We start from the raw sequence: 288,358 nt of genomic DNA, 5'->3' as shown, positions 1-288,358 counted from the left end.
CCGTGCAATGCTCAGAGAAATTGCAAAAAATCCAAGAGTTACATCCCAGACTCTACAGGCCTCAGTTAGCATGTTAAATGTTCAAGTTCATGACAGTACAATTAGACAAAGACTGAGTAAGTGTGGTTTTTTTTGGAAGGGTTGCCAGGAGAAAGGCTCTTCTCTCTAAAAAGAACATGGCGGCACGGCTTCAGTTTGCAAAGTTGCACCTGAACAAATCACAAGACTTCTGGAACACCATCCTTTGGACAGACAAGACCAAAGTGGAGATGTTTGGCCATAATGGACAGCACCACATTTGGTGGAAACCAAGCACAGCATATCAGCACAAACATCTCATACCAACCATCAAGCACAGGGGTGGAGGGGTGATGATTTGGGCTTGTTTGCAGCCACAGGACCTGGGCACCTTGCAGTCATTGAACAAACCATGAACTCCTCTGTATACCAAAGGATTCTAGGCCATCTGATTCTAGGCCAATGTGAGGCCATCTGTTTGACAGCTAAAGCTTGGCTGACATTGGGTCATGCAACAGGACAATGATCCCAAGCACACCAGCAAATCTACAACAGAATGGCTGAAAAAGAAAAGAATCAAGATGTTGCAATGGCCCAGTCAAAGTCCAAACCTCAACCCGATTGAAATGCTGTGGCAGGACCCCAAGAGACCTGTGCATAAACAAATGCCCACAAACCTCCATGAACTGAAGCAACGCTGTAAAGAAGAGTGGGCCAAAATTCCTCCACAACGATGTGAGAGACTGATAAAGTCATACAGAAAATGATTACTTCAAGTTATTGCTGCTAAAGGTGGTTCTACAAGCTATTGAATCATAAGGTGTACTTAGTTTTTCACACACGGCTTCTCCATTTTGGCTTTCTTTTTGTAAAATAAAGGATGACATGGTGTAATATGTCATGTGTTGTTGTTGATCTGGGGTTGTATTTAGCTACTTTTGAGAACTGCTAAGGACCAGACAATTTTTATTATGTCCTGATACGTAAAACCATAGACCTCAAAGAGGCTGGGCTTTCTTTTTCGCATGGCTGTATTTGTAGCAATGTCAATCCAAGCTATAGCAGGTTTTGTTATAAAAACTGGAAGTTAGGGTTAGGACAGGAATAAAATGATGTAAGGTCTTTTTGAGACAAATGCCAACAGTGAGAGGCAAGAATAAAATACATTATCAGCTCCCATGAACAAAAAATGTTCGTTCAGTAGGTTTTCTGTATGTTATCTTCCAAAATACATTCTGTTTTTCCTTCCACTCTAACAGAACAGCAGGAAGACCCTTTGTTTCAGATTCCCAACAAGTTTTCCTATTTGGAAGTCAGCACACAAGACGAATCCTACTTTGTGTTCCAAAATTCAAGAGCCATTGAAAAGTTAACTTCTCACATGTCAAAGTTGTCAAATATATCTATGGTTCCAATCAGAGAGAGAGAGAGAGATTCATTGACACAGATTAACATATAACATGTGTGCAAACACATAGAGCTGAAGAAATGTTGACATCACTATTTATGTAATTAAAGTTTCTTAATTCACTGTTTACTGTAGATAAACATGATCATAGAACCCCTGAATATTCCACCAGAAGATGATTAGAAGAATTATCAAGACCATTATTTGGAATTTATTTAGAGTAACGCTACTTCTTTATAGTAGCATAATACTGTTTCTATGTTAAGGGAAAACAAGATGTTGTGAACCAGCATCAATGGAAAAAAAGGGGGGGGGCTCTGAAGCCATTGTAAATAAAGTGGTGACATAACTGGAATTATTTAATCAAAGGAACTATAAAGTACTTTACACTTTGGCATACAACTATTCAATAAACAAGATAAAAATTGGATTTAAAACAGGGTAGAGTGACACATGGAAAAGCTAATGAGAGGGTAGAGCAGTAAGTTCAAGTGGAGGTCAACAATGAGTTCAAAAAAGAATTGGATAATTTTCCAGCAAGACAAGCACAGAGAAGTTATAAAAACATATGCTAATTATAAATTTAGAATCATTAACAACAAAAAAGAACACACAAGTCTTGTCTGAGTCACTTGCTCTCTCTGGAATATATTTTTGGCCCTTCGCTTCAGTGCTGCAGCTTTTAAAGTAGATATGTTGATTCTGGCTGAATTCAAAGCCTGTTGTTTTCATCCTTTAAAGAGAATTCATAGCTATGACTCAAATATCTCATCATACTCTTCACAGTGGTTGGGGAAATACTCAGAAAGAAACCATTGTCAAGAATCTAGCATATAGATTTTGAAAGACGCTGAAATCAAAGCATAAAACTGGGAAGGTTATTTTGAATTATCCCTATAATTAAACTTATTGCTGGAAGATATCATGACCTTTGGGGAAAAACTTTTGAAACCACAAGTTATCACAATCAAGAACTAATTAATAGTCTAATACTCAGATTAATTCAGTGAAACAATAAACAACACATTTCACATAACCTACTCCTTGGGAAGCTCCTGGATTCTTCTTATTTTTGAGATGCTACCCGTGGCATCAACACGTTCACTCCCACCTATTGTTGGCTGATTAATGACGATCATCCTCTTGGAAATTTTCACTGGAACTAACAAGCCAGATTCATAAGTAGAATGGCGCTGACCTAAGTTATCCCTATAGAATATTCTTAAAAAACCTCTGGTTTCTCTCCTAAACAACAATCCCTACCAAGGTAATGTAATTATCTTCCTTCCTTCCTTCATTCCATGGGAAGGGAATCTTCCTCCCACCATACTCTCTTCTTCCTTTCATACAATCTTCCCATACAATGAACTCAACACAAAGATTAAAATGCAGCGGGAAGTGTCAGTCTGCAGGAAGCGCCAGCCTTTTCAGGCGTATATTCCTTTCAGGCTGACCTTTTACCAGAGACCTCCAAGCAGACTGCTCTTTCAGTCAGCAATGCTGAACCAGTGGAAGCTACAGCTGAACAGGGTGCCCGACTGTAGAGCGCTCCCTCTTGGAACGCTGGCTAAGTGCATTTTCTCAGAATTCCTAAAGGGTGCACTTTTGCACGCTTTTGAGGAACAATACCAAGGTTTCTCCATATAAAGGGCTTAAAAGGGCCACCTCCAACAGCTGACTCTGTATGTTGTGCTCTCAGAAATAAACTTTATCTCTGTTTCAAGCAATTGCTTGAGTATTTTATTCCTGGCTCAGAAACAAACTTCGTAAGATTTCTTTCCAACCCTCCCTTCCTCCCTTCCTCCCTTCCTATCAGGATAATGATAACGCTTCTGACTTGTTTCCTTGCTTCATGATGTTACTTATTCATACAGGAAAACAGAATATGCATGAGAGCATAGCATCTACCTGTAGGCGTAATCTCACATTTGAAAAATGCAACACAAAATCAGAAATCCAGTTGTTAAATCCTCTGCAGGGAGCACTAGTACATATCAGTAAGCATTTTACTTTTTCTATAGTCAGTTTGTATCAGATATTCTGTACTTAGTTTGCTGATCTGGTCATTTCTGACACCTGGTTTCATTGGGCGAAAGTCAGCTATAGTGCTTCTGGCTTAAACAGAAATGACCCACTGTGATACTCTTTAATGCAGTGGCCTCTTCAGTGTGCTAGGCAGGAAAGTAGATTAAATACTCTGCTACTGTTTATCTTGGTGGGTTATTCACACACTCATAGGTCCTGTATCACTGTCCTATTTACAGGTTGCACATGGTATTTGGCCAGAAGCAATGAGATAGGTCCATTAAAAACAGCAGTAATAGTAATAATTCCAAGACGTTTTAGAAGGTGGCAGCATCGATCAGAGCTTGGCCTCAGAAGCTAAGCAGGGCTCACCTTGCTTAATACTTCAGTGGAGGACCACTAGGAAATCCTTAGGCTGTAGGCTAGAATGAAAAAAGAAAATCTTGGAAGAAAGCTACGGTAAGCCGCTGTCCTGTGACTGACCTGCATTTTTCAGTTAACACCTAGAAGAGAGTCTACTTAGACAAGCTAGTGCTTCCTTTTTACTCTTGCAAGCTGTGAGATAACAAACTTCCACCTCTAACTCCAATCAGATAATTATTTCCCAGTGCCTGCTAGACACTTAGTCCTCATTAATATCTAACCTTCCTTTGCTGATGGCTAAATGGAACAAGTCTGGAGGTGGAGAGAAAAGAGAGGTGGCAGAGCTATAAAACTTGCCCAAGGAAAGCAACCCTTTTGTGAGTTAAATTCCAGAGACTGTCTTTGCCACTTGGGCTCACCGTGGCAGATGGAGGAGTGGCCCCTGATGCTGTAGGTAATTAATGGGGATAATTTAAATAATCATGATGCTGTTTGTTTTGGTGCTGACATCTCCTTTAATGTCCTCCTCCTTTGCTTCCTGCAATTTCTAAATTGGCTGGCAATATAAGAATTTCAGAAAACAACTACTTCCAATCATGCAAAGAAAACTTCAGTCAGTAGGAACCAAGCTCAACTTCTTTACTTTTTAATCCTAGCATGAATCAAATTTCAGATCGTAGAGCTGTGCAGTTTATGTGACATGAGTAATACGATCATGCTTCCCTTCCCAGACGCCTCTCCAATGTATTCTAATGCCTTCTTTTTTCACTTGACTGCAACCCTGGAACTTTATCAAACACTTTAAAATTTACAAGTAACAAGCTTTATTAAAATCATTGAAAGTTGAATAGGGTTTTTGTGAGAAAATATAAAAAAGCTAAGTTACAAGTTTACCTACATTATTAATCATGTAACCTGGCACAGATTTAAAGTTGCCCATGATTTAGTGTGGGGCAAAAAGGCATCCTGTCTCAATAAAATATGTATTTGCTTATTAAATGTGTACACCACCTCAATCTAATCAGAGTCTAGGAAGTTTACAATGTGTAAGATAGATAGATAGATAGATAGATAGATAGATAGATAGATAGATAGATAGATAGATAGATAGATAGATAATCCTAAGTAAATAACTAATTTGTACCCAGTAATTTCCAGTAGTTCTTTAGGATATCTGACTTATCTTAGTCACCTACCTAAGTCTGATGAAATCATGTACTAATGAAATGCTTCAAACAGATCTCTTAGCATCCTACCAAACCCAATTATATCATGCTTTCTTAATTTACAGAACCCAGGTTATATGTAACAGAAATGAGAACAGAAGATATGTAACAATCCAACATTATACTGAAGAATCATTCTGAAATGCCTTCTTAAGTCTTTCATTTTTTCTTCAGTAAGAGAGAGAGAAGGAGACAGAGAAAAAGAGAGAATGTAATTCAGTTTTTTCTCTCATGTATACCAACCATCAATAATCCTCCACCGTTCAAATAGTACTTCCTGAATTTCCTCACTTTTGGTTATTGCTGTTTAATTCAGGTTCAGAATGGAAGTAACAGATTTATCAGCATTTTAGGCATCCTGCCCATTCCTTCCGTTTAATAAAACAAAACAACAATTTTATAAGACAAAAAGTAGGATTAGAGTGATGGAAAAGGTCTCTGGAATAAATCATGATAACCACTTTTCCATGTGCTTCTTTGTGATTCTGAGCCCAAATTGCACTTTATCGTAATAGGTTAAAAGGCTAGTTTTCTGGAAATTCAATGGTTTCAGGAACAATGTTCCTGAACTTGTTTTGTGACTGGTGAATATCTGTTTAGAAAGAGATTTGTCCTAAGATTTATAAATAATATTATAGCGGAGATTTTGGCATTAAGCTCAACAATTTTAAATATATATATATATATATATATATATATATATATATATGTATATGTATATGTATATGTATATGTATATGTATGTATGTATGTATGTTTCATATCATGAAAACAACTCAATGTACTCTACTTGGTATCTTTTACTAACATTATACTGAGCATTAATTGTATGGACTTTTCTGTCCATTCATAGATACTGCAATAACTTTTTTTGAAAATACACCTTTCTTTTAAATAAAAATAAAAGTATATTTAAAAAAGAAAGATTTGTCTTTTGTTTTCAAGTATATGATTTAAGCACATGGCAATGGAATGAATATAAGTCTAAAAGCATGACTGAACTAATTTATTATGAAAGTTTGAGCAAATCCATGAAGAACTGTGGAATTTGGGAAAAATGCCCAGATTAAAGGCACCATGAAAGAGGCAAGCGTGAAAGTAGAATGACTACAGGAAGCAAAATATAAGCTGTTTAAGAAAAAAAAAAAAGTAGAAGATCCTTTAATCTCTCAGCAGAATGAGTGGAAAGTGAACATAAGGAAAAGATGTGGAAGTTGCTTGGAACCAAATGGAAAGAATGACGTCACAAATATGAAAAAAAAAAAGGATGTTTGATGGGATGATGAAGTGAAAGAGATTGTAGATGAAAGAAAAGGAAAAAAGAGGATGCTACAAAACTGAACGAAAGAGTATTGTGTCTTGCAGGTGTACTAGTTTGCACCCCCCATGTAGACACAATACTCTTTCGTTCAGTTTTGTAACATCCTCTTTGAACAGCATAACAAAGAAACATTTCTGTTTATTTGCCATAGATAGGATGAATAGCCCAAACATACAACAGACCCCTTATGCAAAAAGAAATTACTCTTGAGTGGATGTCTTGGTGAAAACTGGATTTCTTATTACAAGTCTGTATATTGAACAAAGTAGTTGTTGATAGTAGTAATTAGAGGAAGGGGGTTCTAGAACTTAATATTTGGAGAAATCATCAAAAAAATACTGTGACTTCTCATTGACTGTGGGTCTCATGCTGGGTCTTCATGATGATGAAAAGGGCTAAATCGTCTTCTTCATATTTGAAGAGGGCTGTCCAAAATACCAGTTTGAAGGTCACCTCTGGAGACCTTGAAAATTATTCAGAAGTGTTTTAATTTTCACACAAGCACAGAACCTCTCTCAGTCCATCTGCAGGTTATGGTCAAAAAAGCCACAATGGTGTGATTAAAGCTCCACCTGGTTTTTATGTGTGTTGCATGTACAGGACTTTGATCACACGGTTGTGGCTACCATCTTGACTTTTTTGACTATACCCTGAGGATACCCTTGACCTCTTTTTTGATTGATTGAATGATTGATTATGTGCCATCAAGTCTATGTCAACTCTTAGCAACCACATAGATAGATTTTCTGAATGACAATCTGTCCCTAACCTGGTCCTTCAGGTCTTCCAATGATGACTTCTTTGGTACTCATTAAAGCAGACCAGCTTTGGAAAAAGAAAATGTACAGTAGTTGTCAGGTAAAGATGGGACTTTGGTTTCTCAAACCTTAAATTATATCACTATGGATTCCTTTTGAGTACTACCAAATTTTGGATATCTTCACTTAGAATAAATTATCTTTCCTGCACACTTTTGCAATATTCATATATAGAACCTTTAATTAATTGGACTGTTTTAGGTTCATTGTATTAGATTAGACACATCTCAGATCACTATCACATTAATTTGAAACCTGCATTATACTATTTCTGGAAAATTGCACTTTGATCATTTTTCTCATACCAAATTGATACATGGAACCTAATTTACCTTAAAATTGATTTAAAAGAAAAACAAAAGCAAAGCATCAAACCCTGTTCTATCAAAGTTTTGAAAGAATACTGGGATTTCTCTCTTAGGTCAATTATTGGGTGATAATTATGAACTTTTATCATATTCTGTGATGGATGAACACCATACCTCTGCTGCCGTTCACTGGCACTATTTACAGCTGTAACATTTATTGACATCTTGATTTGGACTAGCTGTATTTTGAGCTTCAGAGAGATCTGTTTTATTAGAAATGATCATTAAATACTATGAGACAAAAGGCCTAAATTAGTCTTTATAAGTACCTGTTCTCAATAAATCAATTTAATATATACTGTAGCTTTTAAAGTCTGAATGGAATAAGAAATTAAAGGTCCCCATTGTGTCAGAATAATGGGAAACCATCTTAATGTTAATATTTCAGCACAATTCAATAGATCTTAGATTATGGCTTATTCAACCAAAAAAAAAAAAGTTATTTCAGACTTATTGCACCCCATTGCATTGGTATAGAAAAGCAATGAGCAAAACGTTGTGTTGCTAGAGATATAATGAGAATAATGCTTCATTCATACATGTTTGTATGATGCCCTGAAATGATTACATTCAGGAAAGGTGTAATTGCATATCTTAATCTGACTTTGAGGCAGGTTTTAATATTTTTAGAGTCCCTATTATTTTACTCCATGGAAATTGATGGCTGGACAACAGAAATGGACTCTTTGTGCTTGTCTCTATTGTTAACAGACTAGTCCTTCAACAGTGGAAAGATAAATTTATAGCCGCAGTTACTCAGTGAATCGAAGACATCATGTTCTTTGCAATTTATGAATGAACTGCTTTGCAGAGATAGATTTTCTATGGATAAAAACAAAAATATGAACATCCTTTATGGAAACCGTTGTATATATGTACATAGATAAAGGTACAAGAATATATATGCATAATTTCTGTTCTTGGCGTATTACTTCTTTCATTTTCTTTCTCTTCTTTTTCTTCTGTTCTTTAGTTGAATTTTCCTTTGTTCTGTTTTATTAAATAAAGGTGAAACAAAAACAAAAGAAGCCAAACTTTCTGCACAAGCCTGAAACGAAGGCACTGCTGCTTTAATAGTCACATTAATTTTAATGATTCCTTAAAGTTGCAATTTTTTTCTTCAGGCTTGTGTGAACATCTGGCAAAAGTCAGTCTTCTTTCATGAAGAGCAGGGAAATGCAGTATTTCTTGAGATCTGAAACACACTTCAAAATCAGTTTCAAAGCCTATTCAGTGCCTATCAGTAGTTGGGTAACTAAGAAAGATTTATTTTGGGGAACATGTTTGATGAATATTATTCTAAGTCCTGGATTATATGTTTATTGGTTAATTGAGGTATTCTTTCACGTTCCCCCCCCCCCCCACATTTATGACTTTTGGTACTGTGTTTGATATTAACATATTTATTTTTTTGTGCTGTTATTTGCCACTCAAGTATTCATTCTGAGGAGAACAGACAGCTTCCAAACAAATTACAATGATAAAATGCAGCTATGCAAACTTGCTCATAAGTAGTCCTGTGAGATCTACTATATCTGGGGTAAAACAGCATGTCTTGAGTAATTTGCACATTTCCAAATGCATATCCCTATAATCTGGAATACACAATTTATAGCTGGAAAATAAATATTTTAAATCTAGTTGGCTCTAAGGTTCTGTGATAAAACACTGAGTTTCAAGGTAAAAGTTTGTAACTAAAATTTACTGTTAGCAGAATTGAAGAGACAGGATCTCTGCTTCTATCTACTATGAAGAGACAGGATCTGCTAATCGAGTATACGAGAACAATAATGTACCGATGCAAACACGTAGCTCCTTGAATAATCTTCACAGAAGGAAACTTCCATCAGTGTTTGCATATAACTGTACATCTTTCAGTCTAACTGAGCTAAACCAACTGAAATATTCATACAAATGTTCATACAGCTGAATTCATTTTCAGCTGAATTGTTTACCACCATTTACCCAAACTGTGTCTCTGGGAGGAAATCTGCCAATTTCCATGGACTTAATTTTAATCTATTAATTAACACTATGTACATAGGCTCTCATTACATACAAATGATCTTTTATTATTTCTATGAAAACATACTTCTGCGGTAGATCAAGAAATTCCATTCTGATTCATGTTTCTCTCATTTTGGCCTCCTTCACTTTGGTTATTATATAAGTTAGTTTATTAGTTTGACTGTGCAGTAAATCTGTGAGCTTCTAATATGCGTCCAGAAAAGGGCATGAGAAAATATTCAGGTTGAAGTCCACAAAATCTCTGTGGAGATCTGCTGAGGTTCATGCATCACCAGTGGCTTCTGAGACCTCATAGTAGATAGAAGCAGAGTGAGTAGAGTCACCCCATCCCTTTCTCCATCTACTTCTCACACATATAGACATTATTCAAAGATATAGGTATGTTCGAACACAGAAGATATACCCATTAGTCATGCCTTCCTTGCTCAATGGAGGCTTAGGTGTGGCCTTGAGGAGTAGATGGGGACATTAAAATTAAACATTAAAATTCTATTATACAATGGATCACTTGTGAATAGTCAGTTCCAAATTATGCTCCTTACCCCAAGCTTCTAAGACCATTTCAAAGAACAATAGCATTTAACACACTCAAGATCATAGACAGAAGTTCTGATCTGCATCTTAGCATTTTCAAAGCCCAGTTGTGAACCCAAGTTGTCTTAAAGATCAGAAAATGATGAACTATTTTTGAGAAGCCAGCTCTCAAAGTTCTATTTAAGATACATACCTTAGATATACAACCACTGGAAAAGACGCTAAATAAATGAAGGCACTATTGTGTCATTAGTAAATGGTAGGCTTTTCAATTATTTTTAGTTACATACATTTATTTGCAACCTTATGTTTTAGCAAAATTTCAATTATTTCAAAATTAAATTCTGACCTTTTAGGAAGAAATCCATTGAACAAGTAGAAAAATCTGATTTTCATTTAGCAATTCCTGTGAATTGCCTGTTGCCTTATTGTCCATGAGTTAATCTTTTTTTTTTTTTTTTGGTCTTTGTTCTTACAGCAGGAAGGCCATTCTGGTGAAAATAAGATCTTGTGAAATAATTTCTGTCTCAATATAAAAACTACTGATGGTTTCTTGTATGTAATGGAGTTTTTATCCATTAGTGACATTAAGCAATGAAAACTTTTTCCTACCAGTGTCAATAAAAGTCTTGTGTCAATAAATGTTTTTGGATACTTCCACAGGACCAGTGGCCTCATCCCCCTTATCTTCTGCTGCATTTCTGTAGACCTGTGTTGATGTCTTCAAGGTTATTTCCTTAGGCTTCAGTGGATGAGAATGGTGTGGGAGGAAGAGGGGAGGGAACTAAATAAATAAATACATTTCAGGCAGGATGGAGGAAATCCCAGGAACCAAGAGTAGAACTGCCCACCAACAGGAAATTAAATGTAGCAAACTCCCCTCACTCTGCTTCCTCTGGAGAAGAGGTGAGATGAAGGCTAATCAACTTAGTTACCAAAGCCACATGGATCATCCACATCTTTCCATTGTGATTGTGAAATCTGGAGGGTTGGAGATGAAGGTGTTTTATGATTAATTTGTGTTTTATCTCTTGTAAACTGCCACGAGTTGCTTTGATTGGGTAGTATATTGATATATGTAGCAAATAAAAGAATAATATTAGGTCCATGTTATGCATTAATATGAAAGTGAGCTGAACTTTTGGGGGAACCTCTGAGGTGGGTGAGCTCTGAGGAGCAGTTTGGAAGAATTGGTTGAAGAGATTCAGAGAGAGGAAGTTGAAAACCGAAGAGAAGAAAGGCCAACGTGATGAGGAAACCTGATAAAAAGAGCCATCCAAAAAACAGCACCCCTTCCTTAGAGATTACCCTCTCCTTTGCCAGAGAATATCAGTGACTGAGCCATGGCACCATTCCCACCTAGGAGAAGTTGCAGCCAAGAATAAGTCTTGCAAATGTTCAGCTGTGGATGACTAAATGATTGGATTATATCCCCTCCCTTTTTATCGCGGTCCAGAGACTCCTTTAGTTGGCATATTTATAAATCATTCTTCCACTCAAAATGTGCTTGAAATGATGTATGATAAAAGTAAAATCAGTAAAAACTCCAATGCAGCCATAATGACAAAAAGAATAAAAGATAAAAAAAAATGCACTGCAATAAAATGGGATGGCAGGATTAAAATCTGACAGTCAGCACTATTCATTAAAAGCTCCACAGAAAAATATTGTTCTGGCCTACCACCTGAAGGGCACTAGAGAAGGCAATTATTGTCTTAGAGTTCTTTACTTATCTGAATAATATTTCTTGCTTTTATCATACATGCACAATTCACTTTTAAAATTATTTAAAAGGGACTTTCATTCACTTTTATATAAATGTTATTGAACTCAGCTTTGTTTTGCTTTGCTCCGTATGTCCTCTCAGGGTATCTGGTTGTTTGGGGACTGTGGAGAAAAATAGGTTTTCATTTGAGAACTATAATCTATTCGTACTTCTTAAAGCACAAAGTGAATCGAACAATTTTGCAAAATAGCTAAAACATAGTTCTGCTGATACAGACTAAAATACTAATGACCTTGTTTGCGCTCAGAAATTCATTCAGTGGGAGTTTTATCTCACTGAATGAAATGCAGTGAATTTATCTGGCTGGGTCATTTTGTGAAGACGCTGCACTGTAGTCCTACTGCATGAACGCTTGGCTTCTGCCCAGAGTCAGATCCCCACTGAACCATGAAGTCTATGAGATGTTCTTGAGCCCATTACTATCATTCCCCTTGACCTTGAAGGTCTATATGGAGTGTACTTATTTTATCTCCAGATGTGACATCCTTAGTTCTCTAGAGCTTAACCATATTAATCCCTTCCCATCTGACTTTGGACGCTAGCACAGCAGGCCCCCCAGTTTGATTCTATAATCCTAACAGGAAAGAAATAAGCAAAGAAAGACATTCTTCTGGACAAAGAATTAAACTAACACCCACTGAAGCTATCATAACATTATTGTGTGTAGTTCTTCCCAACTTTGGTACCTGGCTGAGAATCCTGGGCTGTGGTTCACACATCTGGAAATTGCCAAGACTGGAAAACACTGGCTTTTCTTCTATGGCTTTTTCTTTATAGCAGGTAGCCAACATTAGTCCTCTTTTGTGGCCCTCCTATTGACCACAGTTATCAGGCTTCTGTAGTCTGATAGGAGAACTGTAAGTCACGCAGGCAGTGACTGTCTGAGAATAAAGTTTGTTGCTAGAATTAAAATAGCAGTAAGGAAAACATTGTAATAACTGTCAAGTGTAAAGTTCAACTATTCACTTATAATCAAACCAAGTTTCAATTGTTATGCCTCTTTCTCATGCTCCTCTAGGGGAATCGGCTGGAGAACTCATGCTTTAAGGTAGAAGGAGTGGTTGACATTGATCCCTTGTTATTGTAATGGACTAGTCTGGTCTCAGGTAGTCTGCCTGTAACCTTGCCAGAACACGCTCTCACACTATTTGCAGAATATAAGACCACAGTTCATTGACAGCTTGAGTGGGAAAAAAAGAGAAAAAAAACTATGGAGAAAGCTCTAAAATAAGTACATCACAGTAGAAAATGAAAGAAAATCCCTTAGACTCCACCCCCAAACTTTCTCCACCCACATGTGTGATGTGACAACATCCAATTTGTGTCTTTCCGCCATTCTTCCAACGTGTGGACCTTGGAATTTAAACAGATGAAAAGTATCTAAATAATTAAAATTTCCCACATGAAATTCTTTTAATTTACCTCTTATTAAATCATTCAAATGCATTCTTAAAAAAACAACCCAGTTATTTGCCTTTCCCCGCCCCCCTACTGTGTTTTCTGTAATATTGACACTTAAGTGAAATCATATCCTGACAGTTATAGGCTCAGTAAGAACTTCCTCAAGAAAAATTAATTCCACGCTATTACTTTTCATTTAAAACCAAAATCTTCTCCATCACACACTCCAACAGTATGGCATTTTTTCCTTAACTTGTCAAGAGATATACTACATTAAGGAGGGAGCATATATTAATGGAAATTTTGCTAAAATATTCATGCCTAAAGAGATGGTCTGTATATTTGTGAGCAAATGATGACTTTAAGCACTAAATGTCAGTGGTGCACATATATGTTGAAGACAAGTTAACAGCATTCTATGCAGAACATATTTGACATATATCATGTGAGCCTTGGTCCCAAGCATGGGGTTAATGTGTTTGGGGTTGGGGGGCTGTCACACTAAGTTTTATTGGCTGTTTTTAGTCCAGGCTGCTTTTATTTATTTCATGTTTTTAAATAAATACCCTTGATCCATATTTTGTGCCTTTTTAGTTGTACTGGTCTATGACTGTAATAAAATTGATTGAAGTCTTGATTGTGTTTTTGGCCACTGTGTGGGGGAGGCAGGGGTGGGAATTGATGGTGTGTTTTTTGTATTGGGGATTTTACTTTGTAAGCCACCTGTGTGTGAGTTGGGCGGCCATATAAATTTGTTAAATAAAACAAATAAACATTTTAGCTTGTATTGGATTGTGTAAGCCAGCCAAAGTGAGTGGCTATACTAAATTCAATGAAATAAATATAAAGGTAGTTCTAAACAGCTTAGCTTTCCCACAGGAAAATCTTCACTTTTGCCAGACAAAGTGTAAGAATAAGAGGACTATAGAAATGCCTTGAGAAGATAGAGAGGGAAAAAAAGACTGCTTGCTTTTTCAAATATTTGGCTGGAAAAAAAAAAATCCTACATGACTGAAGAAATGCCACCAAGGGCAAGATTCTGCTAACTAATCTAGATTTCAAACATTACACTTAAGGTGTAACAGCGGTTACAACAATATATGACCGGGTCTGAGCCCAGAAGCTAAACAGGGTAAAGTAGTTAATTGGGAGATCATCAAAAGGTCTCAGGCTAGGCTGAGAAGTCCAAAACATGTCCCAGAAGAAGACAATGATGCTAGAACCACTTCTGTATCAGTACCAAAAAAATACACACTCTCATCTCTGAAGTCACAAGAAGTCAGGTTTGACTCAAAGAGGACTTTACTTACATTTTAGTATCTAATAGGTATTGTGCACTTAATCTCCATCTATCTATATCTATCTTTTAGCCAATGTAGTTGATAATTGTCTGGGCTGCATCCTTTCTTTACTGTTGACATCTTCAGCATTTCAATATTTAATTACCTGCCATCTGAGACACAGTGTCAGTTCATATATTATGGCTAAGAGATATGCACAGTCCAAAAGGTCACCCGGGACCAATTCAGTGAAGGAAAACAACTCTATTTCTGAGTTTTAAGCCTTAAAACTTAAAATCTGTTTTGCTTGTCTTAGCCGATTAAGGTCTTATTCTAACTCACCCAGCATGTTCCTTTGCATCCATTTATATCAGCTGTAGGAATTCTGCTCCGGATTCCCTCCCTGCTTGGTTTGGGGGCCTGGGACTCTCCCTTGGCTTCCTCAATTTTTGCTCCCTTGCCTCTTGGTGGCTTGATCTGTTTCTCTATTTTTTTGGATCCATTGTTCCTTTCTCTAAGGTGTTGTCCAGCTTGAATTTTCTTTAGAGATCTGTAGGAGATGGGATATTTAAACAAACAGGTTGCATGATGGATTAGATCCTGCCTTGGAGTATCACTCCTTTCCAGCCTACGCTTACACCAAAGATGTCCTCTGGGGCAAAGTGCATTACTTCAATGAATTGCGATGGCTGTGTGCACATAGCATGCAGAACTAGGTCAGTTACAAACATAGTGAAGGAGCTCTCATAACATGCCAGACTTTGTTATATTATTGTGGTGATGATTTCATGCATTGTTTGAACCCAAGCTATGATTATGCTTCGATATATGGTCCAAACCAAGAAAATGCAGTTAATTCAGCAAAACAGCTTTAGGTCTTGTGTGACTGCAGGCACATTCTCTCATCTGAGCATGTCCCTAACTCCCCATGGGACCCCATCTTTCTCAGGTGCAAGTAATGGCAGCAGCCATCATGAAGAGCTTTGAGAGGAATCTGGAGAGACTTCTTCAATTGCTTCTTCTCTGTGCCACAGGCCATAATGGATTGCTCACACAATGTTACATTTTTAATGAAATTGGAAGCTATCTTACGATTAAATGAAATCATGGATGTCTGTAGGGAGGGGTCAAACTCTTAAGATAGCAGAAGCATTGTTGTGACTGAAGCCCAGCCCTTCTGTGCATGCATATGACCTCAAAGGGGTGATTGAGACACTATTTTAGACTTCTACAACTCCTTTAGGTGGAAATGTCACAGAATAAACATGAAATCTTATGCACAGGCAAGGAGGTCCCCTGAACCTTTTTTTTTTTTTTGAACCATCACTTCTGAGTTAAAAAATTCAATTAATATTTTACAGAATAATTACTTTAACACCTACTTTAACTGCACATGTAAAAGATGTTCCTAAACTTGATTATATTCCTGGAAGTTCACACACATTTACATTTTGAAACCATTTAGTGTTTTTCTTTTAACAATTATGAAAAGATATTTTTTAGAATTAGAAACAAAATTGAGTTAATTGAGAAATTATGAGCCATGCTGATTTCTTTCTCACTATTCAAAGGATTGTTGGGGCTCCAAAGCCTTCTGATCTAATGTTAATAAGCATCATTTTTGCAATTAAAATATAAACATCAATCATTCACAAACATACAGCTGTGGCATTCTAATCAAAGCCTGTTTTGTTTTGATGGCAGTATTGATTCCTTTTTAGTAATGTTACACAGGAATAGCCCAAGGAAAATGCCAACATTTACACCATTGATCACTGATATAGAGAATGAATAATCTTTTTAGGGAAAACAAAGTCCCTAAAGATGGGTGTAAGATATTTTGAACCCAAAATGCAGCAGAATATTTGCCTTATTGGTAAAGGTAGTGATTTCCAGCTCAACTGGAGGCTCAAAAAACGAATTGTGATCCAGCTGGAAGTTAATTTTGAAGACAAATTTGCTTTTAGCATCAGTACAAAAACAATATGGCATATTCTTCGAGTTTAATCATGTTCTCTCTCCCTCACTTTGTCTTTCTTTTCAGTTAAGCTGCAGCAGGAAAAAAATGTTAGGTCTTGTTGAAAATTATTGCTACTTTACTGGGACCTTAAAAGAAAAGGAAAAAAAAAAAAATCACAATTGTAGTTCCTGATGTCTCTTCCTCAGATAAGCACCTAATAAGCTCCATTAACTTCTCAGCCATTTCCCTTCCGAAGTGGGGAAACTTTTTTTTTCAGGCAGATTTCCTGATATTCTATTTTTAAAAGGCATTTTATTTATAACCAGAGAGTGTGTTCACTGGGTTAGATTCTATCATCTTTCTAGGACTTGATAATACGATACCCTAAAATGGTAATCAGTGGGGTTGGATTGAAGAAATGAGGTGTGAAGAAGAAGAATCAAATATTCTTGCAGAGGCAAGAAGAAAAGCAAATGCCACTTTTCTAATTGCAGCATCAACTTCTACCCTTTTGAAATTTTATATTAAACACTTTTGATAGAATCAACAGAAAAGATTAGGCAGAGATACAATACCTGTCATTTCAACTGTGCTGACATCTGTCAATTCCTCTTCTTCTTTACTCTGTATGTGTCTTAGGAATTTCCTTTCTTACCAACCTTCTGCAGTGATGTACAAATATAAAGCAGACTCTAAAATTGACAGTCAAATCTTACAAACAACTATTACCTGGAAAATAACAATGTTCCTGAGCTTTTCTTTCTTTCTTTCTTTTTTTGCTTCCCCACCTCTCCAGCATTTGAATATGAAATATAGATCCATGGTCTGAGCACCCAGATTTCATTCCTGTACTCCCGTGCTCAAAAACTGATTACCTTGCAGCTAAGTGGCCTACCTAATTTCATTCAGAATGCTGACAAAAAGTCAGAAAATAAATTAAAAATAAAATCAGTGAATCGAGGTCATATTTGATTCACTCAACCCTTGTAATTCAGTATGGTTGAACAGAAACAAGGGAGGACCTTGCCTGATTCTTCCTCTTCTAGGCTGGAACACAGGCTGCTTAACCATCCTGCTCAGCTTCCAAGCTCGGATCAGGAAGATGCTGTTGCAGGATGCAATGGTTTCTCCTCTCTTGGACCGAAAAACTACAATATCTGCAAAGATTTTAAAGTAATTTCTGCTGTATGATAAGCTGAGCATTTATGGAGGAATGGAGTCAGATCTCACAGTGTATTTCATTCAGATGCACTTCTTTTTCTCCCGACTTCAGAAGAACCTGAGAGAAGAAGCTGGTGGATGACAGTTGTGACTAACTAAAGATTCTTTGGCACGCTACCCCAGTGCAATTTTATGCAGGATCATCTCATGCTCCATGAAGCTATTACAACACTTCTAGATCACAAATGTGGCTGCAGGCAAGGAAAGAGAATAACTGGAGTGTTATTCAGTTTGGCAAATCAGCATGATCCAAAAATATTATTGGAATCAGTGTTTGATTTGCTATGAACATCTCTTATAGAAACTGTGAACATGAGCTTATGTGGTTCTAATAGTAAAAGGTATTTTTGAAGGTTATGATCATCTTCATCTTTCATACCCAATACATAGAAGGAATAAACTCTTAACACCTCAGGTCCAGCTTACCACTCAATTGCCAGGTACTAAAAATAAGAGCAAGTACCATTTGATAATGGAAGGCGGTAATCTCTGAAATGGCACATGAGGCAAAGTCTGTTTTTCAGGACTTAATCACTTCAAACATGAAAGGTCAGCCCTCCCACATGAGTCTGAAAGAAACTTTAAGAGTTGCATAAAGCGTAATGAGTGGAGAGCAAAGAGGCATTTTGTTCACTCTGGGGCAAGTTTCAAAGCATACATTCCAAATAACTTTTTTTAAAATAATATTTTATTGAAATTTTAAAGTTACAAAGTTAAAAGTTAGAAATGAAAAAGAAAATTGAAAATACAAATTAAAAGAAAAGGAAAAGAAAAAGAAAAAGTGAGATAAAGTAAAAGAAAAAGAAAGAAGATACGAAAAATAGATAACTTCCAATCTATCTCTGGTCTTAGGAATAGTAAGACTATCATAAGTGCTAGTTTTTAATACATTAAGTAGGAGTAATTCTTTGTCAAAACATATCCCATTACATTTATAATCTAATCTTCAAATCCCCATGTAAGCTTCACCCCACCTGCATTTTGCAAATAGTCCATCAATGGTTTCCATTCTTTAAGGTAATAGTTATTTGAGTTTTCTTTTAATAAGCAAGTCAATTTATCATTTTCTGCCATTTCCATCAGTTTTAACAACCATTCTTGTATTGTTGGTAGCATCTGGGTTTTCCAAAATTGTGCATAAAGAAGTCTTGCTGCGGTAATCATGTATTGAGTAATTCTAATAAGATGTTTTCCTATTTGAAAGTCCATTATCCCCAAGAGGAAGAGTTCTGGTTTAAATGGAATCTGTATTTGTAGTATGCTCTGCATCAATCAAGATTCCAAATAACTTTCAACACGTGCACAGCCCTGTTAGGTGCCCCATCAGCTGAGTGGAATACTCGGACTTCATACAGTCAAATGCTTCATGCAAATGACCTCTGATCAACAACTTGGAAATTAATTTTAAAACAAAGCCAAGTTCTGATGGAAAACAAGGAGAAGGAGACACAGCAATGTCTCTGTCCCAAGTGAAGTATAAGGCTGTAACCAAACAACATTTCTTAACTATTTTCAGAAACAAAAATAATTCCTTTAAACCCACTCTCCCCTTTGGAAATGTCAGAATAGATGTACCTGAATCTGACATCCGAAATAAACTTAAAATGTAATTGGCTGCCTTGCTTATGTGAATTTTCTCTCTTCCTCCCTCTTCTCCTGTCCCTCATCTCTCTCTCTTTCTCTCTCTCTTTTATAAATGCACACATACCCACAAAATCAAATCAGTTGTGCCACCTGATATGCAGAACTACTAGAGCTCATGTACCAGAAGCCTTAAGGGCTTTCAGGAGGAACAGATGGATTTCATTAACCCTTTAGATACAAATCCCCAGATCAGAGCATTTACCGCAATATAGTAACTATAGCAATGATGCACAGTTGTTCAAAAATTGTTGTGACATAATTTGTTCTATTTCCCAATGTTTAGGCAGTGAGTGCATTTCTTATGCATCCAAAGGCACTTGGGAAGAATGGATTAGCAGACCAATTGAGTTTTGCAGACAATGAAGTTGCCATGGGATGTCTGCAGCAGTCCAGATGCTACTGAAAATGCAGCACTGATCACATACACGCTCTGTTTAAGCTCCACCCTCTGCTTACCTTATTTAAATGACCTCAGTCTCTCTGGAACACTTACACCTTAAATACCTGCAGGAGGAAATCTTATTTCTCTACCACCATTCACACATTGGCTTCTGCATGCTTCTACAAGCATGATCAATATGTGGGACTGATATTCACAATGCAAAGGTCAGCTGGGGGAAGTCATTCAAATGATACTAAGGGAGGAGACGGCTATTACCTGGAGAATTTGCATGATGTCTCTCATTTCACAATAGTGAAATGAGGTGGCTGGAATCCTGGACAAGAAACATTCACATGTTTTTGTAAATGCTCTTTTTTGTATTTTAATATGGATTTGGGAAATGGCCAAAATGACTCCATAGAATTAATATCATAAAAATGGCATGATAAATTGAAAATGTAAATATCAGGAGAAGAATTAGTTATTTCCACTGCTTTTTACCATCTCAGTGATACCCTTCACTTATATCCTGGAAAAAAAAAAAACATAACTTGGATGTGAACTGTCAAAACAAAGTAGAAAAATATCCCAGCTATTATACATGGATGATTTGAATCTCTATATGAAAAATCAAAAACTGAAATTGAATCCTTACTTAATACTGCATAGATATATTGTGATGGTATCAAAATAGAATTTTGACTTGAAAGATGTTCAATGCTCAGCAAAAAAAAAAAAAAAAAAAGGAAAAATTGAACAAAATGAAGTTATACAGTTCAAAAATAGGAACCTCATAAAGGAAATCAACACATATCTAGGGATATTCAGAATAGATGCATGGTGAAGCTGAAATGAAAAACAAATATTCCAAATGAATGAGAAAATTTTAAAATTCATACTTAAATGGTGGAGATATCATGAAAACCATAAACATATGGGTGATACCAGTAATCATACTGCTGATATAGTAAGCTGGACACAGCTTGAATTGGACAATTTAGACTGCAAAATCTGAAAACTGATGGCAATACATCGTGCATGGCATTCACAAAGTCATGTTGATTGATTATATTTAGCATGAAAAATTGGAGACTTTCTGCAGGTAAAATAGACTGTTGAAGAATATGGATTAAATGGATTACATCAAAAAGAACAAAGAGAAAATACTCATCACAGTTTGCAAAGAAAATATCCTGAAACTAGCAAAAGCAAAAAAAAAAAAAAAGTAAGTGAATTTTTGGAAAATTGTTATTGAAATTTGGAGAAGTAAAACTTTATATGGATAATACATTTAAAAAAAAAATCAGAATGAAGGAGACAAGACAAGGAACAAGACAAGGCTTCCAAGCTGGTACCATCAAGAAGGAAACAGAAGGATTAATTTTTGCTGCTAAAGAACAAGCATTATAAACAAATGTCATGGTATCAAGCAGCAGGAAATGCAGACTTCGTGAAAGAAGAAGATGAAACTGTGGATCACATAATTAGTGAGTGCAACAAAATTGCCCAAACTTAGTATAAACAGCATCAGGACTGAGTACTTGCTATGTTCTGTTGACTTCTATGCAAAAATTATAATTACTGAGTTCTGCGAATGTGGTATAATTACAAAATTGAAGAGGTTTTTGAACTTGATGATATTAAATTTGTATGTGATTTTGACATACAAGTTGATTACCATCTAGAATAAAATACACCAGATACAATAATAATTGAAAAGACCAATTTTTGTAGATGTTGTAATACTAGGGACAACAGAACTGAGGAAAAAGAATTAGAAAAAATTACAAAATAAAGAGATCTGGGTAGGTTATAGAAAAGATCCTGCAAAGTTATCCATATAGTTACTGATGTAGTAGGCAGAATAACCAACAGATGAAAATTAAATATTTCTGCTATATCAACTGCAGATTTACAAAAAGTCACCTTTTGGAGCCCATATTAGATGTTTCTTGGATAATACCTATGTTCCTGGAACTCCAAAGAACACCAGTCAAATAAATATGTGAGTCTTTCAGTTTGTTCTTTGTATTGTGTTGGAGGAGGAGGAGGAAGAGGAGGAAATGTTCTCTGGTTCTTCAGTTAATGTCTCTTTCAGATTTAACTAAATCCAGTTGACTGCTGTTGACATTCTGCTGGCTTTTCAGCTGGAATTCAGATGGCCCAAGAAGACATAAATCTAGGAGTGGAAAATTGAATCCAGTTTGGGGACGAAATATGATTTGCTGCTAGGATGGAAAGGGAAAGGCTATGAGCGCTTAGCTCTATCTATGGGAGGGGGGGATCCTGTTCTGTCGCCATCCATTTAACCTGAAGTTGCAGGAGAGGAGCTGAGTGTAGAGCATCGGAAGTGTCATTCTACATGGGACTTGCAGAAACGTGGCTTATTCCATCTCTCACTATCTCTTGCCTTTTCCAAGACACGTTTGTAAGGTCTTTCCAGTGGGCATCATTTGAAAACTGAGGCTGACACAAGTGGTGGAGAATTCATTAAATGTATATAAAAGTCATGCTTAAAGAATCATACTCAGATACAGATTAAAACAAACTACAAGCCACATTTTTTTTTAAAAAAAAAGTAAACCAAGACAGGCAAACAAAAGCATTAATGTATTGTCGAAGCAATAATGCTTCTGCTCTGCTAAGATGTTTTTTGTTTGTTTGTTTGTTTTTCCCCCAAAAAAGTTTTCTCCTGGTAATGGAATTACCAACATTGAGAAGGCTAAAACTATCTTCTCAGGCAGGGAAATGGAGGCATGATTTTAAAATCTGAGCATAGCAATGTTCCTATCACTGGGCCAACTTTGGAGAGCAGCCCCATCACACAAAAAGGTGTGTTTCTTGCCTGTAGAATCAAACTCAATAAAGAAACTGCCAAAAAGAGGTCCCCCCCGAATTTCTGAGTCCTCCCTAACAATGTTAACAAGGACTCATCTATAGAAATCTGGAGCCAGCTCTTATAGAGGGATAGTCATCCCTCGTGAATAAGAAGTTTTCCAAAGCTTACCTCTCAGTTTGAGAAACTTGATGGTCTTCTACCCTCCTGCTTTACAGAGCCAGCATTTATCAGATAGGAAAGACAATCTGGATTTTTAATGATCAAGTGCGCCTTCTGTCTAAGGGGAAGAAAAAACTCAGATCAGAGGAACAAACTAAGTTCAGTTCAAAATAAAATGAAAGCAAAGAAGGCTGACTATGAGAACCAAATAGCCTTGCTGTTATAGACAAGGAAGCATTAAGCATGAAGGTCAAGAGACTAAGAATTAAAATTGACTTCTGGACGACTGCAGCCGCCATCTTCCAACCATCATGAATCCACTTTTGATCCACTTGTTTACAGATCTAGTCATACATTAGGATGCTAACAGCTTGGGCATGTTTATGTAGAATTTGCAAAGAACTATCAAACAATCAGCGCTTTCTCTTTCTGGCCAACAGCTGAGCACAGAAAATAGACAGCTGGGAACTTCATCCTATCCTTTCAGGTTTATGCTGAGACAAATGTTCCTTCTCCTTCACCACACACAAAAAAGAGAATAAATTGCTAGTGTACTGGTAATTCCATATTTGATCTCCTTTATCTAATCAAGCCAGCACATTCCTGCAATAGGATTGGCAGGGTGAGCCAAGAATCTCTTTGATGAGAGTTCACACCAGACCTTCAAGAGCAAACATAAAGCAACAATACATTGCCACTTCTGAAGCATCATTTGCAACCTTGAAATGTCATTTCCTCATCAATGGATATAATGCCACTGGCACACATGTATGTTGAACTATTGGCACATGCTATTGGCACATGTGTATCTTGAACTTGCTCAGAAGTGTAAGCCTCCAGCTACAGTAGTATCTGATCAATAGGGACGTGCCTTATATGAGCACTGAGATGATGCTTTTATGTGGAAGATCCCAATGAAGGAACAGCATGGAGTTGAAATAATTGCTTTCCTCTGTTGTTTTTCTGCACATATCAACTCTGTCTCTACCTAAGTAGCAGAATCTAATGATGGGAGAATAGACTGCTTGTCTTCAAACTGTAGGTGGAGGGACAGCATATCAAGGTCTCCCACATTTAATTACTGACCAGATAACAAAGAAGTAAAATAAGGAAGTTGAAATCAATGGATACCCTCCATGATTTCACACATAAAGCAAGGATATCTCTGTACCTGAGTAAACAGGATGACAAGCGAAGGTTGGCCATGCACTGGCATGACCTAGCAGACAGGGGTAGAATCAACACAATCCAGATTCAGATTTGGTATAAGCAATCCAAAAGTCTAACCTAATAGAAGGTCAAAGGCAGCCAGGGCAGTCACCGTTAGAGACAAGTAACGTAAGAACATGTAAGGCCACAAATGGAACTGCAGTGGCATCACACAGTGGCCATTGATCCATTTTAAATCTGAGGAACGTAGGAGGCAAGAATTAAGTGATGAGTTCCAGAGCAATGAACACATCACAGAGATTATTCAGCATGCCGGACAGGGAAGCAGACACAAAGATGGTACCTCTGAGGATATGGATTAAAGAATGCTTTCTCTCTTCCACTGAGCAATTTATAATTAAAAGGTATGGATTGCGAAGTAATGAAACAAGCTTTCTGCCTTCCCCTTGTGCTCCCATGGATTTAAATCTAAACATGTCCCACTTTCTACCATCTTGATCAATTCTACACCAAACCCAGTTTGTTACCAGCAAACTATACACAGCTTTTCATCTTGCAACCATCCACTTCTCTTTTCCCCACATACTTTTGTGAAGCACAGAGTTTCATAAAACTGGGCCTTTTTTTCCCACAACTTCCTCTAGGAATCTCTTCTCAAATACCAGGGCTGATCTTGTAATACACAAATCATAATTAAGCACGTGCTGGAAGTCCTAATCTCTGAACAACTTCACTCTTAAAACAAAGACACTTAGAATAAAGGAGTACATACTGAATACAAAGTAGAACTGTGAGCGTAAGGCTCAGTCTAGAAATGCTCCACAAAACATAATTTATAATGGATTTTCTTTTATCAACAATTCAATAGTCTACCCTTTCATTCACTGGGGTATCAGAGTGAGGGCAGAATTTGCAAATAAATTTTTATCTGAAGACGAGATGGGGAACAAGCACTGGATTGTGCTATCAAAATAGATTTAATAATAACCATATTTCCAGCATTTATTCCTTGGTTCAGGACAGAATTTCATGATCTTTTGCAAACAAAAAAGATGAACTGGAAACTTCATGGGTTCTTAGCTTGTGGCAACTGAAAGCAGTCAAAAGGTGAACTCTCCTTCAGATCAACATGACTCCTAATGGCTACATATTGTGTTTTTAGCAGCAATATGGAAGGAGTAGCTTTGGAAGTCTCCCATCCAATACTCACCAAGCCTGACCCTACATAGCTTTCTAGCCCAGACAAGGTCAATAACCTGTTTAAATGAGAGTCATAATAGTAAAATTTAAGCTGAAACACAGCAACGCATGGATAATGACATATCACACCGACAATAAAAACATGATAACTGGAGTTGGTATGGTTTCCTGCAGCTCTACGGCCCTTCAGTATTTGTGTAAGCACTTTCTCTGGCAGACTTGCAGCTCAGCTTAAGATTGGACTTCACTGTAAAGTAAATTAGGATGCAAAAACCACCAAGGTCTGACAACATATTGAATACTCTCCCATGTGAACAATGCAGCTAAAGAAATAATAAATTGTTTCAGTGAAATCAGGACAATGAAAAGGTCCCCCATTCCCTAAGGAATAATTTTTAAAAAAACATTGACCAGGCATTCAATTCTTTCACTCAGAAGGTCAGTCCTAAAAGGTACACCCAAGGAGTAGAAGAGAAGATAAAGGAGATGGGAGCTATGATTCAAAGACTAGTCAAAGTCATCATGTAACTTGTAGTATAGTTTTGGATTAGCATGGCCATTTATTTGTTTATGTTTTTACATTTATATATCACCAAAATCATACAACTCATGGCAACCTACATTTATAAATTATGAAGATAACCCTGTTGTTATAATTTGCAGACCATGGGCTATGCCTTACCATAATCTATGACCCTAGCTTCTGTGGTTGATTCAACACACCACAGCTTCGTGCTGCGTCAGCTGGATCAGGGTGACTGAAGTCAATTGGGAATCAGAATATTCACTCAGGAAATCCACACGTAGTTTTCTACATCTGAAGTCACCTTCATTGTCCTATAAGCTCAAGGGGGATATTATCCATGCCACACCAAGGTTCCTTTGTCATGCACAGTGAATGGACACCTATCAGTGGGCAAGTCACAATTCTGGACATGTTTTTTTGAACAGGTCTACAATCTCCCCTGCTCTTTCACCACTGAATGCAAGCCAGCACTTCACTCTAAAGTATTACTAGATAGATTTCAACCTGCTAAAAGGTTTTTCATGCATTATGCAGAATGGAAACAGCAGTAGTCCATCCCAATGGATAGAATGAAATGAACCCGAGAGCTGATAAATCTACCTACATCATAGGGGGTATATGCCTTTTTTTAGAAAAGCAGGGATTCGAGGAATAATGCTCCGCCTCAGCTCCCTGAGGATTTAGGGTTGACAGTACAGTTCTACACTATTTTCCATGGCTGCTGGAAGGATAACATTAAGGGGAAAGTGCTATCTTGAATGCTTTAGGGAAAAGAAGGGATAGTAATGTGAAAGAAAACTATGCAATCAGAATATGTTATGCAAATATAGTGACACAAATTTAGCAGCTGATGATACTTTCTTCATCATACAATAAGAATATTTATAGTACTGAAAGACGTATCTTAAATTAGTCGGATTTAAACAGAACTACAGATACACGAATGGCAAGATTGACCCCCAAAAATGCCTTATATGATTAAGATTTTCCATGACTTATGGACCTGATAAGCATTTTAGCAGCACGGCCCTTATAAATAAAATTAGAAGGGTCCAATTTGGGTCAGCCCAGTTCCTTAAATTGGGCCGCTAAAACTGCCATGGCAAGCCTCTATAAATTGAATGGCACAATGGATTATGAGTTTCTAAATAGGGTTTCACTTTTTAAATTTAGAACATGTTTTTAGTTTCCCGTTCCTCTTTTTTTTTTTTTTAGTAATATATGCAAAAGGTGTATGGAATTAAGTGGGAATAAGAGAGACTTAGACAAAAGGAACCGTTTCTTTGTTCTATTTTTGGTGCTATTCCCTCCTTTTCAGCAGTCGGCAGAGCTGTTCCTGCATGGAAGTTATGCAGCCTGCATTTCATAATGTGAAAAGATTCAATATTACCTTGCTGTTTTCTTTTTCTTTCTCTCTTAGAAATTGTCCATTTTATCAAGAATCAAGCATGAATTCATGGATGTTTGGGTTTTCAGCGTATATCAAAAAACCACCTGACCTGCTACTAACAAATACTCTGTTACTTCATAGAGGCATAAAGTTGGAAGGGACTGTTTAGGGCTTCAAGTTCAACGCCCTCCTCATTGCAGGAATTCAACTTAAGTCATCCCAAATTGATGGCCATCTAGCTTTCACTTGGACATGCAATGAACAAAAGACCATAAAGTCTTTGGATAACTAGTTCCGCAGCTGAACTACCCCACTATAAGGATTATTTTTCCTAACATGAAATCACGTATTGCTTTTCCATACATTAAATGGATGTTTCCATGACCTTTAGTTCAAAAGAAGAGATAATAGGTCTGGAACTTTTTGTTCTATGTGGCATTTCTTCAGAAAAGGGATATAATTTTCTCCTCTTAGTTATCTTTTCTCAAGTTAACATGCCCAGCTCCTTCAATCTCCTGCCATGAAACCCTGTTTATTATTGCTGGGAGTTCTTTAAACTCCACATTTGAAGTCCAAGATATATGTTTGACCACATCCAGTTTCAGTTTTTCTTAATACAAATGAATAAATAATGCAGCACTACATAACACTTTTCCCCAATATTTCCTGTTACTTGCTCTTCTTAAACAAAGTCTTCCCTAATGATTAGCATCAAGTTAAGGCTAGCTGATTCTCTTCTGCCTTCCTCCATCCTCTGAAGAAAGTTTTCCAATTTTCAAGAACTTGAAAATAGCAATATCTTTCTTATGAATGATTCCCTTAAGTTAAGAATATTTCTAATAGTTCTAAATAAAGGGTAAAATATATTCTACCATGTTTTTAATTGCTTCAGTCATTAAAGCCCATCACAGCTTTTCTAAGTCTAGAAGATATAGTGGATATCAAGTCTATAAGGGTGAAACTTCCAGTAGCTGTCTTCTATGTGTTCCCAGACTGAAACATGATGAAAGGAGTAAAAAAGCAATTCCACCTTCAAATCAAACTCAACTCCTGGTGACTTCATGGGATGTCTGGAACTTTTTTTCACTTCACAATCTAGCCTGTAGCCCCACAATTTCCTAACGATCAGTCTCCACCTAGGTATTAACTGGGTCCAACCTTGCAAGATTGGCTATGTTTTACCACCAAAGATAGGCTACATTTTACTTCCTATCTTTGTCAGAGAGATGATGCTTACATTCATTCCAGAAGGGCTGCTTGTAAACACTCCATTCATAAAGCACGAGAGTTGAATCTATTCTCTGGAAGCAGATGTTTGCAAGCCCATCCTGCTGCTTCCATCTGAGAAAAGAGCTGCTGGAACACCTTCCTCTCCACAAAGGTCCCCCTCCTAGATCTTGACCTATGGCACCCAAAAAGGGACTGAAGGGGGAAAATATCACCTTCTAAAAGCTTCCTGTAATATTTGTATGCATATCACAAGGTTTCTGTCCAGAGCTACTTGCACTGTCTATTTCTGATGATATATTCCTTATCATTTATTCTGCCATGCGAAAGTTGAATCTGCCTATCTACTAACATTGAAAAAGGGACTATTCTTAGAGCATACTACATGAGTTTGGGGACCTGAACTAATAGTGGCCCCTGTACTCTGACATTCCTTGTCCCTGAAATTTCATGCACCCTCTTCCTCTTGGCATTTCATAAAGAATGCTGTTCTGCAATGCTTTCAACCAGAGTTGAATGTTTAAATAAAGAAATAACTACCCACTGTTCAAAATAAAGAGATTTTGAGGTCCAATTTTCCAAATTGATCAAAACATGGAGCTTATCTAGAATTCTGTATTCACTATTATAAACAGTTCCACATGGGGAAGAAAAAGGACTCTCTCATACATGCTTAGCTATAAGCAAACAATAGGACATGCACTTTTGCCAACGAAATCAGATACAGTAACTTGTTCTAAATTCTTAATATCTAATCCTTCATGTCTACCTTTTGAATGATGTCTAATTTACTTTAAATAGCACAACACTTGGCAATATGAAGACTCTCCCTTGAAAAATATTTGCAACATTTGCACTAATGGTATGTGATCAGGTTCTCAGCCAACAAAAAAAAAAGTGATACTTGTTTAATCTTTCCTTTTTTAGCTCTAAAGTAATTATGTGTTTACATTTAAATAAATTGACATTATTACCCAAGTTTTTTCAGACAGTGAAAAAGATGCAGGCTACCTCATAGCTAACTTATACATAGATAGGCAAAAGCAATCACTTTCTTAGGGAGAAAAGTCACATTTGGCCATTATTTTTTTAAATCTAAAATGAACACAAAGCTTTTAAAAACAAGAAGTGTGGCAAAGGGGCAGTCACAAACCTACCATATTTCAGTTTTCATACAATTAATTTCTCAAAAACAATTAGCTGGGGTTTTAAACACTGAAAAGCTATTTTAGGAAAGGGGCATATATGCTAAATATGTCAATTTGAGAGCATATCGAAATAGCACTCAAGGGACTAAATGACCATGGCAATAAATGACACATGAAAAAAGCATAAATACATTTGAGTAGAAAAGAACAGAAGAGAAGGAGAAAAAATTGAGCGTTGTGCTACTTTCAAAATTATTGTTGGTCGCACAGTCAGCCAGATGTTTAGACTGGTAAGCAGATGTAGTTTGAGGGTGTTAAAGGTATCATCACAGGATGTCAGCTGTTCCAATCAAGCTCCCTTTTGCAATTGACTGATTTTGGCAATGCCAATGGTCTTCAAGTGGTGTTCCAGATGTTTTGGGATTGCACCCAAGGTGCCTATAACTATTGGTGCTATCTTTGCTTTCTTTTGCCACAGTCATTCTACTTCTATTTGCAGGTCTTTATATTTTGTGATTTTCTCCAGTTCTTTCTCTTTCATTCTGCTGTCTCCAGGTCCAATGTCCACTATCCAGACTTTTTGTCTTTCTTATCAACAGTTGTTAAGTCTGGGATGTTATGTGGCAAGTGCTTGTCTGTCTGAATTCTAAAGTCCCAGAACACTTTAGCTTCTCGATTTTCAATTACTTTGCCTGTTTTGTGGTCCCACCAGTATTTGCTTGCAGGCAAATGGTATTTCTGGCAGATATTCCAATACACCATTGTTGGTATTTTGTCATGCCATTGTTTGTAGACACTCAGTGTGATCTTCTTGCAGCAGCTGACTAGGTGGTCCACTGTTTCTTCAGCTTCTTTGCAGAGGCGGCATTTGCTGTCTGTTGCTGTCTTCTCAATTCTGGCTTTATATGCATTTGTTCTTAAGGCTTGGTCCTGTGTAGCCAGAATTAGCCCCTCTGTCTCTTTCTTCAACTTTCCTGCTCTTAACCATTGCTTATCTGCTTTGCCTGGTAGTTTTTTGTGTACTGACCATGTAATACTTTGCCTTGCCATGTCTCTTTTCTATGCTTCATTTGGTCTTTCTTACAGGCCAGTTTGGTCTCTTTGGTGTTCAGTAAGCCTTCATGGTGTACTAGCTTCAGTGCATCTTCTTCACTGTCCTTCAGATGCTCTTTCAATGCCCTTTTTTCTTCTTCAACTGTCTGGTGTACTTGTAACATCCCATGCCCTCCTATGCTGCTTGGTAAGTGGAATCTGTCAACGTTGCTGCATGGATGAAGGGCATGATTCACTGTCATTACTTTGCTGGTCTTCCTGTCCAGGGCTTCTGGTTCTGCTCCAGTCCAGCTCACTATTCCAGCTGTATATCTAATGACTGGAATTGCCCAGGTGTTAATTGCCCTGATGGTATTTCCGCCACTGAGTTTGGACTTTAAGATCTTCTTCACTCTTCTGATGTATTCACTACTAACCTTCTTCTTGAGTTCAGTGTGCTTGATGTTGTCGGCCTGAAGGATGCTCAAGTATTTGTAGTGATCTTCTTCATGCAGACTCTTGATGTTATTTCCATTGGGCATTTTGATTCCTTCAGTTTTTACTGTTTTCCCGTGTTGATGGTAAGGGTGGCACATTTGTCCAGCCAAACTCCATTGCAATATCTTGGCTGCATATTTGAACAGTGTTGAGCAGCAATTTTATTTCAGATAGAGTTTTTCTGTACAGCTACAGTTCCATGTAAAGGAGGTAGGATAGCCTGGCAGATGTTTTTGATGTTTGACAGCCATGGCCTGACTTGTTCAGTATTGTTGACAGAGGAATCAATGCAATTATTATTTGTTTGTTTGTTTAAATTTATTAGCTACCCAACTCTAATAGATATCAAAATGTTGTTATAAACACACATACACACAGAATAATCATTGGAACACATAGAACCCTCTAAAATAAATATGTCCTTAACCTGAAGCACTATCAGCCAAAAATGGCTTACTTTATTTTATAAATCACATTAATAAATGTCCCTCTTGAAATCTGTAGTCCTGCAATGCCAATGGTTCCCAGTTGGTTATTTGATGTGCCTGCCCACACATTCTGACAAGGCTGTCATGCTCCAGGTCCCATCGATTCAATAATGTCATCTGGTGGCCTTCTCCATCATAACGCCTGCCTTGGGAGACTATTCCCCCTGAGATTCATACAGCTCCTAACCTGGCCCTATTTAAATAAGCCCTTAAAACCTGGGTCTGTTCCCAGGCCCTAGGTTAAAGTGGGTGATGGATCCTCGTGTGATGTTTTGTTCTTTTGAACACTCATTAGCTTTTTCCTCAGACTTTCTCTCTTTCGCAATGGAATTCTTGTTTTAATCTTCTGTTTTTATGTTCTATTATGTAAGCTGCCCAGAGTCAATGCAGACTGGGGTATCTTATAAATTCCATAAATAAATGCATCAATTGTTTCAGTAACTGAGAAATGGGCAGTCTCCAGGTTGGTGATTCTTAGCCGTACAATTCCAGGAGGACACTGCAAAATAGAGGCTGCCATTTTCTCAAAAGTGTTTTTCAAGCCCAAAAATTGTGGGGACACAATCTCTGTCATCTTTAACCAAAAGCAAACAAATAAACAAACAAAATCCAAGGTAGCAGGGCTAGGCATGACCTTGTTAAACATGCCAAAAGCCACTATCAGCCAGACAAGAAAATATCAAGCAAAATAGAGCCATGGTTGGAATTAGCATCACATACATTCAAACACAGTTGGACAAAATTATGCTGTAGTTCTTTGCAACTCACCTAGCTAGGTGGAGTACTGAGCAGACAAGTTGTTCAGGTGTGTGCAATCTAAACAATGTATTTTCTCAGATGTAATAAGGATAAGAGAGCCAGTCTGGTATAGTAGTTAAGGCAACAGGCTAGAAAGCAGGAGAATATGAGTTCTACCAGATTGGATATGGTTCAATCCTCTCAATTAAATGTTGCCACCTTATGGGACCAAGGAAGTGTGCCCTGCACTTTGGAACACCCTTCCCCCTGAAGTTTGGTAGGCCCTCACCCTTTTAACCTTATGAAAAGCTCTTCAGACCTGGCTTTTCCCCCAAGTGCTGGATAAGGTGACATTGTGAAATGTACTTGTTGTATGCTGCAAAGAAGTATAGCTATGGCACTAGGCCCTTGGGTTTTAACCCCTGGGGGGGGGGGTGTAAATTTTTTTTATTGTAAATTGTGGTGGCTTGCAGTAGAGAGCAAGGTTCTCAGGAAGGATGGAGTGCATTCCGGGAAGGGCAGAGAGACAAGAGACAATATGACTGGAGCAGGAGCATGGGAAGCATAAGAGGTGTAGAATAGCCACCTAGAATCTCCCAGGGTATATCCCCTAGCTGAAGTAGTACAGATTTAATCTGGCAAGATTCTGTCTATATGGTGTAAACAATAAAAACTGAATTTGGATGAACTGTTTCCCTGTTGTTCTTGGATTGGGACTGACATCAATAGATGTTATTTTATCTCTTGGTTGTAAGCCACCCAGAATTTGGTACAAAATGGGGAGCTATATTAATGTTTGAAGTGAATAAATAAATAGTCCTGCCTCAGGCACAAAGCCAGCTGGGTGACCTTGGGCCAGTCATTCTTTCTCAGCCCTAGGAAGGAGGCAATGGCAAACCACTTCTGAAATCTTGCCAAGAAAACTGCAGGGACTTGTCCAGGCAGTCGCCAGGAGTCAAGAGTTGACCCCTTCAACCTTGTTGAACAAAATGTCAGAAGATGGCTGCTTTGATGGGGATGAATTTCCTGCTCCTGTTTCTCTTTCCCCTGTTGCCAAACATACTTGGATTTCTCATTCATTTCTCAAACTACTGAGTTGAAGGCAATCTATCTAATAAGGATAAGACTCATCTAATGGCAATCCCTAAGCAACCTTGGCTGATCTCAAAAATATGATCCCAGGTCAGACAAGGTTGTTACTTGAATAGGAGGCTACCGGCTATAATCTAGATTGGGAAGTTGGGGGGAGTGGGGGGAAACATCCAGTACAAAAACAGTAGCAAACCACTTCCATACCATTGTCAAGAAAACTACACAGACATCTCTATGAATTCACTAGCAGTCATGCTCAACTGAAAAAAGACTTTGTTTTTATCTCTTTGCCACTCATTATGCAGAGACCTGAATAACCCAGTCCTTTTTCTGCCAAGCATGGCACGGACAGCTACTGAGATAGTTCTTGGCTCCTCCCTCTACTGCTGGCCTTGACAAATGGAACAACTGCAGCTTGGTTTTCAATTTTGACTTCCTTTCATCTCAAAATACTGGATGTGCACATGTACCATGTTATACTGTTATTGACTAAAATGTTAATTAATGGCGAAAGAGGAAGAGGCACAGCTTCTAAAGAGTGGATAGAAAATAAGACCTCTGGGAGAACCTTCACAAATACACAATAAAAAAGGATGTTGAACAAAAATGTCAGAAGAGGCTGCTTTGATGGGGATGAATTTCCTGCTCCTGTTTCTCTTTCCCCTGTTGCCAAACATACTTGGATTTCTCATTCATTTCTCAAACTGCTGAAAGTCCTCTTTGATTTTAATGCCAGCAGATGGAAAGGCTTATGCCTGCATGTCCCTGTCTGTCTCCCGGACTAGCTCTGAAGTACGGTGATTTGATGCTATTGATTCTGCAACGAATGATGTATTATTAGATTCTGTCACGAACAAGTCATTCATTCTCCCCACATATGCGGTGCTCAGAGATAGCCCAAAACATTTTGGTGCCTCAGGCAGAAGATCCAAATGGGACCCCACAGTGACAGGTAAACACAATTTAATTTAGTCCAGGTTTCAGTGGAGGCAATTCCTTTTATGATCCTCTTAGCAGCTGATTTATATTCGTTTCAGGCACATTTTAAGTTAATTTTACACTGACGTCACTAGATTTTCAACTCTGCCTCCTTCCTGAATGCAAATGGGTTGAGATGCAGATTTTATTTGTTTTAAAAGACTTTGTCAACCATGCAGGTTGGGCATTTTTGAGTGGGAGGCTGCAGAGCTTTTAAATATATACTGTAAATGCCATCATTGAACGATGGTGATTAAGAGAAAGTGATTCTACATATGCAGTCAGTTATTGACTTTAGACATCTTTTTATGGTACCCTGAACAGTAACACATGGATCTGTTTTACACAATGTCCTGAAACAGATAAATTAAAAACCTAGCAGCTACATGCACATGTGATGCTAAACCCGACTCTTGGTTAGCTTCCTCACGGCATAATGTGCTGTACCTCTGTGTTCTGCTTCCAGCCCATCCAGGTTGAAGATTTAAGTTGTAGGATGCGGTGGTTGTGATAAAGAGCTGTTGCGTGTCTCTTAATACATCTAACTTAACTACTCCTAGAGGAACCCCAACGGTGGATCTGTTCGGGAGCCAAATTAAAACCACCATATCTTTCCTTTTGTACTGGATGTTTATTCTGCTGGTTTTTCTACTATGAAGTTTTCTACCCTCTCCTCTAACATATCAGCCGGTCTTTTGTTGTCAATATCAACTACAAATTGACATCATTATTACATTTTCATTTTAAACTATGTTGGAAGCTGTTGGGTTTCCATCTAAAGAAGCAGGAGAGTGGAAATCTCTCTTAATTATGACAAGATAATAAACAAGATATTAAAAAAGCAAAGCCAACTTTTTATTGTTAAGCAACATTTGTTAAAACCAACATCTAAAGCCTGTAAACACATCCAGTGACCGACAAGTAGGCACCAAACATTTTGAAGGCTACCACAGCTGATAGGGTTACAGGGGCTGCTGTAAGTTCGGTTCATGCAGCAGGATTTCCATTAAATTCCTTTTGCCTAGAATTTTAAACCAAGCCATGTTTGATAGGCCAATTGTTTTCCGCCTCGCCCAAACCACAGAAGGAAAAAACTGAAATTTTCTCAAATTAAGATCTGAGGAAAAGGATACATTTTGAGAAAACAACAATAAAATGTGCTGTTTTTTTTTTTAAAAAAAGATTATTTTTATGTTATTTATTTTTGTAAATGACTGGATGAACCATGGAGAAATTGTTTCGCACCTGCTGAGTGATCTAAATCAAGAGATAAAATGACACTCTGCATGATTCCTGGTTATAAAAGAGGAATAAACCAGCAGGAACATTGCAACTGAACTGTGAGCATATTTTCTTATTAATGTTTTCAGGCAAGTATTACCAACATATAATACTTACCTTGTTAATTATAATTTTTCACTGGAAATTTTAGATCTAGCAAAAAGCTTGATAGATTTTACTCTAAACACATTCATCTTTTTCTTTGCCTTCTCACTGAAAACTTATTAAAATGAAATGTCTACTTTAGAATGTACATATAAATCTGCATGTCTCTGCTCATTATTATTTTAATTTTAATAGAATTTTTAGAATCAATACATAGGAAGTACAATATTCCAGATTTAGACAAAATTATTGAAATGCATGGTAAGCATTATGACTATTAATAGTAATGGGAAGGCTAGGTTTGGATGGAAGGAAATATACATCTTGGGGAAAAAAGCTTGAAAGCAAGAGAAATGGAGCGTAGATGAGTTCTTCACAAAAGATGGATGAATGAACAGAATGATGGATGCCCTGCTGACAGGCATCTCAGAGCTCCTAAAATGCCCAAGTAATTAATGAGGGGTGGAGTTGGAAGATATAAGTAATAGCTACATAAAATAAGAAGACACAGCATGGCAAGATGAATGATCTGAAGAAGTTAAAAAATGGATACACAGAAGAAGAATAACTGCATAAAAGTTATTGTGTGGAGGAGGCTGTAGGGGTTAACTTGGGGAGGTAAAGTCTCCCTTGAGTCAAGTTTGACTTGTGGTATTTTCACAGACACCTTCATGCAAAATACAAACATGGTTGGCCACAGTCTTCTTCCAGTCTAGTCCAGAGCCCTGGTAGTCTCTTATCCAACTACTAACTAGGTCTAAACCTATGGAACTTTCTAAAATCGGCCAAAGTCACAGCCACCTAGCTGGCCAAAAGGAGGGAGGCTCAATCCTAAGGCATAAATTATATATATTTGATTGATAGATAGATAGATAGATAGATAGATAGATAGATAGATAGATAGATAGATAGATACTGTAGATAGATAGATAGAGCATTTACAACCAAAATCCTTGTGTCGCTGCATCTTCAAGTGCCACCTCACATTACGGATAGATGTTGATGCTTCCTGAAGCATCTCTTATGATGCTTGAATTTACATCCACATGAATGGCTTCAGCAGAGCACGAGGGGTCTTCAGTTAGAGAGTCTAGCAACAAGTAGAAAGTATTACATTTAATCCCCTGCTATGTAAGCTTGGCAAAGAAGGATTTGCTAGTCTCCTCTACTACTGGGCACCACCAATCCTGCAGATAGCAGGAGGGAGATATTCAGCTACTTTGATTGACTGATTATGCGCCATCAAGTCGCTGTCAACTTCTAATGAGCACACAGAAAGATTTTTCTCCATTCAGCTAGAGTTCGGTAAAAATTGCATAACCCAAGGAGACAAAAGAGTTCAATTTGATGCTTGAAACAGCAGCTTATTTGTGCCTAAGCAGGAAGAGATTCTTTCTTTGCCCCCTTCTCCTTTCTCCAGCTGCCTGCCAATCAAAGCGTTGCTGCCACCACCGCCGCCACCAGAATGGCATTAATTAGAAGACGCATCATATCAACATTATCGACATCATCTCTGATTCCTGGCCTCAGCAATAAATCAGAAGCTTTTTGGAGACACCCACACTACAACAGGGGACTTGGATTTAATATAAAAGTTATTAAAGAACCTGAAAATAAATGTGGGGGTTGAATCTGGCCTAGAGAAGACTGGCTACGTTTGACTTCAATTCTTCAATACATGCTGTGGCAGTTTACTTAGTAGACAATCCTCCCAAATAAGCTATGTGTTTAAAGTCAGCTCTTCGGTTTGCCCTGAAAAAATGGCTTTCTAATCTTTTATAATATGTAGCTGGCAGTATATCTCATACGCACATCTGTGTTTCTCTTGCATTGACTTCTGAAACTCCAGGGTATGTGAACTACCTCCAGTATACGCAGTTTAGCATGCATTTAAAAATAATTTACAAATACAGAATGTAGTAAAATGCATAATTATATTTTTTTTCTGTTTCAAACAATAACATGGAATTCTATTTTTTAAAACAGATACACACACATTTTTGGTGTACTTCCCCTTAAGGTGTCTGTTTCTGTACACACTTCCTCTATTGTATGCAGTTGGGATGCATACTTCTGATAGGAACACTGAACTGCAAAATTTGGAGATGTGTAAAGATTGATAATGGTGTTTCAGTTCACATATATGGCATGTTCAAGAACTGCCAATTGAGTAAATCCACATTAAAATGCAAATCAAGCATCTTTTTCTCCTTTTTCAAAGGAAGGATAGAAGGACGACACTGACGTAAGTATCTTTATGTGCAGATTAATGTTCCATTTTCAAAGAGAACAAAAATGTGCATTTTCTGAGTGGGGAAAAAGCAAATTTTGAGTGTGGACTGTTTACTTTACGAATAAAATAATTAAAATGCCCTCCATTTTTAATTCTTAAAATCTCTCTCTCTCACACACACACACACACAGACACACACACATCAATTAATACTTGAGTTTCTTCATCTCATAAGTCTTCTGACTTCCTTCTGGCCAGATAACCATTTCTATGCCTGATTTCCATAGAAAGAATACAAACTGATCAGATAGGAGGAGAGCTGTGTTGGTCTATAGTGGCAAAAAATCAGAAGACTAGTAGCACCTTTTTCAGATTAACACGTTTTATTAAAAGGCATAAGCTTTTATGAGCTGATCCTGGTTAGTGAAGTTTTATTTAAAGATTTCATGAGCAAGGCTATCCAAGCCCAATTCTCTGAAATGTCTTCTGCTATCTCAAGGTTTAGTGTATTTTTTTTCCCCCTCTACCACTCACGGATCTCAAAAATGTGAAAGAAAATTGAAAGAAAATCCAATAAAGCACTAGGTTAGACAACCAAGAGAAAATTAGCCAAGCTGTAGCTGGGGTCTGATCACATGACATGCAAGTGAAACCTTAGCCTAGAGAATTATAATTGCATCATGCTAAACAGTTCAAAATAAGCTCACTGGTAGTAGCATGTTGATTTTAAACTACCTAATTCTTCAGAGCAAGTAACACAGTGCACTGGGAATTATGAAGATGAGAGGTTACATCGCCACAGTGGTGGTGAAGATATTCTCTACTCAAATTTACTGATAGAGCATTGATCTCAGAAGAACACAAAAGAGTTGGGGGGAATCATAACTGAAGCTTTATAACACAGTAGGAGCTGCAAAATTATCGATCTTCAATCAGAGAATAAATAAGTGAAAAGTTTTTTTTTTTCCTCTCTCCTGAAGTAGATCTACTTGGAAGCATCAGAACTATACTGGGATAAGAATATTGTGTAAAAGTGGACTTATTTTTAATCTTCTGAACTTCACTTTTAGATGATATCAGAGAAGTTTGGGTCTAAGAGATTCAAACTAGTCAGCAACATAGTGTCAAAGTCTATGGAGCCAGTGTGGTGTCTTAGGGCTCAGGGTCCTGGGTTAAACTGAAGAGACCCAGGTCCAGATTTCCCATCAGCCATGGAAACTCACTGAGCAAATTTGGGCCTGTTACTCACACTCCCCCTAACTTGATTCACAAATTAGGACAAAATGAAGGTAGATTCCATAAGTCTCCTTGAGCATTTGGGGTACAAAAGCTATATATCCAACAAGTAAATAAAAGAAATAGAGGCTATATTTGAATTTCACACATGCACAGACAAACGATAATCTCAGTGTAGCCTGAAAATTAATTTATTCACTTAAGGACTTCATTTCAGCTTTTCAGATAACCATGCTTTGGTAAAATATGACTCCTTATAAAGCTATGAGATATAGTGAGGAGGCTGCCTCAGGGCAGCAATGAGGACAGAAGCAGTTGCAGAGCAACAACCAAGTGATGATGACTTGTGCTTCGTGGCTTCTGTTGAAGCAGGATGCTGTTTTTATCACGAATCTTGAATTAGCAGTTTAGGTCAGTGGAACTGATGTGCCAGTGATGTTTTACCTGGTGCTCCAAGGAGCAACATGTGAGGCTAACTCTGCCAATTTCTTTCTTCAAATGAAAAGAATCAAGCACATATGATTCTTCTCTGTGCCAAACATCTGTCTGTTAATGTCTTAGGGCTGGTGCCTCAAGGGATATCAAATAAAGAGTCTTCACTTGAACATCTCCATATAACTCTTTGAAGGACTGCAGGGTTAGGGTTAGGGTTAGGGTTGCACAAGCCCATAGGTCACGTCAGGTCAGGCCAGGCCACATAGCACTTCTTGACTCCTATCAAAACACCCTGAAGTCATGCTTACCTCCTCGTTTAGCTATTTGTGTGGAGGCACCATAACTTAATGGCATAACATATACTCTGTATGTAGAAAGCCCTAAAGCGGTTCCCTTAGGAACTGTTAAAAAAGGCTTTGTTGTAATAGCATAAGGTATTTTTTACTACATACATTGTTATTTTGCTCTTCTTTTGGAACTCTTAGAAAACTTCTGTTAAGGTTTGGGTATACTGAAACAGTAATAAAAATCAATAAATAGGAAAGACCTTTGGGGGAGGCTCTTTCAGTTCAGGTCAAGAGTAGACCTCCTAATTTAATAGGACACTGTTTTATGTGTTCATGTACTCTGGCTAGCATCATTACATCTTCTCAAGTTCAGCTCAGGCCCCCAGGGAAAGTGGGAGCTGAATGGTTCCCTGATCCCATCTCTGTGGGGAGATGTCACTAAACACAAAAATGGGGTGGACCAGAGCCAAGGTCCACTTTTTTCATCCTGTCTGTGGAAAGAGATGAGAAAGACCTGTGGTCCTCTCCCAAATCATTGGAAGAATTGCGTAGATTATCTTGGAACCCAGTCACTTTTTCAAATGAAATAAGCAATTTGGCCTAACTCCCAACGCTGATTTTATTTAGTAACTGATTAGGAAAATGTTTTGATCAGTAGGAGATTGTGCTGAGCAAGGATGTCTAGGTTTGGCTACTCTAATTTTGTAGTGTGGAGGGGAGATCATGGTGGATTGGTGAATGTAGAACCTTTCTTTGTCCTAGGATCTCTAGCATGTGTTTTGCTCCTTCCCGGGTTTGTCACCCAAGTTACACCACCAAATGATTGCTGATAGATTTGCAAAACTCAGCCACGGTTCTTTTCCAGTGCCACTCCTTTAGTTATAACTGAATGGTATAACATGCTTATGAGTAAAGATCTATAGGCTGAGAAGAGAAACACTTTGATATAACCTACATATTAACGCAAACAAATGAAGAATATCTCAAGTACGCGCACATGAGGCTAAAAGTAGTAGAAGAGTCATGAGGGGAGGAATAGGCAGTACTTAATATACTGTGCAATACAAACACATCATTACTACAAGTATTTTCTTCTCTGATTCACCTGTGAAGGGAAAAGGGGACTTAATTTAGCCCATTTGCTTCTTGGCAATTAGCAATGCATGGCCCATCTTCTCTGAGCTTGGAATAGATCAGGGCTGCAAGCACTGACCACAAGATGGCGCTAAAGACATACAAAAAACTCTCAGACGTTGCTGCCATCTAGTGGTTCCTCAGAGTGTCAATGCCCACATTTGGCTTGGAACCTAAGCAAAACCAAAACCTTAAGCCATGTATTTGGCAGGGCCAATTCTAGGCCTAGGCAATGGAGGGAGTCGCCTATGGCGCCAAATTTTAAGGGGCACCAAAATTGAAAAGACTTACGAAATACACGAGCATAAAATCTGATCGTCTTTCCTCCTTGCTTTAGAACTTTTTCTTTCTACACTTTTCAAAAACACCCACAAAGTCAATTGAGTGGTAGTGAACAGTACATTAACCAGGCGTTGCAAGTCTCAAAAAAGAAATTATTATTACAGCTGATAGTATTATTGAAGCAAGATAAAGATCTGATAGGAAGGTACTGGGCAAGCAAGTCGTGTGATTATCAGCTTATCGAAGTTATATCTGGAAAAGCGGTAACAGTGTACTCCGTGTGCTAGTGCGCCCACTTGAGGATTAAATACAATTTTATAGAATTGTTCCCATGTGCATAGGCCCGAATATGACTTTGGCTACAGCGCCAAAATGTCTAGAGCCGGCCCTATATTTGGGACACAGAACTTCAAATGAACCCAACTCTGATTCCCAGCCTCACCGTCCATGGTGTCTTTTCAGTGGGTGTGTGAAGCCTCCTACCTCTCCATTGTTTTTTGACTGAGTATGTATTACAGTCATAAAATTTCCACAGGGCTTCAGCCTGGGTGCATTGCCTTCTGCCATTCTGTTGGGACATTCCAATAACACGTTCCAACGCCCTAATGTATTTGTCTTTGTGGGGATAGATCAGGAGTTGTAATGGTATGTGGGAATGGCCTTGGGAGAGGAGGGAAGAGCCGCAGCTGAATAGTCAGATAAGAGGCAGCTGAGTCTGCAGAAGCAATGGGCGCATGACAAACATCTCAGCAGGGACACTCCCTAGTTTGCTGGGCTGTAAGAGAATGTACTCTCAGACTTGCAAGATTCTGTTAATGTAACTTTGCAATAAAGTACAGCTAGTTCTTCTGGGTGTGCTTCTTGTCTGGACTACCTCGGAGGGCTGACAGGACTCCAGCTCAACTTGGTAGCCTAGTAGAGCAGCTTCCACCAACTTGGATGCTCTCTAGGCCATCTCCCCAAATTCCCCAGTTGACAATTCTTGGAGCTGAAGTCCACTCATCTGGAGGACAGTCAGAGGGTTGATATGAAATGTCCATCCATCCACAGTTACCAAAGGTTAAACTTAGATAGGCACTTAACCACTGTTCTAAATGTTGTCCATTCTTAATAATGCTTTTTTTAGCTAGTTCACCAGTAAGATCTAACAGTCACATTGAATGTCTGTGTGAGTTTAAAAACCAACAAAAGGCACTTTTTAAAAATTGAGTATCTCATAGCTAATGAAAGTCTGTTCATGAAAATCTGATTTGTTGCCTCCAGAGGTTACAATTGCAACTCTAAAGTCAGGGATTAATGTCAATGAAAGCCTTATTCACAAACATTTCCATATTCATGAGCTTCTGACACGTGCAGGCAATGTGTACATATATAAAATAGCAGTCTCACAGAAGCAGCATCACCCTCCATTAACTTGATAAGGAGCAGAACGGAAATCTTACAGAATTAACTCATTTTCATTTGGCACACATTTGCCCTCCAATGTAATGGAAAGGTTTTGATCAGACTTTAAAAAAATTTCATAAAAGTGCTAACATCACACATTACCAAGGCTTAGTTATACTTTATGATAAAGGTTTCCTGGTCCCCCTTTCTTGGAAGGAGAGAAATGAACTATGTCCTTTTCTGCTCACATTATGTCAATGCACACAATCGGTCCTAAATGATCAAAATACTAATACCCTCTTGCACCATCCTGCCAACTACCTCCCCACATAGCAAATGTTCCTGACCAGATCCATGGTGAAATTTCACATTAATATTTTAGTGATAAACAGGGTTAAATTAACATAAAGCGGACAGAGATGACCTTTCACAATGTTTAACATGGGTTGACAATTTCCAGGCGTACTGTGCTGAAAGGTATAAGCATTTCCACTGAACTTCAGACTGTACTAAACTACAACAGCATCCTAAAATATACTTGACAGCCATGGAAAACAAAATTAGGTCATTTATATTTCATGCTGCTATTACTCTGCTTGGCATGTCTGGTAAGCAATGTTGGTGATAGGCCAGAAGTTGAGCTGATCTTCCACAATAGAGGTAGACAACTTGCAGCCTTACAGATGACGCTCAACCCACAGCATTCAGCCAACATGATCAGCACTGAGGGAAGCAGTATTTAGAGAGTCACAAGTTGTTCATTGCTAGGCTATAGTAACATGCAACAGCTACTTGAAGTACTAAAAATACTGTGAAGTCTTTCTTCCCTTGTCACTGAACTAAGTTCTCCTGCTCCTTCCTAAGATTTACTTCTAATAAACATCATCTCCAGCTCAAGTGCAGTTCAGCACCACACAGATATGGCCTTGAGAGTGTCTTTGCTTAATTCAATAAATGAAGCCATAGAGAAAGCAGATTGGGTCTGACTGGACGATGATGCAGGTATAATGCTTCTCTACCACCCCTACTCTTGTATTGCATGTTGTCACAACTTGCACGTTTTTCATAGAACAGGTCTCATGAGTTCCTGAATGGAGGGTCACCAAGAAGCCACACTAGGAGTTCAGCCACACTCAAGGGAGATGATGCATCACCTCTAGTGAAAGCCACTTTCTACGGTTCTCTGGAACCACACAATTTATTGGCAGGGGGATCCTGGTCCAAAAGAGACACAGGAGCAACCAAGCACCACCCCTGTTGAGACAAGGAGTCAGAAAGTGTATAGAAAATTTGTTGTTCACACAACACACTTAGCTAAGTCAGCTAAAGAGCTGCCAGTTGCATTCAGAGAGTATGTCAATCTTGGTTAGTTGTATTTTTGGTTACTTTCTTCAGGTTCCCAAGTCCTCCAAACCTGATCTAATAGGTCGCTTGGTTGATCACATTTTTGTACACTGATCCTAATAGGAATGAGGGAGATATTAAAACAACCCAACATTATCAACAAAGTAACATTAAAACCGGTACAGGTACAAAACCAAAAACCAAAAAACGAAATGAAACGAAATGACATTTCCTCGTGGGCATACAGCCACGGTCCATGAAAGTTTTGCCCAACAATGTGGCCTATGTTCCCTTTCTAGATGATTAGCGTATGCTTCAGAGCATTGGATAAGCCCCAAAATAGGTTAATTCAGGGCACAGGAAATCTGTGGGGTCCAATTGCAACCTCAGAGCAAAGGAATGCGAGCTTGCTCAAGGCTAAGAAGCTTTAATTTAATTATGGAGAAAATTGCAGGTAAAAATCATGCAAACACATGCTCTGTTTCTTCTTTAGTACACCTGATTTTTACCATCATGACATTGGGACTATTTTGGACCCTTGTTTACAGGCCAACGTTGAGTCGCTTTCCTTCTCCACCATTCTTAATCGGAGCCAGGTCTGAGCTGGGCCCGTTTGCAAACAATAACTCTTATAGATTTCGCTCAATCTGTTTACAGTTGCAACATTTTGATATTATTGTATTTTTGGCTGGCAGCTATTATAGTGATATGTGTTTGTCAGTGAACAGTTTGTCAAAAGCTAGTCTAGACATGATGTTTGTCAAGGAGTTTGCCTTTGGGGAATTGATTTTTACTTAATAAGCTGCATGGGCAAGCCAGATTACATCTAGCCTAGCCTTATGTTAACTATATATTGATGTTTTTGTGATAACTGTTCTCATTAATGGAAGAAGCTGCTTTTCTTTTCAGTGAGATGTTTTCCTTTGCTAGTTAGCCAGGGTGGATTTACATCTATCTATCTATCTATCTATCTATCTATCTATCTATCTATCTATCTATCTATCTATCTATCTATCCATCCATCCATCCATCCATCCATCCATCCATCCATCTATCTATCTATCTATCTATCTATCTATCTATCTATCTATCTATCTATCTATCTATCTATCTATCAATGGTGCCTTATGCTTTTTAAACTTTTTAATAATGATTGTTTTTTGACATGTTTATTGTTTTATTTCTTTGTTGTAAACCGCCCAGAGTCACTTCTTGTGCGATGGGCAGCCATAAAAGATACAAAACAATAAACATGTCAAAAAAACAGTCATTATTAAAAAGTTTAAAAAGCATAAGGCACCCAAGAGGTTAGATTAGCAAGGGAGCCACCTCAGGATTTGAAAGACTCCTTATGAAATGTGTTAACTGGATTTTAAATAGATTTATACAATGGACAATATATATTGTATCTGTTATTTGTCCAGTGCAATGCTTCAGATTTGCTGTCAGTGTCTCGAAGCAACTGCCGTTTTCTTCCAGGTTGGTGTGGAGAAAGCCACGTGTACTGTATTTGCTGTGTACGTTGTGTCTAATAGCTACTGTTCTTGTTTTGGGCTCTCTGTCTTTGTGAAGCATTGTCGCATGTGCCATAATCTAGGGCTGATTTCTAAAACAACTAAGCAGGACTGTAGAAAAGACAAGAAGTACTGAAAAATAAAATCTGGAATGATGCAAACCAGTTCTGTGTTGCTGCTAAGAAAACAACACGAGCTGGTGTACATCAAATTCAGCTCAAGGGAGTCTTTACTTTTATTCTGCGAGTCAGTTGGACCATTACTTTGCCTGGGAAAAGAATGTTAGTTTGGGTACTCCCAACAAATATTGCTACTAGTTCAAACGCCTCAGCAGAACGAATGTATTTGTGGGAGGACGGCAGGCGAGAAATCCCAGCAGCGAGGGCTGCAGATCCTAGGATAGGAAAGTTAGAATGACACAAAGCCCCAAAGAACCACATACCCCTTGTGATGGGGACAGGTTAAGGTTACTCTGCCTCCTATTCTATCTATGGAAATCAGGCACCAAAAGAGGACTCTGCAAACACATTCCAGCACCCACAAATAAGGTTCTGTCTGTGATCAGCCTCCTACGCTGATGGGGGTGGGGTGGGAGAACGATGCTGAAACTTGATGGAATGGCCTATGATGGAAAAGTGGAAGTGGTTGAGGTCTACCAAATTTACTATAGCCCTTTGATCCCCTTGAGGGTCATCTGGATTCTTGCAGCCCAGAACTGGTAGTCTTAAGGGGAATAAGAAAGGTAACATCTCTCTTAGCCGTGCGTTTCGCAACTCCAGAGGCAGATGCCTGTAGACGGCTGCAACAGAAGGCTGCACATTAATTGGGCGGTTAGCCCAGGCGAGGCAGCTATGGGAATCAGAGCAGGACTGCGGAAGGGCCAGGAAACGGGCTGGCCATTTGCAGCCAAGCACAGCCCAGACAACAGGTGTGTCTTTCATTGCTAGCACCTGCAAAGATGGAAGAGGAGGGAGAGGAATAAGAGACCAAGCAAAAAACGACCAACTCCCTTCTTTAAATCTCTTCCGCAAGTCACGGAGTCCTGTCTTTCAGAATCGCAAAGGGAAATATTGGGAAAATGCTGGGCCCTGGAAGAACGTGAAACTTTATCGTGCTCTTAGGGCTTAAGAGGGAGGGAGAGCCAGTTTGGTCTAGTGGTTAAGGCATCTGGAGACTCTGAGTTCTAGTCCATCTTAGGCACAAAGCCAGCTGGGTGACCTTGGGCCAGTCACTTTCTCTCAGCCCTAGGAAGGAGGCAATAGCAAACCACTTCCAAAATCTTGCCGAGAAAACTGCAGGGACTTGTCCAGGCAGTTGCCAGGAGTCGAGACTGTGTTGAAGGCACGCACACGTGCACACACACACACAAAGGGCTTAAGGACCAGAGGATTCGGGCAGGTCCCCTTTGAAAGAGGGAGCCAGGCAGGAGTATTAGTACTGGTATTTTTCATTCCAGACAGCAAAACTACCCGGGTAACAGCAAAAATGATTTCAGGATTACAGGCTTCCTCCAATACTTCTGGAAACTGGGCTGCTGATTTCAATGGATTAAAAAAAATAAAAATAATAATAGCAAGAGTTGTGAACACCATGGAGTCCTTTCCAGCTAGGCGGCAGCACGGAGACCTCTGGGGCTATGGATGATGGAACTTGGTTTGGACCAGGATGGGAGACTATGTGGCTATCTGAGGGCATCAGGCTAGCCTGAGAGACTGGAAGAAGATCCCACTGACCAACAGCGTCCGCTTGCAAGAAAACTGCCCCCACTCAGTCCTTGTCATTCCCAGGAACCCATTCTGAGTCACCAGAGTCTGATGCCACTCTGTAGTTGAGCTAGCGGGCCTCAAAAACAATCTGCAGCCCTTGGATGGGAGACCACCACGAAATCTCAGGACTTTAGGCTAGCCTGCGAGGTTGACACAGCATCTCCAAAGAAGGTAATGGCACTCCAAAACCCGGAGCCTCCAGACATCCAGCCTTCTTCCCCCACACACACACACCTCCCTGCCTCGCTTTTCCCGGAGGGGAACCGCTGCAGGAAGAATTCAGCCCCAGCGCACCCGCGCCTCTTCTGGCGCACGGGGCTCAGATCGGCCGCCCGCATCCCGCCCGCATCCCGCGCCTTCCGCCCAGCCGCTCCGCGCCCAGCCCGTCGAGGCAGGGAAAGAGGGGCGCCCGCCCTGCGAAGCGCTCCGGCAGCCGCGGCGAGGCGCGCGGAGGGAAGGCGCTCGGCCAGTCCAGGGTCGGCGGCTTCGACGCCAGCAGCCGCAATCCGAGCGCGGCATTGGCTCCGCCGCCGCCGCCGCCGCCGCCGCCGGGGAAAGGAGCCGCCGCCGCGCGCCCCCCAGCCGGAGCTTGCTCGCCCCCGGGAGCCGGGCGACCCTGCGAGCGCCGCGGGGGGACCCCCGCGCCCCTCCCGCGCCCCCTTTGTTAATTGAGCGTCCCGGGTAGCCATTGGCTGGAGCCCCCGCGACATTTGCATAAGCAGAGGCGGAGGAGGGAGTGACTCCCATCTATTTATCAATCCTGCCCTCCCCCGCGGAGGAAGCCCCCCCCGTTCCTTCCTTCCTTCCTTTTTTTCTTTCTTTCTTTTCTCCCTTTCCCCCCGTCCTCCCCGCGAAGGGGACCCTCCAGGACCGCATTTGGAATGCGCTGCCGAGGGAATGAGACGCGGCGCAGCTCGCCCCCAGCCCTAGAGTCCAGCTGGCTCCAAGGGAAGCGGAGCCGGCAGCTGGCTATGGGGCAGCGATCCAGCCCTGGGAGCAGAAGAACGACCAGTCAGAGGACCCTGCCGGTACGCCAGGAGGAAACGGGGAGCTGCGGGCGGGGGGGGGGGGGGGGGAGAAAGACAGAGAAGAAACCAGGCTGGAGGAGGCTGCGGTGCTCTCGGGGTGCGCTTCCGCGCGAGTCGCGCAGAAATCGTGGGACGTTGCAGACCGCTGGGTCGGGCTGTCAGGAAGCCGAGATCGGGCGCAAGTTGACCAAGCTTTAATCCTAGAGGGAGGGAAGAGGGGAATTACAACCCTCCTAACGCTTTCCCTAAAATTGGGAATGGGGGGGGACAGGGGGCAGAGAAAGAGGGGGAAGGAAGGAAGGAAGGAAGGAAGGAAGGAAGGAAGGAAGGAAGGAAGGAAGGAAGGAAGGAAGGAAGGAAGGAAGGAAGGAAGGAAGGAAGGAAGGAGAGAGAGAGAGAGAACGAGACAGAGAGAAAGAAAGAAAGAAAGAAAGAAAGAAAGAAAGAAAGAAAGAAAGAAAGAAAGAAAGAAAGAAAGAAAGAAAGCAAGGAAGGAAGGAAGGAAGGAAGGAAGGAAGGAAGGAAGGAAAGAAGGAAGGAAGGAAAGAAGGAAGGAAGGAAGGAGAGAGAGAGAGAGAGAAGCAACAGGAGGCTCCTTCTGCAATTGACAGAGAGAGTCCCAGTTGGAGTCTTAGGATTATTATTGTGCATGTATCAGTCCTATTTAATATCCTTGCTCAAGGTGGCCATCCCATCCCATGCCAGTGTGGTGGGGGATGGAGGGGGGAGCAATCTAAAAGTCCCAGTTTACCTGCAGCCTGATCTTCTGCCAATTTATTTGGAAGTAAGCCCTTGCAGTCTTTCTTCCAAGTAAAGAGTTGCCGCACCGTGGCAAAGGAGTTCCAAAACAGGTTCGCCAGGTATCTTTCAAAGTTGCCAAGGTCCGCCTGCAAACTCCAAGAGGGTTGCTGTCAGGAAGGGAAAGTCATAAATTTATGGTAGATTTTTTTTGGGGGGGGGAGGGGTAGTTGCTTAAGAGAAAAGTGCACATCAGAGTGGAAAGCAGAATGGGGCTTCAGTTCTTCTAGGATTGCGTATATTTTTGCTTGCAGAGTTAGGGTTTGTTTTTAAGTTCCTAATAAATAAATAAATAAATAAATAAATAAATAAATATGAATGAATGAATAAATAAATAAATAATTTTATGCAAATAGTGATAATGCACGTTAGCAAACTAAGTGTGGTTGTTCAGCATCTTGTGTCCAGAATAATCTGCTTATCCTTTGACCAACAGGCTGATGTTTTTCAGGAAGGGGGGGAGGGAATTGCAAATCTAGTTAAAAATCTCCAACGTCCCCTTCCCCAGCCCTGGGATTATTTCTCTGAATTATACGGTGTTCTACAGAAGGCAATATGGCAATGTTGTAAAATGTGTCATGAACAGACACGCTTTATAGGAATCTATCACCCCTTTCCTCCTTTCAATGATTTCATCCTAGGCACGGGTTGAGAAAAATGTATGGTAAACCTCACAGCGTGCACCTGAACGCACCCAGAGCAGATAGCGGAGAGAAATGATTATTTTGGCTAAGGGTCTTCCTGGGATGTAGGCTGGGGATCTGGGGATGCAGGAATTGTGGCATGTTGAAGTTGTATTTGCAGAAAGATGTTCGTGGATGATGGATTTGTGTTTGATAAGATGGTTGGTTTGATTGACAGCAGACGTGATTCTCCTCTGGGGTGGGGGTGGGGTTTAGCATGTCTAAGTGTGCCACTTAAGCTGATCAAGGATGGTGTTCTTTCTACTAATCATCTGTGCATCTCTTTCCCCAGAACGCATTCATTTTCCTGCTTTTCCTGGGACCGTTTAACTGCTTTGCAAGCTATAGCCGGGCCAGCGAACTCTTCTACAGCATCAATGAAGGACTTCCTGCCGGGTTCCTCATTGGGAATCTAGCCCAGGATTTACAGCTTCTGGGGACTGCAGAGAAAGAAGGAAAGGGGGGACTGGTGGGGAAGCAGGAGACTGGCCAATGGGGAAGAAATCCTCTTTCCTTCAGCTTTGCCTCCCAGGGACTGGGAAGTCAGTACATCAGCCTGGACAATCAGACAGGTGCCCTGTGCACCTCGGCCCAGGAAATTGACCGAGAAGCACTATGCATGGAGGATAACGTGGGCTCCACTGTGGTTTCATCTTCTTCCTCTTCTCCACTTCCATCCTCAGAGTCATGCTTGCTCTTGCTAGATGTTCTGGTGTTACCTCAGGAGTATTTCCGTCTCGTCAAGGTGAAGATCGCCATCCACGATGTCAATGATAATGCGCCGTGGTTCCCCGTCCCACAGATACACCTCTTTGTGCCTGAGAATTCACCCATCAACACCCGTTTGGCTATAGAGCATCCAGCTGTGGACCCAGACATGGGGACCAACGGGGTTCAGACATACCAATTGCAAGATGACTATGGGGTCTTTACTTTGGATGTGGAGGAGAACGAAAGTGGGGAAAGAACACCTTATCTTATTGTCATGGGTGCCTTGGACAGGGAGACCACAGACCAATATGTTACTCTTATCACTGCCGAGGATGGAGGAATTCCACCACTGGTGGGTAGTGCCACCCTCACTATTGGTATCAGTGACATCAATGACAACTGCCCCCAGTTCAATGAGACCCAGATCAATGTCACCATCTTTGGAAACTCTAGCACTGGGTTACACATAGCTTCTGTCCATGCTGTGGATATGGATCAGGGAATCAATGCTGAAATCACCTATTCCTACAGCCAAAAGGTTTCTCTTCTGTCCCGCGCCCTGTTCCACCTTGACGAAAGCACGGGGGTTATCAAGTTGTTCAAGAGGATTAACGGTGACACACCTCGTCTCCATCGGCTGAGTGTGTTGGCTAATGGTCCTGGCTGCATCCCAGCAGTGATCACGGTGTTGGTGTCCATCATCAAAGTTACCATGAGACCTCCTGAAGTGATTCCTCGTTTTATAGCTAATGAAGCAGAAGGGGTGGTTTACTTGAGAGAGCTGGAACCAGTTAACACACCAATAGCGTTTTTTACCATCAAAGACCCAGATGAAAAATATAAAGTGGACTGCTATTTGGACGGGGATGGCCCCTTCCGACTGACACCTTACCAACCTTATCACAACGAGTATCTTTTGGAGACTACAAAGGCACTGGATTATGAGGCTCAGCAGTTGTACGAAATCTCTGTGGTTGCATGGAATACAGAAGGATTTCACGTGAATAAAATAATCAAAGTGCAGGTTCTGGATGATAATGACAACTCTCCTGTTTTCTCTCAAGTCCTGATAGAATTATCGATAGAGGAGAACAATGCCCCCAATGCATTTTTGACCAAACTGCATGCAACAGACGCTGACAGTGGGGAAAGAGGCCGAGTGTCTTACTTCCTTGGGTCTGAAGCACCTTCATATTTTTCCTTAGATAAAGTCACTGGGATCCTTACTGTTTCTACCCAGTTGGATAGAGAAGAAAGAGAAAAATATCGCTACACTGTCAAAGCTGTTGATGCTGGTATGCCCCCGCGAGAATCCATTGCCACTGTGACCATCTCTGTGTTGGATAAAAATGACAACAGCCCGCGATTTATCAACAAGGATTTCAGTTTCTTTGTGCCAGAGAATTTCCCAGGCTTTGGTGAAATTGGAGTTATAAGTGTCACAGACGCAGATATTGGGCAAAACGGATGGGTTGCCCTTTCTGTGGTCAACAGAAGTGATATCTTTGTTATAGACACTGGCAAAGGTGTGTTGAGAGCCAAGGTCTCTCTTGACAGGGAACAGCAGAGCTCCTATGTCTTGTGGGTTGAAGCAGTGGATGGGGGTGACCCACCCTTGTCATCGACTGCAAAAATAACCATCCTTTTACTGGACATAAATGATAATCCTCCACTGGTTTTGTTTCCTCAGTCTAACATGTCCTATCTTCTAGTCCTTCCTTCTACATTACCTGGATCTCCTATCACAGAAGTCTATGCTGTAGATAACGATACGGGCATGAATGCTGTTATTGCATACAGCATTATTGGGAGAAGAGGACCTCGGCCAGAGTCCTTCAAGATTGACCCCAAAACAGGCAACATCACCCTGGAAGAGTCACTCATGCAAAACGATTATGGCCTGTATCGCCTTCTTGTTAAGGTTAGTGACCATGGTTATCCAGAACCTCTGCATTCCACCGTCATGGTGAACCTCTTTGTCAATGACACAGTGAGCAATGAGAGTTATATTGAAAGTCTTCTAAGAAAAGAATCAGACATCAATATTGAGGAGAAAGAACCCCAAATTTCCATAGAGCCCACACACAGGAGAGCAGAGGCAGTGTCCTGCACCCCTACCTTGGTGACCCTCTCAATTATAAGCTTGAGTTCCATAAGCCTGGTAACAGGAATGGGAATTTATATTTGCCTAAGGAAGGGAAGAAAATATCACAGAGGGGATGAGGGTTTGGAAGTACAAATCCCATTAAATGGGAGAATTGACCTGCATCGGCTGGAGAAGAAACCAGTGGAAATTTCCAATATCTGATGGTTTTTCACGGACCATTTAGACTCACACCAAAAACATTCTGAATGGTGAGATAACTTCCAAAACTGTGGAGTGGGTTGTCAACAGTGGGTGTGATGAGGGACCACTGATTTATAACTTATTATTATTGTAAACAGCTGTTTATAGGTTTTTAAGAAAAAGAAAGAAAAGAAAAAGATAAATTCATTGTACAGCTTTTTTTAAAAAAACAAAAACTTAGTGCTAACAGCTAGTAAACTGACTGTGTAGATATGTTATCTGCATTATCTATAAATCCAGTCAGTATGCATAGTCAAAGGTAAGGCAAGGACTTTCTTCATTTATTTATGACCACAAGGGGGCATCATCACCCATTCTTATAAATCGAACTGTTGAAGGGAAAATCAAAGGTATATTTTAAAATATATTGTTCTCCCCCCCCCGCCCACAACAAGGAAAAAGAAAAAAAAAAGTATGAGTTTGAAGTATAATGCATACACATTCTTTTGTACATGTGTGAAATTGGCGAGAAAAAAATGCACCGGTAAATCGGAGAGAATGTTTTATTAGTTCAGTAAAAACGTTCATGTAATTTCTTGGAAGCTGACCATCGGAATGTGAACTTGTGCTGAGAAGTGAGACGTTCACTTTTTCGTCACTACAGACAACTAGTAAAATTACTGTTGTGGTTGATTCGTCATCACAAAATGTTTTGGTCAATATTTCTTGGAAACAATTGAAAAGACACTTCTATTCAATTGAGCATGGGACCGAGGGGAGGGGGCGTTATGTTAGCAGATCTCCTGTCCAGCTGTAGCTCCTTTTGCTGATGGAGCATTTTTCTGAAGGGTTCTCCATGCCCTGTGGCTACTTTAGAAGAGGCACAAGTCTATGGAGGAATTCTGACCCCCGCGTATCCCAAAATGCAACCAACGTGATCCTTTATTTATTTGGAAGTTGTTATACTACATTCCACTAGTTGCTTCTTCCATGGAAGAAAGAATGCGTAGGGCTGTATGTCTAAATGCAGTGTCACAGAGAAAGGCTGAAAAGCCAGTTAAAGGATATTCTGCTACATGAAAATAGTGGACATGAATATGCTCCCCTGTATGTGCAATACCTCTAGAAGGAGGGTCAAGTCAACGTCCCTTCACTATACAAGACTCCAGCTCCATCCATTCCAGCTAAAAATAATTTAGGCCCTTCTAGCCATGAGCTGAAGTTTGAATTCCTAGTTTCAGGAATCTGTAAGCAGCCTTCCATCACTTTGGTTTGTGGGTTTTGGGGCGGTGGGGGTCGGGGGGTTGTTTGTTCATGCTCTTGCATATCAGTAGGAACATGTAAAAGAGGCCAGAGCTTCAGCTGAGCAGTTAAGCTGCTATCTTGACTTTTTTGACACACACACCATCCCCAGCAGATGCCCCTGAGTTCAGATAAATCCATGGAGAAGATATGCAAAAACATGAGAAAATCTGAAAGAGGGCGAATACTTTTCCAGAGACTGTTATTTATTGACTGTTCCTGCTCTCTGGGTCTCGTGTGAACGTTCAGCAGCTAATTACTGACTTCTGGCTCCCATCCTTTTCATTAACTTAGTGTTCTGGATCACACCCAAAACTACCCTTCTTAACACTGGTGCAATATTTCCTAGACATTTCGATACCTTCCTCTCTCTGCAGCTAAACTGCAAAGAGGTTATCAGCAATGCACACCTTTAATATTGATTAAAAGAGTTGGAAAACTATTGTGTCGTGAGCCTGCATCAATTTTATCAGTATAAAACAAGGCATATGGGTGTTATGCTTAAAATGGACACTTTTCTTGAACTCTGACAATATGTCTGTACTGTACCAAAACTGTTTATATGTCTGAAAATAAAAACTCTCTATTTTCATAATTTTCTAAAATTTGTGAGCATTTTCTGGAGCCCTGATTACCTCTCTCTGTTTCATTTCCTTCCATGTCAAAGTACTTTAAAGCATGAGAAATACCACAAACAGAATCTAATTTGTTTTCTTAATCCACTTGAATTGGTGTAAAGAAAACGTAGGATTTTGGGACAACAGTGCTAAAGTAGTTTGTTACTGCCTTCTTCCAAGGTATCTGGTTTGAATACGTAAGGGGAATAAAATAGGACGTAAAGGTTATGATGATTTATAGAAAATAGCAGATTTGCCAGTCCCATCAATATATACTGCTTTCTTACAGACTAGAGTCCTACAAGCTTTTCTTAAAACTTGTGTGGGCCATGTATAGTCATATGAGTAATCTGGGCACATCAGTGATAATAGCAGGTTTTGGAATAGTGGAATGTATAGATGTTTACAAGTGGCGGTTATTAACCAACAAGGAATTTCTGATCATAGACACTTGGTAACTGTGACCTGGCTGCGGACTGACTTCACTGAAGTAGCCCTGCATACGAAATGGTGCATAATGCATGCAGGATCTCTCCCGTGTCTTCTGCCCTGTGATGATTTAGTTTCCCCCTGTCTGTGAGTCACTGTTTTCTGTTGCGACGCAAAACTAATGGCCGGTTTGGTATCTCGATCTACGTTATGTTGCTGGGTAGACTCTAGAGAGAAATCATTTGGGGGCCAGGCACCTCTTTTGAGATGCAGAACTTGTGGTGTTCATTGATTAGAAAAGGGCATATGTGTTAGGAAGGCTTAGATAAAATTTGCATTCATTGATTTCATTTATGTCATACCCAGATAGGGCTTGTCCTGTGTGTGTTGTCTGACTTTGCAGTTAAATGGAGTCCATGTTAAAGATATTTTAACGTAGCTCATGTTGTATAAAGTTTATCCATGCTCTAGCAATAGATGTTAGTGATAATTGCTGGTGATTGGAACCTCCTCTACTTGAAACAATATACCACTAACAAATTCAGATAGGATAAAGACCCTTTTTTTTTAATTTGGATTCATGGACCGAACATGCATCTAACTGGTCACCCTTGGAAGCAGGCCATTACGCCGAGACTCCAAATCCCATTGCCTTCAACTGGCATGGGTGTTTATTTAAGAGAGGCTAATCATTCATGATACAAGCCAAGAAATCATTAGGAAACAAGGAAAGTTTTTGCTTCTTGAATATATTCTTTATATACATTATCAAATAGCCCTAGGGAGTGCTTTAGATTTAATTCAAAAAGGAACCTTGAGGGTATACCTCTCCCTGAGATTATACAAGTCCCCTCTTCAGCTGCTTCTCCTTCTTGGAAAAGGGATAGCTGCTTTAAGGAGTTGCAGATAGATGATAAGAAGGCCCATAGCTGAGAGAGGGGTGTTTTGACTAAGGCTAACCTTCATTCATGGCAGAAGCAAGATTTTAATTACGGATTTCCTGAGTTACAAGCTTCAGATGTTCTGCACCCTGGCCTCCCACACGTTGCATAGTTTACGAATTATCTGATACCAAGGAAAATTATACCTGTGCTAGTTGTGGGTTGTTGTTTAAATTATTTCTATCTTATTTCCATGTTGTTTTCTGTTAGTTAAGGCTGAAATAAACCAATTTCATTCCACATAAGTCAGGCATAAAATGATAAGAGTGCTTTGTTTGAGCCCAGGACAAACTGCCTGACTCAAAATGTTTTGCTGGAATACTCCAAGTTGACGGCATCAAAGAGGACAAAACACTTTTAATGCTCCATGCGGAACAACACTTGGAATATTACAGCATTCTGATCATAGTAAACACTTCGAACTTGGAATAAGTCCCTTGTTCCCTTTTCTGTCACCCAAGGGCCATAGAGATAGATGGAATGCTAATCCATGATGAATGTTACATATAACTAGTCTTCAGAAAAATTGGGCAAGATATGATTTTGTTTTTGTTTTGTTTTAAATTGAAAATGTTTTGAAATCCTTACAGCAATCCCTACAGCATTTATTTATGTCTTTGCACTCTGATTAGTGAGTACATATTAGCCTAGCAAAGGCTAGGCTTCTCTGCCTGCTTTTGCTAGGGCTGGGAAGACGAATAAACAACATTCAGGAAGAGAAAACAAGAATAAACACTACACTGATAGCGTTGCATTTCCTAGGCATTTCCTCAAGTAAGCCTAAACCTAACCTTGAAAGCTCAGCATTGAAAAAAGCACACCCCAAAGCAATTTGTTGTTAATCTTTGTACAATGCTGCTACGCGTATTACTTCATTCAGTAGCTGTACTTTATGTGTACAGGTTTACAGCTAGCTTTATCTCAAGGGCAATTCCACCCCCACCCCCCGCCAAAAAAACCCTCAACATGAAGCAAAAATAGCTGGGAAGCACTTGCATTCTTGGTCTCATGGTAAACACTCTTGCCAGCCACCATAAACACATTCATTGCTCCCCCATATCAGCGTAGCAAGGCCTTCCTTTTGCAAATGAGAGTACCATCCTTATTCTACACAGTAGACAGCTGAATCTGCGCCTGCAATAGTTCTGTATTATAAAAATGTTGTGCAAGGAAGACTTCATAATTTCAGACGTCTTCTACCAGATCTGTTAGCAGCAAAAAATGCAGATTGTTCCTCGGTGTCTGATAATCTAACAGACTGTGTTCTGTTTGGGTGTTAGACAAAGTCATATCCTATGCAAACTGGAAGCCAGCTTAGGTTTAGACAGAGTGAAGTATCCATGCCAGGGTAGTGATGCCAGGGAGTGAAACATGCCTCCCCATTCCCCTTCCTTGAGCCTGCCTTGTGCTCACTTAATACGGTCCCTCGGTTGTGATGGATGATGGTGTCACATCATCAGCATTGGTGTGATTCCCAAGAGCCTGCTGAACATGAGAGAGAACCATCTCGGCCAAGAATGCTTTGATCCATCCAGCTCTGCATACAGAGAAGGGGGAAATGGTCCTAGAACATTGGCACTGTAAAACCACACAGGACCACAGATCATTGGATGTTTCATTGATTTTCTGTCTGCAGGATCCTGCACATACTTAACACCTTTCAGGAAAACCCTATGGAAAACCCTAGCAGAGTTTCTCTGTCCCAAGAGTCCTAAGGCTAAAACTGGAAACTAAGTTCTTCCATTGTCATACAAGCTCCATTGCTTTGTCACATCCACAGAGATAATGATCTATGTGCACTCTGTACCTGCTCAGGGAAACCTTGCTACTCTGTCTTTTCTAGGGCTGTGCACAAATGTATCCCCAATTCCAAGTGCCATGTAATTGTAAACATTACATTTGGCTTGACCAAAAATGCCTTCTCACCTGTTGTTTTCAAATGAGCGCAACTGCAGAGCAGTCAGTGGAAAAGCTCCTTCCTTCTCCCTTGTCTTTAAAACACCTTGTGGAAATGTCTTTGCTAAAATGGATGTTGATCTTGTTAGCTGAGTTGGCACAAAAATAAACACTCCATTCATGAAATATCACAACAGCCAGTGAGCAATCTAAGAGCAAGTGAAGGTGGTTTTTGTCTGTTGTAACTAAGAGAGAGAGAGAGAGAGAGAGAGAGACTGAGACTGAGTCTTTCCTATGCAAAGTGAAATACAGAATCCCAGTGCAAAATTTATTCTAACCAGAATCTCTACAAAAAAAAAAAAAAAAAAAGGAAGTATATGTACAGTATGTGAGCATGAGGACAAGCTTTTAAACTGAAGTGTAGAAGAGAAAATTGGCTGACAGCTCTATGGCTGCTTGTCTATGCGTTTGTATGTCTCTCTGCCTATGTGTTTGGTTAATTGTTTGTTTACAGACAGAAATATATATATATTATATATATAATCCCAAAGAATGCCATGCTGGCATTGTGGTAAAGCAGATGGAGAATCTGTCCAGAACCAAATGTGGGATCAGCCTGCAGATTTCAAGGATGTCCTGATCACAGCGAATCTCTGCATAGATGAACTGTGCACTCCTTGAATATAAATATGCAGCAGATCTTTGTCATCTCAGTTCTGAGATAAAATATTTTTTTCCAGTATAAACACCTGTCTTCCAGAATTGACATGAAAAATGTCAAAGTCTGATGAGAACATTAGACGTTGCATAAAACATTGTTTTGTGCAACATAATCCCACCTATTAACAGTTTGAGACAAAATAAAAGATTGCTTTTCCTTTTCAAATTAACCCAGTTTTATTTCTATTCATTTCTAGCTGTTTGCCTACTAGATTTGTATTTTCCTTCCTTTTATCCCACCACGACCATGCTAGGAAGGCTGGGCTAAGAAAAAGTGACTGCTCCAAAACTCAGTTCCCATGGCTGAAGGGAAACTCTAACCTGGGTCTGTCCAGCTGTAATCAAACATCTTAACTGCTACACCACAGTGGCACACTGGTTTTTCTTTTGTTATTAATGTAAATGATGTTATTACTGATGGTTAAATTGCATTTGCTGTTCTTTTATAAACTGTTTTGCGCTGCTTTAAGGAGATAACTAAATCTAAAGCATCCTTTAGAAACTAATTCCGTGTGCATGCGTGCGAGTGGGTGAAAGAGAGAGAATAATTCATGTGTGTTCAGCACCAAAGAATGTTAATTAGCATGGCATTACAAATGGCACCAGGAAGAGTTTCTTGATACCAGTTCGTTATATCCCTTCAGATCATCCCAGCCATTAGCAGAGCAGCCCAGTCCCGGATCAACCCTTGTCTTTGAAAGAACTTGCTATTTCCATGTGCGCTGATATGGCAAAGTGATTGTCCTCCAGCTCGCAATTTGCCTGAGCAAGCAGAAATGTCCAGTGTGGGCTTTCCAAAACACTCTCAGTCAAGTTATTAATTGCTCCTCGGAGGTGATGATCAGCATTCACATACTGTATTTTCAGGCAGATGGGCTTCTAGAAATATAAATATACTTGGCAAAGGTTGGAGGAAGTAGAAGGGAAGACAGCAAAAAAGCAGACAAGCAATACCAAGTTTATTGGAGTGTCCTTGGAAGAACTGCAAGTTACTTTTTAAAGCAGCCAAAATAAGATGGCCAATATTTGTCATTAAGAATTGGACTTTTCTCAATGGTACCTAACTCTATAATTATAATAATTGTTACTATTACATACCAAAAAACGAGTAAAAGGCAAAATAATTCCATGCTACAGAGGGAAGCAATCGAACGTTTAAGGAAAGGAAATCACCTGAGGAAAGCTGAGGCGAATAGCTGTCACAAAAAAATAGGATAGTAGAAGGATAGTTTAAGTTATAGGGAGCACATCTTTTCTGGACATTCAAAATTCAGTGTAATTCAGAGATACTAGTTTTGTGATTATCTCTTTTCACAGGAGCTGTCACCAGCTCCTTTCTTAACAGTAGCCAGCAATTTTGACATAGCAGAGCATAAATCACACCTTTCTATTTCAGAGGCTTGTGGGTCACCAACCAAGACAGCAACAGTTTCATTCTCAGGCTGTAATAAGGAATAGATTTGAAACCACATGGCATTTTGCCCACTGATATGTACATAAGGTAATTCAAAGCTAGCGTTTACAACTACTATACAGACAAAGTTTTGGCCATTGGGCCAAGCCACAGTGCCAATAACTTTAATAGGACAATGAAGATTAGCATTAGCTTAGATCTGGAAGGCATGCAGCTTTTTCTTAATTGCTAGGGAGAAGAAAAGAAGGGGGAAAAAACCCTTACTGGATTGGGCTACAGGAGTTATGAAATCTTGCATTCTGTTTTAAGGCCAATCAGGGTCAGGCAAACCTAACACTGGTTCATTGGCAGCCTTGTCAAAAAATCAAGGAAGGGAGACAACTGTAGGTTGGACCGGGAAGTTGAAAACCCTGGGAGAAGGTACTTCCATTGCTTGCAAAGAGAACTGTGTAGATGCACCCAGGAATCACATTCAACTTGAAGGAAGCTTCACCATTCAGTTTGTTATTGGTTGGCTGTCTAGAGGACTCACAAGGAGGTCATGAAGGAAACAAACAATCCTTGCCCGGCCTTCAGAGGCATCCTGATGTCGTGGCTCATAGCAATGGATATGCAAGATACTAATATGGAACCTGTCGCAGCTAACAACAGTTTGGCCTGCAAGTATTTAGAAGAAAAACAATACTCCATTGAGTAAAACAGAACCTGTTCTTTCAGAGTTATGGGATACCAATATTTCATAATTCTAATAACCACTGAGATTCATATAAGTGGTAGTACTGCTTATGAGGGAGACTGAAATATTAATAATACGAAAAATTCAAGGCATGATGTGTTAATTAGGTACCAATCAAAATACAACAAGGAGCCTAGCCAAATACTGTCTGGTTGCAGTGAAAACATGGTGATAGTGACTTCATTGTAATAATATTGTTATTATCTTTTAGGTTTCTTTTTTAATTATTGTGCACTTTCCTGTATGGATTGTGACCCATTTTTCTTTTTCTTTTCCCCCTGATATCAACGTTTTTATTATGCATTATATATGAAGAGTTATTCTTGGAAATCAGTTGCATCCATTTCAGGAGACTGAGGAAATCTCAGGTACTGCACTACGCTGTACGTGATTGTGTGGTGACCATGTTTCTAGAGTTGCAGAATTATTTTCCTGAAAGATGATTAAATAATTTACTAGCCATTGGAGCATGCTGGGTGACATTTTACGGCTGATGGCTATAGGATGATCAACCTGCCAGAAGCTGATATTCAGGTTTTGCATCCTTAGTAGATAGGATGCATTTCGCTTTTCAGTACCTAATTCTGATCATTGAAGAGTAACTTGGTGCTTCACCTTGCATCTTTCGCCCTATTGTAAGCCTGGTCATTCTTGAATATGTGTTCAATGCTCATAGATACTCCAACTGACAGGCCAGAAGCACAGAAAAGGGACTCCAAGGAGCACTGAGAATGTCCCTCCTTTAGCATCCCCTCGACCATCCGTTAGTCAAGCAGCTCCCAGGGACCACTTGGTAAGAGATGACAACTTTATTTAGGGTAACAAAGGTGGTGGGTTTTGTGGTCATGGCTGTTTTTGGTTCCCTGATCATTTCTAGCACACTTAATATTGCCACTCACAGACTTCCCATTTTTTTAACACAGCAGAAAACATTCAAAATATTTACATCATCTCTGCCTAAAGCCAATATTTTGACAGTTTCCACAGAAACAGCACAATTGGTAAAATGTGATTAGTGTCCCCAAATACCATCAGCCTAAAATAATCCCCCCAGTTTATAAACATTATAAAGTAACATTGGATGACATGGTGCGTTCATTGCAGCAGTGAAAAATAGCATTCCTTTGCTTTAATGCCTCATACATTTTCTCATGCACTGCTATATATTTAAGGCCTTTTCTTGTCGTTTACCTTCTAGCTCCTTCCCACCATCTGGAATGAAAGGCAGAGCATCCAAACATCACAATTCTTATTTTATCTCCACCTGAAGCTTTAGACTGAGGACTTGCTGGTTTAGAAGAAGTCACCAAATATTTTGTAATAGTATTTTGAAACAGCTGTTGGCTAAAACAAATATTTGGGGAAATTCTTTAGTGATTAGGGCCCTTTTTACATTAGGAAATTGGGAGGGGGGATGAGATGGAAGCTCTAATATTTAATTCTCGAATATTCCTGAAATATTTTATGTAATCCAGGTATATCAAAGTTGGAAGCACTTCTTTTAATGCAATTTTGATATTGTCATATGACATTCCATTCTTTAACTTATGAGGATTATGAGAACCTTCTGATGAAAGAAAAAATATCATTGTACACAGAATCATTTTCCTTTCTCATAGGCCTCATCTGGGTAACCAACTAAACTAGAATCTCACAGTGAATGATAGCTTAACCGCACATAGCCATCACCACCTGGATCTGCAGTTTCAGTGAATGGCTGCTGTCTAGGAACAAGTCTAATGTGGAAATCCTGGTTGCATCTGCTTGAATGTGCAAGACTTTCTATACTATTAGAAAAGTTACTTTATCTGGAGGGTCTTCTTAGGTTCAAATAAGAATGACTAGAACTCCAGATCATGACGGACAATGAGACAAAAGTGAAGACTAAACAGGTGGAATCTTCATATCAGGATACCAAACTAGAATTCATTCCTTATTTTTCAAAAAAGTAAATTTTATCATGGGTTGAGCTCACTTCCTGAGGACCACATGAACATGAAGACATGCTTGACAAAAAGTGCTTACCATTGCCTTGTTCCAGACTCCCCCCGCCCATAATGTTTTCAATCTAGCCTGCTGTCAGGCTTTTGGCCAGCCACAGCTATAAAACTCTGCCCTCCAGAAATTCACATGTAGAAACTAGACAACAGCAGAACTTTCACAGACTAGACCCTGACAGATAAGTTGCTTTATTACAGACAAGAAGTAAGATAGATAGATAGATAGATAGATAGATAGATAGATAGATAGATAGATATGCAGAAGATTTGTCTAATGAAGAACACAGAAATTACGTATGTAAGTACGTCAGCCCCAGGGTTTAAATCTTAAGAGTTTTCTTCTTATTCTTTTGAGTAAATGGACTTTTGGATACTGTTTTCCCAGCCTTGAGATTGGGAGATACCTGCTCGATGTTTACGCATTTATGTCTGGACTGAGCAGTCCTAGTTCCCCCCTCACTAGCTTCAGCCCTGGTATTCCCTGGAGATCTCCCATTCAGGTACTAATTTTAACCCCCATTGATGTTTTGAAGATCAGCAAATGTTGGTTAAGTGGTGCCACCTAATTGGGCCTTATCCCTATTACATGTGAGCAATTGTCTTGTTTATATTACACATCTGACCAAGGTTTGAGGTTAAATATATTCAACTATGACTGGAAGCAAGAGAAGACACATGCTTAGGCAAATCTGTAATATTTTCTCATCTTTATCTGTCTGGAACTCTGAATTATAGCAAACATATTCAGATAATGCTGATGATTATCTCCCCTTGACGTTATTGGAAGCATGTGGAATCCAGGTAGAGGAATCAGAAACATCTAAGTTTTGACCCTGAATAGAGTTATTTATTTTATACAGTATATAATGCATGGTGGCCGCATCTTCACAACTGATCATTCTCTGTCACTGTAGTAATTTCCAGGCATTTGCATTTTTAAACATATTTTATTGGAGTTGACTACAAACCCATAATAGCTATCCAAGCAAGTTAGAATTCTCAGGAAGTTACAGAAATCATTTAACAAAGGAAGAAAGCAACAACCCTAAAAGAAATGTTTTGAAATGGCTGCATGATTTGTGGCCTTCTGTTGATCTATTCTATTAGACAAACACCACAAAAATATGGTTCCATTTCTTTCTAAAAGCTTATAAATGGAGAGAAGTGTGTTTTGTTTGCTTGTGAGAAGTATATTCTGCCTTTCCTTTAGGAGGTGGCATTATAGAATTAGGTGTTTTTATTGTCATACAACGGATGAAACAAATTGAATCACTGGTGTAAATCTAATCTGATCACATGCCTTAGTGAGATTTTTCTACTAATGAATTAAGTAAAAGCAAACCTATTGCCTACAGGTGCTTCAGACAACAAGGTAACTTATCTGATACCATATTTCAGCTTAGCTGTGGACATAAGACACCATCCTTAACACTGGCTACTTGAAGAAGGCATCTCACCCAGCCTGAAGGTGTTTCTGTTCTTCTGCTTTGTCTAATGTACATTTCAGAACCATAAGAGAAGGGGAGGATATTCTCTGGCCCCACAGCTTCTTATTACTTCAGGCTGCTGTATGGCAGAAGTCTAAGGATTTCCACACCACTGCTGTTTTTCCATATTCTAAATGCTGAAAGGACCAGCTGACCCATAGCAGAGTACCAACATTGCAATAATTATTATTCTAAGGCAGGCAGAAAGTGATAAGTAATAATAAATTCAGCCTAGTGGATAGACTGGGTTACAGTGGCGATGGGTGCACTGTTGGAAGACCTGAAGACCAGATTGTCATGGAGAAAATCTACCCGTGTGATCACTAAGACTCAACCACAACTTGATGGCATATAATCATCATCAGGCAGAATACACGTTTGTATATAAATAAAAAAAATGGTGCCCAGCTTAAACTACCACCATTCCCATTTTCCTCACCTGAGCCCAAAAGGAAAGCAAATATGTTGCTGTCATTCCTACACATTCCTACACATTCATGTTCTTCGTATGTGTGCTGGGCATTTATTTGGACTACAGGCAAACATAAAATGGGGTGGATACCATGGCGGGGAAAGGGTACTAAAGCTGACATTGGGATGTGGAAGGAGACAAGAGTTGCTGCCAGTGACAAAATGTTGTGCCCACCAGTTTTGCAGAGCTTAAATTGTTTCAGGTGAAAGGGTCATTCAACTCAGCTGCTGAACCCAGATGATGGAACATGATGAGACTGGTCCAGAACTGATTCCAGAGTGCTGCAAAGACCTGGTGTGGAAATTCCCTCAGATCCCTGAAGCCGGAATGACACCAGACTCTGGAGGAGACTTCAGCAGTTCTTAAAACATTGGTGGCAACTTCAGTGCCAAAGGTTTGGCAACTGCCAGGTGCCCTGGGGGAAGTTCATACTCTACCTGTTCCTCAGTTGTCCTTCAACTGAGTATGAAAATAAAGCTCAAAAATGTGTACATACACACACGTACATGAACATGCACACACATACTTTCCTGGAATGAAGAGTAAAGACTGGGCCCAACTAATTAATTAATTTCATTTTCCTTTCCTACCCTTTAAACTTAGTTTTACAGGAAACATTTATGTAAGAGCTGATGCTTTTCTAAATGGCCTGAATGATTTCTGAGACAGCAGACACAGTGCAAGTGTATGCAAGATGGTTGTTCTGTGTAAAAGAAAAGTGACGCAACAAAATGTGTCAAAACAGAGGAATACAGATGAGAAATACAAAAATAACACAAGGCTCAAAGATTCTCTTGAGAGGACAACCTCTTTCTAACAGTTGATTTAACTGTGAAAAAAGGAAATGATTATACAGAAGCTTCTTAGATATACAGCTCAAGGACTGGCTTAATGACATTCCAGAGAATGACAGGATTTGGGGAAAGATTATTTAATACTTACTAGTTACTAGTAAAATAGAGTACTCCAAGACAGAGTTCTTTCTTAAGGCTTTTTTTCAAAGCTGGATTGATATCGTTGTTTATTTATAGCAGGCCAAGTTACGAAAAGGGATTGGCAATTCCCCCAGCTTCCCTTCCCCTCCACCCACTTGTCAATAGAAAAACAATCACCAATCACTTTTCCTAATGTGAGGTGGGATGGGCGAGTTTAGCCATCTGTCAAGTTACCTGGCTAGAGGTGGCAGGCATGAAGGAACAGCATGCAGTAAAGTGGGAGGAAGTCCTTCTGATGTTCCTGCTTAGCGCATCCTCTCCTCCATGTCTATAGCCCACCAATCAGATTATTTCTGAACATAGTTATACTGTTTCTCTAAAAGAGTACTAAAGACACATTCAAAATCAGCCCAGCTGACAGGTAACAGGCATGGAGGGTGCAGAGGATGGGGGGGGGGGGAACTGAGGACAAGCAAGCTCCATCTCAAAATACTGGTGGAAAGGAAGGACAGTTTGGCAGGGAATTATCAAGAAACTCCAGTATGAGCCCATGGCTAGCAGCACATGGAGAACGTGTGAGTTCCAGAATTGTGCATTCATCATTGACCTGACTGTAACTGCAGCTGTCATCAGTATGGTACCCAATTACACTTAAGTCAGAGTGGAGTGGGCAAAACCCACAGCCTAAGGGGACATCATAAGTAATGGTGCATTGCACAAACAGCCGTAGGAATTGCTTTTGCAGGGTGACATTTACAGTGGTTTTGTATGAGTAGAGATGATAAAAATAATAAAATCAGTCAAAAGTATGGCTATGCAAAACCCCTTGTTGGCAGAAGAAGCAGAAAACCTGTAAAGCATACAATGGTGACCTATCTAGCCATACACAATCAGCAGGAACCATTTGTCTTTTCCAGTTTAAATTGACCTTCTGTGCACTACGGGAGTAGACTATTTTCCTAAAGGAGCTTGCAAAAGGCCGGACAAACACTGTGGAGATTGCCAGACAGGCATGACGTGGGCAGATACCTCTGCAGAACGTCTATTTTCTCCTACACTTTGAGCCCAACTAGCCATGGATATCAGACCTCTGACTGTGTCCGCAAGCAAATAATCAGCATAGTATGCCAGATTGTATTTCAAGGCAAAAATCTGGGTCAGAAGAAGAAGAAAAATGCTATATTGAAACTTGAAGAGCTAATATTATCCCCAGATATTGTCTAGGGATGACAACATCACAGGGCATGTCAGAAAAAAAAGGCAGTTATGGGTTCTGTTTGTGCTATGGTTAGGAGCAAGGGCAGAAGAACCATCTCTCTCTCTTTTTTCCACCCTTTCTTTCTTTCTTTCTTTCTTTCTTTCTTTCTTTCTTTCTTTCTTTCTTTCTTTCTTTCTTTCTTTCTTTCCATGAAAGAAACAATTTTCTCCTTTTCCAAAGTCATTATTCATTACTCTCCTGTCTTCAGTACCTATTTCAATGTCATATGAAGGAGTCTATTTCTTTTCCTCTGGACATCTTCAGAACTGCATCTCTAGGATTGAGGAATTTGTCAGACAATTCCCACATTTCTGCATGGGAAGCCTTATAGCTGAATTGGTCTAATCACTTTAACCAGGCCGTGGACACTCCTCCATTCACACGTATGCAAACTCACCCACACTCATGGATAAGGCACACAAGAGATTTCTGAACTGCTGTTTCACTTATTTGAGGAATAGGTACTCCTAACGTTTAAATTACCCAACAGTGGGGAATAACTTGGATCAATCAATACTCAGGTTCAGACAGTGAAAAATGATTAGCTCAGACAAGGATTCATGTTCAGTGTTTACCCAGAGAGAGACAGAGGAGGGGCATTCATTCAGATACACTGGAAAATGTATTAATATTTTCCAGGTAAGCAAGGTTTTTCACCCTGGGAACATCACTTTGTTTCTGTGCCTTGCCAGAGCCTACTGCCGGTAACCTCATGACATCACAGAGTGGTTATGGTAAAATTTTCAATCCCTATTTGTGGAGTTTGGGTTTCTCAGAGTGAAATAGAACATTAGCCCAGTTGGCAAGGTGGGAGGTTGAGGAACTTGAAAGGATGTGTAAGACCCTTAACCTCTCCCAAAAATGTTTTTAAAAGTATCCGAAAATTTTAGGGAGATTCTGAGATTGTGGGGGGAGGGGGCGGCTTATGTCTTAGTTCAGTGCTGTAATAATAAAATAATCTTAAAATAATCTTACAGTTACAAAAGTACAGAAACATGGGAAATGGTCTTTGACCAACTCAAGAATAAAAATAAAGAATAAAAGAAGCAACCCCCCCAAAAAGTGAGGCTGGGTTGCTACTTAGAGAGGGAAAGCCTTGAAGCAGAGAATGGAAACATGGAGTGAAGAAGAAAAGACATATCCATATAATAATCTGTTCCTGAGAAAGGGAGGTCCCGCTTCAGCCTAGGTAAATTTTAACATAAATAAGGGCAACCCCTTTTAACCATTTAGATGCAGAACTACATGGACCAGAAAGAGACAGGAAAATGGATTTCCCAAGCAATCCATTCCACTAGCAATGGTGGAGAAATTGAATGTTGTTATTAACTTGATTAAAAATAAAATGAAAGATGGTCCAGTGGTTGCAGTTGGCCTGAGATCATAAATAGTAATTTCCCATGAGCTTAGGTTTTCCAATGGACAAGCACAACCATTTGTCTCAGAGCAGCAATTCATACAAATAAGTTACTAAACAGGGTGTTAAAGGAACTGGCCGCTGAAACACTGAAATAAGTGAAACAATGTTTTATATCTTGGATGTTTTTATCAGGGAATAAATTGTTCTCCCTTAGTATGCAGGCAAATGGGCTTCTCTAGATAAACTTGTATTTTAAAAGCAATGAATTGAGGAAAGAAACAGAGAATTATATCCTGGAAGAATGCACTAGGCACAGAGCACAACAGAAGTAATCACTAGAATTGCAAGGAAGTTTTTGAAACCACACAAATTATTTTTAATGGATTTGCAAATGATTTTAATATTCCTTTAATTGTTTTTTTACATATTTTATTTTTTTTATTGGTTAAAATTGTGAAATGCAAAGAATTTGCATAAACAGTGATTGTTTAGGGAAAGAAAAATAAAAACTAAATGCGTTAAACAAAACTGAGCAGAAAGAAAAATCCCAATAGTAAGTATAAAGACCTATGTGAAATTAGTTCAATTATTAAGCTTATCATGAAATCTAAATCATCTTATTCAAAATAGATAACAAACTCATATCCTGGATTTATTCCTTAAAATCGGGTACAAACTTAATGATTTTCCAGTTACATAGGACTATCCTGTTTGCCATACCTGGGCCTCAATGGAGCATAAGCTCTTCATGATATGAAAATTCCATATTTTAGGAATATAATTCAGTGTCACCTTGAGTTCCGAAGTCTATTATTTCTTCCCAATATTTCTTCCCATTCTATTAGCATATGTGCTGATTTGAAATAAAGCAAAGCTGTAATAGAACAAGACCAAATCACATGAGTTAAAGAGCCATCGAATTTTTTACGCCACTATCATAGGAAATCTATATGTTCATTCCTTTTTAAACATTCTTTAAAGGATCCAATTGGCTTGAAATAATAAATATTTAATAGTTGTTATTGGAAATTCTATTTGTCATTATTTTGATTTTAGATCAGAGCATGCATTCATTTGTGTGTGTGTGTGTGTGTGTGTGTGTGTCTTTCTCTATCTACATCTGCATCTTTATATCTGCCAAGGTTATTATCTAATTTCTAATAACCATGGCATTGGCACAAGATTTAGCAGTGGCCTGGAAATTCACTTGCAACAGTGAAACTCAAGAGATGTGTATATAAGAAACAGAAATCAGAGCTTTTGAATGGGGAGAGAAAGAATGAGTAGGGGGAGTTTCTAGTCCAAATCAGATGAAGCTTAAGATCACTGAGGATTACCTGGAGAACTTCTGGCTGATATAGAAGGGCTTCTTTGCTTCCACTATGTTCTATGCATATAATTGCAAATAATGGCTGGCTTACCCCTTACTAGGGATGCTTAAGCACAATTCGTGCATCACGAAGAAATAGATAAGATTCCTGACATGTCTTCCAATTCAGCATGCCTAGGAAATATTACCAGCCCATCCTTTTTAATTTAATTTTTAATTCTTTATATTTTCATCACTTTTTCGTAATGGCGCTTTTTAATGTTTTTTTTTCCTTCTTCTTGATAGAGTGTTATTATTTTTGTGGGTGTTTTCCTTTTCCTTTTGCTATTAATTAAAAAGCTATAAAAATATTAAAAAATATACTACCAGCCCCTGCAGCGGTGATTCTAAAATGGTTTCACAATGTCTCCCAACATCTCTCACACAGGGAAATGACTTTTACTTGTTCTTCAAGTTTAGAACAAGCTCACCTCTTAAACAATCAGACCGTCATTGTTTGATCGAAGGAAAGTTTATTTCCCCTCCTTCTACAGTAACTTTCAAGAACATGGTGAGAGGTGAACTTTTCTTTTCTGAACAAGGATGAGTTGTGATACGGTATGTACAGATACACGCCACACCTCTGGAACTTCAAAGAATAATCCCTGCTTAGTCAGGGTTTCCGACTTTTCTAAGGCACAATTTTATCTCAATTGAAAAGAGAGGAGGCAACTGATGTCTCTATCTGTTGAAAAAGCATTGCCCATCCCCTGTGCTTTCTGTGTGAGTCAGAGAATGGGTCATACTCCTAACTGCAAAGAAATCACTTCAGAATAATAACTCATACAGAGGGAAATGGAACTGAACTATTATTATTTTTTTTTTCAGAATACTTTTTCCCCCTCAGAAACTGTTTTTTTTCCCTTCTTCCTACTCTAAGGGGGAAAAAAACTGTCCAGATTTTTCCATCAATATTATTTTTCTTTTGTTATTTTACTTTACTTTATTTATTGTATTTATTTTATTTCATTTTATGCCCCATTTCAGCTTCTCCTGCAATATCCAGAGCAATGGAGAAAGGGAGAGCTAGTTTGGTGTTGTGGCTAAGGCACCAGGCTACAAACTGGGAGACCATGAGTTCTAGTCCTGCCTTAGGCACAAAGCCAGCTGCGTGACCTTGAGCCAGCCATTCTTTCTCAGCCCTAGGAAGGAGGCAATGGCAAACCACTCCCAAAATCTTGCCAAGAAAGCTTCAGGGACAAGGCAGTCCCCAGGAGTCAACACTGACTGAAAGGAAAACAAAAGGAAGAAAAGAACAAAGTTGTTCCATTCCAGTATTTCTATTGTTGATGGTGACTTTTATTCCCAGCATCTCATTCAAGAAATTTGGTGAAACTGTACTTTCAGTTTCTCTGCCAACAATTTAAGTAGGAATTGTCCAGTTCTTGGTGAAAGCACAGACCCGGCCACGCAGATTTCTTAACAGAAGCCCAATTCAAAGAAGAGAATTCCTCTGACCTTACCTGAGGCTGATGGGAGAGAAGAGACTCCTTCAAACAGATCAGGCCCCCAAATTATTTGTGCATAGAAGAATCCAATATTCATTCCCTGCAAGCTAATTATCTGGATGCAGAAGTCTACATATCCTTTCATTGTTGTAGTTTTAAGACGACTTGATACTCTTGTTTAATTTGGGTGGTCTTCCTCCGAATCCTACAGAGAAGGTTCATACAAAGGCAAATTACAGCAGTCATGTTTTCAAAGATCAAGGTGTCGAATTCAGGAAAAGGGGCTCCCTGTAATATTAACCAACCATAAAAAACTGCAAGTATTGTTCTAATCATAAATTCATAGCCTTTCAATAAGACTTGGGCTAGTGACATATAAAAGAAGGCTGATCCCAAGAGGTTGCTAACTGGTGCAAAATGTATACCAATGTGTGCTCCAGGTCACTTCCTTCCACTTTGAATCTTGATCGTTGCACAGATCTAATGCACACTACACACCGGGGGAGGGGGGATCCATACATAATAATTTATTCATTTACCCACATTTTTGCTTAAACCTTCAGGCCACTTCAGTTCTGACTAAGTAGACGCAGCCTATATCGATCGTGTGAACTCAAGAAGCATCTATTTAACAGATCCTGCAGTTGGTGACTGCAGCCTGCCTCTCTGCTGAATCCAAGAAATGCATTTTAACATTCATTTTCAGAACAAAACAAAGTGTCCGTGGATGGAACATTCATTCTGACCACCAAAAATGTTCAGGCATCAGCTGTCCTTTTTTATGATCACTTCATATTCAGGATGAGTGTGCCTCTGAAGTTTCATGATGCTATAATATTGCTGCAAAAGTCTTGGACCACTTGTGTTTTATTTAGATGGTTTAGCCTTTCCTGCCTTAACCATCCACCAATCTTACATCCTGCCCTAATGTAATTTCAAGATCAGCACAGCAGAATCTTCAGTAACAGAATCATTAGAAGAATGTCCTGCATTTCACTTCTTCAGCTCATTCAGCACCATTACTGATAATGCTAACCGCAAGGTGTGAAAAGGTCCCTTTATTCACTAAAGTTATTATCAAATGCCTGTGTATCCCACCTAGCTAAATAAAATGTCCAAGGGCACTAGCAAAATAAATACAAATGAAAGTAATCAAGTAAAAGAGCAACAAGATGAAATGCAAAGCGAGTGTTCAAAAGAGCACACAGAAGTATGCAAGTGTGTAATGCCTTCATTGGAATAAATTCTACTGCATTCAATATACGTAATGTCTTCATTGGAATAAATCCTACTGCATTCAATATAGCAACCAACAAATTAAACATAAATATCAGAAGCAGGGAAGAAAATGCAGTCCTATATATGTCACGTTGACTGAAAATTAAATCCTACTGAGTTCAGAGGGACTTGCTTCTTGGAGATTAATTATATAGGATGGTCCTCTAACACCAGGTAGTGACTGGGTTTGCAAAACCCATGGTTTATTTAATTATGGTTTGGTGGTGAATCATAATTGGTTGGGTTTACACAGCATGGCAAGGCAAAGACATACAGTATAAGCTGCATTAAGGCTTAGTGTAGAGTGTGAACTCCTGCGGGAGAATTTTTCAGAGCTTCTAGACCAAAAGCTTTCTGTAATATAAATACCTCTTACATTTAATCAGAATTCTGGCCTCTGATGATGCTCTAAGGGTTTAAACAAAGACATATTAGAAAACAGAGTATTTTGAATCCCCTGGAGGCAAGTGGTATAGGTCTTCACAAATAAATGTTTTAGTTGTGTTTAATTGAAATCCAAAATCTATGAAGATGGAGATGCTTTGTTCTATTGTTGCCTATACCAATGGCTTCCAATCTGGGTTTTTCCAGTATGCTTTGATAAAACAACCCTATGCAGATTCCTCTTACAGATATTTTGAGGAGATAGCTGCTTGGCTCAACCCTGCTCTCTCTCCCATATATTCATGAATATGCTTATTATGTGCCCCATCACCATCTCCTGAATCACTGCAGTATAGCCTACACATGATTCACTGCTATGTCAGTAACAACCTCAGAAATGTTTTCTCTGGTTCCTGGTCAGCAACAGGTTTCAGTCCTTCCCACAAGGATAATTTAAGTGAGGCTGAACTCTGTGGCTTCATGACCCCAAGGATCATCAGGGCAAGAATAGCAGTTGGTGAACTTCAGAATGACGGGCCCTAACAAGTTCAACAACCATTTAAATTCATCACAAACACATCATTTCATGCAGAGATGCAGAGAACAAGAGAATAATCGCATAAAGATGGTTCTAATTGCCAGCTTGTGTGGGGAAAACCACCCACCAAGTGTTAAAGAAAGGAAACAAAGAGATATTTTTTTCTGCAAATATAATTATATTTAGCTGTAAGGAGGAGGCTAAACTGGTGAACATTAAATATCATCTCTAGGAATATGTATCTTAATGGAAGGGTACTTTTCATAAACTACACCACTGATACCAAAATCCACAGGACATCGCTGTTCGTCTTGACTTACAAACTACTGCTTTATATTACATCTAAATGTGTAAATCATCATATCTGGCATTCTAATCTCTGTGAAGTGAAATCTCTGACCCATACTACTGACAGCTGCAAACAAATAAAGAAACTAATTAAACTGGAGTTGATACAATCCAAGAAGAGACCTTTTTTTTTTTTTCATTTTGCCTTTCCACTGGTAGCCAATTTCTGTTCATAGAATGGAGGCATATGGGGTCTACTTTGATTGAAAGGTCATCTGAAAATAATCCCATAAATGAGGACTTTGTAGGTGAATAAAATAATTCTATATTCACCAATTAATCATAGAAAAATGACTGAATTCCTATAATGGGTATACATACAGTATGATACTGTGTATTGTTGGTGCACACAGACCATGAATGACCCAGATGTCAGAAAGTGAAGATGAAATATAAGGGTCAAGGTGCAGAAGTCTGCAATGGACTTCTCAAATTCATGTGGAAATAAACATCCCATTTGCAGTGTGTACTAACCACATTTTCCCCCCCAAATGGAAATGCTTGTGAGCTTATGTGTCAGATCTGATCCATCTATGCAGTTTTCTAGACAACAGTGGAAATTGTTGGCCATTGTCTTCTCTAATGAGAAAAATATCATTAGATTTTTCATTCTAATGAGAAGGCCATGACGAGGTGCTGCTTTGGGTTGGGTATATCATCATCAGCATCAGCGTCTGGATTTGTCCTCTGTAATTGTGATGGAATGGAATTATGAAGGCCAGGCTCAGAGAGATAAACATTTTCTTAGATCCCAAGAAGAGTGTGGGAGGAACAAGAGATTGGCACCTCCCTGAGGAATTCACACTGTTGTGGCTGGCTGACTTTGGGAGCTGGGGTTTCAGTCTGGGAAGATTCTTCCTAGAGGTTGTAGCTAATAAACATAACTGGACTGAATTGGCATGGTTTCTTGGAGTTCCTTGGGCTAGGCCTGACAGTAATATGTGAATGGTCCTGCTAAAAGGACTCAACAAATATGAAGATACTAAAGCGTCATTCTTACTGCCCCACTGTATATTAATAGCCTCAAATAACTGACTCCTTAATACCCTCAAAGTGCATGTGTTTTTGCCATAATGGGTTTATGAATTTCTTACACTTCAGGTTTACCATTTAGAGGAAATGCATGTGGGAATTCCACAGTTTGTTGTGGAATTTTGCTCCAGTTCTGAAACCAGCACAGGTAGAACACCGAGATCTTCAATTACTTTTTGAGTTGAAAGTTGCATGACTGCAGGGTGCATGGATTTCATTTTCAAGTATAACAGGTGGTTCTTTCCATGCATGGATGGCAGCATTACATAGGTCGCATTAAGAAAGGCAGAGAGCAAGTGTCTGAACTTCCCAGAGGCACCAAATACCCTGCAGAAGACATAAGCAACCTGCTTCCTTAAACAGTAGAGCAGAGTTCATTGATAAGGTGATATGATGGAAAGTAACTGAAGAATTAAGTGTGGGTGCAGTTGACCTGAATGGGTTTAGAGCAGGAAGGGTGACAGATCTGTACTTCTGGCAGACTATTTTCCTCTGCTCTCTTGCAGGCTTCTGCTGGCACTACGGTGTTATATCTCCCTGGAGACCCCAACTGAAAGAAAGGCTAAAGTGATTTCTAAAATGACTGTGACTTTAACCTTTCATCAGACATCACAGCTAAATCACCACTCTGAACAGACATGAAAGCGATCCTAAGCTTTTAAAGCAGTCCTAATACTGACTCTTAATATTTAATCAGTTAATTTGCAAAGTTGAACATTAGTTTCAGTCAAGGATGATCTCTGCATTGCTCCTTTATTATCTCGGGGCATAAGAGGTTTTCCACCTCTAGGGAAAAAAAAGGTCAAAGGAAACAATAAATCTCGTTTACAGTTATAAGGATCTAGCAGAGCATGGACTCTTGTTCAAATTAATTTATTCAAACTAAAAATTAAAAGGGAGGGAAGAGTCCTTGAAAGCTGGGATTCACAGAGGAACAGTTTTGCACTAAAGTTCCCCCCCCTAAAAAAATCTCTGTAACAAAAAATTAAGAGTAGGTGGCAATCAATGCCACAAACAGCATAGACCATTTTCAGGATGGGCTAAGTTTCCAAAAATAAATGGAAAGGCTGGCTGTGAACATTTGGATGTGAAAATGTGAAAACGAGAGTGAGGGTAGATAAAAGAAACTGCACAACACCATCTTGTGAAGCAACTGCCAGTTTCAACGGAACGGCACCTATGATTTAAGGAGGAAATCAACTTTGCATCCGTTTCTGGGTGCCACCGTCCAAGGGGCAGAGCGATAACCTGAAAGTGCTGAAGATAGAGCTCTCTGTGGAGGAAACAAAGATTAAACAAAGCTCTAGTGATGTTTCATTTCTAAAGGGTAAATTGGGATCTGAGACCTATTTAAGAGACATAAACTGTGATCTGGAAGCTTTCGGCACTAACACCAATTACCTGTGGCTCCTTGAACTGGTGATATGTGTTTCTACAAGAGAAGAGGTATTTGCTATCTTTCCAATCAAACTGTTGAAAATGAAGAGCGTATATTCAGCAAAAGCAACCTTCAAAAACAAGAAATACTGAGTGGGGGATACTTAAATCCATATTGCAAGTCACCTTTTACCAGTCTGGGCTGGGCAAAGCTTTTTTGTAGTGGATCATCATCAAATTAGCTTCTTTCAAGGTCTAATGTACATGCACAGAAGACTAATTTTCAGAAACAAACTAGTAAATCCTAATATGGCAATTTGGTGTGAATTTCCAAACTGAAATTGAATTTATAATTTCCCAAATCAAATTGATTCAATACTAGTTCAATTTCTATGCCCTTATTAGAAGTACAGATGAGTTTCTCTGTTTTTGCCTAATCAGTGAAGTACAAAGAAGCTAAAGGAAAACTAAAATAAAAGGAGAACACAATGCAATATGTTTGAAGGAGGGGGACAAGTATGTCTCTCCTTTTTTTTTTTCCCCCCACTGTTTAGAGATCCAAGGAAGGTAACATAGAGTCTCAGGACTTTACCTGGTGTTTGAAATGACAGTGAAGCTGCAGCAAAGGATTCTAACTATCTTTAGCACTGTTGATAAGTCTCAAGAATGGCTAGACTTGGCATGGAGATTCATGGCTACTTAGTTGAGTGATCACCTACAAAGAGGACATGATGAGGAAAAGGCCTATTGGTCACCCCTTGAGCCGGTATGGAGACCCCACCTTCTGCTTTTTCTTTAATATGTCCTACTATAATGGCAGCCAGATGGGCATCTATCTGGTTGTAAGTGCTCATTTGACTATTTTTACTTGGGCTTATTCACAAGTGATTGTCTTTAGCAAGAGGGCAACAGAGCAAAGTCCACCTTATTCACAGAGCTATGATTTAAGGGTTCCTGGGAAAAAAAAAATGTTCAGGCTTAGCAGACAGTTTCTTCCCTGGTGATTGCTTGTTCGTTTGCTCTAATATATCAGATGTTCAGACATAGCTGTAAAACATATAATGATTGGCTGGGGGAGAAAAATGCTAGATGGACACATAGGGTTACCGAAGTAAGGAGGAGGTCCATGAGAAAATGAAGTTCGGCTTCTAAACTTCTCTGGCTGAACCATTACAGCACATATTTAATTATAGTGATGTAGCTCTCTTGTTGATGTGTTCATTTTAGATTTTGTAAACCACCCGGAGTCATTTGAGCTGGGGATATATAAACTTCTGTGAACAAAAACATAATTATAGAATTATATGCTTGACTATTATAACAGCATTTGCCTAATCCTTTCATAAAAGTCAGAATTATTTTTCAACTTGTTTTCACTTTTAAGAAATTGAATGTCTGTTCTGAATTAGATGGATAATCTAGAATGGCAAAATATGGCAGTACAACGCAGATTTTTTTTTTAAATTAAATGAAGTTGACTAAACAGAAAAGTGAAACCGAGCTATATGAGTATTATATACAGTTTCATAAAAGCAACTAGCTAGATAGGACATCTCTTTCTAAGCATGACAGCTCTACACAGATGAAATAATTTATAACTGAATTTGCTTCATAATGCTTCCTCCTGTAATAACCTCTCATTTCAGTCAATTGTCATTACAATGATTTCCTTCAATTGCTCCACCAGTGGCAGATCCCTAATTCAGCACAAGGATAATGTGCAGCCACGACTTTAATCTGGCAGAAGATGATATGAAGAGCTCTTACAAAGGTCTATTTAGTAAAGTAATTGTAAGGTTGCATTTATCTTACTAATATTAAATCCATTTGCCCAACAAAGTATCTTTTCAAGCAAAAAAAGATTAGTTAAAAAGGTGACTTACATTTATGTTTAGACACAGCTCCACTATAATAAGTGGTTTTCCCATTAAGGTGAATCTAAACACCCTAATTAATTTTCTGTTCCAATTTTTTTTCTCATGAAGGAATACCACAAGGTAGCTATCAAAACTATCACGGTTTGGTTGAGCTTCTTCTGTTACCCATTATTGGTATTGAGTACTGTGTTTCTTATAACATCTACTGTAGAAGTTACTGTTCTTTTTGCTTACTTAGGATATTTTTATTCTTCTCTTTTTAACAAGCAAGGAAGTATACTGCTGTACAAATATACAAAATCTACCAGACTAACTCCTTACATGCCCAACCTTGTCTGGCTCTGAAGCTAAGCAGGGTGAGATCTTGTTAATACCTGGATGAGAAGCGGCTATGGAATTCCAGGCTGTAGGCTAAGTTGGGAAGCTGAAAAAGAGCTTGGAAGAACACAGTGACAAATCATGTTTCTATTGTTTCTCACGGTTGTGCCCATAAAGGTGCCATGAATCCAGAATGTTTACCTTTCCATTCAGGATGAGTACAGTAAAAAAAAAAAGTTGCACAGGGCCTGCTGAACCTCAAAAGCCCCTGCCCAAGAAGTGCATTTGGGATTTTGGCACTGGGCTGAGATCAGCTACTGACGTGATGGGATCTGTGTTCCCTCCCGCTCCCTCCCCCATGGTTCAGAGTTGTTTATTAATAACAGTTTATTTGCTGATGTTTGATGGCATTGGCTTCAATATTGTTGCTTACCTAGAGGTCTTAGCTTTAGTATAAGACAGGGCACAATGAACTCAAAGAAATCTATCCCAAGTTGCCATTAATGCTATTAATGCATTTATTCAATAATATGTTTTATGCTAGAATTATTCTTCCAGGAATCGTACTGACACTGAGATAGAGACCTGTCTCACTGGTTTGCAGTGAAAGCGTTTGTAGATTCTTTTCAACAGAAAAACATGCTTCAAATTTTCCAAATATTTATTTACTAGGTTTATATCCATCTTTATTTTTTAAAAGTTCAAGGTGGTCTATATAATACTGCCTCCTCCTTTTTTCTTCACAATGACCCTTCTGAGATGGGTTGGGCTGAAAGAGGGGAACAGGTCCTGGGGAGAGTTCATAGTTTCTCCATTTTTAATCCAGCACCATAACCACTAGATCAACCTAGATCTACTGGTAAAAGCTGCCTTGTCTAAAGCAGTTTCAAGGACAATTAGAGAGAATGGGGAGACCCTTTCATCATTGCTTGTGTTCAATTGCTAAGTTTGTTGCTTTTGATGGTTTTGTGTTGTACTGTCCAGCTCCTCCAATAATCCAGTTGCTGAAGACCAAAGATCCAGCTATTTAGCTGAGGGTTCTGTTTTGATTTATGGCCAGGATCATCAAGTATCAGAAGAACTCTTTCTACCACTTTTGTTACCAAATTTCCACTTTCCCTCCCCATGTAGAGGACATAAAGGGTAGAAGACATGGTGGCAACATTGTGAGAAAGCATATAACGTACTCTGCAATTGTGTCCAGGGTACCAGATCTGGGCTGCAAAAATCGAAACAAAGAGCAGCAAAGAGATACAGAAAACTTAAACATTTTGCTACTATCTAGTGGGCATCCTAGTCTAGTAAACTGAACTGAAACACCCAGTTTGTGTTCTCTCAAGAACAATGTAAGAGTTGGTATTGCTTCAGTCTGGATGAGCAGGCTAAACGGTTAATTTAAGAGGAGTTTTGGAAACACAGGATGATGACATATTGAATATAAATTCATATTGCCTTTCATGTCTCTTCAACTGGTTATAACTACTAGCTTTTGCATTGTCTTTTTTTTTAAATAGAGAAGGATCAGATGAGCAATTCAGAACTACAGCATCAGCCATTCCTACTAGCTAATAATCAGTACATTAAAGTAATTGTGTTTTGTGTGTTGATAGATAGAAAGATATAGTCTAAGAATATTAGACAGACTATGCTGATGAATACACGCTTTAGTTAACAGTATTTCAGGTAATGATAAGATCAAAAATTATTTGGTGCACGTATTAATATGAATGATATTACACATTTGCATTTCCTGGACTAATTAAGATACTGGAATTTAATTATTTTATAGCCTTTACTCCTTTCCATATTGTTTGATACAGTTCCAAGTTACAAAAATGTGTGATTTGGGGAAAATGCCTGCAAGAAATTTTGGCAAAGCAGAATGGAAAAAATACACAGAGAAAAATGGATGTCTAAGGAGCTCAACAGAGATGGGTGCAACATCATGGAATGCATGTGGTGGATGTTTTATGAGCTGAAAATGTGAAAATGCTTCCAAATTTGGGAGTCAGACTTTTTTGAAAATGCAAATGAAATGGAATCATCAGAGTCATGCTGGAAAAAGCATGACTATTATAAAACGAAAAACAAGACAGGGATACAACCATCTGTACATCTCGATATATGAGAGACTGTTTGTCAGCTACTCTGCCTGACTCAGAAGAAACAGTTTCTTACTGCTGAAAAGGGGTGATGTAATAAACTTCTACCAAATGTCTTAGGACTCACAGAAGATTCAGTGTTAATGGCCACTGTGTCAGCACCAGCTAACTAATTAAATCCTCTTCCCTCCACCCCTTACCCGGTCTTATCCTCTATTTATACATTGGATATTGCCAGTTGGGACTTGTGAAACTCAGCCACGCTGCCAATTTCAACCATTTAGAGGCCATGTTTCCACTTAAATATCGTTGCTGTTCCAACAACATCGTTTTCTATTTCCTACGATTCTCTGAATTATGACATCTAAGCTGAAGCACTCCATGGAGATGTTTTGCAGGCCTGTCTAAAGCTGCCACCAAATTTAAATTTTAATATAAGCTGACTTTAATGCAAATGCCCTCTGGGTGGGACATAAATCATGACAACACATGCATAATTAAAAATGGAGAAAATTCTTAAATCCAAGACCAGTAGTCATATTTGCTGCTTCTAATTTATTTTCAATGAAGTCTAAATTATTAAGTTAAATGACATTAAATTAAATTAAAGCTAATTGTGCTGGAATGTCTATCAGACCTTGGGCATGCAAAGGAGACAGCAAGACAGTTAATGGAAGAAAGAGGACTTTTGCCAAACAGACACTTCAGCCCAAGAGAGGAGGACGTGTGATAAAGGGACTCAGAACAACTGCCTTAAGTACACTTAGGTGTAAGTTGTGTGGGAGAATTACTTTGAGAGGCTTTCAAGGTTCTGTTACATCACCTGACTAGCAATAAAGATCTTTTCAAGAATCCAGGTGGTTCTCATTTCCTAAGCTTGCCACTCTCACAGGCTTGACACAAAGGTAGCCTTTCTCTTAGTCTGATTCACTCTTTTCACTAGCTCCATCAGTTTTTAAAAAGCAGCCACAGCATATGATTTCCTGCTCTTCACATTTATCTGGCAGTAATCCCTACTAAATAAAATGCAAACACGTTGGCTTTTAAGTATACATTATGAGATTGAACTATTCAGATGAATATTCCTAGGAATTCTAAATATTCACACATATTATCATCTTAAACTCTAGTATCATCCCTGTTTTAATCTGAGAAAAGCTTACCAAGAACATACTCGTTTTAGAATGGGGATGAGGAGGAGAGGGAGAGGAAGAAGATTTTTGAAGCTGAACGTATTGCTTGGCCCATTTAGAAAGTAGATGCTGATTATCCATCAGTGTTATATGAAATCTCAGGTTTAACCTGAAGGCATAAGAGGGTGAGGGTGGAGGAAATAAGCATGCACAATTAATTAAATATTAAACTGATCTCATTACACTAATGGAGTATGGTGTGACAACCCCAAATCAAAAGGAAATTCATTTTGATTAAATGTGCATTGATTTATGACAATGTAAGGCTATATGTTATATAAAGATATACATGTGATATAATTTTTAGTAGATGTGACTTCATGCTGGAAAGTTAAATAAACAAACATTTTTCTTAGATGTTTCTGCCTTTCAAGCAAACAATATATAGTATGTCTCTAGGATATACAGTATTTTTTTAAAAAAATCCTTGGTACAGAGTCTAAGGATTTTATTTATTTGCTAGAATACCCAGATCATATTATAATGAATCTGGAAGACAATACCTAAAAGTCTTAGGTCTATCTGAAATGAAATAATAGAAAGAATATAAACAAGGCAAAAGACAATCAATTGTCTGGATGAAAAATTGCCCATGTACCCATCAGATACTTTAGAAGTACTCCCAAACTCTTCTTAAAAAAAAATAATTAATTAGATTAAATTAAATTAAAACAAGATCTAATGGCAAAATTTCTTCCATGTCAAGCTTGACTCCCAGTGGACAAGTCTACGGTGAATTTATTTTGTGGCGGGGGGGTACCTTATTGCCTTTTTGCAGGTTGCTGTTGTTTCAGCTTCCCATTCTAGCCTACAGGATTATAATTTTCTTGTTATAATTTTATAACCAGGCCCAGGAAGATGGACCACTTGCCACTAACACCTGAGATAAAAATAAATAAAACAAGTCAAATTTTCTCAATATTGGGAGCCCAAAACTGTTGCTGACACCTAGTGTAGACAGAGCCACTATAATTCAATACAAAACCCAAGATGGATCTGAGAAGAGGACAACTTAAAGTGGATTTGTTGAAAGAGAAAGTTGCAGAAAATGCATTGTCATAAAAGTTTCTGCTCTGAGGATTGCATATCTGTGGCCACAATTCATTCTCTTTCATTTATCCAAAACTACGCTTTCAGTCCTCTTAAACTATTATTTTAATGCATATTCACAAATGTGTATTGTTTCCACATTTTGATGGCTGCTTTGATACAATGAATCTGAACTTTCAGAAGAGAAATGCAAAATCTGGTAAGGAGGTAAATTATGTTCCATAACATAGTCCGAAAGAGAGAGAATTCTCAAAGACTGAATTGTCAGAGTCATCCTTGGTCTGCTCTCCAAAAATTTCCAACATTAGGTTGTGCTCACGTCACTATAAGCCTCAAAGTGATTTGTTTCCTATTGTTGGCAATTTAGCATTTGGATCTTAGGTTTTGATAGAAACAAAAGAAAAAAGGACTGGATTTGGTTAGTACTTGGAGGGAGATCATCAGGAAATTTGAGGTCTATAAGGCTACATTGGAAGATTAAATACATATCCTAGAACGAGGCAGATAGGTAGAACAGGTAGAACAATCTACTTTCATACTGTTGCCAAGAAAACTTAATGAGTCTGTTGCACCTCGGCTGTCAAGCTGAACTCAAAAGATTATGAACCTAGTTAATTGTACTTTACCGCCAGGCTAAAAAAAAAAAAAAAAAGTTTAATGCATCAGGACAGTGAAGCCATATTCTGCCTGGTTTGCCCGAACTATGACTAAGAAAACTTTCTTTTTTTCTTTTTCTTTTAAACAATGAATCCAAGCTGTGGGTTGACTGGTTCATACACTATTCAATATAAAGAAGCCAAGAATTGTTTGAAGAGTGCTATTTTAAACACAACTGCACTGATCTATAATTTGTCACTCTAAAACTCATGACTGAGAAAACAGAGAGAATAATTTTTCATCTTCTCTCATTTCTTTTGGAGACCAGGTTCTAGGAAATTCTGGTTTTGTTCTGGTTTGAGGGCTTCCTCCCTCTCAGGGTTAATATTAGCTTACCACAGACAAATGATTCCAGAAAAAAAAAGAGTATCATATCTGAAATTACACTGAATTATTTAATTGTGTGGACAGTGAGTTGTTAGTATTACTCTTAGGAAGATCACATTTCTACCTAGACTTTATTGTTCTTTCCCTAGCATGAACAGAATCAATTATCAAGCTAATAAAGCAGTAGGTCGAGTTGCATGGAATTGAAGTCATGATGAAGGCAATGACCTGATTACACTATAAAATAATTCTCTCCTTCAACTGACTTGTTTTTTAACAGCTCAAACCCGCCTGTCCCTGCCAGCCACAGACAAAGCCCTGATTAAGAAAAAGCTGTCTGCATTTGATCTTCTGAGAATATTAAAAGAATCTATTTTGGTAGTTGTTCTAGTTATTTGGATAGTTTCAATAGTTTCTAAATGTTAGCTACTACAAGAACAGGAAGAACCTTTCTTTCTTGGAAAAAAAGGAAGATAAGGAACTGTGTTTTGAAATGAGCCAGAACTAAAGAGCCAGCAAAACTGGATTAATCCATGTACTTAGTTTTGCACAAGACAAGATTATTATACGCCCATCCCCCATTCCTATGAGTTTTATTCATGCCTCGTAGAATGGAGAAGAGAAAACTAGAAATAGGGTGGAAAGGAGCAAAACAATATGCAAGGGCAAAGGGACATGTGGTAGATTATGGTCATATCTGGAGTAAACATGGTTTCTCCATATTTTCTCATGGTGCACATAATAGCATGTTTTACACCAACATGTGGTTTACACATTCTAGTTTGTTGTTAAATAATGGATTCTCTTCATTTGTTCAGGTATGAATCTTCTAACGATGATTATTTGTGTACAAATTGGCCTTTACTTGTTTACTTACAATATTTATAGCCTGCCCCAGTCAGCAAGGACTTTGGGTGGAATATAAGAAGATCATACACAAAAAAGGAAACAGAAACAATACACCAACAAAAAGTCAAATACTTCATAGGTGCCCAATAGCTTAATGTATCCCTTTGGCTAGTCTTTGAAAGGCCATCCCTACTTCTGGAGGAAGAGTATCCCAAGGAAGGGGGCATTCACACACCATGTACTACTCAGGAAGGGAGGGCCCACAACAGGCTGTCTTTTGATGACTGGACCGGGGAGGCAGATTCAGTCCTGGGAAGGTGTTGTCTGATACATCGTGGCACTATGCCACCAAGGTCTTTAAAGGGTAATGACCAGCACTTTGAACAGGGCCCAGCATCTTAACAGTAATCAGTGCAGTGACTCCAGCATTAGTGTTATCCTAGCCTGACAGAATTACCCCATCTACTGCATTTTGTACCAGCTAGAGCTTCCAGGTCATCTCCAAAGTACAGGGAACATTACTACATGCTAATAAAAGCTGTCTTTGTGGAGCTAAAATTACTTGAATTGCTGGCTCATGTCCCATTATATTGTATATTTTACAGAGATACACTGATAGCACCCTTATTAAACATTCTCCTGGCCAGCTGAATCTTGTCCATTATCTTTGTTCTGAGAAGGGCTCAAAAACAAGGTTTAATGCACCCAAATTACTGTGATTGCACATCAAATTTGCTTGCAATTAACACCTGATTAATTTCTTCTTGATTATTTTACCTGGCAGCAATTTTGACTATAAGAAAGCACTAAGGTATTAATGCCAATTGGCTTAATCATTATTTTCTAGAATTTTAGTGTCCCCCTCTCTCCCTCTCTGAGACCATACAAACTACTGTACTGTGTTATTTGTTTTATTTTATTGGTCATAAAGGTCTGTGGCCATCAGAAAGAACTGAACAGCTCTATTTTGCAAGGGAAAATGAATTGCCTTGCTTTGTTCACAGGACACCATCAGCCATATCCTGGCAAAAGAAAGTGAGAGTTGAAAGTAAGAGTTCCCTGCAATCCAACCCCATGAGCTTTCCCACCCAGAATGCTAATGAAAAGCAAGGGAAATTCACTGCGAGCAACAGGAAAGAATTCATCCCATTGGCTCTGAAGGACGAACAGGTCTTCCAGCTTCAAGAATCAAATTCTGTATCCTTCTGTGTAGGCGAAGCAGATAAACCAGCAGAACAAAGCAGAATAAGACAGAAAAAGGGAAGAAGATGGGATTCGGGAAGAAACAAACAAATGTCAAATAGGAACCATGTGCAAGAAAATAAGGGACCCATTAACTTCAGGAGGAATGAGACCTCAGATGTAACATTTGAACTTCCACCTGGTTTTGGTGCCGGTACCAAATCAACACTGCACCCTTGGTCCCACACAGTCATCTGTTGAGGTGCTGAGATATCCTAATTTCTGCTCATCTACAGTTCAGGAAGAACTGCACAACTCTGGTTTTGAAGCTGGGAATACTGGAGAACCTTGGAATCTGGGTGGAGACCACTTTTTTCACCCAGGAGCTCCCATTTCACCTTATCTCCTGCTTCCTTGGCTGTTCCTTTGCCCTGCAGATGATAACCCACCCAAGTGCCATTTTACCTTCTGCCAGGCTTCCTCAGTGGAGCAAAGGGACATCCTCCCTGACTCTAGTCAGTGAGAGAAAAACAAGGGAGATGCCTTTTTTGTTTGGTTTTATGCAGCCTGCATAGACTGGCTGGAGGGAGCATTAGTAAGCTCATTCAGAGATCTCGGCCACAGCAGTAAGAACAATCTTAGTTCATGGAGATCCTGGTTCATAGGCTTTGGGAGTATTGGAGGATCAGCTTTGTGGAAGTGTCCCTTCTTGTAGTATACAAGCCCATATCTAGCACTGTTTTCCCTCCATTCACTGGAATAACCCCCTCCAAGAGTCTGCAGGGCCACCAAAAATGTCATTATAGCCTTATATGAGGTTTGATGCTACAGTTCTGTAATATAAATAAGAATATCCAGATTGACTTTTAATAGAAGAGAATATTTGTAGCTCCGGGTTGAACTGTGGAGTAGTCCTTGGTGCTCTCTGAGCTTGGTTGTTTGCTTGCAGACGTTTCATTATCCAACTAGGGAGCATCATCAGTGTGCACTGGTGAGGTTACCTAGTTGGGTCATGAAATGTCTGCAAGCAAACAACCAAGCTCAGAGAGCACCAAGGACTCCACAGACTGACTTATCCCTGGGCATAATATGGATGATGCTCCTCATCCAGCCTCTGTAACTTGTTCCAAACACTGGTTTCTTGTTAGTATAGAAATGTAGCACTTTAAATGGATGTATATATGACATGTGGAGAAAGAGAAAATTCATCTTAGCAAACTGATTATATAGTGCTATAGAAAGGCCATAATTACTCCATATTCATGCTCTCCAAGCTCTACCTACTGAGACCAATGCAGAAGGACAGTCTCCTCAGTGCTAGGACCAAAAAGGGAACATGTTGCAGAAAACAAAAGATGCTTCACAAAAACTCATCGGTGATGTACCGGCTCCTTTGAAAAATCCATAAGAAAAACGAACATCGGCATTTGTTTTTCACAAACCAACGGAACAATTCTACTGTATGCAAACAACCTTTGCTAATAAGCCAATAATGGATTTCTGCTATCGGGAAAGCTGCTTGTTATCTTCTGTTTGCGAGATCAGGAAGAAAAAGAAGAAATGTTTTAACAAAAGTTGAATGTCTTACTTCTTTTCCTGCATTCAACCTACAAAATTGCCTCGGTAATAAAGATTGTTTCATTATCCATCATATGAGAAAAAAAAAAAATACTCATTTGTGGAGAGTGAAATGTCTTCTATCAGTGTGAATTGTGCTTGTTTTGTTACCTGGAGAGAAGAGGCAATTTAAAAAAAAAAAAAGCCAATGTTTCTTGCATGGAATTATCTGTGCTTGCTGGGCTATTCTTCGGTGTTGACATTTGCATAACTTCCTATCATTGTTCAAAAACTGTAAGATCTAAACCAGTGACAATGCATACACTAAGTTTAAAAATAAATACCAGTCAAGTTACAACAACATGCTGAAAGTATTTATAAGATGACAAGGAGAACAAAGAATGTTTTATCACAAATAAATAGATACCTTGCTGCATTCCTCTGTATTCATATACAGCTCTGGCACTTAACATTAGATTATGATTTAATGCATCCATGAAACCCTGAGTGTTCTTAGTTCTGATCTTTTTCCTTTGTTTAGTGCTTGTACACACTATTGATTTCAAGGAAATAAATCAACTATTTATTGTCATAATTGGTTTAAAATGAAAGAAACTCAAATGTGTTGGCCTGTTTTCAGATCTGAAAAGATTTGAAGGTCCAGTTATTGTTCAACTAGGAAACAGATGGCCTCATCCTACTGTATGTCTACTATATATTTACTTGGGTTAATTGGTGCATGCAGGCTTACGCGCCCTCTAGAGAACCAATAACATTAAATGCTCTGAAATTGGGACAATGTGTTTATTCTCTAATATTTCCATGTATTGCTAATTTTGTGAAATATTGGAGCATGTTGCAAGAAGACATTTGTATGGTAAGATCCTGAGAGCAGAACAGGTCATAATTCACCAAGTTATTCGGCTGAAATAATGCATGGATGTTATTTTGACTACTTCATGAATTGTGGTGAAATACATACCTACTTTTAAGATGGCAGCACTTTTGTTCTGGATAAATCTTTTATGCAAATGCTTATAGGACGTCCTGTAATAACTGTCTAAACTCCTGTAATAACTGTCTAAACTGGTGGATCTTTTTCAGCTCAAGATGTCACAAGTGATGCTCTCTACATAACACGCTTCATCACGTTTCCATCCTAGCCATGCAAGAATCATCAGACAGCATAAGAACTGGTTTGTCAAACATCCACAACTGCCTTCAGCCAAGATCTAGAATTTTTTCAAAATAATAATAATAATCAATCCCAAAACATCTGGAGCACCACTTGAAGACCATCAGCATTGATAAAATCACTGTCCGTCAATTTTACTTGGAACAGCTTATATCCTACAACAATCCCTTTAACAGCATCAAACGACAACCTCTGCCCATCCCAGGTCCTTGGGAAGGACTCGATAGGTGGATAAAAATGCCAAATCCAGTCTAAACAACTGGCTGACAGTGCGACCAACCAAAATAATAATAATGCATTTATATGGAAGTTTAGATAGAGTTCCATGGGCCTTAATGTTTCTTATGACATTCCTGTACAACATTTTTATTTGTTTATTTTTCATTTCAGGAGGAAGACTGAAATTAAAACCAGAATCTTTCCAGCTAAGGATGTCCTGGACTGAAATGGGGATTTTCTCTGTGGGCAAAGCATGTATTCTTTTTCCCCCAGGAAGAAACGTCTTCCTTTAACTGTCTTCCTTAAGAGGAGACCAAAGAATGACAGGCTAGTAATCCATTTTCTACAATCTAAGGAGAATTTCTACATTCTGTCACCATATCCTACCATATAGCCTCTTCCCACAAGTGCTCATATGTCAACATTTCCATGAAATGTTGAGGTCAGCACTAAAGCTTTTCCTCCAGGAATCCCTGCCAGCTAAAGTGAAGTGAATGACGAGGGAAGGATGTTATTCTACTGTTTCAGACATTACATTTTTTTCTTTTTAATTATTGTTTACAATCCTATGTTTCCATCATTAGGCAAAAGTAATTTTGTTTTCTTGACCTATTTGAATGATGATGATGATGATGATGATGATGATGATGATGATGATGATTATGATGATGATGATGATTATGGTGAAGAAGAAGAAGAAGAAGAAGAAGAAGAAGAAGAAGAAGAAGAAGAAGAAGAAGAAGAAGAAGAAGAAGAAGAAGAAGAAGAAATGTACTAAATAAGTACTAACTAAGTTCATAGCAAACATTTAAAAAAAATTGATACAGGATTCAACACTGTAGGCATTGTGCTACAATATTTCCCCTCTCTGAATTAAGTCTGACTAACTGAAGATCTCCAAACCTGTCTGATCTCTCCTTAGTTAGGCAAAGGAGTCACAGTTTCAACCCACTTCTATATGTGAGAAAAACTTCAGAAATAACTCCCTGACTCTTCCAAGAGCAAGCCAAGTTTAGATATGAAATGCATGAAACACGGTATGATTTTATCAGGGCTAAATTACAGATTGAAATGTAATTCATCTCCGCAAATGCACACAATTTTCAGTGTGTCAAGATAAGAACTACATTCGTCATGCTAAATGCACACATATATAAACTAGTATTGACATCTTTGAACCTATTTTCTAGGCAGTAAAGATTAAAACTTGTAGCCTATTAACACTCCAATTTTAAATGAAAACCAACAGTTACTAAACTGGCAGATAATTTTGCTCTCAAATTCATGCAAAGAGAAAAAAATTTTTACGCTTTTATTGAATGTTTTTGTCACTAATGCCATATTATTAAATTCTGAAGTACTAGAGTTTTAAAAGCTTTACAAATAAGGATCATAAAATAGCCAGAAGGATTGTATTTGCTTGCATTAAAAAAAAGCTACTTATCTGAAGGATCATAAGCTTGTATTACAAACTGGCTCTCTGCCATACTGACCTAGTCAGAACATTTTGTCCCTTAAATAGCGGGCTAATGTCTATTTCTATTTCTATATTGCATTTCTATTATGATTTTTTGTAATATATAGATTTACCTAAGCAAACACTGAACGCTGAACTAGAATGCTGAACTCTACAGTGCAAAATTACATTTGAATAAACTCTGTAAAAAACAAAGATGACAGGTCTCTCGAGTAGGTAATCCCTATCACAACATTTAAAAAAAAAAATCTTCATATACCTATTATTTGCTTTACTGATTAATTTCAACCCATGTATAAAGATTAGTTGAGTGAACCTTCTGCCCATTAGAAGCACATCTCCATCATCTGGGATGAGGCTGACTTTGACTTGTCATATGTAAGGACATAAAACAAATGTTTTCCTCCTGAGCAAAGAGGTTTCTTAGGAGAGTTAAGAATTTACGCTGCTTTTGATTATAAGATATTGCTTTATTTTCTGTTTAAATTGCCTCAATGTTTGTGCTCATAAACTGGCCAGAGAACTTTGTGTTATGAGACAGAATCCAAATCCTTCCCAGTCTTTTTAGTAGAATATTTTTGTCCTTCCCTTCCATGAAAGGAAGAGACCCACATTGACAAGCTACATGAGAAAGCAAGCCAAGAAGAAGAGAGAAATAGCCACACTAAAAAAAAGACATGTCCAACACTACTGAAGAGTGCATTCCTCCACCAACCCGTTATCAGTTTGGGTTTACCCAGTGTCCTTTCAGGGTTGAGTAGGAATTTTCGCCAGATCTTTACTGGCTGTGAAGCTCCTTATGGACACCAGCTTTGGATGTCAACTAGGCTGATCAGCTTGGGCAGTTCCTAATGGATCATTGCATATCATGGAGAACAACCTGAAGAACCTGGTGTGTGGGGTGAAACTTTCCAGCTCTCATTGCCATTTGCTTGACAGAGTCCAAAAGCTGGAGGAGGAGCCCTTTTATTGCCAGAATGCTAAGCATGAGGAGTGGTTGGAGCAAACATGGAACCCCCAGGTCATCATGGTGGGCAGGTTAAGAAAAATCCAAATGTTACAGTTTTATGACCTGTAGCCTTGAGATGAATGGTTTTGTCAATATCTGGGGGGAAAGTAGTTCTCATATACTTGGTGCCTATATTGCTTGGGAGTTGCTGCAGTCAACAAAGCTGAGACCCCTCCCCATCCATTACAGTTTTCTCATGTCCTCTTGAGAGGAGAAGACCAAAACATTGTAAAATGCACATGTATCTCTTCTTGAAATGTAATAGCCTTGTCTGAATCATGCATTTTTAAGCTTGAGATTTAAAGAGCTTTTTCCAAAATATATTTTTCTTTAGGGACCAAGACCAGCTGTTGTACAGTGATTCTACTTAGAGGCAATTTTCAACCAATGTTGCCTTTAAACATTTGCTATTAAGAATAGCATATCTGAGATTTTCTGGCATCACAAAACCCTTATAAAATGTAAGAACTTACTTTAGATTTTTGTTAAAATGTTTTAAGCCTGGTTTATCTTAATTCCACTTGCATATTGGTGTTTTAAATACTCGTTTAATCTTCTGATTTTGAAATCATATTTTACAGTTTATCTTCTATGTTACACTGACATATTCTTCAGTTTGGTTTTATTTAGGAAGAATTATCACTACTATAGTGTCAGAATCAGCTTCTTGTCTCACACTTGGCCAACATGGTGTTCTGATTTTCTTTCAACCTGTTTGCAAATAAACTTTATATTTATTTATAGGCATAGTAGTTCTGTGTGTCTAAATGCCGTGGGAAAGTAAAGTTCCCTGTTAATGAGGTGTTATACATATGTAAAATCATTATACAGTACAGATAATGAATGAATGCAATTGGATGAATGCATACATTGTTCAGAATTGGATTCGCAGAAATATTAAAAGGGCTTAGCAAGACAGAGAAATAGAGCAGTGTAAGCAGAGCCACACAAGTTTACATCTTTGCTGCTTGGAAGAAGTCGAAAATGATGCCGAGCAATAAAAAGAAAATAGAAATATTTTTTTTAGAGATGGAATAGAGCCACAATTTAAACAATACTTTGTTGTTATTCTTGCTTACCAGTCATAAGCTGTCTGGTGAGAAAGTATGACTGGACATGTGGTTAACCACATTCAGGGCTATAGCAAAATGGCAATAAAATCTTCAGCAAATCTGTGTTGTTTTCATTGGGAGAAAGAGGCATTTACTAAGAAAGGTATAGAAAATAATTTGTACATTATCAACATATATTTATCCCTTTGGTGGGAGCATAATTGTTGACTTCAGCTCATATTCGTCCTGTTTCAAAACACATACCGTAAGTCACGTCAAATCAGCCTGAACTTAGAAATATTTCCTCACTTGATTTGGGAATATTCAAATAACATCTGCTGATTTGAATGCTGTTCAGAGAAAAAAATGAAACTGAATTTAGTTAAATTTCTTTTTATTTTCTTTTATCTCCTGCCCCTCATTTCTCTTACTTTTCTTGCCCTTGCTTGTAAACTAAAAGTTAAGATATTGTCAACGCTTTGTGTCCGAGGAGAATGGAAAAAAGATTTTTTTCCTTTATATCCTGCCTCCCCTCCACCCCCCCAAGCACATACACACACATTCATTTTGGGTTAAGTGGCTCAGAAGTTTTCTAATGCCATTATCAGTTTAGGACTCACTGTCATTTTTCAACACTGATCATGCAGACTATGAACAGAACTGCAGTGCACCACATCAAGACTCCAAATACAGAATATCCAAGTTAATAATTTATATGACAGAATGTGAAAAGGTATGTTAAATGTTAAATTAACTGTAATGCATATGGGCTCAATGCTTTCTTTTCCTGAGCATTGGTAATAGGATTATTCTGTGAGTTCTGAGTCTGTTTTTCCTCCAATTAAATTCAAATAATCATGCAAAAAACAATGAGTGAAAAAAATGAATGGACTTTATAGGAGGGGAATAGTTCTCTGAGACTGCATTTGCTATTGCCAACTGAGATGTATAAACCAGTTTATTTTGTTTGATACTTTTTAACATTCAGATACATCTCTAATATTTAAGAGAGGTGGTGAGGGTTTTATTTTTGTTTCTGTTTTTTTAGTTTTTTCAAGGAGATAAACTTAAGATTTTACAGTGTTGCTTTTACCCGCCATTAAGTCTGAGATTAGTTTGAAAAACTCGGCAGGGCTACAGTCATTGTGATATTAGCAGTGGATGCAATAGCAGGGGTGGTGACTATGAGTGAATTGGCAGTTTTCTATCATCAGCCAGGAAATATTTGTCATATTCCAGGTTTATCTTCTTTATCTTAAAGATGAAGTGGGTGGATAATACCAGTAAAATCTACAGGCAATCTTTTCTTTGGATACTAGATTTTTTATTAGTTCATCCCCTCATTAGCTAGCATGACAGGGATAATTTTTTCCCCCCAACTTCCAGCTTTAAACAACACACAACATCTTTTAGAACTGACCCATTAAAAACAAAAAGTCAGGAATGGTACTTTTTTGTGTCCAGAGTTTTAAAAATATATCAGGGAAAAAATGCTGCTACAGCATCATTCTTTGAGCAGTTTTCCCTTGTTCCTTATTAATATTGAACGAAGCTATATCAAACAGGCATAATCTCACAGGAGATCATGGTGAATAGTGAAGAAAAAAGATTGCCTTTTGCTGTTGTTCTTGCTGTAAGAAAAGGGAAGAGATGTGTAATGGTGTCTCTCTGTAGCTGATGGACACTTCCCCATCACATTTGAATACACTTCTCCTCTTGGTTAAAACTCTGAGATTTGGCTCAAATTAGCCAGATCATGATGGAAGGATCTCATTAATCAGCCACTGTTGATACAGATTCTCCTGGATGAACCCAATCCAGGACCGTTTTTTAAACTTTTCCTAGATTTTCCACTAAGCAAAAAAGCACCAGGAGGAGCTTTCCAGGAATGAAATGTTCTTAGGAGAAGAAATCTATTGGCTGAAGAATGACGCATATTTAATCCTCAGACATCTCCTGGGTTAATTCCCCATTTGAAATAATTATTGCCAATAGAAAATGTACTTTTTCAGCTCAAGATGTACTTCTTTGTAAGACAGGTTCATATTACGTTCCACTTTAAGGCAGTTAGTTTGGGATTGCTGATCAAGATAAATTTAATCAGGCTGGTTGGCTGATTCTGGCTGCTTTGATGAACATCCTTGTAAGATCATCTTTCACAAGTCACTGTAAATATACCCCCCCACACACACACATACACACTTACTGAGTGAATCTGAATACACATTGCTCTCCAGTCTTCTATTTTATATATAGTTCAAGATTAAGCTTGGAAAGAAAATTCTTTCAAACACATATACATACTGCATATACACCAGCTGATATTCACCACTAAGGTGGTTTCACAGTGAGGTTATGGAACTGCTAATGTGATAAAATGTTTGCTATCTCAGGCCAATATTTTGTAGTTAAATGATAATGTACAGCAGAAAAAGACAGTGTGATTCAGGTGAAAGGTTCAGGTTTAGATTCCAAACAAAGCTTTCAGCAGCAGAAACATCACTACAGCTGCAGTTCATTGCAAGGAAAAACCAAGCAAATTCAAGAGTCCTATATGAAAGTTCTTATTCGGTTATATTTTCCAGCAACAAAGATTAATTAAATCCTAATCACAAAAGATGGCCTTAAGGGAGAGGCTAATTGTTTCTTCTGCCAATAGCCTGACACTGAATGAAGCATAATCAATTAGCAGATGGCCTGATTTATTTGTCTGTGTGATGCAACAAATTGAAAGCTTGCTGAACCAGGAATTACTGTGCCGGTTGTCATGCAGAGCCATCAAACTGCTAAGAGGTTCTTCCTAGGAACATATTGTTTACACAGAATACATTTCCATAATATTTAGTAAAATTATATTACTAGTGTAATAAAATATAGCTAACATGGGACAATAGGATCTTAGGATTATATAGTTCAAAAGGAGCATTTAGATCATCAGGAGCCCAGAATAAATCACCCCTGACAGATGGCAGTCTGGCCTTTGCTTGAATACTTCCAGGGAAGTGAAACCCACCAGCTCTCTGCATGTTGAATGATCTTATTGTTAGGAAGATTGTTTCTTTCCTAGTTTTCAAACAGAATCTGCATTCCCATCATTCAAATCCATTATTCTGTGTCCTGCATTTTTGGGCAACATGAAAGAGGCCTTCACTTAAGCAAGGACCTTCATCCATCGGGATGTAATTGAGACAGAATTACAATACACCACTAGCTGGCTACAACTGAGTGAAAGATTCTCCAGGCATCCCATCTGTCTGCTGAATACCCATGTCCAGGCAATATTTGCAGCTGTAAGAGCCAGGAATTTCCTTTGTAAATGAAATATGTCAGTAAAGGAACTTTGGTGTCAAATATCACAGACTGGATTGAGCAAAATACCAGGGAGGTAGGGTTGACAAAACTAAATATGCGCTAAGTGTCCCGGCAATAGAAAAACCTATCTGACAGCTGAAATCAGAAAGTGTCATGGGGTGGCAAGACTGGGGCTAGTGGATATGATTAGTGGACCCCAATATCTAGCAATAAGCAAAATCTCTAGTTCCATAAAAGAAGTTGTTCAAAGTGCCCCAGAAGAACTCCAAATTGATGCATGACTCTCAAGAATTCTCTAGTTATTCCAGAATGGCAAGTAAATCTAGTTAAAGATGCATTGATTTAAAGTGGCTTCCAGTTTTTGAGACAAATCAATATATACAGTATGTCTAATGTGTCAACACAGCCCAAACCATTAAAAAAAAATCAACTAGCTTATTTGAAAGAAGAAACAGCCTGTTACATAAAAACAGAGGAGCGCAGAAAGCAATTAAGTTATCTATGGATAACCGCTTTTTTAAACAAAAAGGACAGGTTGTAGAACCATTCACCACCAGAAAAATCATTTGATTACAGTACAACAAGCAATAAGAATCAGACCCTTCAAAAGCATTCAGATCCAGCTTTACCTGGCAACTAATAAAGCCTCTCATTGCAATGGAGTCCCCAGCTTAAGATGGATCTTAAGTTTCTGCCTGAACATCAGGAGAAAGAGAGGTAATCTCCTCCCTTGGAAAGTGGTTCCCTTACTGACCTCCTCTTATTATTGGGAAGTTTTTTATTAACATTCAACTGTGATCTACTTTTCTGCATCATCAGACCATGATTTGCAACCTACACTCTGGAATGAAAGAGAACGCATAGGTTTGACCTTCTGCATGCCTTTTCTTAAGAACTACCTCAGTGTTTCCTTGTTTGAGCCATCCAGCCAGCTGATCATCTCATTCTTCATCCCATTGTTGTTGTTGTTGTTGCTGTTGTTTCTTCTTCTTCTTCTCCAACTACCACTCTGTCCTCAGTGTCTGCTAAGGATGCTTAGCCTTCAACAGAGCTCTAGACCACGTTCCACGTTTTTTCTACTTGAGCAAAGTAGAGGGTTTCTGTATATGCTGATGCCTCTGGGTTGCTGTATTTTAAGCAACTGTTAAGTTTGCTATTAGAAGAACTGACAAGTGAATCTGTTAAAATATGTTGTTATTGGAGCAGTTCAATAGCAGTAGGGAGAGGGGTGGAAAAGCATCCCCATTAATGTGGTAACACTCATGATAACTCGGAAAAAAGCTCTGACTTGACTTGACTAGACTAACAATTTGGGAGAAAAGCTAAAGCTCTTCTAAAGAGCCTCTACTCTACCCCTGCACCTAAGAGCAAAGAAAGGAAGGAAGGAAGAAACAGAACACATCCAACAGTATTATTTCCCCTAGCAGTTTTTCATCAAGCAACAGAGACATCTGTAGCCAGAAAAGTGGGTTTTCTCATTCTATTTCTGGGGCATTATGAGTATCTCCAAAGAAGGGGCTTGCAGAAACAACTGTCCTTTTGGTTAAAAGTTAGTATCCACAAATCAGATGTATTACATTACAATTTCCATCCCATTTCTAGATGAGGGAGGCTGAACTTAAATTATTTTAGCACGTAAGGCAGCATGCAGCCGGACCACTTTGAAGAGCTGACAGGCTTAGGGCAGAAAATCCATTTATAAACTGTTTTCTGCAGCTTCTTCTGATCTTCTGGGCAGACGAAGAAAACTCCTTGCAATTATATTTAGCTTCACAGCCCAACTTACAACCCTAGAAATCCTCAGCAGTGTCCTATCCAGCTACTAACCTTCAGAGGCCTTTGCAAAGCAAAACAGTGCCCAACTTCTCACCCACTAACAGGGTCCTTTGGGCATGCACAGGGCATGCAGTAAAACCACTATTCATGAGGCAGGTTCATTGATCAAGAAAGATCAGCCCATCAGCTCTTTCTCACGGTGGAGCAGCATAGCTCGGTGGCATGATTAATGGACTTAAGTTACCGCAAGGGAGGTTCCAATGGAATATGAAGGAATAAAGGAATGCCCCTTCCAACTCAAGAATTGTATATTTCCAGAGTTTTCATGAAGAACTGAGTAATCCCTCCAGAACAATTTATTATAACCAATTTATCATAACACACACACCCCTACACACACACACACACTATTATTAACAACATTATATGTTGTTTTCCTGGCAATTCTTGCAATGTGTCTTTTTTAATTTTATCTCTTCCTATCTTATCCTGCATATATAGCTCTGTGAGCACAAATACTCCAAAAGGGAAGTTATCCCTAATTTCAAAAATAAGAATTTTCATGGCACTTTATTACTTTTACTTTTTCTTAAAGAGCCATTGCAAGGCAGAATGGTAGTAGGAACGTCCATTGCAAGAGTAACTTTGCCCATTAAAATGCCAGGCAAAACTCCCTTTGCTGTTAAATGAATGGCTTGCAAAGTAACACTAGGATGAAATCTTTTTTAAAAAGTATTTTTTAAAAAAATAATAATAATTTGTCTTAAAAATAGCTTTACATATATCATGCATGCATACACACACACAAGACTTGTCTCCAGTTTACTGTAGTTCCCCTTTTGAACAGGCTTCTGACACCTCATCTCAGTGAATATGCAAAGAAGATGGAATTACAGCATGAATTACTGGCCAGCTGGTAGACCTGGATTCTCTGTTTCATAACCATTGAAGGTCCTCCCCCCACCCTTTTATCTCCTGTAACAAATAACCTACCTAGCCACTGGGCCGTGCAGCTGAACAAGCACAGTAGCTGACAAGACTGTTGATGCTGGGAAAGCCTGCTAAGATAGACATATCCCAGTTCCTCCCCACCAAAAGGAGATTGTTCCACTATAATTGAATTTCTTTCCTTCATCTCTGCCAGTCATATTTTATGAGTGGTTCCTTTGTCATTGCTGCAAAGTCAGAACATGAAAGGATTCTATTCATGAAGAGATAAGATCACCAACCTCACAAAGAGCCTGCAAAATATATATGCAGCTCACAGAAGGTACAAGTCTTCTCTATAGACAGTCTCACCTACAGCAGACAGGGTCTAAATAACAACAGGCTGGGACAAATCTTCCCTTCGTTAGCCATGTGATTGGGGATCTGATTGCTGATCAAGTCTAAACCCTTCTGGATGAATCAGATGTTCCCAATCCATTTCTGTATAGATTCAGGCCTGACTTGCAGGATTCTGTTAATGTAGCCTTATAATGAAGTAGAATTATCTCATCTGGTCATGTTTCCTGTCTGGTCTACCTGATCTGTTCCATCAATCTTGCAAGTCTGAAAGTACAACTCTCCCACCATCTCCTTTAAATCCTGAGAAGTTAGGGAGCATCCCTTCGGATATTCTTTCTCCACTCATTATGCAGCTGGAGGCGATGCCCTCTCTTATCTGACCATTCCCTAGGCAGCATCTCCTTGTTTCTCAAGGTCTTTCTCAGATATTATTATAGTCTAAAGTGAAAAGGTTCTCCTAAAATGTGAGCTGTATAGTTTGGGGTGCTTGTAGGCCCATCATTTCCTCTAAAGGCACAAGCGTCTTTGCTAACCTGTCAACAACTTGGGCTGGTATGGTAAGCCAACTGAACTCACCTCGAGGTAGCTTGGCAGAAGCGGTCTATGTGTTGGTAATTTCCCACAGAGATTACTACTATGCATCTATGCAGGGTTGCCTTAGAACATGGCCCAGAAACTACAGTGAGGAGAAAATGTGACTGCAATGATACTAATTGGGACTGACCAGTATAAAAATACTATGGCAGCTGTTCATTTCTATTACCTCATAGTCATTTTTTGAGTACAGTTCAAAGGGATGGTTATATTTAGAGAATCCCATTGAGAAGGATTCATGCCTATCCTTTACCATTTGTTACAAAAATGTAGTTGGACTGAGAGGAGGGCTTATTAAAAATTATTAATAATACAAATCCATGATAACAAGAAGTAAAGAGATAAGGAGGGTTATAAGCCCCGCGGATAATAGGTCCACACAGAGATTAAGTTATATGTGTTTTATTTTGGTTGTTTGGTTGAGTTATTTTACGTTTTTGTTATTACTGGTTTTGTGTTTTGTAGTTTGTATTTTTTTAAAAAAATTAAAAATGTAATTGGATTGCATCTGTGCTGATGTGAATGGACCACTAAAAGAATGGATTCCTTTTTCCTGCTGTCCTTCTTCAAGAGAACCCCTAAGAGAAATGTAAGGCTTCAACAGACAGCAAAGTAAGCTTAAGTTCTGTTGAATGAAAATTCTGTTTGATGAAAGTTGCAAACCCATCTCCCCTTATGTAAGAAATGCACATAGTATGTGGTGAATAAGACCCTGGTCATTCTCATATGGCATCTGTAAACCCTCCACCAACAACCCTCCCCACAACTATCAGGAAGCCTCAAAACACTGCCATCAACACATTTCCCTCAAAGGAAACCTTCTCTTTCCAAGTTTACTCCTGAGCAGACTACAGAAATAAAGGCCTTCCACCATTATCTTCAGATGAGCAAGTCACATACAAGGGAACAGTTACCACAAATTCAATATGCTTGTCAAAACGGTGAAATGACAATTCAGCATTTCTTAAATGACAGCTTCTTAATGAGGAGCATGTATAGGTGCAACTTCTTAATATGTGCACTTCTTGATGAAGGACATGTATATGTGCAACAATGTAATGTTTTGCCACACAAGATACCTACATTTATGTACCCAATGAAATAGATGCATTATATCGTGGTTGCCCTCAAACCTATAAATATAACCCTGACATTGGTCTTGTGGTGCAGGTGCTATAATTAGCCAGCTTTGTCTGTTCACTGGGGTGGAGTCATCACTGCACAGAAAGACAAGTGGCAATTCATTAGTAGTTTGGCCAGAAGAGAATGGTATGCTGAAGGATGACTGTTACTGATTCATGAGGAATTCAAGTCTTTATTGAGATGAACCAATGACAAAGAAGTTGAAAAGGCACAAAAAGAGAACGAACTAATAAGCAAACAAAAGATGAAAGAATGTCATAGCTTTCTAGTAGGCTGATTTTAGCTGCTTCTAGGGATACACAACTACACAAATAGAACAAAGTCCCACAGCTCAGATATCAATAAAATCAGACTTGAATCCATATCAAGCCTTCACTAATCCACAGCTTGCTGAATAAGTTCCTGATCTCCAGCCCAGTTTTCTAAAGAGATGGTGCTCCTTTTCTGACCTGGCTTTCTGCAACCCACAAATGCAGAAATGCTTCTGCTCCTGTTCAGAATGACAGAGACAAAATACAAAAGTAAAACCCTTCCCCTCTTCTCTCACTAAACCCAGCTTGAAAGGGGAACTTCCCCACAGCTGGCTGATTCCTTAGACTTTGATTATCATGGGCTTTAGATACCATTGCCCATTTAGCTGGATTACCAGGTCATGTTTCTTTAACTTCTTTCAGACAAACTCTTTGGACTCTTGGGGTTGAATTCCTCCCTGTTCACTACAGTTAACCTAGAATAAATTCAACAGGGTTCATATCTGAATAGACAGGTTTAAGAATAGTTTTCCAACACCTTAATTTTCCCACATCCTACAGAAAATTAGCAAGTAAACAAGAGAGAAGAAGCAAAATAGTACAGTAAGTCTTAGCAGTGAGGATCCATTACCTAGAGAAGTGGTGGGCTTCCCTTGACTAGATGTGTTTAAGGAGAGGCTGGAGATATTGGACAGAGTACTCAGTGGTCTAAATATCCTCTTCAAATTCTGTAATTCTGTTGTTTTATAGAAAGAGAAAGAGAGGGATCATGGTTCAGAGCCAGTGTGTATGTTTATTATTCAAGCAATTGAGGCTTGCATGCAGTGAGTTACAAGCTTAATTTCAAAAGTTATCTGTCTGAAATTAACCTACACAAAAACTTGCAAAATTATCACATCAGAGAAAGCTTGAAAGATTTTTCTCTGACATTATACATTTGAATGTCACAAAATAATGTCTTCAAACTTCAGCAAAGATATTTTCCAAGCTTGCCTGAATGTTAATTCAGTGGAGCTAAGATTCCAACTTCAGAAGTTAAAAAAAAAAGAGAATAAGGCACAAAGAGAATTCTGATGTTAAAAGTGACATCTAATTTGTCTGCGCTGGGAAGTACTTCACTGGGGTTTAGATACTGATACAAAGCTTTTCCAGCTGAATTCCAAAATGCTTGATGGAATTGCAGCAGTTGTATCTACCTTTTTGCATGCACACCATCCCCTAGGAATACTGTAGGTCAGCAGAGTCTGCTTCTCTCAGTATTGTTGCCACCTTTCCTCAAGGACCCTGAAAAGGTTGGTGAGTATTTAGACCAGGGTTGAAGCAGGGAAGGGGTTGGGATCTTAAGGGTTAACTCCAAATGAGAAGGCACCAAAGAGGTATGCCCCACTGGGTGGCTTCTTCAGGCTGACAAGGGCAAAATTCATCTCTTTTTTACTAAAGTCTAGTAGTAATGGGAAACATTGGGCTGTCCTAAGATAAGCGTATGAGATAATTAGCAGGGTTACTCTTTAGGAAAATGCTGATAGGATAGAAGAAAGGAACTGGAATGAAAGTCCAGCTAGAGCCATGAAATAAGATTCTTGAATCTGTACATGCCACTCCTTGTACATGTACACTCCTTGTAAACCCTTCCCAGAATTTATTTCATAGGAGTTTCTAAAATAAGTGATTCTGCCAGTGATCACTGAGACCATTAATACTTTTTTGGGGGTGGAATTTGCCTTATTTTCCTTAAAGGAGTTGGTGGGCATGGAAAAGTCTAACACCTTTCAATATGGACCATTTTAACAAGTATAGTGTCCATCAAAGGATCATTCACCCATCTTGTGGATAATGTACTGTATAAATGAAAGCTTCTTTTCAGTTTGGATTTCGATTTGAACTGGGCATGGAGACAACTTTGGATGTTCTGATGATTCATGGGAAAGAGATGGGTGAATGTGACCCTGTTAACATTCCTGAGTCTCCAAAGGTATCTTGCTGTAGCTCTTGAGCAGATTGAAGGTGGCACTTACTGAAAGACTTCTGCACAACCCACTGGGAATTATTCTATATCCTGTGCTATTTAATATGTATATGAAATGGCTGAGAAGGATAATTTGCAGGTTTGGAGCCAGTGACCAATTTGCTGATGATACAACTAAACCTCTCTTTTCTTGCAGGGTTGGGGTCTCCAAGGTCTGTCTAAATGCCTCCATGATGATGTGGAGAACAAACTGAAATTCATTGTGGACAAAATGTTTCTACTGATTCTGGGAACTAAGCATCAAGATCTGGGAGTCTGTCTGAGATGGACTGTCCTTCCCTTTAAGGATCAGATTTGAAATCTTCAGTCCTCCTGGATCTAGCACTGATGCTGGTCAATCTTATAACACCAATCTTGAGAAGGACTTTTTATTATTTATTTGGCTGATAACCAACTGTTTCCCTACATGGAAGAGGGAGACCCAGCTTCTGTGAGTCAACTGCTGTTAGCTTCAAGTTCATATTGTTGTAATGCACTCTTTGTGAGGTGCTCCTTAAAGACTGCAAGTTTAGTAAATTATTATTATTGCAGCTGGCCCATAATGCTGTGTAGTAAGTGGTACCTCCTAAAGATCCCATATAATTCTGTGTGGAAACAACTTCACTGGTTGTCAGCCTAACTCAAGATCCTCACAATGTGCAGAGCTTAGAACCAAGCTATTTTCAGGGCTGCTCATTCCCATACAGCATTCCCCTGGCATTAACATGGCTTCTTCTGTGGGACCCATCATGGACACATAGGACATTTATGGTTAATTATACTTCTCCACCAGGGAATCAATGTTGTGGAACAAGCTGCCCTGGAAGTGAATATTAAAGTTAAAGAGCAAGCTTGAAACGTGGTGGCTTAACCAAGCCTTTTAATTGTTAATAACTGCTTTTAAAATGCATTGTTTTATTGTTTAATAAGGCTTTAAAGTTTGTTTTAACTTTTGCGGTTTTAATTGCATTTATGGAAACTGTTAAGGGAGCGTACCGCATACAAGCGCCCTAAATAAATAATAAATAATGGCATAAAGATCTTCTGGTTTTGTTTGTTTCTTTGTTTCGTTCCTACTGGATTCCAGTAAAGCCTATTGCTTTAGAGAAGAGCTGCATTCAGAAGGATAATGAATTTCTATCACACAGACATAAGTAACCACACACACAATGGAAACAAGGTAAGACAGAAGGAAAACTAAAATCTACCCAGTGGACATTTGTCTACAGTGTCAGAAGTGCAATTTCCATTTTCAGTTGGTTTTATTGATAGAAATGACTTGAAGTCAAGCCATCTATCACATGTTTCACACGTTATAGCTCCTTCTGAGACATTCCGGAGGAAGATGTAGTCCTGCAATGCCTGTGAGAAAAGTCACTGTCAAACATTTATCACATTATGTCATAAAGGGGAGGGGTGTGGCTTGGATTGCAAGTAATTTTGATATATCTCCATGCTAACAAAAGGTACAAGAATGTTTTCTTTGTTTCCTATGGATTGCCAGACCCTGCTGTAGTAAGCATTACAGGTATTTTTTAGCATGGTATCTATGCAAATGGAAATACAATTTCCACACACAGAATGCCAAACCAAGTAGAGCAACACATCCCTGCCTTGTCAACAGTAGGTATCTGTGATCTCACAGGAGAACCTTCTTTGCTTGTTGTACCTTCAACAACTTGGGATACCACTGTAACTGACTAGGATTAAGAATTTGGAAGGTACCAAAGTTTGTTCCAGAGACATGAAGCAATACTAGCAAATTATGTTCTTTTATGTCTGTGATGAGGGGGAAATGTGTGTGCTTATGCAAGGACCTGGTATCACCAGATGAAGCACTGCTTGGTTGACATTTCTTTGAGCTCAGCTGTAGCTAAAAGACAGAAGCACTGAATGACTGCAAAGTGCTTTGAGCTCTATAGAATATAGCTGTATCTGCATTAAAAGCATCCTGATTCCTGAATATATCTCAAAATAGTAATAATGATCATTTAAACGCAATAATGAAAAAGCTTGGATGAATTTCAAGTACATTTTAAACTGTGTGCAGCATTGAAAGAAGGAAAGCTGGTCATATGGAAGAGTCCTTTATCCCACCTGATGAGGGAAGAGAACATCATGTATGCTACCTTAATGAAAGGATGTACAATATTCCAAACAGTTTGAATATTGCAAACATCTCATAAATAAAAATAGGAATATATGCACAACATCAGTGCACTAATACATGGTCCACTCCACATACCCTGCACAGGGATGGAAGAACTTCATGTGTCACAATTGTGTTTTATTTCTGAATTCAATTTCAAATTAAAAAGCAGAACAGATATTGTATAAGTATGTATTTATATGTATTTCCCTGAACTTTCAAATGTTTAACCAACTGACAAAAACATCATCTAGAGAAATGCAACATCCTTCATGTAGTTAGATTTCAAGTTTCATATTCATATCAAAAGTGCAAATCTGATCACCTAGACCGAGTTTCTCCAGCATCTTTTGGTATTTGGTATTGCATTCATTTCCTCTGGAAACAGGAAATCTGTCCTGCATTTGTTTAAAAATTCTTAAACGTTTCAAGATAAACATTACATGAGCATCAAAATGCACCTCAGCAAAAGTTGTAATGTATAAAATAACAGGTTGTGCACTGCCAGTATTGTGCACTGTTGAAGCACTTTTTTTTTGCATATTCCACATTTTGGAGTTATGAACTGCATAAATCAAAACTGCGATTCAGCTGCTGAATGTTGCATTTTTGAAAACAGACATATTTCCAAGCACTGTTTTAGATTATAAATAAAACAGTATGAAAATCTATGGTACAGAGAAATCTCTTTGTAAAAGCTCTTTGGTTCATTTAAGCTACCCACTTGGATCGCAATTCTAGATTTCTCAACTAATAGAAAACTGATTTTTCAAGGCTAATACCTGAAATATTTTTCTCTGTTTCATTAACTCTCCCAATGCTGCATTTTCGTTTTGTGCCTAAATCCACTAATTTTGTGAATGATTGGAAGAATTCCTCAACTGCTGACAACATCTGGCTGATACAGTCTGGGTTTGGAAATAGTTGGATGGAGAAGTTGAATGCACCCCAGAAGACAATCATTTCTAGAAGCTTGCCAAAAATCTGCATGGACAATACACCCTCCTCCCCACCCCCATTTTAAGTCATAAGGAATCATGTTTTACCTTTAATGGAAAAATACAGGGTCAACAATCCTGTAGTCCTGGACAGTATCTTGGGGGCATAATCTCAGATTTTTCTTGTTAATTTAAGTTCAAGACCTAACTTGAAGTTTGGAGGAATTTATACTTGCTCATCAATCTCTGATGCTCCCTGTTGTTTATCTCAAGGACTCCAACATTAGAAACCCTCATGAGGGATGACATGGTGGTGTTGGACAAAGATTAGAGTGGATGGAGAACTTTGTATTTAAAGCCCACTCTGTTCTTCTTCACATCCTCAACCTCAGGAACATTGAGACCAGTAACTGAGGTATTATAAATGTATTTCTTCCATCACTGGCAGTTGATAAAAAGCAGGGATTAAAAATAACTGAAAGATGGGATAGTGAACTTTTCCAGCTGAAAAGTAGAAATTGTTCAATCAAAGTGCAATTCTACTAATGTCCACTTACCTGTAATCCTCTTGTAAGCATAATAAACTAACCTTGATATATGTGAATATAGGATTGCATGACACTGAAGTAATGGAAGGTCTTTCTAAGAAGAGTTACATAAGGCTTTTATGGTAGAAAGAATGAAGCATAAGAACAAGTACGTATGTAACTTTCTTTTGTGAACTTTCACTTTCTAATATGCTTTCAAGGGCTTGAAATATTTCAAGACAACTTTAAGTTGGACTGAAATGTAACTTTCCCGAAGTTTGATTTGAAGTATTCTCAGCTAAATACATCCATTCAGAAAAAAATATTTCTATTCTTTTTTTTTTTTTTCTTTTTGGATATTTTTTCTTCTAATTAAGAATATGAGTAATTGTCCAATATTCAAAACCCATCATCATATCCCTTTTTTAATTAAGCCGTTAATATATTAGTGTTTAGACACAGAGCTTCTGAAGTATACTATCAAACCTCCCTGTGGACATCTGTCCTCCTAGGTCTGTAATGCACAGTATGATGCTTCAAGGGAAGAAGGGACTTCTACTCTTTTTACTAAAACACAAAAGCATTTGTGCTTTGCGGTGTTTTGGATCAATGGCTAAAAGGTCCTTTCGCATGGACCTGGACACATTTGCTGCACCCATCTGCAATCCCTTCAACCACAGGTCTTTTCTCAGAATCATTTAGCAGCCACACAGTCCTAGGAAAAAGATGCAGCTACTTTAAGAAACTGCAGGGAGGTGCTATTGGAGTCTCTCCACAGGCTCTGAAGCATCTTTTGGCCTACAGTTCCAAAACTGCCCATAGCCCTTAAATGTACTGCATGTTAAAATAACGCAAACTTGTATCAAGAGACAACAAAGTAAGTTTAGCCTGGCGCAGCATTTGCCCAGTGAAATCACTAACAGATTTCCACAGCATGGCTTGTAAAGTAATTATTTAACAGGGTGATATGAACAACACAGCAATTAGAGGAAATTGAGTTTTTCATTTCAAATACCTGGAGGGACTTTAGCATCATGTCTTCTTTGATATCCTTCCTAATGTAATATTTACTTACTTGCTCATGTCTCATTATCTGGGTGTTGGTTGCTGGAGAGGATGTGTTCTGGCTTTTTTGTTTCCTTCTTAGCCTACTTACTGTCTCTTTTGAATGGTGTTGAAATGTGGCTTTATCTCTATGTGTCTATTGATGGCTGATGTGTCTGAGTGCCAAGCTTCCCGGAATTCTATACAGCCTACACCCAGATGAGCAAGGATTAGCACCAGACAAACAATGAAGCAGAAAACAATCAAGGAACTACCAAGGAGAAAACCACACCCCCACCAACATTGACAGGGCAAGCTACTATATAGAAACCCACACTCACTAGCACTGATGATGTTACCTAGTCAGGTAATGAAATGTCTGCAAGCAAACAACCAAGCTCAGAGAGCACCAAGGACTCCACAGTGCAACCCTGAGCTACATATATTCTCTTCTATATTTAGGGCTACCAGATCTGGGCTGCAAACATCCAGAAGACATCAGATGGTAGCCCAGAGGTAAAGTTTTCTATATCTCCTTACTTCCACTTGAAGGTCATCTGAAATTTTTGCATCTTGGATTGGGTAGACCTCCTTACAAATCATGGAAGGACATGGGTTTGTTTAGCCTTGAGAAAAGAAGATTGAGAAGGGATAAGTAACATTCAAATACCAGAAAGGACATCATATTGAAGAAAGGCAAGGTCTGTTCACTTGTTCAAGAGCACAGGACACTGACCACTGGACTTAAAGTTAGAAGAAAACCGATTCTGACTTAACTTTGTAAAAACAGTTCTACAGAGGAATCCATTATTCAGAGAGATGGTGGTCAAAGTCTATTCACTTGTTCAAGATACTTTGGATCCATATACTGAGCAAGGGGTTGCGATTCTTCAACAGCCCTTTCCAGCTCTGATTATCATTATCATCATCATGTTATCCAATAACATAGTCCATTGCTTTTGGAGGGAATCATTGTATGAGAACAACTCCTGTGGGTTGTAAACCATGACTTGTGGCTTACTATTTTACCAGCAGCCAATTGTGTCTTAGTAAATAAATCATGGGTAAAAAACAGAGCATAACTGAGCATAATGTATGAACTCAACTACTAGGCTCCATAGGAAAAGCTGTTGGCCTTTGGATTTCAAATCTTCCAAACAAAGACTCAGAATTTTAAAATAAAACCAGAATATCATAAGAAGTAGAGAAATGGAGAGGAGATGGAAAGTGAATCTACTAATTTTGCTCATAATTGCCATGTTGTGTACAAATGCTACAGACAAGTAAGGAAACGTTAATTGCAAGATAGCATAGAGTTGGGAAATGAAATAAAAGTAGATGTTAGAAACAAATTCTGGAAAAATGAGCCATTTAAATAGCCATTTATATCAAAACTGAGCTAAACGTCTCCCCCCACAGCTCTTGATAAATGTAGTTTTAAATAAGAAATACTACTGTATATGTAAGTAGTCCTGGAAAATATCATAATGTATGAAGATCACATTGCATTTAACAACTATTTATTTTCCTTTAGGAATAACACAAATTAACTGTCACTTCTAGATCTGTTGAGGGGAACCGTGAAATATATTAGTATAGTTGTAGCAAAAGTATCCATTTAAGCCAATTCAGGACCATCATTTCTTTGTACTAAGTATTTTCAAAAAGTATAATTTTCTTCCTGCCTCAAATTAGCAAGGACTGAAATAGATAGTGTTGTGAATCTTTTCAGCATCACAGAATTCAACTTTTTCAGGATTGGTGAAGATGGATGAAACTGTTCAAAAGTGGGGGAGTGTTAGAAGAAGAAAGAAAAGAAGTCCCTTTCCCAAGACGAAAGGAGTCATCTTTCTTCTTAATTGGATCACAATGAATGCATATTCGGTGTGCTATATTCAAGTAACAGAGGGGCAAAATGATGACATCCACCTCCAGAAAATTCAACTACACCTAATATCTGAAAATGGTAATAATAAAATACTACTAATAAAAAAAGCCTGGGTAATTTTCAGGCACATTTCAAACTGCATTCAGGACTGATTGAAGGAAAAGCTGGTCATTTGGAGGAGTCCTTTCTCCCCACTTTCATCATCTAAAGCTAAATCTAATTGATTACAAGGTGCTATGGTATCATGATGTTCAATAGATAATCAGAAATAGGCTGAATGAACAAGAAAAAAAAAAGCATGGAAAAACAGAAGACAGGACTTCCCCAACTATATAGATAATGTGTGTGTGCACACACACGTGCATGCATGTGCGCCTTTGAATCAGTGTTGACTCCTGGCAACTGCCTGGACAAATCCCTACAGTTTTCTCAGCAAGAAGTGGTTTGCCATTGCCTCCTTCCTAGGGCTGAGAGAGAGTGACTGGCCCAAGGTCACCCAGCTGGCTTTGTGCCTAAGGCAAGACTAGAACTCATGATCTCCTACTTTCTAGTCTGGTGCCTTAACTACTACACTAAGCTGGCTCTCTAGATAATGATATTTACACTTAAAACTGAACTATGAAAATTCAGTACAACATCAGGATAAATTCAGGCAAGAACACATTATTTTTCTTTGAAGTTTGATTGTTTATATATCAGCCAAATATCTCAGCTCATCTCAAAAAATCTTTGCACTGTAAGTTAGAGAAGCACTGAAGAATTCAAGGTTAGACATCTTTTAAGACCCCATTGTGAAGAGGAATATTAAAGCTATTTATTACATTTTGCATTTGTATCATGCACTTACGATTCCACACCTTGGAAAGCAGAAGAACCATTTTTCCGAACAGTCAAATAGCTAATAATAGTACAGTTTATTAGATGATGCCACAGTCATTCTATCCATGGAAAGAACCTGAACATACAAATATTGAGGGCCAGACCTATCCATCAAACAGCTAATCCTTTCTTCTTCGTATCATCCTAAACAGTTACTTCCATCTTAATGTATCTGCAATTTATATTGTCAAAACCTGATTTATGAAAATGGATAACTTTTGGAAAATCCATCCATTTATAAATGAAACAAACAAAGCCTAACCTGGTTTTTCTGTAGGGTTGCTCATGAGAATTTTTTTTAACTATGATGAAAGCAACAGTTATTGTGGTGTGAACAGTGGGGGAAAAAAAGAAGAACTTGATTGCCAAATGATAATTCAAACTCTTCTAATTTGAGGAGTGGGCTGGAAAATGAAGTTGTGGACGCCCTGAAGGATTTTGTTTTCCAATTACTCACAATGCAAAGAAGGATTAATGAATTTATAGATTTGAAAAACCACTGACAGAAGTCTGTGTAAATTAGACAACATCTGATTAGAACTGTTCACTTGATTTAGAAACCTGATCTCATTCGGTTCAATAATCTGGATTGATTTAGACAATCTATCTGACTCAATTGGGATGTTTGTCAACTCAGGTTGAACAGATTCAACAAAAACATTTCTGAACGTGCACCAAAGTGGCCAAATCATTCAAACCAATTCAGAGAGACCTGTTTCCATGGAATGATTTGAACTGACCTTATAATTCAGAAAGTCCATTTGGTTCAAAGATTCAACTGAGTCACCTTGGACTCAGATCTCTGAAAGAGTATTTGCGAAACCCAATTCACTCTCTCTCAAGAAAAAAAAGTTCTTCTAAAATCAAACTGGACTGTGGGCTGATTGAGATGCTTGGCATCCAGAAAAGATGAATACACCATTCTTCAAAGCTGCTCCATCAAATTCTGCTGCTGACTTTTTCCCTTTCAGTCCTGACTGCACAGCCAGGAAGGAGAGATAATTAAGCCAAATAAAGAAATAATATGGCCCATTGCCATAATGCCCAAGTTCTCTTGGGTTGACAGATGTACTGGGCGTTGTCAAGTGCTACCTTCAAAATTAGGGAGGAATTTCAGATGTTTTCACAGTAGAATGATTATGGGGTTGGATAGGACCCAGGAGACTCTGTTTGATCCACCCTCAACCATAGAAGCTCCATTGTCTCTTGGCCCAACCTACCTCACAAGATTAATCCATTGTGGGGATAGAAGGAAAGGAAGTCTCCAGGTAGGCAGCTTTGAAGGATGGGATATACTTAAAAATAAATGTATTCAGAGGGACGTTGAACTCCCGAACATATATATGTAGACACCAAGACACACAGGAGCCTTCAACCAGGGGTGGAAGATAAGAGGGTATGTTGTGTTGTCACCTGGTGGCCAGCCAGGAGACAGCAGGTACTTTAGGATCCAGAGACAATGGGATTTTACTGAATAAATATTAAGAGAAAGATATACAGATATATCTTATTACAGAGAAAGATATACCAATTCATGTCCCTTCAGCTTACCAGGAATTCCAAGGATGGCAGCACACTCCTACAGTAGAACTTTGAAAGTTCAAACTATCTGCAGGCTTTCACTACTTTTTAATATTTTTCTTAAGAGGCGGGGAGTCTACACAATAACATCTGGAAATGGCTGGGTAGCACAACTTATCAGAGACTTGGTCATAATGTCAGACAAGTAGATACTCTGCCAGATACATTTTTAATAAACAGGGTCCTTAGTAGGCACTACCCGGAGATGGTCTGATGACGTCTGGCCAATAATGTCAGAAGCCAGATAGGTGACCCTTTGCTGAGAATATTTTTATAGAAAATTGTTTCTAGTGTGCAACTATTGTTCCCCTTCTCTGTAGCAAGTGTCAGATTAGGGAGCTCTTGCTGCCCTCTTCATCTTGTTATAAGTAGGAATAAAACGCTCAGAGACAGAAATAATGCAATAATGCAACCCACAAAGTTTGCACTCCCCACTTTTTGTATATACACTTTTTATGAACTTTCCCTCATCTGCAGACTTTCTGAAAATCATTCTGATTTGTGTTTCTACATTATTTCCCCAATACATACATTTTATGTCCCTATTTCATGTCCCTATTTTCTTAATGCATATTACTGAGCTAAAAACTCTGATTTACAAAAAAGTTCCAGAAATGCAAAACATGCAAACCTTTAAATTCATTCATCCATTAAAAAAAAAAAATCAGATTGAATCTGAATTTGATCCAGTACCATCCTTTGCATTTCAGCCTGGACCGGGTTCAGAAGCTAAGTTGTATCAGGTCATGCTAGTACCTGGATGGGAGACTGGACATCTCTAGAGCAGTTGGCTAAACTGGGAATAAATCCAAGAAGGCAGTCAGAAATCACATCCATATCATTGCCAAGAAAACTGCATTAATGTGTCCATGACATTGACTCAAAGTAGATGTTACATTATACACATCCTTTGGAGAAAATACTTAAGTGTTATCTTTTTCTATGCTCTTTGGCCTGAGCATAAACCACCTGCACCCAACCAAGACAGGCTGTCATGAAGGAGAAGAGCTTGCTTTGAAGCCTCTTAAAGATCAGGACAAGTTTTGAGGAGCTAGGACACAGAGCTTCAGCTCCACTCTCCTACTACAATAGTGTCACATATTACAATAGCATGCTACCCAATGTAAAGAAGAGAACTGTTGAAAACAAAAAATCTTCACCCTACCAAACAGTCACCTATAATATTCCCATCCCCATCAATGATACACAGGTCTGTAACTGCAATCAGTGAAAGGCACTAAATGCATTTCCCCATTTTTTTAAAAAAATAAAATTATGAGTGCTTACCCAAACAAGCAGAATCTCCTTGCATACAAAATACAAAGGCATTTTAACATGGTATGCATGGAAAGAAAGATTTCAAGGCTCTCAGCTGCTGGGATGGGACTGAGTTTAAATGCAACACAGATTTATATATAAATTGCAAAAATAACCCTGGTGCTTTCATAAACTGCCCCAAACATACTGCTTCAGAAAACCATCACTTTGAGTAGATGTTCTACCCGAAGTCGAGCAATGATTTTTAAATTATTGTTTCATTAAAACAACCTTAAAATAAAAATCCACAGTAAAAGCTGCCAAGTGCAGAAAGCATCTCAAATAAAAAACATTTACCTCCCCCCAAGAAAACAGGGGGGAAAGAGGAGCAGAAGGAACTTAACATGTGGCTGATAAGAAACAGCATGATAAGCTGAAAACAGTTTATGAAGCATAAAAAGTAGCATCAGTCAAAGAAATGGTCATCGGTGGAGTAAAATGGGATTAGGCAGAAAACAGCAAGAAGTGGAAAACTGTGATGCTTTTCTGTTTTCATATGTTGCTGAGGTTTACATTTTCCAGTTGACCAGAATGTTTTTATTTCCAGCAGATGTTTTCATTCTAATGTTATGCCAAAAAGGACATTCAAGTAACATTACCAAGGTTTTGGTAGGCATTCTCGTTTTAAAAATGAAGCAATTGGATCTCTTCCCTCCCCCTGCCAAATTATGGTATCCCCCCCCCCCATTTTAACTACTCACAAAACTCTTCATTAGTATGACTGTGCAACAGCTTTAAAATTGAAGGTAAAAAGGTGCTTTGGAGCACACAGAAGGTGTTCTCATAGCATTGTCTATAGCTCCTTAAATCCATTTCTGGGACTGCACAGTTGCCCTCTTGGTTCTGAGAAATGATCCAGCTACTTGAAGACTGGAAAGGAGTTGCAAAGAGGATCTTTGTGAGGGTCCCCCCACATTTTTGCTTTTGAATCTGAAGTTCTACACAGCCCACCTGTGAGGCAGGATAGAGGAAGTCTACGACTAAGTCTCCAAGTCATTTGAGTGGATCACAAAGAAAACATCATATCACATGGACCTATGGTGTATACACATGTAGGTGCAGCCCGTGTGGAGTAATCTAAAGCAGTAGAGTTTGTGGTGGTGGTGTTGTTTACATCACCTGAAAAAATTAAGGTTCACATAGAGAATTTGTATAAAAAATCTATTTGAGGCAGTGGAAGAGCAAACAACCCAACATTTCAAGGGTTCTAAAAGCTGCTAAGAGTCACTGAAGTCTTCATGTTGTTTTTTTATGGGAGTGGCAGATAAGCCTTATTGAATAAAAATACATAAAAGTGTCCTAATAGATAATCTTGGAGATGAGGAGAAAAGAGGCAAGTGGGCCTAGTTAGGCCATCACAGATGGTAAGGTCGAATCCTTCTGACTTCTAAATTCCATGAGGGACTTCCAGGAAAGAAATGGCAAACTAAGGACAGTTCCACTAAAAGCGGAGCTGACAACCGCAACAGAATGAAGAGCTGGCGAGTAGACTTCTCTCTGGACAAGGAGAGGACTTGAGATTTCCCCCCATACAGTTGCTCCTCGTGAGGAGACTGCAAGACAGCAATGTCCAGAGGGATTAGAGTCTGGGAGACAGGAGAATAGCCATCTTGCTCAAACCATGGTCAACACCTTTAAAAAGACACTGGGTTCAATATACTTTCTAAACACTTTCAGAAATTGCCCATTAACTGATTTTCAGCTATTAGGAACCTTTGGATCAACGGGTGATTTTTTTTTTTGTTAGTTTTTTTATCCCATCTTTGTTGTGTTTATAAATAACTCAAGGCAGCAAACATACTAATATTTCTTCCTCCTCCCATTTTCCTCACAACAACAGCCCTGTGAGGTGAGTGAGGCTGAGAGAGAGGGACTGGCCCAAGTCAGTTGAAGAGACGAAAGATCAGGACTGTTAAAAGTAAAAGGAAGGAATATAAAGTTGATTTATTTGATCAAGGTTAAAATAGATACGTTGTTATCTCTGGTAACCCTTAATGGACTTTTGCTGACATCAAGACTGAAATGATGAGGCTTTAAGGATTTGCTTATAGATAAGAGATAGGATTTGAGAAGAAGAGATCATTTGTTATATTTTAAGAGGAAGTGATAAGTTACTAAAATTGTTTATACTTGTGATGAAAGGTGAAGTCACTTCTTTATTTATTTTTTACTATATTCTTATTTTATTTTTCTTTTCTATTTTCTTTCTATTTTTTCTTTTCTGGCCCTTCTATTTTTTTCTTTTTTTTTTCTTTCTTTTTTTTACTTTGCATTGGTTCTTATTGTTGCAATTGTAATTTTTAATAAAACATTACTATGACTTCTAAATTCCATAAAAAATGCTTCAGAAAATTTTGTTAATATACAGTAGTTATCGCTCTTCTCCTTTTATTGCTCTTCATAATCCCACCCCATACAAGTAATGAGTATATCTTTATCTCTTACTGCAGGAGTGTGAAGCAATTTTCTCCTAACCATATCAAGTTCTCTCTAATAAGCGGTGGTTTGCGGGCATTTGTAGTTAAGACTTTTTGTTAGAGCTGCCACACGTGCTTCTCTTTCAACCACACCAGAGAAAACTAGTTTCTCCAAACCTAATGAAAGTGAGTTGACTGATTTAAAGCTAAATTCCTTGCACTCTGATTAAGGTGATTACTGCAGCCCTGTAATCAAGGACTAAATTGGTCCGCTTGCACTGTCTTGCTTCTCTGTCTCTCCTGTGCCAAAAATCCCTGATTCTAGGTTTTAGGAGAGCCAAGGAAGAGACACCGTTCAGCCATTTGGCTTCCAGGTTTTATCAGGGCAATCTAGGACCACTGGGGTGCTATTTCTGAGTTGTCCACCCATTTTAGATGCCCACTCTGTTCCCAATATAGAAAGCATCCTGTCTTTCCTTCAGCCCTTTCCTGCCTCTTGCTCGACTTTCTTGCCCCATTCTCTCTTTCCTGTCTGGCTACTACCCCTTCTCCAGCTGGGTCTTCCTTTAGTGACATTTCACCTTGCTTTGGTAAGTCCTGCTTTCAGCTCCTGTTTTAACCCAGTCCCTGGTCCTGAACTCAAAAACGGATCTTTTCAGTTTCTATCCAAGTCACTGTCAGCAAACCTTATACCCTTCCCAAATGTTGAGTTTAATTTCTTCCCACTCTGCTCCTTGGGGTAGAATCCCCCTCCTTTCCAGAGTCTCCAATTCTCTGCTCTCAGCCAATTATCTCTTCCATCAATCTTTACCTCTGTTTTCTCCAATTTGTCTTAATGTTTATAAGGATCTTCTTTTCTGCACTTCAGACTCCTTCCAATTACACTTCTGTGAAACCAGATCCTTAGGACCCAAATTCACCTTTTCTCTCATAGCAAAACTCCTTTCTTTGCACCTGGCTCATAAAACAGGGCTCCCACATGTCAAATTAATACGTTCTCTTGACTCGCTGTAAGTGGTAGCCAGGTGGGAACAATCTAAAATAGTGACCCTTGATAGGACCCTTGATCCCTTTCAAACCCATATCCCCCAAAACATGCTGGGGAAAAGCATGAACAATGGTATTATGTGGGTAAGCTTGTCCCTTTGTTCTCAGACACCTCACAGAATCATACGATGCAAAATAGCTGCAGCATGCGTTTATTTTTTCCCTTGCAGAATAAATTTAGCTGTGCAGGTCCATTGTATGGAAATGAAGGCCAACCTTGCTAATCAGAAGTGCTCCAAAGGTTTTGAGTTATAAATAAAGCATCTTATAATTACTAAAGCTACAAGTAAGAATTATGTTCCGCCAATTACAGTTGCAGTTTGCACTATGCAGAGTCACGAGCTCTCTTTCTGCAGTGTTCAGGTCACGCTTTATGGATTTCTCTCTGGCAATTTGAAGGCTATCCTGGACCCATAATTATTTCTTATAATAAATGTGTTTTAATGCATAACTTCAAGGCTCTTCAGGCAGGTGTTGGGACACTCCTGAGAACAGCCAGGAAGAAAATAGAGAGGGAGCTCAAATTTGGGTTTGATGTAAAGAAAGCTTAGTGTGACTGATGGATCTATATTTTTAGTTTTGTCTGTCCATCATTTTGCCTATCTGTCTATCTGAACTTCAGCCGAGTGCTTTTGCTACAGGACACTTTATTTTATCATTAATCTGTTGAGCTTTTCTTCAGCTAGTGGGTGGATATTTACCGTTAAGGTGTTTATTTCTGCACTTCAAACACAATTATTTTATTATAATAGTTAATCATCTGAAAAATCATCCTCCAATCTTTACAGAGAAATATTGTGCAGTGGACATTTGGTTCCAGTACCTGAAAAAGATCTGTAGAGGACATGGAAGTATCCTTGGGCTCTACACTCTTTGGAAAGTGTTCAGAAGTGAGTCAAACCTCACATAGGCACAAGCGCCTCTCTGAAGCCTATTAAAACAGCCACAATGTTTAAGCTTCTGCAAATGCCTGAAAAGAGAGGTCATTGGTTTAAGCATAGTTTTAATAAACAGACTCATTAAAGCAAGGGCATTTATTTTCACATTTATGTGGACATTTGCTAAAGGAGATGACTGCTTTTAAAGAAAAGTGGGATGCTGACACAGATTTTGAAGCACACATTCTAACTCATTTTTAAAGTGTGCACAGCCTTAGTAGATACAAGTTTTGATGTGCATGTGTGAAACCCCATACACATACAAAATGAAATGCATTTTCTTTTTTGAAATTTAAAATATAATATCCTTTGGAGGCATAGATTCTCTCCCTTTTTCCCCTTGAGCAAAGATCTTTGTGCCATTCCTAATACCCATGTCACTTAATTGGTTGGAAGATCAGCCAGCTTCCAAAGAATAAACCACTATTAAATATTAGTACCGCTCAGCAAAAATAATTGCAGAGATGTTAGAGTTTCTGTTGTTATTATTATTATTATTATTATTATTATTATTATTATTATTTAGAGTATTTGCATACTGCTCATTCCCTTAATGGCTCAGGGTGGCTCATAGAAATACAATTAAAGTACAATTTAAAGCAAATCTTAACACATTAGAACAGTAAACCATTACATTATAAAACAGTAATTATCAAAACAAATAAAACAACTAAAATTAAAACAAGTAGAGCAATTAACATGAGTATCAATGGTCAATTAAGGAATAGAATTCGGCTTTGAACAAGATCTTGATGGAAGATCAAACCAGTTCTTTGCAGAGTCAAAGGCAAATGGGTATTTTGGAACAGACGGAGTCTCCCTTAAATTATCTTCTTAAACCAAATGTATCTTTTCCCAAGCAGCAACGCATTCAGAGAAGGGGGGGGGGGGGGGACAACTTTACAGGTGCTGTTTGAATGCTCTTCAAGTTGGAATCCAGAGGTCTACTAACTTTACTTAGGAATGTGGGCATCTGAGGAGTTCTTCACAGTTATGATCGGGAACTAAATCCACACTTTTCAATTGTTCTCTGCTTTTCAGATTTATAGGAACAATTACAATTCCATAAAACTGGAAGGCAGAACAGAATTTGAAAATGTAAATTAAGATTAAGCTTTTGTAGACTGGGAGGTGATCCACAATCAATATAAAATCTCAATTTCTCACTTTTATTTTTATTTTGATACCTTAATCTGATTTAGTTCCTCAACTAAAACTCAAAATAATTATCTTACTTGCAGCTTTCTTTTGACTGAAATGTAAGATTGGGTGATTGAGGATGACTGTTCTTATATATTAAGTTATTAAAATTATCTATGTTGATGGAAACATCAAGGGAATTTTGAGGATAGTCAACAGTTTCAGTAAAATTATCAACATTTTAAAGGGAATTCTCCCCATACCTACATTTGTGTTGGCATTAGTATTGTGTTCTTGAGAGATAGCAAGGTTAACCCATTGATTCATATCCTCACACCCCTTAAATTAAGAAAGATTTAAAAAACCTACCTTCTTCCTTTTATTTATTGCTCAGCTGAAACCATAGCCTAAACAGCAAATGGCAATGAACTAAAACATGTATTTACACAATAATTTACCTAGATTGCCCTATTTATTTTCTAGTTCTATGCCATAAGCACTCTGCATGTTGAACTATGGCTTATCCACCAGTGTAGGATAAAATAAAACAACTTACAGCTCTCATAATGTGCAGCATTCATGCCTTTTAAATATGGTTGAATTACTTCTATTACTAGTTTATTGCATTCTAATTCTCTTCCTAAAAGAAATACACCATTTCTGGTGCTATTCATCATGTGTTAAAATTGCATACATTCATTGTAGAAAACATCTTAGCTTTCATCATTTTTAACTGGATTAAACTCTTTTGGATAGTACTCCAGTGTGGAAAATTATATTTTAACCAGTCTAGAACATGGCACACTTTCCTCCCATAGGGATCATTCCTACAATATACTTGCTTCTACTGGTAATCCTGTAAAGGGATGTGCCAATCACCTGTATGGAGCAATGGCTCCTTCCATTGCTGATATTTCAGCAATCAAAAACTGCGTTTAAAAGTATTTAGTAGAACTTAATTCATATCTATTTTGCAGCTAAAGAGCCTTATGTTCCAATGTGGACTCAAGAGTATTGTAGAAAGCAAGCGAAATGCAAAACAGGAAGGGGGGGGGGGAATCACAAGATTACAGTAAAACCACAACATCAATAAAAACAAAGGTAAAAATATGGGAACATCAGTGTACACCCCCCCCCCCATTGGCATAACAAAATATGATTTTACAATCTTTCTAAGGGACTAGAGGGCTGATTCTTTTATCACTGTTTTGCTATGGGAAGATGCTGAGAAGATCTGCCTTCCTCTATTGCAGAGTAATCTAGCATCTACAAACGAAGACTTCTCCAGATGATACAATCTATATGTGGTTCATCATTGCCCATGTGTGTACTCAAATTTGTATCTGTATGGTCATAAACCACATATTATTTTCAAAGAGATATGGCATGCACATCATAGATTTAAATACAGCTTGTTTCACCATTATGGGAAGTAGTTAATTCTGATTCACACGTAGGGAATCAGTTAGCATCAGTTGGTTCACTCCAATTCACAATTGATGGACAATCATTAGCTAAAACATATAATCACATTTACGAGGCAAAGGAGAATAGTAGCGAGCATTAACATTCTAAAGATGTATGTATATATACGTAATTTGAAGCCCACCCAAAAATGGGGGGGAGGGAAATATTTCCCAAAATGGAGTGAAACTAACCATGAGTAAAATATACTAAGCAAGCAAGCAAGCAGAGGCCTAGGGTGGGAAGGTAACTTGGAGATCATGTGGTCTACCCCTCCCCAGGCATACACAAAATCATAAATGTAGAAGGAACAGAATAGGCTAACTTGAGGGGAGAGAGAATCCTAGGTCAGCTACTGTCTGCATCTCAAAAGCATCTCTTAGCAAGGTGTTCTTCAAATTGCCTTTTAGAAATCCTTCCCCCCTTTTCCTTTTCCTTCTAAGGACTCTCTGACAGACAAGATCACAAGTTGCAGCAAATTCTCAAATCTTTTAGGTCACATTCTGAGTTTAAAGTGGTGGATATTTGGACCACTATTTAAATTTGGAGAAGATCTTGGGCACTTCAGCTGCCATCAGCTGAGGTGAGGCACAAAATAACATCCAACGGGGCAAGGAGCTAGGTGGCCACCAATGCAAACATGGGTGAGCACTTGGGGACTCCAACTCCAGTCTCACACAAATGGAAGACACACTAAGAGTCACATTTCTGTTGTCCATAGCAAAACAGCAGCTTGAGATGATGGTAGCAATAGCAGATGCCTTTCATAAAGTTGGAAGTATCATTGAAGGTCATCTATCATAATCTCCTGGAAAAGGATGCAATCTATTTCTGCAATCTTGCTTCAGCTTTAAAATTCATCACATTAAATATAGTTATATTTAATATTACACTACCATTAATATCACACTGCCATTATCTATTTAATATATTTTACTTTGTTATCACATTCATTTGGAGAGAACTTTGATGAATCTCTTTTGGGAGGCCCATGCGGCTCTGATTTAAATTCTGCAGCAACAAAAATCAAATTTGTTCCATCACTAATTAACTTACTATCCCAGCTCATTACAGCCTGCTGTTATAATTGCATAAAATTATTTAGAACTAGGTTTGGAGCACCTGTCATCCATCCTTATCTCAGATGTGGGCATGCTAAGAAGCAATGGAATGAGTTAATTGCAGTCTCATCCTGCTTGATCAGTGTTTTTCAAACTTGGCAACTTTAAGATGTGTGAACTTCAACTCCCAGAATTCCCCAGCCAGCATGAAGTCCACACATCTTTTTTTTTTAGATTTTTTTTAAATTCTGCCTTTATTATTTTTATAAATAACTCAAGGTAGTGAACATACCTAATACGTCTTCCTCCTCCTCCTTTCCCCACAACAACCACCCTGTGAGATGAGGTGGGCTGAGAGAGAGGAACTGGCCCAAAGTCACCCAGCCAGTTTTTCGTGTCTAAGGTGGGACTAGAACTCACAGTCTCCTGGTTTCTAGCCTGGTGCCTTCACCACTAGGCCAAACTTAAAGTTAAAGTTAAATGTAAAGTTAAACTTAAAGTTGCCAAGTTTGAAAAACACTGAGCTAGATGAACTGTTCACATACAAGGCAATGGGGGAACTGACTGTCATCCTTACCCTCTGATTTATCCCATAGACAGCCAACACTGAAAAAAATCAAACTCAGTGTCTCTATCATTAAAGGAAAAATAAAAACCTTCATCTTATTAGCAGGTGCAAGTTCAAAGTTTAAAATAAAAAAGCAGCATTACATTTAAATAATTAAATAATTAAATAATGGACCATATCCATTTTGGGAGACAGCGTTCAGCTTTCCCCTCAAGCTGATGGAGATTTGAATGTGCGCACCCATGCTTTCTGAATTGTTTCTCAGACTGACAAAGATTTTAAAAGAGCATCATGTAAACCACCAGATGGAAACTTTCCCCTCATCAATGAAGAAAACTGCCTCCTTGCTAATTCACAGGAAGGGCGTGAGAATGAGAATCAGAAAGTCTCCATGGCAATCAAAATCTGAATATAAATGGAAAGTAAGTTGTTGGCTGAAATTCTTGTACCCCTTGTCCTCTTTTCTCAACAAGTCTCGTTAAAAAGATCTCCCTGCTTGAAAAAGAAATCACTTCTAGTTCAGACAGCTGCTAAAAAGTCTAACTCCTGTGTTATGAGAGTCATGCTACAAAGGACCTCTAGTGTTTATAAGGAGTGTTGGGTGTTGCAGAGACAGTATGGGTGTGTTGAGTTGTATGATACTCCAGCAAATACCCAAGAATGCTATGTACAGATGCTAAGCCAGTTTACAAGTCTGTGAGAAATAAATTTATAACCACTTTAAAGAAACTAATATTGAATTGAACAATATTTTCAAGCACTTGCAAGGTCAGATCTGAGCAGTAAAACAGCACCATCAAAAAGCGCTCCAGCCAATGAATCCATTAAAACTATATTTCCCATATATCAAAGGTCAAGACCCTTTCAAAAGGCAAGTATGTTTGGTTTAGGTAGGAGGTAATGGCCTGTCACAAGATTCTGCATCACAGGCTGGAAATAATGGCTGTTTTTTAAGTTTTTCTGAAAGACAACAGTAAGAGCTTTAACTCTCCAAGGTCACTTCTGAACCACAATGTCCTCATCTATACTAGCAATCCTGTTACATGTTTAAGAAGTTTGAATGTTGATTGAACTGAGTCAAGTAGCACCAGACCAAGATGTTAAAATGAGAATAGGTTCAAAGGCTTACATTGTCAGTCACCAGTATTTTGAATTTTGTAGAAGAAGCGTGTTTTCCTTCTTCCTGCAACCATCTGATTTTTTTTTCATTGCTTTCTAGCAAGAATAATAGATTCCCAAATTAGTCACATAGCAATAATTAGAGTTTGGGGTTTTTTTTGTTGGGGGGGTAAAATTTGTCTGAAATAAATAATATAATCTGCATTAAATTAAAAATTGAAATAGTATGGGAAAATCCCCTAGATCTATTTATTCGCTCAGAGGATCTGAACATCCATGTTCCCTCACATCCATCTGGATTATTTCTCTGCAGGAGCTATAAAAAAGACTCTAATACTCACTCAAATTTCCTTGGTCTACAATAAATCAAACTTCTCAAGTATATTCTTATTTCATTAAAGAAAAATTCTGTTGCTTGGATCTACAAATCATACAGGGAATTCTGCTCCAGCTCTCCATTTCCTAATCACACCCTCTACTGGTCCATCAACAGAGCTCAGCCAGTATCTCTTCTCTGAAGACGCTTTGAAATATCTAGCAAAATATATTAACAACAACAATCTAATGTGAGCAATGGATACTTTAGTTAATAGTATGCCATTTACACCACTTTTGATGGCCTCTTTCAGTATGAAATGGCAGCATATAATTACTTTAAAAACCCTGCATGCTATATTTGAACACCACAACTTTTAGTCATCAGCAGCTCTTGGTTTTAATCATATAATAAATACAACGTTAGCACTTTTGGTAACTTCAGTTTAGTTTTGAGTGGAATAGTTGAACATTTATGAAATGATCACAGCAAAATATGCTTCTCTGTTCCATACAATATCATAGTGACATCTGTATTTAGGTGTCAAATAACTAATCTTGTTAACACTAGTAGGTCAATAATTATAAAATAACAAATTAAATCAGAAATATCTTTCTTTAGTAGTGGAATGTGAGAAGCTATTCTTTCAGAAGTTGAAGAACAATCAAAACAGTATGGTAATGTATTAAAAACTCAAGCATCAATCTTTATTCAGAGTTTCTATCACATTATTCTGGTGCAATCAAAACTTTTTCCCATCAGGTTTAGCTGTAAAAGAACAGAATATTTCAGACTGAAATAAAAGAAGAAAAGGCTGGATTCTGTGATCAACCAGCAGCAATAAGTGTGTGAAAATGAACTGATATCAATAATTTACAAATATTTGATCTAGCAAGTTTAGTATGGATTGATTTTTTTTTTCATTAATCCTGAAAAAGGCAACTCAGGACACAATTGTAAACTTAGATAAAGTAATTTAAGTGAACAAACAAATACAAAACACAACAAATTCAAATAAGACCTAAATACTTTGAATCTCATTGGTGCATCTTGCAGAAAGAAAGATAGGAAAAAAGAGAACAGTCATTGTGTGACATGATGTCATTTGAATACAGCAAGTCTACATGCATGCCTTATTAATTATTCCCAGAAAACAGAACATATTTCTCAGTATTACAAACAATAACCCTTACTCACCATCTGAACCTGGCAGGGTTTGCTTGCTTCTAAATTCACCTTGATGCTCACAAAACTAGTAGAAATGGAAAAACACTCCTTTCAGTGGCCTAGCTAGAACAACAACTTGTTTATGATCACTTTCATAAATGTTTTAAAAGGATTCTGATTATAAGGCACTACATTTAGAAATGGTAGAAGTAGAATTAATTTGGCTTAATCAACAGGCACAGCTTTAGGACATTCCAAAATAAGCTGTCACCAATCCTAGTTTGCCTGTCCCAGGTCTGCAAGTTGTGGCTAAGTCAGTTTCAATCCTCCTTTGTCCTTTACATTGGAAAGAAGCTAGGAGAGTTTAAAACCCCAAGAGCTGTTCCTTCACCTAAACCAGCATCCTTCATCCTCACCTTTCTTCAGTGGATACAGTGATCTTTGGGAAACTTTTATTATGGAACTACAGGTGGCCTTACCAACCAGAAAAGCTACTTGCTGACCCAGAGATTATTCATATTATGATTATCCTCAAAAATGGTTCTATACCAGGTTCAGGTATTTTCTAATCCTCAGTGCCTCCTACAATATTGCCTGTTAGGGCATGAGTGCGATTAGGGATCTCTCCTATAGGTTAGCACCAAGAACCCTGGTGAAGTTCACTACTATATTTTTCTTAAAAACATAGTATCACAGATCCAGAGGAAAGTGACAGCTTAGCACTACTGCAAAAAGAGGAAGAAACAGTTCTGTCTCCCCTATAACTGTGAATAAATACTAGAAAACTGACTCAGATGCTCCCTTGTTGCTGCTAATGAAATTAAATGCCTCTCTTTCCAATCTGCCATGGAATATAATCTATAGAGTGAGCCCCAGTACTGAGCGCCCCTTAGATTTTATGCAACTCCCCACAAGTGGATTGGTCACAGATGAATCCTGACGATTTAGGAATTAGATAGGTTGATGAAAGACAATGTATTGTTAAGTTTCCTCCCTTTAAACCTCAAAGACAACCAAGCAAAAGTCGATAGAGGGAAAATATCTTTTAAAAAAGTCTGAGAACCTGGATAGCTGTCAAAGAAAATTAGCTTTAACTAAACAAAAGTGCAGACTACAAGATGACACTAATAGGAAAAGAAGATTGGAGAGAAGTTTGAGAATACCTAGGATGATGAAAATTGAAAATGAGTGTCTGCCCTCTGAAACGAGATGGGGGGAAAGTATAGTGCCAGGAATAACTTACGTATCAATTGTACCAGGCTTTTGCAGCTCCAGGAATTCAAATTGTGGGAATGGAATCAATGGAAATTACAATGCATTGGATGCAATGGATGTTGCATCTCACTGGTGCAAAGCTAAGCTTCTGAAAGTTGGTAGAAGTAAGCAAATTCTTGAGTCAAGTTCAATTCCTGAAGACTACATGGACCCAACCAAGCAGTTTTCTTGGAAGCATTATTATCCTCATTACTTTCTTTCAAGATGTTCTTTCAACTGAAGTTGAATCTACAGCCTGGTATTCTCCCATCCAAGGACTAACAAGGCCCAGCCCTGCTTAGCTTAGCTTTCAGACAAGGCCAGCCAGGTTCTGCCACCATCCAGGCCAATTCTAGACTGAAGGTCTGCCCTGCTCCTTGCATTCCTGCCTCTTCTATTTATCTAGGTGGGGAAAAGCTCCTTAAGGACAAATGCAGATGAGGGCCGAGAGATTATAATGGCTATTGTTATGATTAGCTACAACAGCCTTCAAATTACAGGCTAACTGCTTAAATCCACTGCAACTAATTGTAAAGGGAATTTCCTCACTTAATGTGGTCAATATGTTGCAGGAATTCGGTGAAAACTAATTTGACTGTTTTGTTCCGGCTGCACATATTAAAAAACAAAAATACTTGAAAATTGCCACTGTTCTGAATGGTCAGGTTATAGTTTCTGAGGGCTTTTAAAAACAAACCAAAAATATGTTGTTTTCTGGTTTGCTAAATTCTCGTCTAGACTTCAGAATAAATCTCCCAGGACCATATAGAGTCTACAATAGAATTTTGATGAAATGTAACAGCTAAAACAAGAGAAAACAAAGGTATAACTTTAGTAGCACTATAACAAAAAGCTAGAAAGAGTTAACTAATATATTGGAATAACTGGCCAGATTAAACAAGGGAGCTAATCCTCAAAGTGGTAGAGAAACAATTATTGTCTAGGTGAACACATTTCAAATCCCAGATCAACTATTGACACTACCACAGATTAGAAGTTTATAGGAAGCACTTGTTTAAATAAAAGAAGTATAAACCTTATCCTTAAAAAAACAAAGGATTTGTGCAAACATTTCACAAATACTTCCCCAGTCTAACAGCCATGAAATAAAACACCTTGTTGATTTTAATCTATTCCGTATTTGGTAAGAGTTATACGTTATACCTGAAAGGCAAAATGTATGTTTTATTTGTCATTAGAAAACAAGAGAAACACACTGAAAAGGCCCAATTATTAAAGTTCAGTGAAAATTCTTAAAAAAGAAAAGAATATGTCTGGGAGATTTCAAAGGGTCAGTTTCACATTGGGAACCTCTAGGAGAGAATCTAAAAATGAAGTTTCCAAGACCATAGGGTTCAGGTATAAAATCTTCAAATATTCAGGAATATTTGTCTTCCCCAATTGCAGCCAGGCTGCTGCAATGAGAAATACATAATTTACTTTCAGAGATGCTGTTAATTAGGCAAAAAAAAAAAAAAGGCAAGCCACACATACAGAGAGAAACACACACACACACACATGTTGAAAACTGGCTTATTTGGGACTAATAATTACAATTTATGATTACCAAAGAAGTGAATAACAGGGTAATGGAGCAGAAGAGATCCACACCTAGCCCATGCATAATTTATGTCACTGTTAAGCAGACGGGCAGTGAAAGAAAAAATCCTCTGAAATCTTTGACACACACACACACACACAATACCAAATTGAAAAAAAAAATGAACCAATCATTGTTCTGCTTTATATTTTGTTTAGCAACCTGCTGTTAAGCACCCATGCAGCTGGATGAAGAAGCCAGAACAACACAGATTTCAGTAAGGTACTTCGAAGGTTAGTCTGGAGTAAACACAGAATCTTGGAAGTATGTTCTATGAGGCAGAATCACTGGAAATTCTTCTTCCTCGATTTCTTGTGTTGAGTTGCTGCCAACTGATGCATTCTCTATCCCTTGATTCTTTCTGTTTCTTATCCCCACCATTCCTTTCCCAGCCTCCCCACAATTTCTCATGCCCAGTCCTCTGAGACGAGTCCAGTATGAAAAGGTGAAGAAGGACTCCATCGCCATCACCACCAGATACAAGAAGCTGAAAGCTCTTTTGAGCTGAACAGAATGACTAGCCCAAAAAGCATACTGTGGTAGAAGGCAGAGATAGGATGGTGTGACTTTAAATTTTATTCAGAAGACAGCTCTGCTAGGGCAACATATAGATAGCATCACATTTAAAAGATAAAGCTGGATGGTGTGTACTTGCATTATCAATCATCTGCTTTAGATAGAACTTTTGTTGTGGTTCCAGCTTTCTACTTTCTCCTGAACACAGTTCTGTCATCTTTTTGAAAGGTGTTGTACACTTGAGTAACCTCCTGATAGGCATTCCCTCTGTGCCAAGAGTTGGCCTGTCACGAAAATAAGTGAGGAGAGGTATAACTAGTTTACTTCCAAAATAGGTAAGGTTGTCTCCTTCAGGCTGCTTCCAGAGAACATTTTGGAGAGATAAAGGGAACATGGAACACACATCAGAAAACTCTCAAAGGAGACAGAAGAAGCCTATGGCTCTTTGGCTTGGTTTTGTTTTGAATCTATTATCCTTTTTAAAATCTTTTCATTTATATTTAAAAAAATCAGGACTCATAAACAGGGATATGTACTTTAACTAATATGTGTAAGGGTGTCAAAATCCTTCACACAGTTTCTTCCATGTGTTAACATTGGAAATCAAATTATTATCTGGAAACACATATCCACGGATGAAAAAGCAAATAAGGAAGTGGAAGAGTGTGCATTGTTTTCAAGATAAGTCTATTTTAGAATGGGAATGGAAGAAAGATGCTTTGATCTTAAACAAGTTGCAGGAAAAAAAACTCCACCAGATTGTGAAGGAATCTACTCATCCTGTTTTGATCTGGAGACTGATCTGACATGTACTTTCCATAAGAAATCTCTAGGAATGGCTCAGATTTGGTGACAGGCATCTTAAACTTGATACTTTCACTCTTGCAGCTATCCAAAAAAAGTCGTATTTGTTATGAGAATCAGGGGTGGATAACCCACAATTTGGGGGCTGCATGTCTCAGCATCGTATTTGTACCCCAGTACTTCAAAACTGGGCTGTCAAAATTCACCAGCAATGGGTCAGTGATGTTGCCATGACTACATTGCAGACTATTTATGACCGAAAAGGGAAGCAAATTTCCTCTCTCCTTAGTTCTTAAAAATCAAGACCATTTGCCCATGTACATCACTGAAAATCCACCTGTGGCCAAGATCTTCAGGCTGATCTAAACCAAGAGTACATCCAACAAAAGTCATAGCACCATCCTGTAAATTTTTTTCCCACCATTGACAAAAATGGATTTATTTTCACAAAAAATGGTGAGATCCCCAAGTACTATTTCTTGACTCAGAGACTGCAGTCATAATTCCCCACCTATTTATGGACAATGTATATTCACCTTTGCAGTGTACAACATTGAAGAACACCTTGGACAAATACTTTTTACTAGAGGAAGGCATGCAACATGCATGTTAGAAAAGACTTGGGAAAACATTTTTTTTTTAGTTCATTAAAAGAAACTTCAGCAAAAAAACTGTCAGAATAAACTAAATCTGACGTCAGATTTATCCTTGTGCACACTCTCTACTCCAACCTCTGCGTCATATGTAAAAGGTTCCGTGTACTTTTCTACGAAATATATTTCTTAAATTACAGGGAAATTTGGACAGATTTAGGATGCCCTCTCCTACTGAGAAGTGGAAAACGGTATTCTTAAATGAGGAGGATGGTTTCTCCATATTATCAGCATGAGGGTTTCAGATACTTCCCATTATTAGCTCAATTTTATAATTATACAGAGTCTAATTATATACAAAACACAGATTGGGTAAAATCCTTACTTTTTTTATAAACCACACTAACTTAAAATGAATAAGCAAAATACTAAAGTGAAGTCTCCTCCAAGTCAACTTGGCTTCTGTGATTTCTTGGAGATATCCCTGTAGTCATGGCTTCGTGGCAGCAATATGGAAATAACTTGCCATTTTCTTTTTGTGGGACATTTGTTTCTTTCTATTTCCTTAAAGTTTCTTAATTGTACACTAACCGGGCCCCAACCCTGCTTAACCTCTGAGTTCAGTGAGGTCCTCCAGATGCTGCCATGTTGAAAAATGACCATGGAAACAATGATGTTGAAGAATTAGATCAATTATGATGCCTACATACACAGTTTGGATTCCAAGAGTTTAAATTCTGACTAGTACCATCCTGAAGCTAAATTCTTCCGTGCGTTGTTCCTTTGTGGATATGTTTTCAGTGTGTAAAGGTATGAAACAAAGTAATAAATAAAACACAGAAAAAAGAACAAAAGATGGTGGGGCACTTTATATTGTTCTATCTTATCAGGCATGATATTTCATATGTGGCGAAACCTGGGTTTAGTTTTGTGTAGAAAGAAAGTCTTTTAAGGCTTACTGTCTCATTGCAAAATTCTGGTAAATATATTCGCAGGGTTGTCTTTGGATAACAGTTGAGGACAGGCAAGACAAAGGTTGTTACCTATCTTGTACTATTACCACTCAAAATTCTGCTGTTCTATGTCCAATCCCTACAGAAAAAAAGCACTAAACTGTTCTCCTCTGGAATAGCTCTAGTTGAGGGTATTTTTTATTTTATTTTATTTTATTTTATTTTATTTTATTTTATTTTATTTTATTTTATTTATATGCCACCCATCTCCCCAGAGGGTGACTCTGGGCAGCTCACAATTAAAATCAAACATCAAAAACAGTAAAAAATATAAATATCCACATTACATTAGCTAAAAAAATCATACTATATAAAAAGACTACATAAATAAAAAGACCATATAGTATACTATAGAGTAGAGTAGAGTAGAGTAGAGTAGAGTAGAGTAGAGTAGAGTAGAGTAGAGTAGAGTAGAGTAGAGTATCAACAGAGGTGAATATGTGTAGCTCAGGGTTGAACTGTGAAGTCCTTGGGGTTCTCTGAGCTCAGAGAACCCCAAGGACTCCAGAGTAGAGTAGAGTAGAGTAGAGTAGAGTAGAGTAGAGTAGAGAAGAGAAGAGAAGAGAAGAGAAGAGAAGAGAAGAGAAGAGAAGAGAAGAGAAGAGAAGAGAAGAGAAGAGAAGAGAAGAGATATCTTGCATTTCTACAATTCTAATGTGTCTTCCAATCAGAATGTTTAAGGTAGATCTGGATGTTTCCTGTCTATTGAAACGACGTCCGGTGGATATCCATATTCCATTGCTCAGTTCAAGAACTATAAAGCAGTGTACCCTTGAAGCACCGTAATCTTAATGCAACAGTAACTCCTGCAGGTTGGTTTTACTTTCTCTTGTTGATGAAAATATAACAGAGCCAAATTCTCTTATGCTAGTATCCCATATTCTTTCTGTACATCATCGTCATATTTTTTTAAGGAGAGGGAAAGGCATGGAAAGAGTTGACAAACAGTGTCTGGGAGGAACATTTGGGAGAACCGTTCCCAGAAGAAATCTGTCCGTTGCCTTGTTAAGCCACAGCAGAGGCAACAGAATGTTGTGACAGTTTTAGGCTGATCTATTACAGCACAACCCTGCTTTGCCAGCACCACCTTACTTAATGAGATTCAGGAGACCTTCATCTACTCTTGTAACCAGTCTTCCTTCCTTTTGATTTGTCTTCAGCCTCTGCCTATTTTGCCTCTGGTTATTGATGTTAGAAGAATACCATAGATGCCTTCGGCAGACATAAACGTAGCTCTATTAAATATCATGTAAGGCGTTAATATTTACAGTTGCCAGTGAAGAACACTATATAGGATTTAATGGGGGATTGCTATATTATCTTGTGAGAAAGTTTGCATCCCAAACTGCTTGATGAACATGTACTCTGTGAGAAAGTATCATTTTTAGGTAGAGATTATGGAATTGGCAATCTAGAGGCCATCACGCTGTAGAATGCAGTACATCTCCCACCACTGTACAAATAGTTGTTTAAGTGAAACATAAGGTAATGCCCCCTTTATTTCTGAGCCTTCAATAAAGCTAGATCTGCACGATTAAACAAATACACAACATTAACCTGATTAAATGGAAGAACCAATCTGTCAGCCACATTCCAGTTTATTTCGTCAATTTGCCCTTAGTTATTTATTATCTGAGTAATTCATGGCAGTGGCAGAGTGGGGACCCATGTTTTCTCTTTTGTGAGACATAGATTGTACTTGTGGTCCACAATTCACCCCATCCATGTCTTGTTTCATTCATAGCAGATACAGTATTGCATTCAAAAATTGTGTGTGTGTATGCGAGTTTGTCATTGACATTCATAAGCTGTTCCAGCTAGTTATACCAATTGCACAGTGGGAGACATTGTTCCCCAAATCCTGGCAATCATACATAATAAATCAATGTCTCCTGTCCTGAAATTTGTACTGTGACAAACAGGGATATAGACATCATCCCTCTCCACTCTCCACCCCTTCCAATTACTAACTTTCTTGTAAATCCTTCAATGCAATCCTTCTTCGGCAGTGGCCCCCACAGAGCTGCCCTGCGATTCAGAGGTAATTCTTTAGAAGTGTTTTGATTGTCTAACAAAAATGATTCTAAACATGTTGTTCTGAATGCCACTTCCACAATCATTTCAGCTATGCACAAACCTGCTCATTTTAATGGTGCGGTTTGTCATATCCATCAAGCCAGATCCATTGCTGATACACCGCAAAAGAGAACAATATAGGGCGGCACTTATCCACACCTCTTTCGCTCCAGTTGTACAAAGCAGTGTCATCTTTAGTTCTAGGAAGTAAATGGAATGAAATGCATTTTAAAAAGGCATCTGTGAACTGTAGGTTGCAAGGCTGCATTTGGCATTCAGGGCTTCTGTGTTAGCCACTAACAGCTAAAATAACCAAACGTTTCCTGACGGGCTGAATGGGTGATTTATGTTTGAAATCGTATTGCTACCTAACTTACTCCTGATTTGGGCTAAGGGGTCTAAGGGGTCCATTCCAGCAGGATCAAATGGCAACTGGTCCTTCTTTGTTGTAAAATGTTACCCAACCTAAAGATGAATTTAGTTATAATATTATAACCATTCAGTTTAGGATGGCGTAATAACATATTTCCAATGTAATTATTTATTTAGCATTTTTAATGTCCTTTGCTTCATCAAGCTCACACAAAATGACATCCACAAGTCTCCTATTGCTGAAATCTGCATAACATTATAAATGCACATAGTCATATGAGATGTAAAAGCATAACAATGTCATCCACCAAGGACAAACAGCAGCAGCCTTTTCATCAAAGGCTCAATGAAAGAAGGTGGCCTTCAACTGTTTCTGGAAGGCCAGTAAAGAGGATGCCATTCTCACCCAGAAAAGGTGGGTCAGAGCAGCAACAGACAAAGCTTGTCTCCATGCTGTACTCTAAGACAACCCATGGAGACGGAATCACAAAGAACCTTTCTCATAATGCAGAGAACATGGGAAGAGTCCACCAAAGGAGACAGTCTTGCAAACACTGACCTAAATCATGAAGGGTTTTATTGGTGATCATGAGCACTTTGCACTTGACTTGGAAACTAGTTGCCAATGCAGATCCTACAACATGGTGGTATTTCTGCTAACCCTAAGTTATTACTCCTACTTCAGAAACCCAGGGATGTGCGCCTTAGAATCTCTGCTATGGAAAATGTAAAAACTTTGTTCAGTCTCGTGTGCCAGGAAGCTTTACAACTGGGGATCAATGTTCCCATAGTTTGTTTCCCTTTAACAGGTACAGCTTCCCCAGGCCCTCGAGAGAAGTGACCCCAACTGATGCATCTCTATAAGGCACAGACCTCTAGCTACTCTAGTCATTTTCAGGCAGAAATTCAGCAAGTCCGAATTCATCCCCAGTAGCTTCCTACAGATACGTCTTCTGAATGTCTGCCTATTGCATAACTGCAATTAATCTCAGGATCCCAAACATGAACAGAATCTGTCACTGGTACAGTAGATGACATTTGGGAATTTGGGGGGGTGGGGGAGCGTGAAGTGGTTGTGATTGGCAAGAACTTGCTCCTGAACTGTTTCTCCTGTAAACGGATTAAGTTCAGCTGATACTGCATTGAGTTACTACCAGCTCCAGATCTGGCAGGCTAACTTTAGCAAGAAATAATTAATTAAATATATTGCAAATATTTACCATCGTTTGTTTTGCAATGCAAATCAGCAGAATTAGATAGAGTAATGATTATGGCTTCTATCATACTGAAGCATTAGGAGCTTCTCTAATGTACAGTTGAAGTGGAAAAGAGAAGAGTAAGTTCAGTTCCAGGACCATCTAATTACTTGTGGGTATTAATGAGTAAGAGAGGTTAGTCTCTTAATGGATAAAAAAGAATACCTTGTTATCTATTAATAGACACTTGGAGCATCCCAAAAGAAATAGCTTTATTACATTTATTAGGACATAATCACATGGTTTTACTGAGCAAATTAAAAACAACTCCACCACTACTTTCACAGGAAGCCAGTGAAAAATGGCTAGTTTATCTAATTTAAAAAAAAAGTGTGGTGGGGTAGGTTGAACAAAAAACAAAAGGAGTATTTCCTGATACAGAAGTTTCTGACAATTTGCTTGTATCATATAAGGAAAATAGAATCCAGTTCTGGTACAGATTAACCATAGCTATAAAAGTCCATGATCAACTTCTCTGCAAAATTAATTGTCCATAATCTGTTAGGTACACACATACTCATTTTCTAAAATTGCTATTTTTGATCTGACATGCAAAACTGGAGATTTGTAGCATGTCAGGTCCTCAGGGCTGTTATTAAATTGTTTAAACTTGCATGTCTTCCTGGTATCTCTGAAAGGGCTTGTCAGAAAAATTGGTTTGTTTTCCTATAAATTAATGAGGTCCAAAATGTTAGCCCTGTGAGTACTATGTATTGTGAACAATAACCTTATTGCTCCCTTACTAACCTAATCCTCTCCTTCATTCACATATTCACACCTAACAATTCCCTCCTATCCCAATTTAGATGTAGCACTTTCGCATTCCCCATTCCCAACACACAAACTTTCATCCACTGTTGAAAACCATAATCCTGAAGCTCCCCAAATGAAGCTTACAGCAAAAATAGCATGGTAATAAATATTAATATTTAAATAATAAAATCATTTGAAACAGAACCTGTAATTTTCTGGTCATTGGTTTCTTTGTTTACTCTTGAAACATTTCTAAGGGAGAAAATAGGAAAATATTTTACACGAAGAACCAAAAACAATGAAAATCATATGTGGGATAGTTGTTTGATATTTATATGAGAACTGAAAAGAGATGCTGGTTGAAATACTATTCATTTGGCAACTGTGGTCAATCAACAGCTTTTTTATATGCAAGGTTGCTTATCTGTATTTCACTTTTTTTTTTTTTCACTTGTAGGTTCCACCCTCAGGAGGAACATTCTTTGTTTAATTCAGAGGGTCTCAAAAGGACCAGACAAAAGTCCTTTCTCATCTATCAATTTATCCACCTGCATGGAGTTTAGACAGAATTTCCAGTTCTAGGTGAGTGAAAAGTGAACAGGAAGTTCTCTGAAATTTGTTCTCTACAGGGATAAGACCACAAGACCTTGATGGGAAAAATAACCAGAATTGGCATTAGATCTTTCACAACTCTCTGCATCCAGACATCCAGTCTTTCCCACCCAATTCTCATCTCCCTTCCATTAGGAAGACATAACGGAAGTTCATCTTTTGTGGAGCAAGGTCCATGAGCTCAAGTCACTAGAAGTGCACACAAGTTCAAGACATATTCGTTCAATTCATCAGATTGATAAAGGGTTCTTCAGGACAAACAGCCTTTCCATCTCCCAAACTTTCCATTTCGAATGAACCCAAGATGGATCAAGGCTATTTTCAGATCAATTTGGACATTAGAATGTTATGAGCCTGTGCAAGTTTTTATGTCTGTGAGCCTAGCATTGGCAGAGAACACCAGCCAGTCAGTGCTTGCTCTTCCTTGCCAACAGCCAAGTACCTCTTGGCAAATACCAATATTGGCTCTTCCTTGCCAATAGCTAAGTGCCACTCCCTCTGGCCTGTGCTTAAATACACATCTTTCTCCCCTCTTCATCAAAATAAAAGAGGATAAATTTCTAGCATTTGTCTATCTTCCTGTGCTTGACATAATGGCAAACTTCCATCTCCTTCCAAACTCCTAATACTGGCATCTCTTCAATCATAAATTTTCAATCTTTCATCATGCCAGTATGCTGTTATGATAAGATCCCAGGCCAATCAAGAATCTCTTCCAATGGTGCAAAGATTAAAACAGTGATGCACTGCCATTTCTGAAGCAGTATTCTCTGCTTTGAAATGGCCCTTTTCCAGCCATGAATGCAAAACCATTGTCAGGGGGACTTATCCAAATTGTCCGCAGTTGCAAACCTCCTCTTCCCACAACATTGTATAATTTACAGGATGCTCAGCTCACATGTATACTGATACTCCACCTTTGTCTGGAAGAATTCAAACAACTCATCAGATAGGAATAGCTGTCACATTGTCAGGAAGAAGCTGATATATAACCAGCTGGTTACATTATAGAGCTTCAGTTTACCTTACAGAAGAGTTAAGGAACCCAATTTATTCATCTCCTAATCTCTATTAGTCTATAAACTTGATAAAAAGTGTCTTCTATTTACCTTGTCTCTAATATTTTTATTTGTGTTGCTTGTTGCAACTCCCGGAACGGTTTCTTTAGCATCTGTTCCCTTAAGTGTACAGTTCTTTTTTTCCTTGAAACATGCTGTTGTTCTCTGTTGCTGGCACTGCTCCTGCAAGTAGTAACAACAAATTTGCTTCATTTTTATTCTCATAAATCAAGGAAAGAGAGAGAGGATGGGCGGGGGGGGGGAGCCTAAGCCAACCTGGGATTGGGGTGAAGTTCTAAGGTGTCTTCTGGAGAGGGCAGGGCACTGAGAAGTATACACTGGAGTTTCCCAGTAAACAAAAATATGTTGGACAATCTGCTCTCTTTGGGGGTCCTCTTCATAACCCTTCCTGCTTACATGTCTGTAGTTCACAGCAGCCAAGAAGAAGAGAAACAAAGAGGAATAGAAGTTGGGAGGGAAGAAGCCACAAGGGACGCAAGGCCAGAAGGCCTGCTGCTTGTTAACTAGGTCATCAGCTGCAACTTCAGTGAAGAGACCAGAACTAGAACAAGATATACACCACATGCTCATATTCTGTATTAACCATGAATCAGTATTCACCTGGACCAAAATCATCAAACGGGTTACATTCCAGTAATTTCACAACACCTCCATCTTAACTGTATCTCCTGTTTTTCCCGAGTCAAGGGGAGGAGGATGGAGCTAATTGGCAGGCCATATTGGCGCTGTGGCCTCAGACGACTCACAGACCCTAAAAATACATTTGATCACCTTCATTCCTAGCTTTGAGGAAGTTGACATTGATGGTATTTCAAGATAGTATCAAAAAGATTGTTGAAATTCTTATACATCATCCCAACGGGGGAGGTATAAACATTATGTAAATAAAAATAATATGCTATGCCAAGAAACTTCAGGGAAAGCTGCTTTCGATCGATGCTCACAATGTAAATAATTATCTTGAAGTAAAAACATGATATATGCATTTAACAAAACTGCTTTCAGCCCCTGTGGTTGTTCAGATACTGATGTGAAAGATCAGGAATTGGCAAAAGTTATTCTTGTATATATGGGCTCTAATGAAATGGAGTTGCTCCCGCATAATATGGGGGAAAAAATCAAATATGGTTTCTTTTGATGAGAGGAGACTTAGAACTAGAACTGGGAATTCAGGATTTCAAAATTGCCAGTTACAATCTGAATTAAAAAAAAAAGTGTAGAACTTTTTTTAAAAGTAATTCAAGGCATGAACCAGCATCAAGTAATCACACCACAAGAAAATTATGTGTGATTGGGGAAAACATAGTTTATAATAGATATTCTTCTCTCTATTAATCACTTAAAGTCCTATATTACATTGTGTCATGTGTTGCTGGACTCAAATGGCATGTTCTATGTTTTCTTAAATTGGTTTTAAATTAGAATCATACTTCTAACTCACAAAACTGTTATTTTTTTTTCTTTTAAGAATGCAAATTAGAATGACGCAGGTGCAAAAAAAAAATGTTTAGCTTTTAAGTGAATTACCCATAGGTATGGAAATGGAGTGAAATGATAATTCATTCATGACTAGTGAATGAATATCATTAAACAGCAAATGAATCTATCTTAATATTCAGGCACTATATGCTAGGAAAAATTAACATGTCTATCTGCCGTCTATGAACATAACTGAATAGAAAAAATATACACTAAGCAACATATATAGGGTGAACAAAATGCTCTTCTTGATTCAGAGTGATAATATTCAGTGATGACCATCATTTAGGTAGAAATCTATGTTAATAAATAAGTTAATAAGACTATGTTATTTAAACTATTTTTCAGCTCAGCTGTGTGTGATTTCTTTTCTTGTGATTTTACATAAAGAGATGTTTATAGCATTACACCAGGCATGTATCCTGGTTGGTGAGATGTTGACTTGCAAAGTAGTCCCTAGATAGGCAATCTCAGGGTAGTGTGAACATGGTTGAGGTCAAAAGGGGTCAAAACATACTGGTACAGACCTGATCATTTAAGGGGATGCTGTGTGTGGGACACATAAGACTGGCAATGTAGTCTACATTGTGTTTGTCAGGGAAAAATAGAGGAAATTGTTGCAGGTTATACATGAATGACAAAATCCTTATGGAAAGTAGACGTATTGGTGTACCTTGGTAAAATGTTTATGAAAGGTGCAGTCATGGATGTAGAAATATGCAGATGCTGGCATTGGATAGCATGTGATCTGTTGCTAGGAATGAAAGAAGCGACCACTGCTGTGTATTCTTCCCATTTTGTCCTTTGGCACAGTGAAAGTTGGGTGTGTCAGGAGAAACATAAATGCAGTGGAAAGATGATATTTAAGACTTGTGTGGGTAAAACAAGAAAAAAGAAGGTCAAGAATAGCTGCCAAACTGCAAAGCAAATATTTGAAGAATGAATGGGTTGATAGGAAGGAGAAGACTGAAACAGCCATGGTTGGATCAGATCGGATGAGGGGTTCTCAAAGAGGGAGTTGAAAAGTTTCAGCGACTGAAGGCAATGTACGAAAGGTCATTTGGATGTGGTGGGAGCAAGGATGGCTCGGAAGAATAGAAAGTTACAGATAAGCATACTGAATGATGGAATAAACTAGATTGTCATTTTAAAAAATTCTTATTCTTAACTCTTTAATTTGGGGGCCTTACTATTTCTTGTTCCTTTTCTGCACTTCGCATATGCTGCTTACCCCAAAAAAGAATCACGTGATGGATCTGTATGTATGTGTTATGTACATAAACACGTTAACCCTCAACATCAGGAAATATGATCTGTTCAGTTCTTGAAGTTAGACTCCACTCAGTTTTTTAAAAAAATATATTTATTTTTATTGCTTTTTAATTAATAACAACAAAAAAGGAAAAGGAAAACACAGTGATAATAATGGAGGAACATGCCTACAAAGAAACGTAGAGGACAGTGCTGAAAATACCTTTAAACCAGTGGATGTTAACATCAGTCCCTTGCCATGGACAGATCAGTTGCTTTTGGCCCTAGAGTTCTTGCAGTCGCCCCTCACCGCAAGGACACGGGGCCTATCAGAGCGACCAGGCCCAGGGGCCTGATGGACCAAGTGTGGTTTCAGAGGGAGCTTGGGGTTTTTCCCAAAGCTCTGGCATGTAATTTTGGCAGATGCCTTCATTGCAGCTTGGAATAAGGAAGTTGGCACCAGGAGGTTGATTGAGGTGCTGAGTTTTTACTTTAGGTTATATGGTTTTTACAGCTTTTATGGTTTTATTGTTGTTGTGAGCTGCCCAGAGTTGTTTTCAGATGGGCAGCCATACAAACCTTTTAAATAACTAAATAACTAAGTAACTAAATAACTAACTAAATAAATAAATATTCTGCCATTCCTTGAACAAGATTGGAAGATCAGACTATGCTAATTACAGTACTGCTGGACCCTTCAAGGTAGTCTACATTAATGATTGTTAGGATCATATATGATCATAGACAGGCTGTGTAACAGCTTGGGGTGGCTGTAAATAGCTGGTGTGGAAGTTACCTCAATCAATTTTCTTTTATAAAGTGATGCAGAGCAACACGATTCATTGAAAGTCTTGGAACCCATGGTGATTTTTGCAAAAAGAATCCTCTTTTCCTCTGTCCTACAACAGAATTAACTGATAGTATGAATTATTCAAGCATCCAGAGTCCTACTCGACAGTTTGCTGAGACCAAATATCCCGGTCTGTTTGGCAAACAAAATATTGAGAAACAAATGAAGCTCAACAGCACAGCTCTTATTTGCAGGCTGGAGAAGGCAAGAAATAGCTGGCATATTGTCTAAATAAAGGGGGTCCTTTTTTTCTGTATCTCCTCCATAGCGTACTGCAGGAATCCCCCATCTTTCCAGGGCAAAAGAATATTGACATTTCAAGTAAAATGTGGTTTGTTTGTTGACGAATACGCCATGTTTATTTCCATGAAAGTGGTATTAAGCCAATGTGTGACTGTCCTGAAAAAGGACAGTTTTGTCCCTTTTATCACTTTGCAGCAATGGCTGCCTGTGTCAAGAATCGGTTCAGTGAATTCCCATGAAAGAGCGAGTCATTGGGCACTGAGACATTTGATCATGAACTGCCATCTTTGGAAGCCATCCCGTAACTGCGTAACCTGTCCTGTCTGAAGATCCAAATGAAAGTTTCTCTTCTGGAATCACAGGTTTGTTGATGAATATACCATGTTTATTTCCATGAAAGTGACATTAAGCCAATGCGTGACTGTCCTGAAAAGGGACACGTGATGTGATTCATTGGTAAAATCTGTGATTGTGAATTCAGTTTAACTGATATTCTAATATTGGTTTCTTTTGCGATTATCTCAGTTTTTATCATGAAGGAACAAAGCAAGGGCAGAAAACTTATAATGCAAAAAACACTCAGATAGCAAGTTCATATAAAGGCTAACATGTTTGGTTCATTGATGTCAAAAAGATTATAATTGGTCTGTCAGTGTTAAACATTTCCTTCCACAAATGGTAGGGAAGCGTACTCAATTATCAAGGTGCAAGAGATGAGGCAGGCCCTGTGAAGGATGCAACAAATACAACATGGCAGTATTGTCCTGCTTTGGGAGAGCCTTCTTGCTAAGTCCCCAGATAATCTATAAACCACACATTATTTTGTGTGTCTTTTGCTGGCATTAAAGGACTTCATGCATGGTCATCCTGCATAAAACAAAGAAATATATACAGTAGAACCTCGGGTTACGAACGCTTCTGTTAATGAACTTTTTGGGTTACGACCAGCTCCGGCCGCACAATTTTGCTTCGGTTTGCGAACTTCGCCTCGGGGTATGAACAGGATACATTTTTCCGCCCCTGACACGTGGTCCGCGGCCATTTTTCCACCCCTGACACATGGTCTGCGGCCATTTTCCACCCCTGACACGTGGTCGTAGGGAGGGGGACTCTCCCTCCAAGCAACAGCCTCCCTGTCCTCCACACCAGAACGGATTAACGGTAATTACATTGAACCTTATGGGGAAATTTGCTTCGGGTTGCAACCAATTCGGGCTGCGACCAGAGTCATGGAATGAATTAAGTTCGTAACCTGAGGTACCACTGTACTTTGCCAATCATTCTTCAACAGCCACCCGAACTTTTTCATTGCATTGTGTTTTTTGGGCCCTGACACAAAAAATAATAGGTGTTCTTTCTAAGAATAACTTTTCTACTTCCTAATGTCTTAAAAACCTAAGTATCAAAACAATATAAAAAAAAAATCATACTGATTTTACAACGTAAAGATTGTCATAAAACATTCTTTAACTTATGTAGGCTTCAAGGCCGGTATATGTTGGGCAGTGTTGGACTTCAGGGTTTAGTGATCGTGGTCTAGACCAGGGTTCCTCAACCTGAGCAACTTTAAGATGGGTGGACTCCAACTCCCAGAATTCCCCAGCCAGCATGGCTGGCTGGGGAATTCTGGGAGTTGGAGTCCACCCATCCTAAAGTTGCTCAGGTTGAGGAACCCTGGTCTAGAGAACAGATGTTTGTGCCCTCCCCAACCCGACCAGACTTCACCAACCTGCACCAATCAGAAACCAGCTCAGCTAAAGGCCAATAAAAAGTCAGGACAGCTGGCTACAAAGACAGGAGCCCAGTCACTCCTGGCTTAGTTTCTTGCGGTCCGCATAGCAGACCACCTTGCCTCTGAATATGCCAGCCACAGTTGCTGGCGAAACATCAGGGAATTTGTTCTGTAGACCACGGTCACTAAACCTTGAAGCCCAGCACTGCCCAACATCCTTAACTTCTTTTCATCTGCAGCAACTTCATCCATAACTCTTACTTTTAGGGAAAATGAATGCTTATACCCTGCATTCAAAAGCATCATTCAGTATCTAAATTCTCTCTCTCTCTCTCTTTCATCTTACAAAGTCCCATTAGAAGATGTTAAACAAAAGGGGACAGGGACAGATTTTATTAACCAGTAATTCTTTTACAAGGCTAACCAGGGCAATGCCCATCTTCTATATATTAGGTGTTGTTTGCTTCAAATAAACTATTTCATGTTTACAGTTTGTAAACTACAATGTGAAGAAAGTTTTACGCAAGATAAAAGGAGGTAAAATAGAGACCTTTCAAAACTGGGCCAAAGGATTATATCTTGCTCCTCAATCTTGCTGACATTTTATAATTGTCTTGTGCTTTTCTGAGTGTCAGAATACAAGGGAGAAAGAACTGTCTGTCAAAGTAGTATAAAAAATTACTAGCTGTGCCTTTGTTAGGACCACTCTAAAATTCTAGGTCTTCAGTCAATAAAAGGCAGCAAATTGTTGTGAGGAATAATATTTGCTTCATGCCTCAAAAGATAATGCAAGTTTAAACAGGAAACCTGCTTTCACAACAGTCAAAAATAAGTACATTTTAAAGTGACTCATCAGATTTTAGCAAGTCTTCAGAAAATACTGTTTCACGTACTATTCATTTATTTGCTGAAATCCAACTTGAGAAAGATGCTGTTAATCTTTTTAGGTTCTTTGAACCCATTCCCTATCCAGTTGTTAACCCTAAAAAGAATATGAATTATAAATGAAAATTGTCACAAGGTAGCAAGAAATCAGCTACTGTACAGCTGATTACAAAGATCTGGGAATGAGAATGATATATGGATAAGCTTGGACTCGTCTAATTTTTAAGTAGCAAAAACATTTACATTCCCAACATCTTAAGAAGTGCAATATGCTTAGCTTCCAAACATAGCTAATGGGCATCTGAACATTCACAGTCAGGTTGAGTTCGAGTAGGTGGAATAATAGTGTGGTGTTTCAGGGATTATACAAAGCAAATTGAGGACTGTTTTTGAGAGTAACAGAATGAGGTCCTGCAAACTGATCCAGAAGCATCCGGCTTGTAGCACTGCTGGGTTGCTGAGGGGCCACACTCCCAAAACACGTCCCATTACAATGCTTGTTGATACCAGCAACAACATGGGTGGAGTTGAAGTGATGACTCACGTTTACATACATTGAGTATTCCAAAGGCTAACTTCTGATGGGCTTTATGGCTCATAACCTGGGCTGCCTTCAATCAATCAGTCAATCAGTCAATCAATTCATACATCCGTCTTGCCCTGGCAACTCAAAGACATATGTAGGTTAGTTCAGGTCCTCATCTGAATTTCCCATAATTCCCTGGAACAATAGAGCATGGGGGCATTGCGAGCAATTAAACTGCTTGCTGGATCCAGCCATTGGCTGCCGTTCAAATGCCAAACTGACGTTGCAGCTGTGACTCCATTTCAGCCTTTTGCAAGTCCACTAAAGCTTACTCCAGAGTAATTCCATTATATTCAGTGGGGCTGTCTCATGAATAAATCTGCACAGGATTACAGACAACCCTGTATCTGTTTGAATCCAACATTTTGCATTCAAATAGTATTCTTATTATTCCATTATCACTGTAAAATGCAATATTTTTGAAGGAAGAAGAGGTTCTGGTGCATTCTTTTTGTTTTTGCCCTACCAAGGTCAATTCTGTTTATTTTTATTTTATGTTTTTTTTTAAATCATAGTTCAGGATCTTTCACCAAATTGAAATAGATTTGCTTCATAGTATGAAGGATTCACAATATGATTAACTCAATAATTAATAGGAAAGTACTTCTGTAAATGATAATTATTAAAGACCTAAATATCATTCTAGCCTAGGCCTCGACAGTACTATAAATAAAGCACCTTGATACAGTTTCATAGTTTTTAAATAATAAATTGAAATAATGTTCATATAAACATAAGGATAATAACTACATATATGACTACACTTTTCTGCACAATGGATTTGCACCAGTTTAAAAGGGTCATATCTGACCTCAGACATTAGCTATGTTTGGCAGCTAAGCCAATTATTTTTGGCCCAGAAGTAGAAGATTTGAAATGGCTTACAGCATTTTAATATCAGCAGTAGCTGTTGCGTCACCCCACTGTTTGTTTCTTGTTTCACAGGGTCTTTGCAATGTAAAAGAGGAATGGAGGCTTGATGGCTTGGCAGCTCCCTTTCATAGCAGTCTTATAACATGAGCAAAAATGTGGGTTAGAAGAATGGTATTGATGCATTTTCCTTCCTGTTCTGAGGGTGGGGGAGAAGGGAGCTGTTACTCCAGAACTGCAACTTGGGAACTGCAACTTGGGAACAGGACCTAGATTAATGCTTGCACTGTCCTATTAGTCAGCTAGAGGGAGTACTGGCTGGCTCATGGAATTCTCGGTGTTTCAAGGTCAACAGGAGTAAACACAGTTGCAATCTAGCTTCAGGCTCCTTCCAATGAGTGATTTCAGAAATGGTGGAGTGTGGAAGTAACTAAAATTGCCACCTATTTATCTTCAGTGCTGAATTATAACTATTTCCATAAGCATAGTTAAATAACATTTTTCAAAAATGCTGTTTCAATCACATTTTTGTATATACATTTTCCCAGCCGATTTCAATAAAATATCACACCCATCCTTCAGCAGTTATCCCAGGGATATAGGAGTTCTCATTAGTATAGAATTTACCTTTAATATTGATAGAGTTGTACGGATACACAGAAGTTCAGAATCATATTATATCACAATCTAAATATGAATGTGTTCTTTGCCAGTGCATAAAAGAGTTTTCTTTTTCTAAAGAGATGAGCTATCTTATCTTTTTAAGATGATCGTCAGCCTGGATTTTATGAAGCCTATTGAATAATTGAAAATATAGCTTCAGAAAATTCCATGTTTGGCTTAGAAATTGTCTCAGAAGAGAATGCAAATAGTGCTCCTTCTCTGTATGCATGCTGAAATAAAAAGAGCATCAATTTTCTCTTTTCTTCCCCGCCCCAATATTGGCAGCAGGGGAGAAGTTCTGCTAGCCAAGATCTAATTGCAAAGTGCGTGCTGGTTTTCTTGTCTCTCTTCGATGTATGAGTAAAGTACAAAAGCAAGCCACAGCAGCAGGCACTAGCCTGATTCCCAATACCAGCTCCAAATTTCCTGAATATGAAGTAAAAGCTTAAGAAATTATTCTGAAACCCAGAAAGGAGGGGATGAATGTTCAATGCCACAGCTAGCCAGAGTGGCTGAATCACTATTCATATCAGGAAGTGTCATACAATACAGGAGGTTCAGGCAATCACATTTTTGGCATCCGTCCCTTCTTCTAAAGCATTGTGGACTCCAGACTGTTTGATATCTATCCCAAATCCAAATGGGAGAACATTAGTCTTAATCCTGCCTTATTTTCTGAAGGGTCATCAACATGCCAAAATGCTCAGCTGTATTTCTCCTTTGTTTTAAGCACATAGCTGGATCTCTCAAAACCTTCTGTATGTCTACAGGTGGTTAGGGACACAGATGAATCATCTGAAGCTGGATCCAGACTGAAGTCCTCCCCAGATGCTATTGTACCTTGAATGCTTGATATGTGACCATTCCAGATAACTCCATCTTTCCTCACTAAACTTGGTTTAGGTTTTCTGAAGGCCTTGAGCATCTTGCCAGTTATGAGCCCTGAACTGGGGAAGCCACACGAACTAGTTACAAGCAGCAGTCCACACTTTTCCCCAAATACTACACAAGTCCTTGATGAGTCTTTAATGAGAGCCTGGCATAACTGCACCAATACAAATATGGACAACTTTTGGACACCACACCAGTTCCCATGATCACAACGCTGACTGTTACCCGAAAGCCATGGGTATAGCCCAGTTTTGTGGTACAGGAATATCTCCACCTCATCATTGTATGCATAATGCCATAGAGGGATGTATTTGGCAGAACTCAATATGGAACCTTAAAACTGAGAGAGAAAGCAAGAGGCAGAAACCAGGACAGGCACTGGGGTGCGAGAGAACAGGAATTACAGCAAAAAGCTTACAAAAAAAACATTTTGTCATGCATCACTTCAAATATGAAACTGTCCCAACCTTGATGTAGACTCTACCTCTCTGGTCAAGTTTCTCTATCTTATCTTGAGTACACCCGCATGCATCTCATTATCTCTCCCTTTGAACAATGAGCATACAAACACACTTTGGAATGTTTGAGGTCTTGATTAGAAGGAATTGCAATGTCAACTAACTGCTTTGCAAATGCATAGATTAACATCTGATTTTTCACTTCTAGAGCATATTGGTACAAAGGATTCTATCAATTGACTGGTACACCAACCCTCCTTCTGAAAGAATTCATGCTCAGTTATTCATTATTAATGTTTCTTAATATTAAGATTAGAAACATGAAAGATCTTGTTCTGTGAGAATAGCATACTTAGCGATGTTTAAAGATGGGCTACAATTAGAGTCATTTTAATAAAACAAAACAGTGTTTTCAAATTGTCCTTTGGTTCATGTGAAAAGATCTGAAAAATAGGGGGGGGGGGAAATCATCTGATTTTTTTTTTTTCTTTAAACCAGAGACTTCCTTGTTAGGGTTAATATCAGATTGTGTTTTAATACCAAAAATAAAATGTATTTATTCAACTATAGTAGCTAGGCCCCAAAACACAGAAGGATTATCCACCCAAAACATGACATCTGTGGTTATAAGAGAAGCTACTGCATAAAATAATGGAAGCTTTGCCACAATGCCTACCACCTGGTTCCATTTTATTTTATTTTGTTTTATTTTACACACACACACACACACACACACTGTGTGTGTGTGTATATGCTATGTTCAGACATAGCGCCAATAAAAACAGCATAATGACAGGAGTGGCATGTCTGCAATGGATTCTTCCCTTTTTTGGCTTTCACAAGCCCATAAAAACCTGGTCCAAACCTCATCAATGATTAAAAAAAAAAAAAGCTCGGGGTATGATAAATTTAGGCTGAAATCCGGAGGCCACTAAATGCAAAAGATTTTATTCTAAATAAATGTGGAGAGGAGTAGATGAATGATATGTAGAAAAACAGATCACTTCTTGCATTAATACTGTATATAACCAAAAGGCTGTAACTTTTAAGTCAAAATCAAACTCCACTGGACAGTAAACAGTCAGTAAATGACTTGAAGGATGAGACCTAGAGAATTATTTTGCAGTCTCACCCTTATGTCCTCTAGAAAAAATGGTGGAGGTCTTTCTAATAGGTAGTAGTATTTTTTATTCATAGCATTTGACACTTTTTATTGTGAATTGTTTTGTCATGATTTTCTAGTTGGTTTTGGTTTCCCGTGTTACAGACCACCTAAAGTGACTGTAGCAAGTCACCCAAAATTCACAGTAGACAACATACACATTATATATGTATGAAAATAAAATAATGCAAATAGAGTAAAATCAAGTTTTTATTTTGTTTTGTTTTTTAAAAAAGTAGATGTTTGCAGTCTGAAAAATGGCTAATACGGACATGGGTGCACAAAAGCCAATTGCCATATCCACAATTTTGGAAAACGTGTCACAGGTACCACCCAAAAGCAATTTTCATAAAGTTCGGTGCACTAAGAACAGCTGGCAGTTCCAACAGAGTTTTTCCAAATATATTAAACCCTTAATGGATTCAGTTTAGCAACAACGTTACTGTTTGGACTGCATCCTTGTTAGATCAAGGGTTTATCTATTAAATCAAGGTATTACTGCAAATTAGACCATTTACCGCTTAATTATGCTAATGAAATAAATTGGCAGAAGCCAAGATGGTGGCTGCAGCAGTATAACTGTTATGTGTGTCATATGCACAGCACACAAAGAAAGTGGGCAGAGTTTTGATTGCACTGTCACAGCTGCCATCTTGACTTTTTAATACCCTCCAAATACTCCTGACGGTATGCCTCATTTGTGCCCGTGTAATTTATAATCCACCAGACTAAAATCTACGCAGAAGAGCCAGCTTTACACATGGCAAGATCAAGCCATCCTTGAAGGCAAAGAAAGCAGTTTATTAAGCTCTTAGAGGGCTAATAGTAGGTCTAACGGCTATAATTACTTACTTGAACCTCCTGTTTTTCTTTAAATTGCATCTGAGCAGATTAGACTTCAACTCCCTTTGCCTAGCAAAGTTTCCCAATGCAATCCTAGGTCAGCTAATCAAATGCTTCACCTGATGCATTTTCTGCCTGCAGGAGCCTGACTGACCTGGAAGAAATCCAGGCAACAAGGTTGCACTTATCTTTTGAAATAGGAGCTTCCACACATGGAGGATTAAATGTTTCAGTAGATAGAACAACTGTACTTCTTTCCAGGCTTGCATAGCTGCATTTTAAGCTGTTCCTGTCTGTCCTGTTTTAAAACCACATAGCCTAACAATTAAAATAACAAATATGATATTTTTTTTAAAAAAAAGCAAACAGCATAGAATGCAAATTGTTTTCATTATCATTATTTAGACTCTTTTTATTAGCGATGATAAAATGAACAGTTAAGTGAATCAATGCAAATGGTTGTGCAAAACTCTTGGAAAGTCAGAACATTATCAGAGGTTGAAACACTATAGGAATTTAGGATACTTAAGGACCATAGATTTTAGGATATTTTTCTTAGTACTATTCGTCCTAAGTTCATAAAGTTATAAAGAAAATTTAACGCAGATGGTAACACACGACATTATTTGGAAAATTTATGAGTATAATTTTACTTAGATTAGCCTGCCTTATGAAGGTGTATGTTGACATTGTGTTCAGCACATTAACATTTGGCTTTGGCAAACGTGTCAGTGCTGTCTCAGCAATCTGTCCACAGTCTGTCCAAGCATGAAATATTATTAGATAAATAGTTAGATTGTTAAGTACTTATTTCACCAGAGAAAGCTAAGTGTATTAGTATATTGGTGTATACTGATATGATTCTGCTATGTTACACTAATACATTAATCTGAACCTTTGATATTGATGACAGATATTTGATTCTATAACAGAGGTGTATAATAATATAAAGAGACTCTCTGTCTGATGATTTACAAATACCTTGTTGTGTGTCCAAAAACCCCAGGTGACACTGATTCCCTGGGGGAGCTAGAGGGGCAATGGGTGTTGTGTTCATCATAATGTCCTTATTGGAAATCAATAACTTTATACAGTGGAAATAATGTGTAGGGAGAGAAACATTAAAGTTAGGAGTATAACTTTTCTAAGAAAAAAATATTGGGGGTCATGCAAAAGAAGAATGAAGATCAGCTTTATTTAGAAAGAGCATGTGACAGGAAATCTGACTTACTTAGGTCTATCTGCAGCTAAGAGCCTATAATGTGCTCTCCTCCATTACAGAGAAACAGCTAATCAAATAAATATTCAAAGTGTACAAGTCAGAGTCAGAAAAGAGAAAGACAAAAGAGCAGAATTGGGAGAGGAAGGAAATGAGGAAAGCCATGAGAATATCAGTCTAATCAATAGGAAGCATGATACATAAGGCACACAAAGTAAATATTATTCATTCATTCATTCATTCATTCATTCATTCATTCATTCATTCATTCATTCAGTTTATATAGCCACCCATCTCACATTTGTGACTCTGAGTGGCTCACGGAGTTAAAAGAAAAAAAAAAAAACACAAGAAAAACAGTAAACCAAATACAAATAAAATAAGAAAAGCCTGTAAATTAAAGCCATAAAACCTAATCAGCGGGAGAGTGCAATTCATACATCACAATCAATACAGCCATCTAGCAGGCTCCATGTCACGACTGGGTCCACAAGCATGATGGCAAGATCATGTTTTCAGAGATAAGGAAAGTGCAAAATCCCTCCTTTATCTGTCTTTATATCTGTGGTCTCCCGATGTCCTATTTTTAAGTGTATTAAAACAATGTGAGCAAAGCGGAATTCCAACAATCTTCATTTGTGCAATGGCATCATAATACCCATGACATCATTCTGAGATTGTAGCCATGCTGGTTGAAGAACAACAGGACATAGTAGGAACTGACTGAGAGGAACTAACTGAGAGTGCAGAGATTACTCACAAGAGCAAGAAAGCTTAGAGCGCAGGAATCTCCTCCCAGTGCAAACTATACTGAAATCCTGCAGTCCATCAAGCGATGCACCAATTGTTTTAAAGTAGCAAACCTCCAAGGTACTAAGAGAATGAGTATTTAAAAGGCATTTTTACGATGGTGGAGATGGAAAATACTATAAAGTACATGAAATCTGGCAAAGATGCTGTCCTCAGTGACATATAAACAGAGCAAATAGGACTCTTCAGACTGAGCACTAGGAAAAGTCTTCTCCAGTGTGTAAAGATGGAGGAAATGCTGATGTTTTGGAGTCAGCCACCTATTATAGACTTACAGATCTGACAAAACTCCCCACTTTGTTGTGATCACTCAGAATTGACTTTTCTCCTTAGTGGTTGAATGATTCATCCTAGAGCAAAATGGGTTTCCACCAGGAAAGTTACATACAAGCTCAATACTTGGCTTAACCCAAAAGAGTGAAGGCCCATTGGAGAAATGCCAAATCATAGGTACAACATTCATTGCTCCCTGGGTTGCATCTGATGTTGTGTGTTCCCGTGGATAGCCAATCTCCTCTCACAGGATTTCCAAACAATAAAATTGACCGATTCATTGAAAATCAATCCAAACCATCTGCGGCGAGATTCGGGACAAATGCGACCCAGGGCTTTCTGCAAGGAAGCACATTGACACCAGTCCTCTTCAACATTTACACAAAAAAATCAACCAATTGTTCCTTACACAAGAAGCTTCCTTTGTGGTGACAACTGAGCCATAGCATCCCAGGCAAGGTAATTTATCTAGATTAAATGGTCACTAACTGCAGCATTAGAAAAACTGTCCACCTCTTTTGCTGCCAACCAATTTAGAACAAATGCAGATAAACTCAGATTAGCCATGGCCACTGGCACAATCGAGATGCAAAACAGGGATATTAACTGGAACGTGACACGGTAGCATCATTGTAAAATCCTGATATGCCTCAGAGTGAGCATGGCTCATACGCTTTGGCCTGACACATATAAAATGAGACTGAGATATAATGTCAGGACCCAGAATACCATTATCTAAAAGCTTGTGAACTACCTTGGGGGACACAGCTAGCAACTATCAGAAACTCTAAGCATATTTTATAGGTTGAATTTTATATGTTATATATAAAATACATATTCCATATGCATATTCTATGTGCACATTAATATTAGTTGTATATTTTAGCTGGAATAGACTGTCCAGACATCTGGAAAACTATACAGGGAACGAATGGATTGTGTAGGTGGTGTGAATGGGCAGATTCCAACTCACCAAACAGAACCACTTGGCATAGCTACGTATCACACCAGCTTGTGTTATAACCATCCTCCCTCCACAAGGAGACTCCGTAGTCAGACCAACAAGAATTTTCTTTGAGGTTGGTAGGGGAGAAGAAGAATATGTACTGTACTGAATCTATGTAGCATGTCCATAACATAAGCATTCTGTACTATAAATTCATCCTCTTGGTCTCACCTTCTTCTTTTTAGTAATGTTTTAAATTAAGGTTTTATGAGTTTATATATTTTATGTTCTAATGTTTGTTGCGAATCGCCCAGAGTTCCCCCATTGGGGGGAGATGGGCGGTTGAAAAAATTTAATAAATAAATATAAATAAATAAATAAATAAATAAATAAATAAATAAATAGAGTACAAAAATAAAGTCTTGAGAAAACTATCTTGACACAGAAACAGAGGAGAAAAAAAAAAGACTATAGACCCCCTACACCAATCTGAATAGTAGGAAGCCAAATACAAAATAACATTCTCCACTTCCCAGCTCATCCCTGTTCTGTTCACCTCTCTTTTATTTGGACTAGAGTAAGAAATACTAGTAGATTCTGTCATGTGTTTTAGCTCTTCCATTACAAGAGGCAGCAAGAAGTAATACTGCAAAGCTAGTACAGTACTCCTACTACTGACACAAAGTAAATTGCTTTTGGACTAGCCATCTCTTCTTTTCTGACCAATTGGCTTCTTCTTCTGTAGCACCCCAGACAACCAATTCAGAATCCTCTCTGCACACACCCCGTATCAATTCCCCTTAGTAGCAAACGACATATTCTCAGAGAAATCACTGCCATTCCTATACGATGCCTTTATAAATCTCAAAGGTAGAAAGGTGAGACTACCTCCTCTGTTCAATTTCCATTTTCTTGATTTTTTTTAAAAAGGACTTTCTTGCTATAGGAATTTGGTATGCTCTGTTCTATTTTTGAAATCAGCCATCTCCCACGCCCCCATTTCTACCTCTGTCCCTTATCTATTTATATGCAGAAGGAGAATCTACCTTAAGGCAATTCGTAGACTCTTTCAAACAGGTAGAATGCTTCAAAGTAAAAGCAATATGAAAATGCAACGACTGCTCCTATGGTGCAGAGATTCCCATTGGAGGATTGTTTTAAGCCATGGAAATACAAATATGGTTTAATGAATTAATTAAATGGAAGCTGACATCCACACCTCAGTTTAATGTATTGAATCAAGAAGCTCCAGATCTGAAGGGCCTGGTGCAGAAAGAAAGCTGTCATTCTCCGCCCTTGTCTTGCTTCTCAGAAAGGACAGGCTCTAAATAGCAGTATGACAGACATATTAGGGGGAAGATGAAAAATTCTGCATGGAAGATAAAACCTTATCTTTGGAAGAGCTTGAAATCTATTGTCTGTTTAATTGAAGATCATTCCAGAAAGTCTCTAATGAATACAAAGTCAAATCATTTTTCTCTGACAAGCGATAGACATTCATGTTGCAGACCAATCTGGAGCAATTCTCTCTCTCTCTCTCTCTCTCTCTCTCTCTCTCTCTCTGTTCCCTTCAAGGACATTTAGACATTTGTAAGTCTCAATTTTTTATTATAATTTCATGCTAAGAAAGGAGAGAGGACCGTCTGAGTCAATAAAAAGCCATTCAGGGAACAGACACAACTCTTAATGAGATAGTGGAGATATTTCTTATTTAAAGAGACACTTTGGTATGGTTACAATGTGATAACCTTTTTGCAGATCTTATTAACCTGATTTTCCACATGGAAAAAGGGAACTGTCTTCCATGGCTCTTCTCACCAGTCCAGGAAGTGGAGGTCAATCAATATGGGCTAAATTACATCAAAATACATTTCCCAGGGGAAAAGAAAATCTACGAAGTGGTTAGTGTTTCCCTGGTTATATATTTAGAGAGAACATGAAACTTAATATTGATAAACCATACCATGAAACCTGGTGCACCATCTTTTTGAATCAGTGGGCACTTTTGACATTTTGAGAGATTGTTATGGGCATTCAAAGAAAATATCAGTATATTAGAAGGAAATGAGTGGGCTTGTTTCTCTGCCCTACCCTCCCAGAAAAATTGCGTGCCATTTTTTTTTAAGGCACTTGGCACCACTTCAAGGTAGGGCAGCAAAGACTTTCCCTGACTTTTTTATTTTGTCCCCAAATAAAACCCCCAAAGAAAAAAAAAGATTATTCCAAAAGCTGTTGGTTGTGGCTCTGACACCATGTTTGGAGAGCCTTTACTGTAACCCAACTTTTGACAAAGGATTCAAAACAAGATGCCAAAAGAATTTCCAAGTTAAAGAATTGGCTGAGGTCACTGGAAGAAAAGAGTAATTCAAATATTTCTGATCTAATTGGAAGCATTTGCACATAGCGATATACTTGATTCACTTCAGAAGATGCCTTATCTGGGAACAAGTCTAATCAATTTATGACGTTTAGCCAAAAGACTCCAAGCACAGTAAAAGTAGAATTTAGATACAAATTCAGGAGTGAGTTAAACTCTAACCGTAAACAAAATTAAACATTTAGAAGAAACTATTAACATTTAGTACTTTAGGCAAAGTCTCAGTTCAAAGAATTTCCATTACAATCTAGAACTACTTTAAGAGTGGCTTTTGTGTGGATTTGCAGAAGCAAATAAAGCACCTTTATATAAAATGAATGTCTGTCAGCCTATATATATTTCTGAAACAGACCTCTTGTCTTTGTGTATTAGAATGATCCTAAGGAACGTGGCATTAACTTCTGTGCACTAGGACAGAATAAAAGATTATTATGGCAACATCTTCTAAAAGGTCCACAAATACACAGCCTTTGACTTAAAGGTACTGTAGTGACTATTGCTCATCCGCTAGAGCAGGGAAGATGGTCTGGAAGCAGATGACCACAACAACTTAGGAAATATGAGACAAACTAAAGATAAATCCCTAATGTGGTCCTGTTTATATAATTTGAACAACTTAAACATAAGGATTTAAAACGATCAGCCTGAAAGGGCATTTTGATCAATGACGTGATTAGAGTGTATGAACCAAAAGAGATCAAAATAAATAAGTAAGTTTAGTCATCTGTGTCCCATGGCTTTGATAGATAACATTTTGAAAGTTCCTTACCTTCCAAACTTTCAAGATGTGCACAGCCAAGATGTTTAAATCCTCTTCATTGAGCAATCTGATATATTTTTTTAATTGACCTCTTAAATCTGCTCCGGTTTCTTCCTGAAAGCCATAACCTTAGTTATGGAATAATTAATATTTACATTTTCCACTAATCATTTTTCAGTAGGTTTGAAAGCAGCCTTTTTAAGATTTGTGCAGGTGAGGGGCAATAAAACCACAAATATAGAATTTTTCTGAGTTGTGGTTGAGGAGGGAAAAAGATCAGGTCCAGCTAACTTGCTAACAATATCATTAATATATAACTAAAATTCAGTTGAAGTAAAAGTCATCCCTGTTTCACACCTTGATAACAATAAGTGTGTTTATCAAAGAACCACGGATCCTGACATGTATCCTAGCGTTACTGTTACCTAGCTATTGCCAAAGTTATTGTTCAAACCGACCTAGGCTTGTCTAGGCTTATCTCTCCCCACCCTATCCCCAATAGTCTCTAAAAAATGTCTCCCATTTATCTGGGCATTTTCTGCCTGAGATTATTAAGAAGGGAACTTTTAATGCTCTAACCCTTTGAAATCCAAACACCTTCCTGAACTGTTGTTTTGTGGAAAGTTTGATGTCAGGAGATTAAAATATCCCTCTTTTATGACTTCATGAGGCTTGGTGGACTGGCCAGACAGATGCCCTGTAATAACAATTGTCTCTCGCTGACCCATTTCCCTGCAATTAGGTGGGTTTTCACTGTGCCTCAACATGTATCTTTTTGCAATATCACCCACTCTTGATGAGTCACTTTGTTGACAACACAATGCCCCTCATGTTCCACTTTCAATCATTTCCCTCGCTCATTCAACTTCTGCCTTCTTTCATCTTTGTACACATGACACATTTTTCAGCAAAGGAAAAAAAAAAGGCAGAGCGCAAGTTGAGATTAAACGCTGTCTTTAGATTTATGGATGACAGTCTCAAGGGACTTCTGCAAATTCAAACAGTCCAAAGTTGTTTGTTTTAGAGAATGCTGATGAGACAGTAAATAGTAAACTATAACATGTAGATAGAGCAGGCAGAAGCAAGGTGAGGAGTCAAGGGAAGTAAAACAATGGAGAAAATTCCAGGTTTAACTTTAGATAAGTAAAAAGAAATTAAGGATGGCTTCGTAGTTCGTTGGACCATAGCTGCTCCTATCAATACTCTGATTAAAAGTCAAAACTCTTGAAAAAAGCAGTTTCATCATTCCTATTTGACTCTTCCATCAGTGGGAACAACTGGTTCTACCTATGGTTGTTTTTAATGGTTTGTCAACCAGAATGTTGGCTGCTGCTGCTTCTTCTTCTTCTTCTTCTTCTTCTTCTTCTTCTTCTTCTTCTTCTTCTTCTTCTTCTTCTTCTTCTTCTTCTTCTTCTTCTTCTTCTTCTTCTTCTTCTTCTTCTTCTTCTTCTTCTTCTTCTTCTTCTTCTTCTTCTTCTTCTCTGAATGTTAAGATAGTTTCAGAATCCAGAGTGGCATATGTAAGCATAAGCACATAAAAGGGTACGTGTTACCTTTTAAAAATAAAGTTTCTGACAGGGTTTTTAGACTAAGTCGCAAACCTACACAACAGTCTTCCTTTTCTCTTTTATATGTCAATTGCTCAGTAGTGGTCATGTGGTTTTCTCTTGTGAGGAATATATACATTTCTAACTTAGAAATTAACCGATACTTTCTCACTGTAAATTTGAGGACCATAAAAGCAAATGAAAAGCTTCTTTCTTTGGTCAAGGTTTCAGACTGAAACATGAGAAAATGTGCAAACCTACTTAAGAGATAAATGCAAAAATCATGTTATAGGCTATAACAAAGCAGGAAAAACACCTCCCTATAGTGAAGTCACTTTCAACATCTGTGAAAAATGATTTTAAAGAGTCATTAACTTGATGCATGAACAGATTAAGGGTGTGACTAATACAGAAAGAAAGTGTCAGATGGTACCCAATCAAAAAGCTTAGTGAAAATATGCAGCCTTTTCCTTCTTAACTGACCTTTTATGGACAGAAGAATTATGCGGAAAATATAGGAAATTTACAGCGGAGGGCACTCTCCAGATCCCTTGTATAATTCTTTGAATGAGATAGGGCAATGGCAGAATAAAATCCTGATCTGGAAGGGTCTTCTGTTCAGACAGGTATTTCTCTTCAAGTTCTGAGACTTTGTACTTTTCCAAGCATTGACATTTTTCAGTTGCAAACCTCTCACTGTTTTACAGAACAACTTACTGTATCTCGTTGATATCTTGCCACCATACACCATACATACATCTCTATTCCCACTGGTTTACTCAGTAGTAAACTGAGCCACCATTTTTACTTTTTTGACCCCCCATGGAAACCCCCCATATGCCTTGGGGTTATTTGTGTGTCCACGTATTGTGTGTTTCTGGCCTATAAACAGATTGGCACATCAACAGTAATGTTCATTATACCTTAACCCCCATTACAGAATGTCTGTGGTTTGGGCTACCTATAAGTTGTAAAGGATTCAAGTAAAACAACATACTTTACTATATCCTTAGAGAATAGACTTTGGAGGAATACTGTGGGTATAATGTTCTTGAAGCTACAGAATGGTGACTGGAATGGCATACAACTTCAAACTGTAGCAACTCAACTGTTAGTAAAATGATCTCAGACCTTCCTCACTGCCCACATGGGGTCAAAGCCCATCCATAAACATCTCAAAAAGTTGACCAATGTCCTGTAGAGAGAAATTCCTCTATTATCATTACATCATCAGTATCTTTCTTGCATCAAAGTGTGAATGAAAAGAAAAGCAACAATTATGCCTTGAAAAAGTAGATGTTATCCAATAATGAAGAAAAAATGAAGCTAAAATACTCTTTTTGTTCAGTTTGAAAGTCTTAGTTAATTTAATAACATAGTATCTTATCCAATCAAACTTTATATGAATCACACTTGGCTTTTCCTAAAAGATGAATTCATCCATTCAAATCACCTTGAAACCATCTGTCACTGTAATGTTCACTTTTATAAATCAGGTGATTTCTAGAATTTCTGCTAGCACAGAAAAGCTAACTGACAGTAAGCCAGTGTAATGTACCAGAATTTTAAACTTCCTATTTAATTTCTTAAACACCTTAGACTTCATTGGAGTGAATCTTTCCAATCAGAGAGCGATGCATCATTAATTTCATCTTCATTCTGCAGATATGTCATATCGTGTTCTGTCAATAACATTTTAAAGCAGCGAGCTACTCTTCCCTGTGCAATGTGTTCATTACCTTTTGTAAATATTATGGGTTGGATTTAGTGCAAATTAACCATTTTAGGCTTCGTTGAATTCAGTAGAAATTGAAAGCACACGCTTAAGTTTCCCATGCAGAAATCAATAGGCTACCACTAGTTAACTTGGACTAGACTGTGTCATGAAGTGTAAGGGGAGACAAAATCAGTATTTTATATTACCAAACAAGTTAAGTTGTGCTCATTAGATTAATATTAATATTTTCCCCTTTATAAAGTTGCATGCATGTATCTCTTCTTCCAATAGCCCACCCCTTATCCACTTCCAAACCCATAAATCATTAATGTTTCAGTCCAGTTGTCAGCAAAAAGTCATAAAGGGGTTCCAAAACTTTATCAAATTGTATCTTGCTTTAACCCTGGTCAAACAAATTGGATTTAAATACCTTGCTTTTGCTTTTAACAGTCTTAGTATTTGATCCATTTAAATGTTCTATTATATTTTGATCTTCCTTCCTTTCTTTCTCCTGTCTCTGAAGTTGCTTCAAGGCTTTAGCTACCCCTTTTTGTAAATCCATCAAGAAGTTGTTCTCTGAGTCATTATCTTGGCTTGTCACTTGTATTTCCATTTTAACCGCCATCTCTATCTCGTAATCCACAATTTCTTTATTTTCTAGTAAATCTGCACTTCCAGGTGAGGAATGGTGAACTAGCACATCTCTGATAGAGGGGAGCAGCAACCGTGGCAAAGACTGTGGCAAAAAAGGACTGCCAAGCAGACCACTCCCATGATACTCTCTGGATAAGGAGAGGATGAGAGATTGCCCACTTGTGCTCCAAACAGCAGCTCCTCATGAGGAGACCACAGAACAGTTGTTTCCCATGAGTTTGAGTGCCAGGAGATGAAAGGGATCATTATGCTGTCAGTCATGGTGGAGTCTTTTAAAGACATTGAGTTGGCTAACCTCACTTTCTAATCCCTTTTGGAAATTACCTATTTAACTATATTAAGGATACTAGAGATCTTCAAAACGACAAGTCTGAAAAGCCACCTGGTGAGTTTACCTTCATTCTTGAACAAAAGAAAAATTAACTATAAGCTTAAGAACTAAGGAATAGAAATAAATGGCAAAAAGCTAGATAAGAATTTAATTTAAGAAAGATATAAAGTGACTAAGGGGCTTGAAAAATTTGGAAACTTAGGACTTTTGCTAAAAGATTTGGGGGGGATTAAATTAATAAATAATGCCTTTGTGGGAATACCATTTTTTTTTTTATTTAGTCTATCAAACTAACAACAGAGACTCGAGCTTTTATGATTTCAGAAATTAGACACTAGAGGGGACTAAAGACTCCATGCAGGGGGGAAAAAAATTCTGTCTCTCATTTTTGAATTGAAGAGTAAGCATTGGATTATACAAAATGACAGATCATGCTGCAAAATGTGAGTAATTTCAAGACGCTTCTGAAGAATGGGGACAGAGACTTGTAGCTACAGTGGCAAAAATAATGTTTACTTATATGAATGCATTATTTGCAAAAGAAGAAAGGAAAGCTGTCAGAAAAAACGCTTGTCTCCCATAGCATCTGCTGATTCAGTACTGCAGGGTTGGTGTGCTCCAGGTTCCTTTAATTAAACAATGCCATATATTGGGACCCCAGAGGTCCACCTTCTCCAGAGCAGCCCCTGCCCTCCAGGATGAGGTTCCCCCAAGATCCAGATGGCCCCCACTCTGCTGTTGTTCAGAAGAGCATGAAGACCTGGCTCTTCTCCCAGGCTTTGGCAAGGGAGAGTGAAGCCTCCTTGGGTTGTGTAGGTTTGTTTCTTTTTTTGGTCCTGTCTGGTTCATGTCAGCTTTGCCATGTTTTATTATTTATTTTTTGTCCATTACTGTATTTGTTTACCATTTTTAATGTTTTTATTTGTGAACCATTCGGAGTCCCCGGCATAGAAATTTAAATAAATAAATAAAATTTCAAAGAATTGAGATCTTTTCAACAGCCAAACTGTACAGCAAAGAAACTGTTCATGTAACAGGGGTTTTTTCCCCCCTTCATTTGGGTAGGGGAAAAGAATGTGTGGTTCTGCCTATATCTCTCAGTTAATTTTCTTGGGCTATTAAAAATGGCACATGGCCCCTGTTGGTAACAATTTTTTCTTTTCTCTTAATGCTTGGAAATCTTTAAACCAGAATGTTTTTGCTCCTTTTAAGCCATTATATTTTCCTCTAATGTTATGGTGGCCTAAGGCAATTATTTCTTTATAGAAGTGAAGAGAGAGAGAGGGAGAGAGAGAAGGGGGGAAAAGGAAGGAAGGAAGGAAGGAAGGAAGGAAGGAAGGAAGGAAGGAAGGAAGGAAGGAAGGAAGGAAGGAAGGAAGGAAGGAAGGAGCACAACACAGGAAAAAAATGTTAACCAACTATTAATTTATTAATCTGATTCCCTTTACTTATTTACATGCAAAAGTAGCTGTTCTCTTTGTCACATTCTCTATTGAATTCCATTTGGTTTATTTCTTAAAAGAAGAAAAGAAAAATGGAAAAGCAGTTGAAGCACTCTGTGGTTCTCGCTTGCTTTCTCTGTGATTTATTCAAGTCAAAATTCATGAATTACAGGATTCATAATTGGCTTCAGTTGGCTTCAAGCAAAAAACAAGCTGTGTCACTGAACATCAAGTTCTTCTAGTGCAACCTTTAGAGGCAGCATATAGCATGTCAAGTTTTTAAGCACAATTGATTGGATCTACAGTGCCATATTCATTTTCAACATAGTTTCTACTTTAAAACACTTGCCTAATTACTAAATAGCTTTGTGAAAGAAATAATTTGCAATAATTTGCTGTTATTTCTTAGCTTGAGTAATAGTGGATGTTTGGGATAGGTTTCTTCTGCAAGTTGAAAGATGTATGTTATAGGACATGTCAAAGCAAGGCTTAAGATTCGCTGACCCCTCAAATCCCTGTAACAAATGGCTTGCATTTATGTCATCTACTGAACCCACTCAGTCCTAACCCATAAGTTCTGCTCCATGTAACCTTTAATTAATGAAATGTATGGAAAAACCTATACACATTTTATTACTATTCACTCTCATCACCTTGAAATTTCTCAGATAGGTTGCCTAGAGGGAAACTTTCAAATGTTAGTTTTGGTGAGTTTCATATTGATCCCTTTTTAGCCATCTCAGGCAAGAATATATGTGAACTGATTATTTCACAGCTCATTTTTGCTGCAGTAGGGGCAAAAAAAAAAAAAATGGTTTACACTGAGGGGAGCTGAGGGGAGAGCTGGGAAGATCTAATTTATTTTATTTATTAAGTTATTTCAGCTCTTCCCTTCCAAGTATTCACTGTGTCCCACTACAGATTTGAGAGTTAAGAAAGGGGACTGCCAATCTTCCAAAACTAGCATCCTCTTTAGTGTTTTCCAAAGTTGGCAATTTTAAGATGTGTGGCCCTCAACTCCCAGAATTCCCCAGTCAGCATGGAGTTCTGGGAGTTGGCTGGGGAATTCTGGGAGCTGAAGGCCACATCTTAACGTGGCAAGTTTGAGAAATGTTACTCTAGATGGTTAGAAATGCAACTGCCAGAATTTCAGTGCTTGTTCCTTTTGCTTTTTTTAAATTTCCCAGGCTTTTAAATCATAATCCCAAAGGTTTTAATGGTTTAAACTGTTGGTAAACTGCTGAAGATATGAAGATCATTCCCTTTGAAAAGGGCAAGGCGTGATCCTAAGACCTGGTGTGTGCAAAACTAGACTTTAGCCCTGGCTATGAGCTTTACCCCTTGTTCGAGAGGTAGAGGAGATAGGAACGTTAGATGTAGAAATCAGCCTGGGAAATGAAGTATTCATTTCATCTCACCTACGAAGCTTTCACCAGGATCCAGGGAGCCTCAGAAAGTTCAGTGGAGCAACTTACCAAACACCTAAAGAGAACAACTGGGACCATTTTTTTCCTAGCATAATTTGCAGCCAATCCAGGTCAAAGGAGAGGTCTGTAACAATCAGCAACAGCACACGTTAAGAGCTTTTGCTCAGTTGCTTGTAAAGAACAACTGGGCAGGAGGAATTGTAAGAGTACCCTTAAAGGCTCATAGCCACTCTTAAGTTCCCAAGGAATATAAAGTTAGTCTATTGCAGGAAAGACGTCTGTAGCTCCAGAACAATTTACACATAGATTGTGGGGTAAGTTTTCTATAATTAGAATCGATTTCATCAACTTGGAAAGGCCAGTCAAAAGCTTTGCTAAGAGAAGAAACTGACTGGCAGAAACAGTAAAACTTACTTAGACAATTCTGGTAAACCGTCTGCGCAGTTAGTAGGGTAACGTAATTTCTATGTTAAATAAAATAAAAGTTAAATAAAAAAGGTCAATCCTGACTGGCTCCCCAGATGTTTTTATGCAGTTTTCATAGTATGGAAGTGGCTTGCTTAGTGCCTTCCTTCAAAGTGTCCTTAGATTTAGTAATTGTAGCTCTAGTATACAACCATTGGATTTCCTGGAAGGGCCCGATCCAAATGCTGGCTAGGCCTGGTCCTTCTTAGTTTCTAACCCTGCTGCTGTATGCTGGGTGGAAATCAAATATACCCACATAAATCCAAGGCAAATGGCGGGGCCATTTTCATTGTCTACATATTCCACTTTTACTAAACAAAAGATATAAATGAGTCAGCAAGATTGCCACCAGCCTCCATATCTGTATCTATGTAACATGTTTCAATAATACTGCAAAAAACCAAATTTCCATATGGCTTTTAATTCATATTTCATTTCATGACTGTGCTATTCTCGTTCCATAAAAACTATTACAAGTTTAGTACTCCTAGAATCCATAAATGAAAACATGTTAGAAAATAAGCAATACTGTATATCAGGAACTAATATGAAGGGACGTTTGTATAAAATCAATACGTATGCCTAATGCCAAAATGTAAAGATTATATGGTAGTTTATCTACAGAGTAAGCTGTCACATTATAAAATCTAATTCAACGCATAACCGTTTCATTTAAAAACTTCTAAGCGTTGGTTATTTCTTAATAGAAATATCAAATTTTATTTCTTATAAAATATCAAAGAACTGTGTGGCACTAATCCAAATTGCTTATTTGTCTTTTAATGGAGTTTAACCACAAATCAAAAAGCATTTGAACAATATTTTACTGGTGGGGGGTGGGGGGGAGCTTATGTTTGTGTTTTAAAACCACTGAACAGTGCTAAGCCTCTGGCATTTGGAATGAACTCGGATATATTCTACAGGAATTTCTTGCACTGAGCAGAATGTAACACCTCCTATTGTTAGTTCTGCGGAAATCTGAGATTATTTTAGTGTGATATCTGCTATCTTACAATCAGTAACAGACTTCATGCAGCATCTTAAGTCAACTGAGCTTTAAATTGGCCACCAGAGATGGACATGTCTGTTGCCTGAAGCCATGGGAAAGAATTTCCACTAATAAATTCTAAGGTAATTCAGCAATTTACCAAGGATGAAACTCCTGACACTCATTTGATAGATACAGTTCTGACCTTCAAATTAAATCAATGAATATCTACCAGATATATGAAAAACAAGCAGTGTTCCAGGTACAAGAAGGAAAAATCAGATAGACAAATACAGACAACTTCAGCATTGCATTTATTTGTTAACAGGATTTATAATCCACCCCAATCAATACAGACTCTGAGCAGCGAACAACATAGTTCAAACTGTGCAAAATACTTACATGCGTATTTTCTATTTATGTATCATTTTTAATTTTTTTAAGACCTGTGCATCTTCTCCCTACTGTAAATGCTATTTTTTTTTCTTTGCAGCCACCTGAAACCTGCCCCACCACCTGGGCTTCCTGCTACTGCTTGGTCCCATCCTGATCAATATACACAATCTGTTTTCCTATTCTCGAAAATCCACACTGGGATTTAAACAATTCAGATTTTTTTTTAATTGCTAACACTTGTTGTGATCTGTTTCTGAATTATTACCTTATGTAGCTCATTATATTTGGCAGGTTTTTTTTAAAAAGGAGGAAGAAAATTCACATTTTCCAGCAAAGTAGCACCCTGCTGAATCAAAGATATAACAACTAGAATATTGCAATCCTGCTGAAATGGAAATGCCAAAGTTGAGAATTTGGAAAAACTGAGAAAGCATCATTGATGGAACAGTAAGGAAAGAGACATACTGCGGGTCTAAACATGGGCATGGCTATTCAAAGAATGTAATGTTGGTCTCCAAAGGAGCTACATTTCAGTACCAAAGGCAATCTTTTGTCCATATGATGCCAGCCTTATCACACAGGCAAACACAATGTAGTTTTTTCTGACTCCTGGGCCCAGAGAGGATAGTCAAACCAGGGTTCAAACTGTATATATTGTGCCTTTGTGCTTACCTCGGGACAAATAATACTGACAAAACCAAGTGCAACCACATTGATCAGACTCTGAAGCTTTAGGAAGGAAGATGAAGAACATGGAGGATTTTGGACACAAAGACTGGGAAGAATGCATCTGGCCAGAACATGCTGCGCTTGATCAGAATGTGCTATAAGGACTTGTCCAGTACATGAGAAAATGCAAAAATAGCTATACTGGGGCCTATTCAGTTGGAAAAAAAAAAATAAGGATGACATTGACTGACAAAATTTGTGGTCTATATACTCAATGCTCAAACTATTCAGAAAGAACAACATTAGTTTTATGTTGTCTTGAAGGTTCCCCATGCCTCTCAGCTGCAAAAGCTGGCAGGGGTTTCTACACTGTTGCTCTGCTGAGGAGTTGCAAAATACAGCAACTCAGGACTCTCCTTTTTTTGCTCCACAAGACAGTTTTGTGGGTGTGTTTGTGAAGGTTTTAGGCAATCTTTCATAAATGCCTAAGTTCATCAAACCCTGATATCTATTAGGTGAATTCACTGTTGATCTGAAATTTCGTTCAGTGCTCATCAACAGTTCCTCATCTAACTGGAGGGACATGCCATGGGGTTCAGATTTTGGCCAGTAGTCTTCAACATTTTTATTAATAACTTAAATGAAGAGTTGGAGGGAATGTTTATCAAAAAGCTTCTAATATTGATGGTTCTTTATTACCTCCTACATTAGTAGAAGCAGACCTTCATTATTGATTCCTGGAAAGCAATAGTGGAAGATCTTAAGCTTCAAGAAGGCAAAACTTCCTAATGGTAAAAGCAGCTTAGCAGTGAAAGTAACTACCAAGGGAAGTGGTGAGCTCTTTGCTAGATATGCAGCTGGACAGATATCTGTCCAGGATGCTTTAAACTGGATTCCTAGTACTGGACTAGGGTTTGGACTTGGTGGCCTAAATAGCTCCTTCCAATTCTGGGAGGCAATGGTTTGATTATTTTGTTGCTGTTGTACAACTGGGCAGCCAGCTGACCTTAAGAGAGCTAAAGAGAGCTCCAATAATCATAATATGTTCTACTATTTAACCTTTGTCTGCTAATGGAAGCAACTTGATACAAAGGATGCTACCTCCACCAGACCAAGCCGTGAGCCCTAAAGCAGACCGCAAAATAGAGCTTGAAGCAAAAGAGCCAATTGTGATGGCTCGCAGCCTTCCATGTCTTAAGCCACACTGGTCACCATGTCCAAGAACTTGGCTTCCACTAAGAAATAAATAAAAAGCACGCTCTTTCAGAGAAGGATATTTAAGTGTTTACATGCACTTTGATCCTTTCCATCTACTTTATCCATTGTCTTCACATATCCAAAGAACATGAGTTTCTACTTCCCCATCATTGCTCCAAGCAAGCAGCCAGCCTTTATTTGGGTCAGGACAAACTGACTGGTACTCTTAGAAATTGTTCCCAAATCTGTTCTTTGAACATATGTAATGATCTAGACTCTTCCAGAAAGTGTCTAGTTTTCATAGCCACGGAAACCCCATGGCTTTAACTATTCTGGTTTTATTGTCATTGAAATAACTTTATCCTTCACAATCTTCGCTAAGTTTGCCAATGCCTTTCTCTCCATCATAAACTCTTGTTTACTTCTCCAGCACTCCATCTATCTTCATCTATTCTTGTGTCCAGGCAAGGGAAAAAACCTGTCCACTATCTTCATGTCTTCACTTAAATCCACTGTAAGTTTACAAAGGATCTTGTTGACTTTCCTTGTGCTTTCTGAATATTTAATTCAAGCCACATTTTTCACTTTCCTTTTTACTTTCATAATAAGCATTTTTTTAACCTTCAGCTAACAAAGTGCTGTCATCTGCACATCTCAAACTGTTGATATGTTGATTCTAGCTGTTATTTCTTTCCATAATTAAAGAACTATAGAGAAAAAAACATACATCATTGTCTTACTCCCTTTTCTATTCTGAACTATTCTGTTTCTCAAAATTCAGTTTTTATCTTAGCTTTCTGTGCAGTGTAAAGTTTTCTCAGAAGATTAATCCAGCATTCTGCTACACCCATTAACTTTAATGTGTTCCACATTCTAACATGATCCACATGGTCTTAAGCATAGCTAATCACTGAAGCCAAGATAAACCTTCTTGTATTCTCCTGCTCTCTCCATTTTCCATTTTATGTTAGATATTTGATCTCATGTCCATCTGCCTTTCCGAAAACCTGCCTGTTCATTTGGCTTCTCTTCCTTGGCTCAAGGTTCATTTGGCATCACTTCCTTGGCTCAAGGAACATTTGTTTAACTATTCTTTCTACAGTCATTTTCCATTTATGATAAAGACTCAGTAAAAGTTTCAGGGACTTACCTTGTGTTCCACCAGGCTGACTTCTGAATCCCACCTGTAGAACATGGTGAGAGAAAGAAAAAAACCCACATTGAGCAACATGACCAGCATGTGCCTTAAATTAAAAATAGGAAAGAGGAGGGAAAGTGATTCAAGCAGAAAAACCCCTCTCTTCTCTTCCATGTAGGTGGGTTTTTCAGAAACTACTGAAACCCTAGGGCTGGTCTGACCATGAATATGGAAGATATAAATATGATAAATACATTTTAAAGTACGAAAAAAAAATTAGATAGTAACCCTTGATTTAACATTGCATGTTCATTTAAATAGTCTAATATACTATCAAGGGTTTCCAGCCCTAAAATTGGGTAAAAGCATTCATTTCTCCTTTTTATCAGGAAATGAGATTTTTTGGTATATTCTTAACTCCATGAAAAGATACAAAGGATACTAATAGGCTGGGTAAGGATTACACCAATGGTAACATAAATATCACAGTGGTGATTTATAGCATCTTCTAGCCATACAGTGACAACAACCACAAGGGCAGAGAGATTTCAGTGGTCATTTCTGAATGGAAGAGCAGGTTTATTCTGCTGAAATTTTAATATAAACTTCCTGCATTAACACTTCCGATACATGAACTGGGGCATGCTTAAATTCCTAAATCTGCACATTTTAGATTTCTGTAATGGAGTTCACCATGTGGGAAAATAAATGTGCATCTTAGAAGAAAAGATTACAAATACGCATTGACTGATAAACTGAATCTATTGCATGTAAAAAAAAAAAATCCATGTATTAGAAGAAGTACACAGGAAAATGTAATCTTTTTATGCAGTTTTTTTTAACTGCCAATTAAACAAAAATGAACGAGGCAGATTTCTCCTTTTACAAACAATAGCTGATTAGTAAGTCAGTTTGTGGAACCCTTTGTGAGTCTGCAATAAACAAGAGGAAGCAGGTGTTTTGTTCAAGAATCCTTAGTTCTTTCTAAACTTATGACCTTCTTTTAATTCTTCTTCATCTTTAGGAAAAAATAATTGTGTCTCTGTAAGCGTTGTTCCCTCCTTCTTCATATTCTGTTGCTTTAATTGCCAGAGATTCTGGACCATTTCTCTAAGCCTTTTCCACACAGTTTCCTTATTCAGCTAAATAAAACCTTTCTCGATTGACCGAGGAACTGATGCGGTATTTATTCCATACTGAACTCCAGTGTGGCAGTGACAGCTTTAAATTATTTCTTTACGGTGAGTTATTATAAAGTTATTTCCTGCAACAAGCCTGAGGATAAGGGACTTTATCCTCAACATCTCCAAATGAGGCTAGGTGAGAGACAATCTGAAAGCTCCCACAAGCCTCCAGGAGTGAAGAGAGATTTTGGGTGTTTGGGTCCAAATGCACCAAATACCCTGCACCCCACTGGCTCAGAGGACGTTCATCTTTTCTGTATTTATTCATTTATTTCTGTTCTTTTGGACCAAGCATTGTGGCCTCTTTAAAAGTGAAAATAAATGACAGCTGATAAACCCCAAAAGTGCTCTGCACTTAAAAAAATCAATTTGTATATTCAAGAAGAAGAAGGAGGAGCAGGAGCAGGGGAAAGAAAATGAAAAAAAAGGAAAAGGGAAAAAGGGAAAAAGGAAAAAGGAAAAAAAAGAAGAAAGAAAAAGAAAGAAAGAAAGAAAGAAAGAAAGAAAGAAAGAAAGAAAGAAAGAAAGAAAGCAAACTCCTTAAGTTTTTAGAGTATTTTAAGTTTTTTAAATTTAATATACCCCTCCCCAAACCATCAAAACTGTATTCTATTTTTATGTATTGTGTAGGCAGAATAATAAAAATCAAGAGTTTCCATTAAAGGAGGAGAGTCATACTTGTTTCATAAGCCACCATTTAAGCTTAGCTTACATTCATGAATTTTGAAAGTGCATCTGTGAACTAGCCTTAAAAAGTAACTGTGCTCTGAACTTAATTATTTAAAAAGGCACTTAACTATTATGGGTATAAAGCTAGATGTTTCTGCTGGCTTACAGTAAAATATTGTTCAGAATTCTAGCAATGGCTTTGAATTATGTCCACTGAATTATTGTACTACAGTAGTAGATTGTATCTTTAAAGGTTTAGGACAGATCTTGACTGAAATCTAATGTATGTTTCTCTGGAAGTAAGCTTTACTTAATTCATTGGGATATTTTACTAATTAAATGAGGAGAGGTTTACACTGTAAATGTCACTTAAGCTGTAGGAAATTCCCTAGCAAGGGCTGAGCATTTATAGTTTACAAAACATTGGATGCAGGTCAAGTAAACATCAACATGGCACTCCTAAAAAGTAGGGCAACACCTGCCCTTTCTTATGCCAAATAAGCAATACTTCGATATTGATGCAGTATCAAATGGTACCATACAAACAGAATACAATTCAAATAAGATACAATTTTAACTGCAGCCAGAGCAAAGATGTTTATGAGATGGCAACATGTAATCCACCTTATCTTGACTTGTCTTGAGACAGGATGTGAATGGAAGACCAACAGGAATTCCAGGCTGTACATTAGTTTGGGAAAAAATATTCCAGAAGAAGACAGTGGCCAACCACTTCTGTATGGCTGCCAAAAAACCTACATGGACATACCCTTGAAGTCACAGGAGCTGAACTTTCACTCAACTTGAAAACTATTTTCCTAATCTGGGGGAAAATGCCTTCACTGTGATCCCAGCTGAATCATGGTCAAAAGGAAAAAAATCCTATTCATGGGAGTTTTTCCCCAGGCAAATTAGTGCTGCAGGGAGGCATCAATTTGAGACTGAATGATGGATCCAAAGAATTGGAAGATGCCACAGAGGTCTTTGAGTCCAATTCCCATCCCTGTTCAGGTTCCACTAAAATAATCTCTGAAATATGACTTTCAGCCTCTGTTTGAAACCTCCAGCAAGGGAGAACATTTTTACCCACTGGTTCTGGTCAGTGCAGACTATGTCCACCCCCCTTCTGTGTGACAAGCCTTCAAGTGTTTGAAGACCACTATCTTGTCACCCTTCTTGTCTTTTGTAAGCTAAACATACCCAGGGCCTTTAACCATTCTTCATAGAGCTTGATTTTTAAAGCCTCACCATTTTGATAGCTCTCTTGAACTCATTCCAGTTTGTCCCTCCCCTGACATTTCTAGTTGTGAATGCAGTACTCTAAATGGGGTCTGACCAGGGTTGGGTACAGTGAAATCTGTGATCTGGACTACATGTTCCTGTCAGTGCCCCCCAAGATACCACTGCTCTTTTTAGCAGCTGCATGATACTACTTGCTTATGTTTTACAAGGATACCCGTCACAGTTGGGGTAGCAGCAACAACAAGAAGAAGAGGGGTTAGACCTTTGTCCCCACTCACTCCCTTGCTGTTTAGAACTGAAATAAAATAATTTCATTATGATTTCTCTGGGCTCATTGATGTAACAAGAAATACAGATGCTTGAACTTCAAACCAAGTATACTTGAAATTGGCATTTAGAGTATACGCTAATCCTTAAGAACAATAGTACATTTTGCAGAGGACTTTAAGCTAATTCCTCATTATAACTTTACTATTCAAGCTTTAATAGTTGCTAAATTGAAAAACAAAGCCAGTCCCCTCTCCCCTTTTCCCTCTTCAAGTTACACAGAATCATTTCCAACTGGATAATTAACTCTGGTTATTTGACCTGCACCACCAGAAGATGCCTGCACCTGACTTTGGTTTCTCTAAAATGGATTGATCAGAATTAATTACCTTTCCACTAAACAAAATTAAATTTCAGAGATTCCTACAGTATTACATATCAAGAGATCTATTTTTCAAAGTCTCTTTCCCTCAATGCAGCAGCATGTTATGGGAAGACATTAGCCCATGATAAAGGAACAGTTTCCAAATACCCAGGTGGATAACTAAATAAATGCCAAGCCTGAGGCTACTCATAGTCCAATGCTTTCAAAAGTTGTCTGGATAACTCAATTATTCACAAAGATGTAGCACTGTGCAAAAAGACTCTAGCATTATTATTTTTTTTTCAAATGCAGGTAAGGAAAAGTTTCTTGTGGGGTTACACAAACTCTGTTCAGTCCGTTACATGCTATCATGGTGTCCATGACTGAGTCAATTCCTAGAGAGACTCTGCAAAAACCTAATCTGTAGGTCCCATTGCCTTTGTGGGTTATTCTGGTTTCTTGCATCCCAACTCCTTTGTGGGTTATTCTGGTTTCTTGCATCCCAACTCCAGCTGCCATACATGGTGGTAGAGATGAAAAAGGGGCAGAATTGTCTGGATGCATTAGAGGAAGAGAAAGCTCCTTGAAGCCAGATGTCTGGTGAAATTATGGACTTATCTATGAAGTTTTATTGGCATCCATACAGAAATACTTTGCCACTGCCTTTTTTCTGGGGGTGTTATTTCATGTTTTCAGGCTATCCTACAGCCTAAGCTTTTGTGGTAGTTTTTCATCCAAGAACTAACCCAGCTTCAATCCAATTTTGCCTTTTTCAAGATTAGCCAAGATCAGTGAATTAGCCAGGGAAAGGATGTCTCAGACAGCCATGTTTTCTGAATATGGCCATTATGGCATCTTAATGCAGCTTGACATAGAGCACTTATCAAAAAGCATCCAATTGAAGGGAAAATAATACCTTCATTTATCTAAAGGCCATCACTGTTTGACAAGAGTGATATGCTTAAACAAGGAGCGCTGAGTTCAAGTTGCCATGTAACGTGCTTCAAAAACTGAGCCTGTACAACTGTAATGGGAGCAAGGAATAATCTTGAGGAACAGGATGAAGAGCTACTACCAAAGCGATGGTCAGATAAAAGAAACCTGAGTCTGAGGCAGGAATGTAACGTACATCTACTAAGAAGCTTTATATGTCTCAGTTGACCAAGGACATGATAGGTGGTCAGGGGTGCAGACTTTATGCCAGGCAAGAGGTCTACAGACCAGATGTGTGCTCTTTAGCTGGTCATTAAATGCTATATAAATGTGAGAAAGAAAGAAAATGCAGTATATGTTTGGTGATTTAGAGAAAGCACATGATAAAGCGAACAGGCTTGAGTTTTGGAAAGTTTTGTGTAAATTTGGCATGGAGGGTTGAAATGCTCAATGCTGTAAGAGTGGTAGAGCATAAAATAGAAAAAGCATGTGGGAGAATAAATCAGATGCTTAGTGAATAACAATGGGATTGGTCAATGTTCCTTTGGTAGTTGAATGTATTTATGGATACATATATAAAGAATGCTTGTGGTGACATGAATCTAAGCGTGCTTTTATATGAAAAAGATACAAAATTGTCACCTGATAAATTATTTTCAACAAAGGCTAGTTGGACTGTATGATGCAACAAGGGACATGCTGTATCAAAGACCAGAGGAGTTATGCTGGACAGGGAAAATGAAGTGGGACATGCAGGTTATATAGAATCAATAATTTCTCCTCCAAGACAAACTTGACTTCATGGACACATCCATGCAATTAACTTGGCATCAGTACAGAAATGGTTTGGTATTGCCACCTTCTGGATTTTTTTCTCAACTTCCTCACCTAATTTACAGCCTGGTATTCCCTGGAGTTTCCTATCCAAGTCCTAACCATGCCAGAAGTCAAGATCAATTCTGACTTATTTATCTCCCAGAAATGCTCCTACTATTCTGTAATGATTGCTACAGCAATTTTTACTGAGCCTGAAACAGGCTGAAGAGATTACTCCAGGGATAAACCTGATGAAAATTTTATCTCCCCTCTATGTTTGTTATTTTTTAAAAAAATGTGTGCATGGGGGTGTGTGGGGGTGGGTGGGTGCATGCACACACACACACACACACACCATCATGTTGCAAGCCATGCATAAAGGAAATGTTATGCTTCATCTGTCTTTGTTCCTTTGGTTTAAAAACTCTGTTACAAAAGAAATTATTCGGATTGGTGTTTTTCTTCCTTTCCTGCTTGTGGATTTTCAGTTCATATGATTGCAAAAGTCACTAATGAAGTATCATATATGCCTCAGAATTTTAATATTGTATCATAAATATTTTAACATGCTTTCAAAACCTTCCAGTTGCTCTGCCCTGGAAACAAAAGATAATTGAAAAACTAAAATATAATTAGGACTCCCGCACCCAATTTCTTACAAAATATTAGCCCAAATATTTATCATCTGAAAGATCCAGTAATACGTTTTCTTAGGACTGTCACAAAGATTAGCCTAAAAAAAATTGTCAAGATTGTTTTCTGTCTGGCAGATCACCTGGGAGGATTAATGTTGCAATGATTTGACAAAAAGATTAAATAATAAGAAGCCTATTTTTCACTTCAGCAGTTGCATAACATGCCCACATAAATCAGAAGATGATTTTTCAGAAAATATTCACAGGTGAATAGATGCCTAAGATTATTACAGTTGCAATCTGGCATTTCCCCCCCCCCCCAAAAAAAAAGATTAGCCTAAGTCTGTCCAATTCATCCTAAAATGCAAGTGTACCAACACCTCTTGCTATGGGAACATTCAAAAATCCAAGCATTAACCCTGGTTAAAAACTAAACAAAAAGCACAATAACAGCAACCCTGTTTTTCCCCCTCTTTGAGAATAGTGTCTTTAAAATACAGTCTTCATTTTCGCACATGGTACATCTTTATGCTAACGATCCCTCCCACTTGGATATATATTATATTTAATACAACATATATTATGTTGTAGCTTTTCTTTTGTACTCCTATTCTGCATAAGTATGTATATTTGCTTGTTGGTTTTTGAGATTTGCAGGCTGCCCCAATCTGTTACCACAATAAGAATACAGTATAAACAATGATATCATCAAAGCAGAAGCACCAGAAAAAGTCAACAATCTTCTAAAGGAACATCGCACAAGGGACCATCACTCACTCTGACCCAGAGCGTGGGAACAGAGTAGGTGTTAAGGGCTTGTCTGAATAAGGTCAAGATGGGGTCTGATTGAATCTCACATACACGCACCACACATATGATTGATTGATTAACTCCAATATAGATAAAAATGGAAGCTGTTTCTTAAACTGAGTATTGAAGTGTCCTGATCAGCTGGTAGGCTGCAATGTTTGATCAACATGAACTCCATACTTAAGCATGGTCGCTTGCATAAGGCTCCTGATTATTTGGAATGCAGGCAAGAAGAGGACAGAGAAGTTTAAGCTCTTGCTTTGTCATTTTTCTAATATGCTTAAAACAGAGTGGAATGAGAACTAATTACTCCCTTAAATAGCTAATGCCAAGGACAAGACACTAAGAGCGGTAATATTTTGTGTTTATAAGCAAGACCTCGGACAAAGAAACCTTCATGCTACATGTTAAATAGGAATTGTTAGCTCTCCAGAAATAGAGCTGACACACATTTTTTTTAAAAAAGGAAGAATGTTGGTAATTATTAAAGCGTCCCTGATATTTTAATAACCTTAATAGGGAATGAATATTCCACCACTTGTGGGTATTAATCTCTTGCAGCTAGAGTATGCGAATTGACTTTTGCCTTGAGTCTGGGGAAGCTGTTACTTAGCAAGGCCCCAACAGTTTGAGAATTAAGTAGTACTTCATCCTTTAATTTCTCAGAAAGATCCTTACATCCAATCTCTAATTCCCCATTGTCTCCAACCTGGTTTCCTCCCATCTGGGGTTTTAATATTTCAAGTCTTGCTTCTCTCCTTGCTGCAGTAATTGTTATTTCAGTTGATATCCCTTCTATCTGCCGAATATATCTTTTCTTCAGATATATCCCTCATCCAGGCAACTACAGCCTCGGGGGGTTTACAGCCCAATCCCCTATATCTGCCTCCCCAAATTTTGTGTCTTCAAAGTTGTTGGGTTACGTTCCTATAAGTCCTTTTCCCAAAGTTCAAAATGTTTGGCAAGGCTAATGGGTAGGACTGCACTGTAAATTCAAGCTTATCTCCAGCTTTGTATCTCTTGGAACAAGGAGGAAAGGAACGTGCAAAGAAATAATGTCCTCCACGCCTGTTCTCCCTAGGTTCTTTCCCACAGTTAAACTGTTGATTTACGTTTGCTGTGTTGGCGTAAACATAATAGTTCTGAAGTGAGAAATGTTGTTTTGCTTTTCAATCATTTAGATTTAGTTCAGGTTATTATTGCATGTATCTATTGTTTCTTAGGCCATTGACAATGAATCTACAGCCAGTCCTTGCTTACTGACCGCTTGTTCAGGAACCGCTCAAAGTTGAAATGGTGCTGAATGAATGGTACTTACGACCCGTCCTTGAATTTCCAGCCAGCCCTTCCAGGGCCTCCCCCAGCCTCCCCCACCCCTTTGCGGCACCGCCCCCCCCCCCCCCAGGCTCCTTACCTGGGACTCCCATCACTTCCTGCTTAACAACCTGTGTGTCTTGGGACTACAACAACAACGGGGAGTGCCAGGATTGGCATTGCTAAGTGATACAGTCATGTGACATCACACTTTATGACATCACTCAGCGACAGCAATCCCAGTCCCAATTGCAGTCGTTACTTGTATATACACCTTTCCAACAATTAGTATCCAAAGGAGAATCCATATGTTCAACTCTGAGCTACATATATTCTCTTCTTGAGTTACAATAAGAGTCTTTGAAGTGGTATTTTCTCTGTGTATCAAAGTAGAAAGAATACTTCTTTAAATGCTTCTCTCCACCTGCATTTTTGAAAAGTTCATGTGTGTGTGTGTACATTTGGAAGGCCAGGCCCAGGAGAAAAGCTTAACACATTGAATGGCAGCAGAGGAAGTTCCATGGAAGGCAAAGCAGAGAATTGCTTCCACCTAATTCTCTGAAAGGTGGCTCTCCACCAGGAACAATGTATGCATTTTCCTAAAATGTGAATAAACTTCTGAATCTATTTACTAGTGAAGTTTGCAAGCAAATGAAGAAGAAAGAACCAGTTTTCTCAATCTGAGAATGCACAGAGTGATTTGATGGGATGGTGCTTTTTCCACGTTGTCTAGGAGTGAACTTGCAGGTCTCCTAAAGGAACACCAAGAGGGTCTTCCAGACAGAAATGTTCTGCATTCCTAACGGGGCACTTTTTAGTTGATTTAGAAAGTAAACAATAAAGTGATTGGTACAACTGTGTAATCCTATGAAAAGAGTTTTTGTATCCAATGGCACCCCTAACTGGCATCCTGATTTTAAAGCAGCAACAGCAGGTTCTTCAGTCCTGAATTTAGAAATCCCAAACATGCTTTTGTTTTTTTCTTTCCATTATTTTAGGGGAGGAAGCTGCCAAGCTAAATTTAATAACACTGCCTTTTGTCAGCATTGAAATCATGACAATCAGAGGCCAGCTCTCTCCCAAAATAAATGTCAGAAATAACTTAAAATCTTGCATAAGATTTGGAGGGACGATGTGGACTGCAGGGGTCAAATGAATCCATTAGAAATTATCAAACGCATTAAGAATATCTAAGAATATATTTTAAAAGTTCAACTCATTCTAGAGGGATAAAATTATTGTAATAACAATAATCACAGAATGGAATTATTCAAACCAGTTGTGGGACTAATATCGTGCTAATGGAGATTAATAGGGGCGCAGAAAACCCACGCTGTTGAAGTTAAATTCATTTCAAGACTCAGAGACTAAATAACGCTACTGTTTACTCCCATGAGATTTGGCACAATAAGTAAAAGCTTCTTATCCAAGTGGAACAAATTACATCTCCCCCTTCTAAACCTCTCCCTGGGCAATTAGCAACCAATATTTTCTCCCTCCACCCCAAAAGATCCATAATGACTTCCAAGCGGTTACAGCAGTTCTGTGAGAAGAGCTACCTCGCTTGCAATCTACTTCACAGACCCTGCAGCTGACATCAATTAACTCCGATTAAAAATATTACACCAGCTTGGCGTGTTTCCCTCCCTATCCGAGTCTCCATGCTGCTCTGAGTCACCCCAGATGAAATTTGTGTCAGATTAATTTATATTAGGAGAACATATTGAATAAACTCTAATGCATGTAGAACAATTAACTGATAATAATAACCAAATTATGTTTTGCCAGAGAACGAAGTAGGGGAGGGGGTAGTGGGGGATTGGTTGCTACTCCCCAAACTGTCCAAAAAGCTTTTTATTTTAAATGTCCAAGGCCTAGGGATGGGAATAAATTCATCTCCCACTGTCCAGAGCTGTAATGGTTCATCAGCCAGCTCCTCAAAACTTCTACTTCCCTTGTTTAACACAGCATATCCCAAATACTATAGGAGATAGTATATGGACAGATCAATGTAACCTACAGCAAAATCCATGAGTTCAGCCTGTTCGTTTCTACTTGTGAATAAGACCTAAGTTCTGATTAGTGAAACAGTCCTTAGGAGTTATAAGTGAATACGAAAGCAGGCTCATGGATCATATGCTGAGCACATGTGGATAGGCTTCAGGTTCAGGCTTCTCAGTGTGGAAGCCAGAGACCTAACTGAAGCCTTTGTGGGCTCTGGTGAATGTCTGAACAAGGCTTGCATTTCAGAGCGCAAGGAAGAATGAGTTAGCTTTCTAAGTATTTATGGGTATAACTGCATTTGGAGTTAATTGACCTTAGCGGATCTCAAAAAGCTAAGCTGGTTTATCACTTGGACAGGAATCCACTAGAAAACCCTAAGGCTATGGATTAAATTGAGAAGTTTCTCCAACACCACCCCAGATCTTACAGGGCAGCTATAGAAAACCACTTCTACATTGTTGCCATGAGAACTACATGGACAGGTCCACGAAGTTACCTGGAGTCAAGCCTGGGTCAATGGAGACTTTGATTCTTTGTTTTTGCATGTAAAGGCTCTCTTCTCAATGGATCGTAATTTGGCTTTAATCATAATATAATTCAAATGGAACAGGACAAGAGTGAAGCACTTCCAGTTAAACTTTCACAAATCAGACAGCTTGATGGGAACTTGTGTCCTGCAGCTTAGTAATTCAACTAGATGGGCGTGCATTTCTTCACAGATTTTAAAAAAAAGACTTGTTGGTGCAGCCATGCTATGTGAGCTGTTTGAGAAGATACAGCAGACTGGGATATGGGAATATGGTGATGCTCCCTATAAAACTCAGGCTTTGCACACTAAGGAAAGGAAAATGTTCCATACCTGACCTGTCACATTTGATTACAATTAGCATGGGAGTCTCCCTATTTGCACATCCCGTAAACATCAGTAATTTTTCTCTTCCATAGACATGTTGTTGGGTTGCTAATCTGAGTGTTTAAATGGACTTTTAAAGTATTTGTTTTCTCAAGGTGTGCCCCGAGGACAATGGAGAATAGTGAGATATCTATCAACCAGCCAAATGAAAGATTACAGGGAAATTGTGCAAAATTTAGAAGGAAGCATTATACTGCGGGCCTGCACTGCAGGTAAGTTGAGTTTTACATTTCACTCTAATCACACTTGCTTCTAGTCCTTGAAGCTGCAAAATAGCTTTGGAAAAGAGTGAGCAAAACTGCCTGCTAATCTTCAAATCCACAGTGATTGTTAATAGGCATTTCCAAAAATCATGCAGTTATTCATGGTTGTAAGGGCCTTTTTGTCAAAAGCACAATCCTGTTTATCTACCTGTTAAACAAAAGCAGAATATAGTAAGCAAAAAAAAAGGGTGGGTAAGAAAAAGAGTCCAAACATTTTTCTTGATTTTGAAAATAAATTGCAGAATTTCTCTTATCCAGGTACAGGGTTTTGATTAATTTCAAGCATACAATGCATACCGCCATCATTATTCCACCTGGACATTATTCATATGGGTGGATAATAGCCAACAGAAAGCAAAAATTAGGAACTATGAGGGGTTTTTTTCCCCCTTTAAACAAATGTTCTTATCAAATATAATTGAGACAGGAGTGAAAAATTACATTTATTCATATATGCTAAACAAATATTCAGCAGGCAAAACTATCACATTAATTCTGATATTTTTCCCCTTCTCTTGGTCATTAGTGATTAGTGAAGTTACATCAACCAGAATTTTCATTGGAGGTGGGAAGATAAAATTAGGTAGGTAGGTAGGTAGGTAGGTAGGTAGGTAGGTAGGAAGGAAGGAAGGAAGGAAGGAAGGAAGGAAGGAAGGAAGGAAGGAAGGAAGGAAGGAAGGAAGGAAGGAAGGAAGGAAGATGTTGATAATGATTTTTAGGACAATGCAGTTTAAAGTGCTGGTTTTATGCCCTGCATATCTTGGCACCTGGGGACCTGCAGCCTGTTCCAGCTGGAATCAGCCCAGCTTACTAGACCATCTAGGAAGGAACTCCTCATTCCTCCACACTTCCAAGAAAAAGTGGAGCCAAAGCCAGAAGGTGTCAGTGTGCTGAAATTGTCTCCCAGTGGAAACCCAGCTAACCCCTGTCTGTTGGCTTTTAGAAAGATGTTAAAAATGAAACTATTCCAGACAGTGTTTTAACTGAGTCTGTGCACTGCACCATCTTTTACTTCTTTTTATTTTATTTTGTGGTATTTTTACTCTGGGCATATTGTGCCTTTTGGCTTGGGATTTTATGACGGTTATTTTATTTTTAATCAAACGGTGGATGTTGCAATCTTTTTTGTAGGATGGAGCATCTAAGATGAGAGTCACTGCATTACTGCAGAATGCCTTATCAGTTGTCTACCTTCCTTGCAGAGTTTTTGCATTGCGCTAAGTTCTCACAGCAAAACTATTGACATACAACGCAGCCAAGGGCTTTGTTCATCAGCCAACTTGCTGCAGAGCCTGATGCTGATTTGGGCTGAGAGGTTTAGTTCCATAAGTCTTGATTCAATTCACCATGAGTCAGCATGGACACATAAAGAATTTGTGCGTGTGGACTTGTGTGTGCATTCAAGTCAGTCTTGACTCTTAGCCACTGCCTGGACTAGTCCCTACAGTTTTCTTAGCAATGTTTTCAGAAATGGTTTGCCTTTGCCTTCTTCTTCCTAGGTCACCTATGGTCACCTAGCTGGCTTCATGCCTAAAGTGGGACAAGAACTCACAGTCTTCTGGTTTCTAGCCTTAACCACTACCCCAAACTGGCTCTCCCATATTAAAAAAGTATCTTGAAAAAGACTGAGCTGAGCAGTAGATGTCAGCTTTAATTCAAGGTATTTTATCCAAAATGTTTGAGCAGTTTTTGTACTCAACACAGATCCTTATTTGAACTGTTTAAAGGTCCAATGTTCAAAGTGAAGCAGAACAATGGAGCTTTTTGTTTTATAATAATGGCAGTTTCTTCTTTTTGTCTATTTCATTTTGTTCATTTTTTTTTTAGTTTTGCCCTGTGCTAACCCCCCCCCCCCCCCCGCCATCTATGTATGTGGCATAAGGCTGGATAATTTGTTCAGATACAAATGTGTTTGGAACAGACTGCCCCTTATTAAGAGCTCAACACTTCTTGCAATCTTAAACATATAGTAAAAACCATTCTCTGAGAACAGGATATCTTTTTTTTTCTTTTTTCTCTTTTTACTAAATTGCAAAAATATTCGTGTAAGCCAGTTGGTTAGCAACAATTCCAGTGATATGGCAGGTAGAAATAATGGCTTTTATTAAGAGTAGAAGTGTAAAAGACACAGTTGTATATTTATAGAAATAATTACAATCCAGTTTTTTAAAAGAGTGAGTTAAGCCTTGAACCAAGAGAAGCAAATTGTCCAATCTTGCCTCTCCATTGAAACACAGTGAATTCAAAGGCTGAGAGTTCGCATTGCAGTGGTCTTTTCAGAGCATCAGCCAGCCATGTCCTTTTCTCCTTTATAGAATACAAAGAGCAGCTGGTATTGCAATGCCCGCACCCATTTAAAAAAATCTTGGAACTGATTTTAAATGTGCTATGCTTACTGAGCATGAGCAGTTCCTGTTGGATTATTTTGGAGAAAATATGCTCCAAAAACTGTGGATTTCCCCCCCTTACAAGTCAATAAGGTGAATATCTCCCTTCTCTGTTACAGAGATTATTAGAAGAAACCTAAGATCCAACACATTAGATGCCTCTTTAAAAGATGGTTAGGTTATCTACATTCTTTGGTGGGTATTAAAAGTTTCTTCAGAATAAAATTAAAAGGTATATCATACATGTTTATACTGTTAGACTAACCATGGAGATCCAAATTCACAGGGTTTAAAAGCTGGTTCCCAGACTCATAAGGATTCAGGAGATGGTTATGGAAACCACGAACTGCAAGTGTCTCTATTATCAGCGAGAAGACCCACCACCACCACCACCACCAGATCACAATTAAAGAGTCTCTGCCATAATGGCCCAGGGTTTTAAATGGGAAAGAGTTCAGTTGCTGGAATTCTTGTAATTCCACCCTTTTCTTCACAATAAATCTTGCTAAGGTGATTCCAAGAATCAAGCTTAGAAAACAATCACTTTTGATTTTAGGCAGATGCCAAGGAACTGGAACTGGGTGGGTTTAGGCCAGTCATTTCTTCAACTTTCTTGTTGATGGGAGCAACTGCAGGAAGGACTAATCTGTACCCCACTCTAAGCTCTAGAAGGAAAGTGTAATATACATCTAATGTTTAATGTTCTTGTGAGATGGGCAGCTATACAAATATGATAAATAAAAATAAAGTAAAATCAAAACTTGACTGCTCTTTGTGATTTACATGCAAACATATGAACTAACTACATTGGAAAACATCATGCTTAAGGTGTCATGATATGTTGTAGGCCATTTACACTAACATGTTTTGCTGGTCTAATTTTGACCACCATGTAGAAATCAAGCTGAATTGGAGCAAGACCAGTAGTTCAATTCCTGGTTCATAATTAGCTGCACAACTGCAGTAAGACACAAACATTTGTGTCCTACTTTCTCTTTCTAGCAAGATATCTCTACAGATGGCAGCATCTAGTGGATCTTATCTGGACAGGGACGCAAAGTAGGACTGGACCTAGTTAGTACTTGGATGGGAGACTATCTGGGCTAGAAGTAGTCTGGAAAATCATAAAAACATCCTGAAAGAAGTGAATGGCAAAATACTTCAAAATTGCTGCAAGAAAACTACATTAAAATGTCCTGTAGTCACCAGACGTGGAGCTCATCTCAAGGGACTACCTTCGATTTATGGAGATTACATGCAATACTGTAGCCATAAAGAATTCCTCTTGTCTTTGTAGCCCTCCAGAGGTACCACCATGGCTAAACTGTTGATTTTCATAACTCTTTCCATTTTACTCCCATGTAACACAGTGTGGAAAGAGGTATGTCGCCTTTTGCATATTTTCACACTAGTTTAACCCTCTTCTCACACCTGTCATCTTGAGAGGAGGAAGAATCACAACTGGTAAATAGGGAAGGTTTATCTTCACTTCAGGAGCTCAAAAATTCTTCTGGCAGTTTTATGGCAGCCCTGTTTTATATGTCAATTGTTTTGTTTGCCAACTTACATTTGATAGATTTCACCTCTCTCCCACCCCATCCCCTTCTGACAGCCAACATGACATGAAAAGTAAGTACTTGGCTGCTCTGGAAAGATAAAAATATTCAACTTTCCAAAAAAAAAAAAAAATCTTGCAAAAATGTCAGGTGTTCCTTTGGTGAAGCAAAGACAACATTTAAAGGAAACAGAAGAAAATGCCAAAAAAAGGAAGCTTTTTGCTTGAGGATAAAAGGCACCAGTAGTATTTAACATCTGATAATCTCACAGTCATAACAACTTCACTGAAACCATTTCTCCAGCTAACCAGACAGCTCTTTTCATGTTTGTACTTTCCTTAGAATGCAGCCTAGACCTTCACAGTTTCGAAAAGCAAGCTGAAAGGACTTAGTTCTTTTGAGTTTAACTCAAACCTGGAATACCATTCTTTAAACATCGAGAATCACTTGAAAATTATTTATTTAAATAGCCATCACAAGCAACCTTATTTACAAATAACACCATGAAACTTTTCTTGAGTTTCAACTCCTGATGACTCCATGTATGTATCCATTTTCTTCTTCTGGATGATATTCATTCATTCATTCATTCATTCATTCATTCATTCATTGCCATCTTTTATCATCTTCTTTTATATTTTATGGATTTTATTGTAATTTCTTACCTAACATTGGGAAGTGCTGGTACTGGGAATCTATATATTCTCCATCTCTGCCACTGACCATCCTTAATAAATTCTTCTTTCCCATCATTTCCAAGTAAAAATAAAATAAAATACGGAATCACTGTGTCCACTTTCAGAACTGCAGAGTTCCTAGTCTATTGCAGTCTTGGGATCCCAGTTGCCAAGGATGGCCAGTTCTCTTTAGTTCCCAAGCCCTGACAAGGTCCAGAAAAGGTTATCCCCACTAGAATTAGGCGGATTATTATATTGCTCATTTTGGTCATTAGCAATATGACTTTATTGGAGTTGGTGAAACTATTTCTTCTATATTTGGTGTTATAGGGCATATCTTTATATTTACCATCAGCCAGGTGAGTGGCTGCAGAATTTGCTATGGCACCAGAATGTCAGATATATAATCAAGCCCTCTTTTTTTTTATTGATCAGCCTCCATTTGAAACAGGCCTGTATGGAGATATTTCAGAAGGCTGTTCATTAAGAAAAGGCAATTTGAAAGCTCTATAATACTTACTACTGGCAGCTCCTGAAATATGAGACCTATTAGCTTCCTCTGCTGCCTTGCAGTATCCCTTGCATTTAAAAATATGTCTTGTATTTAAAAGTTTTGCATGTGTACTACTAAGTTTATGTACGGTGATACAGTTTTGAACTTTAGGGCCCAAACAGGAACAAAGCAGGTATAACTCCAGGTCAAACTCCGCATCATAAGTGGTCCCATCCTCAAAATAATGGCTTGATTTCCTGGACGGTTAGCTCACAGATGCATCCATTTCCACAGCAGTTCAGTGGAAAGGCCTATACAGTTTTTTCATTAGATGTCACCAGAATAGGTAGGGAAGAACCCTGACCTCTTGGTTCAGTGTATGGGAGAAAAGCCAGATATGAACGGCTAATAGGATCAAAGCCATCCTAATCTCAAGGGGGAAAACATTCCGAAGGACAGGTGCAGCAACAGAGAAGGCACATATTCTAGGTCTCGTTAGACAATATTGCTTCAAAGAAGGGACTTGTAGCATGCCCACTCTGTGCAACCTTATGGGACAGTCATGGATAACAGTAGATAGGCAGTCCCAGAAATAACCTGGTTGTGAATAGATTTCTAGCTGGTAGTGAGCACCTTGAATTGCACCCAAAAGCTTAATGGGAGCCACTGTAGCTCAAGGAGTAGTGGTGTTATTACCAGCATTTCTGCATTCTGGACCAGTTGCAGCTTCTGGATAGTCTCCAAGTTCAGTCCCATGAGTGAGTGAATGAGCTGCAGAAATCCAACAGGAGGTGATTGCGGCATGAGTGACCATGAGGAGGGCCTGCTGACCCTGAAATGGGCACAACTGGTGCGCAACTTTGTATGAAGGCAGCCAACTGCTCCTCAGGCAGGAATCATGAGTCCAGGAAGACCCCCAAACACTGCACCCACTCTGAGTGCCAGGAGAGCAGCCTGCAACCAGAAGCCAAAATGGAAAAACCCTAGATCCAGATGCTGTGGGGCCCAAAACCTATAGCTGCTCAGTGTTGCCGCAATTAAGCTAAAGCCTATTCTTCCATACAAACCCCCACAGCCTCTAAACACTGGGAAAGAATCAAGATGTGTAATTGAGTATCATCAGCATACTGATGATACTTAACTATGTGCTGACTGATTACCTCATGACAGCTGACAGATGGCTTTGTGTAGATGTTAACCAAATGTAGGGAGAGAGTGGAGCTCTAAGGCACCCCGCAAAGCAGGGGCTTAGGGCTAGACCTCTCTCCTCCCACCAACACTGAATGGAACTGGGTCTGGTGAAATGAAGAGAACTACTTTAACGTTGGGCCTCCCTGGCCCCTGAACCGGTCCAGAGAGATGAGAGGTTTATGGTATCAAGGGCTGGTGAGAGATCAAGGAAGGCCAGGAAAAATACCCTTCGCCATCCAGATCCCACTTTAAGTCATCAAAAAGTGAGAGCAATGTCATCTCAGTGCGATATGCCCATCTGAGACGAGGCAGGGAGGGGTCTGTTGCTTTCAGAGCCTATGAAGCTGTAGCCTGACCACATTCTCAATAACTTCCTTAAAAATGAAGGTTGGAGACCAGATAAAAATTGGCTTCGTGATGCCTTCTTGAGGAGGGGCTAGGTCACCACCTTCATCAGGGCAGTGAAACCACCCCTCTTTTAACTATGGATTCACCACCACATGGATCAAACCATATCACAGGAAGGATGTTACATCATAGTTCCTAAATTCAGGAAAGCTTTAACTTTAGCTCAATTTAATGTTCTCCTCACAGCTGTTTTGGAAGGAAAAACATATAGGAAAAGCCCTTATGAAACTCGGTACTGCCCTTGTGACACAGGTGCTATAGAAACCACAGCCCATGTTCTTGTGTATTGTCAGTTCTACAAGGATATTCACCACCAGTTGATTACCCCTTTTTTATCTCAAATTCTGGGGCACTCTGATAACTTTTATTTACATTATTTGTTTAGACAATCAAATTTATCTCTACTTTACATGCAAGCTTCACCACAAATGGTTGCCAGCAGTCATTGATGTTAGGGTTAACTTTGCTTTGTTTGTTTTACTGAATGTATTTTTATTGGTCAATGACTGAAATAAGGTTTCTGTCTGTCCCAGGAAGTCTTGACCAGCCAGGAAGGGTATGAATCTAAAATACAGGTGGTTGTGATTATAGTCCCAAGGACCTTGTCCACTTCCTCAGGACTAACAGGTTTCAACTCTTCCCAGATTACTGAGCTAGACCATGCCTCAGTCAGCTCCTGAGGCCCTGCACAAGTGGTGTCCAGCTCAGAGGACATTTTGGGCATAAGCCCACATGATGAAGCAGAATGATATGATTAGAATATCATCTTTGTGGTCCTCCGTGGTCTGAAAAACTGTTCTGAGAATAGTTCTCAGAGCCGCCAATTCTTCAGGGTTACAATTTTGCTGTATATTCAAAATTATTATTTTCCTTCTAACTTGCATGAGTAAAACAAATAAAGCCCACCTCCCAGAAAGAAATCATTATTATTTATAATAAATAAATCACTATTATTTATTCTACTAGTGTACCACAAATCAATTAAGGATCATGGAAATAAACATGTCCATGGTAGAAAATTAAGTAATTAATGATTACAGAAAATATAAAAGCATCATAATCAATAGATAAAATTATACAATCAAGTTATAAAAGCAAAACAAAAAGATTTAAAATAAAATAGGAAAAATAGGAAAAGTTGATGACAGTCAACTAAAATCCAATGCTTTATAAACATGTTGGGTTTTAAGCAACTCCCAGACCATTAAAAAGGATAGGACAAGTCTTAATTTCAAAGGAGATTGTTCCATAAAGTCCGAACAGCAATTGAGAAACAGCAGTTCATGGCCTCCATTTTTCTTGCCTCATGAAGTGACTATAAATAATTTTTTTCTCCCAGGAAGAATGTATTGGGTGGGTTGATTCAGTAGATGAAGGTAGTCCTGCAGGTAACTAAACACCAAGCTTTATGGGTTAAAACCAACAGTTTGAATTGTACTGAATCCTATCCTGTGATGGTTTGAAAAGTGGAGTTTAGCATATGAAAGCTCTCCTTTTTCCCAGCTTTGGAGTAGGAACGCGCATTCAAAGCAAGGGCAATCAAACAGCCAAACACTCTCTTCAAAAATGACCACAGGCAGGATCAAGGTAGGCCAGTGACTCAAAAACTGAGGTAGGTTGGAATGGAACAAAAATCGACTCACTGTTCAAGACCATCTTAATTCAACAGTCTTCTGACAGACCCTCCCTGGCATTTTGACCAAAGCGGAACTGCCTCTCCATTCCGTCTTAATAATCAGAGTATTCCTGGAGGATAGCTTTAAAAATTTGAGTTAAACTCTTTAAAAATGTCCTCAAGCCTTCAACTACTATTCAGTCCTAAAATAAATTCTACAGGGATCTTGTTGAAGTTGGTCTGTTTGTTTGTTTGTTGGAATTGTATGCCCCTGAATCCAGGTAGACCCACTCTCTGGATTACAGAAAATCCAAATTTAATAACCATAGCAACACAAATAAAATGTCCACAATAAATAATACAATAATGCAAAATCTGAGCCCTCCAAGAACATGAGACCTGGAAAAGAACTGCATAATAAAACAGCCACAATAAATACATCTACCAAAAGAAAAGAAAAACCACAGTAACATTTAATATTAAAATACCCATCGTAATTAAGTAAAGATTTTCACATTAACTTAAATTATACTACGTTTAATAACTAATAATTTCATCCATTATTAAAATACATTAGAACACCAGTAGCATCAAACACCAAAAGCCCTCCAGACTAGCTCCATCTTCACTTCTTTCTGGAAGGCATGTATTGTGTCAGCCTGTCTAATGTCTAAGTAAGACTGTTCCATAAAGTTGGTGCCAGTATGGACAAATATCAACTCCTTGTTTCATCCCCCTTGATCTCACAAAAGTGGAAAACGACCCGGATCCATTCCTTATTAGAACATTAAGCTAGTCTGGGCAAGATTCAGCCTGAGCATCTGAGAAAAGACCAAATAAATTCATCTGAGTAGACGCTACTCATATATTAAATAAATTGACATTTCATAGTTACCTTAAATATCCCTCAGCTAGGGAGAGATTATCATGGAGAAAATCTATCTTTGTAGCCACTAAGAGTTGACAACAACTTAATGGCACATAATCTATCTATCTAAAGCTAATCTTTAGAGTATACAGTATACAAAATATTAGCATGGATTTAGCATCTCCCTGAAAACTAACACCATGATCCTATACAGACAAATCCTTCTCCATCTAGTCAGCCACTAACTAAGTCATGCTCTGTCATTTCTAGCAGCACACAAACACACCACTAGGAAGTACAGAGTTTACAGCAGGAGGTGCTAGAGGATTGAAGAAATTCACGGAGGTTTATCAAGGGCTATTAACGGTACCTTCAGATCCAGAGCAGCCTGCCTCCAAACCCCAGTTAGAGGGGAACAATCTCAGGTTTCAAGACTACTTTGAAGGCACAAAAATATTATTATACGTGTGCCTTGGTGTCCCATAAACCCTTGCACCAGGAAAGTGCTCTCAAGATCTTATTTCATCATTAACCCTTCTCCTTTGGGCAGCCAAACAGCAGCAGATGTGCCTGGAAGGTATTTTTTCTGCCAGTCTGTTCTGTAATGAAGAGGCCTGCTTTTTCAGCCACCCTCTATCTCAAGTCTTTTGGACTAACCAGGCCAGACATTAGAACTGCCCCACTTTTGATGGATTATGATATTCGCACAGCACAGGTAGAGTAATTTGATTCTAAACAAGCAATTTGGGGTTTAGAGTCACCCTCTCCTGGGTTGGGTTGTTTGACCCACCACTTATTCAGTCAAACGTGTTGTGCAAACCCAGTTCTTGTCATCTGTCATTATTTAAATTCCTTGCACCTAGGAATGTGTAACGGATTCCTTCTCAGGGAAATCCAAGGGAATAAATATTTAAATAAATTATCAGCATTTTACATAGCAAATCTGAGGTCTTGCCCTCTTCAAATGAATGGATGATCACTTTACTAAATGCTTTATACAACTTATCTAAAGCCTTAGCACTGGGTGTTGCCTAACCTGCTTTATTTGGGAAGAACAAATACAAAGCAGCTGGGAAGTTTTGTTTAGTCAGCAAGGCTTTCTCCTAAAGAATATCTGAAGGCTGACAAAAAAGATAAATAGAATGAGAATGATGTATTTGGTTCTGAAATTAGATCTAGCAAGGGCCCCATTGCAGGTATACTGTAACTCTTCTAGGCTGCTGGGGAAAAGGAGAGAGAGGGATGACATGAGATAAAATGAGACCTATCTATCTCAGAAACACTGTGCATGTAGACATACACAGCTGAAGCCTTCAGGGATTAGAATACCGAGTCAGATTTGCAAAGAGAAATACAATCACCCAGGCTGCTACAAAACGAAAATAAAGTTCAGTGAAATCTGCACCAAGCGTGAGCATGTCTTTTAATTCAAAGAGATGGAACCACAACAAACACTTTTATGACATGTCAAGCATTCAAAGCTCTTCACACAAGTTCGGTCCCCCAGCTTTATCACAATCTGCTATCCTGTTGCAAACAGTTTGATAGCGGACAAAACGCGCACGCATAAAGATTAAGCACACAGCTTGCTTTTTAATAACTATGATTCCAACAATGCTTTGCTGAAGTATTTAGCCAGAATGGCCTACAGAATCGTTAATACGTGTTGATCCTGTTCAAGGACTCAGTATGCAACAATGACTCTGTATTTGAAGTGAATTGCTTTTACACTTGCTTCAGCACAGGAAGAGTCAGCTTTGCACAGCCCCCTTACAGATATAGAGTTGTATTCACCCTCGCAGAGAAGCTCTATCTTCAGTAAGGGGAACGCAGCTATGACAATACGGACAGGTTGCTGTGAACATACAAACTGAAAAAATCACAAATAATTCCTGGCTTACAGCAAACCCGCTTGGATCAAACGTTGCTCGTGCTATTTACAGTCTGTTGATTCACTGCAGCAACACCAGGCCAAAGCAGTGGCTGGTGGTTCTTCTGTTTGGTTCTGCGGTGGGGAGGTTGTCTAAGGAAACATTTCATAACCACCACTAATGATTCCCAAAAATGCTGCCTCGTCGGAAAACTTTTAACAGAGGTCAGAAAATGTAATTGTTGGCTAGTATTTGCAGCTGCCTTTGATAGTGCCAGGCAAACTCTGAAACTCTTAAATGATCGCGTTTTAATTGTTTATTGCTGACTAACACTGCAAACCAATCAATTATTCTAGCCTGGTGTTTATTGCCACCAAACTGACAACCGGTTTAATTTCTCCTTGGAATCCTAGAGGCCATCCAAGCTTGTGTTAATAGCTGCATGTTAAAAGAGCACAAATCTTGTCAGAGAAGGGAAGCAAGTAAAAAGAAAAGTGGAAGAAAGACTTCATTTTGTTTCTTCTTCTTCATACAGCTCTTCGTAACAAAATGTGTGTTTCAGCAATCATATTTTGACTTGCATATGGAATAGTAAAAAGGAACCTAAAGTTTATTCTTCCCAATTTAGATTAATTATCTGGCAACAATCAGTGTTCCCTTTTTTATTAACTCCAGACCTAAACATTGTGCATCGCTAAATCTAACAGATATGAAATGTTCATGGCTTCCTTTAGAAACTCCATATCTACCATACTTGGCAGGTGGCAGGCCCTGGAAAACTCTGTTTCAGCTCAAAGGTTAAGCAGGGTCAGGCCTGGTTAAGAGCTTAGAAGGGAGACTTCAAATAATATGAAGGCTGTATATTGATCTGAGGGTGATTATTGAGCTTAAATGTGGTGAATATGGAGTTTCTTCTGGGTTTTAAATCATCTTCACCTACACCAAACATGTGCACATGCATGAATAAAAATAAATATTGCAAGACACCATTAAGCCTTCAGTAAACTCTTTTCAAAAATAATAAAACAAATGCAATTCTATTCCCATGTCGCATCAACAGTCCAGTTAGTTGAAGGAAATTTAACTGATTTCAATTTCTTTTACCTCAAATCAGAATCCCTTCAGGTAGGTAGGTAGGTAGGTAGGTAGGTAGGTAGGTAGGTAGATAGATAGATAGATAGATAGATAGATAGATAGATAGATAGATAGATAGATAGATAGATAGATAGATTGATTTTGTAAACATAAAAAAAATTGATGTTTACAGTATTGTTTATGAACAGACAAAGAGTTAAGGACAAAATATGAGATGTGTATTAGAGCCAACTTAAAAAGTCTTCCACACAATTTACAGGTCCTCCCACAATTTTCTCCCATGCATTACACTCCAGCAACTGAATATAGGTTGGCGTATAAGTCAGAAGTTGCCTCTTTCAAATACTCCCCTGCCCCTTCTTATTTGTTTGAAATACTTCTTACCATTATGAAGAATCCTTTTTCAGAAGGATCCAAATGCCCCCCGATGAAGCAGAAATTCTGCTGCCATCAAAAGCTGGTTGAAAAAAAGAAAAGAAAAAAGAAAAAAAGATTTAAAAGAAGTTTCTTTTTGTGCTACTGTCTCTAATATATAACTGTCGTGGTCCTCCAGGATGACTCCTTTGAATTTACCCAAGTGTGAAGGAAGAGTCACCCTACTTTAGCCTAGCCCTAAGTCTCATGCCAGCCATTTGCTTTACCTTGGCCATCAGGGACCAGAAGAAAGATGGGACTTTACTCCAGGAAGGAGAAGATTTACTCACTGAGGAAGCCAGTGATATATGATTTATATTCTGAAAGAGTATAAGTAATCCAATAAATCCACCAGATTCAAAAAAGAATTGAGTGAACCGTATTAAGCAATTTCATAGTATGCATTTGCCTCCTTGTTTAAAGCATTTATAACTTCATCATGACCTTTTTTTAAGAAAAGAACAAATCAATGAAGAATCTTTACCTCTTTTATTATTACTATCCATACAAACTAATCAATTAAGTAATTCCACTCGTGAAAAAACTTTATATAACTGTCGCAAGTGAGGGTTGCTTCTTTATCATGCTGTGGCACCAGCCAGAAAAAATGTGTTCCTTCCAAGAGTCTTCTGTTTTCTCTTCACACATTTCTGAACTCTTAAGCAGCTCTCTTCTCTCATGGACTAGAAAGAATTATTTTAAAAGGCAGAACTGATCACCTTATCATTCTTATCAAAACTTCAGGCTTTTAGGAATGAGCAATCCAGCCCAATTTATCCCAAATGACACTTTTACCACATTGGTGCAACCAAATAGCAGTGGAGAGAGATTTTAAGCACATTTAATGGAAGGCTGGCCTTTGATATTGTAGAGAAATGCTAGTAAAGATTACATGATGTAAAATGAAAAGGAAGTCAACAACTCAGTGGCACCACACAAATGATACAGACACCCAAACTCCCAGAACTGTCTCAGCTATATTCTTAGTCTTCATTAAGGAGGCTGGGAATTCTATCCTTAATTCATTTCAGTTTAATTTCTCGAAAAGCCATCTCTAGGACTTTGTCTCAATCACAGATTTTGAAACAAAGAGTTAACTCTCCAATGAATAAATCACCTAACGTGCTGGGATTTAGTTGACTGGAGTGGGGTAGGAAAAGATAAGTTAGCACTAAAAAAAACAGGTCTGTGTGGGGCTAAATCTAACTGTCTCTGAGTTAATTGACTATTTTAGTTAACTCAGTCCTGGAGTTTACATTTCTCTCTCCTTGATCCTCCTTCAGCAACCCTATTGAAAGTGAGTTTCTTCTCACTGGATGGATCTGCTTTACATGTTGGATCCCTCAAACCATACAAATGGAATGGGAGGAAATGACATTTGCAGCATTTTATTTTATTTTATTTTATTTTTTAAGAGAAAAACTCATATTCCTCAGGGATCCTGGTCCCTTTTTTCCATAATAAAATGAAACCCATGAGTTAAGAAACAATTTCTTGCAACCCACCCACTCCTTTTTGTTCTGAGTTCCCTGAGGGACCTTGAGGATCAAGTATTTTATTCACCCCTCTGTACAAACCTTAACAGAAGAATCAGTACTGGATTAAGTTTTCTAATAGCGTGATTTGGTTTGCATGATCACATAAATGGAGAAAAAATGTCACTTGGAAAAACAGCTTGCATTTAAAGCGAGTGCTGTCTTCATGCTTTCTAAAGGCAGGAATCACATCTTCCTCTTCCAGATATCTGGTGGTTCCCTTCTTGGTAGTTATAAAAATTTCTCCTAAAGTTTAGGCCTAATGCCTTGTTTTCTTCCTGACCCTGCTGTCATCCTCAGAGAAAAGACAAAGATGCTCTCTCTTATTCAGAATGATTTGTCTGAAAATTGTCAAATTCTCTTTTGACCATTGTCACTACTTCAGAATCCAGAAGTGATATCGGATCTAGTGGCACTGAATGAATATAGCTATCATTATCAGATCTTCTAGTGCCCAATGAGTTCCAAAACTGGAACAAGCAATGTACTAATTAGAAATACTTGCATGGATTTCACTTTAATCTCCCTGCATCTAGCCACTAATAACTAATCCAGAAAGCACTTCAGAATTTAGCCTTAGATGAGGAACAGAGAGAAACAAGAATTGTACCCAAATCTCATAGTGACCCCTAATTTAATTCATTAAATGTTAAACAGCCTATAAAACAAGATCAACTCTCCAAAATGCATTGATTTGGTGTTAATATTAGATGATGATGATGATGATGATGATGATGATGATGATGATGATGATGATATATGTAGTATTTAAGTATTAAGGCCAAGCAAATGTCTCAAAGAACTTTGAAAGGTTATTACACAATAACATGCTCAAAGCCACTCATGCCTTGGTCACTTTCAGTTTGGATTACTGCAATGCTCTGTACATGGGGGCTGCCCTGAAGATCACTTGGAAGTTACAACTAGTCCAGAATGGAGAGGCGTGCACAGTGCACAAGGTTGCCCACAATAAACCTCTGTTGCGCAAACAAGTTTCTTTCTGGGTGCAATTCACCTTTAAAGTCCTCCATGGCACAGGACCAGGTTATTTGTGGAACCACCTTTCCCTGAGAGTATCTTTTTGTCCTACCAGATCAGATAGGGTAGGCACCTCCAGGTCCCTTCCATGAAATGTTGCCACCTAGTGGGACCTCAGAAGAGTGCTTGTTCTGTGGTTGCCCCTATCTTGTGGAACACCCTCCCCTGGTGATCTGGCAGGACCCCCCATTTTTAGCCTTCTGGAAGACACCTGGCTTTTTACCCAGGCATTAGGACAGAGTGAGGGTGTCTGGTGTTGGTTGTTGGGACATCCCAGGGGGATGACTGAGGCACCAGGTTTTGGGTTTTGTTTTACGGTTTTATGTTGTTATGGTTCTGTGGCTTCATTGTTGCTATGAGCTGTGCACAGTTGTGCTTTAGGTGGGCAGCCATACAAACCCTTTAAAATAACAACAAAAACAACTGGAATTTTAATGGATCAATATGACTGAATTCTCTTTAGACTTGTGCTTCATGTTCTTCTAAATTCTGCACTCCAGGTATAACTGCAATCCACTATAACACAGTAGCGGTCATGCTAAGCAAAGCAATTCAGTGGGAAATCTTAGTTAATGTTATGAACCGTCAGAGAGAGCTAACCAATCCTCCAGTCTTGCTCCTAAAGCTGATGCTCCATCATGGTCACCAAGTCACAGAACTAGCTTAGAACTGATCAAGTTAGATTAAGGTCCTTACCCCTTGCCCACTCACCCCCGCCATTTCTCAGAAGAATGATAATTTCTAAATTCCCATTAGTGACAATGAAACTTATTTTAGGATAGTGGTGCACGCATGTCCAAAATAAAGTATTGGTAGGGTCACTGTATTTCAAGATAAGGGTAAGGTTTAGTGGCTGGTTGATTTCATGAATTTAAAAATAATAGTAGTAGTAACAACAGCAGGAGAAGTAATTATAACAACTATTGTTTTATGTATGTATGTATGTATGTATGTATTTAGTTAGTTATTAAATTTATATCTCCCCAGAGGGTGACTATTATTGTTTACATAATCCCAAATACAATCATAGCTGTTGTTATAAAAACAATAAGAACAGCTATGTTTGTATTTAAGACATCATCTTTTTAAATTATTTTGGTAACATAAAGAAAGCTTGACTAGAGTACAGAGAACGGTATCATGCTTCAGAACTGCCAGTAAAAGAAAAGAGAGAACTCCACAATGTAAAGAAGCCAAAACACTATTGTGAGAATAAAAATCACTTCTAAACCAATATTGAAAGTAATCATTTTGACTTACACTACACCCACACTGCTAAAAGATGAAGTATTTAAGCCACATTAAGCAACAGAAGATAACATATGGATGCATTTTCATCAGACCACCTCTAGAAACTCTTCCTCCTTTGTACTCAGAGTAAGTGAAGTATGTCTTGACATACTTCAGCCTTTTTAAATTGTGAGGAAAATACATCTTTGGGTGAAAGAAGTAAGTTTTTAGAGGCCTCAGATGAATGGGATTGCCTTAATAAAATTGAAATATAAAGTCATGGGCAGGCTGGTTGTAAAGAAGGTATCCAACTGGGGTGAACTGGGGTGATTGTAAAAAGCCTCATCTCAAAGCCTTATCACAAACTTCCCATTGCACAAGGCATCTATCTCGCAGTTCTTCTTGGCATTTGACACTGTGAACTAACTTGTTACTTCCTCTTAGTAAGGCTATTGTTTTCCTTGAAGACAGCAGATAAGAAGAGGGGCAAATACCCAAGGCATCTGTCTCAAAGGAGGATGAGATCAGAAGGGGGACAGAAAGTAACTTGAGATCTATTGCTTACTGATGTATGCCTGCATTATCACATGAATATGTATATCTATGCATTCTTTTCCCTTCCTCTTCTTGTAGAAGTGTATAAATATCAGGGCATCCATTTTGCCTGCAGGAGAATGTCTCCCACTAACACTTGGTGGGTCCCCTCCAGTGTGCACTGCCTAATAAACACTGCAGTGAAGCCCTGATTATTTTGCATTTGAGTCCCACGTTTTGATTCCACAAAATGACGCTTGAGTATAAATTAGGATGTAAGGTATGGAGTTGATCCTTAAAGCAGAAAAGATGTTCCTATGATGAAATGGCTTTCCAACAAATTGAGGCAATTCAAAGTTTCTTTAGACTTTTTCCTCTTGACAATATAACACACCGTTTGGCCTGCAAATCTCGTGGGGAACAGTTGGTCTTCTTTCATCACTCTGAAATGATACATCAAAGACTTACACACTCACACACTTTGCTTGATGCATAGATACCAATTTGATGCAGTCCAGGCATCATACAGTATGATTAACTGATTGCTCCCAAAAATCATATTGTATGTGGGTAAACCCACTATCTGTGAACCAAAAAATTAGAAAGTATTTGCCATCTGCAGTCTTTATAAATGACTCTATTGAAATCTGTATGAGTAACTGTAAAATGTGCTGCTCAGTGGTATTTTTAGCCAATTTCAAGGTTTGTTAATCAATTAATTAATTACTTAAAGTTCTCATTATATTTGGGCTGATTTACCAGAGAATAGATATGTGGGTGATGTATCAACTGGACATTCAGCTCTTTCCCCACACCTGCACTTCTGAATTACTAATTACCAAGAACAGGTGTGAGAGTATGACCTCATGGCCCGATATCAAGAGCAACAAGAACTTCAGAGATGTAAATATCGGTTGTCTTGAACTGGGTCGGTGGAGATGATGTGCATTGTTTTGGGGCCATATAATTGATTTCACTCATATATACTATACAACTTGAGCGTGTGGAAAATCGCAGTATTAACACTTCATTTGCCATTAAGTTAATAGGTTTCTGTTTTTAACCTGCTCAGGATACTTCTAGAGCAACAACCCAGTTCCATTTCCCAGGCCTGTGCTTGTCCCAGAAACCGTTTGGGCTGCTCGTTCTTCACACTTGAATTGTCTCATCTCCAAAGTCACTGAAGCCAGCCATTCACAAAATGGCAACGGGTTTGAGTGCAACCAGAGCATAGAACAATGCTCAGTGAACAAAAGGTTATTTGGTTTTATAAGATGATCAAGACATGAGCTATTTTTATTGTTATCATTGTTGTTACTGTTATTAAAAGTACCAACTTTTTCATCAAGTCCATTTGCTTGCAATTCTTCTCTTCACTCCCCTTTCTCATCTTCCCAGAGAGGTCAACGGTAACATTTGAGGCAGGTGTAAAATCAGGAGTAACCTTCAGCTGAGAGGCAGACTAACAACTATGCCTGGGTATTTAGCTGGAATATTAGTCTACAGGAAACAATCAATGGAAATGTAGAAGTGGCATATGGCCTCCAGAGTTTATGTCAAGCAGAGCCAGCACAAGCAGCTAAAATTGTGCCCCTTGAAGTTGCTGGAAACCTGAGAGGGAAGCCAACCAAGCCAAACAGAGTCAGGACGTGATGAACTGAATGACAAAGCAAGTGGGCCCCCCTTTCCGTTTGTCTTTCTGCTAAGTTTCATCCTGCGGTGATTATTTTGAAAGAGGCAGCCTGAAAATAATGTGATTGCCCTTATCGCAACTGCTGAGAGCATCTGGAAAACTATTTTTCCCCTTCAATATTTTCAGTGAAATTCAGGTCACTGCCTGAACTGTTTTAAACTTGATTTGTGGGCTGCATGGGGTGATAAACTCTGCAATTTTTCCCACGGATCTACCCTCAAGAGCAGTCAATTAGACAATATTTCTGAGGAGTACAGAAAAGTTTAGAAAGATTCAGGCCACCAAAGTGCATTCATTTGTCTGATACTTCATCCTCTACCTCTAGCACATTTATGGAGTATTATACAGATTAGATAACCTGGCTTTTTGCATAATTTTAACAAGCACTATTAGATCATTTAAGGACTGCATTTTGAATAGTGGGGCATGTTTCTGGCTTACAGAATATCACATTAAGAAATAAATAGGTCAAATCTTTTAGGAGAGTTCTGAGCCTAGTCCTGCTGAACTGTCCCACCATTTCCCCATGAGCCTCTGTTGCGAAGGTGGGCAAACTATATATATACCTTTTTCATTGCTGCAAGAAGAGACACAGTAAGTTATGAAGAGAGCAGGACCTGGTTTGCTGCTGCTTTTGGTCCCTGAAGAGCTCTCTGTGTGATGAAGACTCTCACGGGGCAATGGGATGCACCTTCAGACGGTCCTTGAAGCTGGTGATTCTATGGAAATGCCTCGTTAAAACTATTCTCCAGAGTTAGGATACAAGGGGTGAACTGCTTGCACCCATTCCAAACAGTCACAGAAATTACAACCATTGTTCCAAGACCAAAACTGAGCACCTTTACTCAATGTCTTGCTTGCTCAGAACAGCAACAGCTAGACGCTGGTGAGCAGGACCGTTGGCTTGTCTCCCACAGAAGGTTTAATGTTCTCTTCTCTTTCTCCCAATTTTTTTTTAATAAAGTAAAAGCAGTATTCCACCACTGACAAACACTGCCATAAGCTCTGTTCCCCTAATATTCACCTCTCTTTGCATTTTTCATTTCTCTTGTTCACTTTCAGGGGATCCCACTGTTAGCGTCAAAAGTCTTGCTAATTTAGAGGAGGGCATATCAGTTCACTGGAGAACTATATTCAGGATTTAAATAAATGAGCCCAGGAGCTCAGATTTCCTCCAAAAACAAAACAAAACACTGTGATTTCAGTGATGAAGGGAAAATCAAGAAATGCAGTCTCCTTCCCTCATTCCTGTCTATTCATCCGCCTTATTTCTCCAGCCTTTGGATTTTCTCTTATGTGCAAGAGCTCAACATGTAACTAACTGGGTGTTCAACATTCACCCAGCCATTTGGGGGCGGGGGGGACGCTAAGACTCTGGTCTTGTCTTCTTCCTGTCAACCTTTCTTGAGAAACAGGCATTTCTGCCATATCCCTGTAAGTGGTTGAATAGGATTATTCAGTCCCGTGGGATACAGACCTGTGGCAGGCTAAGTTCATTGCATATTTGCTGTGCTTTTTCTCCTTCTGCTAAGGAAGTATATAAAATTTAGTAAAATTTTAGTAGGGCAGAAATACGTGCAATATTCTCAGAGGGTACTTATACATACACCCAGAGGAGGAAAATGGCACAGCGTTGAACAATGGAGAGTGATTGCATATTTTAGCTGTTTTTCAGGAACTACTTGCCAGTGTTTAAAACTGAATGGGTGAATTATTCATTGCAGTTCTCTAAAACTGAGATAAAAGGGCTTTTTAAAATATATATGCCTGTTTTGTATTTTTTATAAACAGTTTCTGAGAAAAACTCAAGCCTGTTAAATCCGTGCTGGCATTTTCCTGAAATAAGTTGTTGCAATTTTATCAATATCTACAACATCGCATATCCTTACTGATACTCATGTCTCTAGTCCGTGACACAAGGGGAAAATTATGATCTTACCATCTTCTCATGGTTTTCATAGAAAAATATCTAGAGGAATGAACAGGATTGGTAAATCAGAAAATTCAGATCTTTATGTTTGATGGGGCTGCCACGCAATAACAACAACAACATGCAATGCGATAATTTCATAATTTGACTGACATGTTAAAACAAAAACTTGACAACAGTATTAATTTGCAGCTTAGATATCTGTGCTCTTACCCAAACATGGTCTTTTCTATTTTAAATGAAATCTTCACCTCAAAATACAAGACAAAATGGTCAGACTAGCCTAGAGATTACATTTATATTTCGCCAGCACCAAAACAAACTTCAGTGAAAGCAATACCACTGTGGAAAGAGAAGCAATACATCGGTTAAGCGAAGCAACAAAATCATCTTCTGACTCTTCTGTCAGCTTCAACTCACCATATTATAAACTTAATCAGTTTGTGATTTTTGCAAGGTCCTCAGCAGATCTATATCTCCCTTTGATATTTACCCACCAGATGGCCAAATTGTAGGTAAGCACCCTCTTTCACTGTACTTTACCTATGGCTTTTGGCCCAAAACAGTTAGAAGATAGATAGATAGATAGATAGATAGATAGATAGATAGATAGATAGATAGATAGATAGATAGATAGATAGACAGACAGACAGACAGACAGACAGACAGACAGACAGACAGACAGAGTTTTGAAACAACAATTCTATTTGATGCCAGCTCCTCTTTAAGCTACTAAATATATGTCGTCTGATAAATAAAAGAAGTTGACTACTCCAAAGGTCTATGCAGGTTTTGAAAGCCTCTATGAGGAAAGAGTGGAGTCAGGTTCTTTTCTGCACCCACTTCATCCAGCCCCCTCAGCTCCATGTATTAAGAGAGCAACTTTGAAGCTGAGGGCTTGATGAACTTCTGCAGGCTTTCAGTGCAGTTTGAAACTCTTATAATATACAGAACGCTTCCATGAGCAGAAGTGGCTCTCCAGGCCAAAACGTGCAATGAGATTGGATGACGAGAAGGCAAGCAAGGATGCTGAGCTAGCAAGCACCTCCAAGCTCTCTTGCAGTTGCCAAGCACCACGTAGCTGCCAAGAAGCAAGAACCACTGACTTTCAGTGCAGTCAGGGCTGAAAACATACTCTTGAAAATTGTAAATTTCCCTTCTGTAGCAAGACAATAAAAGCAGATTCTCTCTGAAATATTTGCTTCCCATGGCTCCCACATCTGGGCTTCTCACGCCAACTGACATCCTCCATTTGCTTCCCACATCTTCTCACGCTAATTATGTGAAGACAAGAACCCTTCCTAGGGCCCAAGACCACTGGAATAATCACCTTCCAACTTCACAGGCCCCTGCTCTTTTCAATCACTTTTTGCTACCTTTTATAGAACAGTAAAGCAAAGCTTTCCCAACTCACAAGTGAATTCCAGAGATTCTCATTTGTCAGTCAGAAAACAGGACTTTGGAATTAAATATGAAAAGGCAATGCTGGTGGTAAACCTCCTTGGCCAGGTGCTATCTCTACCTGTTCTTCAGTGTTATAAGCAGGTTAAAAGCAAAGCCATTTTTCTACAAGAGCAAAGCTGTCCTTGTCACCTTATGAATTATCTGCTATAAGCTGAAAATGGGAGCAGGCATGAATGCAGCCAGCTAGAAACCACGGAGGCAAGCGAGGTATGTTGAAAGATTCTGGTAACCCAGCACAGCAAGGAGGAAGTAACAAATTTCTCCAGGAGCTAAGCTCAGGCCAAAAGAGGCACCTGCCCAGCAACAAGTCTTTGTACAAAACTAAAGAAGCAACGAAAGGAATGGAGTTGCTTCTGTGTCTGGACCAGACTTCATCCCTTTCCTCTAGCCAGTATTTAACAAATCTGGTTGAGTTGGTTCAGGTAAGAAAGTGCACATATGAACGTCTGCATGGAAGTAGCTTTGCTTGACTAAATCAATAAAGTGTTTTTGTTCCTCTGATTTCACTCAGGTACTGTGCATCTTTACTTATTTAAAGAACATTTAGTTTATCTGGAGGCTCTTTGCACCAGCTGACAATATGAATGCATGACTCCCCTGTAACTTTCCACCTGTACACCGGGATTGGGCACCTTCCCCTTGCAGCTGATCTAGATCAAGGGCTAGGAGAAATCCACTGACCCCCTTGAAAATGGAAAGGAAGGGGAAGAGACTAGGGCACTCATTTCCCTAGAGAGCAGTGAGTGAAGGGCATCTGATTATAACAAAACAGGTTTCTGTAACAACAGGAATATAGGAGAAGAGAATAGTCCTTATCAATCAGTGTTTATCTTTAATCTCCTCTTTCTCCATTCCATCATTCAGTTTCTGACTTGTCTCCATTTTGTATCATCTGGTTTCTACTATGTTTATAACCTCATTTTCTCACACATCTGACAAATAACCAGGAAGCACAACAGTTCTATCTCTTAGATCTCTTATCAGGGACAAGTGTCCTGTGGATTACCAAAGAGCAATTTTTGTCTACCTTGTGCTGCCAAGGTCATGATTAAGCAAACATTTGCCCTCCAGATGTTTTGAACTCCATCCATCCCAGCCAGTGCGGTCCATGGCAAGAGAGTGCAAGAATGGCAGTCTAAACCTTCTGGTTTCTGGTTTGGGTATCTCAAAGATTTAGAGTAGAAAGCTAATATTTACAAGAGAAGTTGGCAGAATTCAGGAGCCTGCCCAGAAGAGTCTGAAAAGGACAAGTGAAAAGTGAATTTGCAAAGTCATAGGCTATTTAAGATGCTTCATTCCTAGAGCGATCCCTGATTTTTATTGCCGAAAATAGGAAAGCATGTAGCCTATCTTTGTTTCTACAGTTATTTAATTGTTTTTAATGCTTGTATGGTTGTTTTATTGTTTGGGGGGGGGGTTGGTATTGCTTACGTTTAGGTTTTGTAAGCTACCCAGAGTCAGGAATGTAAAATGGGCAGCTACATCAATCAATCAATCAATCAATCAATCAATCAATCAAATAAATAAATAAATCTTATTTGCTCATTTCCCTGATTGGCCTTTATTTATTTTGCCCATCAGCCTCAAACCTACATATCTAGTCAAAATGCTTTAGCCATCTTTAATCAAGAAACATATTCATTCATTCATTCATTCATTCATTCATTCATTCATTCATTCATTCATTTTATATAGCCACCCATCTCACATATGTGACTCTGGGCAGCTCACAACAATTATTCAGTTAGATATCAATTCAAAGAAAATCAATAATAGCTGATTCCCTGAGAAAGGGGTAGAACATAAAATCAAAGAAACATTTGAGTTACTTGATGGATACGTATCTTTTACAGCAATTACAGATAAGAAACCAGATTTCACTATGATTCTAAACCAGAGTTGGGTGCTTGGCAGCAAGTGACATTCTTATAAAGGTTACAAAGTGGGATTTGAAAGAGAAAAAGCAAGGGGTAGGGCTTGCTTATTTATTTATTTATTTATTTATTGTTTGATTTAGAAGGCCACCCCAACTCAAAGCTGTGTTATTGATTTTCAGCACAGTTATTTAAACAGATTCTTATATTATCCTTCATTATACGAGACCTCAGGGTAGCGTGCAGCACAAAGCAATGCAGATATATGCGTGCGCACACATACCAAACCCCCACAGTGAATTGTAAAGCAAACAAATAAAAAAGCAGAGGTAAAGTTTCCCTTGAGACAAGCCCATCTCCTGGTGATTTAATAACTACTAAAGGATTTTGCAATTGCTCTTCTCCACAATATATCTTTTTAACTTCTTGGTCTAGCTTACAGCCCTAGGACCTCCTATGATCCTGGGAGCATAGCAGTGTGGCATTGCTGAAATTCTACTCTTAGGGTCCAAACAACTTTGGTTCTGTTTGCTACATAATCTTTCCCTCTTTGAGTATTCAAGCCTATGTTGATCTCCCTTTCCAGGTATCATGCATCCTTCCCACTTTAGAGATTAGATATCCAGAGTTGAAGTCCACACGTATGATGGAACCCATGCCACAGAAGGCTGATCCAGTTCTATGAGGACTCCAACCTCCATGAAATGTCATTGGTTTAGGGGGGAAATTACTCTTTTTCCTAGCTGGAACTTTAGTCAACTGGAGCCATTCTTCTATGAAGCAGATAGCAAGAACCCCTTTGCAACATTAGAAATATGGAATTCTAATGTTGTATATTCTATAGGTCAAAGAATAATGGTTAAAGTTTCCACATTCCACCTTTCTACAATGAGCATGCTATTTAGCTTCAGACATATAACAGGATGTTCTGCTGTTAAAAAGAAGGGACATTCTTAGTAGTAAACAGAATCAAATGTACAGTCTCTACTCTAATGGAAATTGCACAGCTAATAGCTTTTGGAAGAGTACTTTGAAAACACGGTAGTAAATTGAAGTGAAGGCAATTTGCGTCCATGGATTCCCTTCATCAGGTTTTGTTACCTCTCTATAAAAAAGGAAAGATCACAATTATTTCCATTTTTTAATTAGCCTTTATCACATTCTAACATTAGAAAAATAAGTTTCTGAGTGCCACCTCCAATATTTCTGTGTCCTCTAAAACCAAATAGACACATCCAAGATTAATTCAATAAATGTTCTGGGACATTGCATACATTGAAAGCAGCTAAAAAAAAATATAAGCTTGGTTCTTTCACCAAAGGCATCTCAAGATTGGGGAGCTGGACACGTAGGGCACTTAGGATTTTGCTAAGCTTTTGCCTAGGCTTGTATTCCTGCCACATTTTGTGGAACAAACTCTCAGAGCAGAGAAATTGCATTTAAACACATTCATCCTGATGTTTACCCCTTGGAAATTATAGATCAGGCTGTCCTAAGTGCTGTAGTCAAAGCATACACAGTGCCTGCTTTGTCATGGAATACTCAGATGATAAAGTATGGGGTTCCAAAGTTTATGCTCCAGCCACAGATGCAGAAGAAGAGGAAGTTGATGAGTTTTATGGTCAAGTTCAGACTGAAATAGGCAGAACAATGCCAGTAAGATGTGTGGCTTGTGGTTGGAGACTGGAATGCCACAGCTGGAAATCATTAAGAAGGACAGTGTGATTGAACTGTATGGCCTGGGAAACCAAAATGAAGCAGGAGAAGCACTTATCAATTTTTGCCAGTTGAAAGATTTCTTCCTATATAACACAGTCTTCCAACAATCAAAACAATATTTATATACATGGTTATCATTCCATGGAGTACACAGAATTCAAATTCTAAGTTCCAGGTCAAATTCAAGTTCCACTAGTCCCAAGCCTATACATTCATCTCACTGAAACCTGTACTTAAAAGAAAAAATTCTGATGCAACTCAACACAATATACGTAGAAACACAGGACATGCCCAGACGCCACCCCTGCAAAAAATAAATAAGCAAACAGACAAACAAACAAACATAGAAAATGCTCATAATAAAATAAATGTTTGTGAATTTTTGAGGCATTTTCATGTCCCACAACAATCACCTAAGTTGTAAATGTGACAAAACAAACTTCAGTTTGGGACACTGAAAAACTGATGGAAATTGGAACTGATCCAATTTCAGTAATGGAGGAAGAAAGTTGTATTTCTCCTATTCTTTTGCAGCTTGGGCCCATTCAGTCCAATATATGAAGAGTCTCAGTTCATTTCTAGTGATTTATTTCACAATGCTCCTTAACTAATCAGAGTAGAAAATGCTATTTGGTTAACTTGAGAACTGTATCAGAAATCAGAAAGCCATATTTAAGGTTTGTACTTGGGCCAGAGAAATCAGGCTTGGCATGAGATCTGACCATCTGTAGGACAAACTTCCAAATGTTCTGCATTTGGAAGCTCCAACCCAGGTAGACAAGCTGGTATGTTTGTATATACTCATCAAGTTACTTCATTTGGGGAAACAACATTATGCAGAGTGCAGAGAAGGCCAAAGAAATAGCAAACCAAAGAAATGAAATGGAGGAGATAAGGAAATATAGCACAGAGAGAGACTTTATACCAGCACTATTCACTACGCCTCTCTAAACCTTTCTGTCCTTAAGTACTATCCTTGTTTCCCCAATGTCCATACAATGCGTCATACTTTTGTTCTACTGTCTCTACTGAATGACTTGGGATTCAACTCTTATGAGCCCTATTTAACATGACCATTTACAAGGGGGTTTGGGAGGTACATTCAAATATATCTGCAGATCATATGCCTCTCTTAGAATTAGATCAGCATGTTGTATTAGGTATGCCATAGCAACAGCTGTAAAAGCAAAGTAAAGAGGGCTATGGAGCACAAGAACGGTCATATTTGTTTAGCATTGATGTTTTAAAATATTAAGGAACATGAGCCCAAATTCCAATGGAGTTGATAGTTCATTTTATGCCTGGTTGTTATATCCTGGCCTATTGAAAAGAATAGATTCATTTGCTCATTAGCAAGTAGGCCATTCCATTCTCCTCAGTAGGTGGCAACACCTGACTGACCTTGGCTGTTTTCAGAAGCTAAGCAAGGCCAGCCCTGGTTATACCTGGATAGGGAACCACCCAGGAATTCCAAGGCTGTGGTCTAGACTGAGAAGCCAAAACTAATCCCAGCATGACAAACCAAAGAAAACTGCACAAACCTGGTCCCCAGGAATTGAGCTCAGGTCTAGCCTCTTTATCTTTTTACCTGATCCCAATATGTTCTGGACATGTTGCAGAGTATGGAGAATGTTGATCCAATGCCTGTGCAAAACCCCATTGGCTCCAATCATGAGTGCAAATAGCCACATAAATGTCTCTCAGTTAAGAAATACTCTGTATATGAAGGGGCATTTTATTCTCATTACATTTCATGCCATCTTTCTATCAAGGTAGCTGGCACAGTCACCACTGCACAAAGGAGCTATACTACATCGCTACCAAATTATAATACAGAATAAGAACATTATGGCAATGTTCACCATAAAGGAGGAGACAGAAAATTGGCAACTAGGATTTTATTGTTCCCCTGGCAAGAATGAAATAGTGATCTAATGAATGAGGTGAGGTTTTATTTTATGTCGTTTATGGAAGTGGGAGAGAGAGAGAAAAAAATATGTGAAGGCTAGAATATGGAAATATAAAAAGGCTCCAGAAAATACGGCAAACACTTTGATCAAACGTGTTTCAGGGGAGTAAAAAGTGACGGGGAAAAAAGGATCTCTATCATCTCAGTGAGATATGCATTCAAATGTGCTATGAATGATTACCTCCCCTCTGTTATAAGATGAAATAATTGCTTGCATCAAATATTTATACAACAGGGCAAACACATGAGACAGAGCGGTAGAAAACTGGATGTTTCTGGATTCCATCAGACAAAGTCTGGTAATATTTCTGAATTGGAATCACATTTCATGGGGTTCCAAGGAAGGCATGCTAAGAAGCACCCCCCCTTCCCGAAAAGGAAAAGCAGAGTACCTTTTGTGTGAGCCCATGTTTGTTGCATGTTGATGTTCCCAACAAGACATTCAAGCACGCATGAACAGTGCAGATCATTTTCAGTAATGCTAGGCTGATTAGCCAAAATAATGGGAGCTACGGTCTTATGTTCTAGACAGGATAATGCTTCTGTTCTCCTGATACAAAGAGTTGACATACACAGAATGAACACGGGGAGACTCCTCTCATCAGAGCTCTCAGACAAGGGAAGATAAACCCGAAGATATATGCCCTACTTGGAAGCCCTGGGTCTCAAAGTAGTGCCTATATACCCATCAGTAACCCATCCAGCTTACATTCCCCCAAAAAGAGATGTTACTGATTGGTTAAGTTTCAGCCACGACCCTGGCAATGCTAGTGACCAGTTTTAAAATAATGGTTACAATTAGCAATAAGCACAGACAAGAAAAGCCGTTCTTCTTTCTGAAGACCAGAACCTCATGACCAAAGGGGCACTGGAAGGTTCTGCTTTTCTAGGCAACTGCCAACATTTTACAAGAAAGAGGAAACACGGATGCATGGGTACATTCCAAAGAATTTAGAATTTTTAAAAGATACTGAACAAAGCAATACATTTAGCCGCATTGAGGATAATAGCTTTAATGGTATCAGCCAATAAAAAGGAGGTTTGTTAGTCAAAATCAAAGGGATAAGAGTAGTATGAATAAATAAAACGAGCAATGCAGTAAAATGTGAGTCATGGGCTGCCCTTTGACGAAGACGGAAAAGCTGAAAGTGGCAGAGAATACAGCCACCTGCTTGCTGACCTATACTAGGTGGTTCAGCAGGATATCTCATATTTTGCGGAATCTGCATTGGATGCCTGCAGGCTTCTGGGTTCATCTTGGGGCTGGCAATTGCCTATGAAATGCAATAGGGCTTGGACATTTGTTAGCTCCAGGATCATCTCCCTCAGGTAGAATCTGCCCATCCTACCTCTTCTAGTAGGGAAGGGATGTTTTGGATGACTATCCCATGTGACATTATGGGGCTGGGACCCTGAGAATGGCCTTCTCAGTAGCAGCCCTCCCCCCCTCTGGAACAGCATGCCCCAAGGTCTACTTGCCCACCCCGCAGCAACAACTGGTGAAGACTGCTCTCTTCCAAAGACAATTTGACCAGGACTGAATATGTTCCTAGATGGGTTACGAAACTTCTGCAAAAAACCAACCAAGCTCAGAGAACCCCAAGGACTCCACAGTTCAACCCTGATCTACATATATTCTCCTCCATTGGTAGCTTTCAGTTAGACAGATTTCTATGTTGATAATCACATTATTTAATTATGTATTATGAAATTACGTATTGTTTAATGGTTGTTTTTAGATTATATGCTATAAGTGCCTAGACTTGCTTCCACAGGCGGCATATAAATGTTGGTAATAAATCAATATGTTGATGAAATTTTCCCTGAGCCATGAGAACAGATCCAGCCTCCTACAAGGATATTATGGCCACTGATGATAAAACATTAAAGTGAGCCAGCATAAATATGGTACTCTGCCACAGAATGATTAGACATGTGAAAATATCCAGCTGGCTGGAAAGGATTCAAACAATCTTCAGAGTAAATCTGGTAATTTAGCTAAATCCTGTTGAAGCCTACAGTCTAGAGTTCTTTATCTAATATCTCACTTTTTCAAATCCCATAAGTAATAAGGCATTAAAAGAGAATCCAATTAGGATTCTCCATTTTTGTACCAATTAGACTGGAAATTGTCAATCCGAATAAGAGTTACTAGGCCCACTGAATTCAGAATTAAAATCTCAAGCCTAACGAACAAGCAGAAAATGGAATGCAACTGGAAGAATCAGTGGCAAATACACCCAGAATTGTGCTCAGGTTATGAACCTTCACTACAATGTTCCCACTGCTTGAGGACATCGATCACAAGCCTGTGAGCCTCTACTGTCAGGCCTGTGATCTGCCAACCAGAAGAAGCAACAGAAAACAAAACTCGCACAGTGGAGTCCTTGGGGTTCTCTGAGCTGGGTTGTTTTCTTGCAAACATTTTGTTACCCAGCCAGGTAACATCTTCAGTGCTAGAATGGAGTGGGGTTTGCTCTCTGTTTATATACTGTGGCATGCCCTGCCAGTGTTGGTGGGGGTGGGGGCTTTGTTTTGTTTTATTTTTCCCCACATATTCACTTCTATTGGAAAACTTGCACAGTTACCCACATCTCAATAAAAATACTCCAAGAGGAACAGAGAAAATGTACATCAGTAAAACTAGAAAGAACAAGAGGCTATGACTTTTAACAGGAGAGCTGAAGGCAGAGAACAAGGAACTGATGGCCATGAAGGAAAAGAGAAACAGAGGCATAGATCTAACAGCAATAGGAAGGCATTCAGCTGGATATGGACACACATACGAAGGAGGGTCACCGAGTCCTGTCAGTTTAACCCCAACAGGGTCACCAGATGATTCAGTAGATGCAGATTCACACATAGAAGCCACAACTGAGGCAAACAAGCAAGCCAAGTCATGCTCATCAGAAAATGGATTTATAAATCAAACCTCCTGGACCAGGGGTTTCTCAAATATATTTTGGTTTTAATCACAGGTGACCCAAGGATGCGATCAATGAATAAGCATGGTCCACAAAACTGCAGAGACTAAGACTGCTGCAATGAATGCTCTTCAGTGGGAGTGATGAGAACTTGGGGATACTGCACTATTGACATCAAGAACCTCTCAGAAGCATCGATATTGTCCCTACATGTTAGTTTCACTTAGTTTCTACAGGTTCAAGCCAACACAAAGCTAAGTCTAAACTGCTCCCAATACTGATTTCGGATGTTAACAGGAATTATGACGTAAGGTCCCCACAACCTCATCAATCTCCAGGTCAAGCCATCATCACAGATTTTTTCAGCCTGAATAACTTTATAAAATAACCTAACCACCATCAATTAGTTCTCAAATTTTCATTCCATAAAGGTGTGAAAAACAAATTCTACTGTCAACTTCCTTTCCTGAGCAGTGCATTATGGGTAGCCCATGCCTCAGACCTTTAGTTCAGTGAATAAGTATTCTGAGCACCATACCATCCTTTACCCTATCATAAAAATTATTCCACAATAAATTAAAGGTAGTCAGTGAGCTCTAATGTGGTTTCCAGAAGTCTTCAGTGTTTGGCCCCCAAATAGTTTTTTCAAAAGGTTGCTGGCAAACTGTTACTTTCTTGGGACAGGAGGTGAAAACTATTAGGATTATAATTTTAACCCTATTGAATTAATCCTCTATGTATGCATGTGTGTGCAAGGATGGATGGATGGATGGATGGATGGATGGATGGATGGATGGATGGATGGATGGATGGATGGATGGATAGATAGATAGATAGATAGATAGATAGATAGATAGATAGATAGATAGATAGATAGATAAATAGATAGATAGATTCACATTTAGTTTTCTTTGGCCTCTCTGTGCCTAGTTGTTTTTTTTTTTTTTTCCAGAATTTAGCGGAAAAAAACCCCCCTACAAATTGTTACTTGTACATGTGCACACCAAATGCCTACCAATAGGCAACTTTGGGAGCTGTAAAGAAGCCACAGTGCAGACAGGGATCTTTTTTTCCTTTTTTCTGTCCAATTCTTACCTATTTCCAGATTGGAGGGTTTCTTCCTCCCCGCCTTTGGGGCTGAATTGACTAAACATATGCCTTTCTTACATACAGCATGTATTTGAGAATGGCATAGTGTATAATTATACCCCATCTCACAGGGAAGACCTTGGTTGTGCCAATTTAAAGAACTCACTGGTTGCCATCTTCAGTGTGCTCTATAGGCACAAATTCACTTTTCTGTTTCCAAGTCTGAAGCCAACTAAAATAAATATTTCACATGCAGCTAGTCTCTGAAGGGGGCTGTTTTTAAACCATTTCATCACTGAAGGCTGAATGGAAATGTCTGAAAGGAGAGAAATGAAACTTACTGATAAAAATTGCACCCAACTGGAGCAATTACAGGATCAAGCAAAACTTGAAGTGGAAGGCTACTATGAAAACAGACTAGACTCGTTCCTTTATTTCTGCCCTCCAAATAGACACACGTCTATGCACACTAGATACAAGAAATGTCTGGGATAATGTCTCAAGAATCCACAGTAGATTTATTTCTATTACAGTCTAGGAAGGAAAACAGTGTCCCTCTGCCCACATTTCTGCATAAATGAGGCTTCAGAGAAATTGAACATTGAACAGTAAGGCATGAAAGTAATTTCTGCCAATGTGCATTTGAATTTGAAATCATGTTATCATTGCAAACCCCAGGAAAGGAGGACCAGCATTCATAAAAATGTTCTACTTGTGTTCAGAAACTCACTGGGGCAGGAGCTGAAGCTGAGAAGGTAGATTAGGGTAGCACAGGGAATAGGTGGTATGGCCAGCTGCACAGCCCTATTGCACTACTTGCATTGAGACCTTGTGCATTTCTAGGCTTCCAGTATATTTCATACTGATTATTTGAGTGGAGCACTCTTCACCCAAGAGTTTGGGTGTAATTTAAAGCTATGGAATCAACAGTGTCTATTCTAGGCCACTTTAATCTTTTACAAACAAGAAGGCTGGAGGTGACTTAAAGAATAAGTAGGTTCACAACACAAGATATTATAGCTTAGACCCCACTTTTATCAAAGGCATGGAGTGTTGTTTTTGTTTGTGTGCCTTCTATCATTTCAGAGCATGTTTTTCCTTCTTATTCAATATGTCATATGAAGATAAATGAGCACATACATTTAACAATATATAAACTGGCCGTTCAGTACAAAAGGGCAGAAAAGGAAAAAATAGAAGAAAAATGGGAAGGGGGGTAAAGGAATATGGTATCTGATATTCTGTAGAACTTTCCAACTTTTAAACATCTGTCTTCTCTCCTTTGCAGGGTGAAGATATAGAACACAGGGAGTTGGTTCATGTTGACTCACATCATTGATTCATCAAACATCTGTCAGTTGCTCTTGAAGGCTTCAGGCAAGAGATTTTCTAGTCCACCTTGGAGAAGCCAAAGGTTCAATCAAAGGCTTCAGGCAAGACAATTTCCAGCCAGCCTTGGAGAAGCAAAGTGTTCTATCTGACATCTTCTACATACAAAGCATTGTATATTACCAGTGCTGTGGCATATACTTTCCAAAAGAATGGGAAGACAGAAAAAAAATAAGATATGCCCAATGAATATCTTAAAAGTCTTCAGATAAAGGCAAAATGGAAACAAATAGCTGGATGGCAAAGAACTTAAATAACACGAACATGATTAGACACAGTTAAACGAATATTTATTTGCATCCCTTTGGGTATAGCCAATCTCTGGTGAAAGACAGTAAGTTGAAGGACATCTTAATGTCATTTTCAGTGATATACCCAAAAAGGTATATCCATTCTAAAGGTAAAGACAATGTTTGTTTGGGAATTATAATATCAGAAAGTTTGCTGGCTCCGAATAGACTCAGATGAGAAATACGGTACACAGAGAGACATATGCAAGCAAAACCATGTTAATTTTAAAAATCTTGATATTAAGTACTTCTATCCTTGTTTGAATTTTGTCCTATATTTATCCAAAGAAATATCTTATAGAATGGCTTCGTTAAAAAAAAAAAAGATTAGGCCATCTTTCTCAATTCATCAGCATCTATTCTTTTGACAAACGAGTACACAGAACACCAGCATACACTTGTATACATGTAGCGCATAACTGTGTCACATGTTGATTCTAGAAAGGTGCTGTGGGTATCAGCCCAAAAGTAACCAGTCAGGAACACATTCCCAGCTTCCTGGCAGCTCCTTTAGGGAACAGAACATTTGGGGTATTATGATGCTGAATGTCTACTCTTAGGAGCCAACGTGTTTTTGGTTTGGCATGCTACTCCAGACATCATGTATCTTACATCATACCTCGAGAGTAAAGGAACCCACATTGGAAAGCTGTTCTAGATATATGCAAAGATCCTCTTCTATGAAATGTCATTGATTTGGAAAGCGTTATGATTTCCCTGATGTTTTACTTTCACTGAAGCTCTCCTTCTGTGAAGCAATCACTGAGAACATCTTTTGAACATGGAATTCTAATGTCATGAGTTCCATAGGTCAAAGCTTCCAATGTCATCTCTATGATGAGCGTGCTAGATAGCCTTAGCAGTATAATGAGGCATTCTGCTTTTTATAACAGAAAAGCTCTTACTCCTGCATTTCCATTACAGTCTCAAATTCTAATGGAAATTGCACAGCTAATAGCTTCTAGAAGAATACTTTGAGAACAGAGTAGTAAATGGAAGTGAAGGCAGTTTGTGACCACGGATTCCCTTCATCAGGTTTTGTTACCTTTCGAAGAAAAAAAAAAAAAGGAAAGGTCACAATTAATTTCATTGCTTGCTAAAATTATCCTAATTTATCTTTATTAAGCTACAGTATCAGATAAATATATTCCTGGGTGCTTCCTTAAATATTTTTGTGCCCTCTAAAAGAGAGTATACATATCTGAGACTGCCAAAATTCCTAAATTCTATATCATGTTGCTACAATTGAAAATTTCTATTATCATCTTAATTCCATGTCATTGATATTATATTGAGCTGTTGGCTTCTTAAATCGTTGGTTTCAGTACCTGCTTACAAGAACTGCATGGTTACATGAATCCCAGCCCCTAGTAAACATACTGTATTTAGTGAATGTTCTGGGCCAAAAGAACATTGCAATGAGTTAAGAAACCAAATAACCATTATTTTCTTTGATTCACAAAGCTAGTAATGCTTGGGGATATAGAGACATAAAGCAGGAGGCTAGGCTGGCATTCTTGCTCAAAGTGAAGGGGCAAATTGGATTCATCTGTATTGGACAACTATGGGGAGATTATTTATAACATGGATGGTGCACAGCTACTTAGCACCCTAGAAGTAGACTCTCTGGACACTTTTCAGTCATAACTGAAACAGTCAGATCTGGACATGGGACAGAGACAGCACTGATTTCTCCTTTGGATGCCTTTGTCATGACTAGGATAGGGATATTGTGTCTATGCCGGTCCTTTTAGACATCTCAACAGCCTTCAGTACCATCAACCATGGTATCCTTCTGGTTTACCTACAGATATTGGAGACTGAAGGTACTTTTTTAGAGTGGGTCTGCTGTTTCCTCAGTGGGCAGTTCCAGTTGGTGATAGTGGTGGAGGAGAGATCAGCTAAGTGGTTGCTCACTTGTGGGGTGCCAGAGGGTTCAGTCCTTTCTCATTTGTAAGTTCAGGATATGGTATCAGTTGCACAACACTAACCTAGGCCATACAAAAGATACAGGCAATACCTTGACCGGTCTGGAGGCTGTGAAGGTCTGGACAGGGCAAAATAAGCTGAAGGTGAACCCAGACTAGATGCTAATTCAACATGCTTTGACCTTTAAGGTCTTATGTGGCATGGCCCTTGAGTATTTAAGGTAAGCTTTTTCCACACAATTTTGACCCATCCACCTAGGAGAGCCTGCTTGTGATCCCCTGCTTTCATGATTTTGCTTGCAAGTTTACCTTTTTCTGTGGGTTTGCCTACACTTTGGAATAATATCCTTCCAGAAATTGCATCTGCCTCCATTGTGTTGGCTTTTTGCAAACTATTAAAAACTGAGTTATTTGGACTCTTTGGGGGAATTAGCTGACAACATCAGATTGATTATTCATTTTGTAGTAGGATGATGATGATATTTTACCATGGATGTGTTACTGATAGATGTGAACCCCAGGAATCTTTTTGATTGTGGTTGATCGAACAAACAGATAACTAAATAAATAAAGCTCTCTGAGCAGCAGAAAAAAACCACCCACAATTTTATACATTGCAACAAAACCGAAAAGCATGCACAGACCTCTCCTTGTCATTGAATATTCTGCTAGCAACAACTGTGAGATGTGGTTGGTCCATTCTTTTAATCAAATAGATCCAGTCCCAGCCTATATTCCAGTCAGAACTGTTATGCACTGACATCTGCACTTTCCAAATGTTTTCTAGTGCGGTTAACAGATTAAAAAAGTGCGTACAAAAATGCGCATGTTAGGAGATGTACATAAAAATGCCTTACACTTTTTTGCTGAAGGTGTGCATTAAAACATTCTGTATCACTTGTGAAAGGCGTAAAAAAGAATCCAAACAAAGTGGGTGTGTTAAGGAAATAAGCCTGAAAATGCCTATTTATTTTTATTTTATTCATTGCAAATTTTATATGCCACCGTATCTAATACTACACCCTTCATGCTTTTAAGGTATTACATTGCTTTGGCTCTCTATGGGATACATAGCAACCAAGTGAGATTATGACTAATTGTTGTCCTGTGAGCCACACATGCATTCAAATTTCACCTGCGGTAATTCCAGTGCACTTAACACTTCTTCGGTCACTGCACCTCTACTTACGTTCAGGGCCAGGAGAACGCAGGGCTCCAGATTCCAGAAAAGCTGAAAAGCACTTGTAGTTCCACAAATGGTTATAGTAAGCTCCTGCCAAAGGTTGCAACTAAGTCTAATTGAGCCTCACATACCCTTGCACTAAACTTTTAAATGGTTCAGGGATTGGGTCATGGAAAATGAGGACCATCAGAGAGAACCGCGCTCGCGTTTCTATTTATTCCATGAATGGAAAGATAGAATTTACAAGAAGCAGTTGTAGCACCCAAGGGAAAAAACAGTGGAATGGTTTTATGGTGATTCTGTTTTCACTGATTCTCTTTCTTCCTGTTCATTTTTAAGACACAGGATGCTTTTATTTTCAATAATGATACAAAAGAACAATGAAATCCAGGGATTGTTGTCATTTGTGAGTGACGCATCTGAAGTTTAGGAAACAGAAAATGTTCTGGGACAAGGAACGATTACCAGCTATTACTATTATCTTCTCTTCAACATTTCTCAACGGGTAGTATCTAGATTGAAATAAATGCATCTCCAGAGACTAAACACATAGGGGAAAAATAATTTCACTGATTAAGTCCTTTTTACTTAACAGCCTGCAGAGTAAGAGTCTGATTGAAAAAGCTTTAATGTTAATGGGCCCTTTTTCAAATGTTATCATACAGTAAATGCTAATTGTTATATTCAAAAGTGTTTAGAATTTACTTCTAAATGCTGATTCTCAGCCTGGCTGGTTGGCAGGCTGACTGCCTCTTTCAACGCACGCATACATGAGTATAAATCAAAGTGAACACTTTAAAGCATGAACCAGATACCAGCCATCCAGGGTTCAAGATCCAGATGCAAACTACATAAATAATGTGAGATTGTGTGCATTTTTAAAAAGCAGAATGAAGGAAATCCATGGCTATTCATTAGGGGGAAAATGACAACAGAATAATGAGATATGAAGAAAGTCATGGAATTGCAGAATGTTCACAGATTAAACTAGGAATTATGAATACTGAACACAGTTTAAGGGTATGAATTCTGAAGAAGTCTACTGGATCAGAAGCCAGAATTTATTAGTCAGCTAGATATGTGTGTGCAACAAACCACTTTTATTTTTCCTAATTGCACAATGTCACCCCAAAAATAATCTGCTAAATTGACCTCATACTAAGGGGCTGAATAGATGGAATTTGTTTCTGTCTCCTGTATACGCCCTTTTCGTATAATAGTATATGAATAGGACATGCAGTTCAGCTGATAGATAACTTTGTTTATGACAAGATCCAGGATCAGAGATGGAACAGTTTGCTTGACTGGGCAAAGCAACTGCCTGTTTCACAGGAGCTGGCTTTCCCTTATCTTCTGGAATGTATTAAACTGATGTTAGTGCACAGAAAATAAAAAAAGGATAAAGTGAACCTGCCTAACAACATCCAAGTAGGACGTGATCTTTCCAATTATCCGCTCCCCAATAAAATTTGAACATGTGCTGAAGCCCAAGAGTTTATTCAAGGAGGAATAGTTCAGCTAGATTCTCTGTACTGGTTCTATGTGAAATTCTGACTATATAATTATTACTTTCCTTTGTTTTCTTCAACTTCATTTTTCCCAATTAAGTTCCACATCACCTGCAAAAAAGGCATGAGTTTAACAGAAGAAATGTAGCTACTTTGTGTTTATAAATATCTCTTAGCAATTTCTGGCAACCTTTCTAGAATGAAAAATGTCCAACATTACTTCAGCCATTATGTATTCAGGATGTAATGGGAAGAAGGAATAACCTTGAGGAACAGGAGGAAGAGCCGCAACCAAGACAATGGTCAGATAAAAGAAACCTGAGTCCAGGGCAGAACTGTAACCTGAGAAAGTGTCTCAGACGTGGCCTTCCCTAGTTCTCACAAAGATAAAGGGAGTGAGGGGAAATGCATTCAGACTTGCAAGATTCTGTGACTGTAACCTTATAATAAAAGTAGTGTTAACATATGTAACTTTGGTTTCCTAGTCTGATCTCCTCAAACTTGGCAGAAGCTATCCAGACACTTAATATGGCATGGCTAGATAAGAAACTTTAAGAAAAGAAGATGCTCTCTTTTAGTCTTTCTAAATATTATGGATGTTTTTATTATGGAATGTTTTCATGTCTGTTTTTATGTTTTTTTTATTGTACACCATCCAGAGTCATGTTTATGAGATGGGCGGCTATATAAATATGAGGAATAAATAAATAAATTGCAACAAAGCTGAAACCAGTGTAAGCAGTCAAAGTGCTTAAGTCAGTGAAGTCCCCTCTTATACCAACATCAGATTAAATCCAGCCTTTCCTATAGTTTACAGACAGTATGATTGTTGACATACAGTAACTGGCACGGAAATTCCTGCTCTGGGAAACTCTAGCTCTCAGCTTAACGCACAGAAATAGTTGAATTGAAGCTGCCCACAATAAATAAACAAATTCTAATATTTACCCTTGGGCATTATCTATATTAGAACTCAACCAAGATGTCATGCAGACCAAGCAAGCTGTTAAGCCCTCCAGAACTCTTAATTAGGGTTGGTGCTTTAAGTACCAAATTGAGTAACAGCCAGTTTGGAATGCTTTAGAAGTGGATTTGACAAAGCGATGAGGGTAACACAACCTATAGTTATGGTAATTGCTGGCAAATGTATGTGGGAGGCAACTATTTGTTTGTGTTGTGCTTGGAAGTTACTCCCTAGCTGCTGGTTAATGTGGAATCAGAATCTTCCAGGACACATCAGGGGAAAAAAAGCCCCTGTGAATCTGATCAAAATATGTTTACAAAAATGCACATTGGATGGATGGATGGATGCAAGAAGGTTTTGCGAAGTTAGAAAAGTCTAGTCTAGTGAATGGTATTAGTATAAACTTCTCTTCTTTTACTCACTTGTTAATCTTTTCCAGCATTTTACTTTGCTTACACCCCAAAAGGGAATAATGTGATGGGTGTCTTTATGTGCATATGTATAGTCCTCAAAGTTCTCTGAGTTTGGTTTTTTTCTTGCAGACGTTTCATTATCCAACTAGGTAACATCTTCAGTGCACTGGTGATGCTACCTAGTTGGGCAATGAAACATCTGCAAGAAAAAAACCAAGCACAGAGAACCCCAAAGACTATACAGTTCAACCCTGAGCTACATATATTCTCTTCTCTTGGTGTGTGTATGTATGTATATATGTCTCTCGTGTGTGTGTGTGTGTGTGTGTGTGTGTGTGTAATTAAGCACACACATTTTACTTGTTCAAGGAGGCCCAAAGTAAGATCTTTCCAGATCTGCTGCAGGGAAAACAACAAGGGGAAAGCAAAAAATAAAAAATAAAAACACTAGAATGATTTTGAAGGAAAGGAATATAACTACACACATCAGTGTGTATCTTATTTGGGCAGCAGTCTGCCTCTCCTCTAGGATTTCAAACTAATTAAGACATGAGGAACTCACCGTCTGCATTCAAGCCACAGGTGATCAGACAGATCTTTTTAATACGTGTCTATCCAGGACTTTCATGCTGAAATTTCCTTTTGAAATTGTCTTGTTTGAAAACAGCTATTCAGCAGTCAGTGACAGAGTGTCTGAGAGACTGATAATTTTCCCCGCTGGTTTCTGAATATTGCCCTGAAGTCTGGATTTTATTTGTTTCTTTTTTGTGCAAAAGGAGTAGTCTACTTACCCACATGGAGCGCAGAAAGACACTGGGTGTAGTGAAATGAGGGAATGGTTGCTGTTATTACATTGTGTAGTAGTATGGATAAATAATCAAGTTGACCAGGATTTGTAGAGGTAGGTAGGATGTTTAGACCCTTGGTTACATATTGATTAGCTTACAGTTGGCCACCTTCAAAGATACTTCAGGAGCTTTAGAAGCTCTGATATGAATACTTTTATTCTCTATATAATACTGTTACACTTTACATATATAATATCCTCATATCATATTCTAGTATGTTTTATATATCTTTCTATTCTAGCTGACCAGAAAAGGCAAGCAAAGGGAGAGCAAAATATGAGTGGAAGTATACAGATATAACCACCAAATGGCACCATTTAGAGCTAATAAATAGAAACTAAACAAAGCATTCATCGTGATTGCCTGCCTGGTACTAATAAGCAAGCTTTATTTCCTTGAGAAAGGAACTGAAGATTTCAAAAGGAAGTGTACAAACCAGGAATAAAGTGTGAAGCAATACTTATTGTGAGAACCAGCACAGATATTGTGAACCATAGAGTATAAAAGTTGGAAGCATGTCAGTGGAAAGCTGAGATTCTCCTACAAAGAGCTCTTTAGAATCTCCCAACACCTTTTTGTTTACCCGGCCAAAGATAACAAGGTCCTTCCTTCCTTCCTTCCTTCCTTCCTTCCTTCCTTCCTTCCTTCCTTCCTTCCTTCCTTCCTTCCTTCCTTCCCTCCCTCCCTCCTTCCTTCCTTCCTTCCTTCCTTCCTTCCTTCCTTCCTTCCTTCCTTCCTTCCTTCCCTCCTTCCCTCCTTCCCTCCTTCCCTCCTTCCTTCCTTCTCCTGGCCTGTTATGTTGGGGCCTCAATAAATGATTGCTATGACATTACATATAGGATACCATATATCTTGTAACATATAGTTGAGGGTGCAGCTACTAGGCTGCTGGTGGGGTCAGAACAATACAGCACAAATTATTTTCCAGTTTCACTGCTTGCCCAGACACCTTAACCATTTGGTAAATAGGTCATTTGGAGGCCCTCCTGTATTTGCCTGAATATGGCTGATTTCTAAGATATCAGGCTTGAGTTCAAAATCATTCAGCACAAGAGACAGTTCCTTTTTAGGAGTCTGTTTGGACTCCTCTCCCAAGGGTAGAAAGAGAGGTCTGTTCAGCCATTTCTAACCACAGGATCCAGATATTTAATGCTGTTAATTAATGAGTTGGGATTGTGCTTATTTGTGTTTTTCTCTGGATTGAAGGCGAGAGAGAGAGAGAGAGAGAGAGAGAGAGAGAGAGAGAGAGAGAGAGAGAAGGCTTTGATGTTGAAGTGTAGCTCCCTGGAGAGGAAGTTGTGTTACTGTCCAGGGTGAACAGTAAATCTTTCAACCAGAGTATGGTTGACTGACATGTTAAGCATTTTATTTTTTCTTTGAGTCTGTTCTTGTATATATCACTTATATTTCTTTGTACAAAAGAAGAAAAATTGGCCATCCCCAGGAAGGAAGGAAGGAAGGAAGGAAGGAAGGAAGGAAGGAAGGAAGGAAGGAAGGAAGGAAGGAAGGAAGGAAGGAAGGAAGGAAGGAAGGAAGGAAGGAAGGAAGGAAGGAAGGAAGGAAGTCAGGCTAAATGCATTAGAAAAAGTAAAGAACTGGCATCAAGATGTTAAGAAACAGGATTATTTTAGAAAGTTCTTCCTTCTTCCCCTAGCATGATTTTTCACTGGCTAGTTAGTTTCTAAGAAGCAGTGTTTCAAGATAGATCACTCATATTCTCTGCCCAGGGGGGTTTAAGAAAACAATACTCAGGGCTTTATCTCTTATTTAGAAGTCATGATGAAACCAGTTTTTGGTTTCTCTTGCATATAAAATCCTTCATTTAGGCTTCCCATTCTAGGATAAAACCTTAGAAAACATTATTTTAAAATTGGAATAATTTTTCCATTAAAGGTAGTGCAGTCAAATTATAACATATCACTGTTCTACAAACCAACAGCACAGCATTAAACATGATTTCTCAGAGGTAATGCCTTCCAACTTCAGTGGAAGCTGTAAAATATAAGTTCAATTCCTGATGGCTTATCATACATACATACATACATACCGAGTTCTGCACAATACTATCAATAAAGGATTACCATATATTGTTGCAATTATCCATACAGAATCTACATCTGTAAGATTCATATGTTGCAGATAACATCAGGTCTTCAAACCACTGCATAATTGAAGTCATACATTTATCTTTCCAGTGGTGAAGAACTAGTCTTTTAGCAATAAGGAGACCATGGAAAATCCATTCTGATTGCCAGCCATCAGTATGGATATCCAAAAATATTAAATCCTGCCTCAGTTACCTAGTTAATATTTGTGATTACTTCTCAGAACATTACGACTTTAGGACATGGCAAAAAATATTATTTATTCACTCCTTTCTATGCTAACACAATGTGCTCCAGTAAGTCTGAATAATAATAATTGTAGTTGTTGTTATGTCACTGTGTTTGTGACATAACAACATTTCCCCAAGCCCTCAACTCCTGATAATTTCATGGACATATCTTTGTAGTTTTCTTAGCAACTCCAGGATTACTAGTTTCTCCTCCAACCCTGCAATTTCCTGGTAGTCTCCATCCAAATATTACATTAAACCTGTTCACCTTCTCAAGGTCATCTGGGTACTATCATCTACAGTAGGCTATAAGAAATGTACAAAGTCTGTGATAACATTTGACAAGCATTTGCAGATTAAGAATCTCCATTGGTTTTAAATTGGGATTTAATTAGCAAAGTTATGTAATTAGGCCCATCATCTAAACATCTCTAACTTTCTACATCTTTGTGATTATTGTATGCTGTAATTCATTTGCTTACAAATTCTGATTAAGATACCTCCAAAGCCTGGTCTGAACTGCCTATTCTGAACCTAAAACTCTGATTGTAACATCCTGAACTTTTCAAAATTAACTTGAACTTGGAGTCTTCAAAGGACATTTCCTTCCAAGGTGATAGTGTTCTCTGCATAAGAATGATGCATATTAGTTGAATTTATATATGTTTGCTTTATTAAAATACATTTGTATTCAGTGGTGTTTTCTTATTGGAAAAGTTGGTCTCTGGTTTATAGGTGTTGTTAATTAAATACGAGGGTGTTAGCAGCATTTCCAAGTGCTTATATTCTTAGAAATTCTGCTAAATCATACAAACAGTTTCATTGGTTGACATGTTTCAAGGGCTGAATTTGCATTTTTCTGGCTCCATGCCAGTTTATCCGAACTGGAGCGAAATTAAATCTTGTTTGTTCAATGTTGAGGCTTATGGGTGTCTGTTTTTCTAATAGCATTAGAAAAGTCATTAAAAGTCATTAACGGGCCCAATCTGTACTAGTCAACAGGTTGCAATATTTTCATATTGCTGTCAGTCCGCTAAAGATGAACATAAGCATAAATCAGCTCTGTTCAATATTTGCTTCAAGCTGTTCTTCATATAATTTAATGTTATGAATAGTAGCATCCATTGCATAACATTAACTTTCATGATAGTTTGCTCAAGCATTAGACATCTGAAAAAGTTAGTTATAGTATGATTCTGTTTAATTAGGAACTCCCTGTCATGAAATCAGTCCTGAAATAAACAGAACCCAAGAATTCAAAGAAGTGCTAGAGTTTCTTTTCAGCAGAATACATAATAATTTTCTTCACTTTTGAAAGCATTTAACTGGAGGTAGGGGGAACCAATGCCCTTTTTCTGAGAATCTCTTATTTAGAATATCCACTGAGTCATAATCTGCTGGAAGTTCTACTGGCTGTTAATTTTCAAAGCACCTCAATACTGAAAAGTTAGCAATAATCACCTAAAATATATGGGCTGTGAAATTGGAACAAAGAAATAAAATACATTAATTTGGCAATGGAACTAAACTCTGTGAAGTACATCCTCATAACATAATTTTAAAACACAGCAAGAACATAAGGAGCACCCTGTAAAAGAGAAAGCATTGTGTCAGTCAACAATATTCAGAATCAGGCATCTTTCAGCATGTGATCTGTCTGAAAAGATTAGAATCAACAACTTTAAAAATGTGCATTCCTTTGGTAGAACAGTAAGGCCCATCTAGAGCCTCTTCTGCTAAATGGTGTTTATATTCAAGTTTTCAGCCAAGCATAAGTCCAACTACTCATTGATGGCTATTATTTAATCCCTAACGTTCCATACCTGAATAAATTGTCAATGAACCTTTGGGAATGGACACTGAATTCTACAGTTACTTACAAGTTGATGACCCATTTCTAACCCCTTTGGCTCACAGGAATAAGGTTAGAAATTTCTCTTTGCTTGCTTGCCTGTATATTGTTCACTTTCCTTAATCAACAAAAAGTCTTTTATGGGTTTTCTTTCACTTGTACCAGACAGAAACCCTTTAATATTTCTCAATTAGCTGAGGGCAGGACAGCTTGCACCAGAAAATGAAGTTGGTATCCTTTCACTTTGACTTTTTTTAGATATTTGATAAAACCAGAAATCTCAATACAAGCTTCATTGCTGCCTAAGCGATGGGGTTGGCATTAGAGTTTGGTGCTGAGGTTTCCCAAGACTGTTGAATAAAAAAAAAATTAAAATACACATCAAAACAGAAATATGTAGCACTCATCTCCAGTAATATGCAGTCCATGCTTTAGGCTTTTTCACACTGAATTAGGAGAAAAATATCTATGAAGAGGAAGCCCTGTCTAATCTTGAAAGGAGGGTCAGGCCCAGTTAGTACTTGGGAGGCCTTCAAAGAATTGTACTCCAGGATTGTAGCTTCAGCTAGGAACTTGAAAAAACAACCAAAGTCTTGAGTCTGGGTGATTTGAATTGAGTTGGATTGTTTCTATGCAGTTCAAAGATTTGAATCAAAATAACTCTTCAAACTGATTTGTTCAATCAACACCTCAAATCAGATGCTAACCTAGGGAACCATCTGATTTTGTCATCCACCATGAACCCACCATGAAAATTGGTCTGCCTCTCATAAAGAGGATGAACTACATTTTCCATGAGTCAAGCTTAATTCCTGCTGTCTTCACAGGAATTTTCTTCACAACAAGCCACTTTTCTATTGGTTCATGGCTAGCATCAAAAAGTCAATGGCTAGCTCCTTCCCTTTCTACATTTTATAAAATGGCAGGTCTGGAATACCATGTAGACCTCAATGGCAATACATCCAATTTGGATCCAATTATTCAGTATTTTGTGTTCCATTCTTAATACTAATACTTAATACTTTTCAGATGGTGGCCTATCAGTTTCAGGCAGGCTTGTATAATAGGATTGTTTTGAACCCTTCCAGTCAGACCTCTGAACTGATGGGCAGAGATACATTTAATGGCTGAAACCACATCTGAAGAAATTAGATTCATGCCTTCATCCACCCCAGCTTGCTAGAACAAACTTTCCCCTATTGCATCCACTGAAAATCCAAGCCGTATCCAGTGGAGAGATATACTTCTGTAGGATTGCCACAGTTTGCATCCAATGAAGTCACAACTTAAACAACTCACTGGGGTCACCAGCCATTTCCAACTAGAGCAAATCCTGCCTACTTTTGCTTCCCCTCATTTTCAGCTGCTTCTATGTGGAAGGACTCATGCTATTCCTGAAGCAGGAGCATACAGAGGAAACAGTTCTACTTCCCAGAGATTTCTAAGGAATCAGAGTATTTACAGTTGATTCAGCTGGTATTGTGGGATCACTGGGTTATGTCCTGTGAGAAAGATATTGTTTTGCTTGTGTGGTTGGCCTCCATGTGTCCATCTGGAGACAGACTTGGCAAAAACTTTCCTCCTAATGTGGGCATCTCTACAAGAGCATTGGAAACACCTCCAAGGGTAGGAGGCTTTCTTCCTCATGTAATCAGACCCATCATCTCTACATGGAGATACCTTTAAAAAGCATTCATAAAATGGGCTTTAAGAGGCTACACAACCTGACGATGTATCGATTATACTGATTGCCCTGCATTTCCATGCTCACTTTGAAGTATTTGTGTTTACCTCTAAGCCTCCAAAACATATTACATAATGGGCCACTTATACATCTAGAAACCTCTAATCAAGGTCAGGCATAGAGGTCATAGTTAAAGGCCCTTAATTAAAATAATTCAGATTCTGGATTGCAAAACCAGAATCTTTTCCGCACTGATACCATTCCAATGAATTCTTTCTCATGGAAGGTGGATTTGGTTCCTTCCCTGCCTAGTTTCAAATAGTCCTTAAATATTTGATTTAAGTGCCAAGTCCTGTTTTGTGTTTGTAATCTTATAGATTTTGTTTATGTCTAACACCTGTTTTTGTTTATTTTAACAGTGAATCTTGCATCTGACAGAACCTAAATAAAGTTGCTTCTCTTCCCAAAGTGGGAAGAGAAAAAGAGAAATTTGCAGCATAGAATGTGTGATCCTTCTTATGTTGTCTGTACCTACCATTTTTCTAATAAAAATATCTCTCTTGTTAGATATGAGCAAAGTATGAGCAATTTACAAACACTAGGTTGGAGCTGTTTAATCGCAACTTCTGTTCTCAATCTTCTCTGTTAACTGAATGTCTGATGTAATACTTATCTATTCAAAGTTTGAATAACACTAGATCACGCTAAATCAACTTACAGGCCTTATACTCAATGATCATCTTGGTTGATAATGCATTCTATTATGGATTCTTGCAGTTTGCCAACAGTCATGAATGCATTAGCATGCTGTTACTGAAATGCAATGATATAAATGAAACGAACACTGTTGTAACAACCTCCTGAAGCAATTGTTATAAATCAGTGGGGAAAGCTCTGCTCATGTGCCTGGAACCAAAAATATACTACCCAGGCAAGAGAAAAGTATCAAAGCTGGGATAATCCTAATATTTCAGTTTTGTAAAAGAAAAACAAAAGTTTAGGAAATGAAAATGTTAAAGTTGTGATTCAAAAAATAGCCCTATAATAACACAATATTGAGTGAGCAGAAAAAGGGGTGAGAAGAGGTATGAAGAGAATGGCTAGTAAAAGGTGGGGTGTGTGTGAAATGAATCTCATTGTTCATAAGGTCACGAAAGAAAGAAAGAAAGAAAGAAAGAAAGAAAGAATGAAAAAAAGAAAGAAAGAAAGAAAGAAAGAAAGAAAGAAAGAAAGAAAGAAAGACTTTTTTCCAAAGATTCCAGAATAGAAGGAGAAGGAGAAATCCACGTTTTGGTGTCAGTGGAATTGGATAATATTGTGTCCACTCAATACCCCCAAATGGAAGAGTAGGAAGAAAACCCACAGAGGGAAGATAAACAGAATATTTCTCTAAGAACTCAGTGGACACAGACAGTGGGAGTGCTGGAACCTGTCAGCAGAAGCCCTCTACCCTGTCACATTTAGTTAGAGGGGCCTGTTTGAATTCTATCAGATTACGAGTTGGAAACTAGTAGTTCCTGGGCAAAGCTGACACCTAGTTGCTCAGTCACAGTTACAGCAATGGGCATAGAAACTTGACCATAAAGAATATGAACATGGACTTTGATGATGACTACCATTTCCTATTCACTTGACAAAGCAGCACTCCATAAGACCTAATTACTACCTCAAAGATTATTAGGATATTGTTCTAATAATATTGTCCCATTAGAACATTGTTAAGTTGAAAGCAAACTATTAAAGCCTTTTTCACATTTCACATTGTGGTATTAGAGGATTTGGTCCGTTCTGCATTTATAGAGTTATTTAAATTCACTGGAATCACACAGCATGGGATCTGTGAAATACAACAGAATTTCTCCCAAAGAGGGGAACAGAATGTTTGGCAGAGCAATTAAACGAGAGAACAAAAATGTGATGCATCCCTTTATCTCAAAAGGTAAGGTAACAGCCTTCATCGTCCATAAGCATACATAATACTACTGCCAAAATCAAAGCTTAAAAACACAATCTAGCAAAAAGAAAGAAGCCACTGAACAGCAAAGGAAGAGAATGTGATTAGGGTGAGATTAAGCTATTTAGAGTTTAAAATATCAACATTTTAAAAAGGATATCATAGATTCTCTCTGGCCTGCCTCAGTTAGAAATCTGGCAGCCATGTTTCCAACCTATATAATTTTGGAGAAGTCTTCAAAGACAATCTCACAAAACTTGTAGAAAAATACAATAATTGAACCAGGCTATGATTATCCCAAGTACGATTGGGAAAAGTGCATAACTACCTCTCATAAGAGAAATGGGGAAAATGCAATCACTTTTTTCCTCTTCTTTTCCCTTCTTTTCCTTTTTTTTTTAGAAAAATAATCTAACACAATATGTTGTCCTCTCCCTGGGAGATTTTCAGCAGAGAACATCTTGCCAGAGATAAAAAGATAAAAATTATGTCAGAGATAAAATTATGCTAGATTCCTTGAAACTGTTGTGTTGCTGTAATTAGTCTATTTTTGCATCCTTTCTGAACTATTTTGTACCACAAAATTTAAATTGCAAGGCCCAGATCATTGAGCTCCAAGAACGTAGCATTTTTCTGGGGGGGGGGAAGTGGGTTATAGCCTCAGAAAGAACTTCTTTCACTCTTTGTGAAGAAGAAGCCTGGTTTTAGGGCAAAGAATGCCCCAAACAATTTTGACCATAAATTCTTACCAAGAATTTATGGGATGGATGATGAGACACTGCATTGCGCAAGAGTTCTGAAAATAGGACAATACAATGGCTATTAGCCTGTAAACACTGATTAGAAACAAAAACTGCTGATAGATTTGATCAGAGATCCCCCAATTTGTTACTCCATCGCATTTACTAAATTGCTAATGTTACACCTTCCATGGCTTCTGCCACTCCCACCACTGCTAAGAAAGGATTTAAGGATTTATTGTCCCTGAGAAATATTCAAATACATTGTCACCATTTACAGAGTTGAAGTTTAAAATACAACATACATCCCAAAGGTACCTGGAGTGATGGAAAGCCCCCAGGATCCAGATCACTTTCCATGTAGAGGGAAGGGGAAACAGAAGTTAGAGAACCTTTTCAAGCAGAGAAATTAGGCTTCTGATTTAAGATACCTAGATATTTAATTATGGAAATATGGTGTGCATATTTGGGAATAAAAACTTGATCTTTCCATCCATGTTTCTAAGAGAAAATAAAGCAAATTTATCATGTTCTCTTTGTAAAAAGCAACTGGATTTACATTCTCTTGGTAAAAAGTTCCAGTGGAAATCTATGTGCCAATTCTATCTGTGCACCATTTTGTAGGGTGTGTAGCACTGCAAAATTCATTGCAATGTGATAACTGAAGCAAAGCCTTCTAACCTTCAGCGTTATTAGGAATAATCAATTTACCAATATCGTAAGAGGCAAGCAAGAACCCACAGAAGTAGGCAGGCTAATTGCTTCAAAATGATTTTCCTGAAGCAAAAGCAAAATGCCCATGGAACTGCCAAACGATGTTTTTGCTGGCTAACTCTCAGATTTCCCCATTGTGCTTTTCTCTACTCCATAAATGCAAGTCCAGAAAATAACATTATCTCTCCTTCTTCAAAACTGGTGATGCAACAATGTTCTCCAGGACACATTGGAGAAAGCAGGCAGTAAGAGGGAAAGCGATGAAGTGTGTATTTCACTACTTCGATACATGCTCCTCCCCTTATGTACTTGCATGCACTGTTGTGACTCAAGTACAAAAAGGCAGAGCTTGTACCATATTGTCACAATACCCATATTGTCATGTTGGCATCATTTAGGTTAAGAGCGGATGCTTGTGGCAAGCCAGCTTAAGGAGTATAATATGGCTCCCAGCTTTCTCATTCAACATCTTGCAGTCTCCTCCCATTGTTGACTACCAGAGGCATCCACCTCACCCAGCCCAATGCTAGGGCAGGCACTACAATTAAATTAGGGTCAACAGCAACAAAACCTTTACCTAAAGAGAAACAACAAATTGTGCTTTGTATGCTAAAATTGCCATCCCACCATATAAAAGCTCAGTCAATAAAACAAGGTAGTCATCACTCTACGTATGCTTAAGGATGGATCCAATCAATACTAATACTAATACTAATACTAAAATAGATAAATTATTATATAAATTATATAAATACAACTATATTATTATTATAAAAATAAGAAAAGAAAGCAAAGATAGTCCCAATAGTTATAGGCACCTTGGGTGCAATCCCAAAACTTCTGGAGCCCCACTTGAAGACCATCGGCATTGACAAAATCACCACCAGTCAATTGCAAAAGGCAGCTTTACTTGGAACAGCTCATATCTTGCGACCTTTAACACCCTCAAACAACCACATCTGCCTATCCCAGGTTCTTGGGTAGGACTCAATAGGTGGATAAAAATGCCATATCCAGTCTAAACCTCTGGCTGACTGTGCAACCAACAATAATAATTCAGTTCTAAGAGTGCAACAAGCTTCAAATGTGCCCACATTCATGATCTTGGCCATTCAGTTCCACATCCTAAATCTAGCACATTTTATTTCTGTTCGTCATATGGCTCTCCTTGGTAACTAAAGATACAAATAGGCTTGAAAAGAAGATGTCATTGCTGCAGATGTAACACAAGTGTGCAAGCGATGGTTCTCTTAAGCTGAAGAAATTCATTATGTTCACCTCTGCAGTTTCAAAAAAGAAGCATTTGGGACTTGTCTTATTTCTGCCTACAGAAAGTATTTTCAAAGCTAAAAGTGGAGAGGCAAATCCATAAATTATTCTAGAAGATGATCCTCTTGAGCTTGATTCCAGATTCCACAAATCATGAACAGTCATTTAAGTATTTCCAATACAATGTATTTCTTTATGCTTAATGCCTCTTATTTCATTGTATACAAACACGCACAATATGACACTCATGCTCCTACTTAATACATCACAAAGGAAAGCTCACCCACTTACTCTGATTTCTAAAACACACAAACCTCAGATTGAAAGTATTCATAAAAATTCCGCCATGAAAACTAAAGTGATAGGATATCCAGCGTGCCTACAATCCCTCAAAATAAGGGAAAGCTATCATGTGATTGCAAGAAGTTAATTTCATAGAAATAAATGGTATGTGGCTGGTATGACTGATTTTGCACTGAGAATTAACATCCAAGGTTTTTGTACCAAGTGGAATGAAGTCAACCTGAGGTTCTGCTGTCACTTAGGAGACGTAGCAATCCATGTCATGAACTGATTATTTGAAAGGACCCTTATATTTAATTTCATAGTAGGTTGTCATTGATGTAACAGCATCCAGGCAATACAATTGTCCCTTCAGACACACCTCCTTCTCGCTACAAATACTTAATCCCATCCTTTCACACAGACACCTTTCCAAACACTTTACAAAATACCAAAAATAAAGGAAAATAAAAGAGGAAGAAAATTGAAGAATTGAATTGGTGCAGGAAAATGAAGATACATTTGTCTAAAACGTTTCAAAATAAAATTCAGACTAAACTAGCTTTTTAAAATGTCAATTCCCCCACCCCACCCCCAAAAACCTTTGGAATTACAGCTCTACAACTGCATAGGAAGAAAATATCCAAAATAAAAAGGATGCTGTTTTTGATTGCTGGAGAAAGGCACGTGTATACCATCAAATATAACTTAAAAAAAAAAAATCTGGCACAGATTTCTTAAGAGAAAATGGGGGACTGCATTCATAGCTACTCCCTGTAACATCCTTTGGATCAGAACACACACAACTTAGCTGTGCAAGGAAACTATGATAATTGAAAAAGCTATAAAAAGATTAGTTTGTAGATAAAATACAGGAGAAGAAATAGAGACAGGAAGATGAGTTGAAAAATCAGTAGCATGCATGAGTTAGCCAGACCTCCAAGTTCAGGAATAAAATTATGATGTAAATTTGCTGTCTGCAGGGTTTCCTAGAGGCAATTGAAACAGTATCAGAGCAGAACTAAAGAAATTCTGACTGAGTAGCTGGCTTGAGACTTCCTCTAGAACAGGCCATGTGATATTTGTATCTTCAAACTCAGATTCATAATTAGAAATACATTTTTGTTTCACTGTATGATTTTCTTATTCAAGAAACCAGTTCCTACAAGGAGGGAAGGAGAACTGTTTGGAGGAAAAGTCGTATTACTAAAGGAAATATTCTCCAATAAGAATGGGAAATTGGGAAAGTTCTAGAACAGATAGTAATCTGGTTGGGAAAGTAATCAATATATAAATACGTTGAAAATAATGGAGTAATAATTAGGTTTGCAAAGAACAAACCTTACCAGAATAATCTTATTTTATCTTTTGATTTAAGTCACTTCCTTAACAGATGGAATGCCATGGGCATCATAATTTCAGTCAAACATTTAACAGATTGATCTGTGACATTCTGATTCACAAACTAGTTAATCTGGATGGCAAATTTGTTTGGCTTTAAACCGTACTGAGAGTGTTCATCATTTATTTGTCAAACAGAAATGAGGTATCAAGTGAGATAGCCAGAATTATAAAAAATGTCTCTGTCTTACGTGCAGTACTTTTTAATATCTTCATCAATGATTTGGACAAAGAAGTGGAAGGAATGCTGAAAATTACACAAAGCTGATTGGGAAAGCCAATACTGTACTTTAGAAGACAGAAACACAATTAAAAATAATTTTGACAGATTAGAGAAATGGGAAGAATGAAATTTAATAGAGAACATACAAAGGTTTTCACTTGGGAAAAATAAACAAAATAGGATGGGAATTATTTGACTTGGTAATAATATGCAGGGAAAGATTTGGGAATTGTAGCTGATCACACAGTGAGCTGAATACAAATTCACTATATATCATGGTGGCTAAGAAGGCAAATTAAATTTTACATTGGATCAGCAGAATGTTTTTTTTCCCTAATCAAACGAAGTAATAGCTCCATTTTATTTTGCATTGGTCAGAGTCTGGCCGCTGCACTTTAAAAAAGGATTCAGAGAAACTCGGGCAGGTTCAAAGAATTACAAAAAGCACAATAAGGGGAATAGAAACTAAGTTCTGTAGAAATGGACTGAAGGAATTGGGAATATTTAAGCTTGAGACAAGAAGAATAAGAGGAGATATGAGAATCTTCTTCAAATACCTAAAGGGATGGCACACGCAGGAGAAGGTCAAGACTTTCTCTGTCTCATTCCAGAATGCAGGCCATGGGATAACAGATTTAACTTACAAAAAGGCACATTCATAACCGTAGTTTGAAAGCGGAACCCCTTACACATAAACGTGGTGGCCTGCCTTTCAGCGGAGCAGGCAGAAGGTCAACAGCCATCTTCTGGAGATGCTTTAATCAGGATTCCTGCAATGAGCAGAGGGCTTGACCTGATGGCCTCAATAGCTGCTTCAAACTCTTTGGGGAAAAACCAATGTTATTAGAAGGATTTACAGATCCTGAATAAATGTGAGTGAATTGTAGCAAGTGAGACAATGTGGTTCACGTGTCTGACGTGGTCTAGGGACATTGAAGTTCAAGTTCCTTTTGAGTCATGGAAGCTCACTAGTTGACTTGAATCCACCTCCTATATTTCAGCCCACCTACCTTACAAGATTATGGCTGTGGAGATTTAACACATGACAGTTTTTGCCCCTGGAAGATATATGAGATATAAATTAAATGAATGAATATCTGTTCACAATTATTGTAGATAACCTTTAGATGGTTGCCTTGTGAAATGTTGCATAGTTACGTTTGCTGAATGGCTGGGTGCATTGTTTTCTCACTCAGCCAAGGTCACTTTTTACCTTCATCTCTATATATTGTTCTCTTTTATTTGTAAGCCACCCAGAGTCAGTAAGGGGTTTAGTGAGGAGGACCTCTAAATTTGGACAAATAAATAAAATAAAATAAAATATATGACTACAATCTAAACACACAAAAAAATATGTTTTCTAAAATTGTGTTCCTACTTACATTATTATGGCACAAATGTGCAATTTTTTTTCCTTTTCAGTAAAGTGTACATAACCCTATAAAGCTTTTTGCATAGTTCCAGTGATTTGGCAGAAACTTGAAAGTGTCAGCAAGCTGGCACATATAAAAAGCCGCAGGTGTTCAAAAAGTTATTTCACCTAGCTGTTTTGCCTATTGAACTTGCAAGTGAAATTGACCTGAGAAAATTGGCCTATTCATAAAATGATTGCACCTGCCTTATTCCTGTAGAATAAGAAAATTAAAACATCAGCTGAAGAAGGGTATTATTAGGAACCACCTACTATTATAAAATTAACAAGAAGATTTTTGGGACAATTCTTCAGGTTGGACAGTATGTTCAATAAAAGTAATAAAATAAATGGCACAAGGAAAACCACAGACTTTGAGTGTGCCATGGTGTAAGTTTAAAGTGAATAAAATATAACTTCAGAATTACAGCAGAAACTTCCATTTTAAGATTTAGGAAGTTGAATGTGTGCAAGGGCATTGCAGAATGGGAAAGGTTTATCACAAATGGATATTAGTCCAGAAAAGCTAACTGAGATGTTTGTTCCCTAAGGAAGACCTGAATAGAAGCTTTCTTTGCAATGAGGTGACAAGTCTGTCTGTCTGTCTCTCTCTCTCTCTCTCTTTTTTTTTGCTATATATTTGTTGTAATCAAATATAATAATCTACAGAAAATGCAGAGGAAGAATGATTTGATAAATTAATTAAAAGCAGAAGTTGCCACCGCATGAAGGTTTCAGTACAAAGCAGACACCAGCCCAGATATTGATCCATAGCAAGCCAGGGTTTTTCTGAATCTGAATTTAGAAAGGGTCAGATGGAAAGGAAGTAAAAATAAAGTCTTCCTGGAGTCAAGCTCTATTCCTGGTCTGAATGGGCAAATTTTCAGAAGAAAACAGTTTATGGCCCAACTGTAGGCCTTGGTACTGGGAAACCATAAACCTGGCTAAAAAACATAAACCTCAGCTGTTAAAAATGTTTGTGTTTAGGTGAGTGACCCATTCTAGGGACTTCTGCGTCCTTGTTGAAAGAGCTATCGAGGAAACATCTGTAAGGGAGAATAGTTAAATTTGAGAGAGCGAGAGAGAGAAACAGAAAATAGCAAAGATTCCAAAGGACCAGCGGACTGCAGAATGATGAGAAGAAATCTCATCACATCAAGGAGACACTGAGTTGTTATAACTCTGCATGGCAGGGCCATACATTACTCACAAGCAACAAGTCTGATTTCAAAGGGGCATTACAAAAAGAATTGTTAGCTCCTGTAATGCTACTCACGGCCAAAACTGACAGGTAACAGGAAGGAGGAAATTTTCCCACGTGCATATAAATTTTTCCCTGCTTTAATCGAGGTTAAGAGACTACAGTTCTACATCTGTCTGGCAGATAAAGGCTGAGAGCAGGAATGATTAAGAATTATAGTGCTGCAGTATTTCAAAAGCGAGCTATCATACCCAGTGACACATGAATCACACTGCCTAGGGGCCAAAATGCAACGTATGCACAACAATGTCTTCCTGCAAATATCATCATTATTTAATTGGATCCAATGTCTGACATAAGTATTGGGCCTCCAAATTCATCGGCACTGATTCTTCAGCACCCCATGAACGTTTGACAGCAAGGGGTCAGTATTTATTCGTTATTCAAATTTAAGAGACCGCCCAACTCACAGCAAGCCTGCACAGCTTCTGTCTACAACTAAGGATTTACTTTGGATCCCCTCATTATACATCACTCTTCCTAGTTTTCGCTAATCTCAGATTACTTTCTTCAGCCTTTCTTCCAGGCACACTTGCACAGAGCGTGTTCTCCTTGACTCTTGCTGGTAGGGTGCAGTCAGCAAAGTGTGAAGCTTTGCCTACCCTTACAATGTATTTCAGGAAATAAATCAATCCCCTTTCTGTTACAATTATACTGCATCTTATGGATTGATCGGATGGGTCTGCTGTTGGGAAAAGCTGAATGAAATAGTAGCTTTTTGTCATCTGATCTCAAATCACATTAATTTTTGCAAAAGCTTGCAAATGCAGCTTTTATTTTGAAATCGCTACTACAGAAATTGCTCCTACAACTTCTTTTCTATGGCCTTTCTGTTTCACAGTGCAGAACTTTGGAAAATTCTTTTTTAAAAAAAGAAAGGTGCTTTTGCAGCAAAAGGTCTTCTTCTCACATTTATTTTTAGTAGAACATTTTCATGAAGATAGTGTTATTGCAGATTTATTCCAGATACATCACCTCATTTCAAAATATTTTGTTTAGAGTTTTTTCTGGCTAGAATCATCTAAGCCCTGCTTCCAGTTTTCCCAGAAACATTATTTAGTAAAATAAATTTGCGGTCCATGTGGAATTCTAGTTCATATAGCCATGAAAATACGTATGTACATACATGTGTGTGTTTCTAAAATATAAACCAAAATATAGTCAAATATGGACAGGTCGACTGCTTTTTTATATTGAAATCCCTCCATATATTTGGAAGTGGGAAAATCCATGTTATTAAAGGAACTCTTTGAAAACACAAGGAAACATTTAGTCTCTGCAACTGGAAAGATGAACCAATAGCTTTGACAGGAAAGTGCAAATAAGATTATTTAAGTGCTGCTATTATTCTGCAATTACTGTATATGCAAGCTTTTTACACTATTTAGCATTGAGAGACATTATTTTTGAAGCAGCTTTCTAGAGAGGTGTGCATCACTGAGATCCAATTTGAATCAGTTTGATTAAAAGAGTCAAATCACTTTGATTTGAATCAAATATTCATTTGATCATCAAAGACAATCCATTTGATTCAGTTCAAATTGTTGATTCAAATCATTGCATGTATCTGGTTTGAATCGTTCAGTTCTGGAAAAGGAACAGTTTGGGTAATGCCCACTGAACTGATGAATCTTTTCCAACTGACTTTTAGTTTCACATGAAAATATGAAAATTCAGTTTGGAGCAGTGATTTGATCAAATTGCCACTGATTCTCTGAATCAACTCTTCATGGATCAAGAACCATGTTATATCAAACACTATGATCTTCATATTTCACATTCCAGGCATATATTTATTATGTAGATTAGCAACAAGGCCTCTGAGGCAAGCAGACTCAGGAAAGAAGAACCACTTGGATTTCTAGAAAGATGTCTATTGTGGTAAGGTAATGTAGCAGAAACCTGAATGCCTCTCAAAGCAATTTTCCAGGAAAATTTTCAGCTAGCATAAACTAGGATGGAGGTAGCGGGTCTCTTTCCCACATTTCCCCTCCTCCCCTGGGCTCAGGACTCTTTTCTGTAATGGCCTGGCTGCCCCGGGCAACAGTCACGGTCCTTCTTCCATGTTCCCAGCAGTCGGTTGGACATTCCAACACCACTACAGATGAGAGAACATGATAATTTTTAGTTTGTTGGTGTCTAACTCATAGCTTTAATGCAGTTTCTGTGTTACCAAGTTATAACACAGTAACATTAAAGAACTAAACCTTCCTTTTTCTTGATGTCATTAAACAAAGAAATACAACATTATCTCATGTGTAATCTTCCTATAGTAATGTTCTGTATGTAGTCCTGAGTCTTGTTTCTTCCAAAATATGTTGTAGTTTCTTCTTCCCAGATGACATTCCTTCTGATTAATGTTCTTTGTTCACTAAAGATAGCAGAATAGCGCAAATTGCAACTGTACATAAAAGCATGTGGAGTGACTTGCTTCATTACTAGTGCTTCATTTCCCCCAACAATTTCCATTATATACTCTTAGTCTATCATTTGTATGTAAGATGATAGTACTCTTGTTCCTCAGTCATAATGTATTTCTTTTTATAAACTCTCTTATATTTTCCCCCGTTCATTTAACTGTAAAGCTTCACACCACTAACGATAAAGAAGTGATTATGGAGATTCCTATTAAAAAGCAATTCTGCAACCCCCCCCCAAAAAAACCACCTTCTAAAAATGCTGATCAATAATTTAATAGTACTAAACAAGCATCTGTAGTTTAGTTTTATGCAATGTGTGTCTGGTAATTTTTACACTATTGTTTCCCAGTTTATTACACTGAAGATATTTGTGTGACAACATGACCTGTTTGCATTCAAAAAAGGAAGCAAACAATTGGAATTTTTGGCAATTACAGCATGGTCCATTAACTGTCCTAACATTTTGTGGAATACTGTCTCTTTCAAAAATAACTTCCTTTCTAAAGGTATTGCCTGGATTCCAATTGCTTATATTGTCTAGACCTTTTCAATAATAATACAAAACCATTAAATACTCAGGTCCTTCACACTTAAACCAATCTCTTCCTACTGTAGACCAAGGGTTCAAGTCTCCATTTAATGTCAGTGATTGCTTGATTTGATATCCTGTCATTTATGCATGCAGTACAACCCCTTTGAAAGAGCCAACTATCTTGATTAATATTTGCCCAACAGATGACAAGTCACGCTCCTCATCTGTGTGTTTCCATGCCTAGATGTTCCTCATGAATATCCTGTAGAATCTCCCATATCAAAGATTCTGAATTACTACTCAGTATTTTCATAAATACCCCTTATACAGGTAGTTCCCAGTTTAAGAACAAGTTCCATACCCAAGGTCGTGGGTTAAATTTAAGCCGGAACAGTATTATTGCATAATACTGTATAAGTAGTACTGTGTAATTAACTTGAACTATTGTGTATTTAACTTGAATTTTGCTATAATAAGCTCTGTTCTTAACTATGGGTTCTCTGTAAACTGGGTGTTCTTAACCCAGGGACTACTTGTATAACAAACAAACCCAGCTTGGCATATTCTGCAGATCAGTTCCCTTTTTCATTAAGAGAACAGAGGCAGCAAAGTTTCATCTGCTTCTGTTGTCCCCCCAGCTGGAGACAAGAACTAATTTCACTAAAACATTGATATGAACTTGATGCCAGTCTTCACTGAAATTCACTTTGCCACATGCAAGTGAGTATGATCATGCATCAGCCGGCACTAATTTATTTCCAGATTGATGAAGTAATTGACAATCATTTGTTTGCAAATTGAAAGAATTTCCTCTACAATCATGGAAGCATGTCTCCTAATTCTTTTTTAACATTGACCAAAGGCTGTTGATCAGACGCCTGTCCATATGTATGAAACCTCTTATAAGCACTTACTAATGCTAAGGCTTCTATTCCTATCTGAAATTTTTATTTTCTGTTTCAGTTTATTTCCTATTCGAGCATATTAGCATATTGTAGAAACCATTGCCTTGCAGGAATACATCACGGGCATTCAACATCTCAGCATTTGTTTCTTTCATTGTTTGCGATACTGAAATGCAACTGAACTTATTTTAAGTGTGCTTGTTTCTTAAATCATACAATTTTAATCCTGGTGCAGTTTCAGTTAAAGGTTCTGAAGGTGCTGATTATGCTGAATATTTGAATTTCTTTGCACAAACAGCAATCTCTTTCTCTCTCTTTCTCTGTTTATATGTATATATCTGAAGCTTGGAATGTATTTCCTGCAAAGTTTATCATCCCCAAATAGTTCTATAACATTCTCGCAAGCTGAACATATATCATCAACAGTTTGTACTACCTGTGGTTCAATTTCCAAGCCATGCTTTATAAGCCTTTCACCTAAATAAGTTTTTCTAATATGTGTCTACATTTGTATTACTTAATCCAATCCAGTGTTTTGTATCTATAGTTCTGCCATGTGCAAACATGCTCTTTTGGAATACAAGTCCAAATTATAACATCATCAATAGTCCCTCAAATATTATCTGCATTTGTTTATGAAAAACTTCAGGTGAAGAACTCAATGCAAATAGCACTTGCTGAAAGTCATTAGGCACATCTACAATTGAAAGTATTTTGCTCAAGCCATTTGTCCAAAACTTTCCTCTCCAGTTGGAATTTTGAAATGCTTCCAGTTCTCTTAATGATGCATGAAAGGAATAAAGAGGGCTGTGACTCAGTTTATGCTTGACATGCCCCAAATCCCAAATTTAGTTCTTGGCATCTCTAGAAAGCATTGGAGAAACTTCTGGACAGCCACTTCTGGTCAGTGCCATTAATATTGGCTAGACAGGCTTTAAATATAACTTCCCATAAATTTGCAGTCAGACTTCACTGTAGTGGAAATGTCATCCATTGCTGAAGACTTCCATTTGAAGTCTTCTCCTTAATCATCCTATCTCCAATAATTCGTCCTGTTTCTTCCTCTAAATTATCTGCCTATCTGAAAATCCCATTTCCTAATGGTCTGTGAAATACTTCACAGTAGATTCTTTGCCTCCAAAACTTTCTTTTGGAGCCCGTTCTTAGAAGGAGCTGTTTTGCATCAAATCTGAAGGAACTCTTGATTATTGCTTCATTTATTTTGATAAGCAAATGGACAAATGAGAAATATATATATAGCTATAACCAACCAAAAAAAAAAAAAAGGAGTTGGCTAAAATTAGAGAAAAGAAAGGATGAAGTATCAGTCTTTCCTAAAGCTAAAAGCCTTCAAGTTTTGAAAAGAAGTGCAAAACAGGCCCACAGTTGCCAGTGTATTAGCAGGATGAAGACATGAGGGAATCGACATAAATTGAAGCATAAACCATAGATAATCCCAGTATCAAGGACTGAGAATTTAGAGCAGTTGAATTCCACTGGGGAGACTGAGTGTGTGAAATATGATTCATTAAAACACTTTTCTTGTCCTTCCCCCATTAAAGTTATCTTGTTTCAAGTTATTCCGGAACTCTAAATCCTCCCTTATTCTTCAGCACTGAGGCATGTTTAAACTTCTCCCAGCTCTAGGACAGACAGATGCTAGTTTGTACCTTTCCGAGAAATCATTTGATTACATATGAGAACTTTTTGAGCCTTCTATGATTAAAAATATTCTAGATATTTTCTTGCTTGCTATCATTGGTTCTTGGAAGCACCAGAAATTCCTGAATAATCTTTCCTTCCCTATCCACATCAATGACACAAACGTACTTAATACCTCACAGTCCTCGAAACAGACACAACTTTAATAGCAAGAGTAAGCATAAAGAGGTTGCTCAAGAAAGACTATTGATATCAACTACTGCGATCAGATAGCACCAGTACAGTCATTCCATGACTGAGAATTAGGCTGGTTAGTTACAAAACAGTTTTCCCATCTTCCCGTTTTCTTTAAGGTAGTGTTGGAGGTTCAGAAATATAGTAAGATGCAGCTGGAGGAACACTATCAAAAAATATTTCCAAAGTTTCTGAGGGAGTCCAATTTATTCTCATATAGTCCAACTTCACTCTGATACAGGTCCAAAGGCTTGTATAGTTCACTATATGGTCTTCATGCACAAGTAAGCTGGAACTGATGACAACCAGCACTCATCAGTTTCCTTGTCTAGATTAGTCCAAGCCCTAAATTTTAATTTAATTGTATGTATTAATTTCTACTCTTTCCAGGAAGATTATTAGATTAGATGATGATGATGATGATGATGATGATGATGATGATGATGATGATGATGATGATGATATTATCTTTCTCTTTCCTCCAATCATTCTTCATTATATAGAAACAAATAGTTAAAAGGGGTGGGGGGGTTGAGATCTGCATTACAATGCATTTATATAAAAGAAGAACATGATTAATTTGTATTTAATTGCAAATCTCCAAATCCAACTCAGTTCCTGCTAACTTTGTGGATATAACCACATAAGGGGTTTTGGCAATGATATGGAAATAGTTTGCCCTTCCTTGCTTGCTTGGTTGCTTTCATCTAGTACATCCTGTAATATCTTGATGGTCTCCTTTCAAGCATTCATTTTAGTTTCCAAACCCAGAAAAAGTCATTTAAGTAGTCAATTAGGTGGGGCACTTGCTGAGATTGTAGTAATAAAAGAGGGGGGAAACTATTGTATGAAGCTGCCTAAAAGCCTTGATATTTTCCCTTGATATTTTTGCAAAATTGATGCCAGCCCTTCAAGGTTGACCAGACTTGGACACCAAAGTTATGAATACTAAAACTACTTTTGTTATAGGGATATAGTACCAGAATCTTACAAACCTGAATGTGCCTCCCCATCCCTGCCTTTATCCTGAAGGGAACCAGGGATGGTCACATCTAGATGCATTTTCAAATTACGTTTCTGCTTTGGACTCAAGTTTCTCTTATTTGCGGCTCTTCCTCCTGTTCCTCAAGGTTATTTTCACAGCCCATTGCAGCTGCCTATAAATTACCAAAAATCAAGAGTGCTGGTATCTGCAAGAAAGCAGTGCAATTGGATACTAAATGAAAATAAAATAGAACAGGGGCTTACCTTTAAATATTTCCCATGCCCTGGAGATTTGGAAAGCCCACCAGGTACACAATATCCAAATAGGTTCAAAATCTTCAAGGGCTATTAAGAGGTTCTTTTACACCAAGGGAAGGGAATTAATACTGGCAACGCTAAAATTGTCTGGGGCTAAAACCCTTGCCCAAATTTTATATGGAGCACAGGTAGGACTTTTTATGAAGAAAAATACTCTCAAGCCTATACAAACAAAATTTCTAAGGTCCATATTGGACTCCTTGCTTGGACTCCAAGGTCCACCCCCAGCACAGGATTTAGGTTTGAGACAAAAATGCACAAGATACTGTAGAAGTAAGGGCATGGCCTCTAGTTATAACATATTGGTTGAAAGTAACATTCCTCCCTTAAATCCTGGTTCCATTAATTTTGCAGAACAACCATCCCTTATTCGCAATGAATTGAAGAGTGAGATGCTCTAGGCTTGGTATAGGTATACTTTGACCAGGCAAAAAATACAGCCCTTCAAAGATTGAGTGATATTGAACACTAAATCAATGTTAGCACCCTTTCCTGTAACAGCAGAGCCCTGATAGCAAAGTCACATGGAAATCTACTTGCTGTTTATGCACATTAAACTCCCCCCAGATTAAAGAAGGGTTTTTTTAGAGCTAGGTGCAATGTATTACCACCAGATTTATTAGAAGGCAGATTCTTCAAAAGCCCACAGACAGAACATACCTGCCCATGTGATTCTGGGGAAATAGAACTGTCCAGCCTGCATTGTTTCCCTGAAATGTTTACAGGAATCTGGGCAAGAATTATATACTGCCCCTGTTGCAACACCTCCCAGGAAGGAGAGAAGTATATTTTGCTAAACTTCAACCATGCTACCACCAACACAGTGGCCAAATTTTGTGGGGATGCAGTGAAAACAGCAACAGCTAGTACAAATGTGACAAATACCTCAATCTTGGACTCATACCATTAATTTTATCTTTTGTTTTTTTTAATATGCTGATCTTTGTTTGTAATAATACATTTCATTTGATTTGATTTGATTTACGTTATCTTCTTAAGAAGTTTCTCTCCCCAAAGACACCATATTCTGTATGCTGGCCCAAAGCAATGGCCTGTAGCGCAGGTGTGCCTTTGAAATTCACAACTGTTTCTTCCATCTTATCTCATCCGACAAATGACAGTGGCTGGCTGGCTAACTGGAAGAATGCATTTAAACATCTGAGAAAATGATTTCTCCACCCATCACTATAATCTCTAAATGGATCATTTACTGTCAGCCCTCCCAGGTAAACCAGACAGGAAATGCGACTAGATGAGCTAATTCTACATCATTGTAAGGCTACATTAACAAAATCTTCCAAATCTGAAAGTACAAATCTCCCGCCCTCCCTATTTTCTGCCTGAATAGTTAGGGAAAGTCCTTCCTAAGATTCTTTTTCTGGCTGTCACTCTGTTGCAGACTCCTTTCTCTCTTATCTGATCATTCCCTAGGCAGCATCTCTTCCCCCCATCTTCCAAGGTCACCTTCACCTTCCATCACATCTACCATCACTAAACACAAGCCAACAGACTCAGAAAGGAAACATCCATACACAAGTCATCCGAAATAATAATATAAGTGTGTTGGTGCCAACTCCAGAGAATCTCCCCCACGTTTTTCATAGTTTGAGAAAAAGAACCTAATTGGATGAGTTGTACTAACAGATTATGAACTGCAATAGAATGGCCCAAAGAGAATAGCAAGCTACAAATTGGACACCCCAAGTTAGGCTGTTCAACTAAATGATCAAGAAAGTATAAAACTCAGTGGCTAAAGGGCCGAAGTGCTTAACCTGCTTTTAAAACATTTAGTAAGTGTCAGTATATAAAAACTGTTCATGAGTAAATGGAGACTATCTAGAGGGCTTTCTGGAATGCACTCTTCTGTTTTTATTTGGAAGATTAATTGCCCTTTTACGATGCATCACAACTGATAGTATTTATGATCTGTGTTTCACAGTGAGAAACCCCAGGAGTTGCAGAAAAAAAGATGGATGCTCCATTATTAAAACAGAACAGAAGCTTGTCTGGGGCATTTTTCTCTATGTCATTCAAAATATGTGCAATCTTCTTGCTTTTTACAATTCTTTTTTGGCATCTTTTATTGCTGTCTGTCTGATCCATGAAGGACTTGTGGTGGTCCAAACCTTTTTGCAAGTTCAGGCACCCGTGCCAAGAGAGCTGTCGAAGCCTTCAGCATACGTCCATTAAAATTAAAAGCTGTTCAAACATACATTAGATTACAATCTTGCTTTTAGAGCCAGTTTTTATCTTAATGTTTCATAGCTATGATTCACAAAGAGGAGTGCAAATACTGTACAGATGGCTGTAAGATATATATCTTCTCTATTACCTTGTGACATCAAATGCACTTCAATAATTTAAGGGAAGTCTCATAGAATCACTGAAAGCTAATAAACATTTCTTCTTTCTTTCAGATTTATTTGTTTACACTCTTTTAAATTACTTTCGATCATAAAGGATAACCCTCCATCCTACGTACTGTGACCTCTCTGAATGAGTCTTGACATAAAGAACACACACTGCAGCATTTCACATCTTTATGACAACGTTTGCCTGTTCTTTCAACAGCTTGCTGGCTTTCTAATGATCCCTTTTCAGCTTTATTTCTTCAGATCCATTTATTTTCTTGTCTACAGTATCTACCAATGATGTCTGTTTAGAGAAAAATGTTGTTTTAAAAACTCCTAAACACTTAAAACAGACAGTGGAGGAAAAATACATTTTCTTTTTTAAAAATTACTGTACAATAATAACAACAGCAGCAAAACCTGATACAAGCATGGGAGTGAAGCAATGAAAACATTAAAAATAATGACTCCTGAGTATGGCAAAAATTGCATTGTTACTTGTGGTATATATTTCTCTTTCCCATTAAGTCCAGTAATGAAATAAAGAACACGTAAAGCCTGCTTCAGTTAATTAATTGATGAATTCCAGAAAGTCAGTCATCAAAGTCAGGTGAAACAGATGCTTTTGTTAAATCACAACGTTTAGCACCTTACCAGCAAGGAAAGGATACGTTTTGGGTAAATATGGGTTTTTGTAGGCAAATGTCTCATAAATATGCACCAGCCCACCATCCAGTTCCTCAGCTGCTGATACTGGTAGAGAAAAGTTAGTTGGGGTTTCAGTATCTGGGTTTTGTCATGTGTATGATCCATGCCTAGGAAATTTTAAATCTATGGTCCAGTTACTTTCCAAGCTCCAAAGATCAGAATCCGTTTTGCATTCCTGCCTATTTCTGATCTCACCTTCAACGTCTTAATCCTTGTTTCCCAGTGGCCTACAAGACTTGCAAGGTGTATCAAGGGTAGGCCCACTTTGGAAGCAAACTGACACCCATAAAATAGCAACTATGGGAGTGGCACTTGCTTATTTGCAAAATAAATGCCATGGTGGGCACAGCTAGTCATTTAAACCCATTTGGCAGAAGGATGGTAAATGGGTTTCAGTGAGCCTGTCCACACGCAGCAATCTCTTTCACATTATTTTACTCCTCTTTGTTTTGGATGAGAAAAGCATACTTCCAAACAAAGAGCTGGGAAGAAGTTTCTTTTCCTTAGGATTGTTTATGGGGCCCATGTGGGGGTCTGGAATAGTCTTGCAAATCATTATATTATCAGAGGTGGACACATGACTTACAATGCGCAAAGTCCTATTTAATTTTAGCTAAAAGATTTTTAAGAGATAAAACAAACATTAGGCGAGGTAGGAAGAATTTAAGACACGAGGAAAAAAAATCTTGCCTACATATTGCGGTCTTGCTTCTCTGTCTGATATCTTTACTAGTCAACCTATGGCAAGTTACATTGTTGATTGATTATGTACCATCAAGTCAGTGTTGACTGATAGAGACCATGTAGTCATTTGTGCCTCGAGCAAGAACTCTGGGTTGATTTGTTTGTTGATCCATTTGTTTCTTTCCTTGGCTGTCCATGGTATTCTCAGAATTCTTATCCAACACCAAAGTTCAAAAGTCAGCTGGAGGTGGGTGGCATCCAAATTGAATAAATAATGAAATAAAAGGCATCAATCTTCTTTTCTATCCAGCTTCTTCAAATCCAATTTTCACTTCCATTGCCACAGAGAATATCATTGGCTGCATTATTGCCACAGGGTGGTACAGAGAATACCATTGCCTGCATTATTCTGATCTTTGTAGGTACAGACACATAATGGCATCTGAATCTGAATTTTCCAAAGCCTTCATGGCTACCTTATCAAGTGCTAGTCTGTGGCGTATTTCTTGATTGTTTGTTCCTTTATTGTCAATGGTTGATTCTAAAAGCCAGAAGCTATCTACAGTATATCACTTTGATATCTTTACTGTCAATTGTGAGGCTGGTTATTTTGCCTGTTGTTATTAGTTGGTCTTTTTTATACTTAATTTTTGTCCCATTTTTTCACTTTGCTGCTTGATTTTCATTGCTAGAGCTTGCCGATCCTTTGCATTTTTGGCTAACAGAGCAGTGTCATCACCATACCACTAGTGATTGAAGTTTCTTCTTCTGTGCTCATCTAATTCATCTTCCCTTAATATTTGTTCAGGTAGAATAAATAAGGAGAAAGTATATAGCCCTGTCTTACTCCTTTGCCAAACTGAAGTCAGTTTGTTTCATGTTCTGTCCATCCTGTTGCTTCCTGACCTGTATATAAGCGTCAAATAAAGACAGTGAGATGTTCTGGGATTCCCATTCTATGCATATTCCATGGCCTGGCATCTGCTTTTCCATATAGGGCTCTAATCTGCATTTGATGATCCTAAGCATTATTTTGCTAGCATGTGACATGTATAACAAGATACCGTATGATAGTTTGCACACTCTGTTAAGTCTCCTTTTTTGGTATTGTATGTAGATTGACCTCTTCCAATCTATTGGCCACTATGTTGTTCTTCAGATTTACTGGCATAGCTTAGTTAGAACCTTGACTGATTCATCTTCCACTTCTGGTCATATTTCTGAGGGTATTCCATCACTTCTTGTAGCCTTCTGATTTGGCAATGATTGGAGCGCTAATTACCTTCCAGTACTAGAGGTTCTGGTAAATAGGGAATATTTTCTAAGGTATCTTAGATGTTGACAGTGTTCCATACTTTCTTTGATCTTCTTTGAATCAAATATTATCCATCCATTGACATCCTTTAGCATAACTAGCGGAACTTCCTTCTGAGTTCAGAGATCTTTTGGAAGGCTGTTGTGAAGGAATGGTTTGGTGAAGGCCGCGCTCAGGGAGATAAGCATTCCCTTAGCCCCCAGAAGGAGCGTGGGAAGGTGAAGAGGATGAGACTGGTAGCACCCAAAGGAATTCACGGTGTTTTGTCTGGCTGGCTTGGGAAGTTTGGATTCAGTCTGGCAAGATTCTGCCCTGTGGGTGAAAGCTAATAAAAGCTATCGAACTATACCTGTACTGTCTCGCGGAGTTCTTTGAGGTGAACCTGACAGCTGTCCTTGTATTTCCATGTATGTTTCCTATTTGTTGTGTGTACAGTTGTTATTGTAATTCTGCTTCTTGTCTCTTCTAAGAGCTCTTTGAAACACTTTGTTAAGTTCTTTCCTGAGATTTTTGTCTTTCTTGACTTTGGGTTCTCTCCTTGGCAATTTCCATGTGTCAAGTCCACGATGTCCAACTCTCAGTTCTGAAGCATTCTCACACAACCAGGCTTGGGTCAGATAAATACTTCTTTATTAAGAGGTACATGTAGCTTGTAAACAGAACATTGCTAAAACTAACGCCTTGGGTAAACCTCCCTCTATTTATCCCCCCTCCCCTTATTGCCTGGCGTCGTGACTCCTCTTCACCTGTTGTTGACCTCTCTCCTTCCTCCCCGAGCTTCTTCATGGTTCTTTGGGCCTCAGCTGCCTGTCCGGCAATCAAGCCAGTCTAAATTGCCCATATATGGTTAAGCTGCTTCCCAACTCCCCTTACAACCATTAACAGCCACACACCCCCTCCTCATTTACAAGTGGCAGAAACAAATCAATCCAACTCCCAACGAATGCAATACAATGGAAAACAACAACAGTTGGGTGATGCAGGTTCTGACACCGTGGTTTGCTCTAACATCTAGTTTGTTTTCTTCTGTTCCTTCATAAATGGCAGTGACTTTTGACATTCATCCTTGACAACTTTTTTAAGTTCAGTCCACAGTTCCTTTGGTTCTCTGTCAATGAAGACTTCAAAATGATTCCTGATATTCCCCTTGAAAATGGCTCAAGATTATATTGTGGAAACTGGCTGGCCTTCTTCGTCTTTTGTATAACTTGACACTTTCACATGAGCCGTTTGTAATCTGTTCCATAGTCAGCACCTGGCCATGTCTTTGCTGCTATAATTGAGCTTCTCACCCACTTTTAGCAATAGTGATATCAATATGGTTTTTGGGTACTCCGTCTGGTGATGTCCATGTACGCAGGCATCATTTCTGTTGTTTGAAAGCAGTGTTAGCAATGAAAGCTATAATGCTACCACGGACTTAAGTATCAGCCAGCAGTTGTTATGCAGATAGGATTCAATCTGTTGTTTTAGTGTTCAGGATGAGCATTAACAGCATACCCCGACCTTGGTTAATTACTAGATCAGTGTGAGATGATTTACAAAAACTTTAACCAGACTTTATTAGTCAATTTTCTATGTTTCAACCACTGGGATTAATTCTCTCCTTTGAAAATCATTATTTGAGGCAAGGTGAAGTTATATTAATGTTTTATATGTAGACATTAGTCTATGATTGCTTGATACTACTAGGAATAAATGTTTAATTTGAATGCATGTTTTATCCCTTGACTGAGGAATTCACTCATCTTTTTTTCTATATTGTTATTCCATAATCAGACCTCTTTGAATTGATTTACATCTAAAGACTTGTGGGAGACATCCAAAACAGGAATATTACTTAAAAGCATAGTTTATCCCTCTGAAATCCTTATGCTCAGCTGAGAACAAATATTTTGTGTAAATTATAAAATGGGCAAACAGGTCCTACAAAGGCATAGTACTAGCAAAATGTGTAGATAATGGCAGTGAATAGTTTGAACCAAGCTGCAATATAGTATCATATACGAAGTCTGAATTCTGAGGTCCTTTCTCCATTTCTCCTATCTCACTCAATGGTTTAGGATTAATCAAGATTTTCATGATAGATTGGTAACTCTGTTGACAGGCGCACGTTCCCAATGCACATGTTTCCATGTGGGTAACTGCTGTCAAATATGGCTATCCTTTAAAAGGACGTATCTGTTTATTGTTTCTATTAGTTCATCCTGAGATCCAGGCAATTTATTTATCACCAAGTTCAGAATACCCCAGGCCACAAAAAGACACAGAACCATTAATTTCTGTCTAAAGACTATTATGGCTTACAGCTAATCTCAAAGAATAAGGTGCAGGCTTTTCTTCAGCATGCTGCTAGAGTTTGACCAAAGATATCCAGATTGAACTCGGACCTTTCACAGACAGTGTTCCTGCTTTGCAGCTGAGTGGGTCCTCTAAAAAATGGATTTAAAGGAGGATATGAAAGGATCCTAGAGGTGAGCCTCTAGTAAGCTCACCCCCTACCCCTAGTTGCACATGTTCCTTTGACCCCCACCAAGGCTTTTTACTGACTATATCTGATGTTGTTTTTGTTTGCTTCAAGCTTTCTGTAGCTTTTAATTTTTAAAGATGCTCTTCCCAATAGTTGTTTGTAATATTTTGTTTCTGTACCAAAAAAAAAAAAAAAAAGCATGTAGGTAGCACAGCTGAAACTGGATCCTACAGTGTTTGTACCTCATTAACTAAGCATGCAAAAATGCCCTTGAAGGCATCTCAAATAGTGTGCGGTTGAAAAGGAGCATTAGTCGTGCTTCTTTTTAGACCTTCTCTGCATTAAGTAGTTTATGATTTTAAAAAAAACTGTCTTACATGTTTTAACTGTTTATTTGGTTAGGTGCCACTGAATCAGATGCAACTCCTGGTGACCACATAGATAAATATTTGCCATCTCAGCTTGTCTCCTGCAACATTCCACAGCACTTCCTAGGACAAACTTTCTTTCTGTCGAAGAATCTCATCATTCCACCCGAATAAAACTTTCCTATTCTTTCCCTTTTCATTGGTCCATTCACTCTTCCTCCTTATTTTTGTTTTATAACTCAGTCCTCATTCATTCTTTCCACCACAGCAAATGACCACAATGTCTTTTTTTTTTTTTTTACTGGTCACTAATTTTTTCTCTTTGAAATTTTTCCCACTTCAGTTTTCACCATGATTTTTTATCTCTTCCCCTAGCTCCTCAGGTTCACTTTTAAATAATTCAAATATGCTAAATCTTCCCCTTGCATTGCTCATATATTCTGAATGTCTGCATATTCTTTATGTTCTCCAGGTCAAATCTTGCTGGCCCACCTACTTTCTTTAATTTTCTAAGATTAACCCATGTATTTGACATTAATAATTCATGGTCTGTTCCACAGCCGGCACTGAAATGTTCTTGGATGACTAAGTTGCACATCTTCATCTTCTGTTTTCTACTATGAAGTCTGCTTCTCTCTGATCTTGTCCATCCAATAATGTCCATTTGCAGAGTCTATTTTTTATATTGCTGGAACCGAGAGCTGGAAAAAAAAGAAACCACAGGGAATTCTCTTTGCAAAACTCTATTAACCCTACTCCAGCATTACTGACTTTACCAATTGAAATCTTCCTGTGAAATAGATGTTCCTCTATTTTTTTTTACAAAAATGGAGTGAGACAAATGAAACGTATCTTTTACCTGCAGAATTTTAACTTTTCTACCGAAGAAGAACTGCTAAACTCCAATGTGTATGCAAAGAATGAATATGTAGACTTTTTTCTAGCGATATATTCATCTACACTGACAATTATCCAACACATTGCTTTATCTTCAAGAACTCCAAGGCAAGATCGCAAATGCAACATTAAGTGAGACTTCCATATGCCAGATCAGCACATAGCAAGCAACATAGCAAGCTTAACTTCTAAAGCACCTTCGCACCTAACTTGACCTTAGTTACACAGTTGTACTCTTGAATGCGAAGAGAGGACTCTTTGGAAAAGGCCCTGATGCTGGGAAAGATTGAGGGCAAAAGGAGAAGAGGACAGCAGAGGATAAGATGGTTAGATGGCATCACTGAAGCAATGAGCATGAAACTGAGCAAACTCAGGGAGGCAGTGAAGGACAGGAAGTCCTGGCGCGATGTGGGTCATGGGGTCACGAAGAGTCGGACACGACTCAATGACTGAACAACAACAACAACAACTCTTGAACTCAAGTTGTACTTTTTTTTTCTCCAAATGTCCAGCATGAAAAGGAAGTTTTATCCTTTTGTCTCCCTATTGCTGTTGTGGTCCACTTCACTCTACAATCCTCCACTCTACAGCAAAAGTTTTAAGGGTGGGTTGAGTTTGCCCCCTTCCCAGTCCCATGGATACCTTATCAATGGCTCCATCAGGGAAGCTAATTGTCTCTATGCACCGAGTTGACTGAGGATACTGGACTTATTAGGAATCCTTTTGAAAATGCCAGCACTTACCTTACCTTCCTACATACTTTATACTAATTCACATTTTGCTAGGCATTATATAAAGATCATCACCTAATACAGCAAAAAGAGTCAAACTAAGATGCAATAAGTTAGAAACCGATTTGCCCCATTTATCTAGCCAGCTGGAAATCTGCTTTCAACCTGGAAAATCTACTTTCAGCAACATTTCCTTGTCTCCAAACTTTAAGCCTGTATAGATCCAATACTGAACATTCAAGAGGCAGCTCATGGGTCAGGAAGAGCAATCCAATACATGAAGAGAATTTAGATGTTGAAAGTGGAAGGAAGGACTTGTTCTGTTTTCCACTTTCCTCCATCCAAGGATATTCTATCTATCTATCTATCTATCTATCTATCTATCTATCTATCTATCTATCTATCCATCCATCCATCCACCCACCCACCCACCCACCCACCCACATTGGGGGGGGGGGTATATGTGCATGTATGTGTGTGTATGTGTAGAGACAGACAGACAGACAGACAGACAGAAAAAGAGGATTAATAGATTAGATATCAAAACAAAATGGCTTGCAGATACTGTTTTTGAAAACTGGAATTATTTATCTGTTCTTGGTTAAAAAAAATCCAGTTTCCCTAAATCCAAACTGGCAGCCAAACCAATTCAGAGGATACTAAAGCTTAGACTGCAATTAAAGAACCACACTCATATATGTGCATTCATAAGCAGGACTTTTAGGCTCAATGTGATATGCAAATACAGCTGTTCCCATCACTGTGAAAAATCTGAGCACTATGGGTTCATTTTATGATTCATTTTACCATTTTTTGATCCTAAAGGGAGATTGCAGAGAAGTGAATGCTCAATTCCTCAGTAATAAACAGCTAATTATTAATCAATTAATTACTAATTATTCTCTTCCCTACTGTTGCTACAGAGTCTGAGAATAAATGTGCACCTCAACTGAATGACTGTGGAATGAGAAAGGAATGAATGAGAACATAGACATAATCATCAAGAGACAGAGGGCAAGTTAGACTTCCAGAACAAAAGATGGTAAGACCCCAGATACTGAAAAGCCCCCAAACCCAGCCACTCTGTCTTACCAGGGTTCAGTTGAAGCCTGTTATTCCCCATCCAGTCTCCCATAGCCTCCAGGCATCATGAAAGAACATCCACAGCATCACTTAATTCCCCTGGATCGGAGATGTATAACTGAGGATCATCTACACACTGATGATGCTTCATCCTGTGGTGATGGATGATCTCATCCAGTGACTTCATGTAGATGTTAAAAAGGAGCAGAGAGTGCACCAGGTCCTGTGGAACCCCACAAAGCAGGGGCCATGGACTGGAGCTCTCACTCCCTATCAACACTGATTAGGACTGGCCATGGGAAGGAGGTGAACCAGCACAAAACTGTGCCACCCACCCCCAACTCCTGCAGCCAACCCAAAAGGATACCATGGTTGATGTTATCGAGAGGTCAAGAGCCAGGTTGGATGAACTACCCCTGTCTGTTATGCAGAGTGCAGCTATAATCACAGTTCATGCCAAAAATACACACCAGCATTAGAGAGATTTAAAGAATGCAATGTCCTTATCTTGTTCTCCAAAGAAATCCAGTCAGAAAGTATAAAATATCTGGTTGTTTATTGAGAAAAATAAAAACTACATAAAATACAAGTTTCATGCCAAACATAGAAAAAATCACTTCTTCTCATATATGTGGCATCCAAGACTTATCCACTACACAAGTTTAACAAAGTCTCTAGCCAAAAACTCTCAGAGAAGAGGTACACTACTTGGTTATTAGTTACTACTACATAACCTATAAAACTGATTACATGATGGCTAAAATTCTACTGAGCAGTGAGACATGTAATCCTCACACTTTATTAACACTATGCACCACCCCTTGAGTAACTAGCATACAAACGCCAATAGGTGGCAGTAAATAGCAGTATACGTGCACACTAACAAAAATAACTGCAGATGGCCTGCCTTTTTAGCCTAAACAATGTTTGGAGATAGCAAGGTGCATTTCTTCCCATGAGAAAATCCTAACACTGTCATGATCCCACCAGAGATCATCTAAAAGTGCAACCAAAGCCATTTCTGTCCCATATCCAGGCCTGAAACCTGACTGGAAGGGGTCCAGATAATCCATTTCATCCAGGATCCTCTGGAGTTGCAGTGTCACCATCTTCTCTGCCACCTTCCCCAAGAAAGGAGGTGAGAGACTGGACAAAAATTGTCCAGAAAGATGGGGTCAAGTGATGGCTTCTTGAGGAGAGGGCAAACCAGCACCTCTTTAAAAGAAGCTGGGAACACCTCCTCCATCAAGAATGAATTAACCGTTGCTCAAATCCACTCATATGTCACCTCCTGGGTGGCACTGACCAACCAAGAAGAGCATGGATCTAACCCAGAGGTGGTTGTGCTTACAGATGCAAGGATCCTGCCTACTTCTGCTGGCCCAACAGGATTAAATTGTTCCCAGATAACAAGTCCACTCCCTAGGCCTCTCCAAAGGACGTGCACCAGGCTTGGCCTCCAACTGGGAATGAATTGGGGCAATTTTATCTACCAGATGTTCAGCAAATTCCTCTGTGCAGTCCTGAAAATAAACCACCCTTACCCAGGAGGTTCTGGGTAACCTTAAATACGGCTGCTGGGCTGCACTCTATGGATGTATAAGAGCGGAGAAATAGGCCAGAGACAGCGAATTCTGGCTGGAAAAATCTCTCTGGAAAAAGGAGAGATCATGAGATCACCCACTTGTATTCCAGACAGCTGCTCCTCATCAGTAGACTGCAGGAGCTGAGGTGATTGTGGTCAGCTCGTAAGTTGAGCATCTGGGAACTGAGAGATTTCAATCAAGCTCATAACCATAATGAGCATATATATGGGTGTAAGGTTTGCCGAGCTTCATTTCTTAATTATGTTCAGAAATTGTTTCTTATCTGCTTTTCAGTTATTAGGAACCTTTGGAGTGACATGTTTTATAGCACCAGGTGAGTTTCCTTCAATTCTTAGTGAAATAAGTTTTAAATGCAATTTAAGGACTTTAAAAAATTCTTTTTTTAATAAATAGCAAAAGGGTGATTAGAACCTTGATTTCAGAAAGTTGCAAACTGGGTCCAGATGGATTTGAAATAAGATTTTGAAATTAATTATAAGAATCCTTCCCATGGGAAAATGCTTTTGTTTTGATTTTTTTTTTAAAAAAAAAGACAGGATGGGTCTTTCAAGGTTTGACACTATAGGGAACCAGAAGGAACCAAATATTACAATTAAAGGAGAAGCACACTTAAATGTGACTTACTAATACAGAATGGAGCAAAATACTTTAACACTGGATGTGTTGAAGGATATTTGTGAACAATCAACCCAGAAGTTAACTTTAAGAGTGTCTGCCATTATAGACAGATTGTGTTTAAAAGATGCAGGGGAACAAGAGGAATAAGTTTTACTGGACAAGAGTGAGACTAATTTGAAAGTGGGTTTTAAAAAGACAGGCGACAAGAATGATATGGAAGAATATGTTACACTGGATATACAAATGAAACCGGCTGATGTCTTAATAATTAAAAGTGATATACAAATAATAAACCAAAAGAGTGACCTGGATAACTTTCCTATATTGGATTCATAAAAGAAACTTGTCAAAATTTTGAACGATTTTGTGAGAAGGGACAAAGAAAAAATGAAAAGGAATCAAATTCTTGGACATTATTTGAATGAACTGAAGATTAAGACTGTTAGAAATACAGTAAAAGGAAGGAATATAAGGTTGGTTTATTTGATCAAGGTTAAAACAAGGTATGTTGTTACTTATGGCAATCCTTTATGGACTTTCTGCTGACACCATGACTAAAAAGATGTGATGCATTATGGATCTGTTTATAGATAAGAGATGGGATATGGGATGAAGAGATAAATGTTTGTAATCTTAGCAGGGGGTGAAGAATCACTAAATTTCTTTATATTTGTTGTGATGAAGGTTGGAAGTCACTTCTCTATATATTTATTTTCTCTTTCTTTATTCTTTCTTCTCTTTCTCTTTTTTCCTTTTTCTTGCACTTTTTACTCCTTTCTAGTCTCTTTTCTTAAGTTTAGTTTGTATTAGATGTTACTATTATAATCAAAATTCTTAATCAAAATTATGTAGTTTTGTTACTATAAGATAACAAAACAGGGCGACCAGTAGCAAGACATTCTTTTTCCATAAAAAACTAAGCCTAAAGAAGCTGACGATTTGTGCATTATTGGAAAAGAAATGAACTGATTTCTGCTTCATTTGGCCCAACAGTCTACACAAGATCCAGCCCAGATCAGGTTTTTATCTCTATCTTGTAAAAAACCTTCATGGAAAAAATCTGTGATGTCAGTCTAATGAAATAGAATGCATAGCATATACAGTGGTACCTCGGGATACGAACTTAATCCGTTCCGTGACTCTGGACGTATCCCTAGTTGGTCGCAACCCGAGGCAAATTTCCCCATAGGGTTCAATGTAAATCTGGTTAATCCGTTCCGCCCTCCGCCCGAATTTTGTCGCAACCCAAGGCAATTTTCTCTTCAGAGCCTTACTCCCACCAAGCCTGCTCTGCATTTTCTTTGGAGCCATGCTAACACGCACACCAAACCTTCGCAAAACACCGCAAAACACACCACAAGCCTCACCGAACGTCTCCTTGCTATCATGACCTCGCCCACAGGAAGCCGCGACCGCGTGGCAGCAGGGAAAATGGCCGCAGATCCAGTTCGTAAGTCGAGGCGAGTTCGTAACCCGAGGTGAATTTTTCCTGCTGAAGCTGGTCATAACCCGAAATGTCCATTAGTAGAGGCATTCGTATCCCGAGGTACCACTGTATATCCTGCATCTTCAAACAAACATATACCAACTTATTGAAAACGCACCCTTCTGGTGTGCAGGCCAATAAATATTAGTGAATAAACACTATAGAAAAGTTTTTGTGTAGTTAAAGTTAACAAAAATGATGGAAGCAATACAAGATGTGTTTACAATCACAGTATATATAGCTGTGTACAACTATAAAATCTTAAACCTATAAATCTGATGCCCAAACCTATAGCATCTACTCTCTGATATATAATAGAAGAAAGATTTCTCTTGTATCATGCTATATTTAGTGCACCCCCATACAGCACAGCCTTGTCCCTATGGCCCGCTGGGCTCATATATTCCCCCAAGTTCAAATTATTTCAGAAACAGCTGTACCACTGGCAGCTTAAATAAGGTCACTTCTGTATTAAACAAGGTGTCAACAGATCTCCAAATCCAAGCAGCTGAGCAAAATCAATAAATTCTACATATCTCCATGCCAGGAAAGGCTCCTCCTGCTAAATTTCTATGTAGCTTTCAATAAAGCTACATAAATAAACCTTGTTAAAAAGAAAAAGAGTGGGGACCCATCTCCTTCCTTGAAATTAGGAAATACAGAGCAAACAACAGAAGTCAGGAACCGAACATTGCACAGAAGGAATATTTTAAAGTTACAGAATCTGTGTGGGGAAAAAAGGATTGGCGTGTCAGTCTTACTCAGCAGAGTTGGAGGCTGTATTCATACCACCTGTCCATTAGGTCAGAGAAAAGTCTACGTGAGCACTATATGCTAAGTGTGGCTACTTTTAAGTGTAGGTTAGGAAGAGCAAGTGGGTGGTCTGCACATTGTGCAAACCCTCAGTTCATTTGGTTAGTTAAAATAATTCAACCTGCTTTGTTTTTATGGTTAATTTCTTATTAACAGTACACTGAGCCCTAACCGTACAACCTTGGTAACTCCTTAGTCCCCTTACTGATATTATATTATTATATTTCAGCAGCATCTTTTGACATTTTTGAAAAGTGCATTTTTCTCTTATTGGCAGCTTTGTCCTTTTTTCTTTTCTTTCTTTCTGCTAGTTCAGTGGCTCTTAGCCTTGATGGCAGTGTGGCTCCTCTGAAGGCCCTCTACGGAGAGACTACTGGGCCTCCTTGTGCAGTTGGTTGGCCACTGTGAGACGAGACCGCTGCACTAGATGAGCCAAGGGCCTGATCCAGGAGGGCTCGGCAACGTGTTCTTATGCTATTTCTTTATCTAAGGGAGTCTTTCATCAGTCAGTCTCAAAGGCAGAATCCATTTCCATTTCACAGGTGTCTGCAGCTACTGTACATTGGGCTGAGAGCAAACAGTCAGGTAGAGTTCCTTGGTAAGCAAGCCCTGTAGAAACTGAACCTGGGTCTCTTTAGCCACAACCCAACAGTTGAAGCGCTACACATCTACACTCTGCGTCACTTAGAAGGAGAGTTAAAAGTGAACTTATTCAACGCTGATGTTGTATTTTCCATGGGTCCCATTTTAAACCTTACTTTTTCTTTTGTTCAAAGGTATGCTGTTGATATATTCAAAGGCCATGATTCTCCTTCCTACAGTTATATTCCCCTTATACATGAAAAAGTACAAATCAAGAACCTTTCAATGATAAGAACAAGCTGGAGGTGGATCATCTTCCAACTTTTCTTTGATATCTTCCAAATTCTTGCAGCCCAACACAGGAGATATGTGGCATATGGCAGGCCACTACTGATTGAGAAACAGTAGCTCCCATCCTTGATTCTCCAGATTTCTGGACTTCTTGTCTATCAAGATGCCTTGGCGTTTTGGGGGCTGTTCAACAGGTGACTTGCAATGTTCTTGAAGTTCACGAGCCACAAAGAGATGACCACCTTTTAGTAGTATTCAACCTAAATTCTTCCCTGTTATCTGTTCCACGGACTTTTAAGTGTGCCCATTATTTCCTTGAGCTAATAAGGGGAGGAAATCCACAGGGATCCAGTTTAGTTAATTAACTATTTATTGTAAGCATTTAGCCTGGTTCTCAGAGAAGGTCTCATTTTGTTTTTCTTTAATACCCAGCTACAGGGAGCAACATTTTCCCTACTGCTAAAGGTTAGCAATTTGAAGGAAAATAACTGAAAATAAGTGAGAAAAGAACCTAATCAGGAAAAGGCAAATTGTTGTTTTACTTCTTCTTGGGTCTGCAAAACAGAAATGTTTGGGCTTTCTTGGGTAAATGCACCAGGCCATTTGTATATGAACAAAACATTAAGACACCTTCAGAGAAAAGAACCCAGCTCAATTAGGTGCTCAAAGATGGGTTGAAAACCTGCTGTACAAAATGAAGAATGGACAGACTGTGTAAGGGCAGCAGCTGATTACACAGGAAAAACTCTTCCCTTTTCCTTTACTACCCCATAATTAGATTGTAGGGAGATACATTGGGGGGTGGGCGGGAAGGAAAGAGAGAGAATGAGATTATAACAAAATATATAACTACAAAACAACAAATAGGCAATCATTTATAATACTGTCAATGTGTCTTAATTCACCCTTATTCTAAAGCAGCAGCTAGAGGAAACCTACCATACTTTCAGTTTATTCTTATTTTACAGCAAAACTTAATTTCCCAAGAAAGGGAACTTGGATGAGTCTGATTTAATTTATAGTCTGTTTTGGTGAGTTTTCTTTAAGCCAAAGGGCAAATGCTTTATTATGCAACCCTATAGGGCTTAAATTAAGGCAAGAGATTACTTGTTCAGATCATATTATTTTAACTGGAATATATATCCATCTTCAGACGTGGTTCAGAAATACCTTTCTTTCTTTCTTTCTTTCTTTCTTTCTTTCTTTCTTTCTTTCTTTCTTTCTTTCTTTCTTTCTTTCTTTCTTTCTTAACTTTTATGGGCTCAGAAGCTAAGGTGTCAGGCCCAGTTAGAAATTGTATGGGACAATGGACATACCATACATTGTAGAGCATGTCCATGGCATACCACCTCTGCCCTGTTCTCAAGAAAGTTGCAGAGATGTTTCTATGATATCACCAGGGGTTGAGCTCATCTTAATAGAATTTGAAGCAAAATAATTATATCTAAAGGGATGTTGTAATGTCTACATATTAATCTTTTCTTCCCTCCAAATTCATATTTTTTCTTAATATGTTTAAAGAAATTTGGTTTTACAACCACATTCCTATTCAGTATTGCAAGAACAATCAGCTCTTTGAGAAAATATTGACTAGAGATACGTCTTGCCAACAGAGTCATTCTGGAGACACCAGGATGCCTCATCAAATCACCTAAAAGCACCAAGCATATACTTCTTGTGAACATAACAAAACCGCAAAGCCCTGTTTGGCAAAGGTCTCACACTTTGAGCACTTCAAAAGGTCTCACACACTTCAAGCCACTTTAGAAAATATTAATTTTTGTGCTCAAAAGGAAAACCTTTTCAACAGCAGAAGCACCTCTATCTGTTGTGTGATTCAGGCTATAGACATTTTCAGTGTCTAATATCCCATATCTTTTAAGACAGAAGGACTACTTGGACTAATAAATTATCCTAAGATTGATACAGGCAATGTTAGCTTACATCCAAGTGATGGAGTAGAAGATTGAAAATCCTTAGAGCTTTGCAAACAAGCACTAAGGGATTCTTTACCCTGCAACTTTATATCCATTTTATACTAGTTTTACTCTTGATTTCTCTCAGGGAATTTAGGAATGTTACTTTGAGCAAAGGCATGAGGATTGTATCTGAGAGATCTTTGCCTATTTGAAAGAAATATAGTTTCCCTGAGGAGATGGGAGCGCCATAAAACCAGTTTATTTATTGTTGTAAATACCATGTCTGAAACATAGCTTTTAGCCTACAGACAGTGTCCCATTATGACCACAGCAGCAGAAATGAGCTCTTGCTCAGAGCAATGAGTAATGCCGTGCCTAGTTCATGACTCCACCATTCTTCCTTCTAGCCTCTATGTAGATTATTTCTCTGGAGATTACAATGAGTGACAATGATGCCACACACCAGTTAATCCCTTGCTAGACAGTTTTTAATCTCAGGATTATTACCCACTAACCACTTGAATCCTAACAATAAGATTTGTGGTTTGAGTCAGGCTTCCTGAAAAATGTGACGGGAACGTATCTCAGTAAGCTTTGATCTCTTTCTTGAACATGAGAAATAAGGCCTTGAAGGAAAGTCAATTGCTCCTAAAATGTTCAAAAATTCCACACAGCTGCAAGATATGACTGGAAAAGTACAGAGGACAACTTATATTTTCTTTTTCCCATTAAAAGGAACTCTGGCCCAGTAAATGTGACCAGAAATGGTGACATAATGCCCTCTTCAGCATAAGTTCATTCATAACATTTACATCTGAAGTATAAACACCTTTTACAGAATCAAATAGTGAATTTACAAGAAAGCATGAACTTGCTAAAAAACAAGTTAGTCTCACTGAACCACACAAATTTGATAAAGTATTATTTACTGAGTGATGAATGTGGATGTTTCAGGGCTCAACATTTAAATTAATTTATTTGTGTATAGGAGCAATAAAGCTGTCATGCCTAAAGGCAAACAGGTGGCCTATCAGATGGGCCAGGGAGAGAATATTGAATAAAACTTTGTTCATCAGATTTATAAATGACATCATTTGTAAAATGTAATCTAAAAACCATAGACTTTTCTTTTTTTAAGATCAGTCATAGAACAATGATGAAACCACAGGCAAGTCAATTGGATAGCCAAGAAACCTTAATAATACATATGGAAAATTCTGTCATATTAACGCTTAAGGGGATGTGCTTAATTCTAGGAACTAGTCTCAGAATCTACCATATCGTGCCTGGTTGCTTAAAGTTAGGTGCCTGCTATGACCTATAAGAGATAAATGAAAGAGAGAGAATATAATTGGCAGAGGGAGGGAGGAAAATGGTCTTCCAAAGCGCCTTAGTCAACTGAATTTGATTGTTCTAAGGCATTGAAAACAGGAAAACAACTTAATCCCTTGAAAAAGGAGTCAAGTCCAAAGCACATTGGGCAATGCCATTAAAACGTCTCTGAGGCATTTCTGAACATGGACAGGTATAGTTTTATTCCAGGGGTAAGCACTGCAAGTGTTGGACATAGTTATTTCATAATAAACTCTTCTTCCTTCCTCCACCACCACCTATTTTGGAGTCTTTAAATAGCTGTACTTCAAAAGCTGGCAAGCATTGTTGTCACACAGTAACCAGACGTTGAATCTAGTGTGATATGTCTAACTTTAAAAAATAGGGTTAGAAGAACATTTCAAATTAAACCACAGTGAGTTTAACTAAACTAAGCCCAAATAGTGTGGCTGCTGTTCATGTGCTTTATATTACCATCTCTCTGTTTTATTTGCTTGCAGGGACAGGACCCATTTTAGAAGTTGCAGGTAACTGCCATTGTTTCTAACCTAAACCTTCATTTGCCATCCTCTTCCCTACCCCCCTTCAACCACTGAGAGATAACTCTTGAGAAAGTAGAAAGGGTTTTATGGTATCACATTTTTCAACTAGTATTTGTTTATCTTTCAGTCTTTGTAACCCACTCTAATCCACAGTTACTGGGCACAGCAGGTTTCTGTTGTAAACTTGTAGACCAAATGTTGTCCAGGTTTTATCTGAATGTAGGTCCAAAGAAGTGAATGCATAGCCACATCAATTAATGTATATTGGTTCACATACACAGGAAATTTGACTCCTTTATCTATTCTTCTCCTGCTTCTTCTCTATCTTCTCTTTCACCTTTGATTTTTGTTTGTTGAAATCAGTGGCTCAGGACTGTGTAGGAAAACTCAAAATCCTGGAATAAACCTTGGGAATATGCTACCCATCAAGTTCCTTGAATAAAAATAATTTGTCCATTAGATTATTTCAAATATAGGACTAATCTATAGAAGAACTTTCTTCTCAGTGTGATACATTGCCCCCCAAACACACAAACAACATTTTGGTCATTGGGGAAATTAAATTTAATCCCAATGTTTGATCAGTTTGTGGGTGTTTCCTTTTTTTAAAAAAAAAAACCTAACTTAAAAAAAGTGAGGGGCTGGAATAGTTTGACGACAGAAGAGAAATTCTGTAGATATACTAAACATTTTGAAAGACTGTAACCAGACAGATTCACTGGGGTGTCTTGGTGGGATTCTGGTGAAAAAAAAAAAATAGGAAAAAGATAGGGGGAGGGGGAACTAGACTAAATGAACAGTTTAAAATGTGTGTAGCAGGCCCACAATTATCATTCTTTGAGAGTATCCTTCATGTTTCCATTAAATATTACAAAATCCTTGAACTGTGGAAGCCACACAGTAATTACCCATCTTTAGAAACAAGTTAATTGTAAACACATTAATAATTAGTGGCCCATCTCAAATTTGGTCTACTATATGCAAATTGCTAGCAGACTAAATTAGAACTTGCATTCAGTATCCAAAATAGATTATAACGTGTTGACAACCGTTTATGAACATCCAAATAATCACCCTGCAATTAAACCATCAGTGCCATGGGTCATATTTATTATTAATAATGATGTTAAGTGATTAATCACTTTGACTAAGCTTGCTTTACAATCACTCAGATGTATAGAATAGGCTTGACTGTATATTTCATCAGATTACAGGGTCTTAAAGGGGTAAGTGAAGTGAGATCAGAAAACAATGGCCCAGAACACACCTTGAAAGTATGTGAGTTATCTGAGCAAAATGTCATTTCCTAATTAACTAGAGCAGAATTGCTAGAACAAGAGCCCTTTCAAAGGCGCTTGGAAGAGGGAGCACTTTTCTGAAGAGGCTGGAGGTTTACACAAACAGGCGTAACACAAGAAGGTTTTGATTGCCTTTCAGTTCCCTCGTGCAAATTAAAATGGTTTTCCAAATAAACCGAGATGGCAATAGTCACTTCCAGAGGGTGGGCAGGTGTGGCCAAAGTTACAATTTAGGCATCGACAGGCCATAAGCTATGCATTTCTGTTGCTTGCACTCCGTGCTTCATTTTGAATGTGGTTGAGTTCCCACAACAGACTTAACTTGGCTGTTGAATTAACCCATTTTCTGGGTTTGTAGATACATGTAATAAATGAACTGAACAGTTTGAATTCACACGTCACAGAAAAAGCAACAAAATCTAACCAAGAGTAGTATGTTGCACAAATGCAGTTCTGAGTTTTTAACTGACCTGGTTGGGCATGAGAAATCCAACAAGAGTGTCCCTCACTCTAACCCTCCACCTTCGTGAGGGAAGATCATTTATCAGGGCTATGTCAGCTCAGATAGGATCTAGCAGTGTGTCTGAGCAGGTTCAACTAATTCAGATCAGAAGGGATTTCTTCTGCCTTTGATCGACTATGATCCAGACATCTGGAAATGAGCATGACAAAATACTCATGGTTGACTTTAAGCAAATTTTAGCCTTCACTGTCTAAATTATGTTGCTGTATGTTTTCAAGTTAGAAAATAAAATGACAAGTTAGAACAAGATGGCATGCTATTTGCAAATTGTTCAGTTTATTTGTCTGAATTGAGCAGACTGAATTCCCCTATGAGCTTCTCCTCTTGCAAACGTCTTTCACTTTTACTATGTGTTGCTTTCTGCATCATAGTCAATGTTGTGCTATATAAAATATTTTCCAAAACTAATCTCTATTCAGGCTCCAGTTCTGATCTTAAACAAAATCTTATTTGCAATTCTGAGCTGAAGCAAAAAGGTTCCTATCTGAAGCTCTGAAAGAGATTTTGAAGGAAATCTTTTTCTATACACCCTTTTTCATTATCTATATTGTCACTTAAAAAAAAAGAAATCACAGAGTGGAAACAAAAGTTTGTTTATCAGTTTGCGATAGTTTGAGAAATGTTTAACCTCTGGATTCAATACATCCCATGCAGCTTATGCTGGAATTTCTCCCGAGGTAAGTGATAGGAAAATATTATTTGATGTAAAAATCATGAACTAGATTGGAGAGATTTCCTAGATACTTATATTCCAGCAAGCAACTCTTCAACAAAGCAGAATAATCCTACCGTGTTTTATGAGGTTACATTAACTGTAACTGTTTCCCCCTCAAGGATGTTCACTTGACCTCTCAGTTTAGGGGTTCCTGTTCATCATCAATTTAAGGTCATAAGGTAAGGTTACCAAATTCAGAAGCTGAGGTTGAATTGATCACCCAATACATTCTTTTTTCACAATAAAGCTACAAAATAGCAACCTTGGCTTAAACCAGCTCCTTCTGTAGAACACTGAGAACATGATTATAAAAGATATTACATGATTATAAGAGATGGAAGAATGATGCACAGCTAGAAATAGGTCATCACTGTTAGCGGAAGAAAAGCCTCCCATTGCAAGACTCTTGTGCTATCTTGAAAACAAACAGATGTATCATTGCAAAAGCTTTTGTGGATCACAATCCACTTCATGATGATTAGTCACCTGAGAGCTATCTCCACACATCAATGAAATTGTGGTCCAGAAACTTAGGGTATAACACATCTATTCTTTAGTAAGTTGCCCAGTATTCTTGGTTGTTTCTGTTGGAAAAGTTTAGCTTTACAATCTATAATGCTGAGACTTCGTGAGTTCCAGAGTGCTTTTGTACCCTGCATATAACAAATTGTCCTGCCAAGGAACATCACCCAGCAGTTGATTTAACCCTTTTCTTCCACTGTTGCCCACAAATACTGCAGTTGGTGTGTATGGAAGCCATTCATCTATATGGAAAAAGAGAAAGGAATGTATGCGCTCAGACCTAAGATAAAAAGGTCCTTGACGTTCTTTGCCTTGACGTTCTTTGCCATCTCAGTGTCTATGAACTGGTACAGTTTGAACTCTTCCTCCCCCCCCCAAAAAAAAGGAAAGGAAAGGAAAGGAAAAAACAGTTCTATATGCACAGAATTGCCATCTCCATTAGAAATACTCCTGGAAATCTCCCCTCCAAACAATGAATGAGTCACATGAACGCTTGTCTATGCATAAGTAAATTGTAAGTGTGTGCATATATACCTGTTTAAAGCCAAACACACACACAATAAAAAACAAGAGACTGAGAGACAGAGAGAGGTTTACTGACTACTGAGTAATACTAATTGCCTGTAAAATAAGATACTCCATTTACAAAGTTAATTTATTCCCATCTGTGTGCACCAACCATATCACTATCACACAGGAAGATCCAAACACAAGTAGTCCTTCCTTCTTCCAGCAGAAACAACAAAAAAGGAGGGTGGAGACTGAAGAAGATGAAGAAGGACCTGCACAGGAGAAGGAGGAAGAGAGAAAGAAGGGAGCAAAAGTAGATGGAGATGAGGCAGAGGAAAAAGTAACAGGAACGAAAAGAGTATAACCCCCCGTTTGGTGTTACCAAAAGAGTTAAATTGAAGGCAGGTAGCTTCTCCAAAGCAGCAGCTAACCCGCAAAGAAATCCAGGTGCATCTGCTGTAACTTCACCTCATGCAAATTCAACAGTTTTTTTTTCTATTCTTTTTGCCAACTGTAATTCATGAGTAAATGTCTGGGGAAAAAAACTCGTCTTCCTCTTTCATCCATAGGGTATGTGGGAAGCTGCCTTAGAAAATGGTTCAGAAGCTTAAGTTACAGTAAAGCCTACTGAGGAAAAATTAAAGCCAAATGCCTGTTGAAACCAAACTGATGTAATGGATGTACCTGACCCCATTTGCATGATTACACAATTGATATCCTTTGCATCCATTTACATAAAATGATGCAAATAGACTTGATTATGCAAATTATATCCATGACATCATTGCCATTATTTAGTTACCCAATTTACAACTACTTCATTAGATTGTTATATTTGTATATCAACTCTCCAGGCAGCCTCCGAAACAATGAATGCTAGAGAGAGAACTAAAATGTTCTCCGCTTCACCTGAAGTCCACTGACTGGGGTCTGTAAAATCCAAGTTTTACCTTAGAGAAAAATGCAGCCATTGGAGTTTTGACAAGCAAGATCAGGTTTCTGCATATTATACTCACAGTGAAATAACTTCATTAGCTCCCTCTTCATTTCTAGTTTAGTACTTTTCTTTAAAATCCTAAAAGTCTGGAACCCAAACTGTGAAAGCATGTTGTTCTCCAGGCTTCAAGAAGCATTGTCATGTCCTTTTGGTAGATTGGGGACCAAGACAGGAGATTATTCATTGATTCCCTTATTTTTCTTAGTTTTGTTTGATGCCATTGTTACATTGCATATGAGTTTTGTGGCTTTATAATCCAGTTATTCAAATGCTATTTTAAATATACCATGGGTATTTAAATAGTTTTTCTTACATCATGTAGACAGCTAAGAGTCATTAGAATACAGCAGGATATTAGTGAAATAAAAGAGTAAAGTGGTTGTCACGCCATGGTTCTCCGAAAAGTAACAACAGCAGAATCATGGTAGTGGTTCACAGGAATTGTGTGCTCATTTTCCACTGAGGAAACTTACTCTATCAGCGAAACAGAAGAACAAGGATATTCCTCTCTCTCTTACAAATCCCTTGAGAGTCCTCAAAATCTACAGAGTTAGGCTGGAGAATGTTCGGGAGCTGGAGGGTTGGAGCTACAGAGAGAAGAGAAATCCAAAATGCTGTTTTCAGGGGCAGACTTTGTATGCAACATTGGATCGCATCTATTAATTATGCATTCAGTTCTAGCAATCTTTGTAGACTTTCCTCCATGGATTTTTCTCCAAATAAAATCAGAGTGAGCAGCTGACCTCAGAGATCTGTAATGATGGCATAAAATCCCCCACTCAAATACCAATAATTAATACATTTCAATGTTATGAATAAATTAACATGTTGGTTATTTCTGACATTTATAAAATGGTACTTCCCATGCATTAGGAAATATTAATACCCAACAGTATCTTTTTTACTTTTTCTCAGTTGGAAGCTGTTTTATTTATCTATTTTTAATTTACCTGATTTATATTGCACCTGATCTCTGTGGGGCCAGGCAGCCTACAAAAATTATAACAATGAACAATGATAAAATTCAAACTTCCAATTAGAATCACAAAAACTCAGCAACCTAAGAACATAAACCTCTAAAAAAAAAGCATGGATATAAATATATTTGTTAAGCCCCTTCCTACATTGTACATAAACGGGGCCAGCCTGATTTCCAGTTTCAATTTTTTCCATAATATTGGTCCTATCTATTTTAGGGGGGAAAGTTTCTAGTCATGTTCTGTGTAGGATTTTCTTTTTTCATTCAATAACTGTAAATTTCAGCCATAAAATTGTCACTTGGAAATCCTTCCTTCCTTCCTTCCTTCCTTCCTTCCTTCCTCCCTCCCTCCCTCCCTCCCTTCCTTCCTTATTTCCTTAAAAAAGTTTTGATTTTTATTTATTCCCCACTGGAATTTGCAGTCCAGATGCTCTCTTGGGATATTCTGATTATGCAGTAATCATAATGATGTCCAGTTCAAGACTCACAAATATTTCCAATTAATATAAATAAATCAAACCGAGTGTTTTCTGTGGGAGGTTATGTGGGAGGTATGTGACAATGAGAAGTTCAATCTTTTAAAAATATTCTCCTATTTAAATAGAAGTAGATTTTTAATACTCCCTTTTTAAAATTAACAGTATGATCCTGCATGCCTGGTGGTAGATATTGACCTAATGAGATTTACTCCCATTAGTTGCAAAGACACAACAAGGATGTGCAAAACTTTGTATTTTCCCCAGGAAGTTCCATTTTTCTTCCACAACATACTGATCCAGCTATTCTGGATATACTGTTAACTGTTAATTATTCTTTCTGAACATGTTCCAGATGTTGCTCACTGCATCTGGAAATAAACTTCCAACCTGGCTCCTAAGTACTGTCCAAACTGAAGTTGCTAGAATAGGCACAAAAGCAGAACTGCATGGGGCATTACTTGTAGCTAGTTATTCCTCTGAAAGAAGACAGAAGTGTGGCAATAACTTGCATTACATTTACTGAATTTTCATGACTTCTCAGGATTGTGAGGGGCTTAGCTGAGCCCCATTCAAGAAAAGCTCAGTACAAGCAAGCTGTGGCCATTTGTCTTCTAACATTAATCTTCTGCTGAAACACACAACTCCAAGAACATATTGGGAGTCTTCCCTTTCTACAGAGCCATGGGGAGGTTCAGAGAATTGAAATCAATCCATTCCGGGAAAATCTACTGCAGAACTAGCAATTTTCAGCAAGACCAGTCAGTGGACGTGATGAGCGGTTTGAGTCCGAAAACTTTCCTTTATTCCCAGGCTGGAAGAAGGGGAAACATTGTTTTGGACAGTTCCAAGGTTTCATAGCAATGGATGTCTTCTCCACCAAAGGATTACAGTAGTGGAAGCACAATCCTAGTGTCATGATGACAGGACTCCCAAAACATTGCATCTAAATATACAGACAAACACAAATGGACAGAATAATTCCACCACTGTCTGAAGCCAATGACGGAAATGCTTTGCAATACTTGATACAGTTGATCTTTTACTTTGAGGACGGTATGATCAGTTATGGCCACAATTCCTTCTTTTTAGCAGGCATTCTAAGGACTGGTTCGGTTGAAAATTGGTATGCAAGTACCGCCAGATCAGTTTATAACATTTTAATGATTTCACTGTCAATATTTCAATACTAGTTTTTAGGATCTCATTCCGTTCTTTCTCATTTAGCATGTACAATATTGCTTTTTTTAAAATTAATTGGACTAAGGGCCACACTTGAGTATTATAATAATGACTGCATACCAAAAAAGAGAGAGAAAAATTAATTTGATTTAATTTTATGTAAGAGAAATTTAATTAAAATTATATGAAGGTCCCATAGTTAATGATTATTCCCCATGTCATGTTAAAGATTATTTTATTTGTTTATGTGATTTACCTACAGCCTCAATCCCATCAGACTCTAAGATCTGATGCCAATTTTTGATGACATTGAGTCATATCCAAGATTTTAGGGGGCATGGAGGGTTGGGGCTAATTATATGTCATTTTTTTGTATTTAAGATCAAAGATCTGGGTTAAAAAATATTATTTAAAACATTTTGGGGTACCACTATTAATCATTATTAGAAATGGTACAGAATTAGGATTCATTTCATCCATCTATTGCCTATATCATTCAATAGACAGAGTACCAAGGCTTTTAAAACTTAAAGGAAAGGTATATTATTTTTGTCCAGAATTCGTAAAATAAAATGTACAAACTAAGATAAAGTGAGATTGAATTTACCATGAAATAGAGCTCCACAAATTGTAAAGATCCTTCAAAGGCTCAAAGTGGGTCTTCAAACATAGCCACATTATTGTCATTCTAACCAAATTAAAATGACTGTGTTTAAATTAAAAGGTGTGGCTGGGTGATTGCACCTACATGTAAGAAAATTAGTGTGTGTGGAGGTGTGTGTGTGTGGTTTTCTTTTTCTTTTTTCTTTTTTTCCAATTAAGTGAACATGTTCTAGTACAATACCTCCAATCCTCAGACAAATGAAGCTATTTAGGTGGAAATATACCACTAATGCAGTCAGGGATGTAAAACAGCAAGGTGAGTGTGCATGGCAATTGCTTGTCGTTTCTAATCTAAAAGAAGAGTAAGGAAAGAGCCTTTCATGGAAAGATAATGCTCTCATTACTTGCTCAGACATTGAAAAGTGGATTGGCTCAGTTCAAAACAGGAACTGCTTCCATCCTGCCACTGCAGACACTTAAATATGTTCACGCCCCAAAGGCAATTCAACAGATGCTGATAAGGATGTAAATGAAAGGCAGAAATAAACATTGCCCCAATCCCTCCAACTCCAACTTTCATCTCTATCAGCTACAAAATTCTGATGCCGTGAAATTTAAGAAGCATCTTCCCTGTGACATTGGTGAATCTTTGCAAAGCTCTACAAGGGAAATTCAAATGACTCCCTGAACACTTTGTGCTCCTGTTCTCTATTGCTGGCAGATGGTTTTTAAGCTGTCTGTGTCTTCTTTTCATCTCCTTTTCCATTTTTAATGTTTAGCATCCTATACTGAACTTCATTATTTTGCTAGTTTGTTATTGTTATGAGCTGTCTTGAATGCATGAATGGAATGGAGTAATGACATTTTTAAAAAAGAACAGATTAAAAGGTATTCAAGACAACAAGAAAGACAACAACAGAGATCCAAGGGAAGGGGCTGTTGAAATGTCCACCAACTGAGCAACATATTTCTATAGGCAGCCACAAGGCTACACAGCCTTCAGCCTTAAGTCGGATCAAATAATTATCTCCTTTTCCTGATGTTGTTGTCATCAGACAGGAGTACAGAAGGACAGCCATTGTTCTGTTGAGGAACACAAAAGCTGAAGAACATCCTTCAAACCGAGGGCAAATTGCCGAAGGGTTTAATATCATAAATCGTCTGCACGAAAATAATTACCCTCATCAGTTTATCAATCTGTTTCATTATTGCATAGATCTTCTGTGGTTATTACTGTTAACGGCCCATGTGGTATGCAAGCACAAGCAGGTGGAAAGATGCATTTTCTATGGTTAAATTAAAATATAGTAAGTTTATTATTTAAAAAAAAAACTTTAATTAAGAGCCGGTTTACATCTGTAGCCTTGTAGGAATTGCTGTGTCTTATATACATACCCCCTATTTTTATCCCCCATGTCAGTGGCTTATAATGACAGTGAATAAAAGCAATGGCTTATATGGGGATGAGCAAGAGAGAAATTTGAGATGTGCAAATTAGAGAAGCCAAGAAGATGGAAATTATTCTTTATACACATTGGGTTGGATCCAAAAACTTATGTTAGATTGGCCAAGGGACCAGGATGCAAGCAGTGGAAATTAATATTTTCCTCTTCATTTAAGGGTGAAATATTCCTTTGTTCTGTCTCTTCCAGATGTGCTGTTCAGAAGCCACTTTACCTGTATGAAAACAATTTGCCTTGTAGCGTGGAGGTGGGAGTCCAATTCAGGAAAAACAAAGCTAAAATCTCAAATATAACAAGTTGCTGAAGAAATCAATTGACGGTCTCTTTTTATTAGAAATTGTTTCAGGCCTGACTTACCTTGCAATTTTAAGTTTGTGTGCTTCCTCTCCAAGAAAAAATATCCTCTGATTTACATATTTGCCTCTTCGTAATATATAACATTAGCAAGATTAGGTGAGCAAGCATTAAACTATGCATTCGTTATTTTTGACAATCCAAGGTAGACAGAATGCTGGTCTGATTTGGGACAACTGTTGCCTTAACTTTGGTCTGGCCTGACTACTATAATAAATGAACATTATACCAAGAGGCCAAAACTTTGTTTATTGGTCCAGCAATATTTTGCAGCATCTGAATCTTTGCCATTGTTATGCTAATGCACAGATTAAAATTATGTCTCTGAGCCGTCCGCTGGGCTTGTGACATTCAGTACTTCAGATTCAGTGTAATTAATTTTCCAACCTGATACCGCACAATCAATTCAACGTTTGGTGATGTGTGTCAATAACCTTTGAGAGTAGAAGAGATAGGAATTCGTATAATTGGCATAAATGCCCTATTTTTTGGTGTCTTGTTTATATTTATAAGCCTTTAATTCCATGAGGCCCAACTGCTGGGGCAAAATCATCATCGTCATCTTCCATTGTCAAGATAAGTATAACTGCAAGAAGTGCTAACTAATGTCAGGGAACACACCACTCTTTTTGCCCTGTTCATCGCGTTAGCAATTTACTACCAAGAGAGAGAAAACACTGCCACCTGCTGTGGACACTAACCATCTGAACAACTTAAATCTTGCACACTCTTTTGTAGAACTTAATTGTTCCCAATAAAGGCATTACTAAACCGTGGGTGCTGAATTTTTTCCTCTTTCGTGAACCTGGCCAATGTGTGATGCTTCAATTTTGCTGATTTAAAGTCATGAACTAAAATAATAACCACAATCTAAAATTGTTCATCACAATGGCTTTCCTTGGGAGAATAAATCCACCAGCCTGCGTTTTGTATTAATTATCTATAATTGCTTGGCAAATTGTTATTTAAATTATTTGCCAGATGAAGACATTCATCTCGTATTCTGCAATATCAGCTGACATTGAACAGTGGTCTTTTCCTAGAAGTGTCAGCGTTCTACAAACACCAAAAGAAATAGTGTTTCATCTCCACAGAAGACAAATTTTAATTGCACTTGGATTTCATCAGTGTAACACATGTATCTGCTGTGTATGGCCCTATAAAGCATAGGCTTTCCATTTCTTCTAGCTTTCAGTCTGACCATGTAGAAAGTGTAAAAGTTGGAGCTTTCTAACAAAACACTCTTACGCAGCTAAAGTTGTGAGACTATTTGTTTACTTGTTTGCTTTTAAGTCTTGATTCTTGGTGACTGCCTGGACAAGTCCCTAAAGTTTTCTTAGCAACATTTTCAGAAGTGTTTGCCCTGGCCTTCTTCCCAGGGCAGAGAGAGAGGAGGAGGGCTGGCCCAAGGTCATCTGAATTTTTTTTAAAAAAAATGTCTCAACCTAGAGAAAATCCTACGTAATGGCAGTTTCCCACCTTGTCAGTGTAAGATCGCCACATCTCCCATAGCTGAGACCAGTCCTGGAGATTCCCCTTAAATGAATAAACAGAACAAGCTGCCTGTCCAAAAGTTTCACATGTTTCTGCTCTAAATGCATTGATTAGGGGGAGCAAATAGGAAAAAAAAAATCTTGATGCTGGAAGATAAATACAAATTAATGGGCATTACTGTAATGTGTTGGGATAAATCACATTACTGGAATTCAAAGGCTGGCCCAAAGTCACCCAGCTGGCTGCATGTCTAGTAGAACTCAGAGTCTCCTGGTTCTACCCTGGTGCCTTCAACCATTATCCTAAACTAGTTCTCTGAATCTACATTACAGCTTTTGGATGAAATACAAAGTACTGCTTATTATCTTTAAGGCCCTCTATGGCTTGGGGTCAGCAAATTAAAAGAACACCTCCTTTTGTGTGATTTGCTTTTCTTCCCCCATGTGCCCACTGACATTATCTGAAATTAGATAATTAAAGATTAATCCCCTGTAATGATGGGGATTAATTTTGCAACAGCTCAGGTTCAACCCTTCACTATAGCACTTCCTTGCTTGGAGACCATCTACCATCTTCAGAGTTTATTTAACTTAAGGTACCAGGAACTTATTTTAGAAAGGAAAAGCAAAAACGTAAGTACTCTTGGCCCCATTTTCATTCAGGCATATCACCAAGACTATACAGAAGAAAGAAGATTGAGAAATGGAATAAGGAAACGACATTTCAGAAATCAGATAGACAGATTGTAATGCAATGCCTAGAAGCTATAGCACTTCCTCACATACAACCTAAAGTATGGATCCAGTATGTAGATGACACATTTGTTATAATAAAAAGGAACAACTAGAGAAGACACATGAAACCATCAATAACATCTTCAAAGGAATAAAATTCACCAGAGAGGAAGAAAACAACAACACGCTACCCTTCCTGGATATCCTCATCAGCAGAGGAAACAACAGCAAATTAGAAACCCAAGTCTATCGGAAGACAACCCACGCCAATCAAGTACTCCATTACCAAAGTAACAACCCAACCTCCCACAAGAGGAGCTGTGTAAGAACATTATTCAAATTAGCACAAATGCACTGCAGCAACCCAGAACAGCAGAAAAAGGAAACAGACCACCTATACACCATCTTCCAACAAAATGGATATCCACGCAACTTTATCAAAAAGTGCCTGACCACTCAACCTACTACAACACAACCTACACAAGCTATGAAAAGGATCGCACTGCCATACATCAGAAACGTCTCAGAAACCACCAGCAGACTATTACAACCACATGGCATCTCTGTAGCACACAAACCAACAAAATTACTTCAAAATATCTTAAGTAAACCAAAAGACCCAGTAGCCCAATAAGAAAAAATAGGAGTCATCTACAACACGCAGTGTAAGGACTGTAACAAACACTACGTAGGATGGACAGGCAGAAGGCTTGCAGAGCTCATCCATGAACACCAACTAGCAGTCAGAAGACATGATGAAAACTCCTTAATCTCACAGCACATGGACAGACACAACCATAGTTTTAACTGGGAAACAATCAGCATTTTAGACCAAGCAAAATCCAAAAATGCAAGGGAATTCTTGGAAGCTTGGTATTCAGACAAGGCAGCAATTAACAGACACATAGAGATAAACAGCATCTACATACTACACAAAAGAGACAAAAGACCAGAAGATCACCTCACCAGCAATCATCACCCAGATAAGCAAAGGTTACCACCAGACACACAATCAAGCAGTGAACAATATCCCAATCAAAGAACTACCAGAGGAGCAAAGCAACCCCCCCCCCCCACCAGCACTGACAAGGCAGGCCACATTATATAAACAGAGAGCAAACCCCACTCCCTTGTAGCACTGAAGATATTGTCTAGCCGGGTAATGAAACGTTTGCAAGAAAAGAACCAAGCTCAGAGACCCCCAAGGACTCCACAGTTCAACCCTGAGCTACACATATTTGCCTCTATTAGAAATCAGACAATATGAGAAGCATATGAACCTTCTTATTTAGGTAACTGCTTTTACCGGCTAATTTTCTTAAAAGATATACTGCTTATTGTTAACAATGCAGGTTATTATGCAGTGCTATGATGCTTGGATCTTGACCTCTTAAAATTATTTCCTTGAAAAATATAATTAAATTTCACACACAATGAACTTCCAAGGTTTAAGGAAAATCATCTCCCATCACGGGAGACGCAGGGAAGGAAGCATTTATATATTACACAACAGTTCGCTTGTGTTACTTTTTCCTAGAGAACAAAACAACTTGTTTTTTTAAATCATATCTCTGGAGGCAAGTGGAAAAAAGGAAGCTAGAACTGCAATCTTCAGCTGAAATATTATTGCGTCAAACACCGTATACGAAGGCAGGTGGTAGCTCCATTCCTCTTTTTTTCTTCTTCAATTACAAAACCTTATCAAGTTGCAGCTTTTTGAAATACTCCACTTGGGGAACCTTGTTCAGCACAGAAGCAGCTTTAATCAATTTATTTCAGAAATCTATAAGGGAAGCATATCTAACCAGACTATCAAATACTACAGAGGAAACGGAAAGCTGATATTCAAATCTCATCTGATATTCAAATTTCCTTTGCTATTGTGCACAAGAAGATGGAAAATGCTATTATGGATCTTGTCTGAGCTTGGAAGAAGAAAAATCAGAGATTGAGCAAACTGTGTCAGAAACTATAAGTGAACTACAAGTAAAAATCTGGTTTTAAAAATGTTCTGTCTGTTTGATATTTGCCTGGAAGGCTGTCCAGCTGGTCTGAACAGTTACAAAACACATTATTGTTGTTGTTGTTGTTGTTCACACAGTCAGCCAGATGTTTTATCCACCTATCGAGTCCTTCCCAAGGACCTGGGATAGGCAGCTGTTGTTGTTGGATGGTGTTAAAGGTATCATTGCAGGATATAAGCTGTTTCAAGTAAAGCTGACTTTGGCAATTGACTGAAGGTGATTTTGTCAATGCCGATGGTCTTCAAGTGATGCTCCAGATGTTTTGGGATTGCACCCACGGTGCCTATTACTATTGGTACTATCTTTGCTTTCTTTTGCCACAGTCGTTCTACTTCTATTTGCAGGTCTTTGTATGTTGTGATTTCCTCCAGTTCTTTCTCTTCTATTCTGCTGTCTCCAGGTATTGCAATGTCCACTATCCAGACTTTTTGTCTGTCTTATCTATTATTATATTATTATTATTATTATTAAATATTATAATTATTTTGTTACCAAATTGGTAGTACCATTATAAAGATACTTTTGCCATGTTTCTTCTGAAACTATAAGTTAGGCAATTTCCTACTGGTGGAAACATCTGCCTTTTCTTTCTCTTCTGAAATCAAAGTACAGTGCCACTGTGTCTTGACATCCTTCCTCACTCTTCCAATCAATCTTTGCTATTCTCCCTCCAAATAGCCAGTCCAGTTTTCATCATTGCAAGCCCATCTTGTTCCCAGATTTTAACTTTGCTGTTTATTAGTATTTAGACAACAAAGGCCCTGGACTTGATACCTGCACATAAAATGTGATCTTTAGAACGAACAAAGATCACAAATGACAGCTGTCAGTCATGAAGTTCTGAACAGCTAAGTTTACAACAGGAAATTAGCAGGGGTGTCAGAGTTTCATGATGCAGGAACTGGTGGTAACAAAAAAAATGGCCCTGAATTTAAGACAAACCTCCCAAAAGAATCTTTTTAAAATGTCTCAACCCAGAGAAAATCCTACATAATGGCAGTTTCCCACCTTGTCAGCCTAAGATTCCCACATACAGTTGAAACCAGTCCTGGAGATTCCCCTTAAATGAAGAAAGAGAACAAGTTATTTGACCAAAGGTTTCCAGTGTTTCTACCCTAAATGCACTGATTATGGGGAGCAAATAGGAAAAAACTGGAAATCTTAATGCAGGAAGACAAATACAGATGTCTGTATTACTGAATACAGTAATGATAGCTGGCATTACTGAAACCTGGTGGGATAAATCACATGAGTGGAATAAGACCGAAGAGTATAACTTATACAAAAAGAACAGAACAGACAAGAGAGAAGGAGAAAGAGTGGCCTAAAATGTGAAAGAAGTGCACATATATGTAGAGTTCCTGGAACTTGAGCAGAAACATCCAGCATTTGGGTGGGGAAGACTCTACAATTATGTTATTTTAACTGTGTGTGTGTGCGCGCACACGTGTGCTATAGACCAGCAAGATAGAATGAAGATCTGGATAAAGCCCTCTTGGGCCACAGTTACAGGTCTTAATATGGAGGAGGAGAGACACAGTAATAATAGGGACTTCAACTACCTGGATATCTGTTGGATAACAAGTTCATCCAAGACTGCAAAATTCCTCAGGGGTCTTATTGACTGTTTCATTTTCTGGAAGGTTGAAGTAGGAAAAATGGTACTATCTGGATTACTGCAAAGCACATTAATTTGGGCTGTTCTTGAAGACCACCTGAAGTTGCAGCTGGTCCAGAATATAGTGGTGTGGTTAGCTATGGGCTCACTTCGATACTGCCATGGAACACCATTACTTTGTGAGCTGCGCTGGTTCCCAGTAGGCTAAATCACAAGACTTTAAAAGAAAGATATGTAATTGTGAATAGGCTACTCCAGACCTGTTTAGAACATGGAAGTCACATAAGAATTGTTTCATCCCAACTGTATGTCCTCTCACTCCTGCTCTCTTTTTAAGGGAGACTGAAGGAAACAATGTGTTGGCTAGAAAAAGAAGGAAAGGCTATATTATATAAAATATTTTACATATGTATTATATTTATATTCTACTTTACTCTCTAAAGCTGTAATTGAAGGGTAAGTAGGAACCTAATTAAACTAGTAACAAGGGATGCAGATTGAGGCTTTTCTGAAAAAGCCAACAGCCCACTTACAGAATGTGAACAGATACTTATTAATATATATCATCATGGTACGAAATCATACTCTTCAAATTTTAGAAATTTTTATACAACCAGAAGCTTTGAAGGAGATATATGAATTAGTTTTTGCAAGAGAAATAATATAAAATGAATGGAAATGAGTATGGGAAAAAATTATTTCTAGGTTCTTCCCCAACAACTCCACTGGAAACACAAAGAGTTTACATTGTTGGCATCTTAAGAACGCATATGTAATAAAAACAAGTACAAATAAATGTTGGAGGAATTGCTAGAACAAAGATATTACACATATCAGTAAATTTTAGGACAAGGTACAATACAGTGTTTCAAGAAAGTACATGAAAGGAAACATCATATCTAGTTTTTTTATCATTATTTTCTGGTAAGAATTTAAATATAAAAAGGAAGACACTTAATGTTATTAGTAGCTGCTACATTCATAATAGCAAAATATTATAAACATCTAAAAGGGCATTTAAGAGAAATTGATATGGTATAGTCTGTTGCCTTAATGAAAAAAAATTAACATATACATTGAAACAAGCTGAAGAAAATAAAGATTTCTTTTTCTTCTGTATTGTATGATTTTTATGAAATAAAAATGAAAATAATAATGAAAATACTAATCAATTAGCCATCACTCATTATGAGAGACTATGGAAGATATAAATACGAACTGAATACATATGTGATGTATTTGAATTAATTTCTTCGCTTTGTAATTTTTTTTTAAATCTATTAATTCAAATGTTACTGTTTGTTGTTAACGTAAAATAAATTGCCATTGTCCCCAGAGCCAGATCAGTTTTATCCAAGAGTCCTGAAATAGTTTGCAGAGATCACCTTGCTGCCAGAGGACTAGAGAAGGAAAATATTGCTTTTATATTTAAAAAGGGAGGGAAGGAGGATCTGGTTGTTTACAGATCAGTCATTTTAACATTGATACTGGGTATAAATCTAGAACAGATTATTAAGTAGGTGGTTTGTGGGCATTCAGAAAAAAAATCATTGCTTGGCAGAAGACAACATAGGTTATCAAACATAAGTTATAACGAATTAACTAGATCTCCTTTTCTGATATAGTGACCCATGTAGCTGGCAGAAAATGTGGTGGGCTAGATTATTTAGCAATTAGCATTAAACATTTAGCAAAGTATCCCGTGATATAGAAAATACCAAAATGTGGGCTGGACTATGAAATGGCTATAGAGCCGGTTGAACAGCTTGATCTATCAAGTCTATATCAATGGCTCCATGTTAAACTGGATGGAGGTAATGACTGACATTCCCCAGGGTGTTGTCCTAGGCTTTGTATTGTTCAACTCATGTATAAATGACTATTATGAGTAGTTACAAGATATAATTATCTAATTTGTGGACAATACAAATAGGGGTGAGAGGGAGAGAATAGCAAGCACTTTAGAGGACACGATCAAGATTCGCGAATGGAGGACAGAAACCAGAGCATACATTTCAACAGAGACACTTGCAAAGTCCTACAGTTGGGTACAACATATCAAAGGCATCAATATAGGATTGGGGTGGGGAAGGACTATTCTGGGCAGCAGTACATATGAAATGGGTCTGGGAGTCTTAATGGATCACGAAGTGAACGTGAGTCAACTGTTTGATGCAGCTGTGAAAACAGCGAATGCAACCTGAAGCCACATCAACAAAAATACGGCATCAAGATCAAGAGAAATCATTGTTTCTATCCTGTGTCCAATTGTGCATATTACATTTTAGGAAAGACATTGACAAACTGGAGCACATCCAGAGGAGATGCCTGGCCAAAGATTAGGCAAAATACTAATTAAAATTAATTGCCTGTAAAACAAGACACTTGAAATTAATTGATTGCTATATGCATAGAGCACTTATTTTGATTCTCACACAGAAACAAAGACACATCCATGTTTCCCTCCTTGCAGTATAAACAGAAAAAAAGAAGAAAACCAAGATGGAAATGGAGTGAGGAAAAAGAGGTGCTACCCTGGGAAAGAAAGAGAAGAGATAGAGAGGAGCAAAGGTGGATGAAGATGAGGAAAAGGAAAGAGATACATAAAAAGGAAAGGAAGAAAACAGAGGGGAGCTCTGGGTAGGTAGAACAAATGAGTTGGTGGCCATTACAGACTTTTCTCTGAAGTAGCCACTCTTATTCAGGCTATTCTCCAAAGGCATCCAGGTTCTGCAGCAACTGGTTTGTAGGCATTGGTACCTCTTGCTCAGTGTAAAGCTTTTACAAATAAGATGCATGGAGTCAACTAAATTAGCATGCATTGTTTTGCCACAATGCTGTTTTACCTTTCCCCGTGCTAAGGGCAGGTTATGGAACATCACTCAGGTGTTAACAATGAAAGGGTAATGCCAATACAAAATACAAAAATACAACCACGCTCAGTCAGTAAACATGGAGCAGAGCCTCAACATACCCCAAAGCATTGCTAATCAGTGGACTGCATAGAAAACTTGAAAAGCCAAATATATATATGTAGTTACACTGGAAAATAGAGCAATCAAACTACAAGCAGAAATGAGTATGGGAGCATAACGCCATTCCCAGCTAAATGTCGAAATGGATAAAAAAGCCTTTAATATTTAGGCTGAAGTTGTCTGATTTTTGAAAAAGCATTTCAAATGGGGTAGGTCACCTTCTTTTTGCATCTACCCTCAAGAGAAATTAAATCCATGCACAGATTCTACAGACCTATCCAACATAGGAGATGAAATCTTGACCTTCTAATGGTGTCAAACAGGGAGCTGGAAGATATAGATAAAGGAGACTTTGAAGCCATCATCTCAAATTTCCCAACAGACACCCAACAGGTATGCCAGATTTGAAGACCAAGCTGAGGGCACTGGAAAGAAAGAGCTCCTATCCCCACAATCAAGCCCAAGAGAGTTTTAAATTCGGGGCTTCTCTTGCTGAATGTTTCCCAAGTTTTCTAATTAATTCTGAGAGACTAAATAAGTTAGGCTCATGAATAAACATTCAAGGAATTGCACTGTGCAATTCTGTTTGTATACTTCCTCCAAGTCCTGCATTGTTGTCTCATTTTGGATGCATAATGCAAAGTCCCAGCTTCCTTGAAAAGTCCATAATGCTGGGAAAGTGAACAGAAAGATCCTTAGTAGATGAATAGATTCAATTACAGCAACAATGGGTGCACTATTAGAAGACCTTAAAGCCCAGGTTAGAGGCAGATCATTCTGGAGAAGTCCTAACTATTGGCTGCTAAGAGTTCTCCCCAGCTTGAGGGACATCATCTCAGTTATTTTTCAGTCACAAATATCTGTACATTAGTATTTTTGTCTCTTTGTTCATATATATATATATATATATATTTTTATATATATATATATATATATATATATAGTTTTTCAGACAACCCCTTCCATGATGCAGTGTTCACAATACAAGTAAAAACAACCCAGTTACCAAAAATAAAAACAGTAGCAGCTTAGAGCAGCTTTAATGTCTTTCACAGAAAAATGACTAAAACCCAAAGAATTACATTCTGGGCATAAAGTCATAGATCCTTTGGGAGAGAGTTTGAAAGACCTGAGGTTCTGTTTAAGTGCTCAGCAATCTGAGAGATCTTAATAATAGGATTAGAAGTAGGGCTGGGAGGCAGTGTTTATGGACCCAGCCAGCTCCAAATGGGAGCAGATGCATGCAATCCTTCAGCTACATCAAGCTACGGTATTTACAGCCTTAAGGTCAACACCACCATTTTAAAAGCACTGAAAGAAACAGGTGTCTAATATAACTGGTTCAGCACTAATTCTACATGCTCAGTTCAACATACATCCCAGCACTGCCGTTCAATAACGTTTCTGAATCATCTTTAGGGACAGTTGCTTTTAAGGCATACAGTTTATCTATAACTATGGCAGATGCAATAGCAGGAATAGCAAGGTTTTTTTTTGCTAGGATCAGTTGCCAGTGGTATCCTTGAGATGGGTGGAGGATTTTCTACCCTCCAATATCCATTGTACTTCTCCTGAAAATGCTGAATCCAGAAGAACCCCATAGAGTGAACTCAGCTTTCTTTGATCAGTTGTGTTGTCATGGTTTTTGAGTTTATTTGAGAGATCTGTAAATGTACTTTGAAATCCCACTGCCACCATCCCAAAATGATAAAGTCTTTGATTTGATCGCCTCTTTCAGACATCCGGAAAGGTTGGGATTATAGTCTTTCTCTCATTTACCCTTAATGGACAAACTGATTACAAGTAATTAAAACATTAGTAAAAAGAACATTGTGTGAACAGATAACGTAGGGTATAAGTTCTTTCCCTTTAAAAAGGTACATTAGCAAAACTCCCCTGAGTAAATGATAGGGTATTTGTCACAGTGTACCAATGTTTCTCCTTTACTCTATATAATGCTGATTTGTTTCCTTCTGTTTCACTCTTTTTATGTTGTGCAACTGGCCTTTCTCCTCTCTTAACCTCTCTCTCTTCACTTTCTGGTTCCTTTGCTTATAAGGACGTGTCCAACTACTTTTTATCTGTATTCTCCAATGTAGCAACTTATTATCACACTCCTTAATTGCAAACTTAGTTTTCCATAGGGAGTACAAGTGCAACCATGTCCTAAGCAGGTTGCAACCCACAGTCTACCCATATTATCCAAGTTGACCTTCAGATGGTTTCACACTGAGAATCAGTTCAAGGCAAGGTTCTTACCCTGCCCGTGCTCTGCTGGGCGTTCTCCTCTAAGGTGGCTAAGCTGGTTTCTGTTCCAAAATTATGCCAAAAACCAAAATAATATGCTCCCAGTTATGTAATTCACAACACCTGTTTTAAAAAATGAAATGATACCTAAAACAGCTGTAAAGGAGAGATTCCCTTGAGTCAGATCAATTCCTAGAACCCAAGGATGACCTAGAGTTAAGCAGTTCAAACGCAGGTCAGCTTTTTCAACATTAGCATCTGTTGCGGGTGGGAGGGGAGGGGGAACGACCTATAATTTATCTACAAAAATCTAGAAGAAAAAGAGAATCTAAAGAAATCTAAACTGCTTTTGAAACTCCTGCTCAGATTCAGAAGCCATGCATAGCATAAATGCCACAAACAAGAAGCCTAAGTCCCACTTGCATAGAACACCATGGCCAAAGCTATTATTAATGAGAGATTTTACAAAATAACAATTGTTGCTATTTTCTTTTTTGAAAAATGTACATAACAGCTGCTTTTGATGCTTTTTGCTAAGAGAAAGGATTTTTCAGTTCATTCCTCCTTTCTCTTATGAATTTTGACAAGATACCAGAAAATCTGTACTCTTACTGCTTACTCTTTGAATCAGTAAGCAGAAACTCTAAACCAGGAGGTGCTATTAAAGCAGAATTCTGGAACAAATAAAACTCCCTGTGTATGCCCTTCACCCCTGTCTAAAAACTGCACATGTTTGGCATACATTTAGTTACTTATTATTTATATAAGTAAATGTATGGGTTGCAAGGAGGTCTACGTTCCTCTAGAAATAGTTGTGGATGGACCCTGAACTGTTCAACTGTTAGAGGCATAAATTCAATGACCCTGAATCTTCACCTCCTGACAACAAGGTGGCAATGGGGTATAAATGGAGTTAAGGATTTGCATTCCCACTTTGTCCTCTGCCTGCTTTGCCCAATGAACTCAACAGATAAATCAGTAGAGGCAGTTCCATTCCTAGGGAAAATCTATTAAGAAACAAACTACAGAAATAAAGAACAGAACACCACCAGTTGTCACCTGCGGCTCATATCTCAAACCACTCAAAGATATTATTAATAAGCTGCAGCCCATGCTGGACAATGATCCTCCACTTTCTCTGGTTCTGGGTGGCAGGCCCATCCTTGCATACAGACAACCACCCAACAGAAGCAGATTCTCACAAGCCACAAAAAACAGCAGGACAATGATGCTAACATGGGAACCAGACCCGGCAATAAACCTAGATGTCTACTTTGACCCCACATCTACACCAACAGCACTATCAAAGGCCCAACAAGTACACACAAGGTTAGAAATGCCTTCACATGCTCTTCCTCTAATGTGATATAGGCGATCATCTGCCAGCAATGCCCCTCTGGATCCTGCACAGGACAAATGGGACAAACTTTGTGCAAAAGAATTAATGAACACAGATTTGACATTGGGACTCAAAACAGAGACATTACAGAGGATTTCAGCTTCCCAGGACACTCTATAGCAGATCTCAAAGTGACTGCTTTGGAAAAACGGGACTTTAACAGCACCATAAAGCAAGACATTGCATAACTCACATACATCAAAAGGTTTCAGGCAATTTCAGAAGGTCTCAAGAAACACAATGGATTTTTAATATTACAATTGAATGTCTAACACCAATTTAAATCCTACACCAGTCTAGCCACTCTATCCAGCTCACAACAGCTTATCCCTTTTAATAAAATGTTTTGTTTTTAATTAAAAGGTGCTACCACATTCCTAATTTTTTGGCTTCCAGCATTGACAATAACATACCTTAGTCTGTGTATTAAAAAGGCTGGGTGGGATGCAGTAAATAAGACGCTTGCTCCTGATACTTTCCTAAGGGAAGTGGTAGTAGGGACCAAAATCAAATAAGGCAGAGGCAGCAGACAGACAGATGGACAAAGAGTCAAATAAAGGATAAAGATAAGGCATACATAAATATCTAAATGATAAATAGCTCAATATTGAGAGAGGGACACCAACTTTGGACATCTATGGAAGGCAATGGCATTGGACCGGCTGTCCTGAATCTTCCAATATTTGGAAACAACAGAATTCAGCATGAGTTAGCAATCAGGTATTCAGTTGACCTCTGAAGAAAGAAGAATCATTTTTTTCATCCTGTTCCTGGTGACTATACAGTTCCAGAATATGGTTTTAAGAGAAGGATCTTGAAACAAGGCAGGGAGTGGCTTTCATCTGATCTCATTCCAATATCTGTTCTAAATGAATGGAATAAGATTGCCTACAACAGACAACAGTGTTACAGTGTTGTGTAGGTGGCTTTGTTTGGCTTGAACGTTTACTCTTGGTTCTCCTTCCTTGTTCACCAAGCTCAAATTTTAAGCCAATATTTAAACAGGAAGAACTGAATTGCTTCTCCTTCAGTAATAGATTCCAGCATGCTGTTGAGATGTAAATGTCTAAAAAACTATGCAGTATAGAATGTCCCTTCACCAAATTTTTCAGCATGTCATAGACTTTTGTTCAATTCATAACTAAAACAATGAAATAATCATATCAAGCTGAGAGAAAACCACCAGCAAGGACTAAAGATATGGCAACATACCATATAGGCATACTCTAGTTTTTACTGCTATCTTATTGTTGTTGTCATTACAGGGCTTATATGCCACTTCAGTCAAACTCAATGGAGTTGTTTACATGTCTTATTTACATAAACAAGGATTAAAAGCATAGAGTCTAACACACAAATAACAATATAATACAAATAAAACTCCATGCTCATGACCTTTTGGATTACAAGAGGGAACACTGCTAAGCTTTGCTGAAAAAAGCCAGGTTTTGATGGCCTTTCTGAAAGCCAACAGAATAGGGAGACCCAGCTCCAAGACCAAGAAGATGACCATTTCTAAGTAAAGGAGGTACCACCAACTGGAAACCTCCCCACCCTCTGAAAGGAGGAGAATGGTGGTAATTCCCAGGGCCAGCCCTCAGAGGTGATCCATGAAGATCCCATGGCATTACTGATATTACTTCATTATTATGTTTTATAACTGGTACATTCTCTGCTACATTCTCTGAGTCATTCAGAACTGGGGCAATTCATAAATCTTAGCAATAAACAAACAAATTTTACTTTCTTTACTCTGGAACAAATCATGTACACCCTTTTGCTTGATTTATTCTCCTTTCTCTCTCTCTCGGTGATGCATAGCATTTCCCAGCATTTTGTTTTTCTAGCACATGGCCTTTCTAACAGCCCCAGCTTTGTCACTTCTTCCTCCCACTCCCTCATCTGGCAAATACTGGTTTTCCCAGCTACTGTTTTCCTCCCTGACTATATTAAAACTAGTATACCAATCTAAGTCCTAGTAGTATTTAGTAATAACATATTTCAACTTTTGGCATTTTTTTTTTCAGTTCTTACTCTCTTGAGAATTTTTTGTGAGAACTCTGGTAATGTATAAATAAATATAATTCAGGGAAAGACACAATGTATCCATAACAATAATAATAGTAATAATGACAACTACCACCCCCATAGCACTTTATCATGCTTCAATTCCATGCCTTCCAGAAGAAACTCTTCTGAAAAAGAAGAATTTCAGGATGAAGTTTGCAATCCTAAGAAAACAAGTTGTAATATGGAAACACAGCAGATAAGGAAAAGTTGGTAAAGCCTTCTGCAAGTTCAGGGAGAGCAGGAGGCATAGTGCCCACTGGGAGCAGAGATGTCACTGAATTAGAGATTATTTTGAAATATAGGAACCCACTCTTGGATCTTTCAGATTCCTGGCAATTAGGGTCATCTCTTGATACTCCTTAGTTCCTCTCCTGTTTTGGCTTGACAGATCAGACTCTGTAGCTTTCCTGCTTATCATAATGCTGGGCTTTTTATAAATTTACTCTCTGAATTGCTCCCTGTGTTTTACAAACCATACATATAATCACAGAACTCCCCAAGAGAGACAGCCTAGAACTGTGCATGATTTTTCCAAAGGACATTACCACCTTTAGCACTTTTGAGGTCTAAAATGAAATGCCTAGTATCGTAAGCACCCTGCCCAGCCCAGTACCCTGGAAAATCCTCTTCTGAAGTCAGGATCCCAGGCATATGATGCAGACAAACAGATCCCATCCCCAAGCCCTGCATCTAATCTAGCTACGCTTTCAGCTATAGCTTTGCTGGACAGCTCCTGATTCACTTGACCATTCATGCCTGTGATACAATGGAGAAAAGGGCTTTGCAAAAGTGATTTGAAGGCCAAAAACAAACAAAACAAAACCCCTTTATAGCATGAATGGACATACATATAGCACCTATCTGCTTTTCCAGGTATCACATAGCTGACCTCTGCAGCTACAGAAAGAGCCATTTTAAGGAGCTGTAGACAGGCTCTATCTGCTTTGTGTTTCCAGATCTGAAGTGATACCCAGGCCAAATGAGTACTTCCTTGGAATCAGAGTTTGTCACTCCACTACTCACTGGAGCAGCTCAGTTGTTCAGGGGTCATAGCATTATACATATATTATACTTGTGAAATCTAAGAAAGCCCATCAGAGATTTCCTGGTTTACGCAGTATTTCAATCTTAGCTATTATACTACATACAGTCTCCCCACAGACTGCTTCCTAATTTTCACATTTGGGCAAAATGGTTAGTGTTTATTCAAAATCCATAAATCATCATCACTATTGGCATTCCTATATGACATGTAAGACCACACAACACTTGAGCAACACCGAGCATCTAGTTTTCAAGCCACCTTCATTATCATATTCTTTCATTATCTAAAAAGCTTCTTATGTTGAAGCAGTTTGATCAAGTAAATTATACCCATGTCTTTTAGTAGAGACAGCAAATTCTGGATTGCAAGAATGAATCTAATAATCAAAAGTAGTCTCAAATTCCAGACTGGGTTTAAAGTCTTGCCATGGCCTTCCCCAAATCTGGTATTCTCCAATGCACAGATTTCCTACCCTGCAAGGCTAAATGTGGGTGTCAAGCTGAAGTTGGTTGATCTACTAGTTAGAATTTCTGTTGCCTTCAAGCTCTATGCTATCATTTTGCCTTGGTTATGAACCCAAACCAGCTTTGAATTCATAAAAGAAAGACAAATCAATAAAGTAGTATATTTGGGGCGGGGAGAACTCTCAAGATATTTTAGATGCACATCACCCTACTTTTGGATGATATCCAAATGACACACTCCACATCTGGAAATTGAATCACATTCTTTTGCCACTAGAAGCATTTCTATTGACTGTTACAACCACCCATGCATTTTAGACATTCTTGAGAGATGCTCTTTGATCCTCAGGCTTAGGAGCCTGTCCTCCTTCTGCCCCAGGATTGCTTCTTATAGCTCTAAACAAAAGATACCCGGTGAGAGGAGTAAATGTCAGAAGACACAAATACATTGGGTATGTGTTTTTTTCCATCTCCAGAAAGAAATTGACACAAAGTGTGTGAGAAAGAGAGCAAGAAAGAACATGCAAAAATGAATTGTGTAAAATTTTAGAATAGAAATCATTCTTAACCTAAGCATGATTTTACTTAAAGTATTATTTTTTAAATCAATGTATGTATGAAAGCTCCAAATCTACGTGTCATCTGTTACTTCACAAAGCTGTCCAAGCCGAGGAGATGTTAGATGTCACTCTAATTAGCTGGAAGCTAGTAAGACAACCCCAAATAGAATAAATGTGTCTGCCACCAGTGGATATTTGGGAGGGGAAATAATGTGGTAACAGGCAACATTCCCTATGAACAGAGCATTTGATGAATCACTGACATAAGATCTGGCTGTTAACATGTCCTGCATCTACCTTACTGAGTTGTTATCTAGTTATCTTGGCTTGTATCTTTCCCACATCCAAGCCTTGCATGAATTACACATTTCCTTGCTATATGAACTCTACAAGACAACAACATGGCATATACAACAATATTTAGAGGTCACACAAGGCTTATAGAAACATATAAGGAATATAATCATTCCAAAATATTTATGGAATGAAAGGTAGAGGACACTTAGACAAAGCAAAGAATAATCAAGAAGAGCAAACACGGAAAAGTTTCCTGCAGAATTAAGGGAACTAGTGCTTGATCTAAGGTCATGATTAAGAATCAATACCTATCATTTCAGTAGGATGGAATCTGTAACTGAGGCATAGACAATAATCTAGGTAATAAAATCTCCTTTGAGTTAAACTCAACCCCTAGTGATTTCATGTGATGTAGTTTTCTTGGCCTGCCAGCAGTACAGAAGTCTAGTACAGTGCCTTTATCGTCATCACTCCCTGGCTGCTGAGATCTTGAACTTCTTTCTAATCACTTTGACATCTGTACAAGGGTGCAAGCTTGGACAGGACATGGATCAGAAGTTGGCCCATCAGCATTCCCACTGTTGTTTTCTGCGACACCAGGTTCTTCTAGCTGTAAGTTATTTAATGTTTTAGCCTTCTCTCCTACCTTGCTTCACACTATAGGAATATGGCTATGTGAACTGCCCTGTTACAGCAGGGTTGGCAATATTCAGTATAACATACTGCAGGCATTAATTCCAGTATCCAGAAGATATTAGTCTTCTGGTGATGGGGAACAATGTCCTAAAGTCTTAATTTAGTTACATTAATATTTATCAGGTACTGAATACTTTTCATGAAATCAGGAAGTCAAACTACAATCTTCAATAGTTATTTAAAATAAAGGGACTCAGGCTTACATACACTGATTCCTCAGTTTTACTATATGGGTGGATGTCTTACAAGGGGCCAGACTATTAGATACAGTAGCCTTCTGCCACCTCCTCAAGTTAAGATATTTATTCCACTATTCATGTGGCATAATGAGAATCTCTCTCTCTCTCTCAATCACAGTTACATGTTTACTTTAGAGGAAAGGCAGAACTTCCTAAAACTGCCAAAGGAGCTCCATGGATTGAAGGTCAATACAATATCATGTTATGCATATTCACAGGCTCTAGTGCAGCTGCATACATTTTATTACTATTTAGGAGCTTAACAGGTAATTAGAGAAAGAGAACCATGCAGACCAAAAGCACTGAAATGACTCCTATGAATGCCCTCGTAGACGGAACTCTGCTCAATTAGTCTTCAAGTTTAACTGATGTTACCTCTGTGTTCTGGGGTCTTGATCTAGAACATTTTGACTCAAAGCACCTGATTTAAAAATGAAGCTAAAAACTTCAGAATCAGTTTATGAAACTGTTAAAAATGAGATACTGAAATTTCCTGTGCTATCTTAGCTATGAAGATTTCACAACTGGCCAGCCACCCTTATCCTTTTGCTTCAGCTCAAAATCCTATTTGTCCAGTATTCTGGTGGTTCAGTTGCTTTAGTTCAATGGCAAACATCACCAGAACAATGAAGCCAACCACTGATTTCCTATGAGAACCAACAAAATACTAAAAAGATCCAAATGTCAAAAGAGGAACAGTCCATACGAGTATACATTAATCAGATGGAATAGCAAACTGTTCATTTCATTCCTAAAAGACATTGATTAATTTTATTGGTCCCTTGACTGAGCAACGTCCATCTATTCAGGAATACACTGGCAGGATTTCACTTCTACAAGAAATCAAGAATTAAATGAGACATTCCAAGATAGGGCATTTTTTCTCCCAGCCATTCCACTCTCTAGTTCTGCAAATATGGGACTGCTTGTGAGATTAGTTATCGAGGGAACGGCATATTCCATATGAAACTCTAAATAGTCTCATGTGGAGATCCATGGTTCAAACTGAATATAGAAGTCCCTGGTTCATACTGAAAATAAAAGAAAATTTATAGGTGGCTTGATAATGCTTCTAAG

The 288,358-nt window shown here is 38.4% G+C and overlaps 1 protein-coding gene and 1 long non-coding RNA gene across 3 annotated transcripts; one reads left to right on the top strand and one right to left on the bottom strand.

Moving 5' to 3' along the window:
- Nucleotides 1–47,482: 47,482 nt before the first annotated feature.
- On the top strand, nucleotides 47,483–62,230 carry PCDH20 (protocadherin 20). 2 transcript variants are annotated; one of them, XM_088139514.1, is made up of 4 exons: nucleotides 47,483–48,299; nucleotides 50,073–52,412; nucleotides 61,510–61,626; nucleotides 62,032–62,230. In XM_088139514.1, exons 1-4 carry the CDS (start codon nucleotides 48,153–48,155, stop codon nucleotides 62,107–62,109), a joined length of 2,682 nt encoding a protein of 893 aa, XP_087995640.1. In that variant the 5' UTR covers nucleotides 47,483–48,152; the 3' UTR covers nucleotides 62,110–62,230. The 2 variants fall into 2 exon arrangements, with proteins under 2 accessions (XP_087995640.1, XP_007430889.2); XM_007430827.4 differs by lacking the exons at nucleotides 61,510–61,626; nucleotides 62,032–62,230 and having other exon boundaries at nucleotides 47,487–48,299; nucleotides 50,073–54,654.
- A 6,125-nt stretch (nucleotides 62,231–68,355) lies between these two features.
- Nucleotides 68,356–214,207, bottom strand: LOC148216170 (uncharacterized). Its single transcript, XR_015795928.1, has 5 exons — nucleotides 214,093–214,207; nucleotides 190,268–190,340; nucleotides 166,321–166,354; nucleotides 71,178–71,367; nucleotides 68,356–69,219 (listed from the first exon to the last, which is right to left on the bottom strand). It is a non-coding gene; the product is annotated as an uncharacterized LOC148216170 (long non-coding RNA).
- Nucleotides 214,208–288,358: the final 74,151 nt, after the last annotated feature.

This window comes from Python bivittatus, unplaced genomic scaffold, assembly GCF_059951505.1.
Source record: "Python bivittatus isolate LINGU-HERP-01145 unplaced genomic scaffold, Pbiv_v1 ctg000210_np1212, whole genome shotgun sequence".
Lineage (NCBI taxonomy): Eukaryota > Metazoa > Chordata > Lepidosauria > Squamata > Pythonidae > Python > Python bivittatus.
The sequence above is the reverse complement of the archived record's forward strand: the minus strand, read 5'-3'. Positions and strand labels throughout refer to the sequence as shown.

What these genes read in the sequence shown, in the direction of transcription:
- PCDH20 (XM_007430827.4), top strand. Translation starts at nt 48,153, where the DNA reads ATGCGCTGCCGAGGGAATGAGACGCGGCGCAGCTCGCCCCCAGCCCTA. An exon ending in CCAGTCAGAGGACCCTGCCG is followed by an intron (nt 48,300 to 50,072) that starts GTACGCCAGGAG and finishes CTCTTTCCCCAG; the next exon opens with AACGCATTCATTTTCCTGCT.